Here is a 277,696-nt window from a genome sequence, read left to right as displayed (position 1 = left end):
ACTGGCCAAGCGCTAACAAAGACAACGCGCTGTACTAGAGCTTGTAGGATATTGCAAATTGAGTAACAGAACATACGGTGAATGGAGCTGCTGGAGAGAGCAGTTATTTATTAGTATAGGGCAATTCTCTTAATTCCTTTAGGCTTGTGAAGAGTCAAGAATTCTATGGTGAGGATATTAGCAGGAAAAACAGAGAACAGGCAATCTGAAGGACAAGAAAAATGCTTAAAAAGCTAAAAGAGAATACAGAGCACTGGGAGACAGTGACTACCACCCCAGCAACTTGTGCAGATTATCCCAAACATGATAGTCCCTTTCTATTTTACTTGTTGGGGCATCATACCTATGGAAAGACTCTGAATGTAGCTTCTGATGGGATATAGCATATCAGATATGAAGTCATTCTGGAAACAGTCTTCTGGCATTAGGTATGCTTTTTTTTAACAGAAAAAAGCAATAAAATTTGTAGGTACTCAGACATGAAAGGTGTTACTAAGGTGTAATTTACATCCGTGAACAGTTATAACTGTGAACAGTTTTGCTTTAGCTAGCGTATGGTTTTCCTTGGAGCTTATTTCCTATTAGATGTCTGGGTAGGGCTGTAACCAGTGAGATTATTTGTATCTCATATTTCCATTTAAGTAGTAACAGGTTGCTTCTCTTTGCGGGAGTGTCAATGTGTAGCCAGATAAGCTGCATGTGTACATATATTGCTTAGGTTGTATTAATAGCCTAAATTGCTTTTCAGTGTTTTATTCAGATTATTAGCAGTTACTCAAGCCTGTATAGTAGTGCAGAGCGCCTTCAGCCCATTGTGTTCATGTATATGTTTCAAAGATGCATTTAACCTATGAATCTTGAACAGTATAAAGGAAAAAATTAAATTAACAGCTTTGATGGACTTGGTATTCCAGCCTCTTATGATGCAGACAGGCCTGAAATGCTCTTTCTGTGGTTCCTCTGGTATGTGACAAAGCTGTGTATTTTCTGATTGTTTAATGGGGCATTATTTACTAAACACAGATTAACAGCTGTAGCTGAGAGATCTACAATGTGCTCAGATGGCTGATAGGAATGAAATGCAGATAGTGGGTCAAAACACTAGAGAATATGAGTGGGATCTCCAGACTAGCAGGCAGTACAGTTCAGAGAGCTGAAACGCTCAAAAGAAACTGTTGAGGAAATCTGTTTTATACAGCTCTTCATCCTTTCAAATGTTATTTAGGTTTATTTAAAACAAAAAAAACCAATAACTTTTTGGAATAGAAATCAGCGTACTGCCTAGAGACACAAAGGAATCCAGTGGTTTTACCTTTAGCTTGTGGCAGAGCAGACTCCAACAGCCAGCTCTAAAAAGAATCAAATTGGAAGTGACACGAAAGATTATCACAGACCCAACAGAGCACTTAGACCAGGTTTCCAGCTAATTTCAAGACACTTGGAAGGCCTCCTAGACACAACTGATATCTTCCTTTTCACAATGTTGGGCAGAAATGTAAACAGATCATTCTAGAGACCTGTTTCTTACTGCTGAGTTAATATAAAAAAAGCCTTGTAAATGGAAATCTGACATCCATAGTGTCACCTGTAGATATCCATGGTGTAGATGTGCCAAGAATAGGAAGGTGTTTATTCTGTGATAGGAAGATGCCAGACAAGGCAGTTCATGAGATGTCCCAGACACCTGGGTCTACCCAATATCTATTTTCTTTTACTCTCCTTTATGCTCAGGTTCCTTGTGGTTCCTTGTCTTCTGTAATTGACTACATCATCTCATCTGTTGTGCTTAGCGGGGTTTGGGGCAGCGGTACCAGCCCTAGTCCTGTTATGTATTGTCAGGCTGTATCCAGTGCTTCCAAGCACTGCCACATGAGGTTAGAATCAGCTTGTCTAGGAGAGGGTGCTCAGGAAAATTAGATGTGCAAATTTAACGGGCATTGATTTGTAACAGCTCAGTCTTCCATCAAAGGTATATCCTTAGGTAGAACCCACACCTTGTCAAAATCAGAGCATGTGCAACAGAGTCATGCATTTTAACTACCTCAAAGGTTTAAGTAGAAAATGTCTGTTCCTCTCTGTCCTGTGAAGCCGGGTACCAACTAGAGGAAAAGAGGGAACAGAGTGACAAGGGAGAGAGAACAACGGCCAACCCTCCAGATCACCTGGCTTGCAGAGGAAGAATCATTCAGTTGCACCAACAGGAAATTTCTCTAACCTTGTCATATTTTCTCAGAGCTACAATGTTCACTCAAACAGCCTTTTCCTGCTTTAAGTTCCTAACCCTGATGACTCCTCCTTAACCTTGCAGAAAAATGACACTCATTGCCCTTGAGCAGGGAGTACTGCTTACTATATATTGATACATTACACATTGCAACCTCTTCTGCATCTCATGTCACATTCAGCCATATTCCATTTTATTGCTTAAAATCCAAGAAGATGACATTGCATGTCGCACAAGCACATGGTCTAAAGTACCTTATAGTAAGAATTGCTAAGTCACCAGCTTTTCTCTGCGTCTTTCAACACATTTTCCATGATAAATTGTTGAAATTAAAGTCTTCCAATATGTTACTGTAGACCTTAGTAATATTAGTGTGCAAGTCAGTCTTCTGGACATCTTGTTTCTTTTGCATGCTGAATGGAAATATCTGAATAAGATGTTCATTTGTTACAGTGTTCTCCACTCAGCTGCATATTTATTTACCTTAGCTAGTTTGCTAGCTTTTCTAACCTCAGAAACCCATGAGTCAATATGTTCTTGACAAATGCCCCTAGAGAGGGGATTAAAATGCCAGAAAAGAAATTTTTTTTTGAGTTATTTCCTTCCATTTGAAGAGTTAGCTTGAATACATTTTCAAAATTTCCTTTGTAACCAAGGAGGTTGGAAGAGTACATTAAAAATAATGAAAACAGATTCTTGTCTCTCCAAGGGCTTGGGCTTAAAGAAAGGACTATATATCAGAAAGCCTGAGACAGCAGCAAGAGACCAAAATTCTAAATTGAGCTGCTAAACTAAATTTTCCCAAAGATCCTAGTCTTCAATCAAATGTGACCAAGTTATTCTCAATTTCAGTGTCAGGCATTGGTATCTAACTACTACAAGGAATTTCAAGGCTCAGTGAATTTCTGTTCAGGATAATATTTTATTAGGTATACTCTTGCATAGGGCATTCAGAAAACCTTTTCAAGCAGTGTCTAAAAACCCTTGAGTTAAATCTCAGTCAAGGTTAAGATTTTCCTTCTTAGAAAAAAGGGCTATATTAAGAATTACTGGACAAACTGTCAAAAACAGAGATAAGGAAACAGTAGAACAGCAAATCAGAGACATAAATAAGCCTTCCTCTTAACTGGATATGGCAGCACTATTTACAGGCTGCTCATTCTGTAAAATAAGGTTAATAGTTAACTTCAGGCAGATTTGGGCCTAGGCTGTAGTTGGAGGATAACCTTTCTGAATTAAAAAAAGAATTGCAACAGATCTATAGATAGTGCTTTGTCCTTTTTGTTGATAGATAGCGACTAGGCTTTTCTGGCAATATAGGCCTCTGTCTTTGAAGGCATTTGACCCAAGTGTAGCGTGAATGACTGCGGATGAGGTAGCGGCTCTGTGTCACCGCTAGGCTACTAGGTGATGACATTGGTTCCATTGCTGGACTGTTTCAGTCGCATTTCCTTGGATTGTGATCAAAAGTCTCGCCTAAATCTATGTAGGGATCTGTTGGCATGGTATGGTAACTTCTAGAAAGGCATTTCATTTGTTCCTTAGGCTGTTCCTTTTCTTTGCATTAGTTCCCATCTCTGCAGACCTGTATGTTCCTGGCAGAAACACTTTTGTTCCAGTGCAGGCTGGTTGTGTTCCCTGGAATACGTTGACTTTTTTCTTTGCAAACAATTTTGCATATGTGAGAAAGGTGAGAAAAGTGGAATCCTTGCCTGCTCTGATTTTAAATAAAAAAGCTATTGTCACACTTCTGGAAGATTAACAGCAAGGCTGCAAAAGCTCTTCACATGTTCTGGTAGCTGTTGAGATTAAATTTGCTAGCCTGTTTTTAAAAATGTGTGAATACAGATGGATTTATTGTGGAAGAAGCGCCTCCTTCTTGACATTAGCTGTGTACGGCAGGCCTTGGTGCAGTTCCTGCATTTGTGCCCAGCAGTCACACAGTGTTAGATTGCTGCCACAGAACATTAACAGTTCACACTCATGCTCAGGCTGTGTTAAAACCAAACACTTATACTCACTTCTTCTAAGCTACCAGTGCAGTGGACTGTGTTGAGCCAGGCACATCCTGTGTTCACACTAAAAATTGGCAGAGCAGTGAGTTTTGGCACCAGCTGGACAATACTTGGACTCTGTGTTCAAGCTCCCTTTTTCGTGTGCATCAGCATGCGGTTCTACTGTAATTAGTTAACCCTAGAATTATTTTTGCAGCCAAATTGATGGATGCAAACCCATGGATGAGATTTTTTTTTTTAGAATCCCCTTTGCTATTGTATTACATGACTATGCATCATTTATGTAGTTTTAGGGATTTTAATTTTTTCTTATCCTTTTCTCCAAACCTATCCTTTCGCTTAAGCAAAACCAAACCTACATTTGTATTCTGATTACATAATACATAGCCTAGTAAAACCAAACACCACAGCCTGTGTCTGTCTACATTGCAGCCACCAGTGACAGAAACCAGGGCCCACACTCTTATGTTAATTAATTTACTGTACTGAAAAGGCAAATTGCTAAGTGGGAGTCATGTGAGGATCTTCCAGTGAAGAACACATTTAAAGTTAGCTAGTATAAACCTGTTTTTTTCTTTTGTTTGTTTGTTTTTTCTTTTTCCCTTTCCTTAGCTAGAACCTGTGCTATGACTTCATGAGGGGCTAAAGTGATGGTGTCTATGCAAACAGTAGAAAGGATTCAAAGCTTGTTTAACTGAGGAGCAGTGGGATTTTACTCACTAAGTTTTTCATCTTCCAGGTCACTGCTTGCTCCCATTCAGCACAGTTTTGTTCAGGTAAAGATGCTTTGACATGATGCTTCTTCAGATGGCACGTGAAGTGCTCTACAAATCCAAACTGCAAATTGAAAGCTTGGAGCGGTGTTTAAGTAAAGGTACAGCAAAGGGATTCCTTAGCAGCATGGAAGAGTCAGCTTTAAACACTTACCTCCCCCTGCTATGCGACAAGCCATCCTAACCTGGTGTAGATAGAAACTTTTGAGCAATTCACCTCTTTAAGCCTTTCAGGACTTGAGAAGTAAAGATGGCAGAAGACATGTTTATGGTGACAAGCAGAGACAGTCACGTATTAGATTTATCTAGGTTCTGAGCTTGTGAATCGTGGTGGACTTCTGGTCGGGAAGCCATTTATGCAAACTAACACAGGCCAACACAGTCAGAACTGGCTGGGAGCCCTGAAGCGTGAGAAGAGCTAGTGTACCATTGCCTGCACCTGCCTGCGGAGCAATGCCCGGGGCAGATGGGGACCTGGAGGGGTGCTTGGTAGGGACACAAGTGTTTTGTGAGACTGTTGTATCTGAGTTAATATGTAGTTTCACCGCACGTTGTATGCTCCCCTAAGTGCTGTCACTTCTGTTTCATAGTGGAAGGCAGGTGGGAAACAAAGTGAGGAACATAGATTGTATGATTATATACTATTATAGCTTGCAAAGTCATAAAGTAGAGGCTACACAGTTCCAGTGATAATTATCATGTATTTATATTTCTTTATAGCACATTTATCAAATGGTGCAATTTGGCTCTTTTTGGTACAGTTGAGCTCTCTTGTAGAAGTCTTGATCCTGCTCTGTTCCACTCTTTTCAGGGCAGACTAAATGTATTGCTGTGCTAAATGTGGGGGGTTTTGTCCTCTTTAATTTCCTAGTAAGTTCTGAAGTGACTTAATCATGCCAATGAACCTAAGCAGTTTTCATTCTTCGTAGATACTACATTTCCTCCTCCTCCCAGTGTTTGTCTTGCCTTTCCCTTTTAATAGGCAGAGAAGAACCTGTAAAAAAAGAGAAAGAGCTGTAATTAGGACACCAAATTACTAGGTGCATTTAACAGCAGAATCAGAGATCAAGAACTTGGCACTTTAAGTCCATCTTGGCTCAGCTTTTTTGGTTGTTGCTGAATCAGCTTATGGCACAGTTTTAAAATTGGATCATCCGCCCTATTATTATAAATAGAAGCCTTCGTTAGGCTCTTCAATTGAGGGTCCCCCAAAAGACCCCATCTCTTCTGGAAAACACCTTATATGATACCTCCATTTTCTGCTGTTGATGTGTTCCTTATGAACAGTTTAGTATGTGAGATAAAGTAATTACATGAACTATACCAATGCAGAGATTAGGACACATACATGATGAGTGAATCAAGGGTAAAGAATCAGTGCAAAGAGAGACTACAAAGAGGTAACAACACAATGTCAAATAGTGAAGGTGTAGAAACACTGCTGCAGCATGATGTTTTTTGAAGTAGCTTCATAGTTTGCCAACAAATCTGGTATCTGCTGTCTCTGGGGAAGGATCTTTGTGTTCCCTGGCGTATGGATTGGCTGCCAGAGCGAGATTTCATTGGGAGAGCTCGAAGGTCTAAGCCTGCAGATATCTTTCCCTGTTATTCAGGATGTGACAGAGACGAAAATATCTAGCCCTCAGCCACATTACGTATACACCTGCAGCTGCAGATAAGTAGCTGTCAATCTAACGAACTAATTGGCCTAGAAGACCGAAATATTTAAGTACTATTGAAAATGCTATTATGTAGAATGAATAAAAATAGCTTATCCTTCTTTGAATGAATGCTTGCTAGGCTAGATTGGGAACTTCCCAGTCTTTGCACAAGACAATTCCATTCTTTTGAGTGAAATATTAGAACTGATGCATTGACAGAAATTGTATTAGCAGTCCACTAGCTATTTTTGGAAAATATTTATATTCAAAACTATACTTAGTATTTGAAGGGTTTTGACAGCATTTGCTTTGGAAAGTTGTGGTTGCAGCCATAGAAGCTGTTTCAGTGCAATTCATGTTGAATGTGATCTTCAGAGGAAGAGAAATTTGCCAGATGAAACTGCATTCTTTTCTTGTGTTCCACCTGCAGTTTCTGACATCAGGACAAACTGCACAGAGAATTTTTTTAGCAGTCCAAATTACTCAGTAAAACACACACAAAAGTGTAAGCTTTCCAAAGCATATCCTTTTAGTGGTATTTTCAAGGCAGACTAGAGAACATGGGTCTCGAAATGGGGCATATTTAGGAGGCTTTCTGAAAGTTAAATTACTAGTGATATTACCAAGGTTTCTAAATGGGATCTACTCCCTGCAGTAAGAAATAGCTGTTAGGAAGGTTATTATGACCAGAGACATATTTTTGGACTGAACAGAGCCTGCAACAAACAGCAAGAAAACCTTTTTGATAAAATAGTGGAATTTTTTACACAGTGCTATTTTTTGAACTTGTCACTTTTATGCAAGCTAGTGAGGCAATATTACCTATATAGCAATAAAATTTTCCTGTTTCCTATAGTTAGTGTTCAGTGTTTGCAAACTGTCTGGTCTGTACTGAAAAGACACAGGTGGTGGTGGTGTTTTCTGTCCTGTTCCATCACTCCTCTCCATAGCACAACACTTTACAGGACAAATCAATTTCCAATTATGGTAAACATCTCTTCTTGTTGGATATTGTGTAAATGAAGATAAATGAAACTTTTTTTCAAGCTGCGAAATTGTAGATATAAAAGTTACCTGTTCCTTTTTTTTCATTATCTTCAGATTTTGTTCAGGGACAGGTTTTGTGTCTTGGTTAAGAAAATTCACATTTGTATTTGTTCACCTTGTTTATAGAAGAAGTTAATAACTTTTATCAGATTAGATAAAGCGCTGTCTCTCTAATACACTGAAAAAACCCTTCTTGAAGACAGCTGTAGCCAATACGTGACCAGATGTGTCTGGTAACTATGGGTATTTTTCCAGCCTTTAAGTTAGAATGAGATGTTTTTCTCTGCTGCTGCATTTCTTTTTGTGTATAAAGTCTCAATAAAATATATAGTTCTTCTGAGAGAGCTTATGTTTTAATGGCAGATGAATTATTTATGCATCAGCACTTACAGAAATGGAATTGCCATATGTTAATATACTGAAGAGGAGTGAATGCTGGCTTTTAAACTTACACACAGAGGGATGAAGAAAAACAACAAATAGTGGATTAGAAGCCTGTAAATGTTACTCTGAGATTAGGCATTTAATATATTTTTGTAGCTTCTGTTAAAACAGTTCAGCTGCTGAGTGATTCACTTTAGTTCTTGAAGCAGAAACACAGAATTTAATATAAAATATATATGTATTAAATGTTTTAATTTGCCCAGCTGAAAAATTAATACAATTAATCAACTGTATGTCTGTTAAGATGCTTTTCCTTTAAGTGTGACTAGAGGGAAAACTGTGAGAAGGATTTTTAGAAGAAATTGTTTCATTATGTATGTAGAAATAAAATTAAATACGCACACAAGCCTGTGAAGTAGGCAGAGAACTAGTCAAGGTGTAATACAATTATATAATGTCACTGAAGTTGGAGTAAGAGTCCTGAAAAATATGGGCATGACGTAGGCAAGCGTTAAGACAGATTGTGTTTAGCTACAGATATGGACAGAATCTGCAGTTTCCTTATTGCAGTAAGATCACAGTCCTTATTTGGATTTACTGAGTTACAGGGTTTTATATCTGAAAGTCTCATTTTATAAGTGGTTCCATTTCTAATTCAGAAAGGTTGAGGGGGGAATAAATTATGGATATAAACAGAAGATCTGTGTATGTTACATGACAAAAGATGTGTCCTGAAGTACCATTTCAAATGGTTGTAATAATCTTTACTATCAATCAGTCTTTTATAAAGAGTAATTCACCGGAACATGAACTTGTAGAAACACAGAGTGTACCATTAACTTCAGAAATGAGTCAGGACACTTATTTCCCTGTTCTGCCCTAGTGTGACCTTGCACACAGTCACTGAAGTATTTCATTACCCCAGAGAGATTTTAGGTGCCTAACTGCCACTAAGTCCCATGGGGCTTTCGTTTCTGTGCCTTAGTCTGAAAAATGGAACTAATAATTTCTCCTCATTGTATGAAAGATGGTGTATGACATGACCCATGCAAATATAGATGATGACCGTCTTTTTTACATAACACAGCTTAACACAAGATTCCCAACTACCATGTCCCATAACAGCGAGCTTGCCTCTACTTTGTGCTGAATGTTAGATGTGTCCAAGCTTCTCTGCAGGAAGCTCTGTGCTGTTACAGGAACTTGAAATAATTCAGTGATTTCCAGCTATCTCTGCATTTCACCAGTTTTTGAAGTGGTGACGTATCCAGGAATGAAGGGGTTCAAGAAGAGAAGCTATCATAGGACGAAGTGTAGCCAAGTTCCCTTTAGGATCCACCAGTAACACGGTCTGGGAACTGTAAGAGAAGCTCCCACATCACTTATCAGATGTGTGGTACATCTCCTGGTTTTGTGAATCTGTTTTCAAAACAAACTAAATCATGCCTGCAACAGGTATAGGGTCCTCTTATAAGGTGGAATTAATCTACAGGATACATGAGCACTCTTTATGACCCTTCTAGTATACTGGGCAAATAGCACAGTTGTTTCTGTCCTTATTTATGGCTTAAATTTTTTTTTGGCTTCCTTTACAGCCCGTCACTCCGACAGTTGCCCATATTGCTTGGAGGTGGCCATTTGCTTGGATCCCTTTTCATAAAACAAAGATGGGAAAAAGATGAGAAAGTGAATTGCTTATAAGTAGCAGGAGATTAAAACTCCAGTGAACAGAACAAGTAACTAAAGCCAGGTAAAGGATTCACTCTGCAGGCAATTTTGTTATTCATTTGGCATGATTCGGACCTAGAGGCAAATCTTGCCTCCATTTTTGCTATTTGAGTGCATTTAGCAGTTTGTTTTTGCGTGTCACCAGAAAAATAGCTGGATTTGTATGTGCTGCACCCTGGTTTAGGAATGTCTTTGGATTTATACCAAAATTAGTTAGACTCCATAAATAAATGCAAAGCAAGTTGTGGGATGTTGTATTTTTCAAAGAAAGATTGAAAGGAAGACAGGAATTCTCTTGGCACACATAGATGAATAAAAATATTATATGGATTATAACTTTTTTAATTCCATCATTTTTCATTTAAAAACTCATGATTTTAGAGCTGTTGTGGTCAGTCAGCAATCCTGAGTCTCCTTTTATAATCTGGCTGTAGTGACTGTAACAACATGCACTTTGTTTTAACTTTAATGGGAGAAGCCTGCAGTTTCCATGTTAAAGATTCTGGGTTGATTCCTGCTGACCTCTCTATAGGCAGACAAGGTTCATTATATAGGGAAATGATTCACAGTCTTTCTGCTTTTTTGAGTGTTCTAAGTCTTAAATTTCTACCTAAAAATAGCTTGCAGCAGCACATCTGTGGGGGTACTTTTAATGATTTGTAAATACAGATTACCATAACAGTTTCTCTTTTTCTTTTCTCTTTTTTTTTTTTTTTGTTTAATTTGGGGTTTTTTTGCTTGTTTGTTTTTAATGTGCTAAACTTAAAGTAGTTTTAGCTAAATGGCAACTTGGCTTTTTAATAAGATTTTACAAAAATTTTAGTCAAACTATCTTATTCTAATGAATTGTTAATCTCTAGCATACACAGAAGAGGTAACTGCTACAGGATCTCAACTGATTTTTCTGGGAAATGGAGCTGTAACTTCATGATATTCTGTGATATAGAAAGTGTTTAAAATGCATAATGAATATCTCTTTATATTCATATACCACAGGCTAGTTTGTCCAGACTTTTATTTTGATGAATTAAGTGAATAAACTAATGATGGCTAGATGTGACTAAACAGGGAAAGTAGTAGCTTAAATAATGAGAAATATGTACATTTTTTGTGTTTGGAATAAGAATGAGACTGATGCCACGGTTGTCTGATGTATGAAGAGTGAATTACAACTATGAGTGAATCAAGTCAGACTTTTCCACAATTTTTCACTACTAGAACACATAAAATTAATTATTAATTTAGAAGATATTTTTCATAGCTTTACAAAATAGTATATTTATAATACCATCTGCATGTGAGCATGAAATGTATTAGTAATTAATATTTCTGTTTCGAGAGATTAGATTCAAGTGTGTTATATTCATCAAGAGCCTTTGTTCATTATTTAATCCCCTGTTCTCTCGGGAGGAGACAGCAAACTGATGGCAGGAAATGCCAAATGAGCAAAGCTGGCTGGCACTGTTTCTCATTACAATTTTATTAAATACAGCAGAACTATGTGGCCATAGGTATAATTCAAGAGAAAGCTACAGCACTAGCACTAGCTAGCTTTTTCCCTTTGTGAAGTCATTATTACAGTGTGAGTGTAGCTCTATTTCTTTTACTTCCTTCAGGAAAGCAGCAGAGAGAAACTTCCTAGATTTTGCAACAGGAGTTTGGAGATAAATATGGTTATAAATCCAAAATGAGGGATTTTATAAAGGGAAACTGAAGTGTAAATGAATGTCATGGTCTGAAACATCCCTTTTTATAACCTCTCTCTTCAAGAGTGTCATACTGAAAGTGGATCCCCATTTGTCTGTGATATTGTCTGGCAGATATCTGTGAGGTATCGGTATGTGACTCTGTAAATAACGTTTTCAGTGCGCATCATCAGCGAGGAAAAGCAAATTCACTGCATATGCAAAACATACCCTGCTTTTTAAGACTTTCCCAGGGTAACCGCATGTAAATTTTGAAGCTGGTAACTTATGTTAAATTTTAAACATTTATTTCATAGCAGTCACTCAAAGAAGAAATCACACTGTACCTTTCTTATAGGAACTGTAAATTCTGAGAACTTTATACTGTATCTGTGAAATTTCCAGACAAGTTGTAAATGGAAAAAAATATAAGCAGCAACTTTTCAGAAAAACCCCAAAACAAACAGCTAATTATTTTCTACATACTACTTACATAATGTTTAAAGAATATAAATGTCCTTGATTGTGCGTATTAACTGTGAAATTCAGCACAACTACTCAGGGGAGTTATTGCTAGTGAAATTAATTGGGTATGTATCTGGTATTAGTCCAAAGTTAGATGGTCCCAGATTTCCCCTACGAATGATATAACTTAAAAGTGGTAAAGGCAATCATAAATGAATGGTTTGTAAGCTACCTTACACAAATGCAAGATAGAGAGGAGTGTATTGGTTTTTATAGAAATGATACTCAGTTTTAAAGTGAAATGTTTTAGAAATTCCAATTTGAACAAATAATTTTAGCTATTTAAGTGGAAAAAAATTACTTTGGGATTCAAAGGGAGTTAAATTTGATATCTCAAGTATTAGGTATGGTTTATGTAAAAAAAAATAAAAATTAATGTGAAGTACTCTAGTATGCTAAGCATTGTACAAATTATGCTGTAAATATAGTCCCTGCTCCAAAGAATTTATATACTACAAAGTGTCTAAACCTAAGAAAATAAGGTGGTTAAAAATATATATATTTAATTTGGACTGGCTGTGCAGGCAACTACAGACTAATGAGTAGCGGTGAGAAAAAGCAATTATTCACATGAAGACAAGGGTAGAAAGAAAAGTTTGAATTTAAGGTTCCTGAATTGGCTTTTCTTCTTGGACTTGTCAGGATGAAAAGGTTGCAGAACTGTCTGAAGTGGCCTTTTGGCATTTCCGTAGCTGATACAGACCCTTTAGAACAGTTCCACTTCTCTTTTGTCCCCCCACCTCCCAGCAGAGGCATGTTTCAGAGAAAAGTCAAAGCAGTTCTGCACTCAGTGTTCAGTGCAGAGAGGATAGCCTAAATAAAAGCAGCACTCTGGAAAGCATTTTGAAAACTGACAGTTCAAAAAGAGTCAGGAAGTTCAAAGCTGCAGAGTTGTAAATTAATCATTTTTCATCCAGCACATAAGTGCTATGTTTTTTCTGTGTTTCTTTTGATGTCAGCAGTCTACCATATCTGTTAGGCACAGCAGCACACAAGTTAATGCCCCATGATAGTAATCTGACACTATTCATTTTGAATCCTACTGCACATTTTAGAAATATACAAATTTCACAGCTTTTGTTTAAACAATTGTGGTGAAAATAAAATAATAAGTTGTATTTCCCTCCACAAAATACTGATGTTTGAACTTCTTTCCTGTTTATGTTAGCATTTTCTTACCTAATTCTGCAAGCATGCAGCCCTGTCATGTTGCAGAAATCAAGACATACGTTTACTAGAGAGCCAATTATTTTCCATAAATTTAATCATTCTCTTTCAGTCTTTTTAGTAGCATGTGAGAGAGCTCAGTGTTATTTTTATGCTCTGTTAGAACAGAGAAGAAAAATAACTTGCTTTCAAGAGGCAGAAAGTGGCAATGGCTGGGATGTTTTTATGCATATTCTTCTAATTGAGGTCAAGTAACTGGAATGTGCGTCTGATGTCATGCAGAACAGGCATGTGTTGTGGTTTGGAGTTATATTGCAGTGGGGTGGGTTTCTAGAAGATCTGAGCACCTGGAGATCTCAGTGGCTGCCTGGGGAGCTGAGAGAGCTCAGCAACTCCAGAAATGGAGAGGGTTTGGTTCAGTAGGTTTGTATCAGCAAGCTGTTTCATTCGTATGAATGTGTGCAATAATACTGTACTGAGGGTTGTACACTGTCACCTGAATCTGAGTCTTGAGTTAGTAAATCTGTGTCTGAAGTCTCTGTTAGAATGCTATTTTTTTTTACAGAGTCAGTAAACAGAAACCTAGCTGGCATGTCACAGATCTAATAGATGCACTAGAAAATATTGTTTGTTTATTAATGAATAATATGCATACGAATAATTATGTATGTGTTTGGCAATTCTAATTTATAACAAAAGAAAATGGAGATTTTATTTTTAATAACTAGGTATCAGTTTCGGACAATAAGCTAATGTGTGGCTTGCCTGATCACCATGGCCCACGTATAAACACTTTGGAAAAAAAAGTGACAAGAGCTAAGCTTATAAAAACTATATCTTTTCTAGCACAGCCTTAGACAACACAATACCTCAAAACACCTCCAATAAGCTTAGGATATTTTCATATATAGATGTAAGGAATTTTACTTAAAATTGTTTTCCATGACAATTCAAGTGTGGGGTATTTATCATCTTTACCTATAATATGTCATTACCCTTATCATGCCTTTTACATAATGAAGACTTTTCCAGTGTGATCTATTGACTGATTTGTCAAATTCCCATTGACAGTTTAAAAGGAGAGAAGGAAATTCTTTGAAGGCTTGTAGAGATTTCATTTTCGTTCATTACACAAGAAAGGAACTGGGATCAGGGACTAAAGTTTGCCCTTAACATCAGTAGCTGGTGGTATTTGAGTGGGTGGAAGGCTGAAATAAAAGGCATTCCTTGGTTAACATCCTTGTCAGCACGCACACTCACCTTTTCAAGCTTCTAGGAGAAACAAAAAGCAAGCTGGTGGCACTTTTTATCATTGACTCTCCTTCATTTTTTGTTTTTGAAAGACCCATACAATTCTTGCCTAAATAGGAAGGCTGTGTTACTAATGAGAATATACATGGTTCTAAAATGTGGCTAAATGTATGGTATTAGATATATAGGACTCAGTATCCTGCTTCTGTCTGAGGCTTCTCTCATTGTTTTGCAATCTGAGGCCTCCTTTTAAGGACGTTTTTAAATAATCTAGTCCAGATAGTGGAACAATGCAGGCAGACTATCTTCCATGTGACAATAAGCAAAGGGAATTTTTTTTCTTAATGCTTGATGTCTACCACATAACAAAATGACAGATTTTAGAAAATTTGTAATGTTTGGACTTGGTTTAGATTGAATGTATTTTCAGATGAAAGCAGTCAAACAGTGGGGCAGCTTTTTATGTCAGTTAAAATACTCACTATTTATTTCCAGTTTCCCAGGCGGTGAAGCAGCCGGGACAGCGCTGCTTAGTCTGCGTTAACCAGGGGACTACAGCTGGCAGATTGCTTAGTCAGCTGGCTTGCAAGATGGCAGGGGAGCCTGCAGGCAGGCTGCATTGCGGGGACATCCCAGAGCCCCAGACCTCAAGAAGAATACATGTTGCTGCCATCATAGCAGGCTAACTGAAAGTCCAAAGAACGGTTTATATTAATTTTGGGGACAGGTCAGAGAGAGATATTGTCATTATCATATTACTGTAAACTTCATTCATTTACAGATTTGGTGCGTCAAGTACAGAAATTTCTGCCTATTTACTTCCAGGATAAAGAAAAATCACTGTAATAAATATTTCGAATTTATCCTATAAATGCAGAGTAAGGAACAATGGGTGAAAAGTTTGAAATGGGAAGTATGAAGTGAGGCTTTCATGTTAGCAGCATCTCTCTTAATGAGCTCATAATATCTCACTTTAACAATGTTTTCCTTTAGCTAGGAAAAAAAAAAGATTTATAGGTTTTCTAAATTAAACCTGCTCTTTGACATGTTTTAAGATGCAGTTAAACAAGATAATAATTGTCTTTTTACATAGGAGAAAAGAATTTTCTTGAGATTGACTGCTTTTCTGGAGATGAAATGTACGTAAAGAGCAGAGCAAAGACTGAAAACATAGTTTGTTTCTGCTGTGCTTATGAGGGTTAGGTTTTTTATATTTTAAACTTGCGCTCAGACTGCTGGAGGAAAACAAGAACAGCACGCAGTTTTGCCTGGCTACACCATGAAAAGCAAAAATAGAGCAAGGGGAAAATGGCGTGTTAGAGTTGGACAGAATGGGGATACAAATTCTTTATTCCAGATGATGTTTGGAGGATAGCCAAAGCTGATAGAGGGGAAAATTTTATATGGACTCTCCTACAGGGATTAGTCCCTGAAGAAAAAAAAAAAAAAAAAAGCCCTTTAGATCAAATTGGCAAGGATCTGTGTCATGGATGACACCAATGGCCAGAAGCAATGGGAAAGAATCTGTGTTGATACGTTTTGCCCCATTTAATACATCTGTTCCCAGAAGGTCTACAGTTCCCCGTAGCTTTTTTTTTTTCTTCTGAATAGGTCTGCCAAAAAAAGCCAGTGGATAGAACAGTACTTTCTTTTCTTATTTTATTCTCACTTCATGTGTGGCTTCCCGATTTCTCGATGCCTTGGTGCCGGGCCTGGATTTCTCTTTCTTCTCAGCACCAGGCAAGTGCAGTTGGAAGCCCCAAGCACCCTCAGTTAGTCAAGTTTCTGTAATTTGTGGATTTTTCAAGGCGCTTACTTCTTTTCTAGACCACTAATAAACAGTGTTGATGCACAGACTTTTTTCTAAATCACTTTGGGTTCCATAAAATAATTTGCTATTATTAGAGCATCCTCAACCACTTGTAACAATCACTGGGTTTAAACCTTTGCCAGATAGGAAGCTAACACTAATTGCCCTTCAGGCAGCAATGTAGGGCTTTTCTGGAAAGTCTCCTTCACTTGCAGTTTGCCCTGAACTCTGTGTACACTTCCTTTAACGCATGGCCAGGACTTAGGAACCAACCACTTTGCCAATACAATACTGAATGTTTCACACTGCTCCTGCACACAGAAAGTCCTCTCTCTCTTTCACCTTGGGTAATAATGATCTGTTCCATGAGGACACTGGGGAGACTAGTTAATGATAAAAAAAAACCCCAAACCACTTTTGAAGATGTAGAGAACAAGATTTCATCTGCTAGCTCTTTTCTTTCCACTTATTTATGATGTCTGTGCCATCCTAATTTGATATTACTTCTTTTTTCATTCCTCTTTTCCATCCCTTGTTTTTCCCCTCCCTATGCAACTGATACTGTTTCAATGCCATCTTAAAGACTTTTGCTTTTGTAACTCACCTGTGAACTAATGTGGAATTGGGTTAAAATAAAATTTGTGCTATATTCATAAGTAATACCAAGAAAAGGAGTCTGTACTTCCTGAGTCTGAAGTGTATTTTTATAGTTAGGTGAGTTATAAAACCTCTAAAATAGGAGGCTATTAGAATAGAAATGTTGACATAAATGTTACTGGAATGACCTGACTGGAAGGAACTGAACTTAAAGTTCTCTGAAAATAATGAGGAGTTTAAGTATTGCTACAATAACACAATACTGGTATTTTCATTTTAAATGTTAGAAGTTAAGCAGCTGGATTTACTTGATTTTCTCTAGACTGTTCTGTACTCAGCTCTTCTAAGTCTCTTACCCCTTGACTGCCTGCAGTGACTCATGGCTGCCCTGGATAACTGCATACCTAAACAGGCGCTGGGAAGAGTCTACATAGCATTTAATTCGGCACACAACCAGCTGCTTCTTAAATTGAATTAAGCAATTCTATTATCTATCAAGTGAAGAAATTAACTTGCAGGAACAGAAAAATTGCTATCTGCCAGCTTCACTCAAAAAAGAAGACACACACTAACCTATCCCTGCATATTTCTGCAGTTGGTACCTTTTGAGGATGGCATGGCAGCCCTAACCATCCATCTCTGTGGTTTGGCTCTCATCAGACCAACTGGTTTCACTTTTATCCCAAGGTTGTGCCGAAGTTGGTTGTATATCTTCATAAATCCAAATTATAATTACATTTAAAGAGGCTATTTATGTTAAGGAAATACCAAGGCCCTCATCTTATACTCTCATTACCTGCATTGGTAACTACATAAAGTAGCACATGTAACTGGGTTAAAAATAGTAGTTGTCTGGTGATGTTTCCAGGAATCTTTAAGGTGACTATTCAGAGTTGGATCAGCAGTGTGCAGCGAGCCAGAAGATCTCGTGCCCCTGTGATTGTAGTCCAATGTCTGATTCCACACTTGTAAGAAACTGCTCAAATAGACATTCAGTTAATGTCAAAGAAATTGATAATAGTGTGAGGATTTTCATACTCAGAGCACCCTTTTGAAGAAAGGTCTAGAATATTGCCGCTGGCAAAAAGGGAGATACAGCGACAATTCCTAAGGAAGGATTAGCATTGCCTTTCCTGCCTGTGAGTCAGCTTTAGCTGACTCGCCCTTTTATTCTTCAGTATTTGCTTTTGCATTTCATTGATGTTGAGCCCTCAGTGGGCAGAGACTGATTAAATTCTTCCCAAGGGTCTGAAGTGGGACATGGCAGTCGAAGGATGATAATTCAGTGAATGGCTGTGCAATTCAACCAGAGAAGAGGCTATGCGGATGTACTGTGGCAGCATTGTGTGATCCCCTAGAATGTCATAGCCTTCCACAATGAACAGCTGGTTTTTTCAGTCCTTTATTGGTGATGCAGATATCCTGGTGGTTTCGATGGCTGTCAGATCTTATTTCCTATTCACATTAAAACTAACTATGCCAAAACGATTAAGCTCACTATGGTAATGTAAGCTGCAAGGGTTTCAAATGACTAGGCTGACAATCAATGGAAGGGACTGTTCAAGGAGAGGCATTTTCATCCTTTATACGTTGTAATAAGTTGTCAAGGCTGAAACCTTTTTTCTTTTTTTTTTTTTAAAAACCCTAGATGTTAAGAAAAAGGAATGCTTGCTAGCACAGGATGTGAAAGCTAACCATTTTAAAAGTGAAAAACAAACCTCTTCATTGTTAAATTCCACAGACAGACAGTGACTCTGCTTATTAGCTTGGATGATGACATACATTTTTCACTGTAGGCAATCCTGATGACTCCCCCAGTTAGGTTATACTTTCTTTGTGGGAGGCTAGCAGCAATCACTGCTCATTGCACTGCTGCCTTCCCTTTTGGCCACTGTGAGCTTTGGAGTCTTATCACTATTTCTAGCAATGGTTAAACGTCCTGTCTCACATGGAGCTGCTTTCTAGTGCCCTCCACCCTGTGGCAGCTTTCCAGGGGGAGCAGTGTGCCAGTGTGCCAGACGAAGGAGAGCTTTGCAAGGGGAAATCTTGGCAGTTTTGTGTTTTGTGATGGAATTCCGAATAATGTGGCAGCACTTTGTGGGCAAGAACAGGGCATTTCAGCTCCTGCTTCTTCAGTGCAAAGGTAACAGTTGACAAATGGAATGTGTGCCTGAAGGGAGATAATTAGGATAAAGCTGTGTAGTGTTCACTATTTTCAAGTGGTAAATGGGGACTAACAATGTCATCTCTGTAGGTCTAGGAAGCGCTTTTCTCATTCTTTCTTCTCACTCCTGCTCTCCTTTGCCCAAACCTTTCTGATAGGCCAGCCCTCCAGGTCTTCCTACTTTAATCTCCAATATGCATCCAGTAACCTATTCATGAGAATTCTTTGTGTTGTTTCTCTGCCATATAAACACCTGCAGTTGCCACCTTCTAATCTTTTTGTGGTACTAGGGCATTCTGTGTATGAAAGGCAAGAAAGAATTGCTTGAAAATCCCTGGCCAATCTATATGATTGAGACATTCCTATGGTTACTGTGCCATGACCCTACTTTAGCTACCATCTTTCACTGACCAGATGTAAGTGGTCACCCAGACCCTTGCGACATCAAGTGTTTAGTCTTGCAGAAGAACAAAATAAAAAATAATGTCATAAAAAACTCGAAAATGGAGAGAAATTCATTAGCAATAACTGCCTCCTCTGTAAGCCAAGGAAGGGGAAAGTGGCGTCATTCACTTGTGGCACTGTGCACATAGTGATGTTTTCAGAGTGATTATTGAGAGCACAAAGTGTGAGGAGTTTTCATGCAGCTACATTTGGAGTCATACAGACCGTTTATTTCGAACTGGTATAAAGGAAAATGTTGCAGGATTGGCTTCAAGGTGAAATCAAATGAACAATGCAAATTAGTGCCTTCTAGCCAGAGATCTCAGCAGCTACAGCTGCCCGTACAGCATCCCGTTACTGTGAAGGATGCTATTCCTTCACTTAGGAGGATACTGAAGGTAACTAAATTATAACCAGAAAAGAAGCACTGTGTTACAGTGGGCATTACTTCCCATACTTCTCAATAATGTCAGCAAAGAATGTGTAGACTAGAGAGACAAAGGGCCTAAATTATACTCCCGAGTCTGGTCTCATTGGAGACAGTTGAGACAGTCTTGTACAAATGCAGGGTTTATAATACTTGTGTGCTTGTTCAGTGTGTGAATAGCCCTAAGGCTGTGAATATATATTCACCTTTTTTGTGATAACCTTATCTCTGTTATTCCAGTAAAATGAATTCAGCTTCTGTTCACTCATATAAATGGTAGAAATCAAGACATCTGTCACAGTAGTTGAAAAACTTTGCTTATAAACATGTGCAAATGGGAAGCATCTAAGACGCAGCAGAACTGCAGAACAGGAAGACAGGTCTATAGTCTATAGTCTATAGTTTTTCAGTGGCTGAGTGAATAGACAATAAGAAGTGATTATAAAGACAATTTTCATTGTAAAGCATATAAAAGAGTATCATAGATCAAAGATATATGAGGAGGTGTTTCCTTTACTCAATAACAGACATACAGCAGAATCAGGTTGGAAGGCAGGTTGGAAGGTCTCTAGTCCAACCCACCTCTGAAAGCAGGGTTTATTTCAAGATTAGAGCAGATTGCTCAAGGACTTGTCCGGTTGAGTTTTGAATATCTTCCAGGCTGGAGATTGCACAGCCTCAGTTAGCAAAATGTTCCAGTGTTTCACCCTCACTCTGAAGAATTCTTTTTAATGATTTAACAGAAATTTTCCTTGCCGCAACTTGCGAGTGTTGCTTCTTGTGCATCCGTTGTAGGGTTCAGCCACTCTCACAGTTCCATGAAGTGTTTTACCTCGGTAGTATGCCAGAGCTCCATACCTAGCTCCGTGCAAGCAAGCAGCCTATCTCCAGCTAGTATATCCACTGCAGACCCTTACATTTTGATTAATCTTTCTTACTGTGATCCTTTAGAAGAATTCAGAACAGCAAAGAATAATGGACTCAATAGGTTTCCAGAAGTCTGCTAATTCATTTCAAAGAGTGGATATTGCACCTATTATTTTGACAGATGTTTCCTTGTTTTGTTCTAGACTAACCATATGATTGCTGATTTTAAAAGATTCTCAGGTTAATAGTGTGCTGACAACCTCAAAGGAGGAAGTGAGAATCGTGCTTTCTTTTCCTTTGTACAGGAAATAAGTCAAGGGTGAAATACTGGCATTTCAATATGGTGCACATTCTGTCTGTAAATGTTGCTGCTTATTACTCTGCCTCCTTTGCATGCATGTGTAAAAGGCCCCATCGAGCCACGTGTATACAAGCACTAATGTTGTCAATAACTCTGCATTTATTACTAAGCATTTAACTGATTTGGCTCCCTCTTTGGAACACAAATATACATTTATGTGCAAAATTTGCAGGTTTGAAGAAGAGTTCGAACACAATCAACTGTTTCTAGACTTAGTTGTAAAGGCAGAAGGAGAAACTGGTTTGAGATTCTGTTCAAAATCAGGTCTTGTTTGATCTAATATTAATTTCTTCTGTAACACAGTTATTCTGTCCTGAAAAATAGTGTATCAAAAGTTGCACATTATACTCTTTCCCAGTAGTCTCAGTTTGACGTGGTTTGGGCTGGGTTGGCCACTAAAAAGGAATGACAGATGCTCTCTTTTACTTCTCTCCCCTTCAGAGAAGGGAGAGCAGCTCCCTTCAGGGAGAGAAGGATGAGAGAGAAAAGAGACTTATGAGTTTAAAAAGAAACTAAACTACTTTAATGAAAATATTAATAAAATAATAAAAAGAAAATAATGAAATATATACAATATATATAAAACCATATCAAGCTGCCAGGATGACGATCACATCACCAACAAGCACAGTGAAAGTCCCAGACTGAACTGAGCAATGGACAGGAACTGGATTCAGGAACGCACAGAATCAGCATCAAGGCAGACGAACAGACAGAGTCCTCCTCGGATGCCAGCTGCTGAAGGAAGAGACTGACCCTTTGATCCCTCAGCTTTATGCTGAGCATGATGCTGACAGGATGGAATACCCCGTTGGTCAGCTTTGGGTCCCCTGTCCTGTCCTCTCCTCCCTACAGGTGCGACCCCTCTACGCTTTTCCGCTTCTGACCCTCCAATGTGGCACATAACAAAGTGAGCTGCCCTTGGTTGTTATAGCAGTAAGTGTAAGCAAGAGCCTCTCTGCATACCATTCCTTGGCATAAACTACAAACATCAGGTCTTATCACTCCATAAACAGACTACGGTCTTAAAAATCCGCTGTTAATTTCAGAGAGTTCAGTTAGTTAGAAGAGGCTTAGCTGAAAAGTAAAATGACTGAAAGGAAAATTGGTTACCTCAAACCAGGACAGAGTTTTACTCCTTTTCTTAGCTTAGAGAAAGATCTTATGAATGGGAAAAATAATACGGAAATAGCCATAGTGTTATGAAGGCTGCAAAAGCTTTAAGTGGCATTAAATGGATTCTGTGCTTTTGTTTACACGACAAGTACTTCAGCTGGTCTTATTACAGCACAATCTTTTGTTTCCTAATTAGCTTTATATTTTGCACTTAGGGCTTTAATTACATACAGAATTATTGGAACTGGTTGAATTGTTTCTGCAAAAATGTTGAGGAAAAATAATGGGTTTTGAATAAAAAAGGCAGATTTTGTTTAGATGGAAAAAAAAAAGATTATTTTTAAAAACAGATAATATGTATCAGAAAACTGTTTCTGAAAATGAACAAGTCTTTGTTTTGGTAAGAAAGAGAATATGACTGTCCCCAGCTGGTACACACTCACCAACGAACAGTACCAGTGCTTGGGATTTACTGGTTTTCTGGTGGCTTCAAAAGGTTCAGATGTGAATCCTGGGTGCTGTACAGAAAAACTCATGGCTGTCCCCAACCTCTTCTTGAAGGCAGGAGACAGCAGAAGATGACCAGGAAAGAAAGATCAACATAATAGGCAGTGATCTGAATGCAACAGAAACAATGATATAGATGGATTAGCTGTTTTTTAAAGACACATGGTAGAATTTTAAGTAAATGTTTGATGCTATTCCATTGCAGAATTTTGTATGAATCCTTCCTGTTCATGATGGACAAAAGAAAGGAAAACACCATGCTGCAGAGGTGAACAGTGATGCTTGCTGTACAACTGAATGTGAACAACTGGAAGATCAGAGGTAGGAGCATATAATTTGAGAATATGTGTTCAAAATAACGTAGGGGCAGATCAGGAAAGGTTTTAGAGAATGAAGATCCATTGCAGGTAGGAGAACCAGAAAAGGATGTTTGAAGCAGTTTTTGACCAAATAGATTAAAAACTACCAGAGTAAAAAGTGTTGTTGAAGAAAGTCAATAGTATGAAGAGGCTGAAGTACCATTGTTTCCCCTAATGTAACAAGGGAAAAACAGAAGTAAAGAAAAACTCAGTAAATAAGTCAGGTAAAGTCCAGAATATAATAAGACCGCTAGGTATGGAAGGTTTTTATAGTGCTTGCGTGCAAGGGGACAGGCAAAGAAAGTAAGAAAAATGAAAACATTTGGACTGAGGTGATTTCAATGTCATGGGCTTAAGAGGAGAAGCTGAATAAATAGTCAGATGAACTACACATCAGTATAGCTCAGAGAAACTGTGGAAGCTCCTATAGCAACAAAATAACTGCTAGAAGCAATTTAAAATGAAATTGATTGCACAGAAAAAAATCAATGTGCACAAGTCAGACCAGAACAGGGGTGAGTGGTTAGAGGGAAAAATCTACGCATTCCTCTAGACCTTATTAATCACTTTCATTCTTTTATCGACACACATAAAATATTATGCAGTTTCCTCTGGGGCTGTAACAGTGCTTGCTGAAGGCAATAAAGGCAGCGTCTGGGCTTGAATGTCCAAGCAGTAGTGGTCATGTATAGGGAGTACTGAGGAAAACTTGTTTACCAGCATTTAATCTCTCTTTCTTTACCTTTTTTTTTTTCCCCAGGAGGTAAATCAATTTAAGCTTGACCTTTCTCCTCAGTGGCTAGTGCCAGCCACTCCACCACAGGGGTGAGAGTGCCTTGATAATTTTCTGATGAATAATAGTGAGCGATCTAATTCATTTAACATGTATCCAAATCAGCTACTTCTAACAAAAAAGAAAGGATGACCAATACAAAACCATTCACTGCCAACAAATATAATATTGTCTGTAAAGCCAGAAGATTTTCCTCTGGATTTGGTATTTCGTAATGCCTTGTTTCTTTTTGATGAGCCAACTGGATTTACTCTGGTGTAAAATAGAATGAAAAATGAATATAGCAAAGTAAACAAACACTTTTTCTTTCCACAAAACTGCTCTATGTATCTCTTTTGTTTAATGTATCCTTCAAAAATGCTTATATGCTTTTTTCTTTCCCCTCTGTAGACTTTTTACAGTGAAGGATTTTTCTATCCTTATTAAAATAAGAGCAAAAGTTATTTTAAAAAAAAGGGATGGGATGGAAAGTCTTCAGGTGGAGCTGATTCGCCCTAGGAAAAGCATCTGCTTTGCAATCTATACACCATCATCAGAAAGGCAGAAATTTACAGAAGTATGAAATTATGAGCAGGAAAGTCTTGGCTAGAAAAATACACTAGGTCTCAGAGTATCTGGATGTTATTTCTGGTCTGAGTCTTCTAAGAACTTAGGATTTCACTGGACACTTTTTCTACACCAAAGTATTTTAATGAGTGCTGCATTATCTTAATTAATTCTGTTCACAAAATTCTACAAAACCAAAATATTATCAAGAAGGTGTGAGGCTGGATTAACTAGATTAGATACTATTTAAATCCACTTGAAAAACGTTTGTTAAGCAGAAATACTCTGAAAGTTCAGAAGTTTTAGTTTACACTAGCTAACTTTACTCCTCTATTTTTACAGTGGCATCTATGTAACAGTTAAGCAAAAATAAAAGATAATTTCCATGTTTATTAGATGAAGAAAATACTATGACTCTTGTAAAGTGTCTGTTTTTACCAAAGCAAACGGGAGATAGAGCATTTCCTCATAATGCAAACCATTGCACCGTATGTATATGCGAGCTAGTATTAATTACAGAGAGTTTTCTCCAACACTTGTTAGTAACGTGCTTTTCAATTCAGCTAAACTGTAACCCACGTTGTGGCTTTAGCAAAGCTAGTGGAATAATGCTGAGGATGACTCTGGGTTCACTTAAGAAGCCCTCAAACAATAATGTGGCTGGATCTGCTAAGGTGATTTGTCTTGAATGAATCCTAATCAATTGATGGCTGAGTCTTTATGAACATATTTTAACTGACATAATCTATGGTAGGTATGAGTAGATAGGAGGAGATAGGACTGAAGATAAAAGAAGTAATGTTCTTTATTTATGTACAAGGAGATGATGATTAGGCATTGCTCTATTCTGAACCGCACAGGGATTCTGAGTCCCAACAGTACAGTAATGGCCAGTCAGTCCTCTAACATGCAGTTAGGACAAATAGTTAAGGACGCTGCTGAAAAAGAAGGAGGATGATTTGGAGAGTAGTAGATTTCCTTGGGAATTAAAAAGTAAGTGGCAATAAAGTTTGCTTCTGGGATCTAAGCCATGACCTTTGAAAGCATTAAATTCAACTAAAAAAAGCAGGGCTGTACTAACAGAGGGGAAAGATAGTTGTTCGTGGCATATTGTTGCTAGAACATTATAATCCTTCCTTGGGGCCTAAAATAAAAGTGAAAGTAGGTCACTTCTCTTCATTTAGATGGGTACTAGTTTGCACATTATCCAATGAAATTATTCTCTTATTAAATATTTCCAGAAAGTATAACCTAAATGGGGCTTTTTCACAAATAACTGGAAAAAAAAAGACTTTTGATGCATCAATGAAATGTTTTAACTTGACTCTCTTATAGGTGTGGCAAATGACAAGGAACCCCAGTTCAGTTCTGGGGGAGGCATAGCTCTTGGCTAACACTTAAGCAGAACATGTTTTCTGATTCTGTCCCTACCACAATCTGTATGTGACCATCCATGGGTTTACTTTAAATCAGGTTGTCCACCAGTGTTCCCATGTCCTGGAGTTATCGTGCGGTGTTAATAAATTAGTGTGTTTATTTATACAACAATTAGAAATGTGCAAAGTGCTCTATTAAAAATGAACTAGCATGTTTATTTTCAAACTTTCAGATGAAAAGTACTAAGTAGAGGTTTACTGGTTTTGTCTTGTCAATCCACTGATGTAACAGAAGCATGAAATGTGAAAGGTGTATTCCTACTACTTTATCAGTAATTTCAAGAAACATGTGGCTGATGTGCCTTCTGTACATTAACAATGTCTTGAAACTGAAGTGTTGGCTTCATAGGCATTCTAAGGAGACATGCTTTTATGACCACGTAATGTAAGATGTGAATAATCGAAATTATTCTGAACTCCAAAACACTCTTATTCCTTAATGACCAGAAGATCTAAATAAATGCATTGTATTGATCAACTTTTTGTTATTATAATCCTGCCTGCAGGATTTAAAAACAAGGATGATTAGAGGAAAAATACCATCCAAATAGTTGTGAAGATTGTTCAGTTCTCAGTGGAGCAGATTTATATTTGTAAAATATTCCCCTTTATAATGCATCATTTTATTTGTTTTTTTTAAGCAAATTAAATTTCAGTTTTGTTAGACTACTTGGTGGAAGAAGGGAAGTGGATTGGACTTGGAATCCAATATCTATTGAGCTGTGTTGTTCTAATGTGCTTTTTGGTTGTATTCCATCTACCCTATACAGAGATGTTAGGTCAAACTATATTGGCTCTACCAATATAGATATTGTGTTACATAGAGCTTCATGCACTCAGTCAACGGAGAGGTTTTTAATTAAGCCACTCTATAATGATTTTCTGGACGCTGGAATTCGTATGTAATTAAAGATAAACCAGTAAATTAAGTGCAAATTTCAAGCATAGTTCTATAATTCTGCTAATTTTTTTTCAAGAAAGTGTTTTTTAATTCCATCTTTTAGATGATATAATAAGGACTTTGCCTCTTTGAACACCGTATCTCAAAGATTAGCTATTTTTTTTCCCTTTCCTCTCTTTTCAATATAATGTTTAATTCCAAATGTAGATATTGTATTGAGAAGGCCAAACCAACAAGAACTTGTATTAGATCTAAAATTCTTTAATTTCCAGAAAAAGAACTACTGGGTTCTTAATGCTTAGATTTACGTCTGCTGTCGTATTATCCTTCAGTAGTAAAGGTTTGTTTTGCCTGGACCAGTTCCAAACTAAACCTTAATTTTGCAGTCTCAACAGATGCTGATATTTTCACATAAAAATGATTCATTTGCATTTTTAGGGAACATCTTCGCCTAGGTTTAATATCTAATTTTACACATTTGTAAGAAAGACTCTCTCTTGATGATAAGTATCTAAAATACTGTACTAGAGCTGACAAATTATTTGCAAAGTATAGCTCTCTAATCAGTCAAGTCAGATCAGAACTGTAAATCAATCTGCAATAATATGGGGAAAGTGCAGATATGAAATGTTATTAACCAATCCGTGACTGAAGACAGTCACCACTACCTATAAACTTGATGGCGGGGAGAGGAGGGTGCGAGAAAGGAAGGGGAAGGAACAACACAGAGTCTACTGCAGACATGTTGTCCATGTGACACATGAAAAAGTCTGCCTATTCCATGGGATTCCTGGAAAAGCCCCCATATGGATATGAATTTGGACTCTACGAGCATAAAGGAATTAGCTTTGCTGTGAAATGCATTGCTTGCCAGACTAACCTTAAAATATTCAGCGAAAGCAAAAAAACACCTAAAATATAGGTGTGGAGGAGTAAAAGATTTATTTTTCTTAATTTATCTACAGAACATTTTTAAGCCTGCTGTATGTCACTTTAGGCTTTCAAGGGCTATGATAATAAAGCTATTTTTATTCTCTTCCCTCTCCTCATCCACTGCTTAAAATATCCCAGCCAGCAGAATGGATTTGTGTTTTCTGCTCCACAGAACTTGATAAGAAAGTGTTCAGTCTGCGGAAGGTGCCTAGAACTTTCCTGGCCCTGCTTTGTACAGGAATCAGAAATTTAGCACCAGAGGGGATTAGGCAGTAGAATCAATATATTTGTTCTATTTTTGCCATGCGACAAAGAAGTCTAGAGTCTTTTAAACCACGGGGAAAGCTTGAAATATATTTTTGGTACTGTCACTGTGTAGTTTCCTTTCTGTGGAAAGTAGCACCAGCCCTGCACTCTGCTTTCCAGTCAGTGCCTAAAGGGACAGTGTCTTCATCTGCTCCTTTCTATTTGTGGCATGACCGAGGATAATTAACGCTTTTAAACAACTTGCAATTTGTTTCTAAAGGTCAGAAAAGATCTGCTCAGCTTGTTGAAGCTTCATTTATGAGGGATAATTTTTCCAGATGTGGAAGGAAAATTAAAAATTAAGCCCACTGTATTATCTACAGCAAAAGCACTTTTGTGTAGACTTTCAGCATTTTTTCATTAACAAAAATTTTAAAAGTACATTTTCATTTAAATGAGGCCTCCATTTTTTAAATGGTGCACATAGATCCATCATCATGTTTATGGCTTTTAAAAAGTTAACTTGACAGAATATGACACCTGTGATGGTGCTTCTAGTGCAAATCCTCCCCAAATAGACTCTGGGACTTGCCAAGGGAGATACAGAACAGGCCTCTGCTTCGAATCCCTGTGGAAAACTGTAGGAAATATTTGGAGGGTGTTTTGGGACATGGTGTAATCAGTATGCCTGGAGTACAGATAAATGCTCACTCTGTATTTGAAGAGCCTTCATCTCCAGTCTGACTGTCTAGGATCAGTGTGAAGCCATGGTGAACTTCAGATTTCGGACAAAACTTACATAAATGATGAGTAGATATCAAAAGTGCTTGCTGGTATCAACTTTTTGTTTGACACTAGCAATACTTTTGCATCCAAACCATCATAGCCAGGTTATTGTTCATAAGGTATAAATATGAACCATCTTGAAATTGGTGCATTGTATCAACTTACTCCTCAGCTAATATGAAGAACCACAGCTTATTTAATACAAAAGAGAAAAAGTAATTGATAGCTCTTTATGGCTCCCAAATGGCAGCTAATTTCAGATAATGTAAAGCAGATAGTAATACCTCACAAAGGATGGGCAAAGGATATGAAAGTATGCTTCGCCTTTTCAACAGGGTAACGTTCACACTCACAGTTTAAAATAACCAACTTTTTGGCATTGCTTTACTTCAGTGAATAAACCTTTGTAGGAATGCATCGGATCAAATCACATCTGTTTAGACTGGATATTAGGAAAAATTTTTACACTGAAAGGGTTATTAAGCATTGGAACAGGCTGCCCAGGGAAGTGGTTGAGGCACCATCCCTGGAGGTATAAAAGTCTGATAGACATAGTGCTTAGAAATGATTAGTGATTAGAGATGCTTAGAAATGGTTTAGTGATAGTTTTTGTCAAAGTTATGTTGATGGTTGGACTAGATGATCTGAAAGGTCCCTTCCAACCTAGGCAATTCTATGATTCTAAGACTCTGTAGTAGACATTTTCCCCTAATACATTGAATATGTAATTACTAGTAGTAGCTGTGCTGCTGAGCGTTTGAATCTTCTTCATATAAAGTGTATGTGCACGCATTCTCGTGAGATAATTACAGGTAACATTGTAAATGCCCAGTTGCTTGAAGGACATTTTTCAATTTTCTTGGTCGGTCGTCCATCTCCACCAAAAACTAAGCTAAACTCTGGTACGACCATGTTATGCAGCATCCATATGCAGCTAATGCCACTTTGGCCATCTCGTACAGTGCAGGAGAACATACTTCACTTCTTTCCTTTAATCCACTATTCTGTGGAGAAAAATGTAAAGCCAGCAAAAAAAATTATTTAGCTTTTGCCTTTGAATAAAATTCTTATGCTTCCTTTGTGTTTTGAAACATGCATTTCAGACTGTGTAAAACAATAGTTTTAGTCTCTTCCTAAAAATGTTGAAGCGATTGCAATAATTTTTAATTTAAACTGTAATTGGTTTTCCCTATCCTTTTTTAATGTCCTTGTTCCACTTGTGGAGAGAGATTTTCTGTACTCAACGAGTCTTAAAACAGCTATTGCCAAAATCTGATTCTTGAAGATAAATAGTAAATGGTCAGGGACTGGCTCAAGCCTGCAGTACCCTGTCAGCCCAGGGTGACGTGCATGCACTGCAGACACAGTAGCCTAAGGCAGAACTAGGATTGTCTCTTTGTCTGGAAAACTGATTATTTTAACTTTTTTTCTCTGTGCTGTATATTTTTGCTGTCTGGCACTTGCACCAATGCCATGAGCAGCATATCATGACAATGTCTGAAATGACAACAGCGAAGTTCTGATGTTAGTTCTTAGCAATCTCAGCCCCCTGAGTTTGTTGCTGCTTCTTATATTTGCATCAACATTCTGGAGTTACTGCTTACTGTATTATTAGGATTACAGGGCCCGCAGATATCTGCTTCCTTTATGCAGGACAAAAAAAGAAAAGAAAATAGTCAAAATTACCTTCTACCAGAAAGCCAGTGGCAGAAAGGGTTCTTTTTCAGCCTTTGTATTGGTGCCTTAAGAAGAAATGTTTTGGAGAATGTGTGAAATACAGAAGGATGTACTGTGAATGTTAAATATACTGAAAAGTCTTAACTAGATAACTGTCAGAGTGTACCAAAGGACGAAATCGAGCCATGCCACATCCTCCAGAAGTAAAAATCCTGATTTTGAAAAAAGTTAAAAGTTCCTTTGCAGAAGGTTACACTTTCAGACATACTATCTGAAACCAGTAAGATACACTATTCTAACCAGAGCTCAAGCTATACTTTTCTCCAGTGTTGACAACACCTCTATCAGTCTCAATTACTCAATCATCCTCAGGAATGCAATGTGAATCATAACAGATGGCAGTTTGTGGTTTCATTGAATCAATAATGTAGACAGTAGATCGCACAACACCAAGGATTTTTTTAAGGAAGAAAACCATGGTGCAAGTAGCCTAAGAATGGCCTTGGTTTACATCCAGCAATTTCACAATTGGGATGGTATAGTATATCTAGCATTTTCTAAAATTTTTATTCCATTTCCAATGTTGTCCTTCATTAATATAATGTATGTAAGCATTGCAAAGAAAGATTTTACAGATTAAAATATACTTAACTTCCAGCTCCGTAAGCAATGATTAGATGGCAAAGATAAAAAGGAGTGTTAGGAGGGCTTGTGGTTTGTAGACACCAAAATGGGGAATGAGTGGTTGCTGGGTTTAGTTTACTGTCACCTTTCAAACCTATGGGCTCCGGTGCCTCACGTGCACACAAGGGTGGGACTCAGTGGTTTTGCTCTGTGCTACGGCAGGTAAACCTCCACAGTGAGAACAGAGATGGTCAAAGTTTTTACTGCTGCAACTACATTTTTTTCACTGTAAGGATTTGTTATTCAGCGGAAAAATCTGGTTCAGAAAATGCAAAATGGATTAAATAATTGCAAGAGTGTAACCAGTCTAATAGGCCTCCATGCACACTATAGGTGATTGTATATTGGCATTGCACAATGCATAAATTACTCAGAATAATATCAGAGGTCTTTAATATAGAATCATGAAGTGAGTGCCTTGTGACCAGTCTTGCGTTTCTCTTTTAAATGCCCACGGTAAATAGATCATCTGAAAGTAAGTTACTGCTTTCTCATCTGGCGTTCAAAAGCTGTTGGGAAAGGGCAGCTGCTAGTGCTTTTCTGTAGAAGGATCAAGAATAGTTTTAGAAGAAAAAATACCTTCTTGTAATCAAGATAAGCTCGGTGGCTGTAGCGCTTTCTTAATACAATGGGGGGATAGAAATCAAAGTTACAGTGTATAATTTGAATTGCTGAGTTATTTACTTTCTCTGTCATGAAGCACCTCCACAACAGCAGTAAAAACCATGCAACTCTGAGAGTCTCTGCCTGCTGCAGCTGCTGTGGTAAAGCTGAAGTCTGACCCAGGGCTGGCAGCAGGCATGAGGGAGAAAAAAAAACCCAACAGTGTTATAGTATGGAAATTAGACTCCCTATTCTGATTATGCAACTGAAGGAGACCACCTTCTAGATTTTTTTGGTCTGACTGAAGCAAGACTGAGTTATGGCAGGTGGAGGGAAATCCTGGGAGGAACACACTGAATGTTAAAGGCTTCTAAGAGGTTCAGCTAAACACTCTTAGTCTGTAAGGTCTTTTGCCTAAAAATCTGTTAATATCACTGCTCGGTTTTTCTTCTCTGGCTTGAAAATTAAATTGGGGTATTGTACATGGAGGTTGTGGCATTCACCTGAAGAAGACTGCAATATTATAATAAGAAAATCTAGTAGTCTCATTCCTGTTACACCGACCAATAATAGCTGATTTTTTTTCCTATTAGTCTTAAGCCAAACTGTATGGGTTAACATAGTGCAGCACTCACTGGTTGAATGTTCAGCGAAAGATGAATAATATGTAATTAGAATAATTTAGCTAGATTTAAATTTTTACCCCATAAGAGGGAATTTTGATTGCAGAACCCTTTCTCCCTGGAGATAAACTTACATGACTAATCTCAGAGGGAAAACTTTTTGTGTAATAATGAAAACATAGAATAAAATTCTTGTGCACTTCTTATTATTAGTTTTGTGTTAACTTTGCTTATATCAAACCAAGTTGGAAATTGTATAATTAAGATTTTGGAATAAACAACATTTTCCTATGTATCGTAAGGGGGCACAGGAGTAATTGAGAAGACAGATCAAGCCCTTGCAATATGAACTACTGGCAGCTCTGTGAGAAATGGTAAATCTTGCTTAGCTCTGATATCTGTCCTGAATTATGATTACTTAATAGAGACCAGGCACAGACTTCCTGATGGAACTGAGTTATAAAATAAAGTAATATTCTGCAGCTGTCATGTCTAGAAGGAATAAAAAGTCATCTGATTTAAGTTAATGTATGTAAGAACACATAAAATTGTCCCTATGTTTACTTCCAGTTAGTTTTTCTGAAAAGAGAGAATTTGTACCACTTGCACACTTAGTTTAGGCTTTAGAATTCTGAGTTATACTCAGAGTTTCTTCAGGTTGGCTTGCTACTTATTTTTGTGAGTATCTCACAGCTGTGTTGGTTTAATCCATGTACGTTTTGGCAGAAGGAGCTGACCAGCCTTAGCCCTCAGTGATGGTGACATTGCTCCTGGCTTCTGAACTGCTGCCTCCCAGAGACCCTGCCGTCCCTGCCTGTGCACGGCAGCAGCCGGCTCGGTCGGTACTTGTGCATTTAGGTCCTCTGCCACCCCTCCATGCTCTGGCCCTTCATGTCAGTATAGTCAATTTGAACAAACCTGGCCTAACGCAAGTTCTAACAGAAGCAGATGCCAATAGCATCCTGGCTTGTATCAGAAACAGTGTGGCCAGCAGGACTAGGGAAGTGCTCATCCCCCTGTACTCAGCAGTGGTGAGGCTGTACCTTGAAAACTGTGTTCAGTTTTGGGCCCCTCACTACAAGAAAGACATTGAGGTGCTGGAGCGTGTCCAGAGAAGGGCAATGAAGGGTCTAGAGCACAAGTCAGAAAGCACCTTAGGGTTACAATTAGTCTTTGGCATCTCATTGGGATGCTTAGCAACAAGGCAGCACAGGTAGGGGATAGCAAATATTCTCTATCTTAACAAATATTGGTAGGAAATCATATTGCAAGCTAAAACGGCTTCCAAAGGTGTCAGTCCTCAGACAAAAACAAATCTGATGTTGTGCCAGATTACTGAGAGATTACCATTACCAAGTGAACGCCACCAGGATACTAATCAAATTTTCTCTCTAGTTTGAATTCACCCCGGCCCTCACTTACACCTGAATAAACAGTGTCTAAATACGATTGCTGATGATCTGCAATTCCTCTGCACTTTGTAAGAAATTGATATCATATGCTCCAGCAGTAGAAAAAGAGTGGTTTAGTTCACTTGCCAGTCTTGCCAATTAATACTAAATCCACGTACAGACCTGGGTTTCCTGAGCGGAGATTACCAGCCACTCTCACATTCACATTGTGTTCGTTGTAATGAGTAATAGGTGCTGGACAGGTTGGTTGCACTTCCACAGTGAGTGTGCTGGGGAAGTCATTCTTTCTCCCCAGCGACAAGGATTTGTGAAACTTTTGTATTAGAAAATACTCATGTTGAAAATTTTCTAGTTGCTAGGGTACAAATTTCCGGAGTCCCACATTAAAAGAAAGCCTCTTCTTTGAAACTTTGCTGGTAGCTTTCAAATAATCTCTAAAAATATTACTCTCACTTCCACAGCATGGCTTTGCCATTTGCAGTTACTGACCCCAATGGACCCTCGCCTTGCCAAAGAATTATTGTTAGTGTGTTGCCTAATGGCAAGATGTTAGCAGTGAATAGAGTATGCAAACACGTCTTCGTTCCTGCTGTTGCTTAATCTTTTGTGGTCTAAAGGCAGTAAGGGGTCCTACAAATATTGTTCATCCTGTCACATGAAAGCAAACATCTCAGGCTGCCACCTGGGCAAAGTTAGTGCTAGCTGTGTTAGAATCATATGTGAGGTAAATCTTACTGCAACTTTAACAACACATGTGTCTTACTCTAAGATATTAACGTGCCTTGAAATAAGTCCTTAACCATTACCCCCCAAATGTTAAGAAGCATCAAAAGGAAAAACAGTTTATGACCCAATAGCAGAGAATAAAATATTCATAGACCTATTTCCTTTGTGTTCTTTCAGGCAGCGATCATTTGCTATTATAACAGCCACCCACCCCCACTTTATCAGAAAAGAACAGTTGTGTAGCCTGGTCATCTCACATGCAGAGATCAAATATGTGATTTCCCTGAATAAAGCTATGACTAATACTTCAAGTCACGAGGATTCCTGTGATCAGCTTTGGCTTGGATATCTTGACAGAATAAAAATGAAGTAACAATAGTAATATTTTGTGCTGGAGCTCCACATTATTTAAGAGACTTCTTGATTTAACAGCATACCTGTTGACTGATAGATTCTGTATTTATCTTCAAAATGTGATACAAATGTGTTATATCTTTTGTTACATATTTTAGCATCTGGGGGGGGGTTGTGTAAGAATTCATGTGTTGCCAATGTATTTGGAGATAGTGGGGCCAGGGAATCCAAACTAGTATTTGCAGTATGAGCACTCCAAGCCTCAATCAAATGTCATTTCTCTATTAAGTAGATAGTGGAAGCTAAGCAGCTGTAGTGGAAACTTCGAGTCCTTAATACTTATGCATTAACAGAGCCTATTTTGTTGCTTTAACTACAGACCTAAGACCATCTGTGGGCACATAATATTAAAACTCCTGTGAGGTTTTTGTTGGTTGTTTTAACAAAGCAACTTCTTACACTTTTAGCTATAGAGTTGTCAGAGATTTTGCATTGGAGAGTGAACTACAGAGTGTTTGGCCTGAGTTGTAGTGTGTACTGTGATATTGTGCTTTGAGACCCATGTCCTGGGTGAGCCCCTGACAGTCAGCCACTTGGTGTCCTCATGTCTTTAGTGTCGCAGAATCATAGAATCGTTTTGGTCCACACATCAGAGCCAAGTAAAGAGAGAAATATCTTTTATTTCACATCTGGGTTTCTCGCAGAGGGACCTAGGACTGGAAACAGGAGTGAACTAACATGTAACTGGGATATCTGGGCTCTGACAGTGTAGCTGCCCCGTGGTTTTGCTATGTTAGCATACCTACATGCTATGTTAGCATAGCAAAACCAAGGGGCAGCTACACTGTTTATATATATATTTACATATAAACATATATATATATGTATAAACATGATAGATTAGTGACTGGTACTTCCCACAATACTAGTGTCGATTATGTTTTGTTCATTTCTCCCCAGAAGAGGGCCTAATGAAGAATTTCTGGGGGTGTCATATAGAGAGAGAAAATCCTTTTTTACTTTCCTTCCACCTGAGTTTCAATGGTTTTATGATTTGACTGGAGGAGAGAGTTTAGACTGAGAGATGTTTAGAGATTCCACAGTGCCTCTAAGTGTCTTCATCTGGACTTGATGATCTTAAGCGTCTTTTTCAACCTAAATGATCCTGTGATTCATGAATGCCTCTGGCATGTATCCAGTAGCGTCTGTATGCATCTATGACGGCAAAGGGAGTGGTTAATAGTTGTCACGTGGAATACTACTGTAGAGAAGTGTTTTGATATGGTGATTTTGGGTCCATTTCAAAAGATTTTGTGACAATATGGCAGTATTGTATAAGCCATGGGGCCATATACAGAAAACACCCACAAGATGCTATTCACCTCCCAGGAAAGTAAATCTTGGCTACAAACAGAGCAAATATATGCCATTCATGTAGTGTTATGGCTCATTTCTAAAGCACAGAACCCAAGTGGGAGACAGTGAGACAAACCTCCTTGGTCATGTTCTGGATTTTGAGTTCAGCCTCTTGGCTGCAGCCTTTATGGATGCACAAGGAAATGCACACAGCTCTTCTTCAGACTACGGAGTGCATTAAACTTGCACTAGAAATGAGGCTTTTGTCATCCCAGAGGAAAGAAGCTTTTCTGAATACTCAATGAATTTAATGCCATCTGTGTTGTGATCAGACAGCTGTAGGCAAAATAAAGGCACAAGAGTAAATGAAAAATAAACAGCACACAGTACAAATGCACTGTGCTGCTGAAATCTCTACAGATGCTTAAGGGAAATGGTTTAGTGATAGCTGGATGAATAGACAAAAATTTTATTTTCATTACAAGGTAGCATAAGAATGCCTCTGCTTACTCTGGTTACTGTGAAAGCAGATACTGTGTGAGCGGGTGGGGGAAGGGAGAGAAGGCAGAAAATTGGCCAAATGTTCATTAATCTATCAAAAATTGTCTTGACAGGCAGGGGAGGGTGAATAGCAGAGCTGCACAGTCAGCATTTTCAAACCAAGAGTGCTGTGTGGTACATGGATGGTGGTACTAAACTAGGAGTCTTCTCATTTTGGTACCTTCAGCCAGTCGTAAGGCAGGGAGAGATGGAAATCCAAACCAGGGAGTTTCCAGAGGTTTCGTGCTGTGTGGTTTGGGCAGGGTTTGAGTTGACTGAGCTCTTAACTCTGATTTCCCCTATCTGCTTTCCTAATGAAGCTGAACTATTGTTAAGCTAAAGGTCTGTGCACGCAAGAAGCCAAGAAGAGATATTCCTCTTGAACTAATGCTACCCTGCCAAAAGCTTTGCAGGAGTTTGGCTCTGCAAGCTCTTTAGCAGGTGCACATCTCCCACTTTCACATGAGAATGGTTAATGCAGCATGGCCAAATGAGCATGACAGTGCCCAAAGTTAAGGAGATACACCTCCATAATTTCCAGCAGAATGTCAGCTATACTTCTTTTCTGCCTTCTCTTATCAGTGTACTACATTACTGCTTTGTAAGAAAATGACAGAAGTCCAAAGAGGAGTTAATTTGTCTTTTTTTCTTTTTCCTTTTAATCTTTTTTTCTACTTTTTATTTTTTTCCCGTAAGCTTTTACTGTTCTATGTGTGGTATATACTCTGCAAATGATGAAGCTGCTTGCTAGGCTCTTGTATTTTCTTTGAAAAGCATCCTTAAGTGATCACCTTCTTTAACTCTTTCATAATCGAGAAGGGGAAGTGGAGATAAGGGAATGGATTCACCTTATACTGTACAGGCAGATGAAAATAGTGGTCTTGCACTGGATCAGTCCCTGTCAACTGATGTCTGTCTACATACTTCAGGACTTCACAGAAAATTCTTCTGTAATAATTCTTGTTCAGAATTTTTAGATTTTATGGCAGAAACTTACTGAAGTGAAAGATAGTGTCAGCTCTACATAATTAGTGGCATGGTAGAGGACCTTGTGCAATGAACTCAAAAATTTTTTTTAAATGTTCTCACTTTTATGTTTTTATGTGGTCCTGGGATCTTAAAGATTCTTATCTCTCAACCTCCAGTCATAACTTTACCCAATATTTTCCTGTCTGATACCAGTTTCTCTACACCACACATTAAAATGGAGTTCTTATGCCAGTGATTTGAGAATCTGTGGCAATGAAGTAACTTCTAAAGCATAAAAACTCACAATCAGTGAAGTGTAATAGCATCTGTGCTCACAAGATTTTGTTTATCTCTTTAAGATTGCATTAGCATTCTGTTCTACATACTTTGGTGGGTTTCAGTGTATGAGGACTTTTCTCCTGACAGGCACTGGAAGTACTTTGTCAGAATAAAACAGCATTAAAGAAGAGAGAGAGGAAGCTCTGTCAACTTCACCTATACCTTGTAACAGGCTTCTAAAGCTTCTTGCATGGTAAGAAATTAAAAACAAACCACTCCACAAACGTAAGGATACGATGATGTCTAAGTATGTCAAACAGCAAAGTGCAGGGAATACAAGTTCTTCAGTAATTTTTTCAAAGCATTTTGAAGAAATCCTGAGGCAGGCTGTCTCTAATGTAATCTCTTTGCTAATACTCTTGCCATTATAGCATCACGCTGAAGACCTGAGCTTGTCACACAGGAGCTCATACAGGGATAGTCAGCTAGGAGTTGCAAGACCCCATTTCCTAGCCTCTGTTTTCAATAGGTAGCAAAGACTGAGGGCCTGTTTTCCTGCACATTGTGATCAAACTGAACTGCTGTTTTAGCATTGAGTTCAGTGGAGCAAAACAAGGCCCTTGCAATTCTAACTGCAGCTGTAATGTGGGGAAACTGAATAGTTACAGCTGAGGGCAAAATTAATTCCAGTATTTGGAGAGAGGGAGGGAGTGGTACATTTGCAATTATGAGGAAGAAAAAATGTTTTTAATCAGTCACAGGACATTCAGTGTCGTAATAGGAAAATTTAAGGCTCTTGCATAAATAAACTCTAATTTTTTCAGAAATTTGTATGCAAGACAGAAGTAAATAGGCTGAGCTAACAATCCTCACTGACAAAGGATTGGTCATGTACAATTATTTGTTCGTGATAAACCACTACTGAAGGCTAAACGGGAAAAATAACGTAGAAGATTATTTCATTGCTGACACTGGACTAATTTTATATCCAAAGCCTGAACATAGATTTTCTGTAAGTGCATCAAGTATCACCAGGTTTAGTAAGGAAGGCATAGATAAATTTTGTATTTTAAGCAAACGCTTAGCAGCATTCCATGGCTAATTTCTGCTTTTGTCATACTTTTTCAAGCACAAAGTGCAAGAAATATCTCTGAACTCAACTGCACCCATATCAGAAGAGAGATGTGTTTGTTCTATTCATCACACAATTCTTGTGTAAGGGGAAAACTCAAGCCACAGTTTTGTGGAGTTACAAACGCAAAGATTTGAGAAAATTATTCCAAATTTAGTGACTTTTTGCATAGAATTAATGTTTATTTACTTTTATGAATTTGCATATATTCAAAGTTTCTGTGATCTTGAAATAGCTCCAAGTTATTGCTCCAATTTTCCAATGACAATCTCTACATTTAGGCACTGCTGCTTAATTGAGAACCTTGTGGTGGCACCTCAGTGATCTAAATGATCACACAGAGATTGTTAGCATGCTGCAATTGCTTTGAAATCCACTTTCCATAAATGTTTTTGCTAGTAAATAGAGTTCTTGGTCTTGCATCAGTATTCAAAGGGCATCCAATCTCCCTACAGCCAGTGATATAGAAATCTAGCTGAATAGTCACAGAATGATTTAAAAATAATTATTTAAGCAGGTCATTGTAAGATGGAGCACAAAGTAGGATCAGATCAAGAACTGAATGTGCAATCACCCGGTGTCCAGAAAGCTTTACTAGCAGCAATTAGAAACTCTGTCAGCAGCAAATTGTAAATGTGATTAACATTAAATGGAAACAATTTTATTAAACTGAAGATCTGATTAGCAACTGAACTGCACAATGCAGATTTTCCAGCAGGAGTTAGAATACTACTACAGCCTACAATTTAATGCTCGTTCGAGTTAATTCATGATGTGGTATAGAAAGCTTCTTATAAACCAGAGATGTCCATCTTCAAAATAATTCCTAGAGGATTTATTGTTGCTGCCTTGTAGGCTTTGTTGTTAATGACTTACAGAACATTATGAAAGAAGGAAGATGGCAGCTCATTCATACTGACGGGCATCTCTTGTTTTAGGAACTTCTAGGGTAGGTATAGCAATAGGTATTGCTGCCTCCCCTTCCACTTTCTGTAGTGATACTACAGAATGTCCACAGTTTGTTTCTGGTATCTTTCCTTCCAAATTGCAGTAGCATTAAGGAAACAAGACAGTCTCTGTTTGAAAGCTGTAAGAAATTGTAAGAACTTGTGCAAAACTATTCCATAAATTCCTTTCTTGTTTGTTTTTTAAGCTGTGTGGGTTTGTTCATTCAGAACTACCCAGCTAAGGTGTGATAAACTGAGGGAGCCAGAATATCTTATCCGATGCCTAGTACAGTAATTGCTTTTATCTGTTCCGTGTATTAGGCTTCTCCAAAGAACATGACATACAACTCATTACATACTTGGAAGCAAGACCTTATGTAAGAATCCCCATGGATCTAAACCCACCATGCTCAGTTTATGGAAGCAGTGAATGTAGGCATGGCTCATGGAGGTGGGAAGACCATAGTCTAGCTTATTGAAGAGTCCATGTATAAAACCCAGTAAGACAGGAGACTTCCTTCATTCATAATTTCTATGGATGTTATTCCTCAACTCTTCTTTATAGGGCTATATCTTATACAGTTGAAGGAGAGCTCTACAAAGAAGAGATTTTACCATGAAAGTGATGGATCCGAACTTTTCCTGTAGCACTTTGCCAGTTCTCTGTGGAGTTTAGTAAACACAGCACACCAGTTTTTATGTATGTATGCGTGTGTGTGGAAACAAAGTCCTGTTCACCATTTTGTACAGGAAGTGAAATGTTCCTGCAATTCATCAACAAAATAAAAGAGATGTCCCTTTTGATACTTCAAGGCTTGTTATCAGTGGTGCAATGATGTAGGCTTTGACATACACTAAACTTTTCTTGTAGGGAGTCCAGTTTTTGTTTCATGTCTGGGTGAAAGTAGTTCATTTCTTCAAGAAGAATGAATGGAGTATTGTGCATTTGGTGCGGGGATGTCTAATCCTCATTTGTGAGTCTTCTGTCATTATAACTGCCTCTTTTGTCAGGGAAACAATGTTCCTTTTCCGCTGCCTTCTAATTCCCTGGCCAGTGCTGCAGTTCATGCAGCCTGTCTGCCACTGCTGCGTCGTCCCTGCTGCCCCTCCACTCCACAGCATTTTCTATGGGAAAGGAATCTCGTTCTTCATTCAGAAAGCTGGGAATATGGCTCATTAGGATCTTGGCACCATGAACGAAGCTTCTCATTTAACTTCATGTTTCATTATGGCCCAACAGAAGATATAATTTGTCAGATAAGGAACAAAATTAGTACACTATATATTTAGTCACCTTTTTTTTTTCCCCAATTTAAGTATGCTTTTCGGATATAAAGTAGAAGAGTTTAAAGCTCTCACTGAAGTGTTTTTGAAAGTGATCCCATTTCTTCTAGACCTCTAACTTTACTGTGCTGCTCTCTTTCTTTATACTGTCTTTCTGACAGAGAATCTAAAGGCGCATAAGGAAACTAAGTGCAATGAATATGATGCAAGAGTTGATGAATGGCAAATCCCTTAACAGGGGAAATAACTTACGTTTATATATTTCCCTTCAATTCCCAAAGTGTCTCCAGGTGCTTTGGAGACCACTTAAAGGATTCCACCCTTCCTACCAGTTCTGGGATGAAATTCCTTGAGGCTTAAGGAATATGCACAATCCTGTCTAATACTGGAGAAAGACACAATATGCTCACTTCCCAGTTTATGATCCTGTCTAGTATGTTGAATTCTTTTGATCTGGAATTATTCTATGTTACGGTTTTAGGCCTGTTTCACGCCTCTGTGTGATGTCAGACCTACTGTGTTACACCCACTCCGTCAGTCAGACCTGCCACTGCGCTGCTTCTTTCTTGCCCCTTTTGTAAAGCACACATCCTCTGTATATATACTGCAGTTGGGGAAAAGGCTTTTTCGGCTCCTATATAGTACCTTCTTTTTGATGAATGCTGTCTAAGGAGACTGCAGTTGGGTAAGTTATTTAACCCTTTACTAGTGGCAGAAGAAACTTATGATGCAAGTATGCATTTCCTCCCTTAATCAGTGCTGAGCTCCAGGATGCTCTTGCCCTCATCCTCTAGCCCTGGCTGTGGTGGGGGACAGGCAGCTGCTGTCCTGCATGAGCCCTACAAACACAACTACACAAGGAAGGGAAACAGGGGAGGTCTTTCTCAGTATTAGTTTGGTCTTGAAAGCCTTGGGCACAACTCGGGTAGCCCCTAAACATGGTTTTCTACTTCCAGAGAGAGACCCACCTTTGTAAACAATTCAGTTGGACATATGTATGAGCCCTACATAAGCATCAAAAGTAGATTTGGCCTCCACTTCTATAAGGCAAACATGCAAGCAGGAACAATTTAAAAGACTAAGGCATTTTGAGTTTCTTACAATAGGCCATACACTATGTACCTAAAGCTTTTTTTAATCTTTTATTAAAGTCTAGATGTGCCTTGTGTTACTCTTGTGGGAAGACCATGAATAATACAACTGCTATCAACAAAAAAGAGGAGTCTGGAAAGTGTATGAAAGAATCTAAAGCCAAGTTCTTTGATGCTGGTGTAAATCTGCAGTAATACCCCTAGCACTAGCAGAGCCTGATTTACACTGATGTGATCAGGCAGAATGTGTCTCTTCGTTCCCAGAATGAAGGAATGAAAAGACAAAAGAATCCTGACACAATATGCTATGACCATTGCAAAGGCAAAGGTATAAGGAAGGACGTACTCACTACTCCTTTTAGCCCCTGTGGGATCCAGTACATTGAGTTTGAAAATAATAAAAAGAAAAAACATCAGAACCAAATAACAACCAAGAAGCATGGTGAAAACTAACAAGATGAAGTGATATTACTGAGAAAGAGGTGAGCAAGTAGGGAGAAAATTGCAGAAAGAGGGGAATCTACAGGAATGAAAATGAGAGGTAGCTGGCTGTACAAAGCTGCTGCTGCGGTGACTGGAGCCTGGGGCATCTGTAAAGTTTTCACACAGAAGCCTTTGGGGACTTTGCTCCTTCAGAAGAAAAAATCCGTGTGGGTTGGAGGTCTAATGCTTCGCATTCCTATGTGGCAGAAGCAGGATAGATATGAAGTTTTATCCCCACTCTTCAACCTGCAGATACCCCTTTGCGATCTATATGTAGATTTTAATGTGATATTAATTGCGTCTCTATTGATGCGATTCTTTTTATCATGTTGTCCTATTTTAACAGGGATTCCTTCTATGTACCATTATGTTGTACATAGGTCTCTGTACTCATGTCATCCGTACTGAGAGGTGCAAAGTTCCACTTTCACTGTAAACGGAAACACTGAATGTCTGTAAGTCAAATGTCACAGCCTCACTAGATGTGTATAGGCCAGTGTTGTCAGAAAGACTGGAAGCTCTCTGAAAAAGCACCAATAAAAACTTCGGTTATTACCAGGAACAAGCTGTTTACACTTGTTCAGGTTGTAATTTTTGAGCATTTAGAGTACAAGAAGGTATATGGACATCTATATCTTAGAATGAATAGAAGTTTCAAATGGCCCAAATGACACTGAAATTCATTTTTGAAAAGAGTCTGAAGCGGCTTTTAAATTTCTACCATATCTGTAGTAGCTGAGCTGCAATGAGACAATCTGTGGTAATGAAATTACCATCACTGAAGTGATTTCCACTGATTTAACTAGACTGGATATGACTCATTTTATTTTTATTTAAACTGCAGTTTAGACTCAGTAACTCTCTTGTGTGAGCAAGGCCTCAGAACTAAGTGTACACCAGAACGCATCTTAACTCAGCCCAGCACATTCAACAACACTTGTTTTCAGATTGCATCTCTTTTTTCTAACAGGATGAGGAGGTGCCAGATAAGTGCCAAGTCACAACACAAGACCTGTGGTTAAGTTATCTCTACAGTCTGGCAGCAATGAAACTGGCAGTATGATTCTAGTGGGTGAATCAATGCAAAAGTCATCTGTCTTCTTTTGTTTCTTTGCAGACACACTCAGATTTTTCCCAGAAGTTTCTTAGAAATGAAGCAGATTGTGATCTGAGCTTAAGGCATGGGTGTGCTCTCTTTAGGGCACTTTTTCCCTATACTTGGTTGGAGTACAGACTTCAAGTACTTTCCAAACATGCCATTTTCAGTGATGCCATAAAAATTCTAACTGCAAATGATAGAACTGCTGTAGAAAAGAATAGCTGCCATCCTTTATTAAACAAAACATTTAAGTACAGAGAGAGTGTGTTAAAAGAAATCATAAATTACAAAGCCAAGCACTTGCTGTGGTTAAGCTTGTCATTGGGCATCTATTTTGTGCGATGCGAGTGACCGTATTAACACGTCAGATGCCTTAGATGCCTGAAATTGGGTAGGTGAATAGAGGTCTAAAACAGTTTAAGCAAATTACCTGATTTGCTGTGGCTTCTGCAGCTAATAGTGATGAAAAATAACTGTAGCAAAGATGAAGTCTGCAATCAACTAAAGACAATATACCAACGTTTAAGGCTTATGCCAAACAAAGACTCACTACTATTTTCAGTGCACTGACTGAGTTACAAGTGCCGGTGCTGTGTGAGCACTGCAGCAAGTTCTCTACTGTCAGTGCTGATTTCCGTGGAAGGAGAATGGAATAGTTACTTCTGACTGAACAGGTGCTTGAACTGAGTGAGAAGGGGAAGCTGAGATGTGCCGTTACCATTAGATTTTTGTTAGTAGATAAATACTAGTACTTTATACAAGTGCCTGTACTTATACCAGAACTTTAGACAGTGCTGTTTCTTGTAACTTAACAATGGGGAATGACAACAGAAAGGCTTCAGCCTGCTTTATGAAAAGCTTGAGTAATTTCTCTAAATTAAAAAATGCACTCAGCCCGTAATGTGACTTTGTGATTTTATCATATGCCATACTGCCTAGCTGGTTTTGGGCAGAGCAAAAAATGGTTTCAGGCCATAACTAAGAAATGTATTTATACAAATAACCTGATTTATTTTTTTAAGCTCTTTTAAATAATTTCATCGAGTTTTCCTAATACCAAGCAAACCTATGTTCCAGATTTTGCTTTTCTAGTCTAATTTTTAGCTAGTGTATGTTTTTACCACTACTGATGACAGCAGAGATTCCCCATGCTGTGTTGCTATCAGTGAGGTAGGCTAAAAGGACAGGATATAATAGCTCTGCTGTAGGGATGACTCAGCCATGCACCTTTAGATCCCAGAGAGTGCTGCCCTGGGACTTGCCAACACAGCTCGTTCAATCCAATGTTTTCTCCTGTGGGAGGAAAGCAATGGAGTACCTGAAATTTAATGTACCTACTCTAAAGTATTAGATGAAGGATCTTTGCAATTGTTTTGTTAAATTTAAAAGACACTCTGGCTCTCCGGAAGTTCTAAATCTAAATAGGCTTTTGTATTAAAAGCCTATGTAAAGCCTATTATAAAGCCTAGTTTTCACCTTATTGAAAGTTTTTGAATGTTGTTTAAAACATCGCTAAGCAATTACGTCCTAGATACAAACTACCCTGTTCTCTGCTTACATGAACTGCAAAGCTCAGTATGTGTCTTGGTGCTACTGGCTGCAAGACATTCTCCAGATATGTTTGATGGGGAATTACATGCCCTAGAAAGAAAACAAATAAAGAAATCTGCTTTCAACTCTGAAATTTTCTCCCTAGTTCTTCCTGTGCTTAAAAATAAAATATTTTAATATATGTAATCCTAAGACCTAAAATTATGCAGTCCATTTTTTTGTCATGACCAGGACTACAATAACTCAAGCAATTCACGGGAGAGTAGTGGGAACTTTGCATTATCTCTTCTTTTCCAAATGAGCTGGACCAGAGTAAATAGGCTGTATACAGCTCTGAAAAAACCCAGCTTGTGTCAAAGGGATCCTTTCAGCTGCAGACCATTATGTCATCCACTCTAAAGAGCTGCCCAGCCCAGCAGCTCTGAGAGTTGGGTAAGCTCAGGGGGTTTGTCCTGGGGGTGGTTGAACAGGTTCCAGTATTCTGCTGCACTTGGGATACAGGGTGAGTGTTAAATGCACACAGGAACTGGAGATGAGAACCATGAGATGTCTATTGTATTTACAAAAGAATTGTGATTGGGAAGACTTCTGAGTAACACTAGAAAGGTGACAGTGTGCTATGAAAAAGATATTTATAGCTTATCCTTTAAGAATCTAAGAAGATGTTTTTATTCTGCCATTCTTTGTGGAAGTATGACCAAATTCTCACAGAATGCTGTGTTCACTTTTCAGGACTCAGAATGTGTCTCCTGCAGTCTTTTGTTTGATGACTTACCACCAGAGTGTTAAGCTTGCCTATTATAAGATCTGTGATGAAATGCTACTTCTGTTACTTTTGATATATAGGTTTCGTCCACTCTGTTCACTGTGGCGTGGCTTTAGTATGCATCCATCTGTGCATGATAAGCAAATTCTTTCCTAAATTGCAAAATAATCTGTGATCTATAGAGGCAAAGTTTTTTTTGACCTTGAGGTTTCTCACCCCTTGCTTGTATCTCCTTGGATAAAACTTGCCTTTTTGTTTAATATCTTTTAGCATCCTCATTTTAATTGGTGAATTCTCTTTCTATTGTTGCTTGGTACATCTGTAATAACTTCAAGGTTCGAAATACTGGCAAAACTTTTTTTTTCCCCTTTTAGGAAAAAAGGTTAGTTTATGAGAACATACATTTGTAATATCCCTTTACAATAAAGCTTCTCCAAATTGCTGTATCTATGGATGCAGGGTCCAGATTACACTGTGAATTTCTAAAGGGAAAGAAAGAAGAAGATTTTTGTACGCAGTTTAGGGTGAATCTAAGTAAAAGCTTAATAAACTGAAATTGAATGCCATTGGTAAATGACTGCATGCTACCATGCTTAAAACCACTTGTGACATCCCCCTTCAAATTATTTACTTTATTTCTATTTGAGATTAATCACTGAATTAATCAATGTTCAGTTATACATTACTCAAGAGGAAAGCAAGAGTACAAATAAACACTGATCTTAGATGTGGTCAAACAGCATTCTGAATTATTTAGAGGCAGATGATGAGTTTCAGCGACTTTCATTGCCTAGGAGAATAACATTCTGTATTACTGGTGATCTAGAATGCCTTCATGTGTTTACTTTTTTTTTAAATATATATTTTTTCATGGTATTAAAACAGGTATTGAACTTTGATGCGTTTAGTGTCACTTTGAGAAAGATGATTGAGGAGTTGTCAGAGCTGCACAGTAATTTTCTGCAAATAGGTTCTTTAACTCACAACCTGCAACAATCCTGTTGTCAGCAGGGATCCTTGAAAGTATAAATTCACCTCTGAACACACATTTAATGGTTTGAAGAAACAACAGTACCTTGTGGAGTTGCAGGCAGGCAACATAATGGGAATACATGAGTGGCACTGTGAGGTGAGGCGAGACAAGGTTGTAGGGCCAGAGTCTGTCCCGCCCTTGGTTCCCACAGCTCTCCTGATGCGAACCCTGCAGCCAGCGGGGGCTGTGTCCCGCGGGACAGAGGTCAGAGGAGAGCTGCTGTGGTTCCAGAGGTGGGATGGCGTGGGAGCACAAGGTGGAGGAGGAAGGATGACTGAAGGATCAGGAGTTGATAAAAGGTCTTGTCAGGAGTGGGAATAATATCTCATGTATGGAGGAAGCAAAGGATGAAATGGAATTAAGTTTACTTTTTATTGTCATACTCTAATTACTAGTAGCTGTCATACACTTGTCTAGTTAATAAAGGAGCTAAAGGGAAAGAGGGTGGTGGTAGTTCTGCCATCCTGATGGAGGTGGAAGGAAGAAAAAGATAACTGAGCTCACATATAGGGAATAGCTTGTATCATCTGGAAGGAATCTATTTGTAACTGTTTAAAAAAATATTTAAAAAGGAGCACAGGTGATATGGAAGAGAATACTGTTTTGTAGCAAGGTAGTAGGTGTGGGTTGCTACACAGAGCTCTTGCAGCTGGGGGAAAAAATAGACAGAAAAACATGGAAAGGATGTAGAAATCTATTTTCAAAGTCATATGTGTAGGAAGGAAATAGTTGTAGTAATCCATTGAAACATTGTCTGTCCAAATAAATCTTTGCTGTCTATAGTTAGCATTTTGCATGACTTTTCTTTTGGAACTTACATTTCAAATGCAAAGATAACTCTGCAAGTTGATACTATAAAATGGAGTTTTGCCTTTTCTTGGAGCTTTTTTTGTGAGCCTGAAAAACTTGGATCTCGAGTAAAGGAATCTCATTTTCCACCTAGGAAGAAACATCAATTCTAAGAAAACTCTTTGCTAGAAAGTGGAGCTGAGTTTAAGACAGGGCAATGAGCTGTCAAGGAGCTGTGTGTGTTGCGTGCGGCACTGCCATTATTTGGCAATTCATACAAAATAAAATAGCAAAGAGAATCTACAGCTGTGTATGTGCTGTTGGTCTTTAATCATTAGTAGTTACATCTCTTCAACAGAGACAAGAAATCTGTTTAAATTATGTCACCTAAATAATAATATAACAGATTAAGGGTGTTGGGGTTTGGTTTTTGTTTGTTTGGTTTTTTCCTTTTGGGGAAGAAGGTTAAAAGATACAGTCAGCTTTCCAACCCAGGCTGCAGGTGCTTCTGTCTTGTTTGCAATCTTGCACAGAGTTAAAAATATTTATTGCTGCAGGGACAGGGAGCGGGCACATTGGCTCCTCTGTGCTGTGTGGCCTTGAAGCCAGAGTAGCAAAAATTTACAGATCCTGTAACCCTGGTGGTTAGGGACACAATATGCTTGCTTACTGGCGTGCAGGTTACAATCTAATGAGAGGACAGGGGAGCAAGCAGTCCAGCCTCTGGTGTTGAGCAGAGTTTGCTTTTCATTGTGAAACAAGCAGCCAGGCAACTTCACAACTCTTGTGCTTTCTGGCAGTGGTGTGGTCACTTGGACTTTTTTACAGCTACAGCTCCTTCTGTTACTTATCCCATGGTCTGGCACCACAGTAACTAAACCTTCAACAACAGCATGTTGCAGCAGAAACATGCTCTGACATACGCCACAGAAGATAACAAATGGTGCACAGTCTGTGTAACAGCATAGAGGAAATGACCAGAAAGACAGCAAACATCTAGAAAGCTATTTCTGGGTCTCCTCTTAATAGACAGAGGCAGTCCTGTTTCATGAGAAATCAGAGGGAATATGGAGGGACAGATGAGTAGCAGGGTGCTGTTCTACTTAATATAACCCTCAACCAGAATGCCTTAACATATCTCATAACATCCTTTGTACAGCCTCTCGTTCTCTGGGATAGAAGCAAGTGGCTTATTACCACTCCATTTCCTTTATATAAAAGGTAGACACATTGTGAGAAAGATATCTTGCTGACTTGAGTAATCAGCATTTTCACAGGACAAAAGTTTACCTTTACCATTTCTATTGCTGTCTAAGGCTTGCCAAAGGCTACTACAGCACCAAAGATATGTTTAAGTACCACTTGTCTGCTTCTCCATCTGGGTACGAGTTGCCTGTGAGCAATTCCTCTAAACTCGCAGGAAGCTCCCGCTGTGGATTGTGCTGCCATGTTCTTGTTGTGTAGTCTGAGGCTGTATGGAGTGCTCCCAAAAAGTATTCATGGAGGCTGAGCGAGGCACCAAGGATCTCTTGCCAAGGGGTGCCTTGTGCACTTCCCAACTTGAGCAGCATGGTCAGGGTGAGGAGGTATGCTGGTGCCCACAGAAATATATCTCTTAAGGAGACCTTTCTCCCCAAGCAGCAGGCTTCCTCAAGAATCTTTCACCCATTTCTTTTAGTGCTGATCTCACACTTCTATTGTGAGCTTTAGTAATCTTCTGGGGGTTTAGCTGCTAGCAGCACTCTGGCTTTTCACTTAAAAGGAGAGCCCTGTGTTACAAATAAATGGCTGAAAGAAGACCTAAAAGGTGACACTTGAGTCTTTTTGGTGGGATTCTGAAACAGTGTCCTGATAAAGTGCTGGAGCTGTATCTTTTTGTACTATCCTATTTCTCAGATGCTAATTTTATCTAATTCAAATGAAAAGAGACGGTGTGATAATTTCTAATTGTTCTAAATGTTACCTGTGAAGCCTATTTGCATTATCCTGCAAACCCAAATAGGGCAGCTTTAATTAATAGGTCCTGTTAGTTTTCAATGAATCATTTGTATTTCCAAGTTTGCTTTCACATAGCTGCTGAAAGGGCAGAATAAAGAGTTGTCAGTTACAGTCCTGGCAGGGTTGTTATCACCCATCCAGTTTTTGCAATATAATTGAGAATTCAGTGCATCTCTTGCTGAAGAAAGCGAGATTTTGGAGTTGCACTGAGATTTCGTAAGTGCTTCAGATAACCACAGCTAAAAGCATCTAGCGTCCTTGTACTGAAGCAAAGACAAGCAGATTTTTTTTTTCCTTATTTTCAGGTCAGTGGTTCTGGAATAATACTGTATGGTTGAGCACACAGCCTGATTTCCAGAAGGATGATATTACAGCTTCAATTTTAACACTAGGGCACTATAAATGCTAGCCTCAATGTAGGGCTGTTTTTACCAAATTAAAATAGTGCAACAGCAGCCTGTTAATACAGCAGTGTGATTATTAATAAGTAAATTCAGCCCCTCCTACTCTTAACACAAAACTGGTCAGTGCTTCTTAAAAAAAAAAAATAAATCTTTGAATCTATGCAGTATTTCATATCTGCATCCATTTTCTACCTATAGGGTGGGGAGAAGTAAATGATACCAGGTGAATAGATGCTTCCTGTCTTCCTGATCCATGCCAGCTGTCTCCTGCTCTACAACATTGCTCCCTTCTGACAGACTAATCCTGTAAAACACTGACTGTGGTGGAACTTGGTTTGGTCGGCATCTGAAAATCTGCTACAATCTTGTCAGTCTGAATTTAAGAAATTAGTAAGAGTCTTTGGAGTAAATTCATGTCTGCTATTAAATCGGTGAAAATACATACATTTTTTTCCTTGTGATTTTTAACCTGAGACTTGCAGCATTGAAAGCTGACTGCTTCTTTTGAAAGTTTCAATATGCTGTTAGGAGTAATAAAATTAAATTCTGGTATGGAGAAGAAAGTAATAATTTTGTAATATTTATCCTGAATTTTCCTTTTCATCCTCTATTCTTGCACCATAATATAATAACATCAGGGGGGTGTTGCATTACCAGCTGCAGTCACGTGTTTTAGCCTGTCTCTCTCAGTATTTCTAGAGAGTTGAGTCTGAAACCTCTATAACTTTACCACCTTCAGAGATATTTCTTATGGAGCTGTATGTTACAAAGTGTTTGGAGACTCTTGATGATAATCCCCAAAGAATGTGTCTTGTGCAGTTTCTAAAATAATAATTCTAAATATACTGAGTTCTTGCATTCCGGCTATCAAATTTGAAAAAAACAAAACAAAAAGCCTGAATCTTTCCATGCTGTAGCAACAATAAGACCTGGCAGAAGCTGCTACAGGTAGAAACAAATTTTGGATCCCAATCTGCTGTACAGAGCCCTTTCTTCAGGGAAGGCACAAGGCATAGTGGTAAGAAAACACAATTCCCACTAATTTAGTTTAAAAGACAGTTTCTTTTTTTCATTTCTCTCCACCATAACTAATTAATTCACATTATATGAGACCCATTCCATTACCCTCAAGAACAACTAATAATTGAATCTCTAATAAAGTCTGACCTAAGCCCACACTTCACTCTATAGTACCATCTCTGAATACCAGGTGGAGCTCTCAACCATTTTTGCTTCATAAGCATTTGGGGATGGCAACAATCCTAAAGGAAAAGATATTCTGTGGGAATAGGCTTGAAATAACTGGAATAAATACATTATTTTGGTCTATGTTTCACATGCAGAATCTGTAAGTTAATTCATTACTTAAATTCATACATAAAAAGATATGCTGTAGTTTCTTAGAGTGGTAGGACACTGAGAATAGAAACAAAATGTGTCTGCAGGAGTTTCACCAATTTGTCCATTTTAATTCCACTTTCTTATGATTTTTTTCATATTCGTAACTAATCTGAAAAATATCGACAGGCTGACATTTAATTAAAAAGTATGCAGCATTGCCATTATTCCTTTACATGGGGAAATTGGATGCTGATTTCACACTGATTTAACATTGCTCTTCTGGTCTGCTCTTGTAACTGACATTTCTGCCTATCCTCTGGGTATCCAAACCCAGTGTCTGAACTAATCAAGAATGGCTGAACATTGAATGGTTTGGGTGTTCTGGAACACAGCAGGCATATTCCAACTTGGAAATAAATGAATAGAGAATGTATTAATAGTATCATATGCAGTTATAGGTCCACACATACTGATTTATAGAAGAGAAAATAAAATGCCTGGTTTGCTAGAGCAACTTTTCATCTCTTTTTTCAAATTCTCAGGATAGGTAGCATACTGATATTGTTGCCGACAGTCACTGGTAGCCTTGTGGAGCAGTGCAACTTCATATAAGATGGAACACCAATGCGAATTTTGTGTGCCTGGGTAAAAGATTTTTCTGATGGGGACATTCCATTGCACACTGTGTAAATCTGTCTGTGTTTGAAATGGAGAGGAGACATTGCATGGACATGTAGCTCCCATTGTAGAGCTGGAAAAATTAATGCAGATTATATTTTATATATATAAAGTGTGGGTGATATTGGGGGGCTTGGGGGCAGGGTGGGTTGGTGGTTTTTTTTATTATTATTTTTAAGGAACAATTGGTGTAACTTCCACCTCTGCACCTGAGTGATTTTTAAACTGATCTTTTTTCCATCTTGCTTGTCATGAAACACACTAATAAATAATGGACTGTTCATAACATTTGCTCAAAACACAGTCCCATAATAATCATGCACAATAGAAGAACTTCCATGCTCTTATCTCATTGATTCAACTCCTCTTGCAGCTGTGGGCTTGGCTTTCCTGTGCAATTTGCTGGAGGTCAGCTTTGGGGGCTCTCTGAGTAAAGGCACTTCATCTGATGTTGTCAGTGGTAGTACTGTGCAGTGGAATTACTTACTCTGTTGTACAGCAATTCAGTAAACAAAGTAGAAAGTGAAACTTGGATATTCTGACTGCCACTGTTTTATTCTACCTATCAGCTGTCCCCTCATGTAGCTTGCTTATTTTCAAGTACTTCTTGTTGGGTGTGCTCAGTTCTTGTCTTCAGCGAGCCTGTAAGCAGACCTGATGCATGCTTAAGAGAACTTCCCTTAAGAAGGAATAAAGCACAGGGGTGCAAAGTAGGAGCTGGAGGAGTGAGTGATAGTTGAAAGCAATAATATTGCTTCACTCTCACAAAAAGGCCTAACCTTGTGCAAGATGAAATTTAGCCCCAAGTTTCCATAGTCTCTTTAGCTTAAATGCCAAAAAAGTGCTTTTAGTGCCCATCTGTTTCTCTTATAGCACTGCTGGGCATTTTCGCAAGTTCTGTAGAACTGTTAACCTTAGAACGAATTTAATCTAAGTGTGATTTCCGCTTCACACTCACTATTAGCTAGTACACAGCTTTGAGCACTGACTCTACATTTGTCCATTGTAGCTTCTGAGTGTCACCGTGCTGAGCTGAGAGATGCCCTTGTTGGTGTTATTGGAAACCCTCTACTTTCACTCTGAACAGTCTATCGCCCAGTGGATTTCTTCTTAAAACTTCAGCTGCAGCTGGTGGAGGAAGCAATATTGACCCAGAATAATCCTTGAATAGAAATGTGATGTCAGTATTAGAAATGTTTTGGTTGTTTTCAATATATTGGTTGTTAAAGATATATATAAATATCAACAAACTGAGGAAGGCTGGAGGGTGGATGATAAGGGGGGTTTGATTATTATTTGATCACTGGAAGAAAAAAGTGGAAAATCCTGATGTTGCAGTAACAGCAAACCTGCAAAACTTTGGCAACTTGCTAAGTGTATCTGTTGGAACACTTACACTTCAGCCACTCGGTGCCAGTACTTCTGAGCTTAGCTGGGAAACACTGCTTCATACTAGAGCCCAGACAGCTCCACGTCCTTTTGGCCCTTCAGTCTGCTGTCAAAAGGACAGTCATATGCCAAGGATCATTTCAGCCTTATTGGTGGCTTGGAAACTGTCCTAAACTGTAGTGGGTTCATTTTAAAAAAAAAAAAAAAAAAAAAAAGTCCAATGCTGTCTCTATAGTATTAGTAATGCTAAACTAATGACAGATGGCAACACGGTCAAATTTGCAGAGTGGTAGGTCCTTTTATTAGGCTGACATAAACAAAGTGACCTTAAGGCACACCTCATCTGAAGACAAGCATGTAGACTTGAAAATGAGCTTCATAGGTGAGTCTAATAGAAGAATATCACCTCCCTGTGCAAACTTTATTTCAAAAAGTATAGTCCAATATAACTGTGAGATCCAAAAGGGACAGATGGGTCAGTTGTATTCATTTAACATTTCTATTTCTAGCAGCATCTGTGGCAGGATGTGGGGTGGGGGGTATGTATTTTGTTTTTTTAATCTGAACGGACCTACTGAGAGGTGTGATAATTTGATGCCTTTTTGGTTATCGGGTATGTAGAGATAAATTCTTCTAGACTGTTCTTAGTTTCATCTTTCTATGAAGCATTGTCATCTTCATTCTGAATTTTTTGGGCTTTGGTCAGTCCCTTCAGAGCCCTAAGTTCTTTCTCTTCCCACTCTTGCCTGCTTCTCCTAGGCAGTGAGATAGACACTGGTAAAAAAAAGACATGTGGTAAGGTTATATTCCTGCTCCCTATGATGCCTTTGCCTCTTGTGTATGACTTAGCTTGATTACAGCCACATGAAATCTCAAAGAGAAAAACTGGTTCCCCTGGATGACAGACACTTTCTGTTTTCCATGTGAACTGAAGTTTCTGCTTAGCTCTGAGGCAAGTAGATTTTCAGATTATATAAGCAAATGATGAAAATAATTACAGACAACTTTTCTTCTGTGCTTGTCTAGAAGGATAATGAAATCAAGAAGGATAATTACATTGAAGCTTTTTTTCTCCCATAGATGTTGAAAGCACTTTGCTGTGTCCGTTCCTTTTGGACACAGCATATGCCATCTTGTGGAGAAGTCACATTATGTCTGAATCCTTGAGACAATTATTTAAAGATCGTGACATTCTGTTGTGCAATATGTAAAATAGTACATATTTTTAGCTCAGTGCAAACAATCCCTCTTCTTGGACACTGATTTTGTAATTGAAGTTACTTGAGTTTGACTTGGTTCCTTTACTTTTGAGGAAGCTGAATTAATTTTGCTAGGATATGAATCTCTTGTTATCATTTGTACAACTATCAAACATAAAATTCTTTGCAGTTTTCTTCTTAGTTAAGTTTAAATCAATGACCTAGAACTGTTCATCTGGGAACAAAGCAGAAATAATTAGGAGAAACATCTGTCAAAGCAGCATAATTGCTACATGCCAATAATAAAAAGAAGAAAACTTTAGAAATTTCCTTGCTTCGAGCATGAAAGTGAAAATATTCTTATTAAAGAGACAAACAACTTGTACAAATATCTTTTTTTTTATCTGAAATTAATATATCTGTATTCTTTGTTGACCCATATTAGTTTATTTGATTATTTCTTGGTAGAAAGCAAATGACAACTCTTAAGACAATCTTTAGTGACTGAAAAGTCCTTTCCAAAAGCAATAAGGATTTTTTTTTACAGGGAAGGCTTTAAAACCCCCCAACCTTTGTCAAAATATTATGCTTGCTGAATGAGATCATTTCCCTTTTCATGCAGAGATCAGAGTTCAACGGATCTTGTCTTGTAAAAGTCCTTTAGAGATATCCCACTGCCTGTTTCTTCTAAAATTTAAAATAAGGCAGGTTTATGGTAAATGTTTCCAAAAGCAAATATGTAACAAGATGGTTACAAGGTCAAGTTTTTGCTGTTAAATTACGATTCTAATAGGAAAAAGCCTCAATTCAGTTGATCTAACTTAAAATCGAATTTGAACTCAATTAGAAGCTATTTTATGTATTAAAAAAGGCTGTAATTTAAATTTAAATTCATTAATAAAAATTGCTGGACAAATAAAGTAGTGTCAACCACATGCTAATTAAAGAAACTGTACTGTTCATTGTGCTGACAGCTCTCTCTATCCTGCAGGTAGGCAGAGCCATTTCTAGCTTCAGAGCAGATATTCTTGTTAATTGGTCATGAAGAGATACTGGAAAGGTGGCTGATTTATAAGCTTTCACACTATTCTATTCATGTGCAAGAGAATTATAGTGCTGCAGAGGTGTCAGCAGCTTCTGGTAATAGATTTGTCGCCCAATATTGCCAGGTACTGCTGAAGTACTGAAGGCTATCAAGCAAGTGGCAAAGCAGCAGGACCAGATGGTTCTACTGTTGAGATGATATACAAATGTGGGGAAGGTACCTGGTAAGAAAACTCATGACTTACTAAACAAACACCTAGGAACAAAACCGAGTGTTGCAAGTATTTGAAGATACTAACATTGCCCATCCATAGGACAATAAATGAGGTCATGCACCTTGTGGTAATCATAAATAACTTGGTCAGCAAACACAGAGCTTATGAGCTGGGCTAAACTGAGCCATGAATTTGTGCAGAAGCAGTTTATTTTTAGTTACTGTGGATTCTGTTCTGGTTGTGGCACATATCGCATGATTTTTTTGCAGGCCAAATTCAGGAGCTGCGCAGACAATCAAGACTTGCAGAATCTATGCGTACTGCTGATCAGCCAGCTCTCAAAATCCCCAAGTGCTTTCAACCATCACATGAGGGTTTCTTGTTCACTTATTTTTATTACTAATGTTTGTCTGTGAGGATATTCAGTTGTTTACTGATTGCCTTGCTTGTCACTAAGGATTAGTCTGAAAAGACAGAGGATTCATTTCAACTGAGGAGTGTCCTGAACATTTGGCATCCACATGTAACAAGCCATTCAAGGCTGCCAGCAAATTTGGTGAAGTGCTTTCTTCATGTGTAGCAATGGATGATGAAATTGCATTTCACCATAATTAGTCATCATTTTGGTAAAAGGGTATTAATCCTCACATTGCTATCGCTGTTTTAGCTCTGTAGCTCTGACACTTGTGCCTGCGGACAAGCAGTATCAAGTGACAAGATATGCTAAGTTCAAATGTTTGTAGCATGAAGTGAGAGGAGAGTGAGAAAACAAACAGACCTTGGCCTCCAGCTTGGCACATGATGTGCGTGGGTGATGCTGGGAACAGTATTTCAGGAAAGTGGGTATTTAAGGCCTTAAGGAAAGCCTCATTGGAAAATTATGAGTTTTAGCAATAAAGTCTTAATTTCTATATCTATTTCATATTTCTTGCCTATCTCCCAACTAGGTTGTAATAATTCTGGTGTCCAGATGACAGCTGTGTGAAAGATTACTATGTCCAAATTATGCAGAAGAGACTACTGTATCATTCCTTATTTGCTTCAGATCCACAGAGTTGGATCAAAGCAGTTAATTAAAATAAGTCTGGCTGATGCCTTAAAGAAAACAACAGAAAGCTTAAATGTAACATTTACATCAGTGGTTTCAGCGGTCAGATACAACACGAGCCAGCAAAGATGGTTTACAGCCAAGACTATACCACAGCTTGGCCAAACAGCAGGTCAGGCATTATTCTGGAGGAAGGGTGAGAAGATGTTTTTTGCACCGCTTTGTTCAGCAATGGCATCACTGCAGTTGAAATTGCACTTCAGTTCTGTCTGTAGAAAACATAATCAGGCAGCTTTATTTTTAAAACCATATCCTTTCTGTACCCTGTCAGGGGAGTGGAAGATTAATTTGAAGGATAAATGGTTGGAGAATCATAATCTTCCTCTCTGTTTTCTGATGGCATTATTAGAGAATCCATCAAAAAATGGATGACTTAAACAGCACAGATCTGCCAGTTTTAAATGTGAAGCTTTTCTATCATAACCATTTCTTTTTGGTTGTTTATACTAGGAGAACCATAACTGGCAGTGAATGATTATTCTCCTTGTAATTCTTTACATGAAGTGCCAAGCGTTCTGGGAGAAATAAATCTATCGTTACCTCTTTTGACACCACACTGCTGTGTCGCTCTCTAGGGGAGATGATATGATTTACATACTCAAATGTTTTGCTGTAGTGTGAAATAGTGTTTTATAATCTGGCGGCTGTTATTAGCTGTTATGATGATCAAATAACACTATGGGAGTTGGTAATTAAGAAGGAAGCAATACCAAAAGAAGGACATTAATACTTAGGTTTGGATTAATTTAGCAATTCTGTCAGCCAGGTACAGTCTGGGGGGATCGTTTGCAGTTTCAGACGTGATATTCTACTTCTGTTTCATGTAACAAATCCATTAATATTCCAGTCTTCCACAAGTATATTACCCCATGTATTAACCAACTCGCAGATGAAAGAAATAAGTCTTTTTTTTCCTTAATGGTCATAACTTTTGGAGTGTTCATCCTTTTCATCCCATCGGTTCCCAGCACCCAGGGGGCTGGATCACCGGGGAAGTGTAAAAGGCACTAGAAGAAAATGGGAACAGAGAAAGAAAATGGTTTTATGTAAGGCAGCACGTATCTGAGAGGGGCCTTGAAGTCATTATTTATCTATCATGAGGGTTTGTCTTGGGTTTTCCCCCCTTACCAGTTCCATATTGGTGTGGAGCAATAATTTTATTTTGATACATGAACCTAAGCAATGATGCTGTCAGTCAAAGGGTATTTATCTTCACAAAGCAGTTTCTGAAAGGGAGGATGTATTGGTGTATTTGTGGGTGTTCTGTTCTCTTTTTTTTTTTGTTTGTGGGTTTGTTTTTTTTTTTCTTTCCCCTTCCCCCTCTGTCACAAAGAGAATTTATTCGGGAATAAGTTGAATTTATTAACTCTCAAATCAACATTGCAAGGTCCACTATCACAGCTTTTTTTTTTTTTTAAAAGCCAAGTGTTTGGAAACGAGTGTTCAAGATAACCTACTTCCTGGCAGCCTTGAAACCTAGGCTCTGCTCTTATTTCACACAAGCAAACTGCACTTTCAAATGAATTTGGCACATTTATCAGACTCTTTGATACCTGTACATGTTGGTATAGTTGTTTTTATTGACCAGGGCTAGTGCTCACCCACGCAGAAACAATCCAGCAGTGTTATCTAGGCCTGTCTCTGCAAGCTGTTAATTACTGCATTGTTAGCTCTGAAGAATGTTGTGATTAGTATTTCTGTAGTAGTACCTGAGAGGAAGTATACTATGGTTGTACCTAGTTTTGATTATTGCAGAAACTTTTATGTGCACTCACTGTTAAAAGTAGCTTAGAGAATAAAACTGAAGCTGTCTGCACATTACAATCAGAAAGTGCTGAAGTTACTATAGAGTGGGTTTGGAAGCTGATGAAACCCTAAACCCTGAGCTCACCAAAGCTTCGAGGCTCAAGTGGTTCCTTTAGCTATTGGTCCTCTGCCCAACAGACTTCGAGAGGACCATGTAGAAGTTGAAATTAATTTCTCCTGCACTAAAGTCAATTGAGTTAACTTAGAGTAGACATAAATATTATGTGGTAACATTATTCCTTCAAAATGTAGCTCTTGCCTATCCTTCGTTATCTTGACACACGAAGTAAGTGGCAGATTTTTTTTATTTTATTTGTTAGTATTTACCAAATCAACTAATATGCTGTCCCAGTCTTTGTTTTATCAAAGCTCTAAGCCCTGGATCCAACTCAAATGAGAACATATTTAAAAACAAAAGTCAATGACACTTTCTCCTTCCTGATCAAAAAACACACGGAGTGCCAACCATTTAAAGCACTGTATAAACCCCCATAGAATTAGTTAAAGGGACTCTGTGTTCTACCGTGAGTGTTTTGCATTCAGAACCTCAGCCAGAATAGTTCTGATTACTCTACTGGGTGCTAACAAGGGTGCTGTTGGTGCTTTAGTAGGGATATGCAAAATTCCTTTTTTCATGCTCCCATCTAATATTGAAGACCTGCTTAGGTAACCGCATCTCATCTGGGCAAACTGTGTGCCCGGCTCACAACGGGTAAATATTATCAGTGTTTTGAGGACATCTCAGCAACGTGAACACGTGCTTTACACTGAAGTGTGGGGTGTGTGTCATGTTTTCAGCTTTGAGGCTTAAAGTGTGAACCTCAAAACTCGTCACATGGTGACTTGGCTAGTCAGAGAGAGAGAAAATGCTGTTAGCTGGAGAGGCAGCAGAACATCTTCATTTGTACCTTGGACCTGTAGAAGAGAATATTGATTTACGCTTGTGAGACTGGTAGTATGTGTATTTTATTATTGTTTAAAACGCAGGTCAATTTTAAAGAAGGGAAGTTTGACCAAAGTCACTAGATATCAAATGGTATAACAGCAATTTGTACTGCTGTTTTGTGGTGTAGTGTGTGTGTGGGGGGGTTGCTGGTGTGTGTTTTTTGTTGTTTTGTTTTGGTTTTTAACTGATGTATTGTAACATTACAATGACATTGTAAGTGTAAATAACTTGTTCGTCAGTATTGATCCCATCCGGAAGTTCATGCCCTTGGGATTTTGAAGTAGGTTTTCTTCAAACAATTGGTGCTTGTAGCAGGGAATTATGCAGACATGATAATTTTGGAATTTTGGTTGGTTTGGTTTTGTTCATTACTTTAAACAGAAATCTTCCAAAATATTTGAATTATTATGCTTCTCGATGGCACTGCTGTTTGTGGGTTTTTTTGCTTTTTTCTTTTTTTCTCAAACCCGTCAAGCTTACCTGTTTCTCTTTTAAAATATTTATATTGTGGAAGCAAACCTACCAGGCTTAAATTTTAGCTGTTACTGTAGGTCAGGAAATTGACTGGCAACTGCAATACCAGAATGACTGGCTGTATTTTGCTTGTACTAACTGTTCAAATTCTGTTGGAGTTCTTGTTCTGTTTGCTTTGCAACTTGAATCACCCATTGCAACAGTGGGGGGAAAAAACCCAAACATTCTTTCAGAGTATTTGACTTAATGTATCTACCTTGCTTTCTCCGCCTATCTATGCATATACATTGATTACTGGTCTGAAACTGCATTCTAGCACAACTCTCCTTAAGTATCTAGTGTTATTGATCAAAATAACATTATTGATCAATTGTAAGTGATCAAAACTCATAGAAATTCTTTTCTAGCCTCGGCAAACCAATATATGCAAAATGACCGGGGGTAGGGGGGGGGGAAATGTATGTGTGCAAATCTTACTATTTCCAGGCAGGAGAAAAATAAGTTGACATTAAGGTTTACTTATTGAGGGCATATTACGGAAGTAAAATATGGCTAATAGGCTTTTAAATGTACATCAGCTTCTAAACTTCATTTTGTTTCTTTGGTGGAAACGTAACTGTGGTAAAAGCAAAAGCTAGTAAATCTAGCATGCGTTCGTTTTTGGGGCTAAACTGACATCTGCTGGTGTTGCATAATACAATACATGCAATTAGTGTGATGACAAAATACGCACAATATTCTGTGTATGTTTCCATTTGGGTGACGCTGTTAGCAGACCTGTCGATGACTCAGTAGGGTGGAGACAAGCGTAACAGCCAAACAGAGCTGGTGGGGCTGCCTGGCACATCATGCCACTGGACAGGGCATGGAGCACACTGCATTTGGAATCACTTCAACCTTCTGAAATTGCCATCTGGCCTTTTTTTCTTCTATTACGATTTAAAAAAAAAAATATAATCTTCAGAACAAAAATATTCTAATAGGTACACAGCTCATGGCGGGGGGGTGTAGATAATAAAGATTTATCTTAATTTCTAGCATGCAGTGGGCTGGTGCTGCCCATGTGCCCACCCGTCACTTGGTCTATAGCAGGAAGAGAACTCCTGTGGTCACTCTAGGGACGCTGTGCGGGGTTTGCCCAGCCCAGGTGGGCCGGTGGGCTGCAGCTCGTGGGTGCTGCGGTGACCTGGGCACACACAGAATGGCTAAAGCTGATGCTGCCAGTGCCAGCCAGCAAAGGAATGGAAAGAGAGGAACTGGGGAATGGTGCGACAGGTGGGAAGGAGGAGGGGTAGTGAGAGGAACTATGCTCATGCACTGGTAAATGGATGCTGACTGCCTGCTGTATTTGGACATTTGGTGGAAACAGTAGGAGGGCAAAAGCGAACAACGTTATTGGGGTACCCAAGGAGGAGTAAAAGCTGTAGCGCAAGCTAGCCTCTGAGTAGATGTAAGCAAAAAACACAGGAGAGCATGGCACTTGGAGTAAGAAGGCTTTCAGCTGAAGGTCATGCCTTATTTCACCCTGGGAGATGTGTTCAGTCGTGGCTTCTCTCTCTTGTGGTTTCTAAGCTGCTCATAGCCATCTGGGGAAGGGGATTTAGTTACAAAGAGAACAATTATTCCAATTTTAGTTAAGCCAGGACACCAAAGCCAAAATTACTCATATTCTGCTACTGAGAAAAAGATCATAATACATAATATGATCTATTGATAATGATGAAAATGTATTCACCTCCAAGTCTAGTTCTGCTCTCAGGTACAAAAGTTTTTTTTTGTAGGAAGGACTGAATGCTGACGAATCAACCCACCCACCCCAAATCAGGGGACTGAGAGTATTCATGCTGCCAGAGCCCTCTATTCCAACACCTGATGCAAACCCTGAGAAGCTGTACCTGTGGGTGATTCAGTAGATGACTGTGACTGTAGAGCTCTGTGTTGGGCTTATTGTCACCAGGACTAAGAGCCCCTTTTGTCCTGTGAAACCTGAATCCTGGTTCTGGAATGGGTTTGAATTGAAGCTTTATACATGTTATTTAGGGTGAGATCCAAGAAAGGATTTAAACACAAAAATAGGACTTTAACGGATTTTACATGTTTTCAGGCAAAAGGCCTAACGCACAATCCCTGCTGAGCCCTCAGGGGTTATTGACTCCCTTCAATCTAAAGTAGATTAAAGCACTATTGCTAACTGGTTCCCCTAAACTACAGTGGGTGAAGTCCCTGTTGAATCCCTGTCAGGGATCTGGCCAGTAATTCGTTTTTTGTTCTTATCGTTGAGCAGTTGCATTGGATAGAGGAAGGAGTGACATACTCTGTATTTTCCAAAGACTGAATGCAATTTAATTGCCTGTAAAGGCACTAGTTAAAATCGCTGTATCTGTTGAAGGTTTCTTTGATCATTTTATGTCTCCTCATATGCGGTGTTGTCTGAAGTAACTGATGTTGGTAACATCAGGGGTATGATGGAATTGAGGGTGTTTTCCTCTTGCGCTTCCTGGAGCGTGGCTACGCTGATTACGGGGAAGTTGCAGGTCGCTTGTTTTGTCAGTCTATGAGTAAGCCTCTTGGCCGGAGCCGCGCAGCCCCCGGCAGCCCTGGCCGCCCGTGGCGTGGGCGGGAGGCTGGCGCCGCTGCCCGCCAGGCACTTCGCGCTTCCACGGACTTTCTTTTCCCTCCCCCTTCCCTTTTCCTGCCCCCGGCTCGGCCGCGCCGCTCCCGGGGGAAGGGGCGGAGGAAGGCGAGGGTGGGGACGGGACAAGCCCTGCGGGACGGTGCCGCACTCGAGCGGAGAGGAGGGCCGCCGGGCACCCGCTGCGGAGCGGTAAGGGCCGCGGGGCCGCGCCGGGCTCTGTTGCGCCGCCCGGAGCCTGGGCTGCGGACGGACGGACCCGCGGCCGGCGGGGCGGGGGGTTTGCTCCGCTGCCGGGGCCGCTTGCGGGGGGACCGAGCTCTGCCCTGCCCGGCTCCTGGCGAGGCCGGTGAGCCCCCTGCCGCGGCGCCCAGGCAGGGCCGGACCCCCGCGGGTCGGTTCCGCCGCGCAGGAGCCCCCGGGGCGCTGGGGGAAGCTGGGGCTTGACGGGACGGCCGGGAGCGGCCGTGGGAGGCGGCCCTTGCCCGCGGGGGTGCTGCGGGCGAGGCCGGAGCCGGAGCCGGAGCCGGAGCCGTGAGAGAAGCGAAACCCAACTGTTGCAGGGACGACCGGGCTCGGGCGGAGCGTCCCTTCCCTCGGGGAGCGGGCTGGAGACGGCGCAGCGGCCGTTCGTTGCCCGGGCCCGGGGAGGACGTTTGCTGGCCTCGCCAGCACCGAGTGGAAGCCACTCACAGGATTCTTCCGAGGTCGTTGGTTACTTGGTAAAAGTAGCATACGAAACGTCTGTAATCTCTGCTGCTGGGGAGAACACACTGCGTAGTAGTACCACTTCTGTTTTGCCGGTATAAAGTTCAGCTTGACCTGAATGGCATTTGTTGTCTGACTAAAATAATAATATATCTAAGTCTTTTTTTGTAATTATTACTGAATTTTATTCTCTCACGAGCACCTGGGAAATTTATTCAACTTTAAAATACTATTTCTCAGCAGGTTGGTAAACTAGGAGGTTGGTAAACTGCTGTCTGGAGTTCAGACAACCAAGATAGTGGCCCAAGCAAGTGCTGTGTTACGGCTTGCTGCGGTGCACTGCAAAAATCCCAAGTGCTCCGAGAAACCAGTATATCCTGCCTGATTGTTTAAAAAAAAAAAGATTAGCCTTCAACCTGTTGCTGCTGATCAGCAGCTGTCTTAAACTGCTATGCAGGGAGCCCCTGTAATTACCTGTGGTGTTGGCGAGCAACTTGGGATTTCTAGTGAAGGGGACTGAGTAGGAATTCTTTAATTTAAGGCATTAAATCATGTCAAAATTTAGCAAGAGATAAAGAGTAAGGAAAGGGCAACAACATATTTCCTTGGCTAAGCTGGGTTAGGAAAGCTGTATTTGTAAGCAATTCTTTTTGGTTTTGGTTTGGGTTTTTTTTTTCCAACGCCAAGCAAAGAGGTGGGTTTTTACCCTTTCTCTTGTCCCCTGGCTGAGCTTCAAGTAGTGCCCAGGATTGAGACACACATGTTTGCACTGGCTGTATGAAGTAATAGTTCAAATGTCTCATCAAAGTTGACATTTAAAGCAGAAGGGACATCATCAAAATTCAGTTGAAGAACTGAAGTTGTGGTTACCTCCACAAAACTCAGTATTTTGAAGAGATTGTTTTGTAGTCCTGATGTCATCTTGTTCTTTATTAGGAATTTCTGTTTTGATAGATCAATTAAAGGGACTGATACTTGGTTTTAATTTTATACCATTCACTGTAGTACTTGGTAAATGTTACCTGTGCTTCAGATTTGAAACTTTAACTTTGAAAAAAGAAAAGGAAGGCACAGGAGAGGTGTTGCCATACCAGGGATGTTGCCAAGCGCAGCAAAGACCTGAGACGTGTTTGCATCTGTCTTCAAGAAAGGGAGGAAAAGGAAAAAAAAAGGTGAAAAGGCAAAAAAAGCATAGCAGTCATTTTTAAATTGAACCAGCTGTCCAAAACTAGTCAGTGGTAAGAAGTGAAAAATGCAACATCATTTAAAAATAAGTATTGAATGTTAAATATCAAGACTATAAACGTTCATGCTGGAAATTATGATCATGACCATTTTGAAATCTATGAAGGGGTGTTGACGTCTTAGAACTCCCTCCTCAGTGAAGCAGAGGTGAGGATGGTCTTTGGCTGCACAGTGTCTGTGCAGCTGAAGTAGCTGTGTGTTGTGGTTTAACCCCAGCTGGCAACTAAGCACCACACAGCTGCTCACTCACCACCAACTGACTGATGCCCAGCCGGCCCGCGAGCAGCAGCCCCCCACCAACCTTCCCCCAGCGTTTATTGCGGAGCATGATGTCATACAGCATGGAATATCTCTTCAGCCAGTTGGGGTCAGCTGTCCCGGCTGTGTCTCCTCCCGACTTTTTGTGCACCCTCAGGCAAAACCAGCACGCTGTGACTGGGGGCAGTTGATCAGCATTCAGCTCTGTAGTTTAATCACAAGGGGAAACTTATTTTTCTAAAGAAATGAGTTCAGTGGTTTTTAAAAGTATAGCTGTGGAATATTTAATACTACAAATACCGTCACAAAAACTTACAGAGTTTAGTCATCTTTGACTGCTGTCTTCTTCCTTCTTCAGTCTGCCAAAGCTGTGGTGTGAATATGAGAAGGGTGTGAAAGAGCAATGCCTGTTCTCAGAATTATTGTTCTGTGTACACACTGTGCCTGTAGCCACGTCTGTCCTTCAGTACCAGCTCTGTGTTTGTCGGGGCTACGTGGCTACTGGAAAACCCACACTGGACTGAGTACACAATTCCCTTTCTAATAAACCTTTCCGCATTTCTGCTTAGTCTACTGGGAAGACCGTGTGACTACTGAAATGTATAAATATTAGAAGTGTTTACTGATGTATTACCATGCCTCCAGTATAGCAGATTAGTCCTGTGTAACCTGGAAGAGTGAACAAAGTTGTGACAAGTTCTGTGTAGAAATGTTTATAGACTTCACTGAAATCCTAATGAAATCTGTGTCGTGTAAGGAAGGCAATCAGCAGTATTCCAGAGACTTTTCTGCACTCCAGGAAAGCAGAGAGGTTTGTGTCATTTTTGGGAAGCTTGTGTGCTGGGTCTTATATGTACTTTGTGTGGATGGAGTGACGCCAGCCCTAATCGGATACTTAAGTGTGAAATTCTTTTCCTTTTTGTGTTGTCTTTTGTACCTTCGAAGTTCTCTGTAGGCATCTTTCAGGTGTTGAAAGGGCTTTTTGACCTGAGAGACATGGTCAGAAAAAGCGTGAAGAAACTTTAAAGAATGACCGTGGAAACATGTATGTGAATTGGCCTGGTTGGAGAAGAGCGGTAAGGGATTACAAATGAACTTGTTTATGTTGTTTAGAAATAAGGTTTTCTTTGAGGTTTGCAGTCTGGAGATATGTGTCCACAGAGTATCCTTGTAGTTGAAGGTTTAAGGGAGAGATTTTTGGATGGTAAGTGAAGAAAAGGCTGAGTAAGTAGCTTACCAGAGCAGGAACCAACAACAGTTTTAGATTTCTTTTTTTCTTTTTGTATGTGGACAGGTGTGTAGGTGGTATATACGATAAGGAATTTAAGTGCCGGCTGCTGACTCATCAGGGGAGTTGGCCCACATGGCTACAGAGGCACCGAGGGTGACTGGCTGCATAACTGAACTCTGCACTTAACGCAGCTGGTGTGTGGTAGTAGTTGATTATTCCAAGGTACAGTGTGGAAAGGAGAAGATGGGTGATCCTGGAGGGCAGCAGTGTTGACATGGACAGTACAGACATGAGTGGTGAAGAGACAACATGGGCATTGTAAGACCAGCAAAGGTTTACCAGGCAGGAGACAGTTGTTCAGAACTCGGTTGAGAAGTTACATTAGTAGAAGTGTATGAGATAAACATTAGGATATATAACTGCTTAAAGGATGATGTAGCCACAAGAGAAGATGGTTATGAGTTAAGGCTAAAACTTACTACAAAGTTTGGAACCATGATAGACTGGAGTTTTTAGAGCATCTCACAAAAAAAGCAAGAAAATCAAGCCCGTCTTAAAATGGTTTGAAATTCCTGTTTTCTCAAATAGGTGTATTTACATTATGTCTTATGAAGTAAGGAAAAAAGTCAGGTCTACTAATAAAGCCGAGCTTCCTTTTGACATCAAGATGCTGATCCAGAATCTGCATTCCATTAGGTGTACAACGGTACTTGGGGCAGAATGAGTATTTAATAGCCATATGGTTCCTATTGTTGCTGCCAGTCTCTGTACTTGGAATGAATTAGTACTTCTCTGACCTGATCCAAGCAATGGAGACAGCCCGGCAATTAAGGCAGTTTTCTGGAGAATTATCCTCGTTGAAGAAGTCGTTAAAGCAAATTGATTTGTTTTGTTTACATGATGACTGGTATCTGTTGCATCAGTTTTGTCATAACTTAGTATTTAGTCTTTAGTGTATGGATAAAATGGAACTGGACCTTTGTAATCTTTTTCTAGTACACTAAGCTAACTTCTGTTTTCTGGGTTATTATAGGGTAATTTAGGTTGGACAAGGGATCTCTGGAGGTCATTTAGATCAGCGGCCTGCTTAGGGACCTACTTAGGTGAGGTTGTTGAAGGCCCTTTGACTTCATATTCTGTTACAGCTTTCTATTTCAAAGTGTGTTTCCTACTTCCGTTCTTGTTACGGAATTATTTACAGCCAGCTACAGTCCCAGTGGGGAAATTCTGCATTATTATCTGGCTAGTTTACCGTACCTTTTGTTTGCTTCTAGTAAAAACTGTCCAGTCATACCTTCTGTTTCCTTTCAGTTAAGCCATTCTTTGGCCTTGTGTGTGTTGCCTACAGATTTTGCTGGTATTCCCAGTGGGTGTTTTCCTGACTTAAAAGATCAGGTATCACATTGTCTATAACCAGCAAGTTTCTGCTGTGTTTAACAGCAGAACCCAACAACAACCCAAGTCAGTCAAACCTCTTTTTTTTTCTTTTTAATTATTTTCTTAGTGCCTGAGACTTCCCCCACATGTTTCTCTCCCCACCCAGTGCAGGGTGTGCTGTACTCTGCGCTTTGGGGCCTACCTAGTTTAATGTCTTTGGGTAATGTCTTTCCAATTGAGGTGCGTAGCGTTTTGGAATAAGCTTGGGCAGTGGGGATATGTAAAGGACGTTATATCCAGGAGAAGGAGATTTGGTTGGGAATAGAGCAGCAGGAGTTGAGAGTGTGGCAGGAGTTTCTGAGACAAGCTGCAAGCTTTCGGGGTTCGATGGCAGTGACAGGGAAACAGTAGCTTGGCTCTCATGCTTCTGGCTACCACGTGCATCTTCTGGTTTTGTTCTGTGTGGTGTCTACTCCCTTGCTTAGCTGAAGCCCCTCACATGCCACACTGTTTTTGCAGCCTTCCTCTGGCCCCATTTCTCCTGGCATCTCCTCTGCTGTGCTCCCAACAGCTGGTGCCCGCCATTGTGTCTTCATCCTGGGTAGAAGCTAGTGTGTCCCTGCTTGGGATCTGCTGTTTTGCCTGCAAGCGTGAATGATCAAATTTAAATCTGTCTTGTTTCTTTTCATCCAACATATACGCCATTCAATAAAAGTCCCCTCCAAATGAAAACTGTTAAGAAATCTAAGAAAATAATCACTTATTACACTCGTATAAAAAGTATGCTTTTTTGATGATATTGCCACCTTGTTCATCACTTGGATAGTCTGATGCAGACTTATTTTATTTTCTTGTCTTTGCCTTGTCTTGCATGGCATCTTTGCTAGTGTGTTGTAAAAATTCTCTAGAAAGCAATTTGAGGTAATATATTCAGATAAATTCCCATTCAGCAACATTTCCTTACAGTGGGAGATAAAAATAAACTATGTACTTCTTTTCTAAGTCATCGTAATAAATATGTGAAACAGAAGTGTCCCTCCTCTTGATGAGAGCGTGTATGTATTGATTTCGAGTTTTGGAATGATGCGCTATGAAAGTGAAAACAGATGGTCTGAAATGTTGGGTCTGGTTTCACGACCTGCTTACGTTCTGTTGCATTAGTGTTGTTGCCATCTCCCCTTATAACTCCAGCGTTTATGCTATTGTGTGGCTGGTGAGACTAAGGAGCTGATGTGGCTGAAAACTCGCTACATAGTGGTAGGCAGCTGAAGTGGCAAATTGGATCTTTTTTTTTGCTAGAAAACAGTCTTCGATTGATTTAGGACGCTTGCTGTTGCAATGCTTTAAGGCTATAAATTTCTTCTGATAAAAGCAGGAAAGTTGTAAATCGGTACCACACAATTGAAGTGTTCTTAGTTTAAAACTTTCATGTACCTAACAATGCTTATCTTTTATAAAAATGTCTTATGATAGACATACACTCTGATAGAGACTAAAAATTGTATTTTCTTTATAGTAAAGTTTGTTTTGGAAGGACTTCAAGCAAACACAGACATAATTATTTAGTTTCAAGGGAGCCTATTTAAAAGCAAGCAGGGTATTTTTGGTCTGTACCTGAATAGCCAAGGAGGATTTCAGATAAAGAAAATTGTTCTGTAAGGTAGCATGTGTATTTGCTCTTCCATTCTTAGAGGAGCCGTACTTGCTATTGCATCAAAAGCAGGTGCCAGGCTCAGGTTTGGTTGGACAGGGGGAGAGGGATGACTCTACAGTTTCCTCCATCTTCTCCAGCCTCCCAGGAGCAACACTTCTGTGTGTAAGTTTCTCCTCGCGTGGTGTGTTAGTGTGGGAACTGCGCAGACCTCTTTTTATCCCCTCCTGGTAAGGGGCAGAGAGATTATCTACCCACAGTTACCCTTGAGGTGCTGTTGCTGTTACCTGTGTGCTGCTGCAGAGTCCATTTCTACTAGACTCCTGTGCAGACCAGGAAACCAACGGGGATTAAAAGAATTGTTGCTTAATGATTCATCTAATTGTTAGGTAGGGCATGAATGACTTGACTTACCTTTCTGCTGTTGACTTGTTCTCCTCCTCTTTTTTTTTCTGTTTGTCTTTCGGCAAAAGGTATTTTTCTGCATTCTTAGAATGCACATTTGCATCCTGTCTTCAGAAGAAGGATGCAGTTTTAAACTACGTAATGCTCATATACCAATCTGGGCAATATCAAAAATTCTCATAAGTTGGGAGATGCATCCTATGATCAGAAGATGGTAATAAATATGTATTCTATTTTGGGTGTGGAGAGGACAATTTGCAGTTACGGTGATTTATCACTAGCTGAAGAAGCATGAAAGGCGTGTGAGCCAGACTCTGACCCTGACTGGTCTGCATCATGAATGGAGTGTGAGGAGAGAAGGGGAAGATGACTGCAACCCTGTAGCTTTGTTTGTCTCTGAATTTGGGAGTATGACACAGATAATGGTGCCCTAATGTTCTGAGAGTGAATCTGCCCCTTGGCAGGAAGGGACCCTTGAACACATTTCCCTTTCTAGAACAGGCAATGGCATAAGTTAATGTATGAATGTGTATTATCTGGCAGATGTAGCAGGTATAGGATATCACAGGGCAACCTGTTAAGTAAGATCTGTGTAGCTTCTGGACTGTGATAAACGTACACTCTTTCTTATTCTCCCTGTAATGCCGGTATGCATCTTGATGAAGAAGGTCAGAGTAAGAGTCTTCCTCATCTACACTAGGTTTTACAGTTTGATATTTCAGTTAGCCTTCTGAAGAAACTGCCCAGCATTTTACAAACTCTTGTTGTTGGAGGGTGTACTGAGGAATGCTGTGCAGCTGTTTTAAAAACCATGTAGGTCATAGTCTATAGTTTAATTAATTACATAGATGTTATTGGACAGTTGTTTTGTCTGATGAGATATAACCCTGCTGAATCCTTCTGCGGTGTGTTGCTCCTCTGAGCATACTGCTACTTTCAAGTCAAAGTTTTACCTTGGATGATTTCAGTCAGATACAAACCCTGAAGCCCATGACAGAAGGCTGTAAGAATCTTGGCTTTATAATGAACGCTTGGTTAATAAGTTCTTCAGAGAAGTTACCTTAGAATTTCTAACTCAATTCACTTTCTCCAAGAGCAAGATAAAAAGAAGGTTTAGCCAGGTGGTATGCTTTTTCTAAGGTATAGCCTGCAAATTCTTTTGCCGTGTTTAAATTGGCAGTTCTGGGTAGGGAGCAAATGCAGACCCTGCTTCTGGTTTCAGATTGCTGCATGGAGTTCGAGTTTAGGAATTAAAAAGGGGGGGAGTGTTTGAATTAGCTGAAATACAATTTTATAAAGTGCGAAACCCTGCAAAAACTGCTGCGCAGCACTGATTTTTACTAAGTATTCAACAGTTTCAAAAGGCTTTCATTCCCCCAAATTTGTGTGGCTTTAGTGCAGTTCTAAAAGTGACAGAGAACTGTGCTGCACCCTTCATTGGAGAGAAGGGTATGATGCAGTAGCTGGTGATACAGTAGCCTTGAACAGCACAAAACGCTGGGGTGGAAGGCCCCTCGGGCCTTACTGATACTGAGTTAAAAAGAACATATGGTTCCCTCCTTACTGGAATGATGTAGGTAAGTTTGAAATGCTTTGTAAGCAGATGGGTTAGACATCTGCTAGGTTTAGTTGGATAAAAGGAAGTCTTGAGACATTGCATCCTTGAGTAGAATAGATAGGGAGAGATGCTAGAATAAGCTAGTTCTGTGAGAACAGGAGTTGCAAACTAAGCCAAAAGACAAACTGAGTATGTGCGAAGATCGAGTTCAACCAGCGGACACCGTGAGGAAGACTATCGACGACCACCAGAGGACCCTGGCAGACCACCAATGGACATGGGTGCACATGCGTCAAGGACGTTTGCATGTATTAGTGAGTTCTAGGTGATAATATGAATATGTTAATCATTTCTGGGAAAGGTCATGAATATGTAATTCTGATTGCTTATAACCTTTGTAGTTGAACAACTCAGCGCGCACACTGGGCGGAGTGATCCCCTGTGTGCCCAGCACTGCAATAAAGAATGCCTGCTTTCTAACATTCCAAAATTGAGTCTTAGTCCTTAATTGCCAGTTTACGGTATCAGGTATCCATGCATCTTTCTCTTGGTAGTGTTTGTTACTTGTCTTCCTGGTCTCTCCAGCGAGCATAAGTAACTAATCTGGTTTCATTTGAATAGAGTGGTTTGGGAATGCTTTGGCTTTTACCAGCCTTTTCCCTGCCTTTATGCCAACTTTCTTCTGTACGTAGAGCAATAGACCTCTGCAGAAAGGAATGAACTGGAAGGGCGCTTTGTCCCATGCTAATGGTGTTGCAGTGTGTGCTTGTGAAGCAAATTATTTGGGCTGAGTGCTTGCAGCTCTAAGTGCTTATTATTCTTTCTCTTGAGCAAATGAACAAAAAAGAAAAATCTGGAGGAGGGAGCTGGTGCGTTTGCTGCTTTATTAGTTCTTCTCTGGAGTCTGACTCATGTGCCCAAAGTCAGAGTGCAGCTGGGCACAGTGAAGTCAATGTCCACCTTACCATTCTGCACCTGGAATAGAAGAGGGTTTTTTTATGAAGAGTAGAAGAATGATGTGGGATGGGTAGCTGAAGCCATTGGTCCTTGTCTGACCACATGCGTTTCTAAAGACTCAAAGCAAAAAAGTAGTGAGAGTCTGGGAACAGAAGCTAGAATTGCTCAGTTCTTCTCTGCGCTTAGTGGCTTTTGGATCTGAAACTTCCAGATGTAAATGGAAACTTCTTGTGTATCAGTATAAAAGGCCTGGTATTGCCTTTAACGTGCTTGTTGGTCTTTCAGTGTTTGCATATTCTGGTTTGAGATAGCTTTAATGTTGCCTAATGGTTTGCATATACGCTACCGAGACACCTTTTTGTGTATTTGACTTCCGTGTTACCCATCTTATCCTTTGTCTTTTCTTGCAGTCAGGTACCCATCACCGAGCAGTCTTCCCTTTTGAATTATTTGGGAGCAGTATTTGAGAGTCTGCTTTAAGAAGATAAAACCTGTGAGTTCATTTTCTGCTTCTGCCATCAGCTTGCTTTTGTGTCTTTTTATCTCTCAGTTAGGAAATCGCTGCTATTTCCTAAGTAGCTGGGTACAGTTCAAGGTGTTAGAAATTCAAGCCTTCCCTATCCTATGTGGAGGCTTAAGATTCTGTATCACTTTTTATATGACCTGGGGTTGGTTTATAATATTAATTATGTGTTGTCTTTGTAATCAGGTATTATACATTAGTTGCTCTTCCCAAGCGTGTCTGTATCAGTGGTATTTTATATAAGAATGTGTCTGTAAAACATGAATAAAGTTATAAGCTGCTCTGTACCTATTTGCAGGGAGCAAAGTGCAAATGGAAACTATGGAAAGTCTATTAGTGCCCGAAGTAATTTCATAGGGAAGTATGACACACAGTTTAATTACTAACCCAGGCTGTCAGTGTTGCCTAAGCTAAAATAAAGTGCTGAAAATCCTTTCTAGAACGTCCCCCTCACCTTCATTTCCATTACTATTTAATTCTTGAATTAATGCTTGTCGCCATATCAATTCACTGCAGTTACTACCTTATTTGAAGCTTGAATAAGTTTGGTACTCAGAAACTCTTTATAATAATGATTGGTTTGTTAGTTGGTTTTCAGTTAGTTCTAGATCCAGTCTTGGAATGATCTCTAGGGGCAGGGGGTTGTTTGCAAGCAGTTTGTTCAGGATTGGACCTTACTTTCTTCAGAAGGTGTAGCATCTCCCCTCTGAAATAGCCTGCATAAAAGTAGGTGTTTAAAAGGCGTTGCATTTATTTTCAAAAGCAAGTGTTGAAATAATGGAAAATTAAGTTGGAAGGGATGTGAAGAAGTTCTCTAATCCACTTAGTGCTGAATGATGCATAATTTCTGACGTGTAACTATTCTTAAAACTTTCAGGAGGGAAGGCTCCACAACTCTCTTGATAATTTATCTAGTGCTTGAATAGTCTTATTAATAGGCATAGTGAAAAGCTTATTATTTTAAAGCTTTTCTTATAGTTTTCCTTAAAGTTTACACTCAGAGGAGTTTGTTTAGTTCTTTGTTGCTATGTGTTTGTCTTCATTATTCTTTCTAGTCTTTTGAAACTAGGGAAGGTCGATTTCTTTGGCTTTTTCTCAGAAGTCCTCTTTTCTAGCCTTTGATTATTCTTGGTGCTTTTCTTTGGAATCTGTTCACCCATTTGTTTCTTAGATACTGTACTCCCATGGGGGCTTTCCCAGAGCAGCAGAACTTTTTCAGCTGTCATACAGATACTGGCTTTGCTTACACATCTCTGCATGTTGTGTGCCGTTTTCATGGCACTGTCAGCTTATATTCACCTTCTGGACTGGTAGATCTGCTGGATCCCTCTCTGCAGTCTAGCTGCTGAACTGATTGCATTCTTCATTTAGAAGAACTGGTACATTCATTGGGGGATAGGTGGAAAGACATGCATTTTAAACAATACAAAAAGCCAGATTTTAGGAGACCAAAGGAAAAAGGGGGTTTATTAGGCAGTTCTTTCATAGCTCACTAATAGTAGGACTCTACATGTTAATTTAGAAGTCTGTGATGCTTTGACCTCAGGGTGGCTGCTACACAAATGTGTTGAAATGGTGACGAGAAGATCCTTTTTCAGTGGAAAAGTTTTGTATCTGTGCACAGAATAGCTACGTTCTTTCCTGGGATGAATCTTGTTGATGCATTTGGTCATTAAACGGGTGCTTTTAAGCACTACAATATACTGAAAACATCAAATGAATTCTGGATTTTATCTGCACACATAAACAGAATAGAATGAGGTAATCTGGGAGAAGGTGGTTGTAGATGCATAGTTTCACAATAGTTATCTCTACTTTGGAATAGTAAATTCTCTGATAAAGTAATCATTCCAGCTTAAAAGGATTATTCAGGCCACTGTGGGGGTGCACTAGGTCATTGCACAAGAGTTGTAGGTTGGTTCTCCCCTGACTGTTGTTCCTCCACTGTCTGCTGTGTCTATGCATGATTTCAGTGTGAAAGAAATTCTGATCTTCCATTTACTCAGGAACTAAAGTTCCTCAAAGGCAATTTAACAATTTTAAGGATTAGTCATGTTTTTCAGGTTTTATGCTGAGATTCTTCCCCCGGCCCTTGTCTTCTGGGCCAGCAAGTCTTCACGGGCAATGTTACTCTCTTTGATTCTTCACTGTTCTTTTCCTTGTCTTTCTGTGTAGTGACTGCATATTGGGCAGCCAAGTTACAGCATACTTCCTGGATTGTAAAAATCCACAGTGTAGCTTGTGAGGAAAGGATTGTCTGCTGGTTGGCCTTGAGAGTTTAACCAGGCCTGAACTTTGATCTTTACTGTTCAGCTTTGAATCAGCTTGTGTCTGTACTTAACCACTCATCTCTCTGGAGGAGGTGACATTTTGGTATAAGGTAGAAAAGGAAGTTGGGCTGTGAACCTTGCAAATACCTTTCTGAAGCACGTGACTACCGAGTTAGCTAAGTTGTGTATGTTTAGGTCCTGTTACTACTGTGCAATGCAGTGGTGTCCCAAGATGTGATATGAACAATGAGGGGAATGGTTGAGCTTAGAATGCCTGGTGTCTCACACCACAAGCCACTACATATATCCAGCAAGCTGCTGTTTTCAAAGCAATAAGCTTTGAAAGTAATGCTATATTGTTGTGAGTATTTTTACTTAGCATACTTTTTTTTCTCCTTTTTTGCCTCCTCATCCGTGCAATTTGTCTTACTCCTTTTATTCATACTAGTCCTATGGTTAATTATACATTCTATATTACTGTAAGAATATAGAATTAATGTTCCAAATACAGGTTGCCCTTCCCAAATAGTACTGAGTGAAAAGACTTGCATGTATACAGAGCGATCGAATGTGCAACAACAGAGAACGGAGTGTGGTTCTCGGAGAGCTGTCTGATGGTCCTTAGGAGGAAGAGAAAAAAGGAGATGCTTAATCAGCATTGATGCCGTGAGAGATTGTTCAACAAAGGAGTTAGTGGGCAGAGTATCGGAAGTGTGTAGACAGGGAGAAAGAGAGGAAGTCTGCATTGAAATCACAGTAATTTCTTTCCACTTTGGGAAGAGGTAATGGTTAGCATTCTTACACTCTGTTATGAAATAACAATTGGTGGAGGAAAGTCGTATTAACAAACTCATGAAAACTTTAGTAAGCAGCAAAAATGGCAACCTTAGAAATACTTGAGAGTCGTAAAAGCGTTGAGTTGAGTTGGATGTACTTAATTGTTTGTTTGCTTTTTTTCAATATAAACTTTTTTTTTTCAAATCACAGCAGAGATAAATAGTCATCATCTTAATATTTGAGCTTCATCACAAATCAGGCTCATGTTAGTAACTACCATGTGGCCTATCGTACTGTTTGATTTTGTTTTCAGGGGAATGAGAAGGATCTGAAATACTGTTCTTGGAGAATTGGGAGAAACTGCCAGATGGCTTAGTATACTAATAAAGATGCCTCATGTCCCTGTTGTAGGATTTTTAATTTATAAAGGAAGAATTGGTAGTGGGGAGAAGTGTAAAAACTATCCTGTGAAAAGGAAGAGGGAGGGAAGCAAAACCAATGAAATCAAGATTAACATTTAATACTATCAGAAACAAATAACAGTCAATAAATTTTATGCTGGTAAAAGGTGCATTTTAATCTAGTTATCTTCTTGATTTCTGTCTGAATAGAGCCTAATTAGTTGTCACTTGCCCTCAATAAATAATGTCTTTTGTTATAATTTTCTCTCTATTATGTTTTAGATACAATGTCTACTCCAAGTGGTGTCCCTGTCCCATCTGCGCCACCTTCTTATGAGGAAACAATAGGAATCAACGTGAGCCATCCTCATGCCTATCCTGTCCCAGAACATGGCCAGAAACCAGATGGGAAGGGAATGAACCCTCCCCCATACATGGGACAGCCTGCACCAGTGAATAACCCTGGTAAGCCTCAAAAACTCTGCTCTACCTCATGTTAAGGAGGTATCAAGTGGCTGTGTGTAGTGGGTGCTGTGCAGAAGATGAAAGATCGTGGTTCACAGGTGTTCCCCACCTTCCAGAAAATATTTTGAAGGGAATAAGGTGAACAGATTCTTGTGAATTGTTCAGTGTGAACTGATATCAATAACATCATTTGGCTTTCTGCGGTTTTTAATGCAGCCTTATTCTTAAAACGGTGTGTTTCTGCATTAGGAAATGCCAAGGTGATTTCTCTTTATCATTGTGCATTTCATTGCTCTGAGCCTCAAATATTTCAGAGTAATAGCTGGTTCTAGCTCAGAGCAAGTTGATTAACTATCCTTTTTTCCTTATTTACCCATTGAGTAAACAGCATATTTCTCTGCTCAGTTACAGTTCAGACAGTGTATGTGCAGCAACCAGTAGTATTTTATGACCGCCCGGTTCAGATGTGCTGCCCCTCCTGTAACCAGATGATAACGACACGTCTCTCGTATGACTCGGGAGCTTTGACTTGGCTGTCATGTGGTGGCCTCTGCCTGCTTGGGTAGGTTGATTTCAATTTGCACTTTATTTTTCTCTTCTTACATGATCTTTTATAGCTCTAAGCAATAACAAAGGTCTCAGCTTTGTTGCTTTCTCATTCTGTCTGGGACCTGACCCTTTATGGTTTGAATAGCCTGCATCTGCATTTAAGTCCTATAGGACCTTAAAGCAGCTCTAGAAGTTCTTCTTATAGCTTCATGGCACCAGCTTTACTGATGGCCTTTGCAGGAAATATATTTTTACCTTCTTGTGTATGTAACACAGATTGATTGTTTTTTTTCTTTGCATTGCAGGTGTATAGCTGGCTGCTGCTTAATTCCCTTCTGCATCGATGCCCTAAAAGATGTGGATCACACCTGTCCGAAATGTGGTGCTCTTATTGGTTCTTACAAACGTTTGTAGGCAATGTTTAAACACTGATGATTAAATGATGAAGTTGGTTAGCACCTCTACAAGCCCTTTCTGAAGCTTCAAGGAGTCTTATGGTTGTTTCTATGCATTCTGTCACTGGAAACCAATCAAAAGTAATGTTTATTGCTAGATTGTTTGAATAAGAATTTGCTTGAGAGGATTCTGACTTAGGTCTGTAAAAAGCATATGTAATCTTTATGGGCCGCTCAGTCCAGCACCAGTTGTTAGCAACTGATTTTTTTCCCTTTCTGCTTTATGCAAAACAGGTTGGTGATGTTCTTCAGTTAATCTTGTCTCAATGATGTTGCACACTGGTGTGCTTGCTTACAGTCTGGGCATAAACCAGGAGGAGAATGTCTATGGAGACCTATATAGTCTCATGCTTGGTGGTGATGCTTTTGCAGCAGCACTGTTTACAAACTGGCAGGGAGCTGCTTGCCTCTGAGACAGGTGCCCTTCTTTGACAAAAGAATTGATTTGTTGGCATCTTTCAATAGCACTAAAATTCACTTTAAAACTCTCTTAGTTGAAAGAGAACCAAACCTAAAGGCTGTTTCCTTCATGGAGGCTGCTTTACCAAATGGACAACTCAGGTTATTGTGCATCAATGGTGATTCAGTCTAGTACCTGAATTTCCTTGCCAGTTTCCAGTCTAGTCCTAGACTGCAGTAAAGATGTTCATACAGGATTTTTTTAATAGATATTTGTTCAGTGGTTTTTGGTGGGTTGGGTTTTGTGTTTTGTTTTGTTTTTTTTTTTTTTTACTGCTGATTTATAAGTCTGTGAAGTGTTCTCTTCTCTCCACCCCAGTGGAAATGCCCATAGAGCCTTGGTTATAGCATTGGAAAACTTCCTTGTACCTTTATGTAAATCAGCTGATAGATCATACATATCTGTAGGCGGGTTTATCCAATCTTAAGGCTTGAATTCCACCTGCAAAACACAGATACAGGACCTGGGCTTTTAATCGTTGATCTGTTTGTTAATTACTGTTTCTTCATTAAGAAGGTAACACGTTTGTTAAGGAGTTTCTCTCATGATTATTTCGACTTGTGCTCTGATTTTTCTAAATGATTTTTCTAAATGAAAGAGAAGTTCTGCTTTCAGAAACTTAAGCTGGATGTGCTTATTTAAGATGATGATCACAAAAAATTAGAGAATGAGGCTCTGAAGGTTGAAGTATTTCACCACGTCATAAGGAGCAGGCTTAGTCCAAATAACATCTCGATGCATTTGAATGATACCTGTCTAGAAAAGGCAGACAGGTGTTTGAACAAGGCTATGATGCTAACACTGTATTAATCTCTGTAAAAGTAAAAAGCTAAAATAAATACAAATAAAAAATACTGCATTTACTGTTCTTGCTGAATGTGCCTTCTATAAATATTTGGTATAAGTTAACTTTTGAAAAGTCTTTCAGCACTTCAAATTTGAAATGCAGGAGTTTTGTGGACCACAAATACAACCTCTAAGCCTGATGTTAGTTAGTTTTTGCAAACTGCTGCTGCTTGTGGGTCTGTGTGCAAGTGGTTTAAGAGCATTATGCATTTGGAAAAGGTTTCTGATCATTTCTCCCTGTACCATAAGAATTTACATCAATAGCTACTAACTGGCAAGAGAATGATGGAGATAAAAAAGTTGGTAATTTTGTAGCTTTCTGCTGTGATGATACAAGCTTGCGTTTTTTGTCTGCTGCTGCAGCACTGTAATGCTTTCCATGTTCTTTAAGGGCCTGGGTGATGCTCCATTGAATTTTCTGTCTAATGACACAGGCAGTGGTTCTAACTTAATACGAGTCACATGTGCTACTGTCAAGGAGTATTTCCCCCCCCCAGCACTGGATTTCGCTGAAAACTTACTACTTGTCAGTTTATCATCAGAGCAAGACGGGAAGAAGCAGTGAAGTGTGCACTGTTCCCAAACTTGATGTTTGCTTGCGTGGTGGGGAGGGTTTTTAGTACTTTTGGTACCCATGTCAGTCTGGTGTGGATAATCCTGCCATATATTCATTTGGTGAATCTTCAAATTGTTATTCCCTTAGCTCTCCTTTTCCCTACAAAATAATGGTTGGAAAATCTGAGGTTGTGGCACCAGAATGCAGAAGAACACTGACCGAAAAAACAATTATGTGGGGTTTTCTTTGTTTTGTTTTATGGGCACAGTCCATTGCATGTCTTTAAATTCCTCGTATGGATTGAGAATAGGAGACATAATGTTGGCAGCTATTCCATCTAATTAAGCATTCTGCAAAAGTTTCTGCTGCTCCTTCTGTACTTAAATTTCCTTAAATACAAAGCCTGTGTTTGTTCTCCTGTTGTTCTCTTGGCACATACAGAATGCGCCAAAGTAACTTGCTTTGTTAAACTTATTTTAGCCAGACAAATGCAGGATATAACTTGCTTTGTTTGAAAGTGCTTTGTGTTTGATTACGTCGAAGTTACTGTTTGTTTTTAAAACTGATAATATTTAAAATAAAAACTTTGTCTTTCATATCTAGTGCTTGTAATTGGAAAACTGTAGCATTTGGAATGTTTCCAAACACATGGATGGCTGAAATGTTAAAATTAAGTCAAGAAATATGAATAGAGGGTGAGATTTTTTTCAGAATCTCATTTGGGCCAAGTCTCTGATAAATGGCATTCTCTGGCCTGCAAACCAACTGTTTACATACAGAGCCACATTTGAAAATGTGTTGTTTTCTTGCAACTTGGTCCCTTTAAATACTTTTTCAGTTAAAATTCCTTTGGGTAAAACTTTCACTTGCAGTACAACTAAACACACACACATAGATATGGCCACACTTCTATGTACCAGTGACCAGTAGGGAGAAAATAGATATCAAATATCATCATGTTCAGTTGGAAAGAATCCCTGTTAATCATGCGAGAATACCCTGCTTTTTTAATGTCTGATGCACTTTTTTCTGTCTTTTTTTTTTTCCCCTCCTCTTTTTCTGAGGCACAGAAAATACAGGAAGGCAAGATTAATACCTCAAATAATTTTGTTCTAATGCATTGATTTTTTTTTTAAGCAACTTTTTGGTTAATTTGTTAATAAGCAAGTTGAGTCATAACAAATAGTATTTCCTCTTTTGATAGATACAGAAGTGGCATGCTGACTTCATGTGCTCATGTTGTTTCCACAAATAACTAAGGAAGGAGTGTGGGCCATCTGAAATCTTCCAGCCTCGCACGACAGTTTTAATGAAGGAGGGGGTAGGGGAAGGCTTCACCCAACTTTCCAGGATGACAGTGCTTTCTGTTACGCTTTGACAGTGTTATTTCCATTAGACTTCTGTTTTTAATTGACAGAAGTTGCACAATGTTCAAACTTAGTTAATTCTGATGAGGCTTGAGCCAGAAGGAAATAAAATTTGTTTTGTCATGCAAAGAGGATCCAAAATAAAAGCTGTTAAAACAAGTAAGAAGCAGCTGGTAGCCTTCAAGAGGGAGTTGTTAAGCAAGAGCAGAGGGGTTTCAGAAAGCTGCTATTTATTGCGGTGTTTTTAAAAGCACTTCTGGCAGTCTAACCACAAGTTCTTTTTTGAAGAAATGAGTTGTGATTTGTGTACTCAAACCCAGCTAATTTTTCTTCATAATGGAGCAGCAAAAGGTGAGTAATGGAGTATACACTGTCATACTGGGAATAAAAACTGAGAAGTGGAAGTACTGTGACAAAGGTGTGAAATGTTTATAGTTCAAGTCAATCTTATTTTAGAGCAAATTAACCATTGTGTTCCTGTTTTCTCTAAGATCCTGCAACGTGATACAAATTCATTATCTTTAGGATGGCTTTTCATGTATTTTTGAGGTGAATAGCTTTGTGTATGATATGCTGTATGTGAATCCAGTATAGAAATAAATTATCAGATGAGTGTCTTACTACTTTTTCAAACGAGGACACAAAAAGGTGCATGGTGAAACCTGCTGATTTCAAAGAAAGTGCTTATTACCACTTATAATTGATGTTTTGTTAGGAATATTTTTTTGTTGTTGTTTAAGAATCTGAAAATCTAGTGTCTGTTTTGAACAGGTGGCTGTGTGGGTTGGAGATGCTAAAAGTAGTCATGCTCAAGTCTAGAATAAACCAAGTAGGAGGCTTCTTGAAAGTCCTTTTGTGGCTGGATGTTTTGCTTCATGCAACATCCTGGTCTTTGTAACCAAAAAAAAAAAGGCAAAAAAAAAAAAAAATCCCCAAACCACTTCAGTGAGCTCCAGAGGATTGTTGCGTTATTGCTAGAAAGGGCTGGAGTGCAAGTCTTACGAGGAGCAGCTGAGGGAGGTGGGGTTGTTCAGCCTGGAGAAAAGGAGGCTGAGGGGAGACTGATACCATAAGCCGGCAATTAAGGACTCTCTGAGACTCAATTTTGGAGTGTTAGAAAGCAGGCATTCTTTATTGCAGCACTGGGTGCACAGGCGATCAGTTCCCCAGTGTGCGCGCTGAGTTGTTCAACTACAAAGGTTATAAGCAATCAGAATATACATATTCATATTATCATCTAGAACTCACTAATACATGCAAACGTCCTTGACGCATGCACATCCATGTCCATTGGTGGTCTTCCAAGGTCCTCTGGTGGTCGTCGATAGTCTTCCTCACGGTGTCCGCTGGTTGAACTTGATCTTCGCGCATACTCAGTTTGTCTTTTGGCTTAGTTTGCAACTCCTGTTCTCACAGAACTAGCTTATTCTAGCATCTCTCCCTATCTATTCTACTCAAGGATGCAATGTCTCAAGACTTCCTTTTATCCAACTAAACCTAGCAGATGTCTAACCCATCCACTTTTACTGTATCAAGACGTTATCGTTCTCTACAACCACCTGAAAGGAGGTTGTGACTTGGGAGAAGAGAAAGAAGAACCTGAAGAAAGGAGGTTGTAGTGAAGTGGGGGTTTGTCTCTTCTCCCAAGTAACAGGCCATAGGACAAGAGGAAGTGGCTTCAAGTTGCGCCAGGGGAGGTTTAGATTGTATATTAGGAAAAATTTCTCCACTGGAAGGGTTATTAAGCACTGGAACAGGCTGCCTAGTGACATGGTGGAATCACCATTCCTGGAGCTACTTAAAAGACGGGTAGATGTGGCACTGAGGGACATGGTTTAGCAGTGGAGTTGGCAGAGCTAGGGGGGTGGTTGGACTTGATGATCTTGAATGTCATATCCAAGCTCGGCAATTCTGTGATTAACGAGGTGTATGGCAGACACTGCTCCAGGATCTAAAGCTATGGGGCATTTGCACCTGACAACAGGGACTACACAGAAGCCCTGAGCAGTTTCCCCCTCCTGCCCCACGAAGCCTCTGAAGCCCTTTCTCCTCTCACGGTCCCCCGAGTCGCTTTGGTGGGAGGGGGATGGCAGCGCCTGCCCGGGCCGCTCTGTCTCTTGACAGCTCGTTGTACGAAAGTTCCCTGGTGGGCGAGATCCCCTTTTTTGGCGCTTTTCGGCGGCCGGTTCCGCGCGTCCGCAGCACCCCCGGCCCGTCCCAGCTGCTGTCCTGGGCGACGGCGGGGGCGGGCCGGGCCGGGCCGGGCCGGGCCGGACCGCCTCGCCCCGCCTCAGCGCCGGGCGGCGTTCCCGCCTCCTTAGCACGGCGGGTCTCTCGGCTTCCCCGGCGCCAGGTGAGGGCCGCCATCGGGGCCGGCCCGCCGGGAGGCTGTGTGGAGTGGAGCCACAGCCGCGCACGCTGCCACAGCCCGGCTCAAGGCGGTTCGCCCCTTCGTCGCTTCGTTCCTCTTAGCAGGCGGCCTGAAAAATGTACGTGTCTCAAAGTGCTTCTCCGTTTTTGGGCCTTTCCCCCCCCGCCTCCAGGGAAATAACGTATCCGGAACCCTTTCCCCGAAGCCTTGCCCTGGGGAACGATCCCTTCTGTGAGGGCCTCCCCTGGCCGCGGGCCTGCTCCGGCGGCGGTGGGTGCAGCGGGCTCGTTTTGGGGTGCAGAACTGGGAGAATCTGCCAAGACACCGAGCAGTTGTAAGAGCAGGTCTGGGGGCTGCAGCAGCCCCTGCTGCCATCTCGGGGGCGGCGGGCGCGCAGGTGTTGGCGTTTGGAGGCACCATTTTGGCCCATGGCCCAGGGAACCTTCCTCCTGCCGTTGGCTATTGAGGTTAAACGTGACTTTTAGAGTAATATTAATTTAAAAAAACTTGTGAGGCCTTTATAGAATGTACTTTATCGGTTTGTTAAAGCTCAGGTTTTCTTGGCAATACTAGTGTAGAGTTTTCAGGTGCCCATGAATATCCTTATTCTGTTGTGTGCTAGGTGGTATTTTTGGTTAAATTCATTTTGCAAACTTGAGTACAATGTCCATTAGAATGGGTGAATGCTTTTCTCAGACTTGCTGCCAGTGTCAGTCTCCTGTGTGTCATTAAACCAGTGTCTTTGCAGCATACGTGCCTGATTTTCTTCAATATTTTAATGTTATCTAGGGCAGCACCACAGTGGAAAGTTCTCTTTCGGAGGTTCTTTGTCTGCCTGTTTTGGGGGTGGTGGTTTGATTTTTTAGAAAAATCTAATTTTGGAAGAGGTAAGGGAAAAAATGCTTAAAAGATGTTGAGCTTATTTTTCAGTCTTGAACCGCATCCTGCCTTTACTAGCTCACTAAAATGAGTGAAGTTAGTCAAGTGCACAGGACGCTAATGTTGATGCTGTGTTTTGTCTTAAAGATTTGGCTTCGTCATGCGTTTAGGAGTCTACTGCAAATCAGACATTTAATTCCTAGCATAGAAGTTTGAATGCAAAGTGCCCAAAATCTGTGATATACTGAAAAAAGCTCTTTGAAATATTTTTGACAAAAAAGCCAGGGAGTTTTGTTTGTGAATGTCTTTGTTCTTTGGTGTATGAAATTGTCAAGATTGAAGCAGGCTCAGATTTATAAATTCTTGAGTGTGCTCATACAGCTGTGGTAAGATTTTTTTTTTCATTTTTATTGATATAGTTTCTTCCCTAAGAAATGGGAAGCCACAAAGTTAAAACTTGAAATTAAAATGCAAATTTGATTATTTTGGAAAGTGTGATTTACAGCTGTAACTGAAAAAGCAGAGCAAGACAATTTGAACAAAATAGAAATTTAGATGTAGTTACCAGGTAACATTGAATTCTATTTTCTTTCTTCAAGCCAAAGCCCAAATCCTTGAGCTTCTCTGTTCCAGCAGTCCTTTCCATATATAACATACCTCAGGATCACAGCCTGAATCTGAGTTTGAACATGAGCCTGACCTATGAGTCTCTTAATATATTGACATGTAACTCATTCTGTAATTAATGTTTTTACATAGAAATTCACTGTATCTGTTATTTTACATGGATCTTCTATGTCAATATTCAGTCTGTGGCTCACAGTGTTATTACTGGCTGTTGATCCTCAGTTTGGTATGAGCAAGGGAGAGACTCAGCTACGCTCTGGTCATGGTGATGGCTGAAGCTGGACCTGTCCGGTTCTCAGACACTGGGATCACTGGTGACTTCTGATGGAAAGTTTTGAATAGCTGCTGCTCTGTTCTTACAGACATTTGAATTTCTCTTAACTCTGCTCAAGCATGTATTTTGCATCTGCGTTTATGTGATCCTTTACAGTTAACAAGATTGCTTGTGCTTAAAATTAAGTGTACATGTAATAGCATTAATGTCCAATGTTGATAAATGAAAACTGTTGCTCCCTTTTGAATCTTTTCAGAAAGTTTGTTTCCTAGTGCTTGAAGAGAGCCTTCCCATGACATGCCAGCTGTTTCTGCATGAAAACATTGTTACTCTAGAAATTGTGATTGAAATGTTAATGTCTGTTGCTAAATATTTGTCTTAAAGCTATAAAACATGTCTCTTACTAAACACTGTCACCTTCTCAAAAAGCTCATCAGAGAGTCTAGTTTTCTGAGTGTGATGCCTGTTTTGTAACCTCTTAGAAAAATGCTCTCTCGCCACTTGGTAAGACATACATGCAGTGTTCTTGGTCTGCACAAGTGCAGCAGTTCTGAGGCATCCCCAAATCTAGTGTGCTGCAGTCTTGTGAACAGATCTGACGTTTTTTGTCCATCTGGTTATACCCTGCTTTGTTTCAGGGACTTTGGGCACAGACTGTCTCTCAGCATAGTTCATAGAACCTTTCCAGGTCACCCTCTTTCTTAAAGCTCCTTCCTTGTGGGAAATGAGTTGCATGAATTATTCTGGGTGAAAATTAAAAATGTAACTGAAAGAGGATTATTTTTTTTTTAATGAGAAACCCACCCACAGAGCTCTAAGGAAAATATAGCTATTTAGAGACAGAAAGGTTTCTTAAGGAGCTTCTGGTGTTTGAGTAGGGGATAAAATGACTGATAAAACAGCCTTGTTTCAAGAAAGCATTTAGATTTGAGCACGTGCTTAATTTTTGGTGTGGGTTTATGCTTAAAATTAAGCACCTGTTTATGTACTCTGATGGCTCCGGACACTGGTTCCATACATGAGGTTAACATAAACTAAGTGGAAAACTTCCTATAAATTCATTAATATGTGGGTAGGGCTACAAATGCTCAGCACACAAACACTGCTTGTAACTAGTTGCTATTTGGTTACGTTCTTAGGAGAGCCACAATAAGGCAGAAATTCCCTCTAATTCCAATTTTGATATTTCCACTGAATACAGTGTAAGTTTTATGTCTTTATGTTATTTTGCAATAGCTATGTGAAATATGTTGAAAAATCTTACTATATAAACAGCTAAAAGTCAGACTACTATGGAGAACAGGCAATAGGAGTGATTCAAGAAAAGAAATGTCACAATATAGCAATTTTCCAGTAAATTCATCATGTTTTTATATTCATGCCCAGCTATTAACTTACCTGCTTCTATTGATACTGCTGATAGTAGACCAAGAGCTGAATGACTGCAGGGTAACGTATGGAGCACATACTATGCCCAGGTGTGCTGTAATCTTAAAATGAATCATTAAAATGAATTCAAGACTGAGTAACTCAGCAAAGCAAAAATGGGAAACCCAGCAAGTCACAAGATTTCCATAATGAAATCTCTGAAGCAGTTTCAAAATTAGAATATTCTGAAAAACCACAATGGAGATGGAAGAAGGCTTTCTGTTACCACTTTGGCTTGATCATAGGAAATCTGAGCTGCTGTATGAAATCCATAAGATGATTTTTTTTTTTTTTTTTTTTTTTAAATTCTGTTTCAGACCTCAGCTGCCCCGAGTTTGGCATTTGGTAGATCTGGGATTTTGATAAAGGGGCCCAGCATTTGTCCTGGAGTATTTTATTAAGTCTTTAGACTTGACTTGTTCTCTCTCATTTTCTGTGGTCATTGATCCATGCAAAGCACAAGTGAGAAGTTGCTTTCCGTTTAGGTAAAATTGATAAGCATTTTGAACTGAGCAAATGTTACCTGATGGAGAAAGTAAGTTCAGGCAAGAGGCTGTGACAACACAAGCTTGGTGGGGGACAGTGGTACTGGTGGCTGGGATTGTTATCTATGATTTCTGTTTGTGAATCTGGTTTGAAGTAAACAGTAGCTTGGGGTAAACCAGAGAGGCTTATGCAGCGGGAGAAAATAAATCTTTGTCTGTCCACAGCAGGTTCCTTCAGAAGGTGTGCAAGCATAGCTGAGTTTTGACAGTGCCTCCGTGGTGTAAGTGACCATCGATCCTATTACATGTGGAGAGTAAATGTGGCCACAGGCTGCCAGGGAAGGCGTGTGATGAGAGCCCCCATTCTAGAAAAATGAGTCAGCAGAACAGGAGGTAGATGGTGACTCTCTCTCAAGCAGGAGTGGAAGGTCTTTATCACAAGTTTAGTGAACCCTGGAAGACCCACGTCTGATGTGTTGTAAAAACCTGATTGCCACCAGAAGGACTGTAGTTTAGTGGTTTTGTGTATTGTTTACACACGATTTCACCCATCTTCGTTTTGGGACTTTGGTTGAGGGGATGATCTGCCTCACATGAGTTTGCTTGCTCCCAATGGAAACACCTTCCCTTCAGCACCAAAGCTTTTGCTTTTGTTTTCATTCTGTGCACTTTTTGATTGAATAGTCATCAGAGAACGATTGCTAGGGTGATTTTTAAATTTATTTCTTTATTTTAAACTTACTGCGAGGATTGTTCTGAGCATTTGCTATGTTGTAATGCTGTATACTTAATATCTTTTCCTTGCAGTTTTGTGGAATTTCTAATAGGTTAGCTTCTCTCTCTGTTTTTTGCAAAAAGGCTGAAATGCTGTTAGAGACTGGATGAATATTTGTGTCTATCTCTCCCCTTACCACACACACACACCCGCCCCTCTGCAGGCTGCCCTGCCAGAGCCCCTCCTCTGGCTGGACGAGGGGAGTTGAAAGAGTGAGCTCCTGCTTTGTGAAGGAAATTTTCTTTTGCTGGCTTGCTCAGAGGTGCCTTTGAGAGGAGAACTGATGTGGTTTTGTTAACTTCTGGGCCGAGGAGGTGATTTCGATGGCCATGGGGCTGCACGCCATCATTTTACTCTGTGCTGTTGTGGCAGGAGCTTCAGAGAGTAAGTAGAACATACTTTTTCCTCTGCTAAGATTGATCTCTCTCAATGCAAAATACTTCTGTTAAGGAGTGATCTCACTAGCAAAACTTCTGAGATGCTGTAAATTATTATAGCTTGTAGGTTTGCAGTAATTCTTGTAGCAGCTTTGTCTTGATTTTCAATACCATGTAGCAATTTGCTTTACTGAGCTCTCTGGGTGGTACTGGGCAGGTGGGAGGGCTCCCACCTATAAAGGCGTGCAGTTAAATAGCGCATCTTCCTTCAGCATTACTGGGGAAAGCAACAGAAACATTGAGATTGTGCCAGTCAATTCATTGTCTCACCTGAAAATAGCATGTTGGTACTGTCTCCTAAAATTGTGCTCACTGTGGTATTTGGCAGATGAAGGATCATGAATAGATCGTGAAATGTCAGTGATGTGGTCCTTTGTTACTCTTGTCAACTGGAAAGAAATAGGTGCATGCTGCTTCTCGAACCAAAATAAATTATGGAAGAAAATTTTAAATTTAAAAAGAACAAAGCAAAGAGCAGAAACTCTAAATTTAGGCACCTTAACAAAGTTAACAAAGTGCCTAATTGTCCAGGGTGCTCAGCCTACCGCACTGTCTGTGATAAACACGTTTAAAAATTCTGAGCACAGCATTTGGGTATCCACATGGGAGCTGAGAGTGCTCTTAAATCTGGTCCTGGAGAGGTGTACTCAGCATCTGAAAAATCTGATGCTACATAACAGATGAAGTTTGTCTTACCGTATTTATTTTAAAGTTCTTGAATAAGTTGTACTGATTTTTTCATTAAAAGCTATTAAATTAACACTACCTTTTTCCACTGTTCGAAAGAAAAGGGTGAGCTTGATAGCCCTTTTCTTACCTGATGCACTAGATCCTTAAGGATGATTTTTTTTCCCACAAAGAAACTGATAAGTGTATTTCTTTCTCTCCATATGCAGTGTGTTTGGAATGTTAAAATTAATGCATATGTTTTAAGTATAGATAGGCATGTTTATAAAAATTAATAGTCGAGTGATAATTTTCAAGTTACGTAACCTGGTCTCTCTATGCTAGAAAGTACTCTAGTTTTGCAGATAGCCATAGCACTAGACCAAGTCTGCTTGAAAACAGCATGTTATTCATACTTTTTAAAGGTAAAATCTGAAGTTCCATACAGAGAATTAATTCTGCAAAATAAAAAGGAGCATTTGTTGGAAGGAAAATATAAATGTGGGGGTAAGATCTTTTAAAGAAAAATGTAATTCTACTCTCCAGAAAATTAAATTTTAACTTGGGAATAAAAATTGAGTGAGTCCTGAAGAAACAAACACTTTCTTATTTTTGTTGCAAAGCTGTGAATTCCCTTCTTTCTTCCTACCAATAATTTTCACATTTTAAAAAAAGGCATAAAGAGAAGGGAAAATATGGTTCCAATAAATAATATTAATGGGGGTTTCTAAATGTTGTAGTTTGACAAGAGCATTTCCTTCAGGCATATAGCATATATAAAACATCCATAAGTACAGAATCGGAATAAAGAGTCTTTTAACTTCTGTCTCCAGTGGGAAACAAAGCTGAGCAACACAGAGATGTTAGTTAACGCTTAACAGGGAGGTTCTTTAGCATATAGCATAGCATAGAGGTTGGGGACGATTATACTTAGTACTGAACTTCATAAGGGAGTTATTTTTAAGAAATATTTATCAATAATGGCAAGTTAGGGCTGAGTGCTTTTAGTACTAATTAAATCACGTAATACGTGATTTATTAATAAAGTAGGATTTTCTTTCACTGTGGTGCATACAAGTGCCTTATATTGAAGTGCAGCAGGATCACATATTTGATTTTGGGTGTTCCTCATCTATCACTGCAGTGCGTATGAGCAGCTGGGATCTGACTGATTTTGCCATTAGCAAGTTCCCATCAGTACCTAGGACTTGGGATAACTTGTTGAGTTGAGTGCTGGGGAGTGTTAGCAGTACAGAATGTGTTCATCATGGGGCTTCTCTCTCAAAACTCCTGTAAATTAAGCTCAAGTGTATCACAGAAGTTCTCAAGAAATTGGGGCCAGTAGGCCAGTCTTCAACATAGTACCTGTGTATTTACCAGAGGTGAAAGAAATCTGCAGTGTTTCATGTGCTGAAGCATGATTTCTATCAGTCTAGCCCTTTGAGCACCCAGTCATCATGCTTGTAGAGACAATCACAGTGATGCACAGGAAATAGATAAACTAAAATTTTCGCTGTTGCTTAACTTCTCTATGAGACAGATTTTTTCTTCCAGTTCATCATGGACTTTTATGTTGTCTAGCAGTGCTTGCAATAACTGATGAATGTAATTCTGCCAGGCTTATTTAAGGTCATTCAGCATCAGAGCATTAGCGTGAGTCTTACTAGTTTACTGTGCAGATGTGCATGCACAGAGTGAAGAGAAGGAATGGAGGCTCTGTATGTAGCAGCCCAAGTGTTTTCCCTGTTCGTGCTGATGTGAATCTGAAGCAATTCCATCTGTGTGGTTTAAGTGTGTTCTGCACCCCCTTGAATTCACTGCCCTCACAGTCAAAGTCTGAATGAAAGTCATATTAGAGGACAGGCTCTCCAGTATTAAAGGATGTCTTAAGCAATTGCCACCTTTGAGTTGTGATGTTTAAGTGTTCCTTAGTGTGCTGGTGCTGGAAAAGTTTTGCTTGGGCAGTAAAGCTTGCTCTTGTTCTGCTTTAAACGATACTTACGATTTCTTGAATGGCCATGTGCAATAAAAATCTTAGCTAAGTGGAAATTTTCCCTACTTGCAGTAAAGTTAAAAGCCTACGAATGTAAAAACGTGTGGTGTATAAAATGTGTATTTCTTTCTTGGATTAAGAACCTCTTTTTTAATTTGCTTGGCAATCCATGGTATTGTTGCATTTCCATACCTACCGTAATAAATACACTCAGGTATGTCATTCCTTTATGTATGTGCTTGTGTGGTACAGATGTGGAGAAAGGAGCAAGAGCAGTCTTGTTCCTTCATACTTGGTAGCAAAACTCTCACGTATTTTTTTTTTTTTTTTGAGGGCCATGTTTTGGTTTTAGTTATTTCATGGTAATTGAAAAGCAGAAGGTCTGTCCTGAGCTGCACACAAATTTTCAGTGCTTTTCTATTATCTTACTTGTCATTGCAGGATCCTTGGAGAGTTTAAGTTACGCAGTTTCCTGTTTCGCGGAGTGTGTAGGTGAGTAAAACAAGACTGTATTCAGGCCTTGTATGTGATAAGGAAGGAGGGATTTGAAAAATTCCTTCTCTTCATCAAGGATGTTGTGTTCTCAGAAGAATGATACTTGTCTGGGTGATCAGCGTTCGTGGAAATAGCAGAGAAGTTCCCCTAAGCTTCACCAGACTCAGACCTGCCTGAAGTTTGCATTCTGTGAACTCAGAAAACTCATAGACATTAGAGCTAAGCGAACTACTAAACCCATGCAGGGCAAGACCCAGCCATATATGAGCGTCTTTTTTTTCCAGTACCCACTGTTAACTCCTTTAATACTGAAACAGGCCTTAAGAAAGACTTCTCCTTCAGTAAGCAGGCACAAAGCTTACATTCTGTAAAGGAGAAATGGATGGGAAGACAGGATATTGAATTGACCTGGAAAGGTTTGGTTGGCTTGAAGTGTAGTTTGTAACTTACGCTTCCAATTTACATTGCCAGCAGGTACTTGAATGTGCAAAAGTGCTTTTCAGCGTAAGAGCAAGGGGAGCTCATGGACGCAAGGAGATCTTTCGCTGGTCTCTTGGCTACCTACTCAGACAGTGCAGCTTAGAGACCCTTCATTTGTTCAACATTGCTTCATTTCTGTGTGCCTTTGTCAGTGAAAGTGCTCAAGTGTTGTAGTGCCACTGTGAGGTAGAGAAAAAGAAGCTCTGTATTATGGGAGCTACAGAGGTCATTTTTTCCAGGTGGTATCATCTTCATCTGAGGGAAGGGAGAGTGTTTTCTTTGAATTTTCCCTCTTCTGCACTTCAGTGGTCCCAGTTGAGGTTGTACCATGTCGTCTTATCTTTTAGGGACACCGTATTGGTTACATCGTTCTCATCCTTTATAGTTAATTCTCATGACCTGGCCTAGAAGAGAATCTCCTTTGATTAGAGGAATACAGAGACCATGTAGCACACGATTGTATCTGACATTATATTCAGTAGAAGACAGTGCTACCCATGGACACTTGCCAGGTCGTAACAACGTCTTCATACAAATACAAATAATCATTATCTTCCCATGCATTCTTTTCCTTAGCCTGGATCTTTTCAGGCAGGCTTTCAGAACCACAGTTCTTTACTTAAAAACTATGTCATTTAGTTTGTCTGCATGTGTGTAGCTCACAGCGTGGGCATGAAAAGCACTGAATGCATCAGCAGGTCTTTTTCATCTTGCTGTTGCAAAAGTCCTGCTTTGCTGCTCTCTGAAAGGTGTGCAAAGACTATCACGCCATAAATGCGTTGACTTCCTTTTCTGCTCTTGGAAATCAGATTCCTGCCTCGGTGGAAATTGTGAGGCCATCTGCATAGGAGAAAGCAGAATTCTTTTCACCATCCATACTGGAGCTGTCACTAGCATGCAGGGTGCTTTCAGAAACCCAGTTCTTCCAATTGCAAGTCCAAATGGGAAAGGAACGTTCTGAATGAATATCTGTCCCTTTGTTTAGCTGATTTCAGTGGCCAAAAGATTAAAAAGTAGGGAAAAAAATAGGGGTAGGGGTAAGCCTAGTAGACTAAAAAAGCATTTTTTTGGTTTTTTTCCTAGGACACAGTGCATCGTACTTCCCCAAAAGAGCTAGGTACAGCTATAAGTATTCAGCCGTCACCAACACGTTTCTGCAGGGAGGCATTTACAAAAGCAGTGGCATCTCTCTGGAGAGCACAGTGATCATTGAGGTATTGGGGAATTGCCAGATGGTTTTGAAAGTGAGTATTGTCATAATCGTCTGAGTGATTGGGATGAGCTGATGTGGAACTGTATCTTTCTTTAGGATTACTGCTACGTTTAAAACATTTGTTTTTCTTGTAATTAAAAGCCAGTTCAATTCTGAACCTTATAATTAGAGTTGCAGAATTGCTTTGATGTGACACGGCTTCAAATTAGGTATTCGCCCGTTTTAAACGGCAGATTAAACAAACCATTGTTTTCTGTCCTAAGTGACATTACAGTTTCACAGTTTTTTCACATGAAGTGTGGAACTGGAGATTAAGCTAGTCCCTTTGAAAGAAATTTGGTTTATTTTTAAGCACTTTCATATCTGCAGCAGTAATTTAAAAATGGCAAGCATTTTAAAGAAAACTTGAGAAACTTGTATGATGTGCTGGATTGGTGCCATTCCTAGCCCAGTGTAAAATTCAGTCTTGTAACACTCCGTTGATCTCGACAGGAGATCTCTCTCTCAGTGACAAGAGCAACAGACTAGTTTCAAATTACAGACCTTTTCCTGGGATGAGCCCTGCGGTAGGCCAGTTTGAGAACTACAGTGCTTTAGCAGGGGGAGCATGAAAAATAAACTTCTCTCATCTGCGTTGTTTTTCCTTCAGGTTAACAGAGGGGATAATTCATGGGTTCTACGGGGGGTTGACATGTGTGTACTATATACACATATACATGAGGCCAACAAAGAATAGGATAGTTATCCCTGTCCTAACATGGCCATATGGATAAAATTAACTGGTCAGTGGTCCTGTGATTTTACATGAAAGATGAGAATTTCGGTACTGTCTTCTGCCTTGCAACATCAGTGGCTGGATTCCCCAACTTCTAGCTCTTTATCTTAATTTATGGCCTCCTAAAATAGGCAAAACAATGTGTAGTTGAATGCTTGTCTTTGTAAAAAAGTAGAAGATACTAAGAAAAAAAAAATCACTAACAGTTGCAGTCTATGCTGTACTTAAAATGGGACAGAGTGCCACTGTTTTTCATTTACCATTTGAGAACAGTGCTTCCTTACCACAGCCAGCCAAATTGCAAGTACTTTAGGAAATTTCATAATGAACTTAAGTATGCATTTTCTCCTCTGAATTCAGTAGAAGCAAGCTATAAAATGGCTACTGAATACTGAGAACTTTACCTGGTATAGTCTCAAGAGTCAACTGAGACGGGTAGTCATTTTGCTTCTCAACTGGGTGTAGAAAGGACTTATGTTTATGCAGGCTCCTACTTTACCCCAGACTAGATGATTGCTTCTACTAGAGATATAGTAGATTGCTTCTACTAGGGATATAATAGTGCTGTATAAAATGATTTTAATAGTGAGTGAAACTTCTTTGTAGAAGAAATTTCTGTAAACCATCTCAGATGTGCAACCTGAAGATATGGCTATTCTGGTTGTGTTGCTTGCAGTGATGAGCCTTTTTTCATTGTCTGTGACATTCTATGTAGATATCCTTATGTGACAAAGTCCACAAGTTCCTGTTGACAGTGATATTTGTTGCTCTATAATCTTTGCTCCTAGGTGCAAGATGTACAGATTAAGAAAAATCTTGCATCCACAGAGGAGCCTCTGAAGGAAATGGACAGTCTAAGGTAGAAAAACTAATTTGGTCTAGTTCTTGGGTTTTTTTTGAAGCTATATGGCTTAGCAGCTGTTGACTGGACATTGTTCACACTGTTTCATACTGTGTTTAGTATTAGTTGGGTTTGTTGGTGTGTTTTTTTTTGTTTGTTTTTTTTTTTTTTTTTGAAAAAGCAAGGATCACAATAAGAGCACCCTTAGCAAATTGAGAGGCATTTGGTCCAAAAAGGTTTTTTTTGAACCTAATTTTAATTCCTTTGTATATAAAAACATTTGGAGAGTAGACAAACTTATTCTGGGTACAAATAACCAGGCCTCTAGCTGGCTGTCTCACTAGTTCTCTAAATTGCAGTTGTTACTTGTACAGACTCTTGAGTTTTGAAGTACATTTCGAAAGTTCTTGGTTTGGAGGATTCTCACCATGAAAAACATTGTGGTTTTTTTTTATTCCAGGATATTTAAACTGCATTTATTCGTCTAATGTCATTTTCTTCCTTTTATGTTTTTGTTTTTAGTAGGTCATTCATAACGTATGTCAGTGTGTTTCCCTCTGACTTGCAAAGGTATAGACTCTAGTGAAGATGCCTATACAAAAAGGTCTCTTCAAACTGTGGAGGCCTGGTATTTTCCCAGAGAGCTGATGCTTCTTGTGTTGTCAAAAAAACTCCGTTCTGTTGTCTGGTTAAGCTCAGCGTTGTAATCTATCTCTTTGTCCTGCCACTTGGATTGTCAGCCTTTAAATGGCACTGAGAACTGAGGTAATTGACTCAATTCAAAGGGTCAAAAAGAGCAAGTTTGGAGTAAATGCATCAATTTTTATATTCATCAGGAAGAGCTTTGTGTTCCACAGTACGGGTAGTGGTATGGGAGTTCAAACCAGAGTACAGGCACATCATCTTCTGTGAAGTTATTTGTAGGATTTTCATAGGGGTAAAAGCAGTTGTGTCTTGTTCTTTGCAGAGAAGCCAAAAAAATAGAAGTAGTAAAGAAAGCATTCAGTGAAGCTTGGCTATTGAAAATAATTATTCAGACGAGTGAACCTTATTAGCATTTGCCTCAGCCTATTGTGAATATACAGTGGTCTAGCTTGTCCTCTGAACATGCATGTAATTTCCACAGATAGCAGCAAAAGCATCTGCAGTTGCCTAGCAGTTCAGAAAACCTTATCCCATGTGCACAGTCTCTTCTCCTGGAAAGACTTTATCCGGGTGTTGATGCATTAAAAGTTTTTCTCTTACGTTGTCTTTGTGACCCAGTTGATTAGACAAACAGCTAGTTCCAGAGTTAATGTGCAGATGAACTGTGTATTGCCTTGTACGGGAGCTGACCATTGGACTACTGTAGAATTCTTCTTTTGGATGGCTCTTTTTTTCCCCATTTAGAGGGAAAATATATGATTCAAGTGCATTATATTTGGAGTGAAAATCAATGTTAAAAAGTAATCTGTTGGCAAAGTAGAAAACACCGTACTCTCAATCTTGGATAGCAAAAGAAATCAGGGAGTGGACTGACAACAGAGATGGGGGGATAACTTTGGGATAGCGCCCAAGTACGTACACCTAGTGGAGCAGGAAGATACAGGTTGATTGGAAAGCAGTTTTTCTTGTGTGTATCACAGCTGAAGAGGAATGATAAAGAGTACATGCAGTTACTTTGCAATTGAGATACTTACAAATGATAAAGGCACCCTGAATTGTAAAATGGAATTTCTGTTGTATATTAAACAAGAATCATTGCCACTAAGTAGAATTACTTGTAAAGAATGTATCAGGAGTTGGCTTTATTAAGCATTACAGTTATGTTGAAGATGCTGTGATTATCTTGATAGGGTTTTTGTTTTGTTTTAAGGGCTCTTAGCATCAGGGTGAATTCATGAAGAATAGAGGCATGCTATAAAGAGTGGAGACACAGAATAAGACAGATCCATTGTGGAGGAACAGCTCTGTTCAAAAAATCTCAGTCTAATGTCAAAAGCTGACTTGCAGCCACCATTTGAAAAAAGCAACTATAAACTATTTTATTGCAGGGAAGTACTAGAACAGCATCCTCTTCATTTTTCTTTCCATGATGGGAAAGTTCTGAAGCTCTGTCCTGTGAGGAATGAACAGACCTGGGCACTGAACATAAAGCGAGGCATTCTCAGTCTCCTGCAGACGTCGCAAGCATCCACTGCTAGTGCAGTCGTTGAAGAGGTGAGATGATTGGTAGAGTAATGCTCTAGGGTGGCTGGTAGCCCTTGTACACATTGAGTCTATTTGTAAATAACTAAAGGCTTTTGCCACTTGTGGCTGGTGAGCGGCTGGTGGTGGTCGTCTGATTGCTTTTTGTAGTGAATGTTATGTAATTATCTAAAATTTGCATTCTTGTTTAGGGTTGGAATCCACTGCTTGATTACCTGAGGTAAAGCTGTGTATGGCAGAGTTCTCTGAGCAGTTGTAACATCAGGACTTGTGCTTTACCAGTTTTCTGGGAAAAAATTCAATATTTGTTAATCATGATTATTCATCATGACTTGTTTCATTAATTTCAGGAGGCTTTAGGAACAGGCTTCTCAGAACTCTTTGCAATTTTTTTTTCAGTACTTGAGCTCAAGTTCTGCAGTGTTACACTGCAATAATATTCCAGAGTACCCCACTGTTGCCTGTGTGTTTGCATGAGTGCAGGTGAGATACCTCAATGGCTGCACGTCTTCTGTTGTGAAGAGCAGTCTCTAGACTGACCTTCAGCATGATGTGCACTACCCTCACTCTCGTGCTATTTCTACATATCAGTGCTTAAATAGATGTTCTGCAATAAGGCTTGGGACACCCGTATGTAATTACATTTCTTCTGAGTAGAAATGCTCTCTGAATGAATGCTTCCCTGCAAACCCACAAAATCTTAAATGAAAAAGCGTACGTCTGTAAATGATCTGATTCAGAATAACACCATGAAGTTAAACAAATCAACAAACCCTGGCTATTAATAAAGTTTGACCAAGGTCTTTAAAATGATTTGCCTTTCCGTGGCTTTTGTGGTGAAACCAGTGTCCTGCAAGGGAGATTTTAGGTCTCTGTTGCATTGTTATTACAACAAAGCGATTATTAAAATTAATTGTAGTAGCCCATAATACTGGCTTGTATATGTCTGTATGTGTGATTCAACACTGTACGTTTGTTACTAGGTGGATGTTCTGGGAATATGCCCAACCAGGTATCAGCGAAAAGGTCCTATTCTTATGAAGACAAGGGACTTAAACCTCTGCTCTCATCGGTATTCTGGCTTTACCTCTGTGCAGTCTGTTGTTCTTCCTCATGTGCCAGTAAGTGTTGGGAAATAACGCTGATTCTTCCACAGGACCTTTAATTTCTTTGAAGAGTCAAAATGTAAATGAAAACATTTTTGAATAGTCATTTATGCTCAATTATATTTGTGTCTGCCCAAACTTGAATCCTTAGCAAAGAAATGATGAATATTGTTGTCCCTGTAATGCCTGTTATTCACAGAATTTGTTTTTAATGCAAATTTGCATTGTAGTTGATGAACTTTGTATAAATGCAGGAGGTTGTTAGGCGCCTGGATTAAACTCTGTCATTAAAATATGTTATAGTGGTAAGCTGAAAGTAGAGAATGAAAGAGAGGAATAGAGATATGTGGATAAGAAAAATACATTATGCAAAGAAAGCTGTTATTTGCAGAAAATTTTGGAAAGATGGAAGCTTTTCTAAAAACCAGACGCACAGCTTTCTACTGTTCATGGCAAATACAGTCAATTTTTGTATCTTGTGCCATTTTTATTAGGTGCATATTACTTGTTTCTTGTATTGTACTAGGTAGTCGTAATTTACCGGCCTTTTGCTTTTCTCAACTCTGCTGACCAAAAATGTCTGCTTAACACTGATGTTTTGTGAACTGAAACGAATTGAGACCATTTGGCACTGAAAGTTAGCAGTTGCATTTCATTGATGGAAAAATTAGACTGGAAATAAAGAGCATATTAACCTCCACAGGCTGACCTCTGTCAAAGGTCTAGACAAGAGACTTCACACTGTATCACAGAACTGGAATTCTGTGTGAAGTTGGGAGAGAAAGGATTTGGCAGGCTGACATAGATCATCAAGACTTTACCTGAAGTATCTGTTCTTCTCAGTCTGAGCAGCGGATCCTGTCCTCCAAACTGGAATGTGTTCAGAGCATTAAGGATGGAGTCCTGTCAGAGGCCAAATGTACCGAGTCCAACCTCATTACACTGTTCTCTCAGAAGGGCAATGGGGCAAAGACACAGACACAGTCTTCACTGAAACTCTTCCAAGTGGAAACAGAGACACTGGACAACAAAGGTAGCATGGATGTTTCTGCTAAAATAAATTTACTTTATTTCCTAGAAGAATCTTGGGACTGTGTCTTGCCTGTGAAAACTCTTTGCACCTGATATTTCCTTTAATATATTAAAGTGGATGTTTTTACAGGCAGGGCTACTGAGAGCTGTCACTTCTTTGGGACTTTAGGACCTGCTATAAGAAAGCTGGGTGGGTCTCCAAAAGTGATTTCCGTAATGGCCAAGTCTTTTTTACCTCCTTTATATACCTAACCCCCTTGTACGCAGAGCATCAGCCTTCTGGTGTCTATGGACAATTCCTAGTGTGTGTACAAACGGAGCCTAAATAATTGCAAATCCTAATGGAACTAAGGATGTGCCATGTCAGAGAACAGTTTAAATTTTTGCTGCATCTTTGCTCTGTGGACTGTTCCTTAGGAGAATGATTTTACTGAAGTCAATGGGAGGCTTGCCTGAGGAAAGATTTTAAAGTTGACCTCTAAATGTTGAGAAACACTTTGTATTATTTTTTTTTTGTCTGCTTCTAAATAATGTTGTTTTTTTTAAAAGAAAAATCCAAATTTCCAGGACACTTTTTGTTTATAGTTATGCTGACATATGATGACAAGATTCTTCCTCAAGAACAGGTTAAGAGCTGAGACATTTATTTTTCTTGACACCTAGATGTTCTGTTGAGTTTTTGGGACGTTGAAGTGTGGGGCTGAATGAATGATTAGATGAAATTTGAAAGGGTGATGAATGTAAAGTAGCAGGGCCATTGTAAGAGGCATATTGATGGAAAGCATGACTTTTTTATGCGTGTCGTCTTTGTTTTGTTTCTCTGACTCTTTATTTCAGGTCACACTAGTCTTTAGGCCTTTATTCTGTTGTGTTCTTAAATTCAACTTGACTGCAGGCATTCATATTCATCCTTTGGCTTTACTGAGTCTGGAGAGATTCTTACATGCAGAAATAAAGGGTCGGAGAGAAACTTTCCCCTAGCATTTTGGGTTAATCATAGCAAATGGCCAGCGACCACCAGATATCTGATTTTTCCTTATGTCTCTCCAGTGGACTCCAAGGATCTGTATGTGACCAGCATGCTCTATGAAAAGGAAAAAACTGAGAGGGAAGTAACTGGAGGGGAAGTGACTGAACTGGTGTGGAAGCTTTGCTTGGCACATAGTGCAAGTTTTGAGGTAAGCTTTTACAAAGAACCTCCATTTCCTTGTAAAGCCCTTTGTGGTCTGAGAGTTCTCCTACACAGATAAGAGGTGACTAGAAGGGCAGCAATTTTGAAATACTGAAGTCTTACATTGCTTTGGGAATTTTAGAATTATAGAAAGATAAAATGTTTTGAAGTGTCATTTTCCTATATAAACAATAAATCAAACTGAAAAGAAGAGTCAAAATGTCATACGGCCCCTGAATATTTGGCAAGAGCAATTTTGAACTGTATTCTAAATGAACCTGAAAGAAAATGTTCCTAAAGTTCTTTTGCCATGGAAAAATAAACAAAAAAAAGTGTCTGGTTTGGGTTATCGCTGATAGTTTTGATGCCTAATTCTAAAAACTCTTATCTACATCTTTAGTATGGGATACTACTCCTGGTAGTGCTGTTGTTTCCATGTTTGTTGGAGTTCCGCAGTCCTTCTCCTGTTCCCTCATCCCCTCAAAATAGTTTGCACAGGAAACCCTTGCCTCTGGATCTTAGCTAATTAGTTCCACATGCTTTTGATGAATTCTAGTAAAAACCATCATGTTTTCTGGGGATGCTGCTTGGGTCCAGAGGGGATCTCTTCTCACCTAAACCATTTTAATTGGTGGATGCTGCTAACATAGGCTGGAATATTCTGGTCATGTGGAACATGCAGTGGCTTAATTTTTTTCTATGATGACCATCATTCTAGGTGAGGGTCTGCCTGTCTTTGTAGGACACTCAAGTCTTGTAATTTTTGTTGTTACGGGCAGCAACTGGATCAGTTAGCATTTGTCACTGTCTTTGAAATTAAGATCCCTATCTTCTGTGAAATTCAGAGATTGTGAAGAACACCTGCTATATGCAATACAGAAAGATCAACAGATGATGGTGCATAATCATTGCTGACCTGAGATGAACTTAGGGCGGTGACCTAAAAGAGAGGGCACTTCATATCCCGTTATCCTTCAGATGCAGTGGTTCTTGCTAGTAATTAAGTTCCTATATGGGACAATGGGGAAAAAAATGTAAATTTAGAAATAGAATAACACACTTCTGTGTTCTAAGTCAGTCATGTCAGGATTTACTAGAAAACAAGTATGGGCTAATGGGGAAAGCACTAAACTGGACCTTGGTGCGTCCATCAATTTGCCACTGATGAGGTTAGTCAGATCATTCCTGATACAGTCCCTGTCCTCTGATGTTCTTGTCTTGTTAGATTGTTCATGCTTTGGAACAAGGCAATGGGGCTGTGATCTCTCTGGTAAATGCATGGAGGTACAAGTGGTGTTAACAAAAAACTTCAGACCTAGCTTAGGAGAAGGCACTTGCCCTTCCTTTGTCCAGGTTAAGTCCCATGTCAAAGAACAAAAGGTCTGACTATCTGTTCACTGGGGGGGAAACAGATACTGGGGGAGTACTTTATGGGGACTGGAGAAGTGCACTGCTGGATTACAGCTCTGCAGGGCCAGTGGTACCTCTTTAGAAATTAATATGCTATGTATATTCATGTTTCTCTTAGCTTTAGGTGTGATTAATGAGCACAAGTAGATGTTTGTGTAATGTGGTGTGAGACTTGAGGCAAAGGCACAGGGTGGAGAAGGATCACAGTCACAACTGAAGTGGGCAACTTCAGTCCGCTAATATAAATCACAACCCTGGCAGTTACTCCCATCCTATTAAATGGTGATCATAGTCTGAACTGGTATCACAGCCTGCCAAAGACCTCAGGACAGGGCTGAGGAGAAAGCAGCAGGTGGTCTTTCTGAGTGGTGGTATATAGGATAGGTTTCTTTCTCAAAGTTAAAAGCAAGTCTGCTGTCTTTTTTAGCTGCACATTAGGGAGATTGGGGCTATAGAGAGCTAACAGAGCCATAAACATAATGGTTCTTGCTAATGTAAAATAAGAGCAGCCTCTTTGGTTATGATAACGCTTAATTCTATGTGGCTGTCATTGTAACAGCAGTATGCAATGGCATTTAGGAACAGACTAGAGAGCTACATACTGTTTGCAAAATGTTGAAAAAAGAAATTACTGCAGTGGACCTGAGAAACTTTCTCTAAATCCTACCTTCTTTTGAACATCCATAATTCAGTGTCTTTGAAAGAATGGTCGACGATTTTTCCCAGTAACAGTGGGATGTCACTTCAGTCTCTAAAGAGGCCCACTGGCTTCATGTGTGGGAAATTTGTTTTGTAAATTACTGAGATTAGCACAAGCGGCTGCTGTCCGCGCCACTGCCTAAAAAAGAGGTGAATTATTCATCATATGTCTATCCCAGCACAGGGTTCGATTGGTTGTCAGCCATTTTCACCGTTTCAGGGTGTTCCTTCTGTGTGACAAGACATTTCAAAGGGGATCTTTATTATCCCTCATTCCAACTGATAAAATGTCCTTTGGGCCAGGAAAGAAGTTATGGGAATGCCCACAGCGTTGCTTGGGAGACAGCCCCACTGTTACGCATGTATAGCTTGTTTGTCCCCTTATTGTTTGACTCTGAATGAGGTGAGATTATGCTTTTCTTTCAGGACACAAAACCAAGAATAAATGGAAGGGAAAATCCCCAGCTCCAGGGAAAACAGTGGAGGGATGAGAAAGTGGGGGTGGAGACTGTGTCATTTCCAAGGAAGCAAAGTTGTTGTTTAATTTTTTAATGCTATTATGAGACAATATTGAATTTCAATGTGGATGTAGATCAGCTAATGGACCATTAAGTGAACAAGCTGCATACTGACAAAGAATGGGCAAAGGGATGGGGAAGAGGGAGCCTCGCTTGAGAGAGTCTTGAAGGAAGCCTGTCACACAGCTTCTGCTGGGGGCTGCATTTACATTTGGCTGTCTGGATTTTGATGCTGGATTGGTAGCTCTGGTGAATGTGTCTGTGTATGTATGTATGCAGTGTGGGCAAGAGTTATGTCAGATTCACTCTGCCCAACTCCTGCACCCCAATCTGACCCAAAAGAGTTTACCTTTAGGGCATGGTCTCACCATTTGTTTTTTTTCTCATAAGGCATTCTAATTGCTGGTTACTACCTAGTCGAGTGTTTGGATTTGCATTTTTCTAACTTGTGGGTGTAGGGAGTATAACAATATTTCCCACGTAAGGAAGATGTTCTGATTATCAAGATGAGTGAAGATACTGTAGTTACATGGATGATTTTGTTTTTTTGAAATTCAACTGTTCTTTTTCTGTATGACTATAAAAATAACAACTTTACTAGGAACAGAAGTCTTTGCTTTGAATTGGAAGGCCTTAGAAGATAGCATTGGGAATGGCCTGTTAGGTAACTTTAACCTGGTCCGTGACTAGGCACAATTACATCCTTCCTGAAATTGAGGTTGAAATAAGGTTCACTGTCAAGGTAGGAAACCAAATAAGAAAGAACTGATGAGGATCAGAAGGAAATTAAGTTATGCCATGGCAGGGAGAGAATAACCGCAGCTGTTCAACCAGTAGACTTTAGGGAGAAGAATATGTCACCTCCATCTGATTTCACGCTTGGCTTTCAATTTGAGGAAATCACTTGTTCTTTAACATAGGTATAGTTGAAAAAAGAAATCAGACAGCTGAAAACCGGAGGTTCCATACAGAAGAGACAGCTACGTAATTCCAAAGACATATACTAAATTTACTGGAGAGGACTTTCATTGAGAACCTAAATTAGTAGGCAGAAACAACAGTGTTCATTGAACACATTTTCAAAGCAACCTCCCCTGTGATGACATGGCTTATACTTGGCAGCAAATAAGGTGTCGAGCTTTCAAAGGGTGCTTGTATATATCATAAATAGAAACACTTTTATTGGGAAGCATTTTACTACTTTATCTTCCAATCTAAACTATACCATGTTTACACTTGCAGAGGATTTTTTTTTTTTAAATAGAGCTACAGTGTGTCTGCAGATGGAAGGAAAAGCAAACTTCTATGTAAAATAAAAGCCAGGCTTCCTTATGTTTCATTTAGGACTGGGAATGGGAGCCAAATTTGCATGTAGTTTGTTATTACGATACAACAAATAGAGGCATTTACAGTGAGGTTATTGTTTATTTGACAGCTCAATTTCAATGCAACCTACTGTAAAAAATAAAAACAGCCCACCTGACCAGACAGTTCCTTCTAAAGCTTTATTATTAGGAAGTAAAAATAGCCGTTTCTCTGTGAAATTTTGCACTGAGTTATTAGACAGGAGCTTGTCTAGTCAGCAGGTGTGAAGTAGAATGAAGTCATTCTACAGTCTAAAATTATATCACCTGGAAATATATCAGTCTGGAAACTTTACCTTGAACTGTGCTGTGGCCTCCAGCTGATGAACCACCTGAGCTCATCAGATGTTGCACAGACAGCTCCTTGTGATAGTATCTGTGAGGCTCCCCAGCTCACCTAATCTGCTGCCCATAGTGTATTTGCTTGTGTAAAAATGTGGATAAGGCCTGCGTTTTGCAAATCCTTTTGAAGAACTTCATTAAATACAGTTCTCTGAATATTTTATAGGCCATGAAATGTAATCTATTTCACTAGCTCCATAGTCTTCAGTGGTATGGTATGGAACGGAATACATGTAGATCTAACTGAATTTTAGCTATGGAATTATAAATGTTATTGGAATTAATACCTAGATAGGGCTTCGTGTATGAGAATAAATTTCAATTTGATGAAATTAATATACCATGGCTAAAAAGAAAAGAAGCTACGAAAGAACAAAACCATAAATAATGTTTGTATTGGATCTAACAAATTATTCCCTCAGCCTATCAAACAACATGGTAAGAAATTACTCCATCTTCTTACTGAAAGCTTCTTTTACTGGAAATGTCTTGGCAATCTTGAATTAAAATCAAATGCTGGCACTGAGTTATTCCAATATTTCATTGCTTTTGGAAGCAGCTCCTGGAAGGAAGGTTAGGATGTCAAAGCAGGTCTCTCCCCAGACCTTTGGAAATGTTGTTTAGTGGAATTAGACTTTGTTTGAATGATTTCTACACAAAGAAAAATGTTTTCTTTGGAACAAGAGCAGTTGTCCTACGTCTAAGTCTTTCACCTCTGAAGTGAATAACAAATTGAAGTGAATCTGTATGACGTGGACCATGATTAAAACTTGTACATTATAGAGTTAGGTTAAAGTGAACATACAAACTACTGAATTTAACATTCTGTTAATTTTTCAAGTAATGAGACCTATCTCCCTTCTTGAACTTTGGAACAGGTCTCAGAGGAAGACATCTACAGGCTATTTATCCTTTAAAATATCATTTTCCAAAAAGCTTCTACTGAGGCCAAAATAACAATGTGATGAATAGTGTATGTGCAAATGAAAACAATATGAAAAAAGGTGAAAAGATCCTCCTCTCTTAGCAGAGAATAGCCTCGGTAGGTAATACAGGGCCTGGATTGAGTAAGGATGTCACAGGAAGCTTTGTACTCCATAAAAATAGAAAGGCTTCTGTCATCTTGGTAATGTGTTTAGCTCAATTCAATATTCGATTAATTTGACTTCCAGGATCACTTTTTAGAAAATAAAAATTAGTGCTGGTAATATAATACACATCCAAAAGTACCTCAAGACAGTAGTTCCTGAAAAATACTTGTTTCAGCTGATTAGAAACTGATACTGCCACGTAAGTTAAGTGAGGGGTGGGAGTGGTGTTTTTTTAAATGTAGTCTACTACAGGTAGCTACTTCACTTAACAGAAAAGCATGGGTCTGCTCCGAATTGCTCTTAATTTCTTTCAGCCATGCACATGCAAATAAATTATTAAACATAACTATTCAGCTTCAACTGTTCAACTAGACTGAAATACTTAGGTTTTTTTAATGAAGTGACCCTAAAGTAGGTTTTCCAGTTTTGCCAACAAGAGCAAGGAGCAGCTTGTGAATGAAGTGCTAGAATTTATTTACACTGAAAAGTGTGTGTGATAATGTGCTGCAGGTAAAATAGCTACTGTATGTTGTAGCAATTCAGCTCAGCCAGGGAGAAGAGCTCTTCTGCTACTACACGTTCCACTAAGCCCATGCTTCCTGCAGAGGTAAGAGCAGTTATGCTTGGGCTTTTCCCCAGTAAAATGCAATATTTTCACACAGCTCCAGAGGTACTCAAGCAAAACCTTTACGCATTGTCCAAACCTCAGTTAAATGATCTTTATCATAAACTTAAGACTAATATGAAGTTAGCTTGACTATTGTTGCATTTTGCGTTAAGGCTATCCCGGCCGTTCTGGTCATAAATCAAGGTCTTGCTGTACAAACTCCGAGAGGATTATGGCCTTCTCTTCTGGATTGTAACCACAGTGCTGCATTTTGGTTGATTATTCATTTGTATGCTAGTGGTGTGCATAGTGGTCACTGAGCACAGTTGCTTGAGAAAGTGACTGACATCCCAAGTGAAACCCCTTCTCCTTACATGTTTGCAGCCTGAAGAGAAAAGCAAGGGAGGGAAGGAAGATAGGGACACGGGGAAGAGAGGTTTTACTCTCAGGTTACATTTTAAATCTGTGGCAATGCTGGTATAACCCAAAGTCTCTTGTCGTGCTCTGTTATGTAAAACTGGTTTCTGCACAGCTGTAATATGACATTTGTTATGCTCTCTTACAGACTGCAGACCTTTTCATGACTCTCGTGTTTGAGCTTCGACAACTTTCTCTTGAGGCCTTAAAAGCAGTATGGCAAAGATCTTCATTTAAATGCAGAGACAACTGGTAAGGTGCCTTTAGTAATTGCATTTAAAAAAAAAACGAAGGAAATCACAGAATCACAGAAACTTCAGAGTTGGAAGGGACCTCTAGAGATCATCTAGTCCAACTCCCCTGCTAAAGCAGGATTGCCTAGAGCACATCCCTCAGGACTGCATCCAGGCAGGTCTTGAAAATCTCCAGAGAAGGGGACTGCACAACCTCCCTGGGCAGCCTGTTCCAGTGCTCTGTCACCCTCACCGTAAAGAAGTTTTTCCGTGTATTTGAACGGAACTTCCTATGTTCTAACTTGTGCCCATTGCCCCTTGTCCTGTCACTGGGAACCAATGAAAAGAGTCTGGCACCGCCCTCCTTCAACCCACCCTTTAGATACTTGTATGCCATAATAAGGTCTCCCCTCAGCCTTCTCTTCTCCAGGCTAAAGAGTCCCAGCTCTCTCAGCCTTTCCTCGTAAGGGAGATGCTCCAGTCCCTCAATCATCTTAGTTGCTCTATGCTGGACCCGCTCCAGTAGTTCCCTGTCCCTCTTGAACTGGGGAGCCCAAAACTGGATGCAGTATTCCAGGTGTGGCCTCACCAGTGCAGAGTAGTAAATGTAAAAAACATTTACAAATGTTTTGTAAATATTTAAAATAGATTAATGTTTTAAATTCATGCCCAAATGTTGGATTCAAATTTGGAGCACTTTAAAGGAAGAACGTGTATTGCAGATCTTATTTATGTGGCAGAAGGATGATATTCTCTTCTCACTGAATGAACTTTGTATACAAAAGAGACTTTCCTGTCCCATGCCTATTCCCACACACAGACTTCCTGTTTCAGGAACAATGTGAACAGGAAACTTGAGTCAAGGCTTAGGTGGAAATCAGTGCTGCTGGTTTTAAGCATCTACTGCCATTTGTTATGAAAAAGCTTACCTGGATCTCTGTCTTCAGTGGCCTTAGTACTCTTCAGGGAGAGGAAACAAATGTTAGGCTGGGAGTGTGCACGTGGTGGAGCCACATCTTTCAGTAGCAGCCTGATCTCAGGATGGTTTATACCCGTCATTGAACTGCAGCTTTAAAGATCAAGGCCCCCGCTCATTTGCAGTCAGGAATAGAATCATAGAATCATTCAAGTTGGAAAAGACCCTTGGGATCATCGAGTCCAACCATCAACCCCGCTCTACAATGTTCTCCCCTACACCATATCCCCAACACCACATCTAAATGACTCTTAATCACATTCAGGGATGGTGACTCAACCACCTCCTTGGGCAGCCTATTCCAGTGTCTGACCACTCTTTCTGTGAAATTTTTTTTCCTAATGTCCAGCCTAAACCTACCCTGCTGCAGCTTGAACCCATTCCCTCTTGTTCTATTGCTAATTACCTGTGAGAAGGGACCAGCACCAACCTCTCTACAATGTCCTTTCAAGTAGTTGTAGAGAGTGATGAGGTCTCCCCTCAGCCTCCTCTTCCTCAAACTAAACAGTCCCAGCTCCTTCAGTTGGTCCTCATAAGATTTATTCTCCAGGCCCTTCACCAGCTCCGTTGCCCTCCTCTGCACCTTGGTATCTCTCTCGTATTGAGGTGCTCAAAACTGGAGGCAATACTCAAGGTGTGGCCTCACCAGTGCTGAGTACAGGGGGACAATCACCTCCCTCCTGCTGGTCACACTATTTCTAATACAAGCCAGGATGGCATTGGCTTTCTTGGCCACCTGGGCACACTGCTGGCTCATATTCAGGCGCTTGTCCATTAGAACCCCCAGGTCCTTTTCTGCCAGGCAGCTCTCCAGCCATGCTTCCCCAAGCCTGTAGCGATGCATGGGGTTGTTGTGGCCCAAGTGCAGGACCTGGCACTTGGCCTTGTTGAAGCACATTCCATTAGCATTGGCCCGTCGGTCCAATCTATCCAAGTCTCTTTGTAGAGCCTCCCTATCCTCATGCAGATCAACACTCCCGCTGAGCTTGGTGTCATCTGCAAACTTGCTGATGATACACTCTATGTCCTTATCAAGGTCATCAATAAAGATGTTAAACAGAAATGGTCCCAACACTAAGCCCTGAGGAACACCAGGAATAGTTCTAGTCCAATGGTTTGAGACTTTCAGAAATACTAATCCAGTATTATTAAAATCAATACAATTTTTTTCTCCCTCTGAAATCAATATTCTGAAAAGTGAAAACAAAGAAACAAGGTTTTTACTTGATTTCAGTACAAAATGTCATCAGCCTGTTTGAAATCAATCTAATGCCAGGTTTTATGTTTGTAACAATATCTTAAACTTTCCTTCATGCAAAAGGGACAAATTTTGTTTTGGCTTAGGTTCATTCTCAGATTTTGACAAACAGTCAAGTGAATATTCTTAAATATTAGAAAGTAATCTAAACTACTCTGCCACTTTCTCTATTAACTTTAGACTAATTTTACTCAGGACAAGGTTATTAACTTTAGGAGCTAAAAAGAATCCCATGCAGACTATTCTCTTACTCTGATTGCAAGTCTTTTTACCCAGTTTAGTTTAATTGTACTTTTTTCTTGTGTTATAGGCAGCCGCTAATAGATGCTCTCCCATCTTGTGCTACAGAGGCGTGTGTCGTCCTAATGAAAGAAATTATAGCTTCTGGAGAAGTCGAGGAAGACAAAGTGGAATATTTCTTCTGGTCATTTTCATTCATTCCTAAACCCACCTCAGGCATGATTGAATCTCTTGCTGTGAGTGGATGTTGTTTTTTCTTTTTTAATTATCATCAATCTATCTGACTCATAATTTTTATATTTTTATTAGTCTTTTTCACAGATTTGTACAAAACCACCTCTGTCCACGTGATTTTGGTGGTGAAACTACTGGCTATTTTAATATTGATTCCAAAAGAGGATGCAGTCCTGTTTGGTCACAGGAGCTTGATTTGCATGTGTGGGCTAGAGACTTTTTTTTTTTTTTTTTTTTTTTTAAAAAAAAAGAAAAAAAAGTGTGAACTATCTTGTGGACTCCAGAGTCTGGTTTGTGCTAATTAGTTTTGGGGTTCGTGGTCAGGTCAGTGTGAGGAGAATGATGCCGTTGCCATTGCACCCTGCTTTGGATAGAGAGCTTTATTCTGCAGTTTGGTCCGTTACAAGCTTTGTATTTAGCACCTGGAGACTTTTCAGTCCTTTGTATATGCACTGCTATTGCAGCTTTTGACATTTTTCCTTCACTAAGTTAATTGTATACAGAGTAATACAGGCTCCATTTTGCAGTCATTTTCCTTTAAAGATCTGTTGTCCTACTGGGTTTGTACACTGTAATCTATCGTGGTCTTAGAGTCTGAAGTTGGACTTGCTGTGGTTTCTTTGGGGAAGCTGCAGTGTTCTGGGTAGTAAAATCATAGATAGTCTTGTAGCTTAACTAACTCATTATTTTTTTAATTAAGTAAAATGTTATGCCTGCTTGACTTGTGTGCTAATGAACCATTGATCAGCCATGGAGAATCTTGCGGAGTGTATCACAACTTGCTGTTCCAAATCATACAGGTGCTGACCACCGTATGAAAAACAGCTCTCAGTGTTAGCAGGCTTTCCCCAACATTTGCGTGAAATAATTCATCTTGAGTTCATTTGGGCTTCACAAACATTGGTTGAAGTGGTGGGATTTTCAACAGTAACAGGCTTGCTTCAGAGGATACAGAAATTTGGAATTTGCAGGTTTATGGGACAGAAAAAACTCATTTTCATTCTAAAAATGGGTAAACTGCCCATGACTTACTGAACTGTCAGTGCTTTTTGCTAAGTACTGAGGTGGGACTGTGTTTTTTGCTAAGTATTGGGGGGAAACTGTGTACTGGTAAGGGTTTTACTATTTTAAAGGTCCTGGAAAATTGTTTAGATTTGTTTTCACACTCCTTCCTAGGCATGCAGGGCATGATTTCTCTGGAAAAGAACTGAGTTCTATATCATGTTGACACTAATTTAGCCGGTATGCTTACATATGAAGGCGGAAAAATTTTCCACTATATCTCTGCAAGATTGTCCTTTTTTGTTTATTTATTTAAATCCTTTAAGGGCTGTTTGAAAATAAGCGTTGTTGAGATTTAATTTTAATATGTAAATATTTTGATACATTTATTTTCTATGGTGTGTTACAATAATTGTGAGAATGAGTTTTCTGAAATGCCCTGTTCTTTTTGTGCTTGTTTACAGCCTTTGCTGAAGTCACCGGGAGCAAGCCAGAGCTGCTTCTTAGGAGTAACTGCTCTCTTGCATAGGTTTTGTTCATCCTATAACTCCTGTGATGGTGTACCTGCTGTGCAGAGTGTGATGTGGACTCTTGGGAAATTTTTGGGAAGAAACTGTACTGTGCAAGATTCAGAACAACTCAGCGAGGTATCCGTCATACGGAAGCATGTGATATAATGCTTCACTTTTCTATTCCCTTTATGATCTAGAACTTGTTCGATTAAAATGGCATTCGGTGGATTTCCAGAAAGCCATGAATACAAGCTTTGTAAATGAATATTCTTTGGTAGGATGGGCAGATAAAACTTTGTAATCCAACAAGTACAACCTATCATCATGGGTTTTCTTGGCTATTTAAATAAGGAAAAGCCTTGGGTCTTCTGATGAAGCAAACTTCACTCTGTTCATCAGTGTGAATAACACCCATCACTCCCCTGTAAAATGGTACATTGATGAAAGTTTCCTCTTCCTTTGTTGACTCAAATCCATGTACAGTTAGTGTTACTTGTGTTATTGCTGGGTAATAAGTTCTGCTGAGTCCCAGCATTACTGGCTGTAAGTCAGTCACAGTATTGGAGGGCTAACAGGAGAGGAAAATCGTTCTTAGTTGCTTTATGGGATCTTGAGTTAGGGGTAATCCTGTCACAGTTCTGGGGCTTTTTATCTTTAACTGACACTTGCTGCTGAAGAAATATCTTTATATCTTCTGTTTGGTGATCTACCTAAACAATTGGTTCTTCTTTATCATGCTTAGAAAATGGAGATACTGGTGACAGTGTATCAGATAGCTGTAAGAGCCCAAGAGCTAAGTTTGTCTCAGGTATTTGTGTCTGTTTAATTTTCCAGTGTGCAAGATAAACACATGGGATTTGCATTTTTCTTCATATAGTGTGAGCAATCCATTCACTTTTAATTATTAACCCATTTGTTGAAGGAATAACTTAAAACCCCAAGATTTTATGTATTGGGACCCTTGAACAAAATTTTGATAAAAAAACCCCAAAGAGATTCCATTGCTAAACTTCTTTGTCTTCCTGTTAGCCATAGAATCGTACTTTCTGTGTGTATTTTCAGTTTCTTACTATGTGCTGTGTGAAATTACCTAGTTCATTTTGGTAGAATTGGGACTTTACATGGTTTGGGGATACGTTACTCTCATTAGAAAAAAAAATGGAAAAAATGATATATCTTTTAAAGTGTGGGCTCTCCATTGGAAAGAGGCAACACTGCACTGGTGGGTGGTCTCACTGGTCTCTACTGAGCTCTTAGAAAGAAGTACTTAAAAAAATCAAAACAGCCATTTAAATTGTCAATGATGGATGTGGAGTGGGATTTTGAAGAGAAGCTTTGATTTCAATGTTGCTAATCAACTGTCAGTGGGATTATTGTAGTCATCTGAGCATCTTCCTCTTGCCCCGCTTGCTGCCAGCTGGGCAAGGAGAGTGCCATACGGGTAGTTCCAAGCTAGGGTTGTGCTGCTAGACTGGATGCCTATACATGCCAGTTTGCCAGCAGCTGACCAAATGAAGCAAATGTCTATTTGGTTTATATTGCAATCTTTCTCTGTGGGAAAGGGCACTAATTTCTCAGCTCTTCTGTGGTGGTTTAACCCTGGTAGGCAGTTAACCATCGTCCAGCTACTCACTTACTCCCCCTGCTGGGATGGGGGGACAGAATTGGAAGGGCAAAACTGAGAAAACTCATTGGTAGAGATAAAGACAATTTATAAGTGAAGGGAAAAATATCCAACATCAAACCCCACAACAAACCTCAAAAAGTGATGCAAAAGCAGTCGCTCACCACCAGTAGACTGATGCCCAGCCTGTTCCTGAGCAGTGGATACCTTGGAACCACCCCCACTCCCTCCACACAGTTTTCTTTCTGAGAACGATGCCATACGGTTTAAATACTTCTTCAGTAAATTCAGATCGGCAGTCCTGGCTGTGTCCCTCTCAGCCTCTTACCCACACCCAGCTTACTCGCTGGGCAGGTAGAGTAAGGAACAGAGAAAGCCTTGATGCTGTGCAAGTACCGCTCAGCAATAACTGAAACTTTGTTGTGTTACCTACAGTGTTTTGGTCACAGATCTAAAACACAGCACCATACAGGCTGCTATGAAGAAAATTAACTCCATCCCAACCAAAATCAGTACACCCACCCAACTGCATGTTTTCATAAAAACTTTGCTTTTTAAAACCTTTCTGTCTTTCAATAAATCTGATTTAAATTAGCCAAGAGATTAGTAAATCAGAAAATGGAATTGATGAAGACGGGCACGGTGAGAAAGACTGCCCAAGTCTCATTAACTTCTTGAAAATTGTTCTGTAGCTTAACACTGAAACACAGTTGTCTGATGAATGTGGAGCAGCCTCTTGAAGCTCAGCAGCAGGTGTAGGAGAGGTATCTTTGACTATGATAACTTTACTAAAGATGCAGAGCAGAATAGGTGAGATGTTCCACCTGATGTCTCAAATCAACAGTGAACGGGAGTCTTCGACCTACAGTTGTGGAAGGTTTTTGAACATTTTAACTGTGCTGGCTTCATTATAGTTGTTTCCAGGGGACTGTTGGTAAAAGGAAGATCAGGCACCATATTGCATTGAAGTCCCTGGTCTCTAAACTTTAATACAGAGCTTGTCATTAAAAATTCATTGATTCCCAGCAGTAATATGCCTTCTGGGTTCTGAAGTTGCACAGGTTTCCTGTATGTTTAGTGAAGTAAACTGGTAACGTTATTGCATCTGTTGATAAATTATTATTTTCAATTTGTTGCTGTGTCCAGAACTCCATGTTGTATCACTAAAAGGTCAAAATGTCTATGATAAAAAGGGAAAAAAATATCAAAGTACTTGAAAAACTTTTACTGCATATCAAATCCATGACTTCTGCTTTTCCATTGCAATGCAGGCCTTTTTTTAAAATGCTTTTCTATTCCACCAGGTCTAAGCCAGATTTTACTTACAAGTGCTACATGGCATTAGAACAGCCGTCCATATTCATGTGAGTCTTGTTCTCACACTAAAGCCAGAGTATAGCTGGTATAATAGGGGCTGCAGTAGCCCTCCCAAATGATCAGCAATCATTTTAAACAGAGAATTTTGCACATAAAGTGTTAATGCAATAAGATTTCATGTACAGCTGACAATATGTGGAGAACTTTTTATTCTACCTTACTTTGTATTTACAGGTGCAACTGGTGTTAAAAGCCATTGGAAATGCAGGACTGGCAGCAGCATCGCTAGCTCCTGTTTTGAGCTTGTGTGCTTCCCTGAAAAGTAATCCAATTGAAATTCGTCTAGCTGCTATCCAGGCCTTCAGGCGCATTCCCTGTTCTGTCAGGGTGAGTGATTTATTGCCAGCAGGTGACTGATGTCTTCCTGGCACTATCCCAGAGTTTTGACTTTCTGGAATAGTTATGAAACATGCAAGTAAATAAGGAACAAGTGTAAACGTGTCTTCCAGCAGAGCTCCTCTGCTGTTGGAGAGGTTGGTAGGACAACCCTGATAAACAGACCTATAATATGTTTTGCTATAGTTGAGGTAACACATCCAGTGACTGAGGTAATGTTTATGACTTCTTAAAAAGTTACTTCAGTTGGGTGGCTTATGTTTCTGTGGGTTTTGGCAGCCCTGCTCCAGAAGAAGAAGGTCCACATGGAACTTGCACTTGGAGAAGCGTTTTCTATGGCTTTTTAAAATCTAATTGCAGCATGGATTGGCATAATCTTCTTGTCCTGTAGTTATGAAGCTCAGTGTTGCTCCTTAGACCTGTTGAAAGTATGAAATCTATATGTTGTCGTACACCCCATCATTGTCTAGCAAATGAATGGCTAAACTGACACCCTGTGGGTGCACTGAAGGTGTTGAATGCTAATAGAAATGTTACTAGAATCAGTCACCAATGTCTTGATTCTTGGGAGTTCACCAAACAACTCGTATTTGTGGATACCTGGGAAGTATTGAACAGAATAAATTTGTTACAGCCCTACCCTTTGATTGAGACCAGAAGTAGTGATCTTAATGGCCTGTTAAGAAAAATGTAACCATTGTTGTCTGTGTATTAGCTGTGGCACATGTGTGGAATATAATAGAACAACTCTCCCTTGTGGTGGAAATAAAACTGTCATTAACTGTTGCGCTAGCAAGTGAGGCTCTGTGTTGCAGACAGTCTTGTATAAATTAGTCAGTAGAGGATTCAGGTCATAGCGACAGTTTGTTCTGGAAAGTTGTGTATAAGGTAGTGTAGAGAATATGTACATACGTTTGTGTATGTTTTGCATGAAATGACTTTGTCGAGTATAAAGCAATAGCTATCTCTTTCAGAAAGAAAAACCTACTTGTACCTGAAAATGCATACATGAGGTGTTTTAGGAGAATAAATCGTAATTGTCTTTTGGTTATCTTTTTATCTTTTTCTTTTAGAATGCTGTATTAGTTCAGCTCTATCAAGCAAGCAGCGAAGATGTGGAAATAAGGATTGCTGCTTATTATATAGCAATGAAATGTCCGAATGAAGAGTTATTTAAACAAGTACAAAAGACTTTGCTGAAAGAAACATCCAGTCAAGGTTAGCCAAGGAACTGCTGAAGTCTTACTCCTTCCTAAATGATATTTCAGTGTAACATTTAGTTTACGGGTGTAATGGTACCAATCTGTATCAATTTTTATTTAATCTTAAAACTTCATAGGTTGTTTTTAAAAGATTGTTTGTATGATTGTTACATTTTGTGTTGGAATTGTGATACTGTTATTTTAGCAATAGTCAGTAAGGAGTGACTCTTCATAGAACGAGTTCCCTCTAGTGGCAGCATTTCAGTAGTTGTCTGCTCTTGAGAAAGAGCTGTGTGGAACTGTTTTAATGTTTAGTGCATTAGAAATACAAATGGATAACTGCGAATTACATTTTGTTAAGTCGAGAAAGAAGCAAGTGGCAGAAAAAAATACTGCAAGCTGCAGGTATAAAATTATTTACTATTTCTTAATTACCTTTTTAATGCTCCAAAATTCCACGTTTACTATACATTTACTTGATGTAGTTTTTTATTTATTTATTATTTAGTTATTTATTATTTATTATATATATATAAAAATATATATAAATATATAAATATTTATTATTTATTATAAATAAACAGTTATTTATTATAAGGACTCGCTACCATGGTCTTTTTTTGGTACTGTCCTCTTTTGCAGCTATTTTACATCAGTTTTGATATGGTTTTAATGTTGATCACAGTATTTTAAAGATAGCATTAGACAGAAACTAAACAGATCTGAAGACTGCAAAGAAAGGCCTGTTGATTTTCATTTAGATAATTGTAGGATACTTAGGAATTTTAAGGCTTCCTGCAGTTAGTATCAAAGCTTAGTGGGAGGTGCTTCATCACTGCGCCAGAGATGATTCTGCAGGTCAACTGAAAGTCCTCTAAGGATCACAGTTCTCAAACTGTGGATCTAATGGCAAACAAATGACATCAAGAAACTGTTTATAACACAGGGAAAAGCAAAATGTGGGAACTGGGACATGTTGTGTTAGGAATGTTGTGAGAAGGACTTTGCGAGGGGTATTAGTCATATATCCAACTGTATAATAGCTGGCCAGCAGTGTCGCAGTCATTTGGGGAAAAGGTTAGCCTAAGTATAATTTCTTAATTATTTATAGTTTGTTTAAATTTTGCTTCCTGCTTCTGTGGTTCCATGATGAATTGTTACCTGAGCTATATTACTGACATGAGAGACTGAATTGAGAACTGATGCGGAGTAGAAAATCTATACTGTGTTTAAAAATACTCGGTTTATTTAAGTAGCTTATCTGAAGGAGAAGCTATTTGGGCTAGTATGAACTGAAACCGTGCATTATATAAGAGAACACAGAATCCTGTCAGCTCTTTATTACCAAAGTACACAAATGTTTAAGCTGATCTCATATTTTGGGTGAAGGGATTTTTTTCTAAACGGTTTCACCACATTCAACAAAGAATACCTCTAGACAAATCCTTTGCTTTTAAATCTGTCAAGAAGGAGCAAACATGAAAGGGATATCTATAAGATTGTTTGCAGGCAGATGAAAGCAGACTCTGCACTCTGATGTATCTGGATCCTAGCCAGCTCTGAACTTCAAGCTGTGTATCCATTTTATCAGGATGTTATGTCCAGACCAGTATATCCTGCAGCGATTATGAGTTCAGGCTCAGCATTGTTTTCACCTATTGATGTGGCTTGTGGTTTGGAGGGGACTTGTTCCCCTCTTTTTAGAGTTCAGACAGAGAGAACTTGCATCAGTCTACATAACACTGTCAAGGTAGGTGTAACCTCAGTGACTCTCCTCCCTGTGGCTCTACGTGGAAAAAATAAACTGTCTGATTTATGAAGCACTCTACGAGTCCATCCAAAATGTTTTATGTTTTAAACAATTTAATGTATGACTCATTAATTTTGTTAATTTCCATCCTTTGTCTTTGGTTGATGTAACACCTAAATAATTCATGTAATAAGACTATTGAGTAACAAGTGCTTTTGAAGGTATAGAGCACATACTAGTTTTTAGTTGCTGCATTCAGAAAAAGCAATATGAAAAAAAGGATTTGTGTTGTGAAAAGTGCAGGGAACTGCAGAATATTCAGTGTCTGTGCATTGAACTACCAGCGAAGCCTGATATCTTTTATTGTCAGGAGGAAAAAAAGCCTCCATTTAAGAATCAGACTCCAGAACGCATGGACTACGTTCGCCCCCCATAACGCATACATGGCCAAACCATGAATCAGCACAGTGTCATGCAGAAATACTAATTCTGAATCACAACTGTTTAGTTGTAAGATTCTTTCTATTGGAATGATCTGTTTGCTGTATGTAAAGAAACTATTGCCAGTTTTCTCTTACAAGTCCACGAGTGTTGCCAGTATTCGTGTAGGGTATCTGATTAATAGACCTCCCTATATTTGAAGTTGCTTAATGCTTGCCTTTTAAAAGGCTTTGTTTATTTCTGCTTATAGTTTTTAACTTGTTTTAAGATTTTAGTGTGTTCGCTGTCTATCCCAGACTTTTTTTTTTTTTTTTGAATGTTTCAGTACACTGGGTCAGTGATTTTTCAAGAACAAAATGAGTGATGCTGACAAACAAAAACATCTTTTAAATAATTCTGGCGCATCTGTTCTTTGAAGAAGGAACAGAAACAGTCCAATATTATTTGAGCTGCACAACCTGCCTCTAACGTCTGTATTAGAGTTGTACCTTGGGGTTTTTTTCATCATTCCTTTGAATTTAGTATAGAAGATCCTTTGCAAACAGCAAATAAGTAGGTTAACCTTACCTCCTTGCCTGCGTAGGTTAGCTGAGAGGCGTAAATGAAATTAGGGAGTGAATGGCCCCTCACATGCCATATTGTAAAGAATAAGACAGTATTTAAATAAGTTGACCATTGTAAAGGTAGGTGCATCAGAGCAATTTGAATGGTACTGAAAATGAATCAATTCTTTTGTGGTCAGGGGAATGGTTTAGGATTAATTCTGTTATAAATAAATAAAAAGATGCCCTGTTTCAGTTTTTAAAACTGTTTTAATTTTTCTCTAATTTCCAAATTCTTTTCTTTGTTTAATTTAAGTGGGCTCCTTTGTTTGGAGTCACCTCTCTCAGCTCCTGGAGACGGATGATCCATTGAAGGAGCACCTTCGAGATTCTATTCCTGATGAAATCCTTAGCAGAGATTTTGACCGGGAGACATGGAAATACTCTTCATATTCCGATGTCACATTCCATTCAGGTATGTGGAGTTTTAATGGTTTGTAGCATATGGATTATTAAAATACCGCATGGCTTTTCTGGTCTTTTATATCTTGCTCCAGAGAATTTTAATTTTTATGGCTTAATGCAAATGTAGGCTTGATTATGCTCTGACCTTAATTGGTGTATGTCAAATGTAATTCCAGCAAGCCAGATACGACGCAACTTTACTTTTGTGGGAGAGGAGAATAAGAACCAATGAAGTTTTAGATTATTTTTGTGAAAAGCAACTTTTGATTTCTTCCTTAGTGAGCTTCCTTTGTAGCAACAGGGGATTGGGATGTATTTTTTTCTTCTGATTCATGTACTTTCCGTGGTATAAGAAAAGATTCAGACTCATTCCTTCCTGTTTTACTATCTGTTCATCATTTGTTTTTAGCAAAAATGCTACATAATATTTTTCAGAGTAACATTTTGATTTTCTGTCTGTCTCTTCCAGTGCAATTGTGTATGATATGTATTGTAAATGCTCTTCTTTTAGTGCTGGTCGCATACTGGGCTTTCAGTAATGTCCATTAAAGTCTTTGCTATACTAAAAAGTTAAATAATTTCACCTGTTGACTTAGTGTTTTATTCACCATCTTTTTAATGTGCAAAGTTGCAGTTTCCCAAAGAACAAGACTTGCAAAGTGTATGCGAATAGCTGATCTCCCAATGACAGACAACTGGTATTTTATATTGCAGGTGGTGCAGGTGGAAATATGGAAGCATCAGTGGTCTTTTCTCCTGCATCCTTTCTGCCACGATCAGTCATGACAAATTTGACTGTTCACGTTATGGGGCAGGCTATAAATCTACTGGAGGCAAGTTTATGGGCTGCTTTTGTTTTTTAATCCCTCTTCTCAAGGGACACTTGGTATATCGAAGTAAAAAGAACTGTGTTCTATTTTCCCATTACAGTTCCTTTAGCAAGGTATGCTTTTCACTGCTACGGCAAAGTTGCCTCAGACTGATGACTCCTTTGTGTAATAGACTTAGTTGTAATAAAAGAACTTCAACTCTGATAGTAGCATACACTAGGCAAGTGAGTTATATTCAGCACTTGCTGTTGATTCAAATGAAAGATAAAAGTCTGTGCTTTCTGAGATACTGTTCTTGCTCCTGTTCAGGACAGTAAGATTCCCTCGGTTGATTTACAGTGGAAAATGGATTGGCTTGGGTACACTGTTCCATTAATACAGAAGATAGAGTCACATATACCTAACTGAAGTCACTGTTTTAGTCCCATTGAGCATCCAATGCTTGGGACATTTAAATGGCTTGCCTGCAGCCTCATCATCTTTAGTTGTGCCTCTACTGTGCCTCCAGGAGAAAGCAATGTTTGGCATATGGACCCTTTACTGCAGGTAAAAATGTGTATGTGAAGGAAAGAATTTAATGTAGCCTTCACATCTCAAATTTAAGCTTGCAAGGGAACAAGGTATTTTTTCAGTGTCATATCTTCTGGATTTATAAGTGTTAGTAATACTATTTTAGTCAAACTTCCAAACAGAATCTTATTTCAGGAGCATTGAAAGGGTGCGTTATTGTTTTCCAACCAAAATACTGTTTGTAACATGCTAAGATAGCAGTAGCTTAAACTGTCCCATTATGTTGTAAATAAACCAGTACCTGAATAAAAAAGGATTTTTTATTTTGGACTGAGCTTCACACAATCAACGAACTAAAGAGTTTTTACTGGAAAGAGTTAATACTAAACTAACTGGTATTGGATGCTGCATGAGGTAGGATACTAAATTTTGTAGACCATTGTGATCTTGTATGGAAAATCTTTCTTGTAGAAAAACATAAAGGTTGCATCTGAATGTATATTTTTAATTTCTGTCTATAGAACTGAATATACCTTATGTATCTCATCGTCAGGCTTTTCAGTGATGTATGCTTTCCCCTAGGTTGGTGTACGATTAGAGAATGCTGAAGCTCTTGTGCAGAAGATTTTTGGGCAGAAGCCTGCTACTTTCAGTGACTATTTTTTTGCAAACAATAATGAAAGAAAAAACAAGTCAGAAAACCCAGTGGAAACAACAGGAAAAGTCAAGCAGAGGAAGCTGACTTTGAAGCGATACAGCCCTGCTGATCATCTTGTGACCAAGTCTGGCAAGCCAAAGTTGAGAAAAGCTAAGCAGAATTGTCCTGGTAGAAAGTACAGTAAGATGAGTGAGTTAGTCAAAAAGGTAACTGACTCTGCAGATCTTGGAAAAATTAATGATATTCCATGGTTAAACTTAAGGCCCCATCTAGCATTGGACAACTGCTCTGTGTTGCTGTGACTCCTTTGCATAAAGCTTATGTAGCTTGTTCCACTCACTTGCAGAGAACTTAACAGCTGCATAAAATACAAAGCAACAAAAAGCCAGATACTCAGTTTTTCAGATTCTTTTATTGTCTCAAAACAATGACTCTCAGCCAGGGGAGTATGTTGCTTGTGTTTTGGGCTTCCTCTCAGCATTTTGAGCTCTGATCTTCTTTATGCTGATGTCCTTTTGTCTTTTGACTTCTGCAGCACTATAAACAGCTGCTTGATGTTAAGTTCCTGAGTCATGCTGATTGCGATCTGACTTCCCAGACTGATGTCAGATGTTACATTGACCCTTTGTGAATTTACTCATGTTTGGAGAGAGTTATGTTCTATGTATATAACAGGAAGGCTTTGGGAATTGACTTCAACTGTTAATGTATTATCTGGAAAACTTGGGCCCATGATTTATTTAGTTTGTCTTAGACCGTCTGTCTCCTTGGGACTCATCTTCTTAGAGTTTCTTCTTACGGTGTAAGCTTATGTTCATGTTGTGTTGCTGTTTTATTGATTCATAAAGAGGGAAAATGTAAATTTTTTACTTCTTAGCAGTTTACTTGACAGTCATGGCATCCATAATGTTGTATTAATTGAGATTGTATTTTTTCAAAGCTTCATCTGTTTGTGGGTATGTATTGCTACACTTCTTTTGCCCAGTCATCTTAGGACTAGACATTGCCTGTGTTCATAGTGAAAGTCAGCTTGTGTGGCATGGAGCTGAAGTTTAGCTGGAAAGAACAGGTACTAATCTAAGGTCTTAAGTGGTCTTGAAATAATTTATAAAAGGGAGCCTAATGTCTATTTACTAATAACATAGCCTTCACTGACAAGTTGTTTATTATGAGTTTGAAAGGAAATGAATACAAACATCATTCTCTTCCTGATTTATGTCTTTATTGCATGTCAGTTCACTGAGAGAACAGTGAGAAAGGAGCTGCTGAAATGTGAGCTAAGCATGAAAATCTTTGGAAATGAACTTAGCTTCTTGGATTGTGAAGATTTAAGAAAACAAATGAAACATTATTCTTTAAATCTGGCTGAGTTGGCTGTCAAGCTTCTGAAGGTAAAAGGAACCTTTTTTTCTATTTGAATGCAAATGCCTTGAGAAACTACTTTCTGACAGATATGTGAAAGATACAAAATATTACTTATTATTTCTCTAAATTGAACTCTAAAATAGACACCAGTATATATTGTGGGTAAACAGCGTTCAGTACATTAGGCAAGGATTTTGATGTTGTCTGATGGTTCTTATCTCTTGCTTTTCTCATTCAAATCCATCCATGCTTAAAGGAAAAATAATTATTTCTTGCACTGGGATATGACTAGTGTCTAACTCATGCCCTGGCCAGATGTAGGCTTTCGGCTTCTTTTGCCTTATTTACCAAATCACCTCAGTTAAAAACACCTTCACAGCAGAGAAATATAGAGGATAGTTATATCTTGAATGCGGACTTTATTATGCAAAATAAAATTCTGTTATTTGTTTGTTTGTGTTTTTTCATCATAGGGGCAAGAGGTCCAGTTTAATAAAAGGCTGAGTTTGGCCACTGAAGAATTGCAGTTTCCAGCAATTTCAGGCTTTCCTATTCAGCTGGCAGTCAATGCTTCAGCAGCAATCAACATAAAAATCAAAGGGAATGCGGACTTCAAACAACAGTCAAATTTTTTTCTAAATGGATATATCAAGCCAAGGTAATAACTGCTGCAAATCTGTTACTTTCCCATGTTCCTGATGTCAAGTAGCAATTCCTGATGTGAATGTCTGTTGTAATCAATTAGGAGATTCCTGAAGAACTCAAGCAGTCATCAGCCTTATATTGCTGAATGGCCGCTATGCTAGAAGGACAGCAGTCGTTTCCTATCCTGCCTGTCTGATTTTGAATTCTATTCCTGTGCTTTTCCAGTACTTTTTTAAGCTGACCATTCCTCCCTATCTGTAAATCAAATTCCAAAATGCTTGCATGCACATGATCTTTTGAATGCTTTACCTGTTACAGGGATGGCATTTTTGATTTTTCTTAGGATCAGACATGCAGTTACAGGTTACGGATCTACAAGCCAATGGATAATTTAACCCTGTGTTTCCTTACTTGGCTATTGTAGCTTTTTATACATGAATACATTCACTAAACTTCACTAAGTGCTGTATAAACAGAGATAAACTTACACCATGATACTCAAACCTAATCACTTTCCCTTTCCTGATATTTCATGCTGAAGTCTGAGTTCAAATCCGTTACGTAGGAGATCTAGTAAAACTATACTTTAATTCATGTTAGAAAGTGTATGTCTGTGTACATATAATTTTTTCAGTGATTTCCTGAAACAAAATAGTTGTCATGATTTTAATGTTAGAATATACCACGTTACAGTATCAAAGGCTATATATTTATTGAAGAGGATGAGCAGCCTATGGTTTAAATTAAGGGCTTCAAAAAGAAAGTGCTTTTCATAAAAAAATACATATCTGAATCTTTCAACAGTGCATTTGTCCAGCTTTCTGCCCAAATGGGAACTGTGGGAACTCTGGGACAAGCTGGCCTAAGCTGGTTAGCAGGAATGAGGACGTCTACTAGTCTTGATGGGGGAATCCAGGTAAAAAAAGGGCAAGAGGTCAAAGTTTTCTTGAACACTCCAGAAGAATCTATGGAGATAATTAATTTCAGGTAAGATTAAGCAAGGAGATCTTCCTAAAATAGTAACTGTGATAACTTTCGTGCATCAGAACTTAACTGGCAGGCTCATTAATAAAGCAGAAATATATTTTCTCAAAAACCAAACTGTTTCAGTCTGACTCATAGTCCAAATCTGCTATTCAGAAGAACAGAAAGGGGAAATTATTCTGTGCATTTTACGTTGTTTTACCATAAGAACATACATTCAAATCAAAGCTTTATGATAAAAGAATGATAAAATTCCTGTAAATGATTTTTTGTACTCTCCTGTTTTTTCCTACTGAACATCAGTGCTGTTTCTGGAACTTTAGTGTCAAAAGAATCTAGTTCAGGGTATGAAAGCGGTGGAGGAAAAGCTTAGCAGTACTTCTACAGATGGTATTTAGCAAAACACTGGAGTAATTTGGAATATAGTACTAATGAAGTGCGCTCATACCCTTCTGGTGAGTTTTTAGTTAGGTTCTTTAATGTTAGGTAAAGGTAACATTGTAAAATACCACCTCAACAACTGTCAGATGTAAAGCAAATTAATTACCTGTGTTAATGCAAGCTAGGTTTTTTAGCTTTTTCTTTTTTCTGCTGGCTTTCTCTTTTCGTTGGACTTTTAGATTTGTTAGAAGTCCAAGTAGAAGGCATATACTGTAAATGGCATGTCAACTACATGCCTCTTAGAAATGACAACACGTGAATGAACTACTTACAGTATGTGGATTGTCGTTCCTTTGTTTCTCTTGATTTGTGACATTGCGGTACTGTAGGATATGCAGCTCAGAAAAGAGCTGGAAGGCTCTGGACTTTGCATTTAAACCATCCATTCCCTTAGGACTCTGGGAAACTCACTGATGTAATTCTGTTTCTGCCAGATAGGATGGATGACAGACCAGAGTGAAAGTCAAAATAATGACAAACCTGTATTGTGTATTATTTGAACAAAAGACTGACTGTACAGTCTATCAGATATTGCATTAACTCTCTTGCTCCTATCAAGTGCAGAGACCATGATTCTTGTACAAGCAGTTTAGTGAAGTTCTGAAGTTCTGGAAGAACTTCAAGACTGGAATGAAACTGATGTCCATGCATAGCCTAAGGGTGGGGGGAAATGTCTAGAAGCCAGAAAGTGAGTGGAGTTGCAATAAGCTGACCTCAGAATTGCTCAGAATAGAGAAATCTAGTACTGACTGTGAAGAACTGCAGAAGAATCTCAAGACAGCGACATATTAAACATGTAAAATGTGGTTAAAAATCAGTGCTAATTAGTAGAAGTGTAGACTGATCTAGCAGAACTTCATCTTTCTTGTTTTTCCCATCTGGGAGAAGATACAACTGAGAATTCTGTATTGCTGTAACTTCAGCATAATTGTTTTTAAGTGACTCTCTGAAATTCTTGGTTGTAGCTCTAAACTCTACTTCACAGTGGTGGATGAGACAGAAGATGTAGATGTTTTCCAAGACCACACAGAAACCAGATCTTGCACTAGGAAGGAAGGTGAGTTTGTCTATGCATCTATTGTGTTTGCCTTTGAAAGCTTGATCATTCTGAAATATCCCTAACAGATTGTTTTATTCAGTAGAATTTCTTTTTTACATACTAGTTCTAAAAGGTCTTCAGTGCAACGTTCATTTGCATGTTTTAATTGTTTGTTGTTCTAACTGGATGTTCAACTGTTGTCTTTCCCCAGTGTCTGAGGTTATTGGCTGGCAGCTGTGTTCTGAAATGTCGTATCCTGACCCAGCCGGTGGTTTGGTTTTCCCCCTTACTGGACCTTTGAGAGTGGCTGTCACGTTAACTAAGCAAGATAGAGGCCTGCAGCAGTACATTGTGGAAGCTGCATGTAACTATATTCCTCAGGTACCATTATGGCATGCTTTTCTTTGGCTTTAGTTTTAGTTTATTATGCTGATGAAAGAATGGTATATCTCAGTACTATATATTCAACTTAACTGGCTTTCAAAGGTCTACATTATTATTATTATTTCCGTTCCCATTATAGTGGGAAAATATGTTGAAAACAAATACAAATTACTGATGTAGATAGTAGGTACATACTATTTCCATATACAAGACAGAGCACACAAATCATTTGGTTAGGCGGTTCTTTGGTTAGATAAGACTGATAGATCTGGAAGTAGAGACCAGGATTTTTGACTTGGTGCCCAGTACTAAACAACCTGACCTTACTTCAGTGACTTTTTTCTCTTTGTGATAAAAAAAACTCAAAACCCAAATCGTTAATTTACATTAACCACCTTGTTTAAAAGCAGAAGTTAGGCTCCAGTGAATCCACTCCAGAACACTGTCAGTTGTTTTAATATGTTTGTTTGGGCAAGCCCGGGAAAGGAATGATTTTCAGCTTCTGCAGGGGACAGTAAGAATTGATGACATTTTCTAAAATGATAGTATAGGTGTTTAACACGAGCAGTGGCTGACGTCTTCTATCACAGCCCAAGTATTCTTTTTACTGTGAGACAATTTGGGCTTTGGCTGTATTCATACAGTGCTTAGTATCTCTAAGACACTAAGGTAAGAACAATTAGCAGAGTAACTTTCTGTTCTTTATTTTGTTTTTCTGACTTTCTCTAATAAAAGCAGGAAAGGGAACAGGCGTTTTCCTCTGCCCCAGAATCTGGCATCTGTAGGCAGGGCAAGGCTGAAACTGTCAACTAAGGCACCCACTGTAGGTTCATGGTGCTGTGCATCCCACTGCTGACACTGCCACAGTGTAAGGGCTTAAGGCAGCCCTGCCAAATTCTAGTCACTTAAGCCTGAGCTTCAGAGCTTAAATTTATAACTGGAAGAGTGGTCTGATTTTCTGTAAGTTCTGGCAGGATTCAGCATAATTTCAAGAGAAGGTCAGTATGCTGTGAAATTCAAGGTGTTCAGAGAGCGTTTCCCAAGACAAGAACTGGACAGGGAACAGAAAATACAGCCTGGGGAAAAAAGAAATTTCTAGCTGAAAATCTTGAAAAGCAGACACGTGAAAAATTATTGTGGCGGTGAAGGTGCCTATGATCATGCAACACAGTGGGATAGATTGTTTTGTAAATGCTGTGCCGATTGCAAATGTGGTTATCCTTTGTTTCTTTCAGGAGAACTCATGGATCCCAAGTGAAGCTGTCCTTCACTTCTTTATTGGGACTCCGAAGTCAGATTTGAAAAGGGATATTGGTGTTGACCTAAATTTTAGTGTCCCACAGAAGAAATTCAGAATCCAATTTATACAACCTAAGAAAAAAATCGAGATTGATGGTAACTTTTTCGACTAAGAACCAGATCATCAGTTAATGTCAGTTAGGAGAACTTTATTAGAATTAACAGAGAAATAGCAATATAGTTCAGTCAATAATCTAATGCTAAAACCACATTATTATGTGATAGCCATTCACTTACTGCTTTAGGTAACACCCGTTCCCAGTGGGTTTTGCAGCCTGGTTAAGACTATTTTGCACAGTCAGAAGTTTAGTACCTGATTCACAAACTCACGTTAAAGAGGAAAGCTGTTTCCAGTATAGATGAAGCTAAGGCTAAGGAACACAGTGGATTATTCTGAAATCTTTCATATATGCTGAACTGGCTTTACTATTCCTGAGTTTTAGTTTGATGCATTCTGTTAGTTATGACATGAAATTACTTGTTGCCAAATCAGTGAAGTACTGACTATGATATTGCTGTGCATTATAATAAAAAGTAACATTTCAATCACAGTGTAACATAGAAAACAAAATCAACAAACACATTGATGAAATATAAACTGATAAATATATGGTCTATAATAATATAGACAATATATTTCATCTTCATGCCACGCATGACAAGGGATATTTTGTTTTGTATGGTAGAATACATCAAAGCCACATATTTAGAACTCGTCCCTCCATATTTTTATTTGTTTGTTTTTAATTCTGGTTATTTTCAAATGGATTGCATGGAAGATATACCTACACTGTGCAAGGCTTTCCATGCACAGTGCTCTGAGCTCATGAAACATCTCTACAGCACAACACAGCTTACAAGTTTTAGCACAGGCCTAAAAGAAGCGTATAAATCACTTCCAGAACTAAGCTAGCTTGTTGGAGACAGCTTCGTTGCCTCTTCTCAATTAGTATTCTCAGAATGTCCTTTCAAAATGAGATGTATATTCTGAGGACACTTCAGTGCCTTTGCAAATTCTGTTCCTACCTTTTTTCCTTTACTCTAATATTTATTATGTTTTAATTCTGTAAATATATTGTTCACAAAAATAGCAACTATCTTTTTGGGTACAGTTTTATGAAGCATCACTGAACAGTATACATCCAGAAAAAATAAAAAGTTTTATTTTTCTCCAAGGAAGAATTGAGTTTTCTAAAAATTCACGAATTGGACACCTGGAACTCGTAGTAGATGACAGAGATGTGTATTACATTAAGGTATGTTTTCAGGTCATGAGCTCTCATACTAGGATGCCTACTTAAATAAAAACAGAAAAGAAAGGCAATGAAAAACACGCATATTGAAAAATAGTTTTGTGAGCAATCCGTTAGAGAAATTACCTGTTCTCTTTATTACATATTTTTGAGGTAGATCAGTGCTAAATCACTGTGTTTTAAAAGGTTTTAAGTCCTGTGGACTTTGGCTCATTATGTGCATATATAGTAATGGGTTTTCAGACCTGTACTCTGACCATGCGTAAAGACTCTGAGTAAGCCCAGGCTAATTTCTTCACTCCTATGGACTCTATAAAGAATCACTAAGATACTGTTCTTTATGTCACAAAAATTGTTGGTTTTTTACAGGACTGGGGAATAAGTAAGAGAATTCCAATGTTTGAACTCTGAAATGAAAAAGCAAAAAAAAAATGCGGGGAGCAGTTTATCACTGAAACTCTACCGACATTTTTATTTATATTCCAGGATTTGGACAATTTTTTCATTACGCAGTTGATACCCATAGCAGATTGCCATGTCTTACGTGGGCCTCCAAAGCCAGTCAGTTTCAAACACTCTGCATTTTCCTACAGTGAGCACATTATTTTACAGATAATTTTTTTTTTCTGGAGTAATATTTCAGCAAAGACTTTTTGGATGTTTCCCACTAACCCAAACGCTAATTAGTGTTGCAGATTTTTGCATTTGCATCTAGTCCAACGTGAATCTAGTTACCTCTGTGAGACTGCCAATATTTTCAGTAACACCATATTATTTTTTTGGCCCAGTATTGTAACACCCTTAGTGATTTCAGTCACTACTGAAGCCAGCAGGAAGTGAAGGAAATAGCATCTCACACCACTGTGATTTTTGTATAACTGGAAAAAACAAATCCATCTTTCCTTTCTATTATTTACTAACAGCAACTTTTATGGTCTGAGGGGTGGAAGGGCGTTTGTTGGGTGTATAGAAAAAAATCTCTTTTCTTCCTCCTCTCATCTGACTTCTAAAATGCCCAAGTCTATACTATTCCTCTCTCAAAACTTAATCAGTTTTTACTGTTGAGTGGCCTGGGTTTGGGTTTTGTGTTTTATTTGTTTGTTTATTCTAGGGAATGACAGATTTGCAGATGCTAAGTGGAGAGCAGAGGTACGTGATCCAACTGGAGGTAAAGCTGATAAAGCAAAGCAGTCCTATCATTCTGTCAGGAAACATCACTAAACAACTTGGCAAGAAGATAGCTTTTTCAGTATCCCTGAATAATTTGTTGAAGGATGCTGCATTTCTTTCAGGTTAGAGGACAATAAGTATTTGCCATATAAATGTAAGTTCTGGAGCCCTTATCTATTAGGGTTGCCTGGTTTTGGACACATATTTCTGAAGTTCCTTTCAAATCAGTAAGACTGCTTTTTAAAATGATTATTCTTGATAAATTAGTACTAATATGTATTTCACAATAATAGGAATTATAAAATAAATTGTTTTCTAAGTCCGTTTTTTATTACTGTTTAATTACTGGTGCAGAAAGTAAGATGTAAGGGATCGCTTAACAAAAAAATGCCAAAACAATAACAGCTCTTAGAATATTTTCTGGTTTTCACTTTTCCTTGTACAAAACAGTGCAGAGACACATATATGTAGCTAAATGTCTCTTAAGACCTGTTGTAAAGATCTTGAAATACTTCTTTTTCTCACAAATACACTAACAGGAAAATAGAAAGTATCAGAAAGAGGGCTTTACGAGTTGTATGACATCAATTCGTTTAAAGGTAAATTAATACAGTGGAATAAACCAGTAATTTAAGTCTAAGGCTCTCGTTTTCTCCTTAGTGTTTCTTACTGTAGTCTACCTGTGGCAAAGACATTGAAATGTCATAGGATTATGCAATGTTTTCAAATAAAACTAACTTTTAAGGAATGCAGAATGCCAATTTGGTGAAATCTCCATCCTTTCAGATGGATTGCCAGTGACTGCATCTAAATACAGTTCTGGTCTGATTTCAAACTCTTATTCCCTAAGAACTGGGCTGCACCAGTTCTTCTGTTGCAAAGCCACAACCATGCTGTGACTTAATATGGAAGTAAATGTTCACATGTTATGTTCATGAAAAGATCAGTCTGTTAGAATTTATTTCTTTTTAGAAGCAGCTTAGGCTGGATTCATTTCTCTAAACTGTAAGCAGTATCTGAGAAATGTGGTCTACACACTGTAGATGTAGTCAGAGAAAGAGACTCAACATCCAGCTCTGTCTTTGCTTACTACACAAAGAGTACATCACGGGGTTCCTCAGTTACACAGGATGAAAATGAATGCATTTGTGTTTTTCCCACTGTAGTATTCCTCTTAGTAGCTAAAGTAACATCATGTTCTACCACTGCATAATCACTTCTACTCTTTTTGTAGCATTTCTGGAGAAAAAGGTTGATGATAAGCTGACACAATACTTATTGGAAGGGGAGAATTACCTTCCAGGTGTTCTTGGAGTTCACGTCGTGGGTCTTCTCCAGCAAAGTGAGGGCTTGTGGTCTCATGGTTTGAAGATAAAATATGGACTCCTAGGTACAGTGAAAAAGAGGGAAAGTAAAAACATTCTGTTTGTCTCATTTTTCTGCAAATTACTTGCCTGTATGATTAGGACACTCTCTTAACAAGAAAGATTTCGGTTAAATTTTAAACTGTGATTTGAGACCGAGGATGAGTTTATCTTTTCAGTTTGATAAACTTTACTCTTTGAGTTTGCATTTAAAAACGGTTCATTTTTTTAATGTGCTTTTCACAAGCATGTTCAACATTTGATTAAAAATCCCTTTTTCAATGGGAATTGCTCCAAATTGGTTTGTGTTCTCAGGTGTTTATACAAAATGAATGGTTGCATACATACACTTAAAAATATGAGGGACTGTTTCCAGGAAATGGTTATCTGTGTTCTCCTGGCTGAAATGTATGAACTGTGCGTTAGTTTTATTAGACAAAGCAGGTGAACATCAGACAATTATATCAAGGTATTGAATACTTGTAGTAGCTAATCATGAAATGCATTCCGGGTGGTTGTATATGTAAAGTATGTTGCACCTTCAGAGGCAGTACGTAGCAATATGAATAGTAAAGTTTTCTTAAACCTACACAGGTATGACCCCATAATTTTGCTAAAAATGGTGTGCTGATCAGAGTATTTTATATACACAAACAAAAACATACCTGAAACACGTATTAGATGATGTCTAGCTATAGCTATGTAATTATGAAGTTATATACTTAGAGCTTAAGTCATATTTTGATATAAACCCAGTTTGGCAACTGTTCCACCTGAAGTGGTCAGCAAGTGATTACTTGTAGAAGTACTAGTTTAAAAAAATTTATAGAGAAAGAAAAGGAAGAAAGTAATCCTACTTGTTATAATTAATCAGATTAATTATTTTAAGCCTTTTCTCAGTGACCACAAGGGCTAGAAGTTCATTATTGTTTTTTGTTTAAGATGAAATGTCATGTCATGATGTTGGGAGCTGAGCGGTAACAGAAAAACATCAAATATTGCGAGACCCCAAGAAAACTGCAAAGGTTCATCATGATTAGTTTGTAGTGCTTTTACCTCACCCAGATAAAATTCCATTTAAGTAATAAACTTAGTGCCTGCTTTCAAAGAAAAAGTGAGTGAAAGAATGTGGAAATACGGAAAACATCTAAGGAGAGCCTTTGTTTTTCTTAAACAAAGTTTTCCTAAATCATTGGATCATTTCCATTCCATTCTTAATGTCTCCAATCATCTGAACATAAAAGCATCTTAAATTTTAATAAAGTAAACAAACGCCCAAACTCTTACATGCAAAGCCTATAACATGACTGTTCCTAGGATTTTCATTTGTAGTACAGCTTGTGGGAAAAAAAAAATAAATTTGCAATGCCTAATACATTTTTTCTGAAGTTTTACAGATTGTTTTGCATATACAGCATGTCTGTAGTCAGCAGTGCTGTTACATTGCACATACATGTTGCAGGAACATAAATTCAGGTGTTAGAAAGAGTGTTTTCACAAGACTGTAATCTGTAAAATGTGTCTAGATCTTGAGCAGATAGTGAAGATAATTCTTGAGCTGAACTTCATGCTAATGCAATTATACCAGTATTGGTTGCTACCAGTCTTCACAAACTTTGGTCATTACCTTTAGCCTGTAGAACATACTGCCAGATGTTTTACCTGAGTTAAATATCTACTTGTCTTTTAATTTTTACCGTGGTAGTGTTTTCATTTTCATAGATTTAGATCACTTCTCTAGCAAATACAAACTCACTGTGCATTAAATGTGTGCTTTACTTTGGATTCATAGCATAAATCAACAAATATATATCTTTAAAAATAGACAAATCTCACTTTAATGTTTTTGAAAAACAGAAACCTTGAAGTCAGCACTAGATTTATACTATTAACATTTTGAAAGTTTACTTCTGATTAATGTGAATAGGTTAACTCTGTGATTTAACTTGAACAGGAGAGGCAAAAAATCTTCATCATGAATGCAGTACGCAGCAAAAGATTAAAGTGGAGACAGGTGCACATGGTGTGTACAAACTTGATATTGGGCATGAATTTCACTGTATGCAGACTCCGACCTATAATCACAAGGTAGAGATACTGACCAAAGCACTTGTGTACTGAGTACCCTTATGTCAATCCCATTCTCAGGGGCTTAAACAGAGCAATGCCCAGGACGTCATTTTTGGATCAGTCTTTTTCTTCTCAGCTTGTTTCTCTTTGCTTTCTGTGTAGACAAAGCTATCTAGTCAAATTGCTAATTTGTGCAGTCCATTACAGCTGTAAGTGATGGAACTGTCCGGTGATGTAATTTTTAATGTATTAATTCACAGAACTTCTGCAGAATGTTTGTTGTGAATATTTTTGTTATATATAAAACAATAGTATTAATAAGTTTATGATTTATCTTGTTCTATCTTTCTTGTAAGTAAAAGTCAGGATCTCTCTTTGCTTATTCATCAGAAGTTGTATGTCTCGAAAATGAAGCATTTTACAGTGTTTTGTATTCATTTTCTCGTTCAGACTTGTATGCTTTCTTAGAAATTTCAGTGTGGGTGACCCTTTCATGCAGAAAAGCAGATCTGTTTAAAATTTCTTCCTTTACAGACTGCATGAAGACAAAAGTTAATTTAAAGGCAAATCACCATTAATACTGGGTGTTTGCTGCAGAACAGAGAGCTGGCTGAAAAATAAGCTGCTGAATTAAAGGGAAATTTTGTATCCTTTCGGATTTGATTTGGTCCAAGTTGGACTGAAGCCAGGAAGTGTTAGGATTTCCCATGAAGCAAGATCTTGGCAGGCTTTGCAGCTGCACAGTGAATCCATATGGGGCAGTCCATCAGGAGTACCTGAGTCCAGTTACCTTAGCTTTTGAGAAAAGCAATTTGACTAGCAACGCAAAAACTAAAAGTTTTGGGCTTTGTACACTGAATTTATATCTTCTAATGAAACGTGATTTTGCTTTGGCAAATTTGCAACTCTTTCTGCTTTAGTCTTCGTTGCTTCTTGGGAATATTTCTGCGGGCAGTTAACAGCAGTGAATAAAAGAGAAAGCATGGTTTACAGGAAAAAAGTACTTTTCTGTTCTTTAGGTTCACCTGAAACATGAAGCGAGTACATCTTGGCTTTCCTCCCAGATGGAAGTGAACTATGGGAAACACTGGGATGAAATAAACAACAAGAAGAAACTGCTGATCAGCCAAGCATTTAAGAATAGTTCCAGTTCATCTCTAGTCAACTATTTCATGGAGGTAATCGTGGTTGTTGAAGAGTAAGACCTTCCATTCAAACTAAGAAAAAATTTGGGATGAATTTATTTATTAAGACTTTTTTTTCCTAACTGTGTTAGGTATTAGTAAGTCAGATATCCAGACCTAATAAGTTTGAGTTTGGTAGGGTCTTTACCCAGGCACATAGAGATCACTGACATTTAAAATGAACAAGAGAAAGAAAATAGATGGATTTTTTCAAATACTAAAAAAGTTTGAGTGTAAAGTGGTCTGAATTTTTTGCAGCAATTGTGCATATAAAATGATCAGAGAGATTTATGAAGGTTGTTTTGCTCACACAATGTGGAAGGACATAACTGAGAATATTTCAGCATTTAGGTGGAAGTTGGTATGGAATGCAGTAGCTGAACTAAGATCAGACCTGTTCTTTTTGTTTGTTTGTTGTTCTACCCTGGATCAATAAAAAGTTTTCCCATGTAGTAAAGTATAATTAAAAGCCTCAGAGGGGCTTTATGCCTTCGTTTGCAGCGCATTTTATGGGATACGAAAAGAAAGAAAATAATTATTTATATTGGCATACCCTGCTATCCTTTGTTTTATTTGTAAAAAGTTCTTATAGAAGCTACAGAAACTATTCCTATAAATTCTTGTGTTATTTCCTGGAAGTTGCAGGTCTTATCTGTTATTGTCTTAGAACAGGTAATAGTTTTCTGAAGTGAGTTGTAATTATTCTAATTCCAGTGGAAGTACCTCTAAGCATAGAATATCTGTGATCCCAGCATAGACTGACGTAGAATTGTGGGTTGTTGTTTTTTTTTTTTTTCCAACAAAGTAAATGGTCTAAAAATTAGTGGAAATTTTCAGTTTGAATCTTCAGTAGATTTAACAAATGCATATTAAAGAAACCCCAATCCGTAATTGGTCAGCAAGCATGAAAAGCTATAAAGTGAATGGCACATGTGCAGAGGAGAGGCACTAGCTGTGACCTTCCTGCTATTGTGTGTGTGTGTAAGCTTAGACAGCCCTGGAGATGGGATCCTGTTTTTATTTAAATTTGCTTCACTTGTTTTCCAGTTTACCATGCAAGTCCTGGAAAAACAGGTGAATTATAGAACCCAGCTGCAGCACTTGCACAACTCTCAGGTTTATTTGCAGAGCAGCACCAACTTTGAGGTGCAGTATAATGACCACGTGCCATTTGTGGCTGGGCTGCAGTGGAAAGACGCATCCAGAAATGGCCTGAAGAAGTGGGAAGGTGAAGTACCACAAACCATTTCCAGTCTGTGATTAGAAAAACAGGCATTGAAACTTGCTACTGGGATTTTGTGAGATAGTTTTGCGTGGGTGTAACAGAATCATAGAAATACTGGTTGGAAGAGACAGGCCCTGGAGGTTATCTAGACCAGTCCCCTGCTTAAATCCGGACTGTTCCTTACAGTAGATCACATCTGCTGTGGCTTTGTCTAGCTGAGTTTTCAAAACCTCCAACTTTCCACAGCCTAGCTGGCTAGCCTCTTCCAGCAATTCCTTAGTGTCTCAAAGTGCAATTTGTTGCCATTGTCCCATGTATTGTCTGCCTCTTTTGAAGGGGTTGTATTCCTCATCTTTGCCATTTCAAGTTAGCGGTAGGCAGCTATTAGATTCCCCTGTTCCTTTGCCAGACTAAACAAGCCCGGCTCCTTCTCTTCTTGTCACAGGTCTTGTCTAGGCCCTTTATCATCATAGCAGCCCTCTGCTGTAGCCTTTCTGGTTTCTCACCATCCACTTTGATCTGAGCGCTCCAAAACCAGATCCAGTGTTGCAGACATAACCTCTCCTGTGCTGTGCAGAGGGGGATAACTTTGTCTGATGGCCATGCTCTTAATGTAGACCTGTAATGTCCTGTTAAGTTTTGACTGAGATAACTGACCAAGTGAATAATGTTTTAAAAAAATTCTTTACTCTAGGAAGTGATCAAGTTTGTTTTAAGAACATTAGAAAATGGGACACTTGAGCAGAATTTTAATGGTGTATTTTAAGCTATAAATTAAACACTTGTGTATATGTATGGATATTTTTTAGAAATCACATTTATCTTAGAGATGAAAAATCCTAAGGTTAGATTAATTCTGAAGTTTTAAAAATTTGGAGATTACTTTGCGACTGTCTGTCATAAAATAATTGTGAGTCACCGGGACTGTATCACAATGGGTGAATGGTATAATTTGATAAATAACCAGCAAAATTTCAACAGTCTGCTAGTGAAATTTCAGCAGCTCGTCAGATATAAATGTTCTGAGCTGTCTGTGAACTAGTTTTCAAAATAACCTACAAATCTGGTTCAAAATGTATGTATTGCAGAGTTGAATTTCTGTGTTGGCACATGTCAGAATAGCTTGTTTAGGGCCATTATTGTAATTATGTGAATAATGGTTACAGACTTACAGTTGAGGTAAAGATTTCACATTTTGTTGCAGATCACACAGCAGAACCCTTTCCTGGTGCCATTTAGGTACTGGACTTCATAAATTTCCATTTATTAGCAAACCGCCCTATGTGTTACGCTATGCCGTATGTTATACTAGTGAAGGGTATTCAATTCATTATGTAACATCCAGAGATTTTGGCAATTGGAAGAGAACAGGTTGATAGTAGCATTTGATAGTAGCATTGAGTAGCATTTTAGCCTTGTTCCAAAATCCCAGCATCTTACCAGCTTTGTTGCAGAGTTAGAATCCAGGTAGCTTGAAATCTCACTTTTCTGCCAGTTTTAATGTATGTTCCTTCCAGGTGGATTAAAAGTAGACACTCCATGGCTATATCTGTACGCAGTTCACAAACTACATCAGCCTCAGCATTCTGTGTATTTATTGATTATGGAGCTGACAACTGGAAAAGCTCTCTCTGTTAAGAATCTTGTTCTGGAACTATTTTATAAAGATCAAGACAATGAAAAGGAAGGGAAAGTTAACATTTACACACCAGCTACCACATACCTGCAGGTTAGTAACATGACGCTTCCTATAGTTTACGGCTTTGATGATAGAGCTTTGTGATAGATACCCAACAGAACTGTTACCATACTGAAATAACACTTGTTCAGCACTCTATGTGAAGTAGCTTGTTTGAGAAAATCATGCAGTGTGCGCCAGGTTATAAGAGAGGATCTTGAGATGCCTATGTTCCTCTGTTTTCTGTGCTTGGATGATGAGCTGTTCTTCCTCTGGGCCAGCCAAATCACCACAGCCAGGGTCTCTTCGTTAGCTTTGAAAAAATGTTAGGGGTACCACCTCTGCTCTTCTTTGGAACGTGAGTCCATCACTCCGTGCCCAAAACCCAAATACGTGATGGCAGGGTTCTGTCTGGGAGTGTACAAATAATAATTACTATTTTAAAGTTCTCTCTCTGTCTCTGCCATGAGCTAACAGTTTCAGGAAGTAGGAAAATTGGATCATCATGTAAAAAAAGTTTTAAACTTGTTCCTTAGTGATATGAAACAGCTGAGAGTGTCTTTCATTTAAAAAGTAGGAACAACAATAGACAACTTCTACATTAAGAGCCCAATGATTACAGCATTCACCTAAATTTGAGGCATTAGATTTAAAGGCATACTCTGCCTGAGAAGAATGTAACCCACCTTTTCCTGGAGAGTGTCCTGCTCGTGTAGCTCATGGCACTGGCTGCCTTTTCAAATGGCAGCATTTGTAAAAATTCTCCATGGGTATTTGGAGCTCCATTAATACTAGAGTTCTGATTTTGCAGAACAAATTTGCTACTGAGGTGTTTTTGCTGCTACTCATAGAGTAGCATGTACTGTATCACTACAAAGGGAAGAAGTATCTCTCCAGGTAACTGCAATATTAACAGATTCAGTAGGAGAAAAGGTAAACTTTTTGCAGGCTAGAGTATCGGATAGTTGAGTGGTTTGGAACAATCATGAGAAATGAAAGGTTATTTCTTTTGTTGTGACTTAGAGTACGGCTCCAGCCTCTCACAAACCTGTGAGAAAACCTTCCATAGCAGGTTCTCAATGTGACAGTCTGCTGTCTTTTCTACTGGAATTCTTTCACTTTCTGTATATTAAACAACCACTGGCTGGAATCAGTGTGCCCTGAGCCTATGGATTCTAAGCTTCCTCCTAATTTATTTTAGACTGTACTGCAATCCAGGTTTAAACCTGCAATACAGGTTTAAAACTGATTTCATTACAGTTGCTGTGCATTAAGCAATATGATAAACCTCTGTCACTATGCAAAGTGTAGATTTGTCTTGAAGAAGCTTACCTTCTTATCTGCCTCTGTATAAATGAGATGAGAGCCTGGAATTTTTGCCTTTTTCTTTAGAATCCACTGCAATTGTCTAAATCTTTAACTTAGGTTTATGTTTAAGGTGTTCCTTTATTCCGAATTGCAGCTTTCCCTCGTTGTATCACTGCTGGTTCTGGCACAGTGTAGGGGATTGTGAGAAACAGTCTTGAATGAGAAGAAAATGTTCGTCAACTATTTTCAACTATTGAGCTTTTTCTCTCTCCCTTGCTTAGCAGGGATAAAATAAACTTTGAGATCTTTATGCGAATTCAGAATATTTTGATAATGGAAAAGCTGTCACATTATTTCTAATAGTTCTTGTAATGATTGTCTCCAAGAAAATGTGTTCTTTTCACTTCTGTGCTCTACCGCTGGCACAATAGCATTCTATCTGTGATAACTCAGCCAGACTAATGTCTTTGTTTTTCAGGCATCCACATTTAATCATCTTGGGAGGAATGTTCTGCATAGCTATAGTGAAATGAAATCTCTGTGGAATCCGCTTGTGAAGAATGAGATTCATTTGGAGAATAATGAACGAGCCAAATATCTCTGCTTTAAGATAAAGAGTACAAAACAGGAATTTAACGTCACAGCCAGCTATCAGAATCTGCCAATGGTAAGAAAAAAATAAAATACAATTTCTTTGACTCCGCATTGTGTTTTTCAGGTCTGCCGCCTTCCTGAGAGTTGCTAGTGTTGAAACTTAAACACTTCTACTGCTGCTTCTATTTCTGTCTATTTTGACAACCTGCAACGTAAAAATAGGTTCTAAAAGAAAACAAAAACTTGTGTGGTGTAGTTTGAGTACTCGCCTAGTTGGGAGGCCAACTACAGACAGAAAGTCAGGGAGGAGAGGACACAGAAGAGACTACATGGCTAGAAGGAGAGCTGTAGATGTGATTACTTACATTCTGATGCAGTTGTATGGCAGATGTGGAAGACTACTGCCTTGGAGAATCAAAATATCTTGCCTGCTAGTGAGCATATAGTAACAGTCTGGGTTTATATGCTGTTTTAGCCTCTACATCCCTTCCAACCTTAAAACCATTTTTGCTTTGCTTGATGTCTGTAGCACAGGAAGCGTAATCAGTGGTTTGTTGTCCAGAGAGACTCTTTGATCAGTTACTTTGGTCAGCTCCTTGCAGGACTTCTTAAAACAAAGTGTTTTTTTAGTCGTAGCATTCCTTGCTTTGAAAATCCAATCAATGTTTGTATGTAACTGTACTGGTACCAGAGATAAAGCTTGCTCATATTGCAAACAGGTTACACTCAAGTGATACATTTTAGGGCATTTTTCTTCTGCTGAAATCAGTTTTGTACTAATGTCACTTTTAATCTTATGTAAATGGAGATCAGGTTTTAAACTGAAGCAGAAAGGGGTTGATCTGTGAAATGACAGCCTCGCTGCAGCCTGTTGAATTATGCGATTTCTATATTGACGTTCCTGAATTATGAATGCAGTAAATCTGATGCAATTGTCCTTTCCTTTTCTGGTCTCATGATCTGAGTACAGCCTAAAAAGACAAACTTTTCTGTGAGCAGTGTATGGAAAGATTATAAAAGTCTGCCTGTCACGCTGCAGTTTGAAGGTCAGATAGAAGAGCTGAAGAAGGAGAAGATGCTCTATCAAAAACGTGGAACCCTTCATTTCAGGTTCAGTAGTCTTATTATTTCTCTCTCTGAAGAATGTTTTGGCCTAAATTTAGTGTGTATCTTGATGCTCTTAGGAAATGCTCTGGGCTTTACAAAGTGGAAGCGCCACATGCACAAACCCTGTGCTTCCTCCCATCTAGCTCTCTGAACTTGCTTGAGCACACCAACTTCATGGCTGGTTATTTGCATCTGTTAGCTTTTGCCCTCTTTGTTGAAATGATAGTGAGCAAAGTTGTCAAAGGCAACAGGCCGTATGTGCTGTGGCATTGTGTTTGTTGGCAACTCTGTTGGGCGTATAGCCTCCTTTCATGAAAACAGCAGGATTTATGGTGTGTCCAAACTTTGAAGTGGTGAGAAAGTTCAAAAATCCAGATCTGATCCTCTGTGCCATCCAGGTGCCTTTTTTCCTAGTCCTTCAGAATAATATATCCATTCTAAAGCCAAAGATATCTCTTTTAAAACACATAACAAATGGTCTTGTTTATATTTTGGAATATGTTTCCATTTTCTGATGAGAATGAGCGCGCTGCTTCTAGATATTGGCTGTCTCTGAAATTTCTCTTTTCATTACCCATTATCAAAACACAGCTTGAAGGCCTTGGTAAAAATGTATGTTCAGACTTTGAGACATCTGGATCATCTCTGAGGACATCTCAGCTTTCTTAAGACACAGTAGAGTCAACAGGAGTGCACAGGCTCCCTTAGGAGCCACTGTGCATCTTGAAGATAGCTAAAAAAACTGAAAGATGCCTTTTCAGTAATGGAAAAAAGACGTAAATGAAGAACAAAGAGCTGTACCAGAGAGCCTAATATGTATAAAGACAGTCCAATGCCTGTTTATAAAAGTTAATGCATTTTTCCAAGCTAAGTAAATGTGCAGAAATATTTAATAAAGTGCATAAAACATTACCCTGAAGTAGTAAACTACTCTGAGAACTATGTAGTGGGTGAACATCTGTTGCACAGGATTCTTGGCATTCAGATATTGTTTCTACAGAGAGCATAAAATGTGGTTGATAGATGAGATTTTCAAAGCTGCCATAATCTTTTGGACATTGTCCCTATTTGAAATTAAATCTTGGCCATGCAGGTATATAAAGTATATGTACTGGTTATGCACGTCTCCTGTGCTCTTCTGAGCCTTTCCTGAATTCAGGATGGAAACTCTGTACCAGAATTTCTGGTAAATGTGTGTAGTTTGTATGAAGTTGTAATTATGCTCTAGGAATTTCTTAGAGGTCCTGGTCCTATGTGTTTTGCTTCTGAATGTGACACTCTGATGGCATCTGCAACTGAAAATTGTGGAGTTCAAGTTGAAGTCTGCATGATTTCTTTTTGTAGTTGTCTATTAGATCTTTTACACTTTGCTTATTCCTTGTTTTGTTCCAGGCATCCTTTTAAAGTGCCCAATCTGCAGAGCTTCCTTCTGCAGGAGACGTTTATTGTTGACAAAAAGCAAAAGCACTATTTGTTGGAAACAAAAGTTTTGATAAATGGGGTGGAGGAAACAGTTCAAACTCTTACACTTGGTTACCAACCTGAAAACCCCTATGTGAGTTATACAAGAATATACTTTATTCTGGCATACCAAAAAAGCCAGCAAATGAGTGATTTACTAGTATGTATCTTATGTTCCTTGCATTTCCTCTCAAACTTTTTTTAGATTTGTGCTGGCTTGACTCATCCTTATAACCACAGTTTGTTCCCCAAAGATGTTGAAATATGCATTTTAAGTCAAAGTCACCAAAACGTGAGTAAATTTCCTATTAAATTCAGTTAGAAGGAGAGATTCATTACCTGATTATTTCCACTTTATTGTCTTTTCAGACCTAACTTGCTATAGGTCTTTAGTTCCTCACCGTGTAAATGCTGCAACCAAAAAGCTCAGAAGGCAGTGATGTGCTTGGTGTGTCCCTAATACAATGTTTTGTGTAATAATATCTAATAATATGTTTTATGGTAATATAGGATAATAATACATAATATATGATAATAATACATAATATATTATTTTAAAAAATTATTATGCATGAATATTAACAAGTACTGGGAGGAATAGATTCAGGGTTCTTATCCTTATCTAGGTGTATCTATTCATCTTTCTTACCAAAGGCAGTTGTTTTCTTCCTGCTTTTTTCATTTTTCATTCTGAGCCACAGTGTAATAGCTTGCAACTCTTTCATTTTTCATAATATGTAGGGATGACTTTTCTTGTCTTTCATAATATACAGGGTTAATACTCAGTGCAATTCTCTTACATTCTTAACACATAGGTGAAGCATGGGCTTGAGGCTACTTTGAAGGTCAATAAGGAAGATGTTCTCAGCTTTCTAGGGAGGTATCAGGACAAATCCAGTGAGGCAAATTTTAGACATCTTTTGCAAATGGATGTGACACATTCATTCCAGGTATCGATGGTTTTAATTTGTGGTGTTTTATTTTTTCATGTCTTGGTGGCTGTTTTACTGCATTGTCTTAAAATTATAGTTGTTTTATGCTTATAAACTTCCTAGTTCAATAAAGTTCTGGCCCTGACAAAGACCTTAGGTATCTCAGCAGATCAAATCATAATTTGTGTCAATAATCTCATGTAAGAAACAGACTGCCCTCTTGTTTTCACTTTTTTTAACTGAATTTGGCTTCATTTTCAGTGTCTTTGGGTAAAATTGGTAGAATTTTCTACACACATTTGCTTATACATATCCTCCACTTCATGCTGAAAGTTCAGACATCAAATCACCTGAGGCAATTAATGGGAATGCAGTGATTATGTTTACATTTTACCTTGTCAAATAGCTTGAGTTTCCACAAGCAATGGGACTAAGCGGGGAGCTGTTTTCCAGGCAGACTAAGCTGGAACACTTTGACTACAGTGTGAGTGTAGAAGTCGTCATCAACAAGAATGTATCTTCACAGGTCAGTTCCCTGATTATTGCAGTCTCGTTGCTTGAACTTCTGGCTTTTGCCATTCATACACTAAGACCTGCGTTGAGTCTTTTGCTTGTGTCATGCATTAGGAATACATGTCAACCGGGGAGCTATTTAACCTTGTGCTATAAATTGCTTTGCAACTACTTTCAAGCATGGGAACGTACAAAGTTGGTCAACTCGTATGGAATTTGATGAGGGTAGTGAAGAGGGGTAAATAGTTAGGGAAACAGTTAACTTTTTATGGTTAGAGTTTGTTCTGGCTAGATGGCTATGTGCAGTTGGAATAGGTGGCTTGTGTTTTGGCTGAAATTCAGAAAACTCTGAAAATATAGTTAAATTGTCCTTAAAATTCAACGTAGTTCATAATATTTTGTTGAAAGCTCTAGTCTGGTGACAGGCTTATATGCAAAATAAGGTGTCATCTGCAGCTTTTGTTATCAGTTCAATAGGTTCTGTCTCTAGGATTAACTTTATCCTGTGTGGTGTTTGAGATAAAGACAGGGAGATCACTTACCCATTACCTTCACAGAAGAAATGGACTCAACTTGGGCAAAATTAATTTAATTTATTGCCAAATAAAAATGGAATTAGATGGTGGTGAGAAACAATAATGAAAAATGAAAACACCTTTTCTGCTCCGCTTCCCCTCCCCTTTTCCCCAGGCCCAACTTGTTATCTGCAGTCTTATTCCTCGAATTGATGTTTCAGTATTATGTATTATGATTTGAGATCCTTAATGTCCTGTTCTTCTTTTTCTATGTGTAGGCCCAGGCAGCCCTAAAAAGTTACGGTGAGAGTAATTCCAATGGCTCTCTTTACCTTCGTTCCAATGGAAGGGACATGCTGATGCTGGAGGTTGATATGAACAATGAAAACAGGAAGAATGCCAGAGCTGTCGAATTGAGGGCTTTTCTCCATCAGACAATTCTGACAAACCCAGAATCAATACAGTTCCAGCTCATGGCCGAAATATTTCCGTCAAGGTAGAGGAATCAGAATCTTGGTTAATAGAAGAGCTGAACAGTGTTCTGTGATACATATTTAAATGTAACTACTTTCATATAGCTACAGCAGGAGCCACTGAGCAAATGCCATTTCATGCATTATCCCTGTTACTGATATACTTTTGCTCTTTGTTTAATAGTTTGGTATAATAGGTTATGTTAACGTGTTCTAGTTGCTTTCCTAGGACTTTGTATACAGATAACTTGAATGAATGGATGGTACTGTTCTATTGGTTTTAGATCAGCAGTTGGTTTTTTCCCCCCTGTTGTTTGTCCTCTCAGAAGTAAGGGACTAATATTTACAAACTATGACAGTGGAAGAGGGCACTTCCCAATGTTTATTAGAAAGTTTTATTAAGTATTGTGGAAAACTCTGAGGTGGCAAGGGTGTGAAATACAAATTTGGCCCTCCCAAGTTTCAGCTGTCTTTCATCTGACTTTTCAAATTTCACAGATACAAAGTGTGCAGTGAAGAAGTTGATGTTTTTGTAGAGGTCCCAGTGCTTAGCAGTTTAGGAGTTGGATGGGATAAGGAGAATGAGGAGACAGAATTAAAGAAATCAGAAGTTATTACAATTTAGTTGAAGCTCATTAGATTTACTAATAAAAGAAAAAATAAGAGAAAAGAATCAAGAAAGACACTTCATGTGTTTCTGCAGCTTACTTGCAGTTCTGGGCTTCCAATAGTAAATTAATTTGTTTAAATACCAGGCTAGGCTGTAACAGAGCAATTTATTGCAGCTCACTTCACAAGAAGTAAAATAGAACATTTAAAATTTCTGCAATGACAATTTATCTGGGATTTATTTTACAAGGAGAGAAGGGAGAAAAATAAAAGATTGAGTATTTGAGGGAATTGCTAAAAAGATGCAGTCTGTACAGACTTCAGTTGCTGACTGATGAAATGGATCTTATTTTCCTGAATTACGTAGTTCATTTCTTCCCATCTAGTGGATTTTCCCTGGGGTTTTACTCATTATCAGTCTTTCAGGAGTGTTCCAATTTCTAGGAGGGATGTCTAACAATATGAAAATATGATTGCCTCACTTCTAGGTATTTTATGTAGTATACTTGAGTCTAGAAAGTGAGATGTTTCAATGGATAGTTTGTTGAAGGCAGTGTGAAAACTGTGTCTCGGTCTTATACTCAAAACACTGAAAATTGAGTTTCTTGTTGCTCCGGCAGTTTTCTCTGAAAAGCTGTGCTGTGTTCCTCCAACTCTGTTCAACTCAGGGCCAGGATACAAAGAAATAATTGTTGGTTCATTTACCAAATTCAAATGGTGGTGGCATTTGAAATTATTGTTTAAACTGAATTCTCAATGCTGCTTTTAAATCAACAATGAAGAGAGATTTGATATTGCGATAGAGATGAGTTTATTCCAACTCTATCCAACTCTTTCCAACTCTATCTTTTTCTTTTATTTAGGGATTATACCAAAAACATCCGAGAAATTTGAAGACAAATCAGTCTATCAGTCTGTGAGGCTTTACTGAGTAGTTTTATAAACATCTGGTGAATAGCATGTACTTACTGCAAGGCATCTTATTCACTGATTCGCAACACTGGAACAAGTGCCCAGAAAGTCTGTGGAGTCTCCATACTTGGAGTCTCCATACTGCATACTCAAAACCTGACCACACACGCTCCTGGGCGCCCTGCTCTCATTGATCCTGCTTTGGGTGAGAGGCGGGTTGTCTTGACAATCATGAATTAAGCTTAATAATAAGATCTTACTAGCAATTTTTATCTCTGTCTGTTTAGACTTTTGATATCTTCTGAAATGAAACTTAATGAAGACAGGCTTCATGTGCATTTCATGGAAGCCAGGGAGCAGAAAGTTGGTTTGGTTTTGTCCCTAAATGGAAGAGTCCAACACACATTTGCTGGATTAAAGGCCATACCTCATCTGCTTTCTCTGAATGGATTACTGAAGTGCAAAAACAACATTCATGATGGTACTTCTTTACTTTGTGTTTTGCTCCTAAGTCTGCAGCTATCTAAGGAAGCTTCTTAATGTGTTCCTTACTGAACTGCATAAAATGCAGAAGAGATTATTTAGCATGCAAAGTGAACCATTGGTCAGTGGGTTGAAACTACTTTTTAGTGAACTAACATACTTTGATAATTTTCATATTTTCATTGACTGAAGGAAATAGTGGGTGGCATCTTTCCTATGCAGGTCTTCTTAATTGTCGGGGTGTGTGGTGGGGGGCTGTTTTGAGGCCCTTAATCTTCTGAATGTCTCCATGGTTGGAGTAGGTCACTGCAGAGCTCGGAGGGATTGTTCAGCCTGGAGTTACACAAGTAATAGGTCATAGTCCTTCTGTAGTTTCCTTCAGAAGGCAGTGCAGTGTAGCCCATGGCCTAAAGGCACAAGCTTGGTTAATAAAAAAAACCAACTGCCAGAAATATTATTATGTAATTTGTTTTAAACACAGATACTTCTACTAGTGGAGAAACTCTCTCTCTCAACAATAATCTGATTTATTCTGTAGATTAGGCTAAATTATTTATTATAATAAATGGAAATTATTTTCCTATCACCTAGTATTAAATTAATGGTTAATTTATATGTTGCTTATAAAATTCTGATTATTTCTGTCCCAAGGGACTCTCTCTACAGTAATCGTTTCTGCCTGTTACAGGTAACATCAATGTGATGGTCAACAAAACACTGTATGGACTCCGTCTCAGGAACAGAAATGTGTTTGGGAATAGCACCGTACACAATGTCACTTTTGCTGTGTTTCAGAATGGCAGTCAGGCAATCCCAATGGAGGCAAAACTGAAAGGACACCTGGAGCTGAGTAAAGAGATGAAAAGGGGGCTAGCTAGCTTCCAGGTGGATGAGGAGGCCCTTTCTGTAGATTTTTCCAATATCATGAGTCCTGGGCACAGCAGAGTCAGTGGGACTTTCACACATAATATCAGCTTTTTAAAAAGTGCAGGTATGAAGAAAACTCCGACTTGATGGTGTGGTATAACAAGGTGTCAAGGTGAATTTACCTAAATGAGTGCAGACCATTGGAAATAGATGAGTTGCACTTGCTCACACCAGAACAGAATGTGATCCAATCTTAGAACATTCTTTTTAATATTGTTGAGAAAATACAATAAAATGGATACAAAACTATTTAAAAACTCTTTGAATTACTTCAGAGTAAATTATTTCTTTCTTGCACATCTGTATTCCTGCATGCTGATCAGTTCCTCTAAGCATAGTTTTGTGCCTGTTTTGATTTGGGACAGAATTGAAACATTGAAAGTCATTGAATAAATCACACTGTAGACTAAAATGTGCCAAGTATTTCCTAAGCAAAACCAAGAGTTTTCATGAAATGAAGTTACCAATAATTTTGAATGGGTAAATTGCCTTTGTTGCTTTGGACTGAAGAAACTTTGTTTTTAAACTTTCTAACAGCTGACCACTGGAGTTGGATACAATACCCATTGATAGATATCCTTTATTCAGAAAAGAAAACGTCCTTGACTTCCAAAGTGCATGCCACATTTTAATTTAACAATTGTTTTTAAATATGACTTTCTTATGGTAGGTAATGTCCTTTCTTACTATAAGTATCAGTAAGTGCAGCTAACTGGATGATCACACTTTAAAAAAAAGATCTGTCTTACAAAAAATATAGAAGGCTTGTGTTAATGTGTAATACATCTTTTCTATATTTTACAATGACAACCCAGAAGTATTGCATTGATTTTGTTTCTTTCCCTGTCAATAGGATTGCCCTTGGATGGCATTCTTACAGCCATGTGTGACCATGGCACAAGAAATCACACCATCACTATAGCCCTACAGAGTGGCAGTGAAAGGATTACCGCTGTGTTTGGAGGTCACAGACTGTCTGCTGAGACTCCTAAATCCCAGCTATCTGTGAGTTTAAAGCACAACATCTCAAAGATAAAGAAACAAGGCATCCCTTTTATTGTGGAAGCTGCTGGCTATTACGAGGTAAAAAGAGTTCTGCCTGTGAATATTTAATTTCTGTCGGAACCATTTCTAATAACTGTAGGTTATTCCTGTGCACTTTATTCCAAAAGCATCTGCATTTCTGAGATGTACTAAATTACTATGTGACAGAAAGGTGTTTTCTGGCTTCTTGTCATACTGAGTAGCTGTCACCTGAAGTCTTGGAGCTGAATCTAGACTAAATGCGATGCTACATTCAGTCCTCATTTGAGTGAAGTCTTTGCTGTGTAGGAACAGGAGTCTTGTCCAGTTTTATTTCCCGCTATAAATGGGAAGTGGACAGGCAGGCCTACTGTATGTAGCCATCAGGTAATTGTCAGTGAGCCTAGGTACTGGGTTGCATCTGATACTGGATCTAACTAGTTCTGAGGTCATCCTTTGCATGTATGCTAAAGTGCAGAAGACTGTTCATCATGGCTTTCCATTTGAAAATCTCTACCCACAGAAGCATCATGGATCATGTTTCCTGGTACAGTGTTGCTTGGCCCCTCTTCTCTCTATCTGCATTTCTGTTATAGATCTGTGAACAACGTATAGCTCTTTTGCATCTCAAATTATCCTTCCATAAAAGAAGGGTTCAAATATTTTCCTTGTTCTAACATATGCTGGAAGGCTCAAGTCATAGAATCATAGAATCGCTGAGGTTGGAAGGGACCTTTAAGATCATCGAGTCCAACCTTTAACCTACCCTGACAAAAGCCACTTCTAAACCATGTCCCTAAGTGCCCCATCTACCCTTTTTTTAAACACCGCCAGGGATGGTGAATCCACCACCTCCCTGGGCAGCCTATTCCAATGTTTAATAACCCTTTCAGTGAAAAAATGTTTCCTAATATCCAATGTAAACCTCCCCTGATGTAACTTGAACCCGTTTCCTCTCGTCCTATCACTTGTCACCAGGGAGAAGAGGTCAGCCCCCATCTCTCTACAACCTCCTTTCAGGTAGTTGTAGAGGGTGATGAGGTCTCCCCTCAGCCTCCTCTTCTCCAAGCTAAACAACCCCAGCTCCCTCAGTTGTTCTTCATAAGGTTTGTCCTCCAGACCCCTCACCAGCTTTGTAGCCCTTCTCTGGACGCGCTCCAACACCTCAATGTCCCTCTTGTAGCGAGGGGCCCAAAACTGAACGCAGTACTCGAGGTGGGGCCTCACCAGTGCCGAGTACAGGGGGATGATCACTCCCCTAGTCCGGCTCACCACACTATTCCTGATACAGGCTAGGATGCTGTTGGCCTTCTTGGCCACCTGGGCACACTGCTGGCTCTTATTCAGCCGGCCGTCAACCAACACCCCCAGCTCCTTTTCTGCCAGGCTGCTTTCGAGCCACTCTGCCCCAATCCTGTAGCGCTGCATGGGGTTGTTAAGTCGCTAATATACTAACATTTGGGGTGTGTTCAGCCACTGTGGTACAGCGAGACACAGAGCTGTGCAGAAGAACAACTCTATACAGCTCCCCTTACCCTGCTTACCAGTAGTTTCTAGTTACAGTAGTTTCACTTTTATCATGTATGCCTTAGGACTTGGATCCTCCAGTGTACTGAATGCTCTTAATGTGTTTTGGAGCCCGAAGGAATTATTGGTACACAGCATTCAGAAGGTCTAGCGTAACAGGAAAATCTCTATTAGAAATGAAGCCACTTTGGTGAATTTGCACTTTTATTTTACCTGTGCTGCTGCCCTGACACAGGCTGTGACATTTGAGCATAGTGAAACAGACCGTGCCTTTGACAGTTGTTGGTGGGATATTGTTATTTGTTTCTTTCCATGATTTGGTTTCTTTTGTGCGTAGAATTTCACCAAAAAGACTGCTGCAGGGATAATAACGACAGTGGAGATGGAACAGCTGAAAATTGAAATAGAGAAGAAAACCACTGGCAGTGCTATCGAAATTTCTCTTTCACTTCACCATGATGTGGGAGGACTGATCGACATTATTCCATGTGTACTTGAGGTTAGCAGAAGTTCTGCTATTTGCTGTAGCTTTCTGCTGCGCATTCTCAACTGTTCAGATTTACCGCTTGAGAGCAAGCTAGCATGTCAGAAGGGAGAGAGATTTTTGTCAAACAAGGCTAGTACAGAAAGCCTAAAAATGGTTTGCTTAGCAATAAAAAGCAGGTTTTCAAGATGTGATGGGTAACAAAACATTTATGTCATGAAGCTGGAGTGGGTGCTTGCCCAGGCACAATAACATGCAGTCCCAGCTTTTCCATCTTGCTAAAGCAGGGGTTGCAGGTGGGTGGCGTGGCTGTTTGTGGGTGCAGTGGTACTGACGGCAGAGCGAATAATAAAGGCAGTAGTTTTCATACAGCTGACAGCACTCCCCAAGGACTTCACTTTCTGCAACGGGGGACACAGTTTGAAACACTGATTGTCTACTTGTAACAGTGGTATTTTCCGTGCCACACATAAGAAACACCACTATCTCCTGTCAAAATCAAAAGCCAGAGTATCAAAAATAGTTCCCTCTGGCAAGTAACAGTTTCCTGCTGTTTAAAGATACTCTTCTATCTTCATCTATGCTGATAATATTTTGGTATGATAATGCAAGATTAGAGACATGATTTAGTGTTAGATCTACTAAACTTTATCTTTTTGAAACTCACCTCTAATCTTTAATCTTAAAGCTATGTTTTAGTATCTTCATGCTTTTTATCCTGAAGGTAGCCTTTTAGCTTGGTGCTTTGTATTTTAGTCCCCTCTGCTTTTGCTCATGCTCTGTGCTTTGTTGATAATGCCAACAGGTTGCTTGCAGTGGAGAAACTGCTCACAAACAACTCTCCGGCCTTTGCAATGGAGCAATTGCATTTCATCATTTTGAGGTACTGGCTTAATTTATAAACTATACTGTCAACAACGTACTGTCTTAACTACCACTAAGGGAATCTAAGTACTGAAAGGTGTCAGAGATGTAGAAAGGGATTTGGGTTAGCTGGAAGTTTTGCACACAGTTTCAGATATATTTTCACTCCCTTGATATTTTCACGGATTCAAACAGATCAGATTACTTCTCCATCAGAAACTGTACAAGTCTGTGGCGAAGGTTGTACTCAGTTTGACCATCATGCAGTGGATTGTTTATTCTGAATCATAATTGTCAACAAACTTGCATTCAAGTGATACAGATTTACATTTTTCGTGCACAGCTGTGCACCAAGCGCAGCTAAGTGCAGACGAGTGTACCGAGTGCAGATAAGGGATGTTTATGGGCCCAACAGGTGCAATTTTAAAGGCGATATTTCTGTGTCCTACAGCAGACAATCAAGTCATGCATCTTTAGAGCTCAGTGCAAGAGCCTGCACTGAGCAGAAAAACAATATCAGGAGATAGGAAGGGTGCACCAGGCAAAAGGCAAGAGTCACATTAATGTTTCTAACTGAAGTCTCCAAACTGTATCTTCTGCCAATTAGAACTGAACTCAGTATTAATGGTCTTGTCTTGTAATTGAGCAGCCAACTTGATGTGAACTGGACAAGGGAGCATAGGAGGCACAAGCTGAGAATTTCAGTTTACTACTTCTTACTCTATTTTCTGCTCCTTCTAGCTAACCATTTGTTTGTCACAGTCCCTGTGGCTCTTGAACTGTTGGAGAAAGATACACCTTGTAATCTGACGTATTCTTAAGAACGTGTTAAAAACATCTCCTGTGAGTGACATTACTGAAGATTATGTTTGTCTCTAGAAAGACAGTAAACGCAGTGACTCTGATCCCATGTGTTTTCTAATGACAAAAAAGACATGCATTTCAGTTCTCCCCTCATGTAAGATGGGTAGAAAATGCGTAACACTCGTCCCTCCTGCTGAGGTCTGGGGGACTTCAACACAGTCTCACAGTTCTAGAGCTCTATTTACTTACAGTAAAAGCAGAATTGATGATAGTAAAAGCAATAGCAGTTGATTTTTCTGGTATTAGTAATTGTTTTAACAGAATTGTGGAGTTGGGTTTTTTTCTGTTATTTTTATTAAAATAAAGATTTGTAGGCATTTATAAATATGTAGGATGAATACAAAAAGGTGTCACGGTAGTAGGGAAATAGTTCTCTTTTAGTATGTGAGCATTTAAAAACAGTATGTGGCCTGACAGGAAAACAAACTTGACAACAGTTTTTCCTGTAATTTTTCAGACTCCAGCAAGAGTTTCACTGAATGGGTCAATGTTTACCAGCAACTTGACTGTCATCTTCTTTGGACGTGTTTCTTTTCATGACATGTTTGCCTACCTGCAACTCCATGCCACCACTAACATCCAGCCTCATTTAGAAGTTGATTTCCAGCATTCTTTGCCTTTCCTTCAGTCTCTGGGAATTGCCAGAGAGAACCAAGTGAAGGTGTCAGCCGTGAGAAGTGACAAGTACAAGGGTGTGCTTAGTATTGTCCTTGGGCCCTGCAGTTTAAAAGCTGATGGAGAAGTGAGCCTGGCAAGCAATGAAACAGATACAGAATGGGTACTTACTTTTAGGAACAAGTGCATCAGTTTAGAGGTAAGCCTAGATTGTTTTCTGTATGGCATTATAGTTTGTGTATTTCGGATCATTATGACTCACAGAGGACTATTTCCTGACACAGTTATTTATGGAAAGGACAGTTTTGGTTGTTAAAGTTCTTCTGGCAGAGCAATGAGTCAGAGCACTTGCAGAGGGAATGTATTTGAAGATGAGAATGTGGACTAACACAATAGTAGTTGTTACTGCCATTGCCGTAAAATAGTTGTTTAATAATAGCTTTTTAATTAAAATAAACTTTTGTCCTAGAATCTAATGAAAAGCATGTCCTTTCTGTTTGAAATTTTGGAGGTTTTCTTTGGGGTTACGAACTTTTTCTTCACAGTACTTACAAAAAGGTTGTTGTTCGATTTTTTTTTTTCCCTGTACCATTTATTTTTCATTTCTTTTTCTCGTGTTTCACAGAGAAATTTCTGATTTCTCTGTGAAACAAGCTGTCTTATATGGTCCTTCACAAAAGCATATTGGTTCGGAAAGCAGAAATGCTTTCTCATTAATTAGAAACAAATTAGGAACACAGTTGCATTACCTTGTGTGCTTTAAATAGTATAATCTTTTCTGTTGCAGAGGATGGGATTGCCTCATGCTGTAGCCTTTGGGGGCTCATTTCAACAGAACATCTGCAATGTTGGCTTGTTAATGAACCTCCAGTGTGATGGCAGAACAGTTGATGTGCAGATAGACACTTCCTGCGAACACGAATATACACTCCAAGGGATGCTCAGGCATTCAGTTCACTGGCTGAGTCAGCTTGGGCTGCCTTTTGAAAACTCTGTCCTGTTATCTGCAGCCACAGACTCCACAACTGAGGGTGTTTTGTTGCTGCAGGCTGGAAAATGCAAACTTAAGGCTAGAGGAGATCTCTGTATTCAGAATAAAGCTGAATGGACACTGGAAACAGAAGCAGAATGTCAGCTTCTGCAGGTAGCTCTTGGAGGCTTTTAAAGAGAGATTTGGGATCAAATGCGGGCCGTATAGGGTTTTAACTTAAAATAACAATGTTTGGGTGTTGGAAAGGCACTCTAAAGACACACCTGTCTCACAGCATTAGGCAAAGAAAGTGTCTAATGTATCCTGTTCATAGATGTTCTCTGTAGACTGAGATTAGTTCAGTCTTTGCAGCTCATTGCCTTCGCGGCTCATTGCCTTCGCAGACTGAGACTGCCCTCTAAGGCTGAACAGCAGTTTTAGTTTGAACTGTTTGTTGAAAAATACATTTTCTGGTCTGTCTTTTTTATCAAAATAGAAGTTGTGAAATTTCCTTGGTGTTTCCATCTAGTCTCACTGACTGCATTAGAAAGAATGACTATTGCGAATTCAGGGGTTATTTCCAGATGTTCATAGGCATTTATGTTTTGCTTGTAACTCCTCTGTTTTAACTTCTTCAACTGCAGTAGCAATATAAAACAAAAATGACAGGAAAGTGTGTGTCATCCATAGTGAAAAGGGAATGAAAACCACTTAAAATACTAAAAATAGCAGAATTGTCAGTGTTTTTTACATCTACTTTGAAAGAATGAGAGGAAACATTTCATTTGTGATATTGCACAAGACAAGCTTGAAGCTTTAGTATTAAAAAAAATAATCCTCATAACATGCAAGAATGTCTGTTAGGCCTGTTATTTTTTGGGGTTTGTTTGAAAATTGAGATTGATCTGGTCTGAGTAAAGCAGAGGATGTTCAGTAAACTTTGCCATGCTGAAGAAATAGGCATTTTGTATTTTTGTAAATGTAAAACATCATAGAGATACAGAAGTTGTAAGTTCTGCAAGGCAGTCCTAAAATCTTCCCTCAAAACTTATTCAGGCAAAATTGTTATCTTACTGTTGGGAGGGAGAAATATGGCAATGCAGAGATTGTAGGTTTTGTCTCTGATACTGTGACATAAAATCTCCTTTCTCGTATGTTAAAGGGAAAAGAAGTAAGACTCAATACTTGTCTTAAAGTATCTGTATAATCCAAAGGATTTTTTTTTTTTTAATCTTGATAGGATCTCAGTATTCCAACTCAGTTACGGCTCACAGGGTCTATTCAGAAAGACAAGTGCCAAGCGGAACTTCTCTGTGTCCTTGAAACAGAAGGCAAGGCTGCACATCTTGAAGTGAGAGCAGAGTGCAAGCCAAAGATTACACTGGAAATTCAATTCAGGCATGACCTCCCTCAACTGAAGGAAATTCCAAGGGAAAATAAGCTGTCCATCACGGCACGAAAGCAGTTAAAATACCATATCGGAATAGGAATGCAATTGGGTGCTTGTGAGCTTCAAATGAATGGGGGCTTTGAGCCTGAAAAGAAGCTTCGGTGGAAAATGTTTATAGAAAACAAATGCCAAACAATTCAGGTATTGGAAGGAATTCTTTTGCTTTACTTTTGAATTTATACATCTAAACCAGCATCTTTGAACCTACTAAAATAAAAAGAATATAGTCTAACGATTTCAATGGTAGCAGAGAAACAAGAAAAACATTAATCAGTACCTACATTTAATGGACTTGCTTGTGCTACCTCTGATGTATTTTTTTAAAAGCATGGTTGAGAAACCTGCTTTTAATCTTCAGAAATAATGACTATTTAACGTTGTCTTTGGCTTTATCAGCAATTACAGTTTCTCAGCAGTTTGACAACCAGACTCTGAAATAGTTTAAAAATATATAAAGTAAATAGATAATCTTCAGGTCAGAAAATTTTCACTGAGTTTTACAGAAAACTGAAATTGCTAGCAAACTGGTATGTAATGTATGAGGACTGTTGTGGAGAACGCAGTGAAAAAGACAGTGTTAAACAGTAGTTGTGATTTCCTGTAAGAACTCAGTTGAGAAATATTTTGGCAAATTTAGTTGAAAAACAAACAGCGACATTTGAACAAGCTGCTTCAGACTGCCCTGGTGAGATATTTCTCTGCTAGTTATTGCAAATGCTGGGCCATGTAATTGTCCCCGAGCTTGAACCTTACCATTTGCATTGCCTGATCGAGCACCACCAAATCACACTTCCTGTTTCATTAATGAGATTTAACTTCTGGGTTTGGTGGGAATCTCACTATAGACTCTGAGCCTGACCAGCAACTAGTGGGATAAGAAAAAAGCAGTTTGTTGAAAAGATTTAGCCAGTAGAAAAATACAGTGAAAACTGGCGTTCTGTGGAAGATCACTCCATCTCAAACGAATGTGCCATCATTTGTGGTATGGTCTCATTTCTGTAGAAAGCACAGGAAGTGAAGCCCTGGCTCTGGGACAGGTGACCTGGTTGGCATCAGAGATGTCCTGGGAGTCTCCGTCTCCGAAGGAGTCCACAGTGTTGTTGCCTGGGCGGAGCTGTGTGAGCTGGGGCAGCAAGGCGGCTTTCAGAGCTTCCCAAGTAAAGAAAGGCAGTGTGCCGTGACCTCTCTCAGCTAGTTAGTATGACACGCTGAGCTCCTTTTACCTTTTGATGGAGGAGTGAAAAATGGCACTTTTCCCCTCAATTCTTGCCCAGTAGTTTACTTTCTGAGGCTAGACTGTTGTAAGTACGTGAAGGGGGAGAAATTCTGCAGCAGGATTTCCTGAAGTAGCAGCTCTAAATTTAGCTGGACTGTGCACTGACTTTTCTTACTGAAAATTTGTATTGCTATTGGAAATTCTGATATCGCGGTACTGATATCTCACAGATCCCACCGGTCAGTGCTATATAAGCAGGAATGGAAAAGAGAGGAGAAGTGTATGGAGAGTTTGAGAGAGATGTTATCACAGAATCATCTGTGGATTCAGTATCCAAGTCAGAGTAAATCTGAATATACAAAGATGAGATTGACCTGCCCTCTTCCAAAAACAGAGCTGCTGTAATAAACCTATGTATACTGTCTGATTTCACTGGATTTATGGATGCTTTGGGCCACTGGAGCAATGCCAAGCATAGAAAATTAATTGACTTTTTCAATTCTTCAGGAAGAGCTGCGACGTTGTCCTGTGTTCTGTTTATGCTGGTTCACTTATCAAAAATATGTCAGACATATTCAAAATAAAAGAGACAAAATGTATAAAAGGTAATAAAAAGCTGTCAAGATTCTGGAAACATCCTATGGATGTGCTGCCTGATATACAGCTAGCTGCTATTAGAGCTACTTAGGAATAAAAAGTTTCAGGTGTATAGTATATCTGTGGGTAAGGGTAAAAGTGGTGAATTTTTAAATTTTGTATTAATTTTTTTTTGCTTGTACAGGATCTTGGAGCACCAGTAAAAATTGACAGTTCAGGCTATGTTTTGATGGATAAAATGAACCTAGATTCACAGATGTTGATCACTGTTGATGAAAATAAATTACAAGGACTCCTTATTCTAAAAGTCACTGATGTAAGTGTGCCGCAGACTGTTAGACTGCATGTAAAAAGAGTGACATACTCTAAACTATTTTACTGGGAACAAACAGTCAAGCTTTAGTAATAAATGCCAGAATAAACATAAAATCTTCGAAAATCTGGCACCTGTAATGTGCAGTGAAACAGATGTTATAGTATAATGGGATATAGCTGTGGCACTTCCTGAATCACTTCCTTGTTATGCTCTTTGTGTCTATATATATGTATTTTTTATATTGTACTATTTGATGTTCCTTATATTATGTGGCAAATACGATAAGACATGCAAACCCACAAATGCTGATCTCACTCCAGATATACAACAGGTACTCCAATGTAACATTCTTCATTCATCATGAAAGTATACTGCAATGCATGAGAAGAAGAAAGATTGCAATTTATAGAGTCATCACTGTGATTTACATTGCAAATAATAGGCAGCGATTAACTGAGACACTGCTGTTAGTTTCTTCAGTAAGACAACAGCACAAGAAAGGCTGTGAATCTCCTGCTTTCCTGTTGACAATTACAAGTTTGACTTCTCTTGTCATGTCATCAGTGCAGGAGAGTAGAGTATGCACAGGGAGAAGTATCTTCCTCCTTGTGATCATTCACCTTCTTGCCATAACTGGGAATTTCTGCGTATTTCTGTGGTGTAGAGAAACAGATAGCTAGTGGGAGTTCTTTGCCACCGAACATTTACAACTTTTTCCCCTCTTAGCTGAAAGATCTGATAGGATTTTTTTTATCCTATCTGTTAGGCTTTATTATTTTTCCCAGTGTAACTTCCCTAAGTTCAATGCAAGTAGGTTTCATTAGTATTAAATATAGGACAGTCAGATTTGTTAAACATCTGTTTTGGGCTTTGTATCGCAGTAGGCTTTGGGTTCTAGACATCCTTTACTATATATGCTGTCAAATATTAACAGGAAAGACAAGAATTGGATGTGGTGCTAACCCATAACATTCAAGGAGCTGCTGACATTGGCATTCCTATGAGGATATTAGTCGATGTGATATCAGAAAAAAGCAGTGACTTCTATAAAAGACTTATTCACTTCTGTGTGAACAGCAAGCAAGTAAGTGTCTCCTCCATATTACTAAGATGTGAAATAGAGGTTAAAGTGAATTAATTGATTTGGTAAATACTGTTTCTCCATTTGAAGTAGCTGCGCATGAGGCCCGTACAGGAATACTCTGCAGGGGCTGGCTTGGTTTTAAAGGCCTTAATTAAATGAAGATTGTATCTTTCAGCCACTCCTTCTGTGCAATCGCTTCTAGCAACAAATTTGACATCAGCAATGAACCGTGACTCCCATTCGCAAACTGCGTCAAACCTTTCTTATCAATCAAGTGTCTTCCCTTGGTGCAGCATATTCCCTATTACAGTACAAATTTGTGACAATTAGACAATTCTTCACCATAAATTTTTCATAGTTTTCATAATTTTACTCTAAGGTGTAATTAGTACAGTAATTACAACTAATCAGAGTAGTCTCGATAACAGAAATGTGCCACAGTTAACTTTTGTGATATTTTTTTTGGACTGAACAGATTACAGAAGAACTGAGCTTTGTCCAGAAGTTGTATGTTATGTCTCTCAACTACAAACTTACTCATAACATAGAGGCACTGAAGACTTTGCAAATCAAAGACAGGATTGAGTTGCAAGTAAGTGATCAGTCAATGTCAGGGGAGACAAGAATCCGCCCTGGAATTGTGCTATAGAAGTCAGATGGCAAAGAGCAGAGGGTGTAGATGTGACTTTGTGCATTTGCTATTTAGGTAATTTTTTTGTGTATCTGTCAGTGAGGGTAGAATTTTACTCATTCAGTTGTTAACTTTGGCATCTTTATCATGTTTTCTATTCTGTTATGGCGTCTTGCATAAGATCATAGCACAGATCTCAAAGTTGCTTCATAATACTGCTTCACTTAAAAGTCAAGATTTATACAGGAGAAAAAGCTTATTGCTACAAACTACAGCCCAAGTGGAGCAAACCACTACCATAAAAAACCTACCTAACGTCTCGGGTACAAGTGGGAAAGATTGCTCTCAACTTTTTAAAATACAATCTAACCTCCAATTAAATATCCTTCTGAATTAAGATGTCTGTGTTGTCACACCATCTCAGCTTTCGTTCTCATTTATAATTATTTCTAGACCCAGTGCTCTTCTTTACCTATACTCTACTTAAGTTCGGCCTTCCTTACCAGGAGAGCAGCAGTGTCTTCTGTCCTTCAATATATATTAAGATGTATAGTGGAGTATTCATCATGGAAGGGTGTTGCAGGACATGTGAACTGTATACTTTTGTGCAAACTGAATGGTCTGTGACATTTGAAGTCTGTACCTGTGCATACAAGGACTATCTTGGAAAGCGCTGGGATAAGATGAGGCAGAGAAGTGTGGTGGTGGTAAAATGAAATGTCACTCTGTAACAGACAGATAAAAAATCAGTCACTTTCTTGCCATGCAGATTGTATTCCTGAGTTCTGTAACCCATCGGAAGTGAAAGGAAGTTGGGGAAGGTGCTGTCTGTCTAGGTGGAGCTGGAGATGGAAAAGAACATTGCCTATGCTCCTGATGGAATAAGATTTTCCTGAATTTTGGGTGTTGTCCCAAAATACATAGGTCATACTGCCTGCTTTTGTTGTAAAGACATTTATATTTTGTTTTTCTCCCTCCTCCCTCTACTTCCTGCTCTCTTTCTCTCTGCCTTTTGTTTTCCTTAAAGTTCCGGGTGGAGGGGAGTCCAGATGCACGCTTTGTTCTTGAGGGGAGTCCAGAACCTCAGTTTGTTCTCAGGGATTGGGAGAGTAGCTTGCTGGACCAGAACTTTTCATAGGAATAAGAGGTTGGAGGTTGGCTCCCAATGTGTGAACAGCCCAAGCCACAGCTGAGCTTGCAGCATGCACTGCACGAGGGCAATGCACTTTAGCTCATATGCCTAGTCTGTCTGATAGATCTGCAGTGTACCTTGTATAGTCTAGATAGAGGTGAGTACTGGCACCATTTCACGGTTTACATTCCAAATGGTATTTTCCTCCCAGACGCTGATTACCTGGCATGTTTTTTTTTTCCAATCTGAGATACACAAGTCTACAGCACGACACTTATACTTTATCAATCATGTAGCTGCTTGAATATGGTTAAGGCATGGCCATACTGGAGAATATGTGTTAAACTGTTGAATTTATAAATAAAAGGGAGATCTGTAACTATGTTGTGTTATGAAATTATAGGAGATTAATTTTTTGGACACACTTTGAGATGATACTGCCTGAACAGAAGAAAGAATCCTGACTAACAGGAGCTTTGCCTTTTACAAAGCTCCTTTTTCACAATTTACCTTTGCTGCATACAGGCTATCTTGAACCTGGAAGTGATCAAGAGCTTTAGTATGAAAGTGCATTATGGTGCCCACCTAACAGTTCTCGAAGGACAAATCCAGCAGTTTGAAACAAGTACCAATGTAACTGGGAATTTCCATCATACTTGGCCATGGCTGATACAAGCCAGAGTCCCATCTTCTCTACAGGTAGTTGTTTTGTTTTGGTTTTTTTTCTTCATTAAAATTATTGTCCTTTATTATAATGTAATAGCCCGTGGCTTGAATGAAAGCTACTGTTTTGTAAGGTACAGGATGGAAGCTGAGATTTTCTGATATTTAAAAACTACGGATGGCTAAAACCTGAACTACTGAAATAGAAAATTTCTTTTTGACTGCTTTCTGGACAAGATTATTCCATTCTTACCAGTGTTGGTACAGTGTGTATTGTTGATATTGTAACTCTACAGAATAGTTTCAGCACATTGCATCAGGAATTGGAATATTGCTCCTATGTTCTTTAGTGGGAATTTTATACTTGAAGTAATTTTTTAAGTGCTGTTTTCAGGGAAGTATTGGAGTACCTACTGTCTGGTAAATATCAGCAGTATGCATGGATCAAGGATCCTTCATATAAAGGGAGTCATGTTTTTGTAGGATAAAAGAGAATCTAATGAGTATTTAACATAAATCAGTGATGCTGGTGTAGTTTGAAATTCATTCAATTGAATGGACTTTATACTGGAAAGTCATAGATGGTTAATGAAAGGCTAAGATTTTTTTGGTTTATAAATAGATTTTTGACATAAGTACAGACTAGAGAGAACTTTCTTTCATTTGTCTTCTGTTTCAAAATTAAATAGTACCTGTTTTTAAATTAAATAGTATTTAAACGTTTTTTCAAGAACTTATATTTACATGTCATTTTTTTAGATAGATATGGTTTTTCAAGGGAGAAACACTACTCAAGAAAGATATATGCACATTGCAGCTGGAGAAACATCAATCACATACATAATAAACTCCTATTATGTTGCTCAGCAAGTGGATGTCTTTTGCCAAAGTGTACATAGTAGTGAGGCACTACAGGCAGCTGGCTACCCTAAGGCAATCAACTTGATTCTCAGTTTACAGAAATCAGGTAGGTACCTGCCGTTCCTTGCAGGCTTTTGTTATACTATAGCTCTTTGAGGGTGTTTCAACTATTCCTTCAACAGCTACAAACTGACTTAAGATTTACTGGTAGTACTTAAAAAGGGGCTTTTTCCTGTATGTAAGTAAAATTGCCATTCTTAAACTGCATCTGTTATTAGTTACATTACATTTGTTTTTCTAATTCCAGGAAAGATCTCATGTGGTACAACACCTGGTAAAACAGATGATCCCCAAGATACTTAGCTGCATAAAATAAGATTCCAATATCACACAAAACCCCCTTGTTACAGAGCACAAAAAAACGTGAATTCTAGTGTAAAGTGGGCTTTGAAAATAATGCTAAATGGCTTTTGTTTTTTGAACTGTGGAGGGGAGACAGACCCATCCTGAATACTCCAGTCTATCCTCAAAACTTGCCCTGACAGCAACTCTATCTGCATATCCCTCAACTGCTGATTTACATGGCGATCAAGTACCTTCAATACCCACATGGGTGTATATTCGTGTTGAAAAAAACCAGCTGTGAGAGCACCAGAGAATAGGAATTATTGAGGTTAGCAGGCACTGAATCCATACTGATGTTAGTGGCACCATCTCCTTTCACCCACTCTGAAAAAATCAACAGGACAACAAGTGGCTTTCAGGACAGCCGCCAGAGTGTGACTGCATATATGTCTGTGATTTTGTCTTCTCCGTAAAGAGTTTTGGGGTTTCACATCTCTCATCACATTTTTATCTCTTCGCAGTCTGTATTTTCTCTCTTAAATATGACAAGCTGGTAGGAAAGTGGGGGAAAGGTCTTCAAGTTGTGTTGTTGAGCAGTGTTAGTCTGGAATTGAAGTAGCTGGAACTGAAGGAGCCACTAGAGGTCAAAACAGCTCAGAGCTCTTCTCTAGAAGAAGTGGCCACTACTTGCCGAGTACTACAGCTGGCTGTATAAAGCTAGTCAGCTCTAGCTGCAAAAACACATTGCTGTTGGGAACTGACTTGTCACTTAACACTTGTACCATGGGTACACAAGCTGTGTTAACTCACGACTTTATATGTTAAAGGACATCCAAAAAACTCTGCAGTCAAACCACAGGCCATTCATCCATGATGGATGTCTTAACGCAAAAGTTGTCTGGATTCATTTTATGCATGCAGTACTGAAATTCCTTGAAAATGAGCCCTTCAAAATGTCACTTTTTTGTTCTTGCTATTTAGAAAGCAAAGCCAAGACTATCTGTGAAATCCAGTATGACGACAAATATATAACTGTGACTATGGATGTTGACACAGACTTTCAACTCTATGGTACGTTTGAATTCATGGCAGAGGTGAAGCATTCGATATCACTTCTCCATCATCTGGGACTTCCCTTCTTTCTTAAGGTAATAAGCCATATATCTTTTGTTGTGCTTTGATTAGAGCTGTCATCGGCATTACACTACCATGAATCCAGAGCGCTTCCAGTGGCCTCAGTGAAATTAGTCAAGGTTTATACAAGTGCAGATGAGAGGTGACACAGCCCAGTTTATGTGAATTCTAGTTTAACTTAAGTACACAGCTAATGGTCTGTTTCCAAGGAAACTCAGCATGTACCTGAAATCCCCGATTTCAGGATTAATCATTTCAGGAAGGCACTCATTTACTGGCAGTTCCTCGCTGATATGGCTTACTGAAGTAGAATACTTTTGGTAGAAAACAGCTGGCCTTCATGCCTAGAGGATTCCTTGGCTTGGTTAAACCATTTGTAGCATAGATACCTAAAATGTTTCAGTGTTGAATAAACAGAAATAGACTTGTATTCCAAACTACTTGATAGGATCAACAAAGGCTATGCCTGTTCATCCCTTGGGAGAAAGAAGTATTAGTTGAAATGTCTCCTTCTCTTTTGGAGGGTAGTACACAGAACAGCACATCCAAGTCATCTGTCACCTTCTCTTCAAATAACAGGATATGTAGCTAGGATACAAGATTAAAGGTAGACTTTTCTGAAAATAAACATTAGCTCAATATTAAACCTGTACATTAAATGTCAGTGTTTCAAGTTTCAAGCATTTTATTAAAAGGTATTAGATACGTCCCCTGCTTCTCCCCCCTTTATCTTTGGTGAAATGTCTTTTATCCTCTAAATATTTAAGTGAAAAAAAGAAAAACAGATGCTAATTCTTTAGGTGCTTTATTCATGTAAGGTAGGAGTGTAATCATGGGTCTTCAGAAATTACTGTTCCCACAGACTTTGGCAAACACAACATGTGTTGATATTTAAGTGTGACAGTGCTCATCTTCCCCAGAGGGATTCTTTAGCAATTTCAGGAAAAGCTGTAGAGGAGCCAGCAGCTGTGGGAGGAAGAAAATACCCTGCAGTAAAAGATATGTGGAGCTCCATCCGTTTCATCAAAAAAAAGAAGTAAAAGCACTTTACAGTATATGAAAAAGAAGAGTGGAGGATACATAAACAAGAACATAAACAAGAACCAGTGGCTCTAGACTTAAACCAGATAAGGGTGCATTGAAAGTAAGGCTAATACTTGTCAGTAATGCAAATTAGTAGGAAGGACAAGGAAGACATCTCTTGATGCTTTTGGTTTAGGTCCAGAAAGCATCTAGAAGGCCTGTCTGAAAGATAAACTTCAGCCAAGATGATGGTTTTTAGTCAGTCAAGAGATTGTACTCAGTTTAGGTGAAATGCTGGGTAGAAGCTATGGTGTATGATTAGTTTATTTTTTTTCTCCCCACAGATAACAATTCAAGAAGTTATGACTGAAAATGAAATTGAAGGGGCTCTGAGGCTGATCTGTGAACAAAACACCAACTTCTCCTTTACCATCAGTAGGAAAAAAGACCAGCAAGGGTAAAAGAGTCATTCTGAGCACTGTAAAAATGTTATTAGGCCACTGTGATTCCATGGAAAAAGTTATTGTTATAGTCACCAAAGCACTGGTGAAATGGATAATAAATCTTTGATAAAGTGAATAATAACACCAAACAGTCTGTATACCTCAGGAAGTTTATCAAGGGCTGCAGAGAGATCATCCCTTGGGAGAAAGAAGTGTTAGTTGAAATGTCTCATTCTGCTCCTCACAGCTTGGGGCACGCTTGTCTTTTTGCCTGCCCCCACAGCATCGAAGTAGCAGACAGTGAAATAATCCAGAAAACTCTAGGTCTGAGCCAGACAAGTATTTACTAATATACCTTAACCTGATATAACTGTTTAATTCTTACTAAACAGTTTTGGCACACTTGAACCTTGTAAAATTCCAGAGACTCACTCAGTTTTCTAAGTTGGTATCAGTATGGCTGTATCTGCTGTGCTAATTTCCCAATTTTTTATTTTTTTTGTCTTCTAAAATTTTTCAAAGTCTTTAAAGATAAATGAAGAATGAATAGAATAATTCTTTAATTCAAAAGTGTCTGATAATCAGCATCTAAACAGAAATATTTGGTATAGCGTATAAAGAAAACTGTAGGCTTTTGAGGGTGTTTAACAGGTATAGTATTTTGAGTCTTGGGGTATTTCAAATATTTCTTAAGTTCTAGCAAAAGACCTTTGCACTGAAAAGTCTTCTAAGTTCTGTTAAACTCTCTAATAATTGTGAATTTTAAGTCTGGAAGCCATGACAATGCTTGCAAAGTCAGATTCCAAAATACCTATATCATTTTTAAAAAGCTAACGCATTTACTATAGCTAGTAAATTACTAGCCAAAGTAACTTCTGACCCTGTGGGCTGTGTTCTGTCCCTGGGATGCATTTTTCACTGAGGTCAGAGATGGAACTGCTGTTTGGTCTCCTTTGCCTTTGTATGAATGCATCAAAAAACATGAGCTGGGTAAGCGTTCAGTGGAAGGTACTGTCATTTGTAACTCTCAAAGCCGTGGCAGACTTCAGTGATTACTCAGATGAACTTGTGCTGTCAGTGAGAGTGGACTTTCTGAACTATCGTTGAACAAAAGTACATTTCTTCCCTTTAGTGAGGAGTTGAATATAAAAGCACTCCAGATTCATCCCTTCCGGATGAAGTCTTTACAGTACATCCCCAGTGCAGCAGAACTGTCTTCTAAGGTAACTACCTGCAAGTTAACTGCCATGTACATCACTACAAATTAGACTTGTGTAATACTTTAGGAGTCAAGCTGCATTATTTCTAGTACTAGTATCTCTGACGTTTTTGCTGTTGTTGAGGATGTTCCATGTTTTCAAAGATGCTAAAAATCTCACCCTACTGGAAAGGATTTATTCCATTTGACTCTGCTTCCTTGCATCTGCATTAATTATGACTTCTGGTAGACTCCTCTCAGGAACATTTTTAATTATTCTGGCTACTAAGAAGAGAGAGACTGGGCAGAAAGCAGTTCTGCATATTGGCTGTTTGCAGTGCAGAAATACACAATGACAAGGATAGGTGAGGAAGATGAATGGGGTTATTTGTCAGTCAAATGCAGCACAGTTACTCCTCACACAAGAATTAATTTCTTATGCATGTTATTCAGTTTACACTATTTTGTAGCTTGCTTTCTAGAATGTGAACATAAGAGAAAATGACAAATCCGATCTCTCTTAGGTCCTGAGGACCATAATATAACATACTGTGCAAAGAATGCAAGAAAAATTTTTAAGCTTCTTTTCTTTCTCTCTCTCACTGTTTCTTTCTTCCTTTTTTTTTAATTCAATGGGAACTTGAAAAGGTAAATTATGACATGAGTGAAGCAAAAGGCAATCTCTACCTCAGGATGGAAAAAGAGGATTTCAATGTTACAACTAAGCTAACTTTCACTGGAACCATCTACACTAGTGTCATTGAAATAATACAGACAATGTCCCAGGTTGGTATCAACAGCGCAGACGTCAAAAGGCACGCTGTCACTGCCCTGTTTTCTGTGTCTGGCATTCAGGATGCTGGCTGCCAAACAGTGAAGGTCAGACGCAGCTCCAGCTGCTGTGGGATGTTTTGCCCTTGATTTCTCCAGTAGCATGAGCAAACATTTGACTGTAGATTAGTTGCGTGTCCAATGGTTTAAAATGTTGTTTGATTTTATATTTGTTTCTTCCTATAAACAGAGCACTTACATAGGATATAGAGATAATAAAAAAAAATATATTACAGACTGACCAATTGCCAATTTTTATTATGAAGGTACCACACATATTTCATTTTCTAAATAAGGAAGAAAAGATGTCAACTAGATATTATTGTTTGTGCTGTCTGCTGGATTTATTCTGTAATAGTGGGGCTCTTGATGTTGTAAGAATTATTCAGTGAGATAAGAGAGAGAAATTCAAAATATATAATAAGCAGAGAGCATTGTAAAGGGGATACTCGTTGTTTATGTATGTTCCATTATGTGAGGAGATGACTCACTGTAGAAAGGAAGTCAGGTAGAAATGGACAACTGCTTATATGAAACCATTTGTTTTTAAGGCATCCTTTTACTAGACCTTTTATGAACACATTTCTAAAGCTAAATTTCATTGGACTTTACAGTGTCAAAATCACACACTTACGTTTTTAACTTTTCAGAGAACTTGGGATTTTATATGTTTCCCCTCTTTTATTTTTAGTTAAAAATTCTTCCAAGGCAGCTTGCATTTATGATGGTTTACCAAAAAGACAAGAGAACACATCTGCTGAGGCACATCGCTCTGTGGGATGGTAAAGAGATAAAGGTAACAGGCACTTACACTGGACTCTTCCCAAAGTTGCCTGGAGGTCATGACATTCAGGGTAGGTTTCTCAAGTCTTTTGCCAGTGTTGATAGCAGACTATAAAATAAACTAAACCACATAAATCTGATTTAAAAATGCGTAATAAAATGGTTCAATCCAGGCCTTCTAAGATCTTATTTACTTTAAATTCATGGTAAGTCTGGCTGTTGGAAACATCCACTTCAGAACACTACTTCAGAACACTACATATGGAATGTAAAGCTTAAATAAACTTCAGTAGTGCCAGGGAAAAGTTTGGCTGAGTGAGAAGTCATCAACAAAGTAAAATGTCTATTGTTATTTTACAACAAATTTCAGAAGTGTTCTGGATTAAATGAAACATTTGGGTTTATTTGTATATTTGCTTTTGAATGTTTTAAATATTTAATGAAAAGCAAAGGAAACGTAGTTTTGGACTAGATACCATTCGTAAACAGAGAAGAGTTAAAGTATTGCAGCCACTTTCATTCCAGCCAGGGTGTTGGAATATGTAGCTGGGAGGTGGCTGACTGGGGTTCACATCTGCATTTGGTTTCATGCAGAGAAGTGATTTGAATGAGAAATCCCAATCTACGGCGCTTTCCCTTTCTTCTTCCTCATGGTTCCATTTAAAATAAAGTAGTTCCATAGTTCTGTGCCAGTGAATGTTTTATTTTTTTCACAGACACAGACAACTTTTGTAGGAGAGAGGGGAGAATACGTGTAATATTTGCATGGAATACACTCTGCAGTGTAGATCAGGGTCTTGGTTCTGGATTCAGGGGGAAAGTACTCTTTGCAGGAGGAGTCAAGGTGCTGAGGAAGAGCTTTATAGGATCTGTATCTTACTGCGCTGTGAGGTTGCCACACGCGTGAGGTGCACACCTGGATTTGCTATCCAGAAATGCTCCCAGCTCCACAAGTGCACATGTAGCTTGAGGAACACTCAGCTCAAATACCCAGTAATCCAGTGCTGAGGGTCGCTCACTATAAAGTGGGTGCCTAAATGCAAATCCTTCCCAGGTGAGAGAAGGAAAGGGTTTTGAGGCAACCCACATCTCAGATTTGTCCTTCAGTCACTGTACTAGAGGTATAGAGAGACACATCCCACAGATAACATTTTTTCTGAATGTTGCCTAAGTATCACCTTGAATTTGAAGTGTAAAACCATTTCATTTTAAGTTCATTTTTGTTTATTTTTCTGTTTTCTTCTTCCTTTGTATGTTTATCTCCCTCCTGGAAATAATTTTATTTTTTGTTATTTTATGGTCACCCATTTCTGAGGTTTTTTTTTTTTTCAGAAACTGTATTAAATTCTGTTACTCTACTGCACCAGGTACTGCAGGAGAGCACTGGTCATGCTGGCCATTACCTCGAGGTGCTAAACCCTTATGTTGAGGCTAAGTTATCTGAAAACAGAGAAAATCATTGCACTTCCTTGTTTGAGAGCTGTAAGCTGCTCCTTTTCAAGTGTAAGGTCATCTGAGCTTCGTAAAGATTGCTTTCCTGGCTGTTCTTGGTGGAGGTTGCTTTATGTGTAGGTATCAATCTTTTGATTATTGAAGGTTATTACTGTTTTGCTGGTAAATCAAGGACTCCTGGTTTCCCTTAATTTCTTCATGTTCAGCAGGAATCAGCACACTAAAGTCTATGTGACTGTTGGGTAGGTGTGCGTGTGTGTATGAACAAAGGCCATGATTTCTCTGGGAACCAATTGTTACCCTGCTCCCTGTGGGAGAACGTGTCCTGTGCCATTTCCTTTATAAGAAAATGAACACTCCTGACATGTGGTGGGGAAAACTTACTTGCTTTTTTCCCTTGTAGTGGAACTTTTCCATCCTCTATCCATCCCTTTCCCACGGCATGCCAAGGTCAACTTATATGTGAAGCATTCGTTACGCAGTCACCGGGATGATCTTACTGTTATTTGGAATGAGAAGGACCAGGTACAGCAGCCCAGAGCCAATAAATGTCAGGAGAATTACAAGAATATGAAGTGGTTTGTTTGTGGTTTTTGGTTTTTTTTTTTAAATAAGAAGGCATTAAGCAAGCCAGGGAATACAACTGGGAGGCAAACTATCCTCCTTTTGGCTGTGTCTATGAAAGATGAGCCACCAATGTTGTTGTTGGAAGCATTTTCAGGCCGTACTATATATTTTGTTTGCAGTAACCCCACAGCTTGCTGCATAACCAAAGGCAGTGAAATGCACATGGTTCAAAGGAGTGAGAAAGGCCATTCCCAGCACTCTCAAAGGCTCTAGGACAGCTTTGGAGAGTAGATGAAAAGAACAGCACAAATGTCATGTTTAGAGCAGCTTAGGGGGAAAGAAAGAAAAATCTAAGACAAATGAGTAAGTGTGAGCATTAGTGTGAGGCTGAAAAGGATGAAGAACCTCCCTGCTGCATGGATATATGCTGTGTTTTCCCACATAGAAGTGTGACACGTACCTGTGCTTAGCATTTTCAGCATTACTGATGCAATTGAAGCTCTTTTATATTTCATTCTTTCATTCTTCTCTTTATTAGTGAGAATGACAACTTTGGCACAGTTTAAATCAGTTTTTATTTTCGTAAAGTAAGTCAGCATTATTTTTTAGAAATATAAATAGTAAAAAAGACAGAAATAGGAGAACTTTAGTTAAGCTGATTTCCAAATGTGGTTAAATGGGGAAGCATACTGACTTGTAACCAACTATGCTATCTTTATACGTGCATCTGAAATGCGGCATCTTGGCTGACTATTACATTATTTTTCTTAATAAAGACAAAAGACAACATGTAAAATATGTTACCATACAGAAACATAAATGTGCCTTCAAAAAGAATTAGGATTTCATAGTGTCTTTAAGAAGCACTAAAATTCCAAAAATTACTTTAGAAGTTTCATAGAATGTATTTCTGTACTACTACTTAAAATACCACAACTATTTAAATACCACCACTATTTAAATTGCCACAAAAATACTTGGCTCCCAGCAACATTAGAGAATTTAGTTCCTGATTCTGCAAATGTTTTTTCTTGTGCTTCAACTTTGCAAGCTGTGTCTAAGCACTCTGCAGCAGTGGAGCTCACAGTGCCTGAAGATGAGACCAAACTTAAGCCTCATCGATCTTAAGCATGGTTCAGTAAAATACAGAGAATAGTTTTACTTTCAGCTGTGCCATGTAGGAAATTCAAGTAGCCAAAATATCCTCATTTGAACATTAATTTGCCTCACTACTTCAAATAGGACTATACTACGCGCAGAATTCATCTGAGGAAAAGGTACAGGGAAATCTCACTGGGTATATGTTTGAGGTCAGTATGTGAGAGGTGTTTTATTTCACAAACTCCTTTTATATCTGTTGATATGGAACAGGTATCAGTGTCATCTTCTCTGAAGTTTGGAAGAGACCGTATGAACTACAGAGCCACCATTGCCCACCCATTTAATTACACTCTGAAGCAACTGGAGGTCCATTCCCTGTCAGAAAGAAGAGGCAGAAAGTACAACCAGCAGGTGAGATCACGAGAAAGGGCTGCAAAATACAAAGCTGTAATTCTTTATTTACTGATAGCGTATCTTTCATCTCAAAGAATTGCAGACCAGATACCATTCTCAAAGATGTAAAGAGCACCAAGTGCTGTTATCTCCTTGTGGCCAAACCACCAGAGTTGGTTCCTTTTCCTAGGCAAAACTGTTGCTAGCTGACAGTATTTGTCTTGCAATTTTAGAATTGACCCATTTCAGGTAGTAAGAAGCCAGAAGTGCACAGGAGGTAGCCTAGGGATGAAGACCCTCCTATTCCACACCAAAAAAAAAGCTAGAAATCCTTTGATACCCATGTAGAACAAACCCAAATTTTTGGACTGTATAGGAAATTGCAACACAAGTGTGAAAATATGCAAGGCTAGAAAAGCTTTGAAATACAATTTTGACGTGCACTTGCAAAGCATATATGGGGAAAATGAGGAAGAACTCCAGAAATCATCCTTCGAGATCAAAGACTACAGGATATTTTGTCTGAAAATGCACTGCATGGACTAGGACACTCCAGTTGCTGCGCAAACTGTGCAGTGTTCTGTTTGTTCATCTGGAGTCTTTTTGGTACTCACAGTGGTGCCACAGAGTGCTCTCGGGTTGTTTTCACTAAGCAGTCAATATGTCTCAAGCGTTGTATTCAGAGGAATAAATACTCTTGTAGTGTCATTTTTCCACTGGTGTCATTACTTGCTGTGCATGATAGACCCAGTGCAGCTTCCAGAGAAGACAATAGGAAGACTCCTGTTGCCACAGTTGTAAAAGTTTGTCTAAGGCCCTGAGCCTCCAGGCCACGTGGATTTCAATGGATTTTTAACATTGTTCTGTCGCAGTTTTAATTGTGGGTTTTTTTTTTCTCTGCTGGGTGGAGAGCATTCTGCTAGATCACCCTGCACGGCTCTTCTGCTAGTTCTTGCAGTCTTGCTTCGCTGGACAAATCCTTCTGTTCTGGTTTCAGCTGCAGCTCAGAGGGAATGGTGGGCAGCCTGCTGACATCCAACTGGCCCTGGAGGATAAATCAAAGATGAACATCACTGCCTGGCATGGCTGTATGACACTCTCTTCAGGTCAGGTATGAGTCTTTGAGTTTAAGAAGGGCTGGGTGTAGCTAGATTTTTGGGTTTGAGTCTCACAGAAAGAATTTTTTATGCACTTGTTGCCATAAGAAAACCTTTTACTTGAAGTCAACTGTTTCATGTTGCAGAGGAAGAAAAATAAACCCTCTGAAGAATTGTGTTTCATGTTGTCAGATGTGTTTGTATTTGGGATGCAACTTTCCCTCAGGACAGAATTGTCATCCCTTAGGTTTCTTGGTAGAGATTGAAGCAGTCTTTTTACGGGTACAGACCATTCAGGTATTCTCACAGGGGTGTACTTTTGCCCAGAAAGCATACTCCTCTAGTATATACTGAACACATTTTTTAGAAAATTACTAGTATGTATGTCATAATTTTTTTCCCTCTTCCAGCTTCAGAGAGTATTAAGTATGGAACACCTGCATGCATGTGGGTCTCTAGAGCAAAGATCAGCATTGTTTAACGAATATCTAGATCTAAACTGGGATGACAAAAAATTCAAACACAATTTAACGTATGAGGTAAGAGAAGGCAGTTGTATCTGTTAACTCACCGTTTTTTTAGGGAAGTTGTAATAGATGGGAATTTACTTAGGTTTTATATGTAATTTCGAGTGGATTTTAAAAAAGCTTCTGTAGAGGACCACTTTCTGTGAAATACCATTATTTCATTTTACTTTTCACATATTTCTCTACAGAGGAAGAAAGCTAAATGTAGCAGAATTAAGAAAAAGTGAGCTGTTACAAATTAGAGGCCTCACTTGTGCCCTAGTTTTGCAAAACTGTTGAGTTAATTCTGCAGGATGGGGACTGGTAACTGTGCGGACAAGCCAAAACATTGTCAAATGGAAATGTTACATTTTGGAAACGTTACATTAAAACCTTGAAGCTACTAGAATAAAAAAAGTCAGCACAGGGACAGGATGGGAGGAATGGACACAGAGTAGTGTCTAAGATTGTAGTGTCATTATTTTAACTTCGTTTTCTTTGTTCATTGCAGAGAAATCAGTTCTTGTATCCTGATAAATTTCAGTTGGAAGCTGTTCTGGAAAATATTTTCCTGACCTCATGCACCAAACAGAAGATCCTGGGTAAAATAGAAACAAACTACTCATCTTGCCTGGACTATTATATGAGCTTTGAGCTCTGTGACCTTCCAAATGTAAGTCTCACACAAACATATTGAACCTACATCACTTTACATGTAATCACTGCTTCGAAGACTCAGTTTTGCTCAGCTGCAACTTTTCATGAGAATTGCCATACTTTTGTAACTTAACAAACCATAAATAGTGTCTTTTGATGGGCTGAGGCAGAAATCATGTGTTTGCCACTGTAGTGTACACGGTAGGTCCTGTTACAGTTGAAAGTGTTCCCACTTCCACTCTGTGTGCTTTCTTTCCTATTCCTCTCTCAAAGGTCTCTTTTTTTCATGTTTTTGGAGAGTATCAAAACAGGCTCATAAGTGATCAAAAAGGAAACTAGAGAGAAATAAAAGTGCCTTCCTCCCCCTGTAGGTAAAAGTTTACTGGTTTTTATGGCTGCTTTGCTGGTAGTGATGGATGTTTGGACCTCATATTTGTCATTTATTTTTATATTACACACATAAACCGAAGACCCATCCACGACCTTCCTTAGGTGCACATTAAACCCCAGAGTTGCCTATATTCACAACAAACACAAAACTTCAAACTTGTAATAAATGTGATCTCTTTCCAGTTCCCAGTGGCTAAAACGCATCTCAGTTGGTTTACTTGTTTATTGTCAGAGCAATGGGAAAGAGCAGCCGAATTTTGATGCCCGTGAAAACTTTCTTCAAGACCAAGATGTGTTAGAGCCTGTTAATAATGCAAAAAATGTTTATGCATGTCACTTCAAAATCTGTATTTTGCCTCTGTATTCTTTTGGATCCTTTTCTCAAAGGCATCAAAATACCTAGCTAGAGTAGTTGAGAAGTATAAGAACAAAAAAAGGGGACTTGTTTCAATAAAATAGTTATATTCCAGCTGTTCATCTTGTCTTAGGCTGTTATCACTGAACATGCCGTGTTACACCACAGAAACTGAAGATGTAATAAAATAAGACAGTGCTGTGAGAAGGAGGATGTGCTGGTTTCTGAAACTACAAGTTTTGTTCATCACTTCATTGTGTAATTTCATGAGAATGCTAACATTGTACAACCTCTTAATACTCTATGCAGAGCCCATTTCTTTGGAAGAATTAAGCTTTAACACCTTTTTTGTTCATATATAGGTAATTGTTTTCTCTGGAAAACACCAGCTCAACAAAGATGACATTGTTTTGCAATCAGAGGGCAGATTCCACCTTGGTGATCATGAGGGAAATGAGGGGATGATTGGAGTATTCTTAAAAAATCAGAGTACAGCTGATGTGAAGAACTATTCTTTGGAAATTGAAGTGAGTTTTTATTTTATTTTAGTGGCACTGGGGTTTGGGTTTTGGTTTTTAAAGGCCTACTGCCATCTGTCTTCCAAACTGATCAGGTGCAGCCGGTGGCATTAAAACAGCAGGCAAGTACAGGCAACGTAAAATACCCCTGTTTTTTTTAGTTCTGTTTTTAAACAGAAACAGTTTATGCAATGTACATGCAGTATGATCAGGACAGAAAGGCAGGCACCACTAGTTATCTGCAGAGCTCAGGGACAAATATACTAAGTGTATATCAGCTGGAGTATGTAAAGGTTTTAAGAGGCTGTGTGTTGTTATAGCTCACCTTCTTCAGCATGACTGGTCTCTTTGGTGAGGCATGGTTTTTTGCACCACAGGGAAAAAAATAAAGAGGGAACAAAATGTGAGACTCATACAAAGCATCATTTGCCAGAAAAAAGAACTGGCCTCAAGGAAAGTACAGAACAACCAATACGATGCTCATCCTGAGGCAAATATTTTCCTTTTTCTCTCCCCCTCTATTTTGCATTTGCTTTTTATTTTCTGTGAAATTAATAAAGTGGAGAAGCTGATTTTGGTAACAGAGTGAAGCAGAAAAGTAATGTGGTCAGCACCATCCAAATTCTTCACTAGAAGGGATATGAGTAGTCAGTCATAATTAACTGAGACAATGGGCCACCCTTTAACAAAATAATGATGATTTAATACCTAACAGGCTAAGACAAATAAATACTAAATTATTTTTCCCTCTCTCTTTGGAAAGAAGGGAGATGAAAGAAGTGTCAGCTGCTCTAATTTGGTTTTCTCTGTTCTTTGTTTTCGAATAAATGGCACAAATTAGCAGCTTCACAGGGAATTGACTGTTACTGTGTTTACTTTCATTGCTACCATTGAAATTTTGTCCAAGAGCCTTGTGTTATCCAGTCATTCAGCTCGAGCCGATCATCCTAGTGCTTGTGCCTCTCTTAAGAGTGTAACTCCTGTGCAGTGCACAAGCCTTGGGAAACACTTCCCTCACCACTTACCCTTCTGTGGGAAGCACTGGTATTTCAGCATCATCTCTGAACATTCCTTAATTCTGTGTGGTGGCTTTGAATAAATGTTTTTCCTTTATGGCTGCAGTTAAGAGCCTTTGAAGATATTTGGCTAGGCCTGACAGGAACTGCTGCTTCCTCATCCGTTCAGAGCCAAATCCTGGTGGAGGGGATTATTGATCAGAAAGAGAAAGTAAAAGTTGCTGCTTCTAAAGGAAAGGAGTGTTTTCAGTGCTACGTGGGGTATTTGAAAGGTACGTACCTTCATGGACAATGCTCTTAGTCATTCGATTTGATTTTAGGTAGTCAAGCAAGGAGCAGGTAGTTGGACGTGATGATCCTTATGGGTCCCTTCTGACTTGAGGTATTCTATGATTCTGTGCTTCACAGCTGTCGTTGGGCTGAAGAGGCAGGAAGAAAGGCTGTGTCTCTCTAGTGCCAAGCTAGCTCAGTTCCATGGCAATTCAAGCTATGGTCTTTCAGATAATGAAAAGCTGAAGCTTAAAACTTGTTATACAAAGGCTAGTTTGGGAGACATTTGTATGATTACTAGCCAGGGGAGGATTGTAATAGATGGTGATCAAGATAGGATTCATTTCATCTGGATTTAGCCACCTTAAAGTTGTACACCTTGTTTAAGATAATCATTACACTCCAATTCCAATGAAGAGAAAGGGACCTCCAGAGGCTGACTCTATCCCATGCTGGAACAGATGTATGAAATCACCCTCTGCAGGTGACTCTCGGCAGCAGTCAGTTCTGGCTGACAACAGAGAGCACACCGGGCTGCTGGTTCAGACCGTGCCTAACTTTTAGAAGACTAAACTTAGACGGAATGAGACCTGCTGCAAGTGCTTTCTGTTGTGACTTATCCACCTTTCAGCTACATCGGATTTGTGTCCAAACCAGGTGGATTTGGTGGTATGACAGTTGTCTCGGACTCCTGTTGCTGATGGTACCAGTCCTAGTTTCGGTTATGGATTTGCTGTTCTACTCTTCTGCAGTGGTTCATGGCCTCACTCGTAACCACTGTGATGTACTTGAGATTAAGACCATTATTTTGTGAATTACTGAAGTCAGAAGTTTGTAGAAATTATTTAATTAAACTCTCTTAACGCAGATTCTGTGTGCACTTTGGCAACCATATCTGCTTATGTCATCAGTACTAGGGCAGAAACAACTTAGGTGTGTGATGGGTGGATGAGTGACGGACATATTTATGGTCTAAACAATTTTGAAACATCAGCAACAAGGGACAGTGTAAGACTAAAGTAGAAAAAAGCCTGTAAATCACTGTGACTGAGAGAATTATTTAGATGTATATTAGTCCAGTGCTTTCTTTGCAGTAGCAAGTCTGTAGCTGTAAATCATTCACAAGCCACACAGAAGACAAAAATCAAACACTGACACTGATCTAATTTTCTCCTGTTTATCTTCTCTTGTTTTTTTCCACAAACACCTAATATGCTCAAACACCTAAGTAATTAAAAAGCTGACTTTGAAACAATGTCTGTCAGCGTTGTTCCTGTAAACAAATCTCGCTCTTTTCATTCTTTAAGGTGATTTGGAAGAAGGAATGGAAGTCAGTGCTTGTACTGATGGGCAACAGGCGGCTACCGTTAATGCCTACCTCAACATTAATGGTGAACGGCAAGAAAACGTGGGACGAATGACTCTAGCAGCTGTTAATGGAAGCTTGAGTTTTCTGGCTCATGGATGTGGGGATCGGGTTCTTAAGGCTGAGGTGAGACCCTTCAGCCACAGTTAACTGCAGCGTGATTTTTCCAGACTATTGTTCAATCTTGTCATTTTGATGGAGCATCTTCCAGGTAGGCTTCAGGTGTGAATTTTGGTGAGTAGCCAGGCAAAAAATGCAGTTTTTAAACTTACAATGACATTATTTTTCACTTGGGTGTGAAAAGATACCATGGTGAGAATTAAAAAGTTCAGCCATACCTAGAAAGCACAGAAAATACAGGACCCTCCCCTAAAGGGTGTATCCTCTGAGGAGGGTAGGTAAATAAAGTGAGAGCCGCAGTAATGTGCCAGTGCTGCTCAGCATGTTGGTTACAAAAGTCAGATTAGAATTCCTAATGTGCTGTTACTTCTAATAGGGTTTCACGTACTCTCTGCTTGGAGGAGGCTTTTTGTTTTTTTCATCCTTAGACTCTTCTATTCCCATTTCTAACCATTGAATAGTGCAAAAGTTATTTCCCCTGAGAAATGGGAGGCCACTGTGGATCATTACTGGCATTTAAACTACTACAAACGTTGAGTGATGTGGACCCAGCACAAGCATTCTAAATCATAAATTCAAGGTTTTTCATCTTCTTACAGAACAAACTTAATGAAATCAGGAGCCTTCTGAAAGCCAAACTGATGGAGAAGTTGAAGGAGTTTGACGCATATATGTCGAGATTGAGGAGATCAGTAAGTATCTGTACATCATCTGTGACAGCACCATGAAATGTTCATGCGGTGTTAATTAAAAATCATACTGCATGCAGTTGTTTTGTTTTGCTTCAACATTTAAATGGTTAATCCTGTGCTAACCTGCAATTCATACCTAGACAAAAAGCCTGTTTCACGGTAAAGATCCTATATCTCTGCACCAACACTGAGGAGCTCAGAATTGCCTTGGAGTGGAGTCAAAGCTTTGCTGTGATCACTATGTATTTTGATGTTTCTTCTTTTTTGGGAACCACTGTAGGTGCAGCAAGTCGATTTTCTGTCTGAAGCAGCCGTCTGGCCTTCAATAGCCTTGCAAAAGGTAGCAGGATTCCTCCACAGTGTGCATAGAGCTGTCGCCCAGGTGTGGAAGCAAAGTGGAATCAGGCAGATACTGAGAAGCAAGCTCCCGCTTTACCTGGATAAAATTCAAGACATCGTCCAGCAAATGCAGAATGAATTGCAAAGTAAGCAAAACCGTGCAAAGCAAGGAGAATACGGACAATGTCAGTGCAGGGCAAAACAAACTTGAGTATAAACATGCTGAACAGCACAAAAGCTTCTAGCTTGATCTAGAAAAAAGTGCTGACCTTGACTCTTAGTTTACAGAGTGGGAGCCTTGATGCAATAAGCTCTAAGTAACCTCAGTGTGACCACCTTCCTAATGAAATCATCGAAGAAGCATTCTCTTGGACGCAGGAGCCCGGGTTCAATCGGATGAGAACAGAGCCCTAATTCCTAAGCTGAAGCATTTCTGCTAACAGTTCCCTGGCAAGCATTTCCTCCCAAAGGGCTGTTCATATCCATCCTTGAGTTTTGAATGCTTGTACTAATCGGATGTTACTTCATCTGTGTTTTCCAAGTCTATCCAATAGCCTCAAATTCACTGTTCAGCTGGACTATGGCCCATATCAAAGCCATTGTGAAATGCGGTCAGCTGTAATTAGCTGAGAGAACCTTCAGTTCTCACAAGATTAAAACCTCACTTTGGGCTAATTACCGCTAGACTCTTTGCACTCAAAAGTGGGGTTTAGTTGATATACTGTGTTTCAATTAGTTGAGACCAAACTGTCCTGTTATTCCTTGAGCAGGTGCAGGCTGAGCTGCACGGCTCTGCTGGTGGCATATATTGCAAAGCATTCCTTACATTTATTTTGGAAAGCAGCAATGTATTTATAAGGCGTATGAGTGGATCAGGGTTATCGCTCAATGCCTCTTTCAGTTTTTCATAACACTGTGTCCACACGCAGAGCTGTGAAATGTGCCTAACTGCCATGAAAACAAAGCTGCCTTTTCCTGTTTTCTGTGTCCCTCCTCTTATGCTGGAAGCTGTGGGGAAACAAACAAACAAACTAACAGCCACTTTCTGACATACTTAGCTAAGGTTTCTTTCATGTAATGTGTTTGCTTCAGAGCCATTAGCAACTTTGAAGGATGCCTACTACGATGTAACCTTGAAGCCACTGGATGAAGTTTGGCAAGAGAAGACAGAAGAGTACATGAAGAAAATTCAGGCTGTTTTACCCAAGATTGTAAAAGATGTGTGGCTAATGGAACCAATCCAGGTGGCGTTAAAGGTTGTGAAAACAGGCTTGGATATGGTTAGTATAACTCAATTCTCCATTTTTAATGGTTTGTAAGACAAGACCTACAAATTTAAGTCTCAGCTTTGAACTATAGGTGCACAAAAATAGTTAAATGTTTTTGTTTATAGAAATAGTGGTTATCTTTCCACATAACAAGCTTGTGCGCAGCTAATTTACTGTTCTTGAAATATTTGACCTGCTTTGAAAACAGTACTTTTTCAGCTAGAGGAGGGGCTGTTTTTCTGGTTTTGGTTGAAATCACAGCAGCAGTAAACTGTCATTTGTGTAGCTTTTGCTTTTCTTCTGTAGAGAGAAGGGATTGTGATTCCAACAAATAATGTACAAATCGGTTTGGGCTCCTCTAGTTTAAATGCAGAGCATAAAGGAGATGTCATGATGCCAATTTATATTAACAATGTTATCAATCCTTTGCAAGCTACTGAAGCACATTAACTCAGCAAAGTATTGGTATACTTCAAGTAATGTTATTTTAGGAAGGATACATTTCTGTCCATTTTTTGTTGCTGTAGTGACCAGTGTCTGTTGTCTGGATATTAACCTCTAAATGACAAGATGCTGTCAGGCAAGTGACAAATGCAAGAGAGACTAAAGTGCTATTTCACCGACTATTGATTTTAAACTCATTATCAAGTGCTGACCTGCCCTGAAGCCATACAGTTTTGTAATCTCCTTTTCTGGCTCTCCAACAGACTACACAGCAGATGCTCAGATGGGCAGAGGCCGTGTTTTCTAGAGCTGTGAGCAAGATCCGGAAGCCCTTACTCAACCTTTACAGTTTTTCAGCCAGGTAACTGCTGTTTTTTGCAGGATCCCTGCTGCCAGGTAGTGTTCTAAATGGATATGTGCATAGTTAGTCTTTATATCGGTTTGTATGCTGAGGGCTGCAGACAACCACCCAACCATTCTTTGCTCTGGGCACGTGGCGTAACTCCATAACATTCATTTTTGCTGGCTACTGGGACAGGCTGCATTTCAAAAGGAACTACTCAGCAGCAAACAGAATAGCAGCAACTATGATAACTGGCCTTATACGGTGTGGTGTGTTGCAGGTCTTAGCCATCGTATAGCTTTGTTTTGCCATTCTAACCAGACTACAGTTCTTACGAATATTTCACTTCCACATTTCTAATAATAAAGCAGCTGCATTTCATCAGCTTGGCAGATAAGGGCACATGCTGTTTTGTTTGTATTCTACAGGAACTGTTCATTGGCAGTAAAACTGCCAGTACTTCCTAAAGCAGACCGCTCCCTGGATCTGGCAAATATTACTAATTATCTCATTGAAGAAAAGCTAATGAGGCCTCTCCAAGACCTCTACAATATCAACATAGTTGCAGAGTATTATAGATTCAAACGGAGGATGATGGAGAGTCCCTTTGAATGTAAGACCTTTCAAAGTGCTGCTTTGTTTTGTAACTGGGTCTATTTACGCTTAGTTCTAATTTTTACAAATTGTATTTGAAATACTACTTTACATAGAGATGGTTGCTAATTAATAATTTTCCTATAAACTTTATATATAGTTTTTCTTGTAATACAATACTTTTATGTATAATATCAGCACTTTGGGTAAAGTTGACATGCGATAAACATTCCTCTACTTAATATTCATGAAAATTTTGCAACTCTTTACACTTCCTACTGTTGAGACTAGAAAGCAGCAGGTGGCATTTATCTGTCTTACGGATGTGCTCGAGTTGATACAATGGTTCAATGCCAGTCATACCTGTTGGCCCTGGGTCTTGCCACGGAGGCTTTCTGCGTACTTTGAAACGGGTGACATCACTTCTGTTGATTCTAGGATGAAAAAGCTCAGCCCTATCAGAACTCCAGAGACTTTCAGGCATGACCTGAAAAAGCATTGCTAAATGCTAAAAGGCTGCGTTTACAGTCCCAGGTGTCCCTTATAGATAATGGCCTTTCCAGAAAGAGCCGTTTTAATGGCTTCCTCTCAGTAGGCAGGTATAACGGAGGGCGCTGAAAGTAGGTCCTAGTGACCAAATAGCCAAAGTGATCTATCAATCAGCAGGGTCTCCTGGGCTGCGACTCTGATGCTCTGGTTTGGCAGGGTATTTTTTTGAGACAGTTAATATTCTTGCTGGTTTCTGCATAGGAATGTGTAATGTGTATATGGGGGAGGGCTTACCAATATGACTATCAAGTAGCATGAGTATAAATCAAGATGAGCTTTGAATCCTAATTCTTGTTTCTCAAAGTTTTAGAACACTCAGCTGGATCCATAATGAAAAAGAAATTATTAGATTGTTTCCTTTCTAGAGAATTTTTTGTTGCAGAGCAACTTGTAACTAATTAAAATGTAATAAGAGCTTGAGAAATTATTTTAAGAGCATGCTGGCCAGAAGCTGTTTGTGTTGCAGCATGCAAGTAGTAGCACAGCGCTTTCTGCTCTGTGGAAAACTCACTGATGTTTCTTCTGGAATGTTGTTCTCTAGATCATGCTATGTTAATGGGGACCAAGCATCTTATGACTTTTGATGGAAGAATTTATGATTTGGCATCAAAGTGCAGTGTACTTCTTGCCAAGGATTTTGTTCACAATACTTTCACTGTAATACTAAACGAGGAAACTAGTAACTCAAGATCACTATATGTGGAGATGAACCAGACCGTGATCAGTATCCATCCAAGACTGAAGGTAGGAGGGGAAAGTCAAACATTCTTCCTTTCCAGGCCAGAAATTATCTTCAACCAACCAACAAAAAGGAAAAAAAAAAACCAAACTTCCAAAATATTAATGCTCAAAACATAGATCAGAACAGCTCTCAGGCCTAAGTGCTAGAAAGTAACCACTTTTTAATCATGAAATAAAACTCAAAACCAAGTTTTAATTCAAGGGCTGCCTCTTTGCTTGCTGGGTACTTAAGAGAGGCTCAATGAACTTTTCAGCATTCTTCTTACATGGTCTAAGAGAACGGCAGTCAGAGCAGTCTGGAGAGCAAACTGGGCCCGTAGCCTCAGTGCACCTGGGAGGCTTTTGTGCTTTCCTGCTCTTTCACAGGTTTAACACAACCCCGTTCTTACTCCCCAACTCTGGGCTGAGCAAAGTTGACCTCATCCCACCTGCAAAGCCAGACTGAGCTTGCCCAGCACTGAACTTTCATTGTGACATATTTGAAATTGCATTTTCATTTTAAAACAGATATCCAAGATGTACAACTTTTCCTTTATGGAAGAGAACTGCCAAGTACTGAATCAATCCCTTGAAAAGAATAACACTAATTCAAGGAGAGAAACCAACAAAGTAGAAGTGTCTAATCAGAAAGGAGTTTCTGTCTCTTGTGACTTTCAGTATGATCTCTGTACTGTCACTCTGGCTGGCTGGCACCATGGTGAGTATCCATCACACAGCTTTTGTCAGCTGCTAGTCATTTTTTCTGTAGCTCTGAATTGTCATCACCTGTAGTACCAGCATGTGGGTTGCCTTTCACTTGCTTTTCCCCCTCTTCGTTTATATACACCCTGGAAATGGCCCTAGGCGTTCCCGGTTATTGCCCAAGACAGCATGGTATGTAACATTCCAGTGAGGACAGCAAGTGTTTACCTAGGGTACTGTCGTTCCAGTGCAATAAAGCAGACAGAAATGGGGGGTGGATGTGATGCAGTCAGCCCAAGCCCAAACCCTGCTTGAGAATCACCACTCCATAGCAGGCTTATCTTGCCAAACCTGCAACAGCACAAAAGGGAGGCCTAAAAGCTTCCAAGGTTTTGGTATACTTGGAATACTTTCCTGTCCCTGTCTCCACACTATTCTAAATCGCAGACCCCTGAGCTTAGCAGAGAATGGATACGATGCCTTGATCTGGTCAGGAGAAGCAAATGAAGAGCTAACAAATGAGATGGCAGTGCCCTCTGAGAAAGATCCGTAATGGATACCTGGACATATTTTCCCTTGTCCGCCTTCCAGCTGAGCTCTGCTGTACAGAATAATCAGAGCACAGAAACAGCTTCTAAAATTTTCCCTTGTCTACTTGTGACAACTACTGTCTTACACTGTTTCAAATTCATTCCAGGTATTTCAGCCGGGCTTTTGGGTACCAATGATAACGAAGCTGGAAATGAATGGATGCTTCCTAATCGTTCGTTCACTGACAACCTGCAGGAGTTCACACAGAGCTGGCAGGTAAGGAGCTGCAGGGCCAGTGAAAACAGCAGCATGCTGTATATAATTTATTTTCCTGTGTTTAAGAGGGAAAGGGTGCACGTACTTGCTAAAAACCACAGAAGAATTCCCCCTGTCAATGGGCGTTGAGCATTTTTGGCATAAGGAGTAAGGTAGCCATGGAGGCTACTTCTGCTATTAGAAGAAACTGGTGTTGGAACCAAGTGTCCCTGACGCTTTCCTACTTAGAGCACCTCTTTCTGGAACGCAGAGCCAGGCGGTACTGGGCCTGGGACAAATCCACCCGCTCATCAGTCAAGCCACAGTTTGTGCCAGGGAGATTTCCCTCTTGAAGTTTTCTTTAGAGCTGTTTGTTGTAGCTGGGAATGTTGAGCCTCTTCACTTTTTTTGTTCTTCTGCTTTTAATTTTTATCAAGAAACAAAACTTTAGAAACCAGTAACTAGGAAAGTTGCCCTCCATCCCCACAGCACTAAGTGCTGAAACTTTTTTGGAGGGTTAGCTGATACTGATTCACTTATTAACTTGCATAAACGGGGTTCCTATAACTATCATAAATAAGTGTGGTAACTCTGTACTAGTAGCATTATACCTCTTTGCTTCAAAGAGACTTAATTCATGTAATTTATCATCAGCTGAAAATAATCTAAATATGAAAACATGCAGGTGTACATAGCCATTTGTGAATGCAACTGACCAAACCCAAGAAAAATAGCTTTACAGTGCTCTCAAGCCATGTTGACAGGATCCTCTAAATCCCTTCAAGCCTAATTTTTAGAATCTGTTAGAATAAAAAAGAAACCAGCATCTTATTACTACTAAGATTTGGTGACTCTTCCTTTTACCTTCTCTTGCCAGAAGATGTCCAAGTTCTGGGCACAGAAATCCTACTATTTTCAGCTTTATGTCAGTACTTTTTTTTTTTTTTTTTTTTTAAAAGAGAATTGCTTCAAGAATCTTGCTGTTGGGGAGAGATACCTAATGAGTTTGCAGCCTACATTTATGTTAATAATGGGGCGAGATCATGACATGACTGACTTTATAATTTTCTTAATTGCTACAAATATTAACTTCTACTGTATTCATAAAAAAACCAACCATCTAATGCAAAACTACCCAGTGACGTTGAACCAAAAATAATAATCAATGAAAAGCCATAAATTTAGTGTCATAGACAAGCTGGGAAGTCATGAATGCCCTTTAAGTGGCATAACGGCTGCGCTTAACGCTATTGATTGGTCTGTTTTATTTGTAAGCCATGGCATCTTGCAGTGCTGTCTACCGCCACAAAGAATTAAAGATGCTTTAGCTGAACTCTCAGCTGTTTGCAGTCACATCGCAATCAGAAAAAAAGTAATAAAAAGACTGACCTGCCAATATGTACTGCTGTCACACATCGTTAAAACAATGGCCAGAAATACACGGGCCGAGTCAGGAGTTCATGCAAAGTCTTATAAACTTTGCTGAAGTGGTTGGAAGAGACGAAATGGCAGAAATACCCAGTTGAGGCAGGCAGTGTATTCAGCTGAGCTGATAAAATGGAGCTCACAAAAATCCTCCCTGAGCAGAAGTTTTAGCACAACTATACGCGATACAGAAAGCAAAAGCATAGTCAGGTTAAATCTGTCCAGGTATTTGAGCCCGAAATAAAGCAGTCAGTCACTCTGCACTGCGGGAGTCAGCTCCCATCCGCCTCTGGACTGGCAACTTGCTACCAGGAGCGTTATTCCAAGCCTTCGCCTTACACTGTCCCTGCACAGTCAGTGAGGTTCTGGGGTTACACGACCAGCTGCTGTAGAATCTGAGGAGATTAATGGGGAGACTGCAAATGTCTGACTCCTGCAGAATATGGGTTATCTGAGAGATTAAACTGGCAGCTAATTTTTCTTAGTAATTAATGTAACTTGAGTTCACACTTGCTTAAGAACTTCTAAACTCAAAGATTTGTCAGGAAATTACTGATCAAAAAAATATTAAGTTGCTGAGCTGCTACAGATATAGTAGCAGTGTTTACGCTACTAAAACAGTGTTCAAGTCAAACCAAATCCTAAGAAACTTCAGCAAATGCTGCTCATCACTAGTTCTGTTAATATGTGGTATCATCAGCTTTTAACTGGTGTGCTAAGGGACCTTCCCTGAACCATGAACAATAAAAATCCATTTGCTTTTTATTGTCCAAAAATGCTTGTAACTGTAGGGACCTCCAGTTTCTTTTTTTTTTGTTTTGTTTTTTTAAAGCCTTCTTGTTGTTTATTATTGATAAATAACCCAGCAAAGATATGAAGATTTTTTTTCTCCAACAAAAAGAGCTAGTAAAAGCACAACTCTGATCTGTCATATATAATGAAAGTTAAGACAATTAGCCAACTACTTATTGCGTCAGCAACCACACACCAAAATCCTTTCGTGAATAAGAAAATCAACAGAAAGATGAAACAATATCTGTAATATTTATGAGACATACATTTTTTGTTTACAAAGAGTGCAAGGTACTTCTCAATATTACTGAACAATAGATGTTAAGCAGAGCAGTGTACTGAGCTGCCTGTATCTTCCTTCAAACCACCTCACACTGGAAGCTGGAAGAATTCACGCAACACTGATGTTTAAAAAGAACAAACAAACAAACCAACCACCACCCCCCTCCCAACTTGAGTAACTCTGTTTTCCCAGGTGAACACGTGCAGTCTCGTACAGAGGACAGTGAAGCCATGTCCAATTACAGCTAAGCAAAAAGTCTGTAAAGTGTTTTTTGAAGAATCACATTCACTTCTTAGGAACTGCTTCAAAGTTGTAAGTATAACTTCAGCCACCAAAGGACTATGTGAATACCCAAATGTCACGCTTCAACTGAGTACACATAACTGTTGCAAGGATATAGAAGTTCAGTTGCAGATAACTTCAGAAGTAATCAGAACAACAATCCAGACAGGGAAAAGAAGGTGCTCTATCACAAAAAATATAAATTGAAGGTCCTTGACATCCACAAAATAGTGCCATGAGTTTGCACCAGTCTTTAGCATACAGGTGTCTAGAATTTGGAAATACAAATAAACCCCTCAATGTTAGGAAGAGAGTGAAAGGTTTGTGAAGGAGGGCTGGGGGGGAAGGAGGCACAAATCTTTGTTTTCAGTTCAGCTGCGGCTGTATTGCCAGAGTGCCATCTGCAGGAGCACCCTGCTCCTCTAACCAATGCCCTTTGCTACAGGTGGACCCTGAACCCTTCTACAGCATGTGCACCTCCGACACCTGCCGCTCCCAGGAGCTGAAGGCTGCCTGCAGTTTAGCAGCAGCTTTTGTTCATTTGTGCAACCGAAATTTTGTCCCTGTGGAAATTCCTCCTCAGTGGTAAGTTTCGTTTCTTTCCCTGCGGACTATTCTGACTATTACTCCAGTAGTTACATGCCTGTTATTCAAGAGCACATGAGAAAATAAAACTATGGGCATGAGCAAAAGTGATCCTACTCCTTCTTGCGCCTTGTCTCTCTCACCCTTTCTGCTCTTCACGCAGAGGCCCACCATAACCCACACCATTCATAACTCTAATGGCTTTCCTATTTCCTCCCAGTTTGCTGTGTAGCAGGAGGTAGAAGGATACTTGCAGAACATGGTGTGATTGTCCCCAGGAGTTCCACTTCTCAGATACTATTTTTGTTTCAAACCTTTTTTTGACTCGATAACGCATTTGGATTCATTTTAACAGTAATACATATTCTGTAGACACACTGAACATACTCAGCGAACTATTTTTGTACTTTTCAGTCTCTTCTAATGAAATTTATCTATCTTCTTTAAGCTTAACCTAGAATTTCAGATTATCAATACTTGTATTTTAATGCAGCTGTCATCCGGAGGGCTGTCTTCCGGGAATCTGTTTAAAAATGCAAAGAAAGCTGAAAAGTCTGAAAAGAACAGTAGTGATGGCTTGAAGTTTTTGGCATTACAATCCACGCCCGTTTCTGTCGTTCTTGTGCAAATTTTTTAAGGACCCTGACATTTTTTTGGTGAAGATGTGCACACTGCTGCATTGCTGCAGAAACTAGATTAGGACAGTTATTGCTCTAAAAGCGACTGGAGTCGTGTTCTGCTAACTGTACCTGCATGACCTGGGAAGGAATTTTAAGGAAAGAATTCCTGTGTGCAGAAAAAACCTGTGTAAGTCTACAGCCCCAACATACTTGTTAGTAATAAAATTTAGTCTCCTTTTTATTTATTTTCTTCAGAGTTACTGCACAGTTCAGCCGTCCAGTTGCCTTACCTTACTCCAGTCCAAGTTAGCTACTGCAAAGGAAGAAACGGCTGGCTGTGCTGGGGAACTGGAGTAATCTGAAACACCAGTTAAGGATGATAGAGGCTGTATATTTCAGCATTTTCTGTACTATCTATATTCACTAATTTGCACTATAGATCTTTTCTACAGGTTTTTTATTCAACTCTGTCTCCATTGGATACTCTGCGTACAGCACCTTCTTTGAACTATGATAGTTATTGACTACAAATTGCTACATAAATAACGATAACTTGTACCACTTAAGTAATAATGACTATTCACATAGTGCTGTCTTAAGAGAGATGACCGAGAACATCCCCAAAACTTATTCTTTTATTCATCTGCATTACGTTATTCCTTAGTTTAGACAACAAAACCCAAACAACAAAGCCTTCTCTGAAATTTGCTATATGCTTCTCTTTTCATTGAATGAGAGCATTAAAGGAAACACACATACAAATTATTGTCATACTCATTACTGATACACTTGCCCAAGTAATAACTTAAGATATAATACTTTTACAAGACTGCAATGGAAACATTTACTGTAAGCAAATAATGTGATCATGCAGAAGAGACAATTATGCTTTTGCTTGAAATGAAGCACTTGGGTTTACACTCCTAACTTTAATGCTCCGTGCTTTGCTAAGGCTTCTTAATGAGAAAACAGTGTGGGTTTTTAAATATATGCAATGAAATGTTATTAATATGCATTTGTAAACTCACTACCACGCCAAAAGAGTGATATGGTGACTACAAACATCTTTGTGGTATGCTTAAAAAAAATATTTACAAGTATTTGCTGAATTCTCACTCACTAAGGAAGGGAATAGCTGTCAAGTATTTGTATATGCTTGTGTTGGCCATAAAATAAAAACATAAGAAAAAACCACTCCATATACACATATATATATGTGTAAGTGCATCCCATGCGTACATGCCCATCTGCGGCATAATGCCACATGTCATTATCTCTCTTATGTATTCAGTTCAGCCAGTGTGTAAGCAGGAGATGGCCATGGAATTTCTGAGTCAGTAGGCAGTAAGTGGGTTTAGCTGCAATGGTTCATATAAACTCCTCAACATATGGATATGAAATATAGAAGCAAATTCCGCTAAATCTGAGCCTGAATATTCAATTGAAAACAGAGTTTTAGAATGGCTCGGTAGCCAAAAGACTGAAGTCTGCTAGTGCTGATAGTTTACATTATCCTGCTTCTGAGGAAAGGGATTGGAATGACAGTGGATCACAAGCTCAGTTAACTACAATAACATACGATTAAAGCGTGCCATTAAACAAGCTAAGTATACTGGGGATGTACAGATAATAAACATATTTAAGACAAGAAATAATTCTTTTGTAGTCAGCTTATTTTATGCATCCAGTTTTGGACACCATGTTGTAGTTAAGTTTGAACCAGCAGAGTGAAGTCCAGAGATGTCTCTGTGGGGAAGAAAATTGAAGGGCCTAGGGCAGACATGAGTGAAGTCTTTTAAATACGTAAACACGCTGAAGAGAAGGAAGTGTGACAGCCCAAACTGCCGTAAGGGAGAACTAGGTTTGATACTGTGAAAGAGTTTGTAACGGCCAGGCTAGTCACGCATTGTAACCTTTAGCCATCCAAGGTCATGAGAACAAGCGAACGTTTCAGTCAGTAACAGCTACCTCTGCACTCCTTTCTAGAAACTCATTCTTGTTGAGGCTCTTCCATTGGATAGCTGAACTGTCCAAAGCCCATAAACTTTCGTAATATTGCCATACTTTTCCTCCGAAATGTGAATTTATCATCAAACAAGATAGAAAGAACCTTGTATCTAAGATAAAACTGTATCTAAAATGCTAGAATACTTTTTCCCTACAGCTTTTTGATAATGTCATATTTGATGCTGTTTTTCCCTTCATAGATTTCTTGTAATTTAGCGTAACAGCAGCTTGTATTACATGTCACTTTTTATTTCGAATTCTTTAAGGACTTACTAACCACTTACCTGGATTCCATCGCTTCTTCATTTCAGCTTGAGACAGTTCTGAATGGCAGATACCAGCCCTGAAGATGGAAGAACCCTTTCAGTACACAAACTAAACCAGCTGTTTTAGGTAGACGAGCTAGAACCAATAGTAAGGAGAACAGTAAAAGTGTGAATGAATTTGCTTTAGGACTACGAATATAAGCTTTTCACCCAGAAACACCTGAGGGTAAGAGGAATGATTTCAGTACAGTGACAAGAAACTATAAGCAACCAGAAGAAACTGGACTAAGTATCAGTAACTTTAAAAAATTTTCTCCTGTTCAGTGGCAAAATAGCGTCTCCACAAGCCTTCAAGCCATAGCATAAACACATTTAAAAGATGACAAAAGGTCTTTTCCAGCTCAGATTAGTACAAGTAGGCTGCTTTGTGAAAGCAGTGTATGAGCTTTGAACCTGCACAGAGATGCTGGCTTCTTTTTTCTCCAGAATTGAAACTGAGCTCTTCAGTAAATTCTGGAGAAAGTGCCCTTTTTCCAGGGAAGTGACCCAACATGCAAGAGGGCTAAGATAGAAATAGGATGGTTACGTAATTGAAAGCATTTAATCATTTTCTCATTTTTATGGTGGTTGATTTTTCCCTTATTAATGTGTACATTGTAAAATAAGAATCAGCCTTCTTGGTATCTGTCCTGCAGTTTCACATTCTCCCTTTGTGTCTTTAGAACCCCCTTCTCAGAAATCAGTTTACGTGTTAGAAAAGATGACTGATACCCATCCTATCCATAAAGTAGTCCTACGGTGTCATAGATACTGTTTTGTGAGTGTCTCAACTGTTAAATTACTTTATATATATGTAGGTCTGTTGATTAAAAAAATGCATTACATTTCTCCTCACAGTACGAGGAATGCAATTATGCCTTCGTAAAAGGTAACACTGCAAAATCCTTCACATGTCTTTGCATATCATGCAAACATGGAAATAATGGTGTTCTGAACTATGAATTAATGTTAATAAACATTTGACTTGCTTATTTTTATGCTGGAGTACATTTTTACTGATTATTTGTAAGAATAAAGTTGTACTGATCTACAGAGTTGGAACTGGCTGGGTTTAAATGGCTACTGCAGTTCACAGAGACAAAAATAGCACGTGGCCTCGGCTATCTTCTGTATGCTGCGTTAGGCTACGCTTGCTTTCTGAACGCTTACACTGCAGTTTTACACAAATTCTAAGTAAAACATGACTCTCATACTAGCCAGAGAAAATGCCTGCAATCGCTAGGATTTCCACACACGTGAAAGGTTGCTATATAAAACATGCTAGAAATCAAGTCTTCCTGTGTAATAATTTTATAACTGCTTACCTACAGAGGTGTTTTATAACAAAGTATAAAGTACTTCTGACAGTTAAAGAATATTTATACCAGTTATTGATTAAAAAAAATGCATAATCTTCTCCCGAGACACTTAATGCATGCTAAGCACACCAAACACCTTTCAAAAAGCACTGAGGTGACAGTTGCAGGAACAAAGTAAGATGTCAGCAAGTAGAGCAAAAGGTTCAGAAGAGCTGCTTTACTTTTCAGCTAGTTGCAGCGCAGGCTGGGATACAGAAGAGTTTAACTGTATGCTACCTGTAGACAGCAACACAGATATGGATGCAGATACTGGGTCTCCTAGAAGCTGCATATAACATATCACAGGCTATAAAGAAGCCATTTACACACCAATAAACATTTTAAACTACCACCATTGTGCTAGGCCCATTTAAAGATGTCTGGAGATGGTCCCGGTTTATGCAAATGCGTGGTTTGTGTCTAGATATTCATTACAGAGGCAGGAACTCTGTAGTGGGAACTCTGGAGAACAGGCCCTCCGAACCACACCTGAAGCCCGTGAAGTTCAGCAGGAGCCCGGGTCAGCATGGGCACAGGTTGCTTCATGCTTGTGTGACTCAGTGAGGAGGAGGGGGAGACAGAACCTAAGCCAACAGGAACCTCAACCCCTCCTGCCCTGCTGTTACAAACACCCAACTGACCACAGAGACAATAAATATCGCATCAGACCAGTAATAAAAGTCTGTACAAAGCACCGTTTCTACAGAATAGGACACAAAGAATAATGATCTGGGGGGAAGATGAGAAAAAACAAAAACCAAACCACACTTTTCAATACCTTGTTCATAATTTGAGTTTAAATTTGAGCATTGATTTATAGCTTTCATGAATAAAGTCAAATTCCATTTTTTCATATTGGCAGCTATGCCTTTTCTATGTGCCGGACAGACTGCTGGTGTTAGTGGAAAGGCAATCTCTTTTTCATGCCTGGTCATTAAGTAACTAGCAATAAATGTGCAGTAGTTTGTCACAGGTCAAGAGGTTCTTCAAATGGACTTTGTAAAACCTTTACTGAACCAAGGAAACCATCCATCCCAAAGACTTTTAAGTATGTCTTGATCACACTGCACGGTAATGTCTCATCTTGGGAATTAAAAAATGGAAATAATACACCACCCTCCCTGCCTAACAGAAGAAAGATGTCAGCTACGTTGTAAGGCAGCTTGTATTAGCAAACAAGCCATTAACTAGGACAGTGACAGAGGCTGATGTGGGGAGGCACATTCCAGCAGTCCCCAACAGCTGGATAGCAGCCGCCCTCCTGCCGACCCGCTCTTGCAGGGGAGTCTGCCAAGATGAGGTGTGACTCAGCGCAAAAAGCATCCCTCAAAAGACAACTAAAATATGTGTGTGACTCCTCATGGATGTGATCCTCCAGGAAGGATCCCCTTGGCAGGATTTTACTGAATCATTGCTCACGCCAATAACTTCAGTTTCAGTATTTCAAAATGGTCTTTTTCTGTGCACTACCCCTGACTTTATCAGGACTAAACTTTTAGTATACAACTACTGATAATACTGTACATTTTAGAACACCTTGACTGAAGTAATCTGAAACGTTTATGCTTCAGAGGAACATAATGCAGTAGAGAAGACTATGTTGTCCCATGGAAAATGCATAAAACCCATTGAATAGCTATACATCATGCAATACAAATGTCTCTGACCTTGCCGCCTGGCTCACTGGAGGCCAGAACTCCCGCATCTGTAACTCATGCTGATCAGAGCACTTTAAACACAACCCCCCACACCCAGCTGTGGTTAAGTCAGTGTTCCAAGTGTTAGTATTTTTAGTGTGTACAACCTTCAACACGTCCTTTATATAGGTCATAAACAGAAACTCCAGCTCTACAAAGTTCACAGGCATTTATGCATACCATGCGAACTCTTATGCCTCAAAAACTTAGCAGCAAAGTTGAGGTTTTGAGGCTCTATCACAGGCTGAGAAACTTTGAAGTTCACAGAGCCTGTTTCTGCCAGTTGAGCTCCCCAGATGCTAGTATGTATCCAGAGTTGTTCCAGTTACGACAGAGCTAACAGTGCACAGAAGCCTTCCTGCAGTCTACAGCCATTCTCCTGCCCTCTTCAAGGTCTAAACACCAGCTTGCTTAGAACAAGATCCCAGCTTTGACCTCCCCCTCCACAAGACAGGGCTAGAGAAGCCCCTCATCCTGTAACTTCTGTTACATGCTCTGCTGTAGAACAGGAACAAAAACCACAGGCAAACCCACATGCTACTGTAGAACTTGAGACATGAGTTACGATGTGGAAAAGGGAGCATTCCCACTACCCCGTAGAGCCCTACAGTGCCAACCTCTGGAAACCCAGAGACCAGGCCCTTCAGCCCACCCCTTAAACCAGGGTGGCACAGAAGCCACAAACAGCCATAAGCAGCATCAGTCACTCATTAGGTGAAGCACAGCTAAACTCCAAGCCAACGCAATCACTAGAAGTCTTTTGATTAGAAGCTTGTTGTTCAACTTTGCTAAGAGTGTCTTTTGCTTTGAATTCCTAGGAAAGCACTTTTTAACGTGAACTTCCATAAAAGCACCCAGTCTTGGCTTTAAAACCCTTAAAAGTTACTGTTCTACTAATATAATTGCAGGCCCTTCTGAAGCACTACTTCAGGTCAGCAGCAGATAGCCTTCCAACCAACCGCCAAGCAACATTCACAGCTTTGTACTGATCAAATACCTGAAACTTGCCAGGGGGCTGGAACCAGAGTTTACATCTGGGTTTTTAGTGAGGTCAAGTGTACAGTACAGAGGCAGATAGATACTGAAACACCCTAAATCAAGCAATGATGAGATCTAGATCTTGTTTTGCTTGGAACTGACTGCTAACAAGTGAGCAAAGAAACCCAATGCTTTGTCTCACGAGCCCCTGGATGGGAGAAGGCGGTGAAAGATGCAAAGAAATCCTCTACAAATCCAGTCCAGTCTTACATAAATCCAGTCCAGTATAAATACAACTTTTCAGATGCATTCAGTGAATTAGCAGTAGTTTCACTCTTGATAGCCTCTACATTGTGCACCCACCAACTATGAATGCAGGGGCTACAAGCTGTATTTAATTCTGCTGTAAATTTACTGCCACTAGCAAGGATGCAGCAGACCTCCTAGCTCTTTATTTCCAGGGTGTTACTGCCTAGTTAGAAAGCATGGCAAGGTGAACTTACTTGGAAGGAGCTTTGGGTTCCTGGCATAGTAAGAATTCAGATGGAAAAGTATCTATCACCAGATAAAAACAGCTGCCAGCCAATATGCTGACCACGTGGATCATTTCTGAAAGGCTGCAGCATTCCACAAGTGGTTTTCTTTGCAGCATTAAAATCACTAAACAAACTCAGACTGCCAAAATTCTGTATATATGTGTTTTGGCATTTCATCGGCAGGGGCTCACAACACAGGACTCCCATTATACAACTGCCTCTGATGTGGTCTGGTTTGGAATACTAAACTCAAGGCTGGAATCGCACTGTGAAATCCAGTCCTTAATCTGTGAAGGCAACATTTAAAGATCTACTTAAGACAGTATTTAATTTCTATACGCTTTGAAAACATAATCCTATAATTTTAAAATTTAATTACCACCACTTGATTGTTGTCTTAAATTGCACAATCACCGAGTACATCATCTTCCCTTCCTATAGGCATTCTTAATTAACACAACTGCATTGCTGGACAATACAGGCCCAAACTACAAAGCCATACCACATGGATAATGCAACGCTTTCTGTGGGACTCCAGTTCTCTTTAGACAAGAGGGGAAATAAAAAGTAGCAACAGTTCTTTTTAAAGATTTTTTTGATTTGATTTCATAGTTTGGGTTTTTTTTTCCACAGGCAAACGAAAGAAAGATTAAAATAAAATATATTTAAGAATGATCTGAACAACTAAAAATAGCATACATTGGAACAAGAAAGGAAACCTTCAAAAAGAAAAACACACTTAGGCACAGTAGATTTGTTTCATGAGGTGGCAGAAGTATGGAGAACCTATTCCAAGGAATCCTGCATCGAATCTGTTTAGTTAATTTCACTTCACTGAACACAGGGGCCATTAGGATACCAATTTCAGTATTTCAGAAACGCAGAAACCAGAGAGGTATTTAAGTACAAGACTCTGCTTACAGTTAGAAAGAGACATTTGTCTTACGAGTTTACTGACACAGTTATTACTGCAAGAGAAAACACAGGCAAAGACGTTATTTCCAACCACAATCTAAATGGACTGAAACACATTTTGCCTTCATTCCACGTATCGAGTTCACGCTGGTAACATAAGTTCTGTGCAGCCCTTTCTGCCAAGAGTACACTGCTATAGGAATGGCTATCTAAACACGTGTTCCTAGAAACAGCAACTAACATATGTAGAAACATGTAGTATTTATTCTTGATAGCACAGACATGTTACTCAGAAAGCACCAAATAAGTGTTTCTCAAATCTGCTGGTATAAAAAGAGACTGTGAAAGAGACGAACATTGTGTTTATTATCAGATATGCACTGATCCCTCCACTTAACTGAGCCTGACCTCTCTCTTTGGTTTACTCCAAGAGTAACCGGTGGTTGTTTGAAACCACAAATGCACAGAACGGCCCAATCTTCTGCACCAAAAAAAAAAGAAAGAAGAAAAAGAAAAAGCACATTTCCAGTTATTTTAGGCAGAAAAAGAAGTATCTAGGGAATGACTCTGTGCAAATCCTCCACTTCAAGGCTCCACATATTCTTATGCATGAGGTTTTCAGAAAGATCTGTCATCTTTATTGCTCGAAGAACAGGCTCAGGACTGCAGGACCGCACCACACCCATCACCATTACATAGTTCCCTAAAAAAAAAAACCAACAAGCAAGCATAAAATATAATTAACCTTTGTATTTTCATTTTAATTCAGAAAGCAAAATATTTATAACCAAGTAATTAAAACAGTTTGAATTAAAGCTGCCCATACTTGCAAGAAAACTCAAGCAACTACGATTGTGTAAAACTAAATTTCAGAAAAAGGCTTCACTATCCGTACATCCATTTTTACAGTAGATTTTACTAGATTTTCCCATACAGTAAGAGCCAAACTAGCACACAATTCCTCCTTATGCTGGACAAGTGGAGGGAGGACAATTCAGAAGACTAAAGATTAAGCAACGTGACTATTTTGTACCACAATACCAAAATGCTGCAGTCCAGCACTTCTCCAGTTGAATTAATAATATTGGTGAAGAAAAGAAGAAAAAAAAAGGAAAATCCCCATGCTTGTTCCTAGACTCACAGCCTTTCTCTGCAGTACCCCTGTTTGATCAAACATTTCCCGTAACTGTGGAGAACTACAACAGGCCCTATCCCTATTGGGACTCGTATGGGAAGACAGCGTTCAGTCTTCGTACTGACAGCCACACACTCCCCTGCGGCAGCACACGCTGTTCCAGCAGCACAGCTTTTTCAGGATGCCTCTTTTAGGAGTGGTGCATGTGAAAGCACGCCTTCCGCGCAGTTCAGCGCGGCCCCCGCCACACACAACTTGGCACGAACCGTTCTGAACACCCCAAGTAGCCGGGGGCCCGCAGGCCTGTGCAAGAGCCTCCTGCCTGCCGACGCGGGGCCAGACAACCCCAGCAGGAAGCACCCTGACATCAGCGGGCATGAGCGGCCCCGAGTACGGGGCCCAGGGGAGCCGCTTGAGGCCCATGGTGCGAGAGAGGCCGCCCCGGGCCTCTGCAGCCACCGCTCCTGCGTGTCCCTGTCCCACCCGCGGAGTGACACCCTGGGCCCTGGAGGGAACCTACTGAATTACTTTAAAACACACACGGGGAGGGAAAGCGGCCCGCAAGTCCCGGGGGGAGCCCCCGCCCCTGGGGGCCACTCACCGCCCGCCCCCGCCGCCGGTCGGTACCTGCGCTGAGGCAGGGCCGCCCTTTGGGCACCGCCTCCACCCCCAGCACGGTGAAGGGGCCGCTGCCGTCCTGCAGCCGGGCCGAGCCGCCGCGGGCGCCGCCGAGCTCCACCTCCATCACGGTGCCCTGCATCCACACCACCCGCAGGCGCAGCGGCGCCCGGCCCGCCTCCGCCCGGCCCAACTCCCACGTCCCGCCGGCGCCCCGCACCGCCCCCCGCAGCTGGGCGGCCAGCACCTTCACCGGCGGCCCCGGCGCGGCCTCGGCCATGCTGTGGTGCCGGCAGCCCGCCGCCGCCAAGGGCGGCCTCAGGCGGGCGAGGGGAGGCCGGTGCCTGCGGCCGCTGAGGGAGGGAGGGAGGGAGGCAGGGGAAGGGCGGGAAGCAGCGCGCGGCCGCCCCGGCCCGGCGGCGGCCGTTGGCAGCGCCTGAACAGCCGCCACCTGAGGGGAGAGAGGGGGCGGGGAGCCATGGCGCCGCCCGGGAGGGGCCGGGGGAAGGCGGGGAGCGGCTGCGTTACCTCAGAACAACGACAGGGAGTAGCAGCGCCCGAAGAGCGGCGTGAGCAGGAACCCGTCGGCGCCCGTTCCCCCCCGCAGCCCCCTCAGCGGCACACGGCGCGGAGGGAGCGCGGACAGCCTCTTCCCCAGGACCGGGCACACCGCCCCGCTCAGCCGGCACCGCTGGTGCCGCCTTCCCTGCGTGAAAAAAACGGCTTCTGTGGAAAATGAAGTACTTAGCGCAGGTGTGCTGGTTTGGATGCAGATTGCAAACAAGTTATCCCCGGGTGGTTTACCCGGCACCAAGAAGCCACCCGCGCGCAGCGGGTCTGTCATTTGTGACTTGCTGAAAAAGGTGTGCAATTCACCAGCCAGCTCTGGGCCAGCACACGCCTTCTAAAGAGCCTCCCCACAGTTCTAGGCCAGATGGCTCTCGCTTCACCTGAATTCCGTTTAGGATCGAGTCCTTTACGTGGAAAAACTAGTGTAAAATGTGATGCAGTGGTTTGGTTTGAGCAGGAAATGCTGTGTCTCAGCCTCATCTGAGGAGAGCGGCCCTGCAGCCTGGTTTCTGCTCTGTGCCCCTGCCCCAGGGTTACACTAGTGTAAGAGCTGCCAGACGTCTCCTCCCAGGCTGCTGGAGCCATCCCAGTTATTTTTCCATGGTATTTCTTAACTACTTAGCAAGAAACAATCCCTTAATAATTACTGTTTAGCTGAAGATCCTCCAGTTTCATGAGAAAAAAAAGAAAATGCATATGCTTATTTTCTTAGGGATGTTTTCAGGATATCGTTTTATTGTATATACTTATCTGGAAATCTGGAGCATAATGCAGTGAAACCATTGGCAGCTTTAAGCTGGGAGACTTTAATTCCAAGGCCTTTAAGAATTTTTTTGCTGTCTGTTTATATTACAGACAGGCTAATTTGTTTTGCTGCAATCTGAAATCCTTGAAATGTGGTTTCCTTTGGGTGGGTGGGTTGACATTTCATTTAGAAAATAAGCCAAGAAATAAGCTAATGGAAAAAACAGAAGGATGGAACAAAGAAAAAGAAAAGTATCAGGAAAACCAAGGGGATGGATTCCTCAATTTCACAAGTTCTGTAACCTGCAAAAGTCCAAAATGGGCAAAAACGCACAGAGAACTGACTCCCCTGCAATCATTTGTCTTTAAAGCAGATTTTTTTCTCCATTAAAATAGCCAGTTCCTTTATTTTAAAAATCCAGTTTTGTTTTGAGTAGCAAAGTACATCAAAGGACTTTTTTTCTACTCACCCATCATGTTATGAATTATTTATTCAGCGTATCTTTTTTTTCCACATATATTTTCTGTTCAGAGACATTTTGTAAATGGGACTTTATTCCTTTTATAGTGTAAGGAAGCAGTTAACTTTTTGTTACCATTTACAGTAAGAATAAAAGATAATATTGGTAATAACAATAAAAACACTGTCCTCTAAGCACAATACAGAATCATGTAATCTGGCAATCAAATCATATGGCTTACAGGAACAGAAAGACATTAGATAGTTACTGTATATGAATGCAAAATTTGAGCGAGGCTCACAGGAGAAGAATATTTGTAATTTATGCCCCTAAGCTGCAGTCACTTGACAGCATCAATATTTAGTTTAACATAAAAAAAATTAATTGTGCCAAATATTGATAAAAGTATTGTATTCCTATTTGTTTCTGTATAATAGGAGGGTCTAATGCTTATTAAGCCATTAACTCTACAGATGAAGGCAAGACCCCTACAAGAGTGCAATCTCCAGGAGAGACTAAAAGGTCCCTTTTAAAACATTTTGCTTGAAAAAACTGTGTTATGAGAAGAAGGGTAGAAGCACTGGCAATCTGCACCAAGAAATTGATTTGTTTTCCTAGACCGGAAAATCCTTATCTTTCAGTAAAATGCAAAGTTACACTGAGCTATCTGCAAAGGTCTTATCAAAGAACTGGCTCAGCTCAGCATGGAGACACATTCTGCAGCAGCAGGAACAATGTCTGATGCCTCAACAGACTTTGTTTTCTGGAGGTGATCCCACAGCCATTATCCTCTGGTCTAAGGGCAGCAGAGGAAGCTCAGTGCACAGTTGGAAAAGGCAATGACTTGCTGGCTGACAGGCTGTAAATGACACTGGGTTACACTTTAGCCCGTTTTCTGAGAGCATGCTGGATGAGACGGAGTTTTGCTTTGCGTGGATTAAAAAGAAGGAATCAATCTTCTTCTGCCTGCTACTACCATAAGTGCCTTTCTTCAAAGCAGGCTTCAAGGACATTATTCCTCACGCTGACATGCATGTGAGATGCTGTTGCAGTATAGGTAAAAAAAGGTCAGACTACACATAGATAAGATAGTCCAGAGCATAGCAGGAGCCAGATCTCCCTCAATTACTCTGGCACGGCTTTGTTGGCATGGTGTCAAGAGAACTTAGAAAAGAATTTGACCCTAGATCTCCATGAAAAGAGATTTCCAAAGAAGCAGCAACTTGCAATTTTCTGTCCAGCTCAGATCTTTTCACACCCTCACTGAAAGTACTACTTAAAATGGAAGCAATTCTCTCCTCTCCTCTCTAATTTTGGTAAAAGGCTGATATTAGAAGATCAGAAAAATCTTTCTTTCCCTTGGCCAGAAATTCTGATATTTTACAGTCTTTCATCCTACCCAAAAGAGTTTTAAAAAAGATCTCTGTCCCAGTCCATTGGTTAATGTGTACAGAAAAGGTTCTTCAGTTTTCTTTCTGTTTCTCTTTCCTAATACTGAGAAGACACAAACTAGATTTCAGAACAGTTTTGTTTTGTTGTAATTATTTTTTTAAAGATTTAGAATCCAAGCAATCGAGATTATTTTTTTTTAATATTTTCTAAGTACTTGTTTTAGAAACAGGGCTACCTGGGAGCTCCACGGATGAATGGAAGAAAAGTCCATAGTGGAAGAAAAGAGTGGAGCTGATAAACACATGGATCATAATGGTAATGGCTGAATAGCCCAAAATGTCCATAAAACAGATACTATAGAAAAACTTCTCTGTGGCAGCCGAGAAGCTTAGGGGACTCAAGTGTGACAGGGACAGGACAACGGCAGCTCTCCACCTGCTCCGTCCTGCAACCTGCTGGCAGGTGCTGCTCTGTGTTAGGATCTGTTGCAGACATTGACTGCCCACATTCACAGAGTAAACTGCAAAGTGATATGATTGTGTCTTTTCAGTGAAAGGAAGCAGCATACAGGAGCTAAGCATGACAGAAGCAAGATAAGAAAACAACGCTTTGTGAAAATGCATTACTCTGTGAGGAAGAAGAGGGATCTGAGACAAACTGTCTTCCTTTCCCTGATATTCATACGAAACTTCACTGAAGGACAACTTTTAGCACAGACAAGAACTGTCAAGTTTCACTTTTAAGAGATCCACCCTAGTTTATGCTTATTTTTTTGTACTGCACACAGAACTATATGAAACAATCACAAGAATATGAAATTCATTTTTTTTCCTGGTGTTTGTTTTATACTGCATAAAAGATGCAATGTGGACATGCCCACATGCTGGATCAAGTCTGGAAAACCATCCTCATCCTTCACTGAATTTAATTAATGATTTGAAATTAATGGATCAATGGGTTGGAATTAATGGCTTGGAAGTCAGTCATATTTGCATCCCTAACCTGAACTTCAGCTGCTTGTAATTTATGCTTTGGGACCGACCAGTCTGGCATACGGATGCTAAATTATGTTTGACAGTCAGTTTCAAAAGACCTGGAGCCAGGCAAGTCATCTGCTGACACAGGAAAACTCCAGGTGCAATCGACCAAAGTTTGAGTTAGCAGGTAGCTCCAAATAAGTGACATTTTAAAAGTGACTTGGACAAGGCAGGTAAATGCGAGCAACAGACATCATACTGCTACAACTACTAACAAGCAGAAGAGTCTGGCCTCTCCCATAGTGTTGTCCTGCCAAAAGTGCATGGGAGTTACTCTAAGATAAGAGGAACGAACTTTTGTGGCAAATGCTATCATTAGCAAGGCACCCTCTCATGCTCTTTTTTCTTGAGAAGCTAATACAGATGCTATACATTGCATGTCAGCATACGCTCAGTGGAATCGGTAGAGGATTATGCTGAGAGTCTTCCTGCAGCTGCCAGGAGCTGCCAGCCACAGTGTGTGGCAGAGGAAAAACAGCATCTGGCTCAGGCACCTCCTCAGAGAGGGTGGAAACCTTAGTTTGTGCAGCCAGCATTAACATGAGACGTTATTTCATTGCTGTCACTGTCACGCAAACTTAACCAGTTCCTGTCACTCATCACACATCCCTAGTCACGGTAGCCTACAGGCTATGAAAACAGTGCAGTGCTCTCCAGCTTAGCTGACTCATTTAATTTACACAGAATACTTAGAGGAAATGCTTAGAGAGGTCCAGTTGCATTCTGCAGAAGTGGGTGTCACCTGTTTATTCCTATCCATGCTATAAATATGCTGGTATGTAACTGAAATAAATCAGCATGCTGCAGAATAGAACTATGACACGATGAAAAGAAAAAAAAAAGGAATTAATCATAGGTTTTACTTTACCAGTATTCCTTGCTGCTCTGGAAATAGTCTGCAAATCTGGCTTCCAGATGAGTTTATTCAAACTCCTGCACCAAGAAAAAAAGAATTATTTTTATACAGGAAATATGAATGGCATCCAAAGTGTTAGATCTTCCTCCTGACTGAAGTGAAGCCAATAGCTAGGAGACTTCAGTCGTTTAGCCTTTCTGACTTCATTTCACTTCATAAAAGAATTGGATGCTTAACAGGACTGGAGAGCCCCTGTAACCAGTGTAGGGGAATACAAACCACGGTGTCCTCCCTTGACAACTGCCAGCATTGCATAAATGTGCTCTAATTAGCATCATCAGCATCCAGTTCATACAGTGGAATGAGAGCAGAATAATTTTCCTAAAGAAAAGTAACCACAAGAGTGGCATTTTATTTTTGAAAACTTAAAATCTGAGATGTCAAATATTAGAAATATATAGAGAGGCCAGTAAGGCTGACAAGTTAAAGCCCTTCCAGAGCATACATCGGCACGTTCTGCAATATTCAAGGCCTATTGAAAGATTCATGAAATAAATTTCTGGTGCTTAGTAGGGAGGAGCTTTTACTAATAGTCGAATTTTCAAGCAGGCAGGATTTTTCTCAGGTCCAATTGAAGACACCATCTTTCCCTAGGAGCCTTATCTTGAGCTACACCACCACCAGTCAAGGTAATTGGAAATTAACAAAATGTTAGAATGGGATTAAAAGGAGTTCAGAGGTTTAATGTAATGACTCGGAACTTTATACCAATCTCACACTCAGCACATACCTGCATTCATTCAGAATAAGATTAACATCAAGCTACTTGAAGAGGAAAGTTTGAGGTGAGCCTGCAAGGGTTCATAGGGAGCCAGAGAGGAGAAAGTCCACATCTCTGTTGCTGTGTGAAGTAGTACTTTGCAGAGTCTTCAGGAGACAGACATTTGATAGCAGGTTTGGGAGCAGCTGGAGGTCACAGAGCCAAGCAGACCAGTCAGCTGTTTTCTAGTCACGGAAAATTTGTACGAAAAGTAAATACTGCTCACTGTTCCCTGTGCTTTAGCTCATGTTTTTTACTTGGCATACCACTAAATCACAGATGTGGTGACTGTCCTTAACTAACCAAACTTTGCTCTGAGATCAGAAAATCTCCATGTAAAATGGCTGCATTTATTGTCTCTGCAGCTGTGACTACAGCATTGCCTATGTGATTGCCCAGGGATGCTGGACGAAAAGGATCCTGGACTGGACACAGGGCACTAGCAGCAGCGGCATCTTCTTTAGAAACTGCTTGCGAGCAACTGGTTTGACTCTCCTGGTGCTGGCAGTAATACTGGGCTGAAGGGCAGAAATGGCCTTGAACGGGAAGAACGCTGCTAAGTGCTGAGCAGGAAGGCACTGGTATTGGTGCGTCAGAAAGCTAAAATCATAGCTGAAGGAACAGCTGGCCTTGTGCTTCTCTGCAGCATTAATTCAGAACAAACAGCTGTATGACTGAAAAAGCAAAAATAATATAAAGAGGAAATCGACAGCAGTGAAACTTGTTTAAAGCTCCTCAATAATAACCCTTATACGTTTTTATGTACTTAGATGGACTGGGGCCTAAATAAGCTTGATTTTTCTATTTCTTACATTATGGCGTGCATTTGATAAAGCAAGGTTCAAAAATAGAAGTAGTTACAAATCCAGACGTAGAATGCATTTATTGCCATACCATCTGCAAATAGCAGCTCACTCCCCCAACTACTGGCATGAATGATGCATGTACAATAGCGTTAATTTCCAATGAAAGTCACATTAGTGTATGGGCTATACAAGGCCTATTATCTCTTAATAGGTCTAAGAGAAGATATAAAACGGTAAGTAAAATCACAGAATTCTTCCTAAATGAGGACATTCAATGTAATATGTTTTCACATTCTTAGGCTTCTTTAATTTATTAAAAAATCAAAAGACACAAGATTGCATGAGCCAACTGGGAGACATCTCATCAGTTTAGCTTAGAAAGATCTCTACGACTCGTAGGGAAATGTCACATTTTAAAATATAATTTGAAATTAAAATGTCACAAACTGCTTCCACCTTTTGATTTAAGTGATTTTAATCACAGGTTCTAGTTTGTAGTCTATACAGCACCTTATATTAAACACTATATTGAAACTCTCTAATTAAGACTCATCTCTTTCCACTAAACCCAGAATATGCAGGGTAAAGTATGAATTTGATGGAATGAAGATCAGACTTGTATTGCTGGCATTTGAAGTCTTGAACAACTGTCACTGACAACTGATCCATAAATACCTCATGCTACTCAGTTTCTGCTAAGGTAAATAATCTACAGGTGCTAAAAGACTTTCATCATCTCATTCCAGTGAGACTCTAGACCTCGTGTTATGAACTAAACAGGAAAACCAAATGAACCAGAGGAACATACAAAGAAATTGTGAAAAGGACCCACTTCAAGGGAAAATATTAAAATCACTTATGTACAGGGAACCTGACCTTTCTACTGAACTAGTGGTTGTGATGAAGACTGCAGTGAGGCAACTATACAAACATTTATTTACCTGAATAAATGTAAGTAATTATTAATGAATGATGTTAAAAATATATTTATTTGTCTTTTTGTAGGTGGCTAAAACGTACATAGTTGTGCAACACAAGGGTTGTTTCTAAATGTAGCTCTATATAGAGCAGTCCTCCAAACTAAACAACAAAACTTGGACTTGGAATTCAAATACAACCAAAGTGTGCCTCTTTAGGCATTCAAATATATTAAAGCCAAAAATTTAGCAAGCTTTCAGCTTGTCATGAAAAGCAGCAATAAATGATAAATGCAAAACCAGTATGCCTTATTTTCAAAACCTGGCGAGCCCACAAAACCAGACTTGCAGTAGTGCACTCTATTGCAAAAGCCAACACTGCTTGTTTATTCAAAATAGAAACTGTCAATATTTTAAAAGCCAACTAGGAGACATCAGTTCAGTGTAGATGTGTCTAAGATTCATGCAAATGTCACATAGCATAAAATGGCTGTGCAGAGCAGGCATGACAATGTGTGCATGTTTTTGCTTGTAGCTTTGTAGTTTTGACGTTCCAAACATCAAGCACTTACACTGAAATAATTTCAAATTTTGTACAGGAGCATTTGAAGATCTGTAGCTTTGCTACAACTTGAGCTGATATGGATTTCAGGCAATAGACACTTTAGAATGGAAAAGGATGGCATGACCTCGCATTTGCAAGGCAAAGCTCATCAGGAGTACTCGGCTCGGTTGCCGGTTACAGCCTCATTTACAAGAAACTGTGCAGGGTGAAAGTGAAAGGCACAAGGAGTTTCTTTTTCTAATCTACAGATCTCTCTATTCCAACTATACGTTATCTAGACTCTTTTAAAAGATAATACAGTGATTACTAATAAACAGTTCTAACAGATGTGGGTTAGGTATTTTCATTTCAATTGTTTTCATAGATTTTAAGGCAGAGGGAGAATTCAATAGTTGAACCTACTGTTTGACAAAGTCCACTGATTTATTTGCATTCTGGTACCTTTCTCTCTTGCTTTGCTGAGAACTCAGTGGTGTTTCTGTCCACCCCAGACCCACAAAAGCCCCCAGCACTCACCAGTGGAGCTAAGGAGGCTGAAGCACAGTCAGGATTGTGTTCATGTTGTCATTTGATGCAGTCCCTTTTACATTAACTTCTGCCAAATCAAGTACTTGGGTAAACATCTGAGCAATGGCAAATATTCTCCAGGCCCCATTTTTTTCCTCCATCCAGGCTGGTTAACCATATTGATGAAGGAATTCATTGCTTAGGGCAGACATTTCTCAAAGGCAACTGTGCTGGCCCCAATCACTCCCTAGTTCCATTGCTCTGCCCCGCCTGGTAAAATTGAGCGTTCAAGTACATAGGCTAAATTCAGCATATATAATGTGGATAGAGTTCATAAAATACTTTGTCTGGCCCAGTTAAATTACAGTGTATGCTGTCTATAAAACCAGCACTGCTCGGTATCAATCTACTGATTCTTCTGACTTGGGCCCTGTTCTGAAAGGTATGTCGCGCCTTCTGAGACACGCTACATACTTTAAGCCTTCCTTGTTATCAGCCCGAGTAACAGTTGTAAGTGACTTGCAAAATCACTTTGGGAGGAAGAGTCATTATTAATAAAATCCCTAAAGTTCACAGTCTCGGGAGTGTTAATTTAAATAGTGCCACATTTTACTCAAAGGTGGCAGTACTCAGTGAATGTCCCTTTTGCTTATGGCTGCTTTCCCTTCTGTTTCTTATAAATGTCATTTTACTACCCTGGATTCTTGTCTGGACACATGATCATCTGGGGAAAACAGAAATTCCAACCAAAGGAAACAGAACTGAAAGTAATTAGAGAATCTTTTTCATTCATCCTCTGATCGGTAAAATAGATAGACGCATTTCCTTCTAAAGGCTGCATTTCCCAGCTGTAAAACAATAGCGCTCCCCCCACCAGTACTTCTGCAATCTTCGTCACACAGCTGTGGAGTGTTGCAAACTATTAACATTTGTAAAGAGTACTTGTCATGAAAGCAGCAGTGCCAAGTTCTTGCTCCTAAATTGTGGGGAAAGTTTCAGTTTCTGCTCTTGAGTTCAAAGCAGTTTACATGTTTTGCAATGATAATATAGTTTATGGTCTCTAGTCTTGCATTAAGCCCCCTTAAATTTCTGGTACGCGAGTAGGAAAGGCTGTTCTGTTGGTCTGCCGTTTCATCAGTAAAGTCACAGACATATGCTTTTGTCTTTCCTGGTAGCCATTTCTCATGCAGGCACGTACTGAAGAACAAGTTTCTATCATGGTTTTCATTTCGCTGGTTTTCATTCACACTTTTGTATTATCTGTAAACGTCTGAATATACAGCACCTCAACTTAATAGCTCTAAAGTTGTATCTTCTTGTTGCAGCTCTGTATAAATGAGCAGACTGTGCATTTCAGAAGGTAAGAAATGAACAGGCTGTGCGTGAAAAGGCCTCTGGAAAGTGGCAAGTCACATCCTGGGTCAGCCCTGCTCCTCCGTCCCACTCAGGTAGGAGGGAGCTTCTGCCTCCTGACCCTAGCTTTTACCTAGTGCTACAGCTTGGGTGGCCACAGTTTGGCCCCTGTGGAAACAGGTTAGCTCTGATCATAGAAGAAGAAGATTCCAGTGAAGGTGGGATGAGATGTCTAGACTGCAGACCTAGAAAATGCTGAGGTTTATCTAAGCTTGGCCAAATGCTTCAGGAGGAAGCAGTGCTCCCCTGCTTGCAGAACTCTCTCTGATTACCCACTGCTTGGGACCGAACTACTTCCTGCTTCCCTTTTTCCCCCCCGCCTTCCTCTCTTCTTCCTTCAGTGTGCACAGACCCTGCAATAAAACCTTCTCATTCAGAGGGAAAGGGGACCCTTTATTGTGCTGCAATTATATAGCACCCGGTGACTTAAACCTGAGAAGCAAGGCAGCTGCACTTCGGCAGACAGGAAATGTTGCACAGTCCCAAAAACTGAGACTACTTGTATTTAACTCTCTGCCTTGTGAGTGAAGAGGTTGGGCATACATTCCAAATGAAGGGTCGGTTTTCTAACTTCCCTAGAATTCAGGGCTATTTAGACTTATTTCTCCTCCAAACCTGTTGTTAATTTTAGCATTTATTGGCTACTACAGCTAAGACTGAATACTCATTTGTATTTGTAGCACCAGGATACATGCTATATTTACAGTATATTCTAGGAAATTTTAATTAGTTAACATTTTCATCTGAAATCCAATTACATAAAAAAGTATTTTTTTAACATAAACACCAATTCAGTATGTTTTTCCTTTCCTCAGTTTTGCTACAGTTTGATTTTTGTGGGACAATTGTCACTATTTTTCAAACTGAATGAAATAATAGAGCTTTGAAATAGTTCTCATCCCTTTGCAGACTTCATTAGAGACACTTTCTTTAAAGGAGTACCATCATCTTTTCAACCTTATCAGTTTTATCCAACAGTTTACCAGTGAGGTCATTTGTGGGAATGTGGGCGTTTCAGGCTTAAATGTGGGAAATTCAGGCTCAAAACCCTTCCTGGCACAGAGAGACTCAAGGACATGCTTGTCAAGTTCATTTCGAAATGATGACCTCACCACAAGCCTATGGAAGGAAACATTCTCTGGTCTTCCAGTGAACTTGCTTTAGTTCACAGAAGGGTATTCAAGAGCCATTGACCTACAGAAAGAATGGGACTTGCCTTTAAGCCTGCAGACTGGGGCATTGATTTGAGAGAGGTGAGCCACTGAATTCTGGCTCAGCTTCAAATACCACTTATGTAGGTTATCTAATAACTGCTTAATGTACAATATGTAACAGCACTCAGAGGAGGCACCAGAATCTAGTGTTTCCCACTCACAGGTGAGTGCTCTAGCTGTTACGCTCCAAGCCTCTCTTGGCTAACAAATACTCCTCCTTCCTTTTCAATGAGAAGAGATCTCTACTTAGTAGTTAGGACACCTTCCAGAAAAGGGAGGAACCAAAGTTTGACTGCCCTCTTGCTGAGCAGGGACACAAATCTCACTTTTCCACATACTGAAGAGGTCTTCTAAGTACTCATCAGCTGCCCCTGCAACACTCCTTCAGCTTGCTCCATTTTTAAAGGACTGCCATTCTTCAATGACCAACTTTTTAACAAGTTCAAGAGGGGGAAAAGCTTCAGACCCACTCCTGTTAGCAATAGTTCCTTACTGGCTGCTTGCATGGCATACTGGCTGCTTTGGATCTCCTCTCAAAGAAACTCAGCTCTCAATGTGCTCCACAGAAGCTCCACAGCTTCCACAAAATGTGCTCAGAAAGTTCAAAATTTTATTGGGCAATGCACATGTCTTTTTTGGCTTTTAGGCTAATTAATTAGTGGAAGGTCACCAGGCAGTTTGTTTCAGAGCAGGGCTTAAATCCATGTCCTATTTTGGTGCTCAAGCTAATTGATTGTCCTTCCTTGCTGGGCCTATTTCCTGATCTGTAAATATAAAGCTGGTTGCTGCAAAAGGCTTTGTCATACACACAGGACAAGCATGGTTTAAACAGCACATAGTATTGTCTTTCACCTAGTGAACGACCCATGCCACACTTTAAGGACAAGCAAAGCAGATCTTTGCAGTTTGAATTGCCCTGGAAAAGCACGTGTGCTTCTTGGATTCAGATTATTATTTCCTGTATAGACATTTTATGCAAGTATAATCTAAATGCGTGCAATGAGATCACGGACAAAAGATGTAAATAATAGAGATACAATGGGGGTGAAGAGGGTGGACACTACTGAAAATAACTTGCATGATAAAATAATCAGATGACAGGATGAATTTTCAACAGACTGACTGAATACTCAATCAAATGGAGGGATTTGAACACATTTGCAGCGATCATCCTGACTCTTCTCTAAAGCTCAACTCATGACAGATAGTGATGGATAACAATAGAAAGATAGTAATGATCTTGTGAACTCTGAGCCTCTAATTACTTGAGCAGTAATAAACTGGAATGCTTTTACTAGATGTCTTCAGCATGCAGGGATGAAAACATGATTTTTCTGTCCAGCAGAGGGGGCTTGGCAGTAAGTTTTCTAAAAAAACCAAATGATTTCTTTGGAAATTGAGCAGTACTAAAATAAAACTGACTTTTATAGGAACTTGCATAGTATTATAGATAAAACCATAACTTCCTATAAACAAGAGATTCAAATATAAACAGACACAATTCAAATTGAGCGTTGTCCTGGCTATCTTTGTTTCCCTTACTTCTCAGTGTGGCTTTTCTATTTCAGCAGAAAGCCCTTGCAGTTATACCTGACAGGCACAGTGTACAAGTGAAAAAGGTTTTGCTCCTAATTCCTTTGAAAAGCTGAGTCTGAGTTCCTATTAAACCTGTCGCTGTAAACTACTTCAGTACGTGTACAAGAAAAAAAAAGGGACGACAGAGAGGTAAACTCCTGGTGGAAAGTTTTCCAAGTCACCATAAAGCTATGTATTTGAAGGCAGGACTTGTCACCTGAGTGGTCCAGGAGTTCACAGCACAGTTATCTAATTATTTGAGGCCACTGTGTAGTTTTAAACAGTAGACATAGATCTGGGTGGCCACAAGAGCCAACCAAGGCAACCTCACAATATGGGTGAGACCAAAAACATGGATGTAATCCAAGGTGGTGGTGTACAGAAGCACATTTAAAGCTAATGCTTAGTGTTAAGTTGCACACAGTGTTATGTCAAGACAAAAGAATGACACGAATTTCTCTTGAAATTAAAATTGGCTGGCTAGTCTTCTGGTAAAATTCTTCTTTTTCACGGTTAATTGGATTTGTCCCCCAAATACTGTTTCCTTGCTCAGTTTCCACTCACATAGAAGAAAACTGCAGGCAGGTGCATTTGAATACCTGGGAATTATATTCACTTGATGACTTCTGATGAATAGAGTTCTACTCCATGCGTGAGCACTTGAATGGCACTGTTCAGTGCTGTTCAAAATCTGATTCTTTTCTTTCTAGTGAGAACTAGCTGCCAGTTTTAATTACAGATTCGATTCTGGTAAATGCAATTATTTTCACCTCTGTGGCTCCAGCTTCTGGTGAAGGAAAGATTGAAAATAATGATGCACCAGAGTAACTTAAAATGAAATTCATGCCAGATGTAGCCGAAGGTGCAAATGACTCACCATGCCCAGTAAGGGTGCAACACTTTCCCTCGCCAACGAGAGCAGGGGCTGTCCTGTTCCGCACCAGCAGCAGCCGCCTTGCAGGCGTGCCGATGGGTGCAGCACTCCGCAGCAGCCTGGGCTCTGCCTCCTCACTGGCCTCGCTGGTCATTCTGGTGAGCTCTTCTCAGAAGGCAGGATCTCAGCGTCCTGTGTTTGTGGGGTCACCACCCACCTAGCCCATTTTTAACTTAAGTACTAATATTCTTCAAAAAGCGGGTACATGGGGGAGGAGGGGAATGAGAATTCTGGTCACCTGGTGAAATAAAATTATAATTTACTGTGGATATCAGATTGTCTGTTAAACCTTCTATCTGGAAGTAGATATACTATATACTGACAGACTATACACCACCATATTTCTGATAGAAGAAAAAGATGGGCTGTGATGTTTACAGCAGTCCCTTGGGAGGAAGGGGGAATGCAGTAGGCCATTATGTGTCCTCAGTCCCCAAACCAGGATCCCAGTTAATGGCACCGGCTCTGCTAGATGGTGATCCCCAGCCATATCCCTGGCCCTTTGTATGTATATATATACCTTTGAGTCCCCTCATCCGTACCACATCCGCAACGGTTCCACCCATTGCTCTCAGTTCCCCCGTTCTTTGGACCTGGTGTCCTCCATATCCTTTACCCCACTTCTCCAAACCCATCTCAAAACCTCTCCCTTCTCTATAGAGCTGCCTTTCTTACAAAATAAAAATATCCAGCCTTCCATAACAGAGTATCTCTTCCCTGACCCAAAAATGTGTGGGCTACACATCCTTCCTGGACCTTCCCTTTCTGCCTGCCTGGAATCACCCCAGAGCTGCTTTCTTGTAACCCTCAGGCACTCCCAGTGCTGCCTTTTGGCCCATTGCCAGGTCCCCCGGTGCCAGCCACCCCCCAGGTCCCTTTGGCCTCTGCAATAATCTGAGCCCTTTCCTGGCACCAGCTCCTTTTGTATCCCCTCCTCGGGTGCGCTTTGTGAAAACCTTCACTCTTGCTCAAAACATACCAAATCCTCCACCATTCACAGCTGTGAGAGCAGCAGAAAAAGACTTGTCTGAGGGAAAGCAACTGGGTGTCAGCTTTCATAAAGCAATGCCTCGCATAGCACTGCTGTATCTGGTACTGGTGTGGACTGAGGGAGAGAAAAGAGAAGAAAGGTGGGCAGTTATGGGAATTTGCAAGAAAAAAAAGAATCTACCTTGATGTTTATGACCTGAGTCAAAATACAAGGAGGCTGAACTTCCCAGAAAGGAAGTTCACTAACAAGGAACCACAGATAACCTTCAGATGCTAAACTGAAAACTCTGGAGGAGAGGGTAGGCTTAATTCTCAGAAAAAAACCTGTATGAATTATACTTAATATCAGAGAGAGAAAGAAAGCAAAAGACAGAGAGCATCTTGAAACTAAAAGAGGTATTAAACAGAAATTACAGGAAGAAATTAGAAAACATCAGGCTGGAAAGCAGAAAAAAGCAGAGCGGACTACATTTTAAATCTGGGACACTGGGATCTGTTCACACAGAGAAAGGTCAGATGGGGACAAACTTCCAGCAGTATTACGGAAGAAGCCAAGACGGAGTTAGCTGGGACTAGCACAGAGGGAGTACAATAAATTTAAAAAAAAAAAGGAAAAGGACTGTGAATTGGAGGAGAAGAAACAGGGTAGAAATGAAAGAGGAAAGAAAGAAGCAACAAAATAAATATTGTATAGGATACAGAGGGAAAAAGAACAGAACAGCCCATTCTATCTCAGCTCACGGGAACCTGCAAATCTCCCAAATCTGCTTTATTAATTGCCAAGGCCAAGTTGAAAGCTGTGTGGGTACAGAACTTTTCACATGGAGAGACAACTATCTCTGCAGGTTCAAAATGGACGAGGGAAAGCATTATCTTAATGACAAAGGATGTACAAAAACTATGAGCCCAGAGGAGTAAGATGACATCTGACAGCTTCAAACATAAAATATTCTAGGGCAAGCAAGACTCTAGATGCTGCTCACCTAAAAGCTACTGGACATTACTACTGCTGTTATTTTTAACAAGGGCATAGCTTCTTCCAGCTCAGTTCATCTTTCCAAAGATGTTGATTTGTTGAAGGAACAGTAGGTACATTAGAAAATGTATTATAAGCAAATATGTAATTGCCTCCCTTCCATTCAGCATATTTACACATATACTGTTTAAAATTAAAAAAGCAGTCATTCCTGAGTCGTCTTGTACATGAAATGAAAGCAACAACAATTCAATTTTTAGGCCATCAAGAGATGCAGGTAAGAGCCCAGTTAAACTATGTTAATGTAAGTCCCAAGAACGTTCATGTGAAGGTCTAACAAAGTTCCAAGCAGACAGACCGTTTTGCAGGCATGGGTCTTTGATAACCAGACAGCTTAACAAGAAGTCCAAACAGTCTTGTTGGTCTACTGTAAGATCATTACCTTAAGACAACAAAAAATAATGGGTCATATTGTCAATTCGGTTCCTCCAGGGATGAATGGAGCCCCTCTTAATATGGTGCAAAAGAGAAGTAAAAATACCCAACTAGAAAAGGGTGTCTGCGTTGAGTTCCCAGTGACTGCAACGGCTGAGTCACAGTGGGTTCTTGGACACGCAGGGGAGTTTTAGCAGGAAACCGCCCACCACTTTATTTACAGCTCCACTTCAACTATGCCATTCGACTCAGCTCAGTAGATGATTTTTATCACTCTAGATGTTGTGGATGCATTTGCACAGAGACACTTTCCAAAAGGCCACATGTGTTTAGCGTCGGTTTTTCATGAGGTTTCTATGTATTCACTTCAGATGGAAGAAATACTGCCCCTTCTACCCTTCTACCTCCAGTACGAAAGTACCTTTTCTCCATCCACTCTGATTTGTTTGAGTCATACCTGACCTGCAGGCATGCTTTGCGTTGCTGAACTGCATCTGTTTAGAAACTAGCATGCTGTCATTGTAAACCTTACGAGCACAGGCAGCTACAGTAGCACAAAAGCACTCACCTTCAAAATTTGGACAATTCTGGTGTCTCATCATTAGTCTTAAGTAAGGTGGGAGTTCAAAGATCCAGAAAAGATGGATCCACAGTTCTGCCAGCTTGTCCTGCCTCAGCTTAGCGATCTCTACATTCAGCACCTGGAGACAGAGTCCTGCTCTCCCACATACAGCACATTATCTTTCTGGCAGTTAGCATAACTAAAACAACAAGTTTGTATCAAAAAACCACTCTGGAATGCTAGCAAAGTTTCTTTTTATACCTTTCCTCTTTGTAAAATATAGAATTATCTACAGAAAACTACGTTAAAAAAATGTAATTGTTTGCAAATCCCAACCCTTAAAATTTATACAGGGCCTTCCTTGTCTTTTCCTGCAAATTCTGTCCTAGTTTTGTGAGAGAGTTAAGATTGCGCGTTTCACCAGCACCCCTGCGTCCCTCGGTGCACAGATGTGTGAGTGTGCAGATTTCAGGTGGCATGTGCAAATGTAAATCTGATATTGCCCAGTTTTTCAGTTCTTGGCTTTGTAAACCACATAACATCAGCGCAGTGCGCTCGCCAGCGTGCAAGACGGGAGGAAGGCTGTGGTATGTGCTGTACTCAAGCGTAAACTGCTAGTTAGGAGAACAGAAGAGGAAATGGGGTAATGATTCTCTGGAACAGTGATGGGGTCTCTGGACAGCCTCGTGACTGCACCAAAATTCTGATTTCAGCAGGGAATGGCTGCTGAATTCCCGGTGATGAGGGCTTGTCTCCATTCACGGAGTGCTCCTTGGCATAGTACAGCCAGCAGAGTACAACGCCACGACACAGACCCTCACAAATCTGCTTCCTCCTGCCATCCTATTTCCCCAGCCCTGAAAAGGGGGCTGGGAGGCGATAAGGGAAGAGACATAAAGACAAGAAAATAGTTCAGTTGGATCCGTTTATCTCTGCATATACCAGTATACAGAAAGGTTTATGCAAATAAGAATCAGTCACAGGACTTCTGGGAAGTTGCCAGTGACTCTCAGTGTATGAGTGAAATTAAGAGAGGGAAGTCTCTTAAAGCTCTTTCTGAATAGCTAGTAAAAACATCCAGTTCCATCCAGCAGCAATTGCTTTGGCAGTCTGAGTTGGCAGCTTTGGACACTCAGGATCACTTTTTCATGTTGCACAAAACTCTGCTTGTGGCTCATTTTTTAAAACCAGATTCAGCTTTAGCCCTGAGATCACCATACACAGAGCAGAGAAAGGATGCTGAATGAATCACAAGAGAGGATCTATTTGCCAAAGATTCGCAGGCTGTACCATTCTTAGTATTTTTTGCAGCGGGTCTGTCACATGAAGAGGATTCATATGTGATCTGAAACAACTCAATGAGTGCAACAACGTAAAAACCAATGGGTTTACCTTCCCAGTCTGAAGTCGTGTTTCCCTCTACCCCCCAGATCACACCCCTCCTACCCTTCTACCACCGCCACAACCACATGTTGGCACAAAATGAACAGAAAATAACCACACTCAAATCTGCCTGCCACCCGCTAGTGGAAACTGGGAATTCACTGGAATTCAGGGAACTGGAGGCAGGTCACATGCATTGCACCCTGTATACCGCAATTTATCTGCACAGTTGATATTTTAGAGTTTCATGTATGTAATTCAGTTTCCCTGAAATTAACCTTTAAAAAAAAAAAAAGAAAAGAAGAAAAACCCACAGTCTTTCAGGGGGATCAGAAACCGATTTCAGGAAACACTACCAACTTTGATGGTAAACGCAGACACTGAGAGTAAATGTATACGTGTATGTGTGTGCGCGTGTATGTATTGGACTAGTTTTTTATCGAGTTTCCTATAGAAAGGAGGAAAAGTATAGAACGCTACGCAACTCACTGCTGGAACCACATTGCTATATATTGCAGACTTATCAGTGGTGAGCTATTTTTAGTATGGCCCATGAGCAAGCAAGCAATGAGGATGTGTATTTTTTTCCAGTGCTTGAACCAGGCAAGATACTTTTTCCAGCCCTGACTCCTGGAATCCTCCAGTGCAGGGATGCCGCAGCATTGCTCCACCGTCGCCCTGGGCTTCCCCAGTCTGTGGCCCAAGCATCAACAACTGTGCAGGGGAAAACAGGATGCTGAGAAAGTAAGGGTAAAATAAGCAAGGAATAAAAAGCCAGAATGAAGGGAGGAAAATGGAGAGATCTTGGTGGTATCCTTTCAGATAATTAAAAAATTTGTAACACAAACGTATCCAGAAGTGAGCTTCAAATGTCTTTGTTTTTCATCTCTTCAAGAATAAGGTATCTTTAGCAGTAAAGTTAAGGTCTGGACCCCGCTGCTCTATTCTGGGTGCAAGTCTGCTTTTCCATTTTGCTAAAAAAATCTGCTTGCAGATCTTTGCCCAGCTGCCACTAGCAGCATCAGGTCTAATGTGAAGTCACGTTTGCATCCTTCCATAGCCACAGCATATCCATCACGCTCCTATCAAAGAACCAGCACATTCTACAGAACAAAATGTTCACCTTGCTCAATAAAAAAAAAAAGTTCCTGAGAAATATCCTAAGATCACAGACATTGTACTATTGTTACTGTGTTTATATATTACTATAACTGGAAATCTTCCGAAGGGCTTTGATGAAGCTCCTGCCAAGCCTTTAGTAAAGAAATCTGAACTCAGAAAAGATTTCCTGCTGACCAAAGCATATACTGCAAGTAGGGACTTGGGAAGATACTGGAGCATTTTTAATGTAACCAGAGCTTCTGGGTCTCTGGCCAGCCTCTGAAGCCAGGCAAACCTCTCAGGATGTGCCGGACCTTGTCTGAAAGTGCTCCACCTTCGCCACGTGTAAGCCATGGCACTGTATGAGCATTAGAAAGGGACAGAGGTCTCACGGACTAACTGGAAAATCTACACTCCCTGCCGGTATTTTAACCTTTCCTTATAGACTCGGGGAGAGAGGATGGAAACCTATTTATATGGGAAATCATTAGAGAGAACACAGGATATAAATTCACATTCATCTGTTTATCGGTATTTCTTGCTATTATTGTAGTAGGTGCTTAATTGCATTAGTTTGCCTATAAAAGTTCTTGAAGGAAAAAGCCCCAACACTTGACATTTGAATAATTATATCTGCCTTTTCTTGACAAGCTAGCACCCAGCTAAATCTGAATTTTTAAACTGGTGATTAGAGAAATCTAATTATGGAACCTCATCTTAGATAAATACTAAAATAGTCATCACCTGAAGGCTGCATCAATTTATGTTGGATGGGGCTGTAACATCAGGAATATACAGATCATTCTGTTTAGAATTAAACCCAGAAAGTCATGGACGTAGTTTTGGTACTGCTGCAGAAACTGAGAGGTTACTCAGGCCATACTCCAAGTCATGGTATAAGACAGAGCCAGAACAGGACAGCTGGAGCAAAGAACTAAAGAGAAGCACAAATTTAAACTACGCACATAAAAATAGCTCCAGACACCTTATCAAAAGGTTTTTCTGTGAATAAAGTTGTATTAGAATGATTTGTGGTTTGAGGTCATCAGATGTCACTATTCTTATGTTCAGTAAGTTTTTGAAGGTTACCTTATCAAACTCAGTTCAATTTGTGTATGTGACTAAGTCTAACGCTTCCTCTAGACTCATCAGACATTTTGCCAGTATTTTGATGTTACAATGAACTGAAATAGATCTGCAATTGAAATACAGCATAGTTGTTTTTTTCATTTAAGTTTCTTTTGTTTAAGATTCCTGATAACAAGATTTCTCACAGTGTCAGAGAACAGAGCTGCCCTTAAAAAGTGAGTCACCACAGACGTCAAACCTCCTGACGAGCAATTCAGTGAGATGTCTCCAGAACTCCAGGAGGAAATCCTCTGGGCTTGGCACTCTTCCCATTTTCATATTCTCAATTGCCTAATTTATTGATAGGGGACAACAAGGCCTGCATGCTAAGCTACACTAATTTTACATAAGGTAATATTTCTTCTTAATTAATCCAAAAGTGTGTGTGGCGAGGTCTGTATCTAACTAATATAGATCTTTCTAAAATTAGAGAATGCTTCATTAATATCTTTGGATGATGTTTCTAATTTACCACTTTAACAACAGATGACAAAAATTCTACACTTAACGGACTTTTGTCGTGTGTCAGAAATTGCCAGCTTATTCTCCTGATTCTTAGAAATTCTGCTGGAGTTGGAATATGGTGAAGCTAATCTATTCTGAATACAGCTTGTTGAGTTCACATATAAAATTGGCCGAGGTTTGCAATAAATCTGGGGAGGGAGAATATCTGAAGAAAAAAAATCCAATTCTTTTTCCACAAGAGCAATTATGGTTGTTTTTTTTTCCTTCTCTTGGCAAACGAGGAATTAATATTTGTATTCTGAAGTAGGCTGCTGAGTCACCTATCAAAACCTATCCTTTCTTCAGGGACAAGGGAAGAACATAAATCTGGCTAATTTCTCAATACTTTGAAAACTGAGAAATTAAAATGCATATTAGTTATTTCTTGCCTAGATCTTTGCAGATGTATGTTACATAACTAGTCAAGGCCATAAGACAATAATAAAATCTATATAGGATCTATCTGTACAGCAGAGTAAAGGATGAACATTGGCTAGTTTCTATTGGGTGGGTATAGGAGTTATTAGGTACTGCAGGATCCTAATATTTCATCATCATAAGAGTTTGGGTGGTTTATGATTTCGAGATTAGACTGCAAGTGTAAAAAAGATCTGTCAAGATAGATTACAGTAATCACAGTAGGAATATGGAGGTCAGAATATCATGCAGTAGGAAACCCCCCAAAATACGTTTTCTCAAGGCTGAGTATTAATAGCAATTTATTCAGATCCAGGCTTGATGATTTCAGATACTACAAATCCAAATAAGTCATCTGAAAGTGTCTGAGTGCACTGTGAAAGAAATACGATTGTCCACCTGGATGTGGATGAGAAGCTGCAAGATGCTGCTATGCCATCACCTTTTGATTTCTCTATGTGCTACTTCTGTAACAGCACTGTATCAGTCTTTGTTCACTTTGACAAGACCACTTTTTTCTTTTTAATTTGTACTATTGAGTCTCTCTGCATTCAAGAAAATAGAAATGAATCCTTTGACCATTTTAAGAATGAATTTTAATCAGTTTCTGTGGACTGAAAACCAAAGGTGAGGGAACATTTGAGTCATTTGCTCCACCTCACCCCAACCATAAAAATCTCCTCATATGTGGATTGTGCCCATGAATGAAATGCATCAGAAACTGATTCCACAACCTTCAAATTACTTCAGCAGAAGCTCAGCATTTGCATGTGGTTTGGATAGACGGAATCATAGGAGCACCACAAAGGGCATCAACAGTGTTCACCTTCAGCAGCAAATGCAAATTCATAATCATGTAAACCATACAGGACAGTCTAAATAGGCATTGAAAACAAAGAGAAGTGGTAGAAAATGCCTGCAAGAATGGGAATCGATAAGAGCAGAGGGTAAAGATACCATTAAAATAGTAATATAGAGACACTGGAGGCCTTTTGGGCTTATAAATTGATGTTTTGCTTGGTGTCCTCAAGGTTCCCACTCAAAAATAGATTTTCCCCAAAGCTTATCACCTGTGCTTTCTTTAGAGTCAGCACGCCCTTCCCATATTACATGGATATATAATTGCAAGGACTCTAACAGCATGTACAAACAGTTACCTTGGCTCCAAAACCCACAGCACAGTTCAGCGCCATGGCTTATATTCCTGTGCCGTGTTACCGCTCTCCTTTCATGGGCCTGGGGTCTGAAAAGACACAAGAACAGGGAACTGGAGAAACAAAGAAAGTGGCTACAACAGCAAGGGAGAGAGCTGCCAGAGCAGTGAAGGAGGCAATGGGAAGGGAGCAGAGGTCTGTGATGGCTTAGTTTGGAGAGGATCACTCGGGTATTGCAGTAGCCAGACTGAAGTAAAATTAGCAACTGGCTTTGAAATTCAAGGTCTACATTCCTCCAGCCAGCACTGAAACCTCTGTAGTCTAGTTAAGCATATCTGGAAGCCAAACTACCTTCATATGGTTCTCCTTTAAACTATATAGTTCAGTATTTATAGCAGCAGTCCCCCTGTATGAATGACAGCTGCTACCTCTGCAATTAGCACCAACATTATTATTAGGGATCCAGAGTTCCTCCATCAGTTGTGGAGTATGCACGTACATACACACACACACACACCCACACACCCCTCCAAGAAACACAGATCTCTCATTCATGTGAAAAAGCCACCAGAAAGCAGGCTGCCCTTTCACAATGCTTTTACCAACAATCTGAAGCTTTCCTTTTTTTTTTTTTTTCCACGCAACTGATTACCAAGCAGGATGTCTAAGCTACTGAAATGTAGAAAACCCAAACCACATTTTTGTATGGCTTAACTGTTCAGCATTTGAATTCATGAGACTAATGCAAATCTTGATTGGACTTAGTTAACATCAACAGAAGAACTTCCACTGAACATCAGACAGAATCCATTTAGTCTGGGCTCAAGGAAACCAGCATTAATTGCCCTAGAAGAAGGAACGAACATAATTTAAAATAAACAGTTCCAGAATAGCCAACTTAGAAAGAAACTTTCCTCATAGCCTTGGACACTTCGTTTATTACTAATTTGAAGTATAACAGTTTATATCACTTACAGAGATATATTTTGGACAGTCTGGACTATTCAAAAGAACTTACAGGAGGGAGAGGCTCAACTCTTACTCAGTTTGCTGAACTTACAAAAAACACAGTTTTTCATCCTAGCCAGTAGACATGTGCACTTTCTCACAACTAATACTCACAGCGATCCTTTTTAGAAGACAAACCCACAAATTTCTACCATCCATCCTAGCTGGATGGGATCTGACTTGTACATTATCTGCACAACAACTGTGATTCTGCGATTCTGCGAATTCTAGTTCAGGCGCGAATTATTAATTCTGTACCGATTAGGTAGCCCTTGTCTGGGTGTAGGCATGATGCTTATCAAGGCTTGATAACAAATTGGTGACATCTCAAAATGTATTTTGTTCTTGGCATAATGACTTGTGTATGCTGTGACAACACATCATTCTTTAGTGATATCTAGCATGATAATTAATATCAGTGTAAAGTGAGTCATTTTTAGAGTCATTTTACCTGGAAGTACATGACTAAAAGGATAACAGGATGAGCTGTATTCATCAGGCCCATAATTACTTTCTCTTAACTTCGAAAATGGTAGTATGGATAGTATGGAAATGGAGATGTGTGCGGAAATGTCTAGTCACAACAGTTACATCTTTTGGGCATGTCCCATTTAAATACATCAAACTCTGACCTTAATACCTAGTTACAGTGGGTGACGGAGGTTCACACTTCTCTCAGTGCTGCTGGTTTCACTGCATCTGAAAGCAGACTTAGAAACAGTGCGGTGTCTAATTTACTTGCAAAATCAAAGAATTCCGATTTCTGGGGTTTTGTTTAAATGAAAACTCAGATTCCGGAGAAGAAAACAAAACCCACTAAAACAGGAAGGATGGTATTGTGGTTAAGTTTCTAGTATGGGGCTCTGAAGACCTGAATTATGTTCCATTCCTAGCCCTTCTGCAGACTGTCTTGCTCTGTGACTTTAAGCAAATCACTGAATCTCTTAGTGCTTCAGTTCCCCTTTTCTAAAGATGATGTTGCTGATTTGGTCAGTTTAGATAATGAGCGCTTTCACGTAAGAGCTACCATTTACAATATCAGCACAAGAGAGGCTCTAACCTCAAAACGCTAATAGTAAAATATGTGACCCTATTTACTTGAATTGTTCTTACAAGAAAATAGCAATTTATTAGACTTGGAAAAATATTTTGATTACTCATTGACAAGTGTCTTCATAACAATAACACAACTGAGCTGATTTAACATTCCCATATTAATTCCCACGCTGATCACCGACTTACTATACCAAATTCTAATTGGCAGGCACATTGGCCTGCCAATTAATCCAGCTTTAAACAGAATCAGTGTCTGCTTCTATTCTCAATAATTAGGAACAAAGCTGAAATGGGGAGTGCCTGCTGATTTTCTAAGCCTTTCAAGTTTTTTGATTTTTTTTTTTTCCAGAGGACTGTCCCTGCAGGGGGGATGAATTCAGCAGGGTGTGGAGTGCCCCATAAGGGAATTTATACTGGGGAATACCATACATGGTATCACAACCTCCTCCCTCTTGGTGGTTTCACAGGGTGAGGAAAGGCTTGGGGCTTAAATAAAGAAGCTCTGCCTGCATTGCACTGCTCCGTAGGGCTAAGAGTGTGGTTTTTGAAAAACAAACTAACAAACAGGCAAATGTCTTGTGTATCTCCAACAGATACAGTACTCTCCTACCTTCAAAACCATCTTCAGAACCACGGGTTTTTTTCCTTGCTGCCTCCTGGCAGACTGTATCTGCCTGGCATCTGTATTCCCTGCGCCTTCTGAACAGATTCCCTCTCCCTTTTTTATTCCTGTTTCTAGCCAGTAAACCATGCTCCTCCTGCTCAATTGCCTTGTGATTCCTCTGAATTTTCTGTCATTTTCCAAGCCAATGTTTACAAAATAGGGGTAAGGACTTCTGTTTTTAACAAAAACTGAGTTTGTTCTTTATCCCAGCCTTTGAAGATTTACTTCCCTTCAGATGACCCTTCAGATCAAAAGCGTTTACTTTCCTGCCCCAAGAAACAAGGGAGAAGAGGGTATGGGATAATGTCTCCCAATCATTTTCTTTCTCCCCAGACTTTGCCTGTCTTTTCTGAGACCATCAGCAGGGAAGAAACGGAACACAATTTGTTTCTCCACATGAAACGGTACTTTGTGAAGAGGAGAAAAAAACGCATTTCACAAGGAAGGCTTTACTTACCAAACAGACTCTAAGTCCAATTCACCTTGCAGTAAGTGCTTGTTAAGCTGAGCGACAGGGCACAGATCAGAATCACCTGAACCGGCAGCAGAGCTTTCAGCTTCAGTGGTATCTCAAGACCCTCTTTCCATGCATGCTGTGCCCAGCAGCTCTGCACAGGCTCCACATTGATGCGCTGCCCTCTGCTGGGTACAGCAACCTCATTTGATCCAACCCTGCTGGCATGGAGCTCTTTCCAAGGCCCCCATTATGGGGATTTTAAGTAGATGGAGAGGAGGTAAGGAAGGAAACAGAAGGATGGGTATGAGGGGCTGCAAAAAGAAACATGAGTGGGCAAAATGGAAGATATCCCAAGAAAGCTCAACTTGTGGGACCCTCAAGTCTAAAACCCCAGGTCTTCCTATCAGAAGATTTCACTCACAAGTCTCCACATAGTACGATTGATGCCCACTTCTCCTGGGCAAGCCTTTTTAAGGCTTGTGGAGCACCCCGGACCACTCATCACGATTCACATGGAGATGGTATGAAACTCTGCAAGCAGCAGCCTGACGTGCTTGGCTGCTGGTGTCCGAGCTGGCAGGCTCACTCCATCGCTCTCTTCAGCCACTGGGACTTCACCTACCCATTCGAGCCCTGCCAAACTCTGAAACTTTGCAACTAAATATTCTTACACATTCCTGCTCAATGAGGAAGACTTTCTGGACAGACGCTTTGTCAGCTGCGCTACTCAGTACACAGCAGACAGACTGCACGTGCACCTGGAGGATCTTTCTTTCCCCTGTGATCTTACAAAACTAAAAATTACGTGAGAGTGGAACAGCTTTCCTGGCACACCTACAGCAACCTGCAGCCAACCTCCATCTCATCTGAGAAGCACTCATACCACTGTGCTGCATTACAGCCATGCCGCGCTTCGCTCCCTAAAACCACAGTGATGGCAGGAGCCAAGAGTGCAGCAGCAAGCAGGTGGCCCGGCCAGGCGCCTCCGGGGCTAGGTGAGGAGTTAGAGGATCTTTTGGCTCTGATTTACCTTTTTGTGACACAGTTAAGCACTTCAACCCTCTTTTCTTTGGTGGAGAGGACGTCTGGTCTCGTCTAAGTAGGCTTTAAGCTGTGAAGGGCAAGGCCTGGTTGTACTACCTGTCTGAACATGAGCGGTGCCTTAAACAAAACAGCCACTGAATCTGCTTGCTGCATGGAGCGTGCTACACCAAAGCAAATAGTAGCAAAACATTTCCCACTATTGCATGTTCAAATTCTAAATAAGTTTCAGTTCCACCATTCCTCCATGCTTTTGTTTTACACAGAAAAGCAGCTGAGCTTCCCTCTCTCTGCTCTTTATGCCAAACCTTAGCTTAAGCTCAGTTGCTCAAAAATTGTTTGAAAGAAGATTCTGAGCACAAAATGAATTCTCCGTGCCAGGTCTTAAAATTAATGATGAGCTCTGTTTCTCCAAATTCATGACAACTATACTCTCGCATGACAGAACATAAGCAGTAAATTTTGGTGGCTAAAGCATCCTCAGAAATTTCCAGGCTCACCTATTGTACACGGCCTGCACGTCACTGTAGGGCACAGTATTGCCACCAGGTTAATTCAGTCTGTGACCACACTGGATTTTGAAAAGAATACTCTGTCTCCAAGCAGGAAATACATTCCCTCAACTTCATCCCAAAGGACAACTCACAAGTCCTTGCCAGCCTCTGTCCCCTTAATCATCTGACAGAAACATTTCCTTTTCATTATCACAAACCATCGTGTTGACTGCAAGGGGAAAAACATCCTCTCTCTGCTCCTGATGTAAAGAAGCACTCTGGCTGCAAAACTCCCATACTGCATGCCCCAACTGCACATGCTCTGCAAGCAACACATTCGTGTATTGATTCCAGATTCAAGAGTCAGTGGAATTCTTCACAAGTTTTCTGTATTTTTGCACAGGCCTACACAGATGAATTACTGCACAAGGTACATATTAGGGCACTTGGCTTCTAAAAAGACAAGGAATAATCAGACGAAAGACTTCTTGTCCTTTTAAACAGGTGTTGGTTACTACTTTAACACACATTCTCTTTGGAAGAAAACACACTTTCCTGGGGCCTGCTTAAAGGAGCACGTAAGACACTGGTTTGGTACTGGAGGTTTCAAATCTCTCTCTGGGTGAGCAGAACAGCCTACCAAGTCTCCTGCACTGAGGTTATAAATACAGATAAGGATTTGAACAGTTACTTTTAAATCTGATTACCCTGTAGAAAACCCCAGGGAAATTCTGTTTTGAGAACTCAAAACCCAGTGTAGCGTCTGCACAGTCCTCTCACTGGAAGGATCATAGATTTCTCTGAATGTTTTTCTCACTTTAAAATTATTATTGGTCTAAGCGTGCGCCCCTTCTTGGGCATTTAAGTTATACATTATGTCCTCTCACCTCTTCTGTCCACGCTGACCTGTGAGCTTTGAAGAGGAGCTATCTTCACGTTAAAACTTCCCACGTTGGTTGCTTGTTTGCTTTTCTTGCCATTTTCCCCCACGCCCTGAGCCTGCTGCCAGGTCAGAACCGTGTTTATCACCTACCTCTAGTGTCCCCTCGCCTGCCCCTGCCCTCAGCGCACTCCTGTGCCCGGCCTGTCCCGGCCAGCACCTCCTGCGGGGCCAGCCTGACCCTGCACCGCGCCGCTACCCAGGGGCACCTTCTGCACCACCGCTTCGCTGGGGCTGTCCAAAAAAAGAGGAAAAAAAGAGAAAAACCAGATTTAAACGGGTAGAAGCAACAGGGTCACCCAAGGCCGGAGACCACCGCCAGCGGGGCGGGGAGCCCGCGGGGGCGTCGGGGGCTAGCAGCCGGTCCCCCCCGGGAGCTGCCTCGGCGGGGAGCCCGGGCACGGCGCGGCTCGGACAGGCTCCGCCGTGACTCATTCGGAAAGTGAAAGTGAAGCGGCACCACGTGTTTTCGGAGAAGGCAGGGGAGGAGCCGCCGAGCAGAAAATCGCCGCCGCGTTAAATAGAAAGCAGAGGCGATGAGCAGGGCCAGAGCGCTGGAGGTGTTGCTCGCCCGCCCCGCGGGAGCCCCGGCTCGCTGCGGCGCCAGGCGGGGCCCCCGCCCGGAGGATGCACAGCCGGCCGCCGGGGCCAGCACTAGCCGCCGGGGCCAGGACTAGCCGCCGGAGCCGGCCCCTCTCCTCTCCGCAGCCCGCGCGTATGTTGCGCGCCCCGGGGACGGCCCCCGCCGCGGCGCCCCGGGCGAAGGTAAGGGAGGGTCTCGGTCCCGCGGGGTCCTCGCGAACCGCATGGGAACGCTCCTGCGCCGCACCTAGAAGAGGTCAGCTTTCGGAGGCACGACAAGGGAGCCCTGCCCGCTGGGCAAGAGAGTGGTGGCTTTGGGGGTTTTTGCCTTTTTTTTTTTTCATGGTGTTCTCTTTTTTTTTTTCCTGCCTTTTTGGCTCACTGTCCACGCTCAAGACGGAGTTCTTGTGCCCGGTATAAAGTACCGGGAATAAACAATAAAGGGAACACGCAGCGGTTTTTGCACGGCACCGCTCACCTCGCAGGACCCGCACCCTCGCCCGGCGGCGGAACCGGAGCAGCCCCGGCCGGGGCGCGCCGGCGGGAGGAGCCGGGCCCCGCCGGACGCTCTGCTCTGCCGGGGGCGAGGAACACCGGTACCGGACGCCAGTTCTGGCTTTCAGGCTGTGAGGGCTGGCGTGCCCTCCTGTTTGCTCTGTGCCCTTTTGAAAAGGCACCACAAACTCTCTCGGGGCAATGGACGGCTTCTGCTATGGAGCCCTACGATTTTTAGGTCTCGGGCTTAGTGGTTATTTCTCACCAGCGTGCCCTGAAATTTAATTTTTGTTGACTTTAAATACTGAGCGATAATCCTGGCCCAATAATGGGAAAAACTGACATCAGTTTCCTTCTGCTGTGTAAAGAAAGCCCAGTGCTACTTTCAGCGTCTTAAGTTATTTGCCAGCATAAGGATTTTACAACTCTCTTTGCTCTTTCAGGAGGTAATGTGACCTAAATGAAACCAAACATCAAGTTGTTAAATTAGCACAGACAGGAATCCAGCTGTGTACTTTCTTTGAAATCCTCATTAGCATGTTACCCTGAACTGTAAGACAGCTGAGGGATTCATTTCTGAGAATACTTCAAGGTTTCTCAACAAGCCGCTGCTGCAGATCTATATCTGACTACAGGGATAAATCCTAAAATCTATGCTTGCCAGTAAGGTCAAGGCAGCCGGCGGAGATGTATCGAACCACACTGTCAGAGGTAGACGTTTCAGGCCAAACTCATTCCTGGTGCAGCAATGCTAATTCCTTTGAAGTAACACGAGGGATGAATTTAGTCCCTCATGCTGAAAGATATATCAATAGGAAGCAATTTAGATTGGGCCACTTAAAGTGCATGTAATACAAAAAAGAGAGAGAGACTGAGGAGTAATGCTTTAAGGGTTCATGGAGGTTGATTTGTGTAAGCTAGTGAGGTTGTAGCATTGCTGTCCCAAGGGAAAGTTGGGAGAATGGGAAATTGCCTTTTATGGCTGAGCCTCAGGTTAACAGGAGGGAGGAAAGTAGTTTTAGGATTACTGTGTAAATTGGCAGACTGACAGGCTGCCCTTCCAAGTTACACTTCAGTCGCACAATGGCATCTATTCACCTCACCCTCTTCCCCAATTATCCGGAGACATGCCCAGCTGCAGAGTTTACATTTCCTTCACCCTCTTTCTTTTGTGCACAGTGCACTAAATAATGATGATAGATGTCTGAGTTCCAACATCTCTATTATGATTGGGGAAGGAAAAGAGGGAGGTGCAGAGAAATCGGTAACTCAGTTGTAAAACCTTGTTGCTTTGTTCTCTAAAACTTGAGAACCTGATGGAGTGCACACAAGATAACCTCTCATTGAGAGGGTCCTGGCATTTGACTCGCTTTAGGTCCCGATACACTTCTGTGGGCTCGTATCAGGGAAACTGCATTATCCTCTGTAGCTGGATGTGATCCTTGCTAAATATTTTTGGAGCTTTGGGCTTTGCCATAGCAATAGACTGCTAATCTTGTCAGAAAGCGAGCAGTTGTTTGCCCAGTGTAAATTGGCAAATGAATATTTTATTATTTTATAATGGGTGGGAGGCATGTGAATGGAAGACTTGGTCATTCAGAGATTGCAGCCGCTTTTCTCTGGGGATCTCACATGGTGTCTCTCTTTGGCATTTCAGAATAGCTGCTGGAAAGCTGCCCTGCCGTAGCTGCTGACGCTATGGAAGACCGCATCCGCTGGTCTAGGCTGTAGGATGGTAGCGCACAGCAAGGTGTCAGCAGATAATGCAGTTGCAGCAGACCCAAGACGTCTACTTGACCCTCCGGCACGGGATCGTTCACAGGCCCGAGGCTACCACGGCCCCGGCCGGCCCAGCACTGTGCAGGCACACAGCAACACACACTTCCGAACTTTTCGCTCACAAGCGGATTTTAGTAGCATCACTCGAGCAAGCAGCCTGCTGGATGCCTGTGGCTTCTACTGGGGACCTCTGACTGTCAGTGCTGCCCATGAGAAGCTGAAGTCTGAGCCTGAGGGCACCTTCCTCATCAGGGACAGCACACAAAAGAATTGCTTCTTTGCCATCAGTGTTAAGACTGCGACTGGGCCCACCAGCATCCGGATAAACTTTCAGACTGGGCGCTTCAGCCTGGATGGCAGCAAAGAGACTTTTGACTGTCTTTTTAAGCTGCTGGAACATTACCTAAGCTCCCCGAGGAAGGTACTGGTTACCCCCCTGCGCAAAGTCCGTGTGCAGCCCCTGCAGGAGCTCTGCCGGAAGAGCATTGTGAAGACTTTTGGAAGGGAGAACTTAAACCAGATCCCCCTCAATCCTGTTTTAAAGGACTATCTGAAATCCTTCCCGTTTCAGATATAAGTACAGCATTAACTGTGTATGGACGATGTGTAAAGAAATCCAGCTTCCTGGGTTTTTAAACATGTTTGACAGTGAGCAAACTTATTTTTGTAGCAATTTACTGTATTTTGGGATCGAACTTGAACACTTGACTTTTTATGTTTACAAAAACTGTTTGCACAAACCTGGGGTTTTAAAACCCTGGCATAATTTTTCTGCCAAGCAGAATATTTTATTATTTTATAATATTTTTAATGATATTAACATAATAAACTTTATTGTGAAAGTTTTTAAAAAAAATAGCATCTCTGTTTTTAGTTTTAAAGGCTATAGTATGTATCCTGCTGCCAAACTTTAACTGCTAATTAAGTTTGTAAGTGCAGACAACAGACAGGTCTCCATGTCCTGCTCTAGCCTGTTTTAGTGCTAGTCCAGCAGAGAGAGGATTCCTGCCCCAGAAACCCTAAAATAGAATGATGCAAGTGAGTAGAAAATGTACGCAGGGTGAATCTGCCCAGGAATCTAGCTCTTCTCTAAATGCCTGAGAGCAGGAACAGTGTGTTAAGGCTACAGCGGTGCATAGTTCTTGAAAGAGTGAATGGAACCCTTGGCTGAGCTAATTGCACCAACTCTGGCTTGCCTTTTTTCTATTAAAAGCTACAAAGCTCTAAGCAAGAAGAGGTTACTGTCTGACATAACCAAACCATGTGAATGTCAGTGGGGGAAAGATAAAACTGTCCAGAAATGCCATTCACACACTTTAAAAGGCCGTGAACACTGTATCATTATGATGTATTGGGGGAAGGATAGCTTAGTTCCTGCTTTAAATTGGCATACACAAAACAGCAGAGGTACAGACATCTTTAGACTTAAAAAAGGTTTTTCTTGCCTTAAATTCCTGGTGGTCTACAGAGCACAGACTTGATATTTTAAAAGAATCTATGACTTAGTTCTATGACAGGATCCAGAGAGCATAAGCATATAGTTTTGCAGCTGTAATTTCTAGTGGCTAAACTGCATTCAGAAAAAGTTAAAATACATTAGATTGTTTTGTAATACCATTTGTAGGAAATTAGTGAAGGCACCATTGGGTTTCTATCTGCTCATAAAATGCAAAATCAATGCCCCACAGGGCAGTAACTGTGAATGACTTGAGATGCCTGATTTGGCAAAACGTCACCTGCATTATGATAAAGTGATTCTCCCCTCCCCCAAGCATTTCCTGAAATCCATGAAAAGCTGACTTAGAAAACCAGCTGAACCAAATCACTTCAAAGAAGGCACAGAGTCTTTCACAGAAATGTACTCTATCAGCACAGATCTTACAGTAACTGTAAGCAGTAAATGAAGTCATCTTCAGAGTTTGGAAGATAAAAGGTCCCTCCCTCGACTGTAATTCACATTCCTTTCAAAGCTAAAGCCGCTTTTAGGAAACAGTGAGGATGTGTTATATAGTGTTCCTTACTGAATAATTTGTTTAATATCATTTACTCTACAAACAGCTCTTAGATCATTGAAGTTTCTTTGGAATAAATAGGTTTCCTCCTCAAACATGACTAAGGATCACTCACAGGGCACTGGACGTTGTGAAAAAGGGAAAAAGAAAGAACATACAGGCACTATCATGTGACCCTTTACTCTGCTGCTTCCCTAAAAATGTTCTTTGGATGGGCCCTGCCTAGCAGTCTTCCATTCCCTTATCAGCCATCCCTGGCTGAGATTAGCAGACAGCATTTCTGCTTAATTCTGAGGCTGGAATTAGTTGCTGAATGATGCATTTTCCCACAGCAGCTGCAAGGATATAAACCGGGGAAGTAGCTAATGCTGTGCTATGCAGCAGATAGGAGACCAGATAAAAAGATTGCCTGAATGTGAACAGCTTTAGGAAGTTAAATTGGGAAAAAAAACAAACCAGAAGTCTTCGTAGGGTGAAGGCTGCCAAACTGGTTTGCTGTCAGCAGAGATTGTTATCCCTTTCCCTGTCCTCTTTTCCCAGCCCCTCACTGTAGTATCTTTTAACCCTTCAGGCCCCAAACTAATGACTCTCGCCCTGCCATATAAATGAGTGCCCACATGGCAGCATTAGTGGTAGAACAATCAAAGTAGCTGAGAAGGTTCTCCACTACCCCTGATAAAACCAAACAAAACTAGACCTAGATATACGGTTAGGGCCTTCCCACTGAGAGGCATGAAATGAAAAGCCTAGGGATTGAGCCCATTTCATTTTCTTCCTGGCAGAAATACACCTACTTTTTCTCTCTCTCCCTTTTATTGCTTTAGTGTAAGTTTAGCAAAAATGATCCATATCCTCCCACATGACGTGTCTAAATTCCTTCATTTTGTCTTTAATATGAAATGCAAATGTGGGATAACTCAGAAAAAATATAATCAAAACTAAGTAAGGACAAGAAAGTCAGAACTGTATAAAAGGTCTCTTATGGAAAGAGGAGACAAATCTGGCTTGTGTAAGACCTAATGAAAGGCTTTCTAAAATGTCTGCTTACCTGTGTGCACTGATTTAAGGACTCTGTCACATACGTCTAAGGGGCATAGCAGGAGTCTCCTGAAGATTTCTGTAGTAATTCCAGCTGTCAAATCTCTCATCCTCTGTTTAATGATGTATGAGCAAGGTCATATAGGGAATTTGCTGTATTCTGCACCTAAAACAATGGAAAAACATAACAGTGCAATGATTTTAATCCTGCCTGCTAAATAGCACATGAAGAGTGGCGTTTCCAGTCCCTCCCGCTCTTGCCCAGCTCTTTCCTCTGACCTTTTCACTCGTGGCTGTGGCTGGAAAGTGAAGTAAACAGTCAATCTGGTAAAGGACTACAGAAGAATTTGAGCCGTGCTCAGGAGCAGAGCAAAGCCACATTTTCTGAAGAGACCGCAATAGTTATAGTTAGTGGGGAAGGGACAGTTTTACAGTAATACCATTTGCAGTGTGGCTGTGTGACTTATGAGGACCCTGGGGGTCTCTGTCCCACCAAGAGCAGCAGGATGGGAGCTGTGCAGCAGGATCCTGCTGGGACACCACCCAGCCCTGCTCCACTGCAATGCTCCTCTGTACTGGCAGCAAGACTAAGGCTTCTTTGCTTTTTGAAGACGGAAACATACATTTGCTTTCAGAGTAGGTTACTTTACATACCATGCTGCAGCTGTAAAACCCTTGCTAACAAATAAAGCTAATTAATAGAACTGTAGGTGTTCAGAGAACCTGGTTAATTGAGCCACAAAGAGTTACTGAATGCTCAATAGGAGCCTCTTGAATGACAAGCATAACCTTACCCACTGTGAAGCTGTGGTCACACTAATTCTGTTATGATTGAAGTCATTTACAAGAAGTGAGGCTTCAGCTGCAGTCAGCACTGATGCTATTTTCAACAGTCAAGACAAAAGTGTCCCCTAGGGCAGCACACTGACCGTATCTAGCCATCAATACTCTTCACCCAGCTTGTACTTAATCCTCTATTGAACAGTGTATCCACCTCTTGAACCTTCTCCTTCAGATCCAGTGTCAGCCCTTTCTGTTGTGCTGGGCTGTCATTCAGTCCCTGGCTCTCTTTCCACCCCTCCATTCACGGTGCTGACAGCTGCGTAAGCAATACGTTTATTCATTAATTTCAGCTTTGAGACAAAGGCTGTGTAACAGTGACTTAATTCGGACCCTACATTGCTTTCTGTGCAAAGTGTAAGCTAACAACTGCATGTGCAGGAGGTTCCCAGGATATTTCTCCCAATTGCAAAGAAGCACTGTTCAAGATTTCATCGCCACTGACTTGTCTGTTGTCACGCTTCTGCATAGTACTCAGATCCTGTCACTATATCTGACTTGTCCTCCACAGCTGTTTTCCAACATAGCAGTCAAACTTGCTACACCTGGGTCCAATTTGCTCTGTGTCACCATGGAATAGCAGAAACACAGGCCAACAGGGAGCATAAAGAAAAGCCCAACTGCTCCCACCCCCTCTAACACGTAACCACTGCTCAAGCACAGCAAAGCAGCGAAGGCTGAAAAGCCAGAATACAAACTCCTGACTGCCAGATGGGTGAGTTAGCCACACACCAAAAGTATTTCCCCTCTGGTCCTCGGTAACATGCTTTGGATGTCGTTACTGAAGACAAGAATAATAGACTCTGCTTGTGCATAGCAAAGCAATCACCCCATGGTCTTCATCTATGAGAGGAGCAGATATTGTGAGGATGGAATAGCAGCAGAGTAAAGCAAATAGCTGGCCATGCCACACGCCACATTTGCTCTGCTTCCTTCATTCTGCTCCTCTTGGTAAAATTAGCAAGGCAAAGTAAGATCACCTTTCTGTTGTCATTTTAATCTCAGTTATAGGTATATTTTTTTGTAGCTCCCAGCCATGTAGAAGAATGACAAATCCAGTCATCACTCTTCAAGAGTTCTGTCTCCCATGAATCACTACTGCCTGCCCTGCTTCTGCTTGTGAGCACAAAGGTTTATCTTCACTAACAGAGTTTTGAGGGTTTTTTTGTTCTCTGCTGCTAACTGAAATAAAGCAACTGTGAAGATTTGGTCTTTTTTTGCTGAATAAGATCCATTGGCCACTGCGCTGTGTTTGTAGGTGTGCATAATCCCTCCAGACATGGCCGTGGAAACAAAGTTCTGAGTGGTAAAAAAGGGGAACTTTCTTGACATGATTAGTGTGTTTCGTTATCAGAGGCTTCTTATACACTTATCTACTGCCAAAAACTTATCGCTTCTTTCTCATTAAATGCCTCTTTCTTCCCAAAGTAATTAATTCCTTTTTTAGTTCTGTTCTTGTTACAGGAAAAGGTTATTTGGTTTAATCTTAACAGTATCCTTGTTTACACGATTCTGAATTCTACAGCCTGTAGTTGTCTATACTGAACACAGTGGGCCAAAACATGCTCAGATTTACACTGAGATATTCCATGGGCAGATCCAGAATGGTGCTGGGATCCCCAAGAGGACACTCTGACCCAGACACCTCTGCACTCCCAGTATGACGTGGGCTCAGGATGTATACAGTGGTGTTAGCTTAATGCAACTTGTGGATCAGATCTAGTTATCATCGGTGGGACATTAGTTCCACAAAGCCCCTTTATTTATATTTTACAGCACCTTTGCATGCCATAAAGATTTGAAGGCTAGAAGATACCCATACATTCATCTAGTTTGACTTTCTTTAGATGAAAAAAGGCCTCAGAAGTTTCACCAGGAATTTTCTGTAGTGCAGAAGTTATTCCTGCAAAGCACATAGTCATGCCTGCTGCGTAAGTGAACATTGTCAAAGGCAGTTATGTGTAACTAAACTTAGTAAGACATCCAATCCCAACTGAAGAATGTTAAGCACTAAAGAATTTACTGTGTTCTTCCATGTGCTCTTCCATCAGTTAACACACCATCTGCATTACAATGCAATTTAGCATTTCCAATCATCAGCATGTCCAGCCAGTCACAGTTCTCCTTCCATTTAGGATTACAATAGCAGCAGAGCCGTGACTGCAGGTGGAGAAGGAATAAAGCCCTAAAGCAGATGGTGGCACATTTTTTCTCCTTACCTGACAGAATAGGACTGGGCTGGCTTCTTTTATGTAAGGTGGGCTAGTTGCCACCTAGGCAGGCTTACTGAGCTTGGTAACGAGAGAAAAGAGGAAAGTCTTGATCATCAGTCTTAGTTGAGCACACTGGGAAAGGAGAGGAATCTGAAGTTGTTGTAAATCAAGTTTGTCCCCCTCTCAGGCAATTGAAATGCAGATAGTGAAGAAACTTTAACTAGTATACTAAAATAAGATGTGCAGGCCACACAGACAAAAGACCTGGAATGATGCACCCAGCAGGCTAGGTAAGTAGGATAAGTAGTTTAGGCCTTTACTTAGATGCCGTCAAATCTCTTGGAATTTCTGTGCTCTGTTTTAGTTGCTTTTCATAGTATAAATGGACATCCTGTCTCTGTTAAAAAAGAAAACAACTATTTAGCCCTTCCTTATTCTACCACTAACTGGCCTCCTGATACTCTACTGCGGACTTGGAGTAGAAGAAGAGAGATCAGTGGTTTCAATAGTCAAGACACATAATATGTACACAGGTGAACACATTAATGATGAGAAAGGAGAATAATGAACTTAGTAGCAAATAGGAAAAATAATTAGCAAATTTTCAGAGGAGATAGTGAAGTGTGGCTTTACTGGGATGAATGCTGGGACATTTAGTAGTGGTATCAGTAGAAGCAGAGAATAGGGGAGATAGCTTTAGAAGGAAGGCACAAGTGGGATCAAATCTCAAAGTCTGTACTTTTGATGTAGCTATTAAAGCCATCCTTTAATTTGGTTACAATGGTCCCAGGTTAAGTCAGGATAGAGTGAAAAGTTACCAGTGTATTGGCAGATGAATACATAGTCACTGTAAAGGAAGCCTCTGAATTCAGTTACCTTTATCTTACACTGAAGGTCTTAGATAATTTCACCAATCACTCCCATCTTTCACGAAGTTTAAACTGAAAATAAGGTGCTTTACTATACTGGTCTAATAGGCACCCTAGAGGTAGCATTAGCACAGGACAGCCAGCAGCTGCATGAAGTCACAGGAATGCAGGAGTTCCCAGCACTGTAGTGTTCCCACGGATCGTGAACTGAAGGACACTTTGCAAGACACAGAGAGGACATGTTTCTCTTGGTAAATCTTCTGTAGTCACAACACTTACACATGTTGTGGGAAAAATAAAAATTTAGCCATATTCAATCACAGGTTTATCACATCAGAACATAAAATCATCTGGAGTGAAATCTAAGCCCCAGTGAAATCTATTTCCAGGGAAGATCAACTTTTCTATAGATAATATTATTAAATAATAGTACATATCTTTAAAAAATTAAATCTAAGAGCTATGGTTGCATCACAAAGATCCCATACTTGATAGAGCCCCAGCTAAATCACAGGCTGAAGGTGATGCGAAACCATACCTATGCTGTTCAGTTTTGATACTGAAAGTGTGTATACAAGACTGTGTTCAATTTGCTGTCCCCATTCCTTTCAGGTCTGCAGAGTATTTGCAAGTCTCCCCTGTGCCCTTCAAACTGAAAATGAGAACTATGTTACATGTTCACCCTAACGAAACTTTCCCCAAATCAACTTCCCTACAACTAATTATTATTGGAATTTAAGACAGATTGAACTTTTAGACTGAGATTTTAGGTATCCTCTCTGGGATTTGAACAAGTTCTGGTTCCCAGATAGAGCACTGAAAACCAAAGTAAGCATAAATTATTCTCCCAAAGATGTTACAACGCAGACTTGACTAAGGCTTACAGATTCTGTAACACTCAGTGAAATAATCTCATTTGGTTATTTCTTGACCTGCCTGTACACCATTGCTGTTCAGGCAATCTAGAGAGATCTGGAGATGGAGTTGGTATATCCTACAGACTCTTGACACAGAAGTAGTTTTGATAAATACTTCAGAGATTATTTTAGGCTTTCTGTCCCCGTAACACTCCTATGTGCTCTCACCAGGTGAGTTCACATCAGCTACTTTCAACAGCTGACAGGTGCAAACCAAAAGCTTTCAGAGGCAGATGCCTAACTGCCAGGAGGCAATTAGATCTGTAAATTAGGTGCCTAAACAACATGCATAGAATCATAGAACCGTAGGGTTGGAAGGGACCTCTGGAGATCATCTAGTCCAACCCCCTGCCAGAGCAGGGTCACCCAGAGCAGGCTGCACAGGAACGCGTCCAGGTGGGTTTGAATGTCTCCAGAGACGGAGACTCCACCACCTCTCTGGGCAGCCTGTGCCAGGGCTCTGCCACCCTCAAAGGAAAGAAGTTCCTCCTCATGTTTAGGTGGAACCTCCTATGTTCCAGTTTGTGCCCATTGCCTCTTGTCCTGTCCCCTGGCACCACTGACAAGAGCCTGGCCCCATCCTCCTGACACCCACCCTTTAAGTATTTATAAGCATTGATAAGGTCCCCCCGCAGCTGTCTTTTTTCCAGACTGAAGAGACCCAAATCCTTCAGCTTTTCATTACGTGAACATTGCCCAGGACATTATGTGAACGCTTCCCCAGGTTTCTCACTAGTTCACAATAAAGAGAGCTATACAAAGTAAAATGAAGTGAGCCGTGAAAGCCGTACAAGGTATTACATAGCAATTCTTTTTGTTTAAAACCAGCCGAAACTACAGTTCAGTACCACAAGCCTTTTTCAGACATGAAATAGGGATTTGCCTTTTCAAGTGGAGGGATCTTCTTTATCTAATCTCATAGTTAATAATTATGTGATTAAAGGTAAATCCATCACTGTCCTGTGACTAAACGTACCATGTGTAAGTTACTACCTTAGGCAAACATAGGTCTTTTTGTTTTGGAAAGACAGGAAGAAGGGAAAAGCAGGAAGAATTATGGTTTTGTAGGAAGAGGAGAAAATACTTGTCAGAGTGTCTGTAAAACTGGCAGCCAACAGAAGCTTTTCGCAGACAAGGCAGAATAACAGCACAGTAGTCCAGAGCACAAGCTCCATTCTTGTAGTCCACAGCTCTGCAACGTATCATGTAGCAATCCCCTATATGTAGTATTTGGCATGTACCATATTTGTGTGCAAAGTAGATGGTGCCTTTCTTAACCGTAATCATTTCAGTTCCAGTATTCTCAGCCCAGCACGTTTGGTAATGTAATTTCCATTTTCATACAAGAATTTCTGGCTGATGCAAATTTTCTCATTACTGTTGTTGCAGAGAAAAAGCTAGTGACTGGCTGAGCTGTGTTAATAGAGCATACGATCAACCTGCTTGTTCAGTGGAACTTCGCTATAGTTTTGCTCTCTGTGGACATTAATTACAAAGGTCTAGGTGTACAATGGCATTTGAAGCCAATATTGTTGTTATAATTTGTGAGTTGTGCCAGTGATTCCTCTTTCTAAGTTTTCCATTGAGTCAAAAAAGAGAAAAAGTAGGCGGCTGCCAGAAAAGAAATCTTAGACCTTACAGGGGATTCATTACTGGCCCAGAGGGCAGAGCTGTCTAAACCATCTCAAGCCTTATGCACAAACTGTTTTATAGGATTCAGTATGCTGTTGTACACTGGGTTTGTATACACTTCCAATAACAGGTGTGTGCACATCTGTTGCGGTAATTCATCAGCTCACTGTAAAAAGTCAGCTCCATTCTGGAGTGGATAGCTGAAGCAGCAGAAGTCTAGAAGGCGGCTCAGAGATAGGAGTGTTTGCACGCAGGGACAGAGATTCCTGGATTTCTCTGGCTTTCTCTAGAGCCTGAGAGGCCAGACACAGTAAGCACCTCATGGGCTGGTAGGGATGACTTTCTCGGCCAGCCTGTTTGTCTTTAGGGCCAGACTGACTGTCATAACAGGAGTCCAGGTTAGATTGGTAATTAAGGGATGTTGTTAAGGGATGGCTTTTTCAACAGGCTGCAGTGTCATTTGTCCTTGGGAATTAAATAAGAATATCTCACCTAATTTGCGTGTTGCAGTTGTAAAGGTCTCAAGCACTGGTAAGATTTTAAATGTCTTCAGCTTTCTGCCAGGGACTGAGGCCTTTAGCACAGAACACACGAGGAACACTTGATATCTTCTAACATGCAAAGTCAAATAAGTGGCCCACATTCCACACTCACCTTGACTTTTATGAATACAACCGTTGTACATACTGGTCAGAGGGATTTTCTCTGGAGTCTAAATGCAACTAAAGGAGGACAGTTTTTGTTTTAGGAGCAGAGAGTGAGGAGTGTGAAATAGTAGGGCCTACCAAAGCTGTAAGGCACAAAGGATGCTCCAGTTAGTGACAGAAGTACTTGGGATAGGAAAAGAAAATAGGAAGGAACAGACATTCAGCCTTTGGGTGAAATGCTGCTGAAATGAGGCGTAGGACTCTGAACTCCAAACAAGGAAACTATCTCCTGCCCTGTGATTCTGGAATCTTGCATTATATAGTTTGTACAAAATATCTATTTGTAAATAGTTTGAGTGAAGCATTATAGTTCAGACTCATGAACAGAACCCTTTCCAAGGCATCAGGAGCCCTTAGTTTCATTCTGGTCTCTGCCAAAAAATTATTGTATATATCATACTACTTTACCTTGTAATCTCCCCTTAGCTTTTAACTGTATGGGTAATTTCGACTGATTTTTCACAGCACATAACAGAATATGTATCATCTTTTTTTGACTATTAGGCAACCCTGCCAGGGTTTCAGTAACCATACTTAGCAAAGAGAGGTTTGGCTTTTCTTAGTTCGTTATGGTCTATTGTCTCTAACCACAACAAATTTCACATCTTTCTGACAGTAGGATAAAAGTCTCTTGATTCAAACTCTGAGTCTATAAACCTCCCCATGCCTTCATTCCCTTAACCATGCAATGGGTATCGTGCTCTAGTCCTGGAAGATTTACAGTAATACACACAAGTATTTAGGAAGGGCTTTTAACTCTGGGGAATAAAAGTACAAAGGCCTAGGTATCAACAAGTATTTGCTGATTATTTTCTCATATGTCTAAGTATTATTTTATATCTACTTTTTAAACAAATATGCCTAATGAGGAAGAGGTTGTCCACGTGAACTGCACAATCTGTACTCTGTATGTTTTTATTACGCTTCGGAACTAATAAAACCTAGGTAATCTTTTCCTCATAAGTGTAATTTATGCACTGTATGCAAAACCATACACAAGCTCTTTGCCAAGGTGAATATAATGACAATTTCAATCACAGATACTGAAATAGATTAGGACTTCCAAATCTGCACTAAAAGACACAAGTGAAGAGTACAGGTAAAGCTATGTCTGTATACTAAGTATAAAGTGAGGACTACACAGTCCAGGGCTGCCTTTCTCAGCCATCCATATTATTTTCTCCTTGCTCTCCTACATATCTCATTTGCTTTGTAATTTCAATACTGTTTTAAGAAAATGGTGATTTAAAAATGCAGCACATTTCACATCAGTCCAAATTATGTTTTGGGACTGGAAGCCCAGATAGAGCAGTTTTGGCAGTGACATTTCTACTGGGGAAGAATAATCTCTTCTGACTCCTTAAAGTTTAAAATACCACAGTTCATCTGACAGACCTGAACTTCTGATCCAAGTGAAAGGAAAAGCTGACTGCTGCATACAGTCTGCTGTAGTTACACTGTATACAAACCATTATCTGTTAATGTTGTATACAAACCCATGTGAAGCCCATAGGCAACTGCTTATAAAACCTAAACACAACCCACAGACATATTCCAAGCTGGTATAAATAGGCTTTGAGTGAATTTATGACTGCATGTGTAATTCTACCAGCTTGAATACTGGCCATTGGTGGAACAAAAAAAAAAAAAAAAAAAAAAAAAGTCACTGCAGGGCCAGCTTCAAGCAAATCCCTGGTTTAACTAATGGCCAGTGGTCTTCAGGGTTCCTTACAGGACCTAATTCAATTTCTAGTGAAGTCAACAGAAACCAAACTGAGCTAAAAAGTAACCTTGAGAGATTTTTTTTTTTTCTCTAAAGGAAAATCCTGTGTGAAATCTGGGAAGGCTGTAGCACGTCAGAGGAGATTGGAAAGCATCCTAGAAGGCTGTGAAATTTTGGAAGGAAGTAACACACTCGAGAGAGCGAGAGAAAATATTTGCTTGGTTTTGAAAGTGCACAGAGGGAATAACAGCTGTGAGGGCATACAGGTGGTTCTCACAAGTTCTCTTGCCAGCTGTAATCTGTTACAAAAAAGGAGTCCCAAGTGTAGAACAATTATACAGCTAGTTTGGAGCTTTTTACTCTAACATTCAGACATGTTACATAATCCAGCACAGTCCCAAAACTGCTCAGTTTCCACTGACAACAGTGAAGGCCTGAGCCCTTATTGAGGATGTGGAAAAGCCACTTAATTAATCGCCATACAAATTATGCTACTGTTGGTCCAAGTTTTTAAAGCTTGAACTTATTGCAGGTCAGTTTTAACAGCCTCTAGTGCTTGAGCTGAAATGAATGCATTCTCTTTTATTCAAGTTTAATCTACATTAAGTGCACAATTTTGCAATTAAGATAATGTGCTGATTGTAGAGGGAAAAAAAGGAAGGGGAAGAGACACCTACTAAATACCTTCATAAGGCAGTGTCTTTTTGAATAACCATGAGCAAAGTATTTATGAAACTCTGAGTCTCTGAGTCATAAAGTCTTTATGTAGAAGGCAGATTATGAAAGTAGCTTGGCCTCACCAGTTATAAAACATACAGAAGTGGCTAGATTTTAAATACTCTCTATTGAATGAGGCGGTCATTATGTGTTTAGATTAGGACAGCTTTGACCAAAATGCAGTTCGGGAAGTTCCATGAACTAGCGCCTTGCAAATTTGTTCCAGAATCTAGAGGCTTGACCTGTGGAGACCACGTGTCACCATGTCAAAACAGATTAAGGGAAAAGAAACTCAACTCAAAATAAGAATAACTACAGTCTACTCACTTTTACTTTAATCTTTTGCAGGTCTTCCTTTTGCTTAGTTCTATAATGAGAAGCAGAGATTGTACAGTATGTCACTCTAGCTCAACAGCCACTGGCATCCAAACACAAGAAAAACAAATCCCTTCCTTTTAATTCAAGTCCTCCGGCTTCCCATGATTTCCTGTCCTCCAGCGCAGTTCAGTTCCTAGGAAGAGTTGCACAATACAAATATACTGTTGCCTGTGCTAACAAAATAGTTGGCCTGCCATGAAAAAGCTGGCATAAATATTATCTCCTCTTGGTAACTACTAAACAGCTAAATTGCGTGTGGTAATGCTGTTTGCTATTAATGTAATTTTAAAGAGACATAATGCTTACAAATTTAAACAGACCAGCCAGTGGCCTGTTCCATGCAGAGTGTACAACAAACGGCACATTTTACTGTAAAACAACTACACCAAAACCACTGCAGATAACGAACATATTTCACAGTCACAGTCCTCTAAATTTGCTGGTCAGATACAATCCCGCAGAAAATTAAAGGCTGAGAGGGGGAAAAGAGCGTCATCAAACAATACTTACTAATGTTATTGATGATGGAGGAGGGGAGCAACCAGCTTTTCATTGAACTCAGTTTCTGCTTTACAAATCAATTCCGGTTTTCTGCTCTGTATGGTTCAATATTAAGAGGTTTGAGGAGGATGAGCTAGTCAATATTCCAAATCTGATCCAGTTTTATTAATTCTAATGTAAGCTTAAATGAAAGAAATATCCTCATATTATCAAGCTGGAGCTCAGACTTGCAAACATTGGCCCTGCTTTGGAAATACCCCAGTCTGTGACCTCTGCTTCAGCAACTTTAGGAGGCGGCACTGATAACCAAGGAGCAAGTCCAGGCAAAGGAATTAAGCATCTGAAGGCTTATGTGTACGTAGGAGAAGGAATAAGGATTTAACTGTGAATAACTAAAATCCAGAAATAATTCTGGAGCAATGACTAAATCACAGGATTTCTCAGGTGCAGGGAGCAATCAAAGCAGCAGGTTGCAGACCTCCCCTGCTCAGCCCGGAGAGATGCACTGCTGTTTGTACAGCCTCCACAGACCAAAGTGCTTCCCCCTCCTCCACAGACTCCTCCATAGTGCAGGACCTTCGCCTCTGAGAGAGGCAACCAGGACTCGAACCAAATCCTCTCCCAACACTGAAGCTGTTTGGAAGCAAGTTCTCTGGCCACTGGACTACTGGGGGGGGAAAAATACAATGTTTCTTTGCACATACAACTACCACCTGGGGTAGGACTCTCATGTTTGATGGTGGAACGCTGCAAAAGGGCAAGACCATCCATATACCTAAGACAATCATCTCCCAAGAGCAAGAGTATGAAAAGGAGAACTTTTCAAGAACTAAATACTCCCATGACTCTCTCCTGAAGTTGGGGGAGTTTTGCTATTGATGTAGAGGCAGCAAAAGCAGGAAACAGAAACTCTCCTTCCTAGGACTAGTCAAGAGCCTTGATTTCAGTAGAAAGGCTTACTCACTGTAGAATCATCCATCAAATAACACCACCTGGCCTGTGCTAATCAGATCTGCCTGTAAAGTGCCTGCATGGCTCTGACAGTAACAGAAACAGGATGTCGGTAGTTGACAGGAAGTTCAGGTGTTAGAGTACAAGAAAGTCAGAAATGCTTCCCTGCCAACTCTTGGGCTTGCACACAGACAGAAAGTGTATGACCTCATTTAGGAGAATCAGACTGCAGATCAGGATATTAGTCTTCTATCTGCCACCTCATCAACGATAAACTTGAATCTGGTTGCTCTTATACTTCAGCAGCTTGCCAGCTCTCAGATATTTAGAATCTCTGTTCTGCTTTTTAGCACGTGATATGAGTAACACTGAGATTTCATTTCAGGATTTTGCTTTTTCCTTTGTTTTATTTTGAAAATCCCAAAGGACACGGCTGAATGCCATAGTCATATCTGGTTCAGGATTTTCACATCTGATTATTAACTCACTTGGAAAGATGATTAGCCTAGGAATAGTACTGTTTGAACATGCTTTTGTTAGTGTTATCGAGGGTTTTTCCTTCCCTTCTTCTGTTTCTCTATTTCACAGAAGGCTCTTTATAATCCTTTAATTCTTCAGTTCATATATGCCTTCCCTAATGCACAAGGAACTTCAGGGTTAGGTATGGTCATTTGAACAACTGCTTTGCCATATGACTTAAGAAAGAGCTGTTAAGCCTCCCATGCTGAGGATAAGGCCCCTTCTGTGAAGTTCATGTTAGTTGGTCCCCACAGAAATACATCATAGATTTATGCTGTTCCATGTTGACATATTTCTGTTCTGTGGCCTCATACATTGTGCAATCAATCTGATCTGCTGCGGGCTGTGTGTCATGGAGATGTGCTCCCAACAGTGAAACACCTTCTTCTCTCCAGTTAGCACACAGTAGCCTTGTGTCAAGACACTTCCTCGATGCCAGAATTTGGTGTACTGGGAGGACACCTTTTCCCATGAAGGCCACTGCTCTCTCTTGTCAATGCTGGAAGAGGAAATCAGAGAGAAAGTTATGTATTATATTCCACTAATAGCCTATAATTCTAATAGCTCTATTTTTGAACAATACCTAGCTACCAGGTCCTATGGCAAGGGGCTCAATTGATCTACACGAACAAACAAGACTTTGTAGAGAACCTTCTACAGAGGCAACATGGGGAAATCATGTCACAAACCCGTTCTCTCTTCTTCTCCACTCTTTGCCTTCTCCCCACCCCAATGACACTTAAGAAGTTTATATGCATTCACACACAGTCTGTGGGATGGGAATCCCCTTTAAAAAAAACCTTGCTGGATTCAGAAGTCTTGTAAAACTGCTGCATTGCATCCAGGCTGCAAGCAAGCAAAGCAGAGAAAGGACGGAGTGACAAGGGTGACCATCCTGGCTCCCTCACCCTCAAAAAGCTGGAAAATCTGGAGGTGAAGGGGTCACGCCCTCACCTGTAAGTAAGGACTAGGGGATTTCCCCCTTCTTCCCAAGGAGAAATCTATGAGGAAGCTATTGTGGCATTTTCCTATCTGTGTGTCTCCTCCTGTGGGATTTCCAAAATTGTTGTTACAAAAGTTGTGAAGTGTGCCCTGTCCTTTCAGAGGGGGAGCGGGCAAGTACGGACTTGCTGGAGCTGGATGACAGCAAAGGATAGAGGTAGGTAGACTTCCTCCTCATGTGTCTATACTGGCACCTGTAAGAAGCTACATAGTACAGGAGGAGCTGGCTCTGAGCCAGCCTACTCTGGCTCTCAGCAGGCCTTAGTCATTTTGCTTGATAATGGTCTAAATACAGCCACCTAGCTACCGGTTGGCAAGCTTGAATCTGCCTGCCACGGACATAACTTCTGATAGCAGGAGTCCCAGGCACCCATATCAGCTGAAACATATGCTGCCAGTGACTGGGGGAAAACAAAAGAGAGGATGTCAGTGTGGTGTAGGATAGGCACACACAGACGTGTGATGGAGTGATGACTCTTCCCACATCTGGTGAGGCAATGGGAATATACTCAGGTAAGTGAGAGCCAAACCAGAAATTGCTGGAGCTGTTTGAAAGTAATGAGGGAAACATTTAGCATTGGGAAGGTGGTGCCCATTCGCTCATTATGATGTTCCTATGTGAAATTTCCATGATTTTCCTTAAAATGGTGATTTCACACACTTTGAAGTCCTTACTTGGTAAGGCAAATGCATTTACCCATTGGAAGTGAAAAAGGGTCTCATTTTATCCAAGGAGCTATAAGGTAATTCCCTTAACCATTCATACATGGCAGATCCTGCTCCTCTTTCTGCCCATACTAGATAATTCTTTCCACTTCCCTCCTGGAGTTATACAAACACTACAGTGCCTGCAGTACATTCCTGTAACACACATTGCGCTCCAAACTGGAACCGATAAGCAGGTAAAAGACACTCTCTGAAAAAGCAGGCTCATCCATACCATTTACGTAGCCCCCACACTGAAGTGTTAAAGGTAACCTGAAGGACTTAGTCCAACTAGCTTGACCCTCAACAGTGTGGCCAGTATAACCTGTCTTTGAGTTGCTCTAAATCAAAATCTCTCAGTACATTGTTCAAGCCTTGTAAGTAAAACCAGTCCCAAGCTATATTTTGCATTCCTGAAAGTGAAATTTTTCTCAATAATTTTAGCTCTTTCCTGTGAGCCAGTAACTAGAAGGCTGCTGGCTGTATGTTTCACGTGATAGAAACAATGTAGGCAGGGTGTTTTTTAAACAACTCAAGAGTGTGGTGCCACAGACAGCTGAGACAGTCCAGCAACTTACCCCCACAACTTGGCCTTTCTCTTTCTCCACCCTGCTCCTGAGCCATGGAATCCCACCTCATCCTCTATGGTGGTTCTCGAACCCTTCCAGAGCCAGGACAACTTGCTAACTTAGGGAAAAAAAAAATTTCAGTCATACCACACCAAGGAGATAAAATGGCTTTAAAAAAGCATCCAAGAAATGCCAGCAACTGTGCAAAACCGCAGCAGGAATATGTAGCTGGGATAGATTAGAATTTTTCAGATTTTAGGATTACTGGTTTTTCTGTTATGTGTGTTAACCTCCACGTTGTTGTAGTTAAGAAACACCCTTGTGTATTACAGAACAGGGATGTACCTGTTCAGGGTGTACCAGCTGCAGTTTGCTTACCAGATCCGGCAAATCAGTCATAGAGAAGGTCAATGACAGACAAACTTCTCAAACTAGACCAGAGTCACTGAACAGCTATTGCAGGAGCCTGCTGTTGAGCTTGGCAGGATCATACTGGAAATAAAATGCTGAACTGAAGCATGTACCCAATAGCTAAAAGAAACAGTCATTCAGGGTCTGTTAATAATGTGGCAGGTAGGATCCAAACAAACATGGAGAGTGATTGCCTTTGCTACTTCTGGCACAAAAAGGGAATGGCCTTACTGATGCAAAAAGCCTGCTGAAGAAGAGTTGAGTGCAAAACTTTCTCTCCGTCAATTCTCCAGGAAGGATAAGTTAAAAAATTTAAGTGCTAAATTTAGATTTCATTGGGAAAAAAAAATCAAAAATACACCAGCCCAAACCTAAACCAAAATAGCTGTAATTAAAGCTGAATATTTATGGAGTAAAATAAAAGACTGACCAAGAGAAAAAAACCATGCCACTGACTAATCCAAGATCATTTCAGATTTACAGTGAGCTGCATTAGCAAGCAATTCCGAATTAAGACCTCAGCTTTCCTCAGACTTTTTTAGGCAAAATTCCCATTGAAGTTGCTGAAGAAAGTTGACAGTGATTGCAAAACTGAATTCAAAAGAGAACTCAAAAGGATCTGAGTTTTTGCTAAAACATAAAAATTCCCTTTTGCACAAAAAGTAATTGAGAGGCTGGAGAAAAACAGCCTGTTTTATTTGCCTAGTTATATCTCCTGCCTCAGGTCAGATTCACTTTGTGATTTCATGGGGAGGGCCATCATATGTTAGTTTTCCAGAAGCTAAGTTCTCCTCAGGGGAAGGGCTGCAGCTGCGCAAGAGCCTGAGCATCTGATCCAAAGGCCACTGGCAATGGAGAGAAAGTTTCCAGTGATCTGCAGAGACTTACGCCTCAGAACAGGAAGGAACAGCAGAGTCTGTTCTGAGCATATGAAGAATCGAAGCCTTTTGTCCAACAGCAGGCACATGCAGAGACTACCAGAAGGCTTCGTTCAGATAACTTGTACATACAGACCATCAAAGCAAGCATACAACACAATACTGAGTTCTTGGGAAAATGGGAAGAAGGAGGAAAAAAGGAGGGGGGAAAAACCAACAGCAACTTTTTTTACTTACTGGAATCCACGATCATCTTCACAGAAAACGTGGTCGGTTCCTATAATTTGGAAAATGGTTGTTGTAATCTGCCTATTGGTAATTCCCTGAAAAGAAAGAGCAGGCTTTAGGCCAGTACACTTTTATTTGCACAGGAGCTGTTAGGTTCTTTCATCTTGCTGCAGGATACTTTTTTAAAACTCTGTCTTTCTCAGTGTTTGGAACGTACCTGAGGTAAGAGAGTAGCATCTGCGAGGAACCTCTCAGGGCAGTAGTTAGTATCTCACTGGAGGACGTTCTTCCCCGAGTAGGGAAGCACCGGGGAGGTGTGGGCTGAGGCTGGGTGCCCCAGTCCGCTGTGCTTCAGTTACTCCTTCTGGTTGAAGAAGGTAGCATAGATTTAATGAGGGCCAGAGCAGGAACAAATGGGCTATAGCCCAGTCCCCCTGTTATCTCTAATTGAGCAAAGCAACTGCTCTGTCACAATATGGGCTATACCTCATCTCAGTGCAACTGAACCAGCCCTTGTAGGGCTGGGGCACGGCAAATGAACTTTTTCACTGTTGGGCTGAGTAGCACTTCTGTTACACAAAGATCCCTGCTAGGACCACAGATGTGCCTCTGTGTTTCTGCTTGCGGCAGAACTGCATATACCTGGGCTTTCCAAAGGTGCTCCAGATGTAGCACACCCAGCACCAAACAACTCAGCACCGACGGGATACAAGACAGGGATTTATTTGTGCCCATACACTTGCAAAAAATGACAGCTTAATCTGTACTAGAAGCAAGTAGCGACCCACAAATCGAAAATGAAATAGGGTACACTGGTACATCAGCAAAATGTTCCAGGCACAGTTCTGGAGAAATGACTACTCAGCTAGTGAAAATATTTTAACTGGATTTGCATAGCTGTTGTCAAAGATGCCCAAAAAATATTTGAAGGGAAACGTGCAACATGGCACGTGCATGTTGATGTCAGTTCCAGTGACATGCTCTCTGCAGGCTTGAATTGTCCTGAAAATACTGTAACAGCAAAGGCTGCTAAAATAGTTGTTTTTAGAAGAGGTACCTGAGGTCAGCTCAACATGAGAGATGACTGTAACTTTCAGGAAAGCACCCGTTCAGTGAACTGAGCCTGGGATGTGTTGTGCTTTTGTAGTTCAAAGGGAGCGTCTCTCTGTGCGCATTTGGCTTTTAACACCATCCCTCCATGTGATTAAAGAAAGCCACAAGAAAGAGGTTTCTACATTATTATCTCTTCCTGGAAAACAAACCTGACTGTTTCCCCGAAGTTTGCTGGTACAGAATTATGCAGCTTTAAAGGCAGCCAGACATTTTGGCTGCCCATCCACTTGCCTTCCTTGCAGTTGTCATTATCTCTGTTTTACTTTACCTGGAACTTAACAATCCCTCACTCCTTTTCCTCCTAGGTTTCAATAACTCTTCAAAATGAAAATCAATAAGCGTTCCTTTTACTCCAAGGCACAGCCTTTCAGGTAATCACGTCGTACAGTGCAGCAGCTGTGTGGAGCCTATGTAGCAGAAATAGCCCTTGGATGAAGAGTTTCCAGTAAAGTAGCTGCCTTCTTCTAGCATTTCACTGTTTACTTGTAATATTGGTTTAGATCAACATTGGATTTTCATAAAGTGATTTAAGTGATACGTTAGTGGCGTGGCTAAGAAAACTCAGAAAGGTTATTTTTTTTAAATTACTTCACATTGCAGACTCTAAATAAATAAAGATCTTATGAGTCAGTGGATTTCATTCCTGTCAAACAGACATTTGAATTAAAGCAAAATAACCTCAAACCTCTCATTAGCAGAACTGCATGTGTAATTTCAGTTTCTGTTTTGCTATTAACAGGCGTGTAAGTGGGTTATAGCAATCCTACTTCTTTTTTAAGAAACTCATCGCCACGACAGATACATGAGAGGCCTCAGGAAACCCCCCTCCTTCTTCCCCCAGAAATGTTGGGTTTGCAAGGAAGAGTTGGCATTGCAAAAGTCTGGACATAATTTAACAAATTTTCTCAGTAGATAGGGCCAGAGCCTCACCCCACTGATGACTCAAGGCAGTCTCCTTGATGCAACTGGAGCTGTGCAGATGGGTGGCCTGATCTTTCCCTGGAAATACATAGCATGAACTCAAAGAACTGAGCGCTGAAAGTGAATGTGCTGTGGCTGATAGTTCTCATAATCCAAATTATCTGAAATATCACATACCTCAGAGACAAGACAGGTTTCTATTGGTACTGCGAAGTTGATTTATGTATAAAACTTCTAAGGAGTTCACAGTATAAGTGACACGTGGAAAAGCTGAAAGTGGCATATTCTTAGAAATACAGCGACAGGGCTGGGGGAAGGGGGTTGCGGGCAAAGGACTGCAGCAAGGGAAATTGCATTGTTGCATTGGTTTGTCTTGGGTCTTTTTTCAAAAAAAAATTTAGCTCATCTGCTTTTTGAAATATTACTTATATAGTTATGCTACAAATAGGGTGAGGGCTTTATGGTGTATTGTGGTACTGTAATATAAATGTAACTAGTTGCCCCTCTGCTCTGTCCATGTAAGACATACATGGGCATAACTGCCCCCCTGCTCTGTCTTTAAGGTAAAAGTCACCCTGCTAAACATTTCTTTTTCCTCGCCATCAACAAATGTGAACTGTTTCCTTCAATTTTACTTGCTTCATCTGTTGTAATCACAGCGTGAACTGTCACGAGCAGAAATAGCAGCTGAAGACAGGAGTTTTAATCATATTAGAAACGTAAAAGATCCAAAGCTTTCCTTTGAGAGACTCATCTCTTTTAGTAAGAATAATTGAATTTTAACACTGCCACAACACAGTTTGTGATTAAGCTATTTTGGTTTATCTTGAAAGATTTCTAACAGGAAATTGTTGTAACTTTCCTTTTCCCTCACAGGCTTCTGCTGTCTTGTAGAGGAAACCTGGGTTTATAAGCAGAGACCTAAACCAATAAAGAGCAAAATCGGTCAAAATTTACAAAAGTGTGCAGTTTGGCCAAGAGGCTGCCTTCCATACTGACAGACACCCCCAAATCTTCACCATCATTCCCAAGCTAAAGAATGCTCTCATTTAAGAAACTGTACTGTGAGGAGTCCTGAAGACAACTTTGTGTATACAAGTAGGGTCCCAAACTCCAGCAAAACTTGTCCTTATTGGGAAATTTCAGGACTGCACAAACGGATTCACATAATGTCAATGAAACCAAGGCCTGGTGAGGCCTTGGTTGCAGATTTTAGACACAGCATGCTCTCTGACAGGTCCGTAGGGTCGATAAGTAAGGGAAAACCACAAATTTATCTTGATCAGAGAAGTGGTTCATACGCTTTCTTTTCCCTTTAGAGCACAGTTGTGTTCTATAGGAATGGTCCAACTGAGGATGTCTGAAATCTTTGCTGCAGCGGAGTAGTTATAACCTCTTTATAGCCTACAAGAAGGATCAGTCAGCAGCTGTGTCACTCAGCTTGAATTTTAAGATTTCTTCCTCCACCCGCCCCCAGCCTTGTCTCTCCCCATTCCAGAGATCTACAACTGGCTTTGTCCCAACTCCTTCCTGCTTGCAGCTCCTTCCTGCGCAAGCAGATACCCTCATCATGTTGGCACTGCTGCTGGGAGGTGCCAACTCTCAAACAGCAGCAGCTATGACTACACTACCTGGACTACATTTCCTTCCTTCCTTCCCTTCCTCCATCCTTCCCTTTGGCCGTCACAAGCACCCTGGATCTCTGTTATGTCCTATTATGGTGCTGCTTGGCTGCCTAGGTAATACCTGCTATTTTGTTGGGCTTTCGATGCCTTCTATGGGAAGAAATGACAGACCAGAATCAAGTGTCCTGCAGGCTAAATCTGACTTACAAGTGCCTTTACTATTGTAGTAATATTTCTGTAAATCTAGAGAAACAAGGCTGTATTCCAGATGTGGTGTAGGCATTCCAGATATAGTATAGCCACTTCAACTCATCTTTGCAGAGCAGATGGCAGAGGGTTCAGACAATAGGCTTGAGAACAAGAGAAAGGAACAGCAAACTTCTCTTTAGCCTACACATAGGCTGATTGTACAATCTGCTGCCGGAAATACACAAAATACACATAAAGCTAGCAATATGTAGCAATAAGTCACTTAGTTGGGTGTCAGTTCATTCAAACCAGAATTACTCTACAATACCCACAATCCATTAGAGACAGAGTAGCTTAATTGAAAACAATCTAGTGAGAGAATGATTTAGCCCAGAAGTATGTGGCTGATGATCAGGAGTTCCAGGTCCCAAAATAGCTCCATTACAGCTCAGTAAACTAAGCGAGCATCTCTCTCGGTGTCGATTTCTGCAAAACATAGGACTCCAAAGGCACCTCAGCTGCCAGCTTTCTAGAACTGTGACGATCATTGGGAGCACTGATAGATACAAAAACTGTTCTTCCTTAAAATCCAGGGGGATTAAAGCACCTCCACACATAGGAAACTTTCCTTTAAGCAATAATCTTATTGGAAAGTACTGACTGCTGAGAATTACCCCCCATTCGGGAGATAAATGCAACATAGAAAGTAACAAAATGTATCCCAGTATTCTGCAGCCTAGCTTGACCAGGGCAGAGCTGAAATGCTTTTTGATGGAAGCTTTTAAGGTACAGATTCTAAGCTGAAGTCTTTAACTAGGACTTGAGTCCAGCTTTCTCCGGCCCACACCCAAAATTCATACCTCATTGAATGATCCTATCCAGTGTGCTCGAAAGTCCAAGCATTCTGAATAAGTGCCACCTTCACTAATGTTAGAAAGTAGTTTACATATTTGACTTGTATCTCCAGTTAACCATTACCCACTCCTGGAGATCTATACGTTCACCAGTTGGACAGAAGAAACTCTGGACTTAATCTCCAGAAGTGGTCAGTAATGGAACAAGGGTTTGTTTTGTGACCAAAAAAAGCTAGCGTGCGAAAAATGTATCCTCTGTGGTACTGACTCAGTGTGATGCAAAGTGGCAGAAGATAGTATTGGTCTTCTTAGGTCGTTCCCTGACAGGCTACTTCAATGCTGCAAATAGAAATGACAGAAATTAGCAGTGCCTAGAGACACAATCCGCTTCTTAGCAACAGATAACAAGGTTCAAAGGTGGACTACACGCTTTATGTTGATTGAGTATAGGAAGAAGGAAATTATTCATTGTTAGAGGACAGAGCATTTCCTTCAAGCCCTGTTACCAGGAATATTCAGAAATGTATTGCTGCAATGCCTTTGTGCGAAGCCCATCAGAACTCATGCCGCTCACCTATTCTGGAACAGGAAGTTATTTACCTCAGATTATACCCCATGCACAAACATCCTGTCTCCTGTGTAAGTTCTTCAGCCAGGTGGACACTTAAACCATGCAGTAGCCATTCAGCCAAACCAGCTTGTTGGCAAGATGTGCAGAGTAAGCTAAGTGGTGCTAATTCTGGTTGGCTGCTCGTTCAGGTGTGCATCTACCATTTGTGGGTTGAAACTCCTCTTGACTACAGAGGCCCTTCCTCTCCTGAACACATCCTCCTGATGTAATAAACACTAACCAATAATCAGGATGAACGGTCTGGAGGAGAGATTAAAGAGCAACAGAAGACTAAGCAAAGAAGAATTCAGAAGCGCCAAAGGAAAAAATAACTCAATAGCACTGAGCTTAACTAGTTTGGGAAAATGTCCCAGAGGAATAACCCTTATCTGGTAGTTAAAATTATTGGAAAAAGCAGCAGGAAGCATGCTGGAGAGAAGGAGAAGTCTTGCTGCTATGCCATAGACAAGTTGAGAATAATTTCTGTTTTCACTCTAGGTTGCACTCTGTGCCACTCACTCCTACTGACCAAAACACAGATAATTTCAATTAGTATCAAGACCACATTCAGCAGAAAACCTGCACAAAGTCTAGCTCGAGTAAATCACAAACTGAAATGACTTACATGGTAAATACTCCTATTCAGAGCTTCCTGAGTATGTTTAATATAGGTGGATATTTATACTTATATCTGACAGATCTGAATTCTTAGCCTTTTTATACTTCCTTTGGAAAAACCTATATTTATAATAGCTTTTTATAGAACATAGTCAATGAAACTAATATACAGTACTTTTAGCTAACTTATATCTAAAAGGACACCGCTTTAATATTTTAAGAGCAGGGGAAATGCACATAGGTCCGGAGAAGCAAAAAAGAAATGTTTGAAGAGACTGATGATATGAAAAAGGGTACATCTGAGTTTGGAGTGTCTGCAGTGAACACCAGAACAAGAAGTTAGAGGTGACTGAAAGAGAATATCATCCAGATATGGTCCAAATAGGGGTGAAAAGGAAATAAGAGAGAAGGTGCAGAAAAAATTAAAGTATACAGGCAAGGAAAAAGTGGCTTCCCAGGAACACAGCCATTGTAAAGCTATTATCCCTACTTTACTTTGGCCTTTTTACTAGGTACGGTTTGGTCTGAAATGAGAAGGAACTTGATATTAATTTGAAAATACTCAGTAAGATGTCCTATCTATGAACCCTACAAGGACTCCCATTCTTCTGCATTCATTTTAGTATAAACGTTTTCTTATTTTATTATTCTAAAAGTGTTCTTTATTTGTTTTAGTATAAAAGAAGAATGTATGCTGCAGAGTCCTGGAAGAAGGTTAACATAACAGAACTTTTCTGTCACTGGGGCCCAAACTTATAAGGGCACAGGCACTCGAACAGCCTTAAACTTGGGCTGGGTATTAGGTAAGCGACACTTGAAAGATTCTGGTGGAGAAAATATTATTGAATATCAGAATGCAATTAAATGGATTTCTGGAATGCTGCATTGGGTTGCTCTGAACTATATCAGAAGACAATATGTATACATCTAGCAGGACTTTAAAGCACAATTTCACACAATAGCCTGCTGAGGTAAACTCAGGGACATTTGCTGAACATGCAAAAGGTTGCCAAGAGTCATATAGGTAGCAAAACATTTTCTTCTCTTTAAAGATATTTTTTTTTTTACAAGAGCCAACATTCAAAATTGGGTGTGGAGAGGGGGCTCTGAGCTCCAGCTCTAAGCGTAAAAAAGATTTTGGCACAATTCTGATCATATGCTAGAAACAACTTGGGGCTCCAAATCCAGTTCCTAGATCGCTGCTAGGGAGAGCAGAACACTGCAGAGCTCATGTACAAGTGCAAACCATGAACGGTTTCCACAGCAGCTGCAGACTGGCATGGCTCTTGGCTTCATCATAGTATCCACTACTTAGGGTTGCCACCTGCTTGATCTGCATTTGAGTGGAAGAGATTGACTACAGACCTGCTAGTTGACATCAGAAACAGGATCAATTAGCACACACACAGCAGCTGTTTGATTTGGGGACACATAGCTTTATGTGTCAATGAAAAGAATCCTATGTGTGACAGCAGCAGATCTTCAGGAGCGAAATGCTAAGGGCTATTGTTTTAGGCTAAACCTTATGACACTAGCAAACAATCCACTGTTAATAAAGCTTATACTCTTTTGTTGATGTTAGGTGTGGAGAGCATGCGTTAGCCCTCCCGCCCTGAGATCGAACTTGTTATGAAAGGCTTCATCTATCTTAGGATCTTAAGTCTTATCCTCAAGCCAAACTGCTCCTTTAATCACAAGACTGCCAACTAGCAAAGGGCAAGTTGTTTGGCAAACCAAAGATTTGGTTGTGGGTGAAAAGAGAAAGACTTCAGCACAAATTTGTCATTCAGCTGGGCCACTCCTTTTTCTTCAGCTGACTGCTCTCAGCCTTGCCTCCTAACAGCTTCGTATCTCATTCCTTTCCCATGGCTTTAACCTGGGCCTAACACAGCAACAAACCAAAATCCACCCTGTGCCTTGAAAGGAAAAATAGCAAGAAAACATGTAAACCATTTTAGTTGTCTCAAAGATAAAAGTATATTAAAAGTCTATGTACATTAAAAATAGATTAAGTTCTTCCTGTCTTCTAAGTCTTTGACTTTCGCCTTATAAACCATACAAGGTGACAATTCAGAAAGACAAGGGTGCAGCAACTGTGAGCTGAAGCACAAACTGTTCTACAAGGTTAGCCACCACTAATGAATTTCCACACTAACTTTTGGCCTAATCAAGCCTGGCTTTATACTGATACTATTACTTGGTCATAATAATACCAGCAGAATATGCCCCAATATGGAGTTCACTCTCCATTCCAGTCCGAATTAACTGTTCCAGCCTAAGGCACCTCCAGCTCGGTGCATTTATAATCATCTGATGCTGCTGAACTCCCTTCGTTATAACCCTGCAGTCATGAACAAGGAGTTCTGCCTTTAGATGGACACTGGTCTTTATTCTAGAACAAGATGTAGAAACAAAAAGGGGTAACAGCTTCATACTTCTTATAAATACCTCCTCTTATGCAAGTATGCTTCTGCTTGAGAACAGTTTCTTCCTTTTAACTTTTGCTACCAACTTGTTTAAACTACAGAGCAAGGGCTTTATACATGCACAATTAAAGACAAGATATTATCTTTGGGAGAAAAACAAAAAAACCCCACATGTATTTTCCCACATCCTGGGCAGCTGCAAGATCACTTACATGTTATTAATGACCTTTCTATTTACTTAACTTTCAGACTCAACCATTCTGGGAGAATAGCTTGTTTTAATTGTCTATTATCAACCTGAACCCCCAAATTTTCTCAATGCTTCTCAGTCCTGTGTCCCAGTCCTAACTGTGGCAGGGAGTCTCATTCAGAGAACATTTTCTTCACACCTGCAGGGCTGTATCTCTGCATCAGTGTGGAAACTATCTTTCTCTTAAAGGCACATGGTATCAATTCAAAGCTGTTTGCACATCCATTTACAACAGTGTTCCATATGTCTTCTTTCAAGGTGATCCAGAAAATCTCAGAAACTAAAAAGCACTGGGTAGCCACCAGCTCTCCTAGTGTTTTCCAGTGCATAAGGGCCTTTGTGGCACATGCAGCAAATACGACCTACAGGGAACCCAGATTGCTCCCAAGTGACATAGAGCTCGGCTGGTACTAGCAGGAACTTCAGCCAGAAGAGTACACTCTGTGCAGGCACCAGCAGCTTACTAGATGTTACAGTACTCTTAAGAGATAAGGTTAAAGATATTATATGTGCTGTGTGCTAAGCGATTTAGTCAAATAGCTTGCAGGAAATTGTTGATGTATTCTCTTCCAGGAATGTTTCCTGGGAAAAACAGCTGGCGATTCAGAACAGAACACTTCAAGGCTGCCTCCATATGCCAGCTGCAGCTTTGCTAATAGCATAGAGAGTAGGAGTTAACTTATATTCATATTTAGAGTGTGTTTCCACATAATTAAAGAACTCTACAGATGAAAGGCATTTGTGAGTAGGAGCAGAGTAAATTCTGCAAGCAGGGCTAACTTTTAGGAGTTAAAGCTGAACCCACAAGCTCAACTGTAACTGGAGAAAGCACTGTAACAGACACAGCCTGTCCTGGTGCCCACTCCCAAATGATACAAGGAAAACTCAGTCACTTTGCAACCTCAAATTTAGGCAGTCCTTGCTGGTTTCAGACTACGTCCTCTTCTCTCAATGTATGTTTAGTGTGTGCAACTGCCAAAAAATCTGAGGATATGGAAAACATCAGCTTCTCCTGTATCTTGAACCAGTACGAAGAAATGAACTAGTCAGCTGAGCTAGAACTATAAGCAGCTTCTCTGCACTACACTTGCTTTTGTGGTCCTTGCTGTTCTGTGTTTGCTTTTTTCTCAGGTGATGGGAAGGAAGTGAAAGGAGAGAAAATGTAACTGAAGGGGTTTGCATTGAGAAGCTGCTTTCTCATACTTTTTTTTTTCCCACACCATCACAGCATGAGATTTTTCCAGCAGCGCACTTTGAAAATTGTAAATCTTTAGTGCAACAAGTATTAAAGTTTCTGCAGACCGAACTGACAAGGTTAGAAATGCTATCCCGCAGTACACTGCACAACGCCAGAACCATCGTGTCCTGTATTTAAATACTGATGCTCTGACAGGTGCAGGCCATTTTCATGCCTGTGGTCTAACATACATGAGCTAGATTGCACATTGCTAAAACAGCACAGCGCCTGCTAACTGTGGGCACTGAACTATGCAGCTCTCTTGCCTTTCAGGGAGAGGTGAAAGAGCCTATGTATGAAGCTGTCACCATAACGATGACTGAGCAGGATCTTTACATCCTGTACCAAAAGTCAGAATTGGGTAAGAAAACTAATAACCAGATATCCTGTTATTTCATCTGTTAAGTGTTTAGACACATCAAGGTCACTCCATCATATTTTCGCTCTCACTCCTTGCTTTATCCCATTTTTAATTGCATCTCAAATCTGAGGTCACATGATGCTGCTGTGCTTGCTTTTGCACAATCAATGAACTGCAGATTAGCATAATTTAAACCATTTTGCTATTTTCATCCATGCTGACTTTTACCCAACGACATTTATATTCTCAATTTTTCCATCCCACAGCTTTACCAAATTCTTCTTTTGCCATGCAGTTTTCTGCTGGGTTGGATTCTACCATGCATGGTTTTCCCACAGGAACTTCCTGACTTATAGAGGGAAGGACGCTTCATCTTTCACTTCAGTGACTGATTGGGTTTACAGCCTTTGTAAGTTGAGGTGCTGGTAATGTTCAGCTCCATGCACAACAGATGAAACAACAGGATATCTGGTTATTAGTTTTCTTACCCAATTCTGACTTTTGGTACAGGATGTAAAGATCCTGCTCAGTCATCGTTATGGTGACAGCTTCATACATAGGCTCTTTCACCTCTCCCTGAAAGGCAAGAGAGCTGCATAGTTCAGTGCCCACAGTTAGCAGGCGCTGTGCTGTTTTAGCAATGTGCAATCTAGCTCATGTATGTTAGACCACAGGCATGAAAATGGCCTGCACCTGTCAGAGCATCAGTATTTAAATACAGGACACGATGGTTCTGGCGTTGTGCAGTGTACTGCGGGATAGCATTTCTAACCTTGTCAGTTCGGTCTGCAGAAACTTTAATACTTGTTGCACTAAAGATTTACAATAACGAAACTGAGAGACCTGGTAACATTGCCCAAGCCACTGCACGAGGCAGGTTTTCTGCTGAGCCTTGTGCTTCGTCCAAGTTCAGGTACGTTTGCCCAGCTGCAGTGCTCTGGGCACTATGTGACCTGTTGATGCCTCCAGCTGACCTACCCTCAGCTTCCCTCAAGGAGACAAGAACCAAGGGGCAAACCCTGGCCAGTTTGCTGCCTACCGCCTCTCCCACCTGCCACAGCTTGGAGAGTTGTTTTCATACTGTGAACCTTTCTAGTGTCCTCATATCGCGAAGACAGGAAACTGCTGGTAAGCAAAGAGGAGAGCACTCTACATGCTCTGTCACTCTTCCCCAAAACAGCAGCAGCCCTCTGGGAAGAGAGGGGTTAGCTGCTCTCTGGACGTAGGAAGCTGTGGCCTGTAAAGAGAGGGGTCTTAAACTCCAACTCTGATCCCTGTGACTGCAGATGTTGGACCAGCCCTTGCCAATTAAAGAAATGACACAACTTCCTATTGCAAAAGAGTCCAAAGGCTAAAAAAGAAGGCAAAGGTAACATAGGCGAACAGCACTGTGCGAAGCCAAATCCAGCTGTAGCCAAAGTAAAACTTAACCAAGTTCTAGTCTTTAGTAAAATCACATTATTCCACACTACAGCTTGTTAAGTGACTTGCCCGAGTCATCCACTAGGTCAGTAGTAGACTGAAAGAGTGAGGTATTGATTAAATCCTGACTGTGATTGTTCTGGACATTCCTCAACCTAAAGCATAATCTAACAGACTTTGGGGCATTTTTGCCCATAAAATGCTTATTTCTCTCCACTGACTATAAGGGGAGCTTAGGGTACACACATCCATGTTGCAAGTAGCTAACAGCCAGGGAGGGGAATCCCACCTCTACTCTCCTGCATCCCAGTGTCCAGTGGTCTCTCCTACCTCAGAAGCAGGCACTGTGTGATGGTGCCAGCTCTTTCAGCTGCACTTCTTGAGAAGGAAAGAAAGGGGGTAAAAAAATATGGGGGTAGGAAGAGGGAGGCAGTTTCCAAGAATAAAACAAAGAAATAATTCAATTGAAGGAAAAAGCAAAGAAAAAGTAGCCTGGGGAAAACTTGGCCTCTGAAAAACAATGGACCAAGATGAAGAAGGAAAACATGGGTAGTAAAGGCATATGGTTTACTTCAGTTTTTGTGTTTTCAGAATCACAGAGCATGCGATTTATAGGAATTTGAATTTCCTTTCAAGGGAAACTGCTATTCCTAACACTTCCCTCCTCTGCTGAGAAGTCTTCTGAGCTTATGGCAAAGATGTGCCAGCATCCTGCTTGTTAGATGGCTCCAGATATTGATGAGCCCTTGTTTTCTTTGGAAAGCCATTAACAGGTATACACAGAACCGCCTGCTCTCTGCTGCAGCTGGTCCACACAAACATCCCTTCAGGTGATCTGATCAGCTCCTGCCTTAACGTATTACCTGGCAGATCCTCAGCAGCTAGTCTTTGTAGTTTGGGGAGAAGGGAAGAATATTCTGTTTCTGCAGCAATTAAAACTAAAGTCTGGAAAGAGAAATTCGGTTCCCTTTCTCTTAGACCTTGAGGTCTTAGTCGTGCATTAGTTATGACACTGGGCTCCAGGAGGAGACCTAGAAATAAGCCACAACTGAGCAGCAGCAGCACAACTGATACACCAGCACAGCTGTTAGTGCACTGCAAGGAAATCTTCCCTGAACACTGCTGGAACACAGTTAGCAAAACATGGTATGTGTGACTCAGGGGCCTCCCACAACTGGCACTCTGTCAGCAAAGGACACCGTTTTGATAATTAGCTGAAAGCAATTTTATTATTGCCATGTAGCATGCTGCTGTGGGTGTCTCCTTAGAGTCACAAGTTACCTGTACTGATCACGTGTATAGGCAGGCTTAAGCAAGACTGAGAGGATGTTGTAAACCTCCTATTCCATGACTCCTTTTCAAACTTGTGCTCTGTTCTATCCTGCTCTCTACTCCGTGTTCCCGGCACTCCCGCTTTCACTGTTATCACTAATTTAGTGTTTGCAGTGTAAGTTATCTCTTAATTTCTACCCTTTATTTAATTGGAAAAGGAAATAAGCAAAAAAAAAAAGAAAAAGGACTGACGCGCAGACAGCCCTTGAAATGCTGTGCATGAACTGAGCTTATGGAGCTTTGTAACTGTTCCAGCTCACATGACTGGGATGCAAGAAATGTACTGCAAATCAACACCCTTATGCGTCACACCTCCTGGGCGCGACACAAAACATACACACAAACCCTGCCTCAGCCTCTTCCTCTCAAGAGAAGGGTAATGCCTTAGCAACCTCCAGCACAGTTGTATGACACATGTAACTGATTTTATGAATGTTATTCATAAAAGGCTCAGAGTCCCTGTGCCCTTAAATTATGATTTCAGGGTGGAGATATTATTTCATTAGAAGATAAATCACATGTTCTAACTTGATGGCAGTTTTTAAAAAGAAACTGCCCTACAGCAGTTGGACCAGCCGATTAGATAGTTTCCTCCTGAGCTTACAGGCTGGCCCCAGAAATGAAGCTGCTGAGCAGAACTGAGCCTGTGCCAAGTCATTGTTATGCCAGGACAAACACTGAGTTCTCCCTGCTCTTGACATAATACATCCCTGCACAAACATGACTGCTTTGCAAGTCCCTTCCCACCCAAGAGAAAATCCTGAAACAGCTGGGATCTCTATCACCAGGGCATCAAGCCTATTTCATTCACGTGACAGGAGATTTCTGCCTGTATTACAGGGTAGGGAGAGTTCAAGCCCCTCCTTTCCCCTGCAAGAAAGGTTTGTTTAGCTGACTACTACAGCATACTTAGAAATCTAAAAAAAATCTGTTTTTTCAGATGAAGTCATTTATGCTCACACCACCTGAATTTAAGCTGACGCTGTTTTCATTGTTGTGGATGAGGTCTGGAGCACATAAATATGCTTGTTAAAAATAAGAAGAGGCCACAGTCTTTTGTGACCGAGTATCACAGAGGACCACTGGTGCATTGTTCCTACGGCTATTTGTGGTCAGAATTCTTCCTTTGCTGGGCTTGGATTCAGAAAAAAAACTGGAGCTGGACTTTTTAATTTGAAACAGGAGGAGGGAGTTTTTCATCTTTTCTGCATCTGCCACAAACGAACCATTCCCTGCAGATTGCAGCCAACGCACGGTGAAACCAAGACCATCCTCTGTGCCCTGCTCCAGGTGCTGCTCGGCAGGAATTGCAACTGCCATGTGCCTGGCAGTCAAGACCAGTGCTTTCCTTAATCAGAATAGGAGTCAAAGCTTTGAACCAGTGAGATGAGTACAGAGTTGGTGTGGTAGATTTGTAAGTGCCTAATAGTAAGAAGAAAAATGACTCATAGCATTATGTGTACACCCCTCAAAACTAAAGCTTTAACTTGTGAAGTGTAGAGGAAGAGAAGCTTCATTAATCCTAGCAGTCTTTGATCCGCTGTGTCTGGGAAAAGGCTCACTATCTGCCTGATAATATGGAGCAAAAAGACACTGCTTCCCAATCTTCCCTCCTTCTCACACCTCCCTGTTCCTCCATCCTCAAACCTGATGTTCCAGCTCTGCCGGGTATACTGCTGTTGCACTCGTCCTTGAATAACTCCAGTAAATTCAAGCATATCAGAGCAGGCATAAATCTAACTCACTGGCCTGGAACAGCAATATAGCTCCAGCATTCGTGCTCGGATGAGGTTCCCAGATGGGAGCAGCAAGGCTAGGCGCTGGCTTGACACAATTTTCCTCACAAACAATCCCAGCTCCCAGGAGAGGGGCTGAGTCAGTGCTGGTCCCCCGTCACAGGACGGGAGGGGGCCCACAGCCCTTGCACAGCTGCTTTCCTCAGGAACAAGTCATCTTTTACTCTGACCTCCATTTGCAGCTAGGTTTTTGAGAGAAACAGCACAAAAATCAAAGGACGTGCCATGTAATCTTTGTTTAACCTGTCACTCATGCTCTGCAGCTTCTCTTAACAAGACTGACGTTGGCTTTTTTTCTGCTGAAGGGAAGGCAGGAGGGAGGAGATGAATGCACTCTTTCCCACTACATCTCAAGTAACTGTTATATTGCAAGCCAAAGACACTCCAGGCCAGTCAGTAAATTTGATGAATCATCAGATTCATTCATCATTTGTTCTTCAAGACTGTTCACTCTACCAGTCACAGAGGTAACTCACAATTAAAGCCCCAGATTTGTCCTTCATTCAGCCTTTTTATTCAGAGCTTCTGCTCACCGTTCCCAGGATTTCATCTTTACCAGCATGTTTAATTTCTCAATTAAGCTGTCACATATCCCTTGTTTCTGGAGGTGGAAGGCTCGGTCATAGGCCATCAGTAACTTTTGATTCCGACACACAGACATCATGGCTCATCTTACACATACCACAATAAACCACTAGTCACTGCGGATAGTTCTAAATGTCTTGGAAAAGTCCTATGTAAATACCAATAAAATCCAAGTAAGTATTTTACGTTTTGGACTGATATATCTCTTTTCAGCATTGGAGATAGCACCTGCTAATCAAATCCTCTAATAATCCCATGAAGCACCACATCTGATCATAGGCAGGGATCTGGCAGCACTTCAGAAAAACTCTTAGAGGCTCAGACTTCCCTGGAAACTGAGGGCACTGTCACAAAGCCAGTTTCCAGCCCCTGGAAAGGTCTCCCCTGCCTGCATGCCCACATCTGCCCTTCCTCTTCCTAATACCCACCATATGCTTAGTGTAGCATCATCAGACAGCTTCAGAGAAAGTGAGGCAAATATCCTTCCTCTGACTCTCGCTGTCCTCCTCACTGCTGGGTCTGCCCAGCACTGCTTCTCCCTCCAGACGCCAGGGAAGCCTCCCCCCTCCCCCGACAAACTCTTGTTCATGCAAAGCATATTTTTCTGTCCCATCAGTCCACTGCTTCAGATAATTGTTGGTCTGTGCCTGAAGAGGACCTTGTGAAGGTCAACACTTCTGGCTAGGTACGTAAGACACTAAGAAACAAAGAGATCCTTCCAAAAGCCAGTGTTGGTGGTTAGGGCCATAACAGAAACCTAAGGGCCCTTATGTTCAGCTGTCTTTAACACTACCTTTCTTCTGTTACCATCAGCATTTCCCTGGTCCCCAGACTTCTGTAATCTGACCTCCCTCTGGTTATCTTCCCCTGTCTCTTTGAAATCATGCTGCTTTAATTTTCCAGCTGCAAGCCAAGTTCTTTTCAGGTGAAGCCCTTGCACAGAAACATGACATTGTATAACAGTTTTCACTACATAATCCACTGATGTGCTGAAAAACTTGCTTCTGAATTTGCTTACAAGCAAAATTATTTAACTTGGGAGAGCACTGTGTCACCATGCCTCCTGTTTCTCTACACATTGCTGTATAACCCACCCTTAGATACAGAGAACTTATTAGCTTTTGGGAGTAGGATGTTAAAAAAGTTCTCCAGTGAATTCTTGTCCTTTCCTTCAGAAAGTTTAATTCATAAAACAAATGTTTCAGGTTACACATTTGAGCTGCTGTAAAGTAAACCATAGCATGGAGCCTTGTAAAATGCAACTGCTTGTTTTGTGCGGTGCAACTGGATACAGCATGCTCTTCCCACAGCTATGCAATGCTCTGTCCTTACATCCCCTGCATGGCCACGGTGGCTGCACTGATGCTGCAGCACATCAGTAAATGATTCCACTGAAGGCCTTTCTGTAATTCAGTCTCATTTCCGAGAAGTGATCAGAATTTTCTATGGTTCCTTCAAGTACTTCTTAAAAACCAACAATGGCTTTAATAGAAATGTGGTCTTCTTACTAATATTCGACTGAGGTAGAAGCTCTCTGACGTGATGAGCAAGCAGTGGGGAAAGGAGAAGTGGAAGATGATGACACCAGGGTGAAGGAGTGCACTGTGGCTGTGCAGGTGGCACCGTGGCAGGCATCAAAGGTCATCAGTGATTGCTAATGCAGAAAAGCTAAGGACACAAAATATTTCGCCTGTTGCTGCACTGGGAGGAGAAAAATGCTGCCTCCTGCAGGAAAGCCAGTCAAAGGCGCTCTGATTTCCATAGGTTTTTAAACAATTTGAGTCTTTGTTTTCTCAGTTTGAGGATACACCCATAAAATCCCTTTTTTCTTTAGAGACCACAACCCTTTTTGGACGCCAGCAACTAGTGGTGTACCCCAGGCATCAATACCAATGGCTTTGGCAGTGTTAGGTTAATGGTTGGTCTCAATGACCTTAAAGGTCCCTTCCAATCTAGACGATTCTATGATACTATGACTGAGTCCAGTCCTGTTTAACAGCTTCACTAATGATCTGGGTGACGGTGCAGAATGCACCCTCAGCAAGTGTGTGGATGGCACAAACCATGAAGAGCGGCTGATATGCCAGAGGGTTGTGCTGCCAATCAGAAGGACCTCAAAAGGCTAGAGAATTGGTCTGACAACAACCTGATGCAGTTCAACAATAAGAGAAGTGCAGAGTCTTGCCCCTGGGGAGGGACAACCCCATGCACCAATATATGCTGGGGCTGCCCAGCTGGAAAGCAGCTGTGCAGAAAAGGACCTGAGGGTCCTGGTGAACACTACATTGAACATGACCAAGCAATGTGCCCCTGTGGCAAAGGTGGTGAATGGTCTCCCGGGCTGCATTAGGGAAAGCATTGCCAGCAGGTCTAGAGAGGTGATCCTTCCCCTCTGCTCAGTAATGGAGGCCACCCCTGGAGCACTGTGTCCAGTTCTGACCTCCCCAGTACAAGACAGACATGGACATACTGGAGAGGCCTCGGCGAAGGGCCACAAAGCTGGTTAAGGAACTGGAGCATCTCTCCTGTGAGGAAAGGCTGAGAGAGCTGGGACTGTTCAGCTTGGAGAAGAGAAGGCTCAGTGGATCTTATTAATGTATATAAATACCTGAAGGGAGGGCGCAAAGATGAAAGAGCCAGACTCTTCTTAGTGGTGCTCAGTGACAGGACCAGAGGCGATGGGCGCCAACTGAAACACAAGAGGTTCTGTCTGAACATCAGGAAACACTTTTTCACTGTGAGGGTGACTGAGCACTGGCACAGGTTGCCCAGAGAAGCGGTGGAGTCTCCATTCTTGGAGATATTCAAAAGCCATCTGGACATAATCTTGGGCAACTGGCTCTAAGTGTCCCTGCTTGAGCAGGTGGCTTGAACCAGATAACCTCAAAGGTCCCTTCCAACCTCAACCAGTCTGATTATGTGGTAACAATATCACCCAGTAAGTATCACTAGCACAAACATTCCTATGCCTACTCTGCTTATCAGCAACTGTAAGCCTAACTAAGAGCCACATTTGAGCATATTCTAAGAAAATAATTATTTCATTGAAATTCCATCAAGCCTGAACAAATTTCTGTCTTAGCTGGAACCAGGTAGTGGAACTATATCTCCATGAACATAAAAAGCTAGTTTTCATCTACAAGTAGAAGTCTGTAAACAAAAGAACAGCAATTTAAGCTCTGTTTTCAATTCAGTATTTAAACACTTCATTCATGGCAAGGGCAGAATCCAAAAGCATAAAGTAATAATAACTGAAACTAATTTCCCATTCACTTGTAAACAACTTTTTTATATATGTATTTACTTTGTCAACTATAACAATAACCTTTCTATATAGCACAGCATCAAACCATCCTAAAGACAAAGCAGCACAGAAAATTTGCCATGGCTGGGACTAGAGGATTTTTTAATTCTCATTGCAACAGACTGTTTTACAGCCAGAAACTCCTATGTTTGACTTCCATTAGAACTTGTGTGTTAGACACAATGGACACAATGGAATTAGACTTCCATTAGAACAGGATGAAGGCAGAATTCAGAAAGGCAACCGATTTAACAAGATGGCAGCATCCAGTAGGCACTCAGGAGATATAAAAAACCTAGTCAGTCATGTTTCACACCACTTAGAGTGCAATATGTAACAAGAAACACACTTACTGGTTGAAGTCTCTTGGGTTGGTAGGAAATGGCGCCTCTGAATCTGCCGTATACTACTATGTCACGAAGATGTCTGAATTGCAGTGAAATTTCTTCTTTCCAGCGGATGAGAACTCATTTCAGTGATATGATGAACTGTAAAATGGTAAGAAAGATGTTAAGAATGAAAAAAGCTTGCCTGAAACAAAGTTACTTTGAGAAAGTCAGTAAAGGTGGATCTAATAGAAAGTGCTGAGCGTGCTATACACCTCCAGACTTGCTATAGGTAGAGTTCTCTCTTATCAGAGACAGACAGAGATACTGTGAAGAACCAAATAATTGTTGACTGCTTTAATTTCCCAGATAACTGCTATATAATAAGTGTTTCCAGCACTGACACACCCCAAATATTTTTGTATGGTATAGTTAATATTTCTGTCAACTATTAGTCAATGAAATTTTGGATTTGTTTTGGTAACTATGAATCTTCTGCCATTACTTTCAATCTGATATTGCTGGGCATCCTGTACCCTGGGGGTGATTCCACACAGTTATTTTTTCAGCAACATCTTATTGTTTGTCTTATGAGGATTTTAAATTTTTTTTAAAAAAAAACCCTCCAGCTTTCACACACCTTTTCCTCTCCCTGATCTTGCTTCCTGCAGAATTTTAGCTTTGGGTCCTAAGAGCTGTATCACACCCACTCTGCTTCTCTATTCTGTTCTATAGCATCCACGGCAGGCTGTCTGGTAGCATACCCTGCTCTGCAATGTACCAGGATAAATATGATATAACACTGCTAATTCCAAGAAAAAGCACCTGTAAATAGCCTGATCTGGGCAGTATTTGATCAGGATAGTAACACCTGTACAACACAATCCCACCAGAGTAGCTGTCTCTAAGTATTGATACACACCATAATTAGACCACAAAGTGTTTTATGTCCTGATTGTATGTACACTGGTGCCAAACTTTTTATCAGGCTTCTCAGAAAACTGATCTACTCCCAACAAAAGCCTAGAGAGCCAAAAAATGTAATCACCTGTAGAATTAACTTAATTTAAAATATATATGGGTGCTGCCTCGGCTGAGAAAACAAAAATATGCAAATAGAGATATCTGAAAGATATCTAGAAAAGTTTGGATAACAAGTCTGAGCTAGCTTCCAGGGGAATTTTATCCAGCTGCTAATATCTTTAATGGGGAAATATCTCTGCAATAAAAATAGGTCCTTGGGAATGGAGAGACCCCTTGCAGCAGGCTGTGCAGGAGCAGGAAGCCGTGAGGCAGCAGCTGGCTAAGGACACAGCATCTACTTGTCTCCTTGGGACACCTTCTGATCAAAGTGCTGCACGATCAGCACTTTATTAACAAAGGCTTTCTGCAGTTGTCTGAACAGTCTGCTAGTTTTTTAATCAATGACTTAATAAAGGACTAAATGCAGAAAGATGGCCACAGACAGACTGATTTTGAGGCAAGTTAATAGACTAGCCATAGTATAGGAGGGTCATATCAAGCTACTGTGCAGTAGAGAAAGAGCCTCATGAGCCTTAGGTTGGGCTAATTTACAGTGCAGTGTGCAGCACCCAGACACCAGCGCAGGCTCTGCAGTGTTCAGCTGTGTGGTGATGCACTATGGTCAGTGCAGATAATTTCAAACCACATAAACCTTAGCTTAGCATGAACTACACAGTTTGCACTGATTTTTTTAACAAGATACTGTAGCTCCGACTAAGTCAGGAGGAAGTAACTCCTGTTGTTTTCTCAGGACTTCCCTCTGATACCGTAACAGTGTTTAGCATAATTGAAATTAAAGCTAGGTGGGAATTTTCCTGTGGACTTTAACAGAAGCTCTGCTGCCACACTGAAAGGCTCCTTCCTGGTAATGCAACATAGAATATCAAGTTTACGACAACATACAGTCTGCAACAAGTTGCCCCTTGACTTTGCTTAGTAGTTTATATCCACCAGTTTCTCCTCAAGAGATTATTAGAAGCAGGTTAATTTTTTTAATTTTTTCAGTGAATCTACTGAGGAAAGAAGGTTAAGGAGAGTAACACTGTCCTAGGTGAGAGTCAAATAATTTTTTAACAGTTTTGACTGACAACTTTCTACTCTGTGCTTGCCTGAACCAAAGCTATCCAGCTCTTAGGACACTATATAAACCTTACACATTGTATGAGGGAGAAAAATATGCTTACGTAACAGACTGCACACACATACAAAGAGTTTTATAAGATTTTCTCCAAGTGATGTTGTCATGCCTCTTGCAGACTCCAGTCTTACTCATTATTTATCCCCAAAATATTGGTCTGGGGATGCACTTCAAATTTAAATCCATTGAGACAGTATTTGGTTACTGTTTCCTCATTGGTGTTTCACTGCACAGCACAGAGCTCAGCTAGACTGTGGTACGCTGGAGGAGGCAGGGAAGCCTTTGAGAAGTTACGGGAAATCCTCTCTGAGCCTTTCTCAGTAGCTTTCCAAGCTTCTTGGTCGCCTGATCATTCTGCCCCATCCTACCACCTTCTGACTTCTTGCTGCCATCTGTCTTCTTGCAGAAGTTTCCCTCTGGTCAGCTTTTGCTAAAATGCTTTGTTGAAAAAAGAGAGATGTGCACATATACGTATCCCATATTTATATAGGCTGAACTGGCTTGCGTGCTCTGCTCTCCAGCAGACTTTCTGGCACAGTTTCTCTCTCTCCTAAAAAGCAATTTGAGAAACGTCCTTTGCATTACTATCTGTGATTTCTGTTGGCTTACTTCCAATACCCAAAATAATCAGAAAAAAATAGAAGAAAATTGGCCCTGCCTCAGAACTCATCTCCTCTTCTCTCCCCACCTACCAATTACATCTGGAAGTACAATTATAGCTCATGTGCATCTGCGTGGCCTCTAAAGGGCAGTCGGAGACCAGGGAACGCTCACACAGTGGGAGGAAGATTCATCCCCCAACAGACACAGAAGCTTATCAGAGCCAGGAGGATTCTGAGGGAGACTGTAACATACAAAGAGCACTTTATTTTATTTTGTGAAGAACAGGAATCTTTCTCCTCCCCCAGTCATAATACTTACACTCAAGCTCAGCCTCAAAAGTGAGCAGGTAAATCTCTCTCTCTCTGGACAGGGACTGTGATAGCATTGAAGAGAATGCACCTATCTTAGCATTGCTTTACACAAAGGAAAATTTCTGTTACAGGTTTTATTCTACAGACTTGCTGGGAAGTTACAGAAAATGTGTCTTATTTTTGTTCCTTTTCTTATTATAATCAAGTGTTGGTCCTAGCTTACGATTTCCATTTAACAGCCAGGGCTTTGTATTTCTAAAATGTAATTGTATGTCTCAGCATTGTCCTTGCAGCATCATGCACCATTACAAAATGCTGAGCTGTACCAGCTTTAACAAAGAAATCTATTTCCTTATCACTCCAGGAAAAGACTGTCTAAAACTGCAGCTATTCCCTGGCCTTGCCACGTTTGCTTATCATGGACTGGGGATTTGGTTACAAAGCCTATACAGTCACATTTTATTACCTAACAGCAATTAAGAAAAGCAAATTTTACCTTCTGATGAATCAGATACTACTTCAGTGTTTCCAAATGCTTCAGTTGAGCAAGTAATTACCTGCTAATTTCATAGAATGAAAACAAATAGCAGAAACAGAAAGCGGATAGTCCCTCTTTGGGAAACATTACCTAGGAAATTTTGGTGATATTAACCAGAAAGAAGGAAGCAGCAGCAATGAATTAACTTGAAAATCATGAAAAACTCTGTATTTTTATGTTAACAAAGTCTCTGCTGAATATATTCCTTACCGTTAAGGCCATGCACACCAGATAGCCATCAATACTGTAAGTCGTCTTCAATTACACTGACACTGTAAACCTCTAGCTCAAACGCCAAGTAGCAGCCCAAGACGCCCCCTCAAAATTGTTTACCTTTGGGATACGAGGGTGAGCCTACCTTTTCCCAGACACTTCTCATTCCAGTCTTTTTTCCTTCTTCCAGCTCACCCGAGTTCTGATCCTCTTCATCCTGGTACAAATCAGAAGCACCTTGGGAAAATACAGTGTAAGAGAACCTGAGGTACATCTTACTGCTGTGTTTTCAGAGTATGAATAGCTTTGGTACAGTCAAAAGATGATATGAATGGGAGAAAATGGGTGGTAGCTCATACAGCTCTGGCTAGCCAGGATCACCCTCTAGTCAACTCTAAATATAACCACACACATAGGCCCTTTTGTTGTATGGATTATATAGTCTCAAGGAGTCAAACTCATTAACTTAGGATGTAAACTATGTCTGTTTGAGTGCTAATACCATTGCATTATATCTAGGCAGAGGGGAAAAAAAAGTAAAATCCAGCTGACTAAAAAGTAATTAACTTCGGTACTTCATCATTTAAAATTTTAAGGCCATTTTCACAAAGTGATTGTGACCATTTCACTCTAATTAGGAGTTTCCGAATTCAAGAATCTTTAAAAATGCTATTTTTATGATCCTAACATCACACATTTTAGAAAAATAGCATGAACACAACTAAGAAAACAACAGGACAAGATGTGGGAAAAGTAGCTAGTGGGTTTTGGATGCCTAGTTTGCTGGAACAGATTATTGTGCAACTTCAGTTCCTAGGCATGGGCAAGTAAAAACACCTAGTGGCACTAAGCTGATCCGTGATGTTTTCAACCATTAAATCAACACTCATTTATACTTTGTGGCCTGCACATAGACACACAAATTTTCTGCTGTATTATTTTTGAGCACAGAGGCAATTACAATAGCATGAAAGACATACACTACAGCTACAGTTAAAGGTCACAAACCTCTTTGGCCTACTGGGCTTCTCATTTTAACTGCAGTGTTGCAGCTGAAGCACAGAGTGAACAGAGACGTAGGCTTAGACTCACGCATATGCAGAGTACTGACAAGTTTATACTCCCACCACTTGGAGCTCACTGCACAGGCAAAACCTAGAACCGCTCTTTGTGCTTCGGCTGCCAGTTTGCTTGGCTCTCGTCTGTCTGCCATTGAGTACCATCCACAGCTCTACAGAATCGCCAGTGATAAAAGGGACTGAGAAGTGCTTTCAGCTGCAGCATTAAAGTCTGTCCATGCCTGCTTATACAGGAAGATAAAAAGTCTCTGTTCCTTTCCCTTTAAAAAGCAAACAGAAGACAGTGAGGTTTTGTGTTTTTTTGTTGTTGTTGGTTTCCTTTTTTTTTTTTTTAAACTAACATTAGACTTTCATTTTCTGAGGGAAGCTCAGCACTGACTTACAGCCAATAGGGCCTTACTGGGTAGCTGCCAGATGACAATATCACCTCTCAAATAAGGTTTCCCTTTCTAGCTATCTCTGTGTTATTTATAGGCAAAAAGCAATGGATACAAAAAAGTCAGGGGAAAAGGGAGGGACAGCATCAAGCAGCTTGGGACTTTATTCAGTTACTGCCTGACAGAGAAATATTTGCCAAGGTCTCTCTGAGTAGGTTTAAAAAAAAGTTTCTAGTACAGGGGAAAAAGTCCATTATTCACAGATCTGGCAGCCTGGTGATAAGAGGCTTTAATTTTTAAACAAAAGGACACTTGGTATTAAAACCACCTGCAACATAGTCAGTTCTAGAAAACTATGAGGGAGGGTTTGTTTGTCACCCCCCTTTTTTTCTTGGGGGGGGGGGCGGGCGGTGTCAAGCAGGGAAGTGTTAGCTTACTTTAGAAAGAAAATAACAGCTGGAGGAGAAAAATAGTTTAGGACAAAATGTGGTTGCATGGGACAGCCAGGAAATTTCAGTGGAACTGCTCCCTTGCTTTAAATTAGGTGGTTGCTTATGCACATAGCAGAATTTTGCCAAAGTGCATTGCTTCTTTGTCTTGATTTTCTGAGAAAATGAAGCGCTGCCTCTTCCGCCTCCTATTCCTGCCATGAAGGCTTTAATAGGTTGGCCAATTCCAATCCAGTTTGCTACAAAGCCTGAAATACCAGTTATCCGCTGCCTCCAGCCCTTGGAAGACCCACAGTTGTGAAGAGAGGGGAAACTACTCTATTCTTTTCTACCCACCTAATCCCAGAGGAAAAAGTACAAACAGCTCAACTTAGATTTTTTTTTTTTAGGATGGCCCACCTCATATTTCAGAGGCAACAGCCAGCATCTACTTAGCTTTTAACCAGCCATAGACATGCTGCTCCCTGCCCTGTGAGCAAGCTAAAGAAAGGTAGGTGAAGATGGTGGAGAGTGCTGAGGGTGTGCATTTGGGTGGCTTTTTTGGCACACACATTGTGTGTGCACATGTGCACGACAACAATAGGAGGCTAGGCCACTACATACTGAGACAGGAAGGGAGCCAAAAGTACATCTATGTAGGAGTTTACACAAGACTTGAGGCGGAGCTCAGAAACGCAGGGCAAATTCATAGGAATATGCAGTTTTGTAAGGTCTGCTGTTAATGGCATAGCTGCTCTCCAACAGCACTCATTGCCCAAGAGGCAGACAGCCCTTTCTCTTTCTCAATTAGCCCTGGAAAATTAATGATCTGTCACTTTAACTTGCTGTATTACAACTTCTGTTGATAAACAATATACTAACCACCCAGGGAGCAGCACCAATAGCAACAGACTTACTTCAGCAATCATAAAAAAAGCCACCAAACCTCAACAAGCTAGCACCCCAGGGAGGTTCAGTGAGGAACACCTGAACATGCATACCCATTTAAGGAGCCCATGTGCTCCTAGTTTGCTATCACAGGCAATTAGTCTCAGAATCAGTAGAAACATTAAACTAGCTACACTTGATGGAAAGCCTAGGATCTACTGACTTTCCCTATAGTGCTAGATGTAAATTCCTATGCTTTTACAACATTATAAGACAGAAATGAAAAGCAAACATCAGAAACAAGGCTATTGAGCAATGAATGACATTTCTGATAAAGGCACTGAAGTTCAAGAGAAGTAAAATTTCAACATTTTGCCATTTGAATGTACTCAAGTCTTGATTTAGCCAGTTATCCAGAACACAATTAATATATTATCATTGTATATGGCCTTTTCACAACAACATGTAGCTCAGTTATCTTGCTTTGCAAATACAGAGGAAAAGTGGCAAGGCAGATCTAAAATGGGGCAATTAACATTGGATTTGCAGGTTAAACACTCCCAACCCCAGTAAGCAAGGCCTGCTACCATTTTTAATTTGAGCACTAAAGCTCTTGGCTCATTAAACTCCTTGTAGTGTTAATTTAACCAGTACAACGTCAACTCTTGAATAAAAGTAGGCAATTTCTGTATTTATACAAGTCTGGCATTCTTTCAGCTGAAGGTACAAAACCTACCACTACAGCCCATCCTCCTGGCTGTTTTGCTTAATCTTCTAGAGTAAATAGGTAGGAGCAACCCGCTGCCCTCCCCAAACATTTCACTGCAGCGACTTACTGATCATTCAGCTCTCCAGAGAGAAAAACTGTCCTCTCTCCAGAAGCTCTGATGGACAGTAAAGGTGATCAGGTCCGCCCAGATTTTGCCAGCAATTGAACTGAATAAAGCCTTTCCCCAGCCAGCTCTTTGGTAAGTCAGGCCTAGACCCCTGGTGACATCTTAAGTGTATTGAATTTAAATCTTATTGAGATTTTTGTATATTATTTATGAGAATGGATTGATTTTTCTTTTCTGTGAGGGAATAATACAGCATGTATCCCTCCCTCCCCCATCTGTACTTCTGGGAAAATAAGTCCTACATAAATACTGATGCATCACTGCCAGAAGCATTGTACGGTTTTAAAAGACTGCCTCATTTTGTAGTTCCCTTCTTTACCAGGGATTCACAAGGAATTTATGGAGAGGAAAGCACCAAAATACAAAGAAAATTCACAATTACCTTTCCTGCTTGCTGTTGACAGTGCATTACAGTATAAGGTTTAGTTCTCTAGCTACTTGCTTGCTGTCCTTCACTCACAACTATATGTTACCCAGATATTTATTTCATCTTGTTCCAAAGCACATTAAAATTGAGAAGAACTGAAGCATGGAGACAGGTAGTAATAGTATCTTCCTCTCACCATAGATTATGCATATTTGTTCTTTCCTAGCTTACGGTTGATAAATCAGAAAGACTATACAACTTATGTTTTTCTTTCACAGCATGAGGTTTCCATTCTCCTAAGACATTTTAAATTAAAAGCATGTAAGGCAGGAAATATAGGTGAGATCACGGCAGAATTTGGGTTCCTAAATTCAAAACTGTGATCATGAATGTGCAATACTGCTGAACAATTCTTGGGCTCTGAAGATGCTCTTAATGCTAGATGTCACTTCTGGCTTTACTTCTACAGATTGTAAATACTGTGTGTTGAGTTGAGCAGCCTTTCAGACAGCATGCTAGGTTTGGATTTGATTCTAAGGGTGGGATTATAACAGGGTTCTGAATTATCACTAATGCTATCACTGTAGCAGAGGTAGAATGTTTAGTTAGGCACCGGTGCGTTTATTTCTCTGGATCATTTGGTCTCATGTGATCCACTCTTCATCAACCATTTTCCAGAACAAGGTTGTCCCTATTCAAATAAGCCTTTACCCCTTAACCTACATGATTGTTTTTGCTTCATTATTTATCCCAGAGCTTGTCTATGGCTTTCTCTTACTGAAGTTGTCCCTGCTTCTGCCCTTGTTTTCTCCCCCTGCTTTTTCCCACAACTATGAAGACATTAGTATTTCCATCCACTCCCTCAAGGAGAATGAATCAGGCTATACCTATAAGCGGCGAAGAGGAAGACAAGGAGATGGGCCTGGCACAAAAGAAGGTTTGCTCAGAAATTTCCGATTGGGAAATAAAAGGCTACAAAAGTTTGCTTAAATTGTGAGTCAATTACAAAATAGTGCCTTTTTTTTTTTTTCTAATGCATGTTGAAATCAGAAGAGGTCCATCTTTTTATTTCATTAAAGCAAGTTTTTAGTTATTTAAACTAAACAGAAAGATTTAAGATTACCACTTCTATTTCAAAACTCAAGAAGAAAAGTTATGTTTAAATAAGTGCCCTACTATTCACTGCATCAGGGAAATGCAATAAACCCAAGAACCTGAAAGTGAAAATTACAGTCTCGTAGAAAGCTAACTGACTCCACTGAGCTACAGCATCTCAAGAACTGATGAACAGAAACCAAGGCATTTACTAGAACACTGTCATACCAGTTTTCAACAGCCAAACATGTACAAACAGCTGCAAAAGAACTCACATGGCTTCCCACCCCCAAAGCTGCTATAGGATAGTTCAGTGGTGACACAGAGGAACACCTGAAATCAATGAGTGGGTAAGCAAGAAATCACTCAGTGGAAAAATAACTCTTCTCTCAGTTTTGGGAAAAGCTTCTGCATAGAAGCAGCCTTCCTTGATGCTGAGGGAAAAGGGGGCAAAATTTGGAGGAACAAGTTCAGCTACACCAAAGTCAGTCTTGCAAGTGTACATTGATACGGTTAATACCCAGACTGCAGAAAAGGAGGTTTATCACTAGAGCTGCAGTGCCACCCCCTTGACATGGCTGTTGGTTATATCAACATTAAAGTAGTATAGCTACAAGCTTGGCAAGGAAAATGAATAAGCCTAGTTTTCTGCTGGCTTAATCAGACCCAGGCTACAGCACTGGCCAGTACTGAAATTACCCTGCTAAAAAACCCTGCAATTCTTTTTTGTCCAACACTGCCTTCCCATTGAGTGTGCCAATCTCCCACAAGTCCTGGAAATAAAACAGCACTACAAATCACAGCAGGGCTTGCTCTGTAGGAAGTTACTCTGACATCTACGACTGGGCCAAATACTTACCAGGGAGAAGAGCTTCACCCCATTTGCAACAAAAAAAGCACTAAGTGCAGTTTATGGGCACCATGATAAAAGCCTGGTCTGTAATCATATGAACCTGTATTACACTGATAGAGTTGTACTCAGTCCACGTTGCCATTCCTGCATTTAAAGTTTTTCAAAATATTCATATGGCCTGCCAGACATCTCCAGCACTCACTCCAATTTATTTGCTGCTGCTGCTGTGGCAGCATAACATGGGGGTGCTCCGTACCTCAGCATTCTTCAAATGCACTGGGCCTGGACCCTGTGGCCAATGCACAGATGGAGACGCTATCCAGACTTCAGAGGGAAAAGCCCAAATGCACAGCCCAGTCCTTCCCTGTTGCATTAGTGCATAAATGAGAATTTGAGAAATTATAATTTTTGCACTTGGAACTGAGCCCCTGGACCATACCCTGTGTCTGCTGAGCCAGTATCTTCCCTCTCTAGACCATCCCTCATGCTCCAAAGAACAAACCGAACCAAAACAAAAAGCAGAAGAGTATAGACTCTCCTGGCTCTGATGTTGGATAGTGTGACTCAAAAATAAGGCATTCTGCTGTCTTCCTTCCCCCCTCTTCTAGGCATTTAGAAGAAATCCATTTCATATGATGAGCCCTTGTTTTAAATGGGAAGGATGCTGTCATCACACACTAAGGACTGCTTGCAAGTACAGTTTTGGTCCCTATCCAGTGCAAATCCCACAGATCCGCTCAGCACCTTTCAATCAATGCTTCAGACTAAGAACAGAAATAATCCTGTTCCTTTGCATGATAGATAAAAACAAAAGGAGGCTGCTATAGCCCACAGTACTGCTACACATACTACGTCCTCTCAAGGACTAAATCATAGCTCTGAAGGTCTTCCTTTAAACTGGATGCCGATGCAGTAGTCACAAAATGAATTATAGGTTCCATTATAGACATAAGAGGCAACAGAAAACAACAGCAGTTGTAGTAAAGACTGTAATTCAGAGAAAGCATGTGCCTGGCACCCAGGGCCTGGGACATGCTGAGAGTTTTGAGTAAGATTTCACAGAGGTTTAAGTGAATCTCAGCCAAGACACTGTGGTCCTGTGCCTGTCCCTCCCTCCTGTTTCTCTCTTGTGCCAGCAGTAAAGTTCATGTGGCTCTATAACAAAAAGATCTGGCAAAGTAAGTAGAAATAAATTATTTTTGTTTTTTTTTTCTTCCAGCTAGAGTTCAGGCAGATTAGCTCCCCCACCACTGTCATAGGAGAAGTATTATAAAGGCAAAGGTGAGGAGAGGCAGGGCTGTACAGCAGACACCAGGGAGAAAGGGCTGCCAGGACCCACAGAAGACCAGCTAAAGCTGATGTGGGATCATGCTGCTGTCACTTGATTCTTTATTCATAGAATGGAGATACTGAACCTCTTTGCCAGTAAACAAGTTCACAGACAAAGTCTCTTTGCAGTTCTTTGCACCCTTCTAGAAGAAGTATAAAATAAACCAAATCTCAAACACTGACAACCCACTTGGCTCAACAGGGGTAGCATTGCCTTAATGGATGGAATCACTGGAGCCCTCTGTCTTCAGATTGTCCAAGTTGAGTGCAGAAAAGTTTTTTATCTGAGCTGTACAGGCTAGCTCTCAATACCAAATGGACAGTGATGCGAGGGGAGAAGAATTTCTGCTATGGGAAGATGACATTTAGCCAGAGAATGTCAGAAGCTTGGAAGCCAGTTCTTAGGAAACAGGCTGTGAGACATAGAAGATACCAAAGCAAGCTTGTCAAATGCATGCCAAGAGAGTGAAAAACAGAAACATGGTTGACAGAAAGTGGCCATGTCTTGATATGCCATGCCTGAGAGCAGAAAGTAGCTGACGGCTTGCCAGAAAGATCCTAGATCATCAGACAAAAAAAAAAAAATGAAGGAGATTCCTACTTTATAAATGGTGAGACTGAGTGTAAATCTGCACAGCCACACCTAGAGAACGCATTCTTCAAGCCTACGTCTGCTTCCCCTCCCAACAACGTGACTGTGTCCTCAATATCAAAT

General features: G+C 40.1%; 4 protein-coding genes across 8 annotated transcripts; 3 read left to right on the top strand and 1 right to left on the bottom strand.

Moving 5' to 3' along the window:
* The first annotated feature begins 63,320 nt into the window (after positions 1–63,320).
* LITAF (lipopolysaccharide induced TNF factor) lies at positions 63,321–80,673 on the top strand. 5 transcript variants are annotated; one of them, XM_063344136.1, is made up of 5 exons: positions 63,321–63,577; positions 73,186–73,268; positions 77,029–77,211; positions 77,617–77,773; positions 78,066–80,673. In XM_063344136.1, the coding sequence occupies exons 3-5, from the start codon at positions 77,034–77,036 to the stop codon at positions 78,172–78,174; spliced, it is 444 nt and encodes a 147-aa protein (XP_063200206.1). In that variant the 5' UTR covers positions 63,321–63,577; positions 73,186–73,268; positions 77,029–77,033; the 3' UTR covers positions 78,175–80,673. The 5 variants fall into 5 exon arrangements, with proteins under 5 accessions (XP_063200206.1, XP_063200207.1, XP_063200210.1 ...); XM_063344138.1 differs by lacking the exon at positions 63,321–63,577 and adding an exon at positions 63,686–63,734; XM_063344139.1 differs by lacking the exon at positions 63,321–63,577 and adding an exon at positions 72,114–72,132.
* Positions 80,674–88,612: 7,939 nt separating this feature from the next.
* Positions 88,613–194,913, top strand: LOC134520134 (uncharacterized). The gene is made up of 73 exons (XM_063345129.1): positions 88,613–88,667; positions 91,821–91,871; positions 93,438–93,568; positions 95,131–95,201; positions 97,217–97,382; positions 98,354–98,491; positions 99,320–99,509; positions 100,559–100,686; positions 107,276–107,379; positions 109,905–110,070; positions 111,535–111,717; positions 114,758–114,910; positions 115,993–116,137; positions 119,171–119,329; positions 120,034–120,152; positions 121,242–121,523; positions 122,553–122,708; positions 123,156–123,340; positions 124,132–124,314; positions 125,718–125,809; positions 126,003–126,172; positions 127,411–127,570; positions 128,651–128,730; positions 129,839–130,019; positions 131,132–131,287; positions 133,216–133,349; positions 134,351–134,509; positions 135,563–135,743; positions 137,258–137,469; positions 139,205–139,393; positions 140,291–140,430; positions 141,820–141,982; positions 142,094–142,180; positions 142,704–142,838; positions 143,227–143,346; positions 144,127–144,344; positions 146,130–146,323; positions 147,014–147,316; positions 148,106–148,335; positions 150,140–150,301; positions 151,092–151,169; positions 152,472–152,828; positions 153,417–153,773; positions 154,840–155,190; positions 157,047–157,178; positions 158,113–158,262; positions 158,738–158,854; positions 160,551–160,724; positions 161,448–161,655; positions 162,876–163,042; positions 164,396–164,508; positions 165,627–165,717; positions 166,341–166,478; positions 167,215–167,377; positions 169,162–169,283; positions 170,697–170,837; positions 171,817–171,930; positions 172,327–172,455; positions 172,934–173,095; positions 174,187–174,351; positions 175,465–175,630; positions 176,936–177,120; positions 177,714–177,806; positions 178,087–178,291; positions 179,238–179,425; positions 180,121–180,218; positions 180,629–180,813; positions 181,885–182,087; positions 182,592–182,781; positions 183,463–183,572; positions 186,244–186,363; positions 186,779–186,918; positions 189,857–194,913. The coding sequence occupies exons 1-73, from the start codon at positions 88,613–88,615 to the stop codon at positions 189,870–189,872; spliced, it is 11,559 nt and encodes a 3,852-aa protein (XP_063201199.1). The 3' UTR covers positions 189,873–194,913.
* Positions 194,914–195,678: 765 nt separating this feature from the next.
* Positions 195,679–197,470, bottom strand: RMI2 (RecQ mediated genome instability 2). Its single transcript, XM_063343431.1, has 2 exons — positions 197,097–197,470; positions 195,679–196,037 (listed from the first exon to the last, which is right to left on the bottom strand). Exons 1-2 carry the CDS (start codon positions 197,365–197,367, stop codon positions 195,889–195,891), a joined length of 420 nt encoding a protein of 139 aa, XP_063199501.1. The 5' UTR covers positions 197,368–197,470; the 3' UTR covers positions 195,679–195,888.
* Positions 197,471–225,695: 28,225 nt separating this feature from the next.
* Positions 225,696–228,836, top strand: SOCS1 (suppressor of cytokine signaling 1). The gene is made up of 2 exons (XM_063343969.1): positions 225,696–225,973; positions 227,943–228,836. The coding sequence occupies exon 2, from the start codon at positions 228,018–228,020 to the stop codon at positions 228,639–228,641; it is 624 nt and encodes a 207-aa protein (XP_063200039.1). The 5' UTR covers positions 225,696–225,973; positions 227,943–228,017; the 3' UTR covers positions 228,642–228,836.
* Positions 228,837–277,696: the final 48,860 nt, after the last annotated feature.

Source organism: Chroicocephalus ridibundus, chromosome 8, assembly GCF_963924245.1.
Source record: "Chroicocephalus ridibundus chromosome 8, bChrRid1.1, whole genome shotgun sequence".
Classification (NCBI taxonomy): domain Eukaryota; kingdom Metazoa; phylum Chordata; class Aves; order Charadriiformes; family Laridae; genus Chroicocephalus; species Chroicocephalus ridibundus.
This window is presented reverse-complemented; position numbering and strand designations above follow the sequence as displayed.

Coding starts and splice junctions, on each gene's coding strand:
- RMI2 (XM_063343431.1), bottom strand. CDS start 197,367: ATGGCCGAGGCCGCGCCGGGGCCGCCGGTGAAGGTGCTGGCCGCCCAG. Junction 196,038..197,096: donor GCGGCCCTGCCTCAGCGCAG/GTACCGACCGGC, acceptor TTTTTTTTTTAG/GGAACTATGTAATGGTGATG.
- SOCS1 (XM_063343969.1), top strand. CDS start 228,018: ATGGTAGCGCACAGCAAGGTGTCAGCAGATAATGCAGTTGCAGCAGAC.
- LITAF (XM_063344136.1), top strand. CDS start 77,034: ATGTCTACTCCAAGTGGTGTCCCTGTCCCATCTGCGCCACCTTCTTAT. Junction 77,212..77,616: donor TGCACCAGTGAATAACCCTG/GTAAGCCTCAAA, acceptor TTCTCTGCTCAG/TTACAGTTCAGACAGTGTAT. Junction 77,774..78,065: donor GGTGGCCTCTGCCTGCTTGG/GTAGGTTGATTT, acceptor TTTGCATTGCAG/GTGTATAGCTGGCTGCTGCT.
- LOC134520134 (XM_063345129.1), top strand. CDS start 88,613: ATGGGGCTGCACGCCATCATTTTACTCTGTGCTGTTGTGGCAGGAGCT. Junction 91,872..93,437: donor CTGTTTCGCGGAGTGTGTAG/GTGAGTAAAACA, acceptor TTTTTTTCCTAG/GACACAGTGCATCGTACTTC. Junction 164,509..165,626: donor AGGAAAAAAGACCAGCAAGG/GTAAAAGAGTCA, acceptor TCTTCCCTTTAG/TGAGGAGTTGAATATAAAAG.